Below are 288,358 nucleotides of genomic sequence, written 5' to 3'. Positions count from 1 at the left end.
TCCCAGGCTAGAGGTCCAATTGGAGCTATAGCTGCTGGCCCATGCCACAGCTACAGCAACTTGGGATCAGATCTGAGAACTACACCACAGCTCAAGGCAATGCCAGATCCCTCACCCACTGAACGAGGCCAGGGATTGAACCTCAAATCTCATGGTTCCTAGTCGGATTTGTTTCCACTGCGCCATGACGGGATTTGTTCTTTCTTTCTTTCTTTTGCAATCTGTGAGCTCTTTTCAAAACACTTCTATATGTCATTAATTCAGCTTTTATTTTATTTTGAATTTTCTATTTTGAATAAGATTTTCAAAAGTCACCTGGATTCACCAGTTGTTAACATTTCAATATATTTGCTTTATTAGGATATCTATCTATAAACACATTATTTTCCTTTCTCAATATAAATTATATGGGTTATAATTACCATTGCAGAATCATGTGAGAATAATTACATATGTTGTGACTCTTTACCCTTCAGCTTCTATCTCCTCAAAGCAAGGACTCTCTTTTACATAACCACAGTACAATGATTAAATTAGGGAGCTTAACATTGTTATAATAGTATTATCTTATAATACACTCTATATTCAAAGTTCATCATTTGTTCCAATAATGCTCAATTTTTTTTCTGAGCAGTAACCAGTATATAACTACACATTACATTTATTTGTCATGTTTCTTTAGTTTCCTTAAATCCAGAAGGTTTTCTCAGCCTTGCTTTGTATTTTATGACCTTGATATTTTTTGAGAAGTTACAGGTCAGTTATTATTAGATTCCGGTTATTCATTTCTGCAAGATCACCGCATAAGTGATGTTGGTTTTTTTTGATGTATCACATCAGGCAGAATATGATGTCAGTTTTTCTCATTACTGGTGATTTTAATTTTGTTACTTTAAGGTAGTGTCCACCCTATCTCTCCACTATAAAGTTACTCTTTTCCTTTGTAATGAATATGCAATATGTAGGGAAACACCTTGGGACTGTGTACATTTCCTGTTCCCCATCAAACTTTCATCAAATAATTTTAGCATCATTTTTTTGGGGTCTGAATCAATTTTTACCATGATGAGTGCCAAATGATGATTTTTCTAACTCTGCCATTTTTTTTTCTGCTTGGTACCTAATCCCATTTCCATTTCTACCTGCTCCCTTTTTAATAACAGTCTATTGGTTTATAATCTTATCTTTCATCCCTTGGCTAACCTATATTTTCTGAGTTTTCCAAGTACAAAGAGGATGTTTTCTAAAATTATGTCTTCCTGGAGTTCCCGTTGTGGTGCAGTGGAAGCGAATCCAACTAGGAACCATGAGGTTGTGGGTTTGATTCTTGGCCTCACTCAGTGGGTTAAGGATCTTGCATTGCGTGAGCTGTGGTGTAGGTGGCAGACGTGGCTTGGATCCTGTGTTGCTGTGCCTGAGGTGTAGGCCAGTGGCTACAGCTCAGATTCAACCCTTTCCCTGGGAAATTCCATATGCCGCAGGTGTGGCCCTAACAGGCAAGAAAAAAACCTATGTCTTCCTTCTATCAGCTTTTCTTTCAAAAGTATACATTTCCCTTGAATCTAAAATGTTACTCCTCTTTGAATCACAGGATCTTTCCTTGGGTTCCATATAGGAATACAGCTGTCTCTCAGAATCTGCAGGGGATTGGTTCTAGGACCACCATGGACGCCAAAAACTTGAGGATGCTCAATTCCCTCATATAAAATACTCATAGGTAGTATTTGACATAACCCCCATACATCCTGCCTAATACTTTGTCACCTCTAGATTACTTATAATGCCTCATACTATATAAATGCTATAAAAATGGTTGTAAATATAATGTAAATGCTGTGTAAATAGTTGCCCTTGAGTGACAAATTCAAGTTTTGCTTTTTGGAACGTTCAGGATTTTTCTTTTTTTTTAATACTTTCTATCTGCAGTTGGTTGAATCTGAGGATGCAGAACCCACGAATAGGGAGGGTGCACTGTATTCAGCTATTTCATTTGTAGAATTCTTCTCTCCCTCTACCCATCTATTGTTTCTATAATTCCCACATCCTTTCAAACACCATGCTCTACGCACAAAACCGAGTCTATTCCTGTTTTGCTTATGTCTGTTATCGCCAGACCCCGTACTATGTGCTCTGTACCTGACACACAGTAAATGCTCCATAAATATTTATCATAAAGGAATGGTTTCAGTGTATGCCATTGGTGTCTTTGAAGCTTGCTTTTATGCCCAGGAAAGATTGCTCTAGGGTTCTTTGCTTTTGTAAAATTAATGTGCTCTTTATTAAGGTTGCACTTTTTTTTAGCGTTTTGCATTTTAAAACTTGGTTCTTCCTTAAGCTTTTAAATCTGCCTAACAAATCTTATTATTTGATTTACAAATATAGTAAATTATTACATTACTTTAAAGAGCATTTGTTAAACATCTGGTCCCATTTATAAACTTATATAAGTGAACTTATTTTTTGTGTTGCACTTATAAATTTAAGGCTCTCAATATTTTCTTTCCATGTATTAGTTATCTGACATACTTTCCATTATTAAATAATTCTTTTAATGCTAAAAAACTTAAACATAAATATGGTGATTCATAAGATCTTTTAAGGGTTCTAACACTCCAAGAGGTAAGAGTTAAGATTGAAATCATAGTCTACCTAGACAATTTGGTTATAAAAATTTCAACTAGATTCCTAAGATTAATCATATTAAAATGCCAAAATTCTCTTTAATACTTTTATAATTACTTCTAAATCTCTTGGTTTTGAAAAATGTTTTACCTGCAGAGGAAACGATGATATCAACACAATTTTGGGTTTATTTCTCCATGTAACGTTTGGGGTCAGTTTTTCAGCTTTCCGCTCTTTAACAGAGAATCTGCTGGCCCAGACACCAAGTGGATTCTTCTCTATGACCCAGATTGTCAGGTGAGCCTTCAAAGCAACAAATATCCTGTTGAATTTTTTTCCTACCTGAATTTCACTGGATATAGGTGAGGATTTCATGTTTTCTTCCAGTCTGAATTGTCCTCCCTGGAGTCAACAGCTTTCTCACATCCTGAGTTGGTATGCTGATTGACATCTGCTCTGTCGGGGAACTCTTCAAACACATTCGACTCATTCTTTCTCTCTTGTTACCTGAATACAAATTTTCTTTATTCTACACCTTTCATCTTAAATGTGGAAATCTTATTCTATTCTAAAATTCTATTCTAATTTTAAATATGGTGCTTTAAAAATAACTTCCAGGAGTTCTCCTTTGCCACAGAGGGTTGAAGATCCTGCGTCATCAGGGGCTTGAGTTGCTGCTGTGGTGCAAGTTTGATCTCTGGCCTGGGTGATCTTTGTCATGGGCATGGCCAAAAATAAATTAATTAATTAATAAAAAAGAATTTCTGAAGTTAACTGATTCCTTTTTCTAGACATGACTAGATGTGACTAGCCACCAGGTGTCACCAATGTGAATGCTTTTATTTATTTTTTAATCAAAGGCTGCAGGGTTAGCAATAACAGTAGCAATAAATTTCACGAAAGTGATGGTGAACTTTAAGGGTAATCGATAACCCAGGCATTCAAAGTCCCATTTTTAAGAGTTAAGAAAGACTTTAGAGATTCTAGACGCTGAGGTCCACAGATGTTAAGTAAGTTGCCCAAAGTCACATAACTTTATTTAATATTTATAAGTAAATAATATTCTTGTCTATCAAGTAATCCCTGGAGTTCCCTGATGGCTCAATGGGTTAAGAATCTGGTGTTATCATTGCTGATGTGGCTCTGGTTACTGATGTGGTACAGGTTCAATCCCTGGCCCCAGAACTGCTGTATGCTTTGGGCGTGGCAAGAAAGAAAGAAAGGGGGAAGGAGGGAGGAAGGAAGGCAAGAAGGAAGGGAGGAAGGAAGGGAGAAAAGAAAGAAAGGGAGAAATCCTTTACTCCCCACACTCTGTACTCCATTTGAAATGAGATTGAAGAGGAATAGTTATTGAAAGAATCAGTGTCTTTCTAAATGGAAAGACAATGTCAAGTTTTGGACATATTTCATGGTTAGTGTGTTTGTCTAACTGGATTTTTTTTCTTTTTAATGATTTTTATTTTTTTCCATTATAGCTGGTTTACAGTGTTTTATCAATTTTCTTCTGTACAGCAAAGTGACTCAGTCACACATTCTTTTTTCTCACATTATCATGCTCCATCATAAGTGACTAGATATAGTTCCCAGTGCTATACAGCATTGCTTATCCATTCCAAAGGCAATAGTTTGCATCTGTTACCCCCAAATTCCCAATCTATCCCACTCCCTCTCCCTCCCCCTCCCCCTTGGCAACCACGAGTCTATTCTCCATGTCCATGATTTTCTTTTCTGTGGGAAGATTCATTTATGTCATATATTAGATTCCAGATATAAGTGATATCTTATGGTATTTGTCTTTCTCTTTCTGACTGACTTCACTTAGAATGAGAGTCTCCAGTTTCATCCATGTTGCTGCAAATGGCATGATTTTGTTATTTTTTTATAGCTGAGTAGTATCCCATTGTATATATATACCACATCTTCTTAATCCATTCATCTGCTGATGGACATTTAGGTTGTTTCCATGTCCTGGCTATTGTGAATAGTGCTGCAGTGAACATGCGGGTGCATGTGTCATTTTCAAGGAAAGTTTTGTCCGGATATATGCCCAAGAGTGGGATTGGGGGGTCATATGGTAGTTCTACATATAATTTTCTAAGGTCCTCTATACTGTTTTCCATAGTGGTTGTACCAATTTACATTCCTATCCACAGTGCAAGAGGGTTCCCTTTTCTCCACACCCTCTCCAGCATTTGTTATTTGTGGACTTATTAATGATGGCCGTTCTGACAGGTGTGAGTTGGTACCTCATGGTAGTTTTGATTTGCATTTCTCTAATGATCAGTGATGTTGAACATTTTTTCATGTGCTTATTGGCCATCTGTATATCTTTGGAGAAATGTCTCTTCAGGTCTTTTGCCCATTTTTCAATTGCATTGTTGGCTTTTTTTGCTGTTGAGTTGTATAAGCTGTTTGTATATTTTAGAGATTAAGCTCTTGTCAGTTGCATCCTTTGAAACTATTTTCTCCCATTCTATAAGTTGCCTTTTTGTTGTTGTTGTTGTTGTTTTTTATGGTTTTCTTTGCTGTGCATAAGCTTGTTGATTTGATTAGGTCCCAATGGTTTATTTTTGCTTTTATTTCTGTTGCCTTGGGAGACTGACCTGAGAAAACGCTTGTAAGGTTGATGTCAGAGAATGTTTTGCCTATGTTCTCTTCCAGGAGTTTGATGGTGTCTTGTCTTACATTTAAGTCTTTAAGCTATTTTGAGTTTCTTTTTGAGCATGGTGTGAGGGTGTGTTCCAGTTTCATTTTCATGCAGCTGTCCAGTTTTCCCAGCACTCCTTGCTGAAAAGACTGTCTTTTTCCCATTTTATATTCTTGCCTTCTTTGTCAAAGATTAATTGACCATAGGTGTCTGGGTTTATTTCTGGGTTCTCTATTCTGTTCCACTGGTCTGTATGTCTGTTTTGGTACCAGTACCACACTGTCTTAATTACTGTGGCTTTGTAATATTGCCTGAAGTCTGGGAGAGTTACGCCTACTGCTTGGTTTTTGTTCCTCAGGATCGCTTTGGCAATTCTGGGTCTTTTGTAGTTCCATATAAATGTTTGAATTGTTTGTTCTAGTTCTGTGAAGTCAAACTGGATTTTAACTCAAAACATCCCTGCATTAAGACATGCTGGTCTGTTCTCTTCTCTCTCTCTCTCCCCAACAGAGAGATAAGATTAATTTATTAAATTTTCAAAGTGGATCAAGCTGATTTTCTGTTGAATATTTTCTAGCCCTTAAGGGCTTCAGAAATGTTTTTGGAGAGACACCACCACTTTGCCCTTTGTATATACTCTCATGTAATCCTCACAATGCTCATGAAAAGTTGTATTACTTTTATTTTACATTTGGAGAATCTGAGACTCAGACAAAATAATTTCCTAAGCACATGTAGCTAATAAGCAATAGAGCAAGAATTCAAATCTAAGAGCTTTGGCTCTAAAATCCATTCCTTTCCTTTGTACTTCACTGGGTGGAAATTTGAAAAGAACAGGTAATCTTGGTTTTTTTTTTTTTTTTTTGTCTTTTTGTCTTTTTGCCATTTCTTAGGCCGTTCTCGCGGCATATGGAAGTTCCCAGGCTAGGGGTCCAATCAGAGCTGTAGCTGCCGGCCTACGCCAGAGCCACAGCAATGCGGGATCCGAGCCGCATCTGCGACCTACACCACAGCTCACGTCAACGCCGGATCGTTAACCCACTGAGCAAGGGCAGGGACCGAACCCGCAACCTCATGGTTCCTAGTCGGATTCGTTAACCACTGCGCCACGACGGGAACTCCAAGAACAGGTAATCTTGTTACCAAATTCCAGAAGTACAAGTAGTTTATTTATCAAAGGTTTAAGCTCCAACAATGTTATAACCTTCATAAATTCAAGTATTTGACATTTTGTAAGCTAATTACTGTAGTTTTAAGGCAGTGCTAGGCACTTGAAAGAGCTGCCCAAAAATGCTGTTGACTTAAATACAAATAAATGATATTTTCTCTTGAAAGATTCATTATTAATCTACTTGCAAGAAAGTTACCATGTAAAAGTTTCCAGCATCCTCTCCGTATAGTAAATGATCTAGGAAGAGTCACTTTAGTAGTTATGTAATTGCAAAGCAAATATGCATCCAATTTCCTAGGGAAAGAGTATAGTGGTAAATTTTTCATGACTTAAAAATGGCTGCATCTCCTAATACCCTTTTGGTGTGAATACCCTTTTGGTGTGAAAACCTTTTTTTTTTCTTTTATGCATCTGTGCCATGTGGAAATTCTCAGGCCAGGGATAGAAACCCAGCCACAGCAGCAACCCGAGCCACTGCAGTAACAATACCACATCCTTAACCCTGAGCCACAAGGGAACCCTTGGTGTGAAAATCTTGATATTGGGTAGAAAGTGTGCAAATTTAGTCTGGAACCAATGAGCTGTTTGAGAGCAAAGAGAGGGAGGTCTTGACAAACTTTAGGGTCATGCTGGCAGGAAGGATAGCTCCCTGAAGTATCCCTAAGGATGAGCACAGTACAAAGGAAGAGTAATGACAATGGCCAGCATCCATAATCAGCTTGGGCTGAGTCGGGAAACTCTTCCAGACAGTATGGGATTACCCCGGAGCTATACTGCTTGGAACACAAAACTAGAGAAAAGGTCTCTTTTCTTTTAAAGAATCTCTGCAGCCTCTGTAAGAAACTAGATGATCCATGGCTCTGCGACAAACATAAGCAAGGGTGCAGAGGTGACGCAGGAACTGCTGTTTCGTTGGTACAGTGAAGTGACATGAATGGCACTGGCAGTGATAGATGCATCGACTGCAGGAGAGAACAGTCCACTAATGGACTGATCACTCACTTCTTTCTGCACACAGCCTTCCCAAATCAAAAGTGGTCCCTCTGTACTTACTAAGTTCCTAGAGTTCTTGGGCAAATCATGGTCGGGGAGGTGGTCAGATTTAGCAATAAAATAAAAAAATAAAAACACAAGATGCCCAGTTAAATTTGAATTTCAGATAAACAACAAGCAGTTTTTCAGTATAAGTATGTTCTATGTAATATTTACCTAAAATTCAAATTTAAATGGGTACCCTGTATTTTTGTCTGTCAACACCATTTCCCAAGTAAAAATTATAGCATTTCTGGGTAATTTTGTCAGATAAAGCTTTAAATAAGGGTCATAACAGTCAATAAGCCAAAGTATATTACAAATAGTATTTTGTCTGTAATCTAAGAGTATCTGTGCCTATTGCTATTATAGCACTTAACACTGTACTACAAATCACTGATTTTCTTATGAGTCTCCCCCAATTTTCTCTGAGCTATGTAAGGGAAGGCACTGTGTTTTTCCCATGTCTGTATCCCTGAAGCTCAACACAAAACCTAAGATAGCCACATCTGTTAAATGCTAAATGAATACCTGAGAAATGAACTCCAGTTTCAGTGAACTTGGGCAAATTGTCATTCCATCCTGTAGAGGGCAGCTGTGCACACAGTCTGTACAGAGCAAAGCCCAAGAAAGGTTGAGCAAGCCAGCCTTCTGAACAAAAAAAATTCCATACTTGTTCTCTGATTACAGCCACTCTCCCACTCCCACTCAACCCCATTCTTGTGTCGCTGCATGCAGAATCCAGATGTGACTGTGGGAAAGGCTCACACATCCTGCACAATTCTTATTACTCTGTTGAAAATCTTAAAATCTCAACCCATCCTTCCTTTTCTATAGAAATGCAGGACTCTTCTACCTGGAAACATTTGGGGGGAACATCCACATAAGTGATCTCTTCTTTAAACAATAGCAGTTTTATACATTTACATAAAATTCTAAATATTCTGATCTTGTTATCACCCTTTAACATATTACATTAGCATAATTTAAAAAATTATTCCATATGCCTCATATAATATACCAAGCTATCAGAGAAAAATATAGAAGTAAATGTGTTATAATAATGGTGTTATATATCTCTTAAAGCTTTACATAGTATATAGAAAAACAAAGCATGATTACTCCTGTTTTTTCCGTTAGGAAAAAGACATACCCAATGGGATGTACTAATTCCCATGACAATAGAAAGGAAGTATTCCAGTGTGATTGGACTTTATAAAGCACTGTGTAAAACAAACCTGAATAGTTAGTATGTTATGTTGTTAATCCTCACAACTATTCTATGAAATAGGCTAAGGAAACTTAAGTTTCATAATCCTTACTTGTACAACCCCTCCCAAGATCCAGAAAGGGTTGCAGCAATATCTTTGCACGGCCATGTGCCCTTCACCTTCGGGTAGTGTTGCAAAGACTGTGGGCAATTTTAGGATATGACAGTGGGGATCTTGAATTGGGGATACCTTTAGTTTGAGTTTATGTGATATACATAAGACTCACAGTCTCTCCTGGGTATAGTATAGTATACAGTGAAAAGTTGTATCATGATTAATCATGTACTATTGTGCCCCTGACCAACATTTATCAGAATTCCTGTGTTTGTAGGTAACAAACCTGTAATAGAGCTTCAAACAGCAAGTATATGTGTATGAATTCACTTTTTTTTTCTTTTTATGCCTGCACCTGTGGCATATGGAAGTTCCTGTGCTAGGGGTCAAACTAGAGCTGCAGCTGAGGCCTATGCCACAGCCACGGCAACACCAGATCTGAGCCGCATCTACAACCTATGCCACAGCTTGTGGCAACATTGGATCCTTAACTCACTGAGTGAGGCCAGGGATTGAACTCGCAGAGACAGTGTTGGGTTTTTAACCTACTGAGCCACAATGGGAACTCCTGAGTTCACATTTTTAAATATTTCAACTATCAATGATAAAATAATTAGCCAACCAAGCTAGAAAACTAAATTATTTTCCCAATCTCACTATAGAAAATGGTAGTACAACATTTATATTACACAAAGAGGCATTCAGAGAGAATTAAGCCCACAACATGGAGGGGAAAATGTATTAGAGGTGTGTCAGGTAGTTAATAAAACGTCATGTTATTTTCCTGGATTTTGTGATTTTGTGATTGTACTTGTCAACTGTTTAAATTTATACTTTGTTATAGCTTTTTCATTCATACCTAATTTTGTATTCCTAATTTTAAATTATTTTCATTAGATCTGGGCCTCAAAACTGTAAGATTCAGGACCCCAAATTCTGGCTCCAATTCTGGAAAAGAGAATTATTATTATCATAATAAGGAAGTAAAACTGAGGTTCAGAGAGTTTAACAACTTAAGTCACAGAGCTTTGCTGGATTCAAACTCAAATCTGTAATTACAAAATCAGTTTGAACATCAGTTTGACTCTCTTCCAACGAGCTTGGGTTCATTATTTCCAAATCCTGTTTTTATAAGCAATATAGTATATACCTGTTTGCATGATCATAGTTTCAGATCTTGTCTTAAGTTTATATCTAACACATATAAAGTTAAATTTCTTAGCCAAAAAATAAATAAATAAATAAACCAGATGAAACAAATATTAGTGAAGATGTGAAGAAATTAGTAAATTTATACATTGCTGGTGGGAATGTAAAAGAGTGCAGCTGCTGTGGAAATGGACAGGCAATTCCTCAAGAAAGTACCATATAATCCAGCAGTTTTATGCTAGGTATATAACTGAGATAAGTGAAAATACATGTCTAGTCAAAACTTGTAATTAATGTTCATAGCGGCATTACGGATAATGGCCACAAAATAAATAACTTAAATATCTGTTAAATGATGAGTGCATGAACAGAATGTAGTCTATCTATACAGTTTTATCACTCAGGCATAAAGGGAAGCGAAGTTCTGATACCTGCTATGACATGCATGAACTGTAAAATATCATACTAAATGAAAGAAGTTATAACAAAAGGTCACAAGTTATGTGATTCCATGTAATCATATATGGCGACAGGTAGTAGAAAATTCCTGGCGACAGGAAGTAGATTAGCGGTTGCCAGCGGCTGAGAGGAGATGGGAGAAGGTGGACTGCTAATGGATATGGGTTTCTTTGGTGGAGCAATGAAAAATGTTCTGGAATTAGGTATTGGTACTGGTTGTACAACAGGTGAATATACTAAAAGCCACTTATGTATACAGTTTAAAGGGTGAATTTTATGATATATGTATGTGAATTTAAAAATTAGGCAAAAAACCCTTAAATTTCTTACTCTGAGGCATCATTTTACCCTCAAAATCATGACAAAGTAACACAAAAGGTTATAGTTTAAGCTACAGGTTTCTTTTTCCAGAGGGCTGTTCATTTTTTGGAAAGAGATGTATTTGTATTGGTGCTGTTAGTTGAATAATTTTTTTTTTTTTTTTTTAGGTCCACACTTGCAGGAACCCCTAGGTTCCCAGGCTAGGGGTCAAAGCTACAGCTGCTGGCCTATGCCACAGCAATGCCAGATTGGAGCCATCTCTGCAACCTACACCATAGCTTTAGCCAACACCAGATCCTTAACCCACTGAGTGAGGCCAGGGATCAAACCCAATTCTCATGGATACTAGTCAGGTTCATTTCCTCTGAGCCTCAAGGGACACTCCTAGTTGAATAATTTTTGATACCTAGAGTTCTGGGCATTTACTTGGCATCAATAACTATTTTGTTTTATTGACTGATTTTTCAAGCCTTAGTCTAAGTTACTAAGAAATGTATCAGACCTTATGACTAAGAAGAGAAGGAAGAAACAAGAAATAAATCTGAGACTAAGGAGAAGGTGACCCATACACCCACCAATAGATCCTTCTCTGATCATCTAGCTCTGCTCTGGTACAAATTTTCCAAGTTCAAGGTGGAATTTGGAGGCAGAATCTCTAAAATGAAACTCTCAAGTCTCTCACAAAACTTCTTAGGAGTTATTTCTGTACCTCTTCTGAAAAGCAATTCTATTTGCCTAGCTCCAGTTTCTCTTACTCAGAGTTTGGATTCTTACCCTTAAATTCAGAATAACATACTCAGATTTTATCTCTGCCCAGGTGTTATAAGACAGGTACAAATTGGTGTGTCTCATCCTTTTATCTCCTCAATATTTCTTTTGGTGACAATAATAAGACTATGAAATAATATATGAGATCAAAACCCGTATTCCCATACCCAAATCTGCAAATCCCCAACTCCCAGTCCATCCCACTTCTTCCCTCCTCCCCCTTGGCAACCACAAATCTGTTCTCTATGTCAGTGAGTCTGTTTCTGTTTTGTAAATAGGCTCGCTTGCGCCATATTTTAGATTCCATGTAGAACTGGTATCATATGTCTTTCTCATTCTAACTTACTTCACTTAGAATTATAATCTCTAGTTGCATCCATGTTTGCTGCAAATGGCATTATTTCGTTCTCTTTTATTGCTGAGTAGTATTCTATTATATGTATGTACTACAACTTTTTAATCCATTCAGAAAAGATCATCAAGACTGATATAAATAGGATCTTACGAATCCCTGGTGGTTCTCGATCCAGAGCAATTGTGACCTCTACAGGACATCTGGCAATGTCTGCAGACCTTTTTGATTGTCACTACTGGGTCGGGAGAGGACCACTGGGAGTACTGATGGCATCTGATGTGTTGGGGGCCACAGATGGTGCTAAGCATCCTATAATGCACAGGACAGCCCCCAACAAAGAATTATCCACCCCAAATGTCAACATGATTGAGGTTGGGAAACCCCAATCTACATGATCATACTTTATATTCAGCTTTGTAATCATCCTTAATAATGTATTGTGGACATGTTCTCATGGAAAAACATAGAGTTTTACCTTATCTATGTGTTCTTAATTCAATAATAAATTTTAAAATGAGAAATGCATTTTGAATTTTATCTAAATACATTCCTATCTATTGAGATAAACATGTTTCTTTCCTTTAATATATTAATAGTATACTATGAAGACATTTTCTAAGGTCAAGTCATTCTTATAATTCTAAGATAAGCCTTTGTGATAAACATTTATAATTTCTAAGAACTCTTACCCTTCTCAACTGCCTTTATACTTTTTTATGGCAGTTTGTATCTTTTGCATGGCTCAAATCTCTCTAAGGCCAATAATCAGAAGTTTTGAGATGGTCTCTCCTATTTATGAAATATCTGCTTCTTCTAGAGTGGGTTGTTCTGCTTGTTTATCTTAAAGCTTTTCTTCAGGCCCTTATTTTGCTTTGGATATCTAGGGACTGTAATTTGTTCATGCATGTTTTTCAGTGAAAGACTTGATTGTACAGCATCCAAGCTGGCTCGAGTACCCCAGGGTACCTCCACAGTCCTAAAGGTCTGTTCCACAATAGCTTTTTCCCGCCAATAGGAGGGCGGACAGGAACATGCTGACTAGATAGGATTCCCTTCCAAGTGAGTGCAGATTGGACAGGTGGGAAAAGCCCCACTGAGCTCAGGCCCCTTATCGGCTGCAGTGAGAAAGACCTAATGTAGCAGCAGAGCGCTACTGTGTATTTCACTGCACTGGTGTTGCTCCACTTCCTTTTTCCTTTGTGTCTGCTGTGGGGTTGCAAAGATGCTCTGGGTTTCTCTCTCCTTCTCTCTTGGATTCCAGTGCTCTCCCTGGCAGTATTCCCCTTTTATTTAGAAATTTGATCCCATCATACTGAACTTGGATGCCAATGCCTTCACTAGGTATTCTGTCTACAAACTGTACAATTAGTTATCCCATTCCATGACCCACTCCAACTCCAACTCACCTTGCACTTGGAGTTCCTCCTAGAAATCTCTGGGGAGAATGGTGCTCAGCTGTGTATCAGGCCTCCATTTTGGACAGCAGGTTTCTTAGTTATGGTTTCTTCATCAGGCAAAGAACTTCCTTTTATGTATTTTTCTTTCCCTTCGATGAGATTTTGAACAAATTAACACGCAAGTTTAAAAAAAAAATCTTATGTGATTTATTATGTAAGATTTTCTTTCTTTCCCTTTTTTTTTTTTTTTTGTCTTTGTCTTTTTAGATCTGCACCATGGCATATGAAGGTTCCTAGGTTAGGGGTCAAATTGGAGCTGTAGCTCCTGGCCTACACCACAGTCACAGCAACACCAGATCCAAGGCTCGTCTTCGACCTACACCACAGCTCATGGCAACGATGGATCCTTAACCCAATGAGCAAGGCCAGGGATCAAACCAGTGTCCTCATGGATGCTAGTCAGATTCGTTTCCACTGAGCAATGATGGGAACTCCCAAGAGTTTTTTATTTAAAACCATATTGTCAAAATCGACCCTCTAAAATAAAAATTTCACCAGTTTACACATCTATCAGCAGTAGACAAGAATGTCCAAACTTCCCATTCCCATTCCAGCTCCTGGCAAAATCTCCACTTTAAATTCTTTTTATCTTTGTAGATTCAAAATAGTTTCTTTTTGAGTTGTATTTTTTTGTCAGTGGATTTAATATCTTTTCATCTTGACATCTTAGTTGCTGTGCATTACCAGTTTGACCCCCATTTATTGTTCTATTGAAGTGTTTACTGATTTTAATTGATTTGAAAGATATTTGTATATACCAAGAATATTGTTTCTGCCCTATGTTGCACATATTTTTCCCAGTTTGTCACTTGTATTTTATTTTCATGTATGGTATATTTTCCTGATGTTTAAAAATAAGTCTTGTAGGATTTCCCTTGTGGTGCAGCAGCTTAAGAATCCTGTGTTGAAACTGCAATGGCTCTGGTTGCTCCTGTGGTACAGGTTTGATCCCTGGTCCAGGAACTTCTACATCCTGTGGATGTAGCCAAAAATAAGTTAATTTTTTTAAAAATAAGTTTGGCAGTCAAACCTGTCAATATTTATGGTTTCCAGAGTTCCTGCTGTGGTGCAGTGGGTTAAGGATCTAATTGCAGCAACTCAGGTTACTGTGGAGGTGCAGTTTCGATCCCTATAGCCCAGGTGCAATGGGTTAAGGATCCTGCAGGTGTGGCTCAGATTCAGTCCCTGGCCTGGGACCTTCCATATGGCGTGGGTATAGCCATAAAAAGAAAAAAAAATATGGTTTTTGATTTTAGTGTAAATGCTTAGAGCACTTTTAACCTTTCTTTTGATTTTTTTTAATTAAAAAAATTTTTGTTATTTATTTATTTACTCTTTTTCCATTTCTTGGGCCACTCCCGCGGCATATGGAGGTTCCCAGGCTGGGGGTCTAATTGGAGGTGTAGCTGCCAGCGTGCGCCAGAGCCACAGCAATGCAGGATCCGAGCCGTGTCTGCAACCTACACCACAGCTCACGGCAATGCCGGATCTTAACCCACTGAGCAAGGCCAGGGATCGAACCCACAACCTCATGGTTCCTAGTCGGATTTGTTAACCACTGTGCACGACGGGAACTCCCCTGATTACTTTTTTGTTTCTTCAGATAAATGCATAATTGATCAATATATTATTTATTAATATATATATTTTTTGTCTTTTGTCTTTTTAGGGCTGCACCCATGGCTTATGGCGGTTCCCAGGCTAGGGGTCGAATCAGAGCTAGAGCTGCTGGCCTACGCCTTAGCCACAGCAATGCCAGATCTGAGCCGAGTCAGCAACCTACACCACAGCTCACAGCAATACTGGATCCTTAACCCACTGAGCGAGGCCAGGGATCGAACCACAACCTCATGGTTCCTAGTCAGATTTGTTTCTGCTGCACCATGACAGGAACTTCTATTAATACAAATATTTATAGTATTGATTTTTCTCTCTGAATTTGGTTTTAGCTATATCCCAAAAGTTTTGATAAGTAATATGACAATTGTTACTATATTCTAAATAATCTGCACTTTCAGGGTCTTTTTTTTCAGTTTTATTGTGTAATTTCAGTTTTAATAGATTTTTTTTTGTCTGAGTTATTTAGAGGTGTCATTTAATATTTCCAGGTAATTCCTTTTTGAAAAGTTATCTTTTTAATGATACCTTCTATTTTTAATTTTGTTCAGAGATTTCTTTGTAGAATTTATTATTTATTGACAATATGATCCCTTAATCTCTATGCAATTTCATTTATTCTGAAAAACTCATCTCTAACCATCCTCATGAGATCACTCACACCAGTCATTACTCTATTAATGGAGCAGGTCTTTCCCAGTCTTACCCAAACCACTGTAATTTGATTCTCAGTGGCTTCTCTCTCTTCCAAATGACTCTTCCTTTATACTTTCTCTCCATTACTAGAAACAAGTCTGAAATTTTCTGAGGTATGTATAGAAAGGTTTTTGAGCATTTGAAAGTCTCATTATGAATGTAGATTACAGCCAGAGGGAGGTTTTGCAGACCCTGAACTAGACCTGAAAGGTAGTAAAGACCGTCCAGGAACAGATGCAACAGCATCTGCTGGGTGGTTGAGAAAAAGCAGACCAAGCAGGCAGAACAAAGTGTTTAAGAGATCTGGAAAATCCAACAAAATAGATCTCAGACTAGTCCAGGGTAGCAAGAGCTTTAAGAGGCTTGTGGAATAAACAAAGGTGAATTCTGGAGGCAATAGAAATCGGAGATCAAATAGCAGCCAGAAAGACCAATCACTGAAATCAACAAATGAGAAGAATTCAAGTCTCCAATCCTAAAAAGATTGATGACCTGGAAAGATTAACAAGAATTAGAACATGGAGCAAGGTGGAAGGATGTTATCACTGTAACTCAAGTAAAGTATCAGAGGTGTGAAATAATAAGTGCGATGGTAGCCAGTCCAGTATTTGGCGGTTAGAACCCCTTTAGTGCCTTCTTCTAAAGACTGCAATTGGCCCTAGTGCTAAGTATCTTTTGGCTTAGGGTAGGGAGTTGATGGGGCAGGAAGGAATGACTTTAGGCACAATTTGACATAGAATATGTACAATTCAATTATCCCACTATAAATATCCCTCTCTAAGTGGTGCTGTACAATGGAACATTATCTCTTTTTTTCCAGTTTTATCGAGATATAATTGACATACAGCACTATGTAAGTTTAAGGTGTACAGCATAATGACTGGTGTACATAAATTGTGAAATGATTACCACAGTAAGTTTAATAATAACATCCATCATGTCATATAGATGAAAAAAGAAAACATATTTTTCCTTGTGGTGAGAACTCTTAGGATTTACCCCCTTAACAACTCTCAAATATATAGCAATGTTAACTATAGTCTATTAGACTATTTATGGACTTTTTTTTTTTAGGACCGTACCCTTGGCATATGGAGGTTCCCAGGTTAGGGGTCGAATTGGAACTACAGCTGCTGGCCTTCACCACAGCCACAATAATTCGGGATCTGAGATCTACACCGCAGCCCATGGCAATGCTGGATCCTTAACCCCACTGAGTGAGGCCAGGGATCGAACCCAAATCCTCATGGATCCTAGTTGGTTTCATTAACCACTGAGCCACAAAGGAAACTCCTATTTATGGACTATTTTAGGTACCTTATGTAAAAGAAATCATACAAATATTTGTTCTTCTGCTGACCTATTTCACTTAGCATAATATCTTCCAGATCCATTCACATTCTTGCAAATGATAAGGTTGCCTTTTCTAAGGCTAAATAATATTTGATTGTATGTAATACCATGTTTTCTTTATCTCTTCATCTGTTGATGGACATCTGGGTTGTTTCCATATCTTGGCTATTGTAAATAATGCTACATGGGTGTGCAGATAACTCTTTGAGATCCTGATTTTCCTTCTTTTGGATATATGCACAGAAATGGGATTTCTGGATTATATGTTAGTTCTATTTATAACTTTGTCTTACTATTGCACCAAAATATAAAATAATATTAATATAGTTCCTGCTTGACTGAGTAAAGACTAAAATATTTCTATGGACATGTAAAAAATGTAAATGAAAACCCACACCCTAACATGCTGAAAGCCCTCAATAAATATTCTGAATTAATGAATGAGTAAATAAATAAAGTAGTATAATTTGTAAGAGGGGAAAAAAGGGGAGAGAAACTAAACAGCTATTAGTAAGGCAATAAAAAATATAATATATTCTTATTATGTAATATTAGATGATCATGAAAAAAAAAATAACCAGATAGATCCTTTTGTACTCACCTTGAAGGATATTTCTGATTTTTTTAAACCCAGAAATAGTGTAATGGATCTCTGTGTACGCATCATCAAATTTCAACAATTATCATTCTGAAATTCTCATTTCATCTATTCACATCTTTTATTCATTATATATTTGAGGAGTGAAAAGTACAAATACACATAGCACCATCTAATTTTTGTTTAAAAAATAACATGTGGAAGGAGTTCCCACTGGGATGCAGTGGATTTAGATCCTTGGCCTCCCGCAGTGGGTTAAAGGATCCAGCCTTGCTGCAGCTGGTAGGCCATAGCTTTGGCACATATTCAGTCCCCAACCTGGGAACTTGCATATGATGCAGGTGCAACTATTTTAAAAAATAGTGGAAAAGAATACATATTTTAAAAGTGTAACACATGGAGAGAGAGGGGTGTGTATAGTAAGAGATCTGGAAAAAAAATTTCAGACTGCTAAGTGATTATCCCTAGTATTTAGGAGTGAGGTAGGTAAGACTGAGGTAGGAAGGTAAGATTTTACTTTATTATTTTTTTAATTTAATTTTTTAAATTAAATTTAATTTTTTTGTCTTTTTGCCTTTTCTAGGGCCACTCCCGCAGCATATGGAGGGTCCCAAGCTAGGGTTTGAACCGGAGCTATAGCCACTGGCCTACACCACAGCCATAGCAACAGGGATCCGAGCCACGTCTACAACCTACAACAGGGCTCATGGCAACGCCGGATCCTTAACCCACTGAGTGAGGCCACGGATCGAACCTGAAATGTCATGGCTCCTAGTCGGATTTGTTAACCACTGAGCCTCGATGGGAACTCCAAGGTTTTACTTTATATACCTAGGTTTCTTGTTTTTTTTTTTTTTTTTTTTTTGTATTAACATCATGTATTATTTCTGCCACAAAAATTTTTAATGAGAAAAGGAAAGCATTTTACAAAATTAACCAACATTGTTATTGTTATTAACTTCAGGGCACAAGGAAGAAATTGAATTTAGCATCTAGGTATGACCTTTGTAATATTTTTGATCTACTGAATCATATGCCAACAATCTGTCTCACTAGTTTTAGTATGTATGCTGTCAGTGTAACCACATGTAGAAACTCACAGTATTGCCAGAAAAGAAAATAAAACTAAGCTATCCAGTGATAGCAAAGGCCTGAACAAAATTATGGGTACGCCTGGGAGTTAATAATTGATTGATCAGTGCACAGTGAGTTGTCCCAGAAGATGACGAGTGGCAAATCCTCTGTATTGGATTTAGTGGGGTTTTGTTTGTTTGTTTGTTTGGCTGTGCCCATGGATGTGGAAGTTCCTGGCCCAGGAACTGAACCTGTGCCTTGGCAGCAACCCAAGCCACTGCAGTGGCAAACCAGATCCTTAACATGCTGCACCACAAGAGAACTCTCTTTTTAGAATTTTATTTATTTTTTGTCCTGTATTGCATTTATATAGAATAGGAGGTAAATCAGGTATTGCACGCTCCCTGGAGGCTGATAAGCCCATTATTCACACAATACACATCATATCATGATGGCAGAGCTGTTCTCCTGACAAACACTAATTCTTTGTTGCTGCTCTTCTGTGAATACATGAGACAACTTTCAAGAAAGGGAGAGAGTTTAGTGTATAACCTTGAAAAAAAATTGAGGAAGTACCTGTTATGGACTGAATTGTGTGTCTCTCCCCCTGCCTTGCTCCTTCCAATTTGTATGGGGCCCTAAAACCTCCTACGTGACTTTATTTGGAGACCAGACCTTTAAGGCGCTGTAATAAAGGTTAAATGAAGTCCTAAGGGTTGGGCCCTAATTTGGTAGGACTGATGTCCATTTAAAAAGAGGAAGATTCTGGAGTTCCCTTCGTGGCTCAGCAGTTAACAAACCCAACTAAGATCTATGAGGATGCAGGTTCAATCCCTGGCCTCACCCAGTGGGTTGGAGATCCAGCGTTGCTGTGAGCTGTGGTGTGGGTCACAGACAAGGCTCGATCTGGCGTTGCTGTGGCTGTGATGTATACCAGCAGCTATATCTCTGATTCGACCCCTAGCCTGTGAACTTCCGTATGCCGAGGGTGCAGCCCTAAAAAGCAAAAATAAATAAATAAATAGGAAGATATTCTCTCTCTCTCTTCCCCGCCCCCTGCGCACACAGAGAGGAAAGACCATGGGGACAGTGAGAAGGAGGAAGATGTGGTCAGAAAGAGAGGCCTCAGCAGAAACTAATCTCTCCAGCACCTTCGTCTTGGACTTCTAGTCCTCCAAAATGTGAAAAATAAATAATCTGTGGTTTAAGCTACCCAGAGAGTGGTATCATTATAGCAACTCTGGCAGACTAATACAATGTTTTAGCAAATTTCTTTGATTCTTTTTTTTATTAAACTGAGATTGTCTGTTGTCTTTTTTTCAAGGAATTCTATTCAACCTTCCAATCTTATCTCTATCTTTTGTTTTCAGTCTGGTTCTCTCTCAATTACTTCTTATCATTTTCGTATTTCTAAGTTTTTATTAAAATATAGTCTTTTGCTCTTTAATAAGAAACTGAAAAAATGTAGTATAGTGTGATTTCTTTCTTTGAAAAGATTATTAAGAAAATACAGCTCAAAACTCTGGTTTAGAACCAAATTGCCAAAATACCTTAGTTTCCAAGTTTATTTTTATTATCTTCTTTATATTCTCTGTATTATTTTTATTCATCTGAATCTATTTGGAAAATGGTGATCTCCCTGTCATCCTGTCAAGGTTACAATTTCTATTCAAGAGTTGTTAAATACAGTTAATTTTTGGAAACCTCAGGAGTAAAGAATTGTTTTATCTCACCACTGCTGTCACTACCACCACATTATAATTGTAATTACATAGATCAAAGATATGTTACATTATGGTGATGGACATTTCACAATCTAAGCTTGTATCAAATCATTACATTGTACATCCTAAACTAACACCTTGTTATATCAATTATATCTCAATAAAGGTAGGGGTAGGGGAAGGAATTCTGTCTTAGCTATAATTATGCTTCAATTCCAAGCATGATCCCTATAGGGATCAGTAGATATTTTTAAAGCTGATTTTAATTGTGTACGTACTAACCTCAAAATTCTCATAGGTTGGTAATAAATAAGAGTTAATAGAAAAAAAGATCTAAAAAATCAACTCTTAAGGATATATAAAATATAATAATTGTTAGGCAATTAGTTCTTCTTTTTTTTTTCCTTTTTATAGATGAACCTGTGGCACGTGGCAGTTCCCAGGCTAGGTGTCAAATGGGAGCTTCAGCTGCCAGCCTATGCCACAGCCACAGTAACACCAGATCCAAGCCACATCTATCACCCACATTGCAATTTGCAGCAATGCTGGATCCTTAACCCACTGAGGGAGGCCAGGGATTGAACCCACATCCTCATGGATTCTATGTCGGGTTCTTAACCCACTGATCCACAATGGGAATGTTGGCAATTAGTTCTTAATTGTAACTTGCTGTAAGACCTTTGGTAAGGCACTTAGCCACTGGGTTTGTTTGGATTTCTTTGGCCATGCCTGGTGCATACAGAAGTTCCTGGGGCAGGGATCAAACCTGTGCCACAGCAACAACCCAAGTCACCACAGTGACAATGCCGAATCCTTAACCCACTGCACCACAGGGATCTCCTTGTTTTCTTATCTATAAAGAGCAAGTATCCACTGCACTTTGTGTTTTCCCCTCAGATGTGTGGTTCATAGTAAAGGCTGAGGAGCACTGGATGAGATGATCTTTAAGATTCCTTCCAGTCCTAACATTCTTTTAGCTCTATGTCATAATTCACAGTCAGAACTTCATGGCATGCTGGGACAGTCCAAGCAGAATCAGGGAATAAGGGCCAGAAAGTGGCAGTGCTGTGGAGAAATCCCAGGGACATGAGGCCCTCCTGGGGAAAAGATGTGCCATCAAATCGGCAAGTCCATGGAGATGTGGCCAACTCCACGTGACTCTAGGTCAACAGTCCTAAGAGGGAAAACTTGACTCTGAGAAAAAAATGCACACAGAGTTCCTGTTGTGGATCAGTGGTAACGAACACAAATAGTATCCATGAGGATGTGGGTTCAATTCCTGGCCTCACTCAATGGGTTGAGGATCCAGTGCTGCCGTGAGCTGCAGTGAAGTTTGAAGATGTGGCTCAGATCTGGTGTTGCTGTGGCTGTGGTGTAGCTGCAGCTCTGACTTGACCCTGAGCCTAATAACTCCAATATGCTGCACCGTATGGTGCTAAAAAAAAAAAAGAAAAAAAAGTGTGCACAGCACTGTGAATAGGATTTCTAGACAGCAGTGATTCTCAACATCAGGTGGGTCTCCAGATTGTAAGTCAGGGAGGACTCAGGGTAGAGTGATGGCAAGAAATAGCAAACGTCCTGAAGGTGGAATAAACGTGGTAATAAGAATCTGGGTTATGATCTACCAAGCCGAGACCAAGCTTTATTCCCAGTGGGGAAGCTGCATGGGGGCAGAGATCCCTAGTGGACAAATCAGACCGACTGGCTCTACCTGACAGTGGTGAGTGTATGAGTGTATCTGTTTGCTGGGGGTGAGGAGTAAAGGCAGGTTCCTGATCAGTGCTCACACAGACATTCAGGACTTTCTTCACCTTTGACATATCAGTTATGTCCATACCTCCCCTCACTATTGGGGAGAGCTTCTCATTTCTTGCCAGACTGGGTTTTCATGGGTTTGAAAACTCAGTAGGGCTGAACGTGCAAAGGGTAGGATGTGAGTAAGCACTGGCTGACATTTGGCAAGCTGAAGAGGGAGCTGACCTCTCCGGAGTTATCAGAGGCTGGATGTTTCATGTGGGTATCAGCCTATCTGTAGCGATGCTATGGGCTAGAGATGCCTGGGGGAACACGTGGGATCAAGGGGTGCCCCCACTGAAATTTCCCCTTTCAGAGTCAACGTTGTGGCTGAACTGGCTCTTGTGGTTCTTATTATGAGTGCAATCCACACAGAGGTTAACAGAGAAGAGTTAGGGGAGAGGGGAGTGGGGGTTAGTATGGAATGGGTATAGGGTTTCTGTTCAGGAAGATGAAAAAATTCTGGAAATGGATAGCAGTGATGGTTGTACAATACCGAATATTCTTTGTTTTTTTTTTTTTTTTTTTTTTTTAATCTTTTTTTAGGGCTGCACCGGCGGCAAATGGAGGTTCCCAGACCAGGGGTCTTATCAGAGCTACACCTGCTGGCCTATATCACAGCCACAGCAACGCTGGATCCTTAACCCACTGAACGAGGCCAGGGATTGAACCTGCAATCTCCTGAGCCACAACGGGAACTCCGATACTGAATATTCTTAATGCCATGGAATTGTACACTTAAATATGGCTAAAATGGTAGGTTCTAGGTTATGAATATTTAGTCTTTCCCTCTACCTTTTCCTCAGTCCAGTCACTGTCACATCCTGCCTTGACCACTGCAGACACCTCCTCACTGGGCTCCCTTTCTCAGGAAAAGTCTAAGCAGTCTTTGAAAGCCTCACCTGATTAGGTCAGGCCCACCTTGGATAATCTCCTTTTTAATTAATTAAAAGCCAACTGATTAGGGATCTTAATTACATCTGCAGAATTTCTTCACCTTTGCCATATAATGTCACATAGTCACAGGTCCTGCATACACTCAAAGGGCATGTGTGCACTAGGACTTGCCTCATGGTTCCTCTGAGACCCAGAAACATTCTTCCTGCCCCATTCTGTAGCACCATCTCTATCTCCTCAAGATGAACAGGGTCAATTTCCCCTGCCAATGTCGTAACTTATTTCTTTGCCTTTTATTCTATTGTCAGAAGAACCCTAAATGACCACATAGTGTCTATAGCTTTAAGTTTATTGGAACTTTTATGATGTCCCATGGTGGAAGCATTTCTCCTCTGGCAACCAGGATAGGTAGACTTATAGAATTTCTGCTTATGGATAAATTCTCCAAGTGTCACTAGGAATGACCATGAGCAGTGTCTCTTCTATTTCCACTCCTTGGTTTTGGGGCCCTTGTATTTTACAATGGAGATACTGCTGGTTGAAGGTATAACTTTCTGGAGGACAGTAGCCTGAACTTGAAGTGAATCATCTCTCAACTGATAACACAGCTACATCTTTAAGAGCAATTTTAAGAGCATTCCAACTTTTCACAAGCTAAGTGATACAGTCTGATATGATCAATGGATCTTGTGGTCATTGGTCCATGCTGTGACTCTTTGCACTTACATAGTTCATTTTCTTGAAAGGGAGGCTTTGTTATGCAGGATCCCAAGATATTGTGGGCAAGGAAGTTAGATTCAGAAAACTGTCAATCCCAGTCACGGTCAATTACTGTCCCTTCGGGATGGAAGAAATCTGCTCTGATCAACTTGGCACCATGGGGTTGATTGGGATCCTTGGGGGAAAGCACCATATTGAGGGATCAGTGTCAGTCCCTGATTAGCAATAGAGCAGACATTTAGCAGCAGCAATAGCTAAATCAGCTTTAGCACGAGAGAGTCAATGCTATTGGGCCCTACATAGCCTCCCATCTTGGCCATCTTTGTTCAGGTACCAGGTGACTGGCAATAGAAATCTGACATTTTGGGCAAGTCCTTAGTTACTGAATGCCTCTTTTGCAATGGATCTACTGTGGTGGGCATTCACGGGGGATAAAAACATCCTCTCACTTCAGCCCACATCTAGAGGCCCCCAGGCTATGTCCTCGGTCTTAATCCTTCCAGATTTCTGACCAACAAACTGAATTATTCATCACGGCCTAGGAGTAATGGTGAACTAGGAGGGCAGTGGTGGAAGGGGCCCACTTTCCTATGCAAACAAGAAGGGTGTGTGTTGTCCATAGAGAATTTTCATAGATATGCTTAAAAGACAGTTCTTTTTTTTTTTTTTTTTTTTTTAATCACTGGCAGTGGCAGTTCTAACAATGTTGATATTAAGCTATTTCTTCACACTGGGATGATCTGCTTCCACTACCCCTCCCCACAACTTGGTATCTCCCAACAGTATCTGCCCAACAGTCCATAATAACACTATTCCAGTCATTTCTCTCTCCACACAAGTAGATGACTCAGTGCACTGCCTAAAACTCAGTCTGTTAGGAGGATTTCCCCTAGCCTTGGAGTGTTCTTCAAGAACACTCCAGCACATTCCATTTGTAGCTCCCTCCAATGAGCTGACCCACCCAAGAACAATTTCAACCTTGCCAAACATTACAGTAATTAAGTTCACCATGTCCCTGATGCTCACGATCTGCCTCCTGGCCTCTCCTGTTCCGGAATTCTACCACCCCCATTGTCATTAATTAAAACAGTTCCATAACAGCATCTGGAATGGTCAACCCTGGGCAATGGAGGACCCCACAACTGAGTGTCTCAAGAGGGCTCTCTTCCCCTCATTAGTACATCTTTTTTGTGTGTAAGTGAAAGGAGCATCCTCTGGGCCATCACAAGGAACAGAGTGGGTCCTTGAGTCTTAAATAATTGATTCATTCATCTCCAAGCCTTTAAATACCATCTGCCAAAGCATTTCTAACATCTCCATTTCTTTTAATGTGGGCCATTTCCCCCCACAACTTCTAAAAGCCATCCCAATAACACATTAGGGCAGGCTCCACTGCCAGGAAATTAAATCCTGAGTCACAGACAGTGTTCTTATGTTAACAAACTCTCTCTTATCCAGATAAGGGTACCATCCCCACTCAGGTCCAGCACCCTCAAGACCCACTCCCAGACACATTAGCCAGGGCTTGAGCTCCTGAGTGAATACACTTTTTCTTTCTGTGTGTGGCAGGTCCAGCTCTTTCTCAATCAGGCCATAGTGAGCTCTGCCTCTCATTATCCATCTAGTTACCAGGAGGGGAGGAGGTTGCTAAACTTGAGGAGGACTCAAACATCGCCTTAAGGAGCACAAGCCATCTGCCACACCTGGGCCTGTGTGGTCTCCCGGTGAAGGGTGGGCTGTTACTCCCTAGTCAGGGGCACAGAGGCCATTTCCAAGAAAGCCAGAGGATTTGAGGTTCTTAAGTGCATCTACCCACTTGCCACCATTCCAATTCTCAGGTTCATACGCCTTCCCCAACAAGGCTCTGATTTTCATCTAGGAGACGTGACAAGGCTAAAAATTCCACCTTCTCTGAAGTTCTGCTACTCCTACAATTAGGCCCTGACCGGGTCTTTAGCATGCTAGGTTTTTTGGCTTGGGGAAGGGAAAGTCTCTTTTTTTCACATTGCTAAGGAGGCGTCTGGCTGCCACATCTGAGCCTACTTTAACTACAATGCATCCGTGATGCCCCCAAACAGTCAAGTTCACAGTCCTTACAGTTAACATTTCCTTCTTAACTTCTCAAACAACAGAGGAGCCACACAAACCATGGTTTCTCCTCCCACACTGTCCTATTGGTTTCACCACAGATGAGTCTTTGTGATGGAGTTCTACCATGTGCCAGGGACTGTCAACACTGCACTCACCCCCAAGTCCTGGTTGCCATCTGGCTAGCAAGTGACCCACCTTAGAACCCCACACTTAGAGTCAGCTTCCTAGGACTTTCTTCAGAACCATCTTAGGCTTAATTCCCCAAGTGGAGACATCGAGCTAAAGATTTGTGATTGAGTGATTTAATGATGAGATGCCTCCAGGAGAATTCCTTAAGGAAATGTGGAAGCAGGGTGGAAGGGGAAGAAGTGAAGCAGGTGTGAAATTTGGGGCAGCGTCTCTTTGGGTCTCCTGGAGTATAAACTACCTTTGAAGTTAGACCTACTCCAGACAAGGGAGTTGAATTTTCCTATCCCGCATGAGTCAGTCATTGGCTGAGGCCCCTCCAGGGAGAGGGAAACTCCCAGGCTCTTTTGCTTCCCTGCTGGGTGGGTCAGCTGGCTCTGGTAGCCCTTGGTCTGGGCTTAGAAGACTCACTTGTGTGGACTGTTAAGAGAAAAAACACAGAAACTTGGGGGTAGAAATGGTACAAGGAATATGAAGGGGTCTGGATGGAGCCCCACAATGTCAACTACACTGATCAAAGAGGGGTTGTGGCACATCTGTCAGTTATTCCAAGAGACTTTCTGATTACCAGGCATTTAGACCTCTGGGTGAGGGAGGAAAGCAAACCACAGGCATATGGACAACAGGTCTTTTGCATTGTGTCTATTGAATTGAGTCTATGGGAAATCTCTCCTCTGTGTGTGTGTGTGTGTGTGTGCACGCGCGCGTGTGTGCGTGCGCACACATGCATGTGTTTGTGAATCCTCAGTCCTGGCAGGCCTCTTCTGGACACAGGCTGTATTCCCCATTATTTAATTGCCATCAGGCTTTAATGTTGCCACATTCTGATAATAGTGGTATAAAGGGAGGTGTAGATATTTTTGCTCTTTGCTTCACTGTGGATGCATTTTTATACCTTGCCTACTTACAGAAACACAAAGCAAATAGAACAGTGGATATAGACCTGAGGTTTAATGAGCACCCATCAGTTTAAGGCCCGATTTACAGGCACTTTTGGTGGCTGCCCATATAACCATAGCTTTGAAAAAAACTGTTTAACTCTTAAAAATCATCCAGAATGAGAACTTTCAAGAACAGAGCAAGATTAACAAAGTGACATTTATTTATTTAAACATTTGCTGCAGACCTATCATTTGCCAGGCATTTTTTTAGGGGAGAGACATACAGTGCTGAATAAGCATGGTCCTTCTTGAGCTTACAAATTAGTGGAGGAAGCACACCAATATATACTTACATAATATGAACCCATATACGTACAGTCTATAGTTGTGCTGGAGGCAAAAATAGAGGTACATAACGTTAAAAAGAGGTGTAGAATAAAGTTGCTAGAGAATGCCTTGCTTTAGTCTCAAATGCTTGTTAAAACTGTGATGGAAAATTACACGGAAGCCCACAGAGTCACTGATTTCTCCACAACCAGAGATATGACGGGAGCACTACATTGCATGTGCTTCTGATGGCTTCCCAAGTCTTGAGTGCAGTGCAGAGAAGAAGACAACTTAATCATCATGCCTGAAAAATCATTGTTAACTCTTGAAGGAGCTACTGCCGTCACCCCCAAGAGATGCTGGGGTGGGGTGAGGGATGGGGATAGAGAGGTTAAAGGTCACCTTTACAAAGACTTTCCTGCCCCTTCCAGCTAATTCTTTTCCCCCTCTCCTTTGGCATTTATCACCTTATATATTCCAGTTGCTTCTATCTCTCTAAACAAAGGGCTGATTTTTGAATGTAGAGGCTATATCTCACTTATCCTTGGTTTTTAATAGTGCCCAGTACTATAGCTTACACCTAAATGGCTTTTACCAAAAATGTCTGTGGATAAATGGATGAATGAGTGAATGAAATGCCCTGACCTCACAGTGGAGTTGGGGAGATAAATATGTACACATGAAACAGTAATTATAGTATTATAGGTTATCAGTTCTGTAGATGGAATAACAAGAAAGTGCTTTGCAGCTATGCTATCGAAGATGGGCAGAATTGAAAAAAAAATGAAGACACTCCAGAAAAGTAAATGAATGAATTGTGCATCTATTAATGCAAGGCGTTTCATCATGGTCTGAAGACAGAAGAGTGCACAAGACAGACATAGCCCCGCCCCCATGAGAAGCTGATATAAAACAAAGAATTATGCAAGTAATTGTACAACGACAACTGTTGTAACTACGAAAGAATGCAATAAATTTGTGTATTAGGAGGACCTAATTTAGGGTGACATTTATTTAGAGATCTGAAGGTGTATTGAAATTATCCAGGTGTATTAGAGCTACCACATTAAATAACTATAAACTTGGAGGCTTTGTTAAAACAAGAGAAGTTTATCAAAACTCTTATAGGGCTGAAGGCCAGAAGTGCAAGATCAAGGTGTGGGCTGGGCTGGGCTCCTTCTGAAGGCTCAAAAGGAGAGTACATCTTTGCCTCTTCCAGCTCCTGGTGGCTTCTGGAGATCCTTGGCTTATGGATGCATCACTCAAGCCTTTGTCTCCATCTTCACATGGCCTTTTCCCCTCTGGGTCTTCTCCTCTATCTCTCTGTGTCTCAAATTCCCCTCTCCTTTCTCTTATAAGAACATCAGTCATTGGATTTAGGGCCCACCCTAAATGCAGAAGGACCTCATTTTGAGATCCTTAATTACACCTGCCAAGATGTTACTTTCCAGTGAGGTCACATTCACAGGTACTAGAGGGGTTACACCTTTGAGGGAACACAATTCAGTCTACTACTACCTCAGATGAGCAGATGTCGTAGAGGAAAGGAAGGAAGAATAGCCTTCTATAGAGAGAAAACAGCATGTTAAAAGACCCTGCTATAGAAAGTAACACAATACTTTTATTCAAGCAGTAGAAAGGAGTACTTATTTTTAAACATGCTGAACAGGTTTCTTTATAGCTTCCTCCAAAGGCCCTCCTCAAGTGACAGAAAATGAGTTTGAAATATACGAATTCACAAGAGTAAAGAAAAAGAGGCAATAATGGACTAGTGATGTCAAATTTTTGGAAGATAGTAAGCAGAAGGAGTAGTAATTAATGACTAGTAGAACAGAAAATGCTAAAACCTTAGCTTCCTCTGTAGGAGGATGACAAAAAGAGCAAAGCCATCTCCCATAAAACCACAGAAAGAGTCAGTTACTGAGACACCAGAAGCAGTGAAAGGGAGGGTAAATGATAGGGTGGAACCAAAGATTTGTTGAAAGTCTGCATGTAAAACAGATTCCAGTTCTTTTCCCCCCTACATTTCATAGTTAGGCAGTAACATTTCCTCCAGGCTGAGCAGGACACCAGAGGTTTATAATTTGAAGAAATTGTATTAGTGAAGTTCCACACTTGAGGGATGGAGAGTGGGTGTCAGGTGCAGGTTGGATAGAAGGCAGAATAAGTGAGAATTTGCTGATGGAAAGGCAGAGTCCCTCATCCCTGCCCCACCCTGCCAGCTTCCTTTCCTGTTCATCTCTGAGTGGTAGCAACCAAGGGTTATACCTTCTAGGCAAAAAAGCCTAGATACTTCTTGAGAAAAACAGAATGAGCCCAGAGAAGGAAAAATAGTTACACAAACTGATATTTGTAAGTCTCTTCATTCACCGGGGTCCTTGCCCAAATGGTCAAACCAGTCTGTGCATACAGAGCTTCAGTCAGCTCCTATATTCCAGTTAAATATGAGGTGACAACAAAGGGTCACCATACACTGAAAGAAAGTCAGTATGATGAAATGCAGAGACCGAAAAAGCAACTCAGGGGAACAGATACCGTAAAGAGCAGAAGAAAACTTTATAATATCCACAGCAAAATCAAAGAAGATACTCCATCATGAAACAGTATTTGATCCCTGTAAAAGACATCAGAAGAAAATGATCTTTTGGAAAGTAGTCCCCTTACATAGAGGGAAAGGAGAGACCAAAGAAAGACCACAACATGTTGATAGGTGGCAGGTTTAATAATCAAGGGAACTCACTTAAAAAATTTTTTTTATTAAAGTATATTTGTTTTAGGACTTCTCATTGTGGCACAGTGGAAACAAATCCAACTAGTACTTAGGAGGATGTGGGTTAGATCCCTGGCCTTGCTTGATGGGTTAAGGATCTGGCATTGCCCTGAGCTGTGGTATAGGTCACAGACATGGCTCAGATCTGGTGTTGCTGTGGCTGTGGCATAGGCCAGCAGCTGTTGCTCCAATTTGACCCCTATCCTGGGAACTTTCATGTCTCGGGTGCAGTCCTAAAAAAGAAAAAAAAAGTATTGTTGTTTTACAATGGTGTGCCAATTTCTGTTGAATAGCAAAGTGACCCAGTCATACGTACATATACATTCCCCCCCCTTTTTTTCGTCTTTTTAGAGCCACACCTATGGCACATGGAGGTTCCCAGGCTAGAGGTTGAATCGGAGCTGTAGCTGCTGGCCTACAACACAGCCATAGCCACACCAGATCCTTAACCCACTGAGTGAGGCCAGGGATTGAATCTATGTCCTCATGGATGCTAGTCAGATTCATTTCTGCTGAGCCATGACAGGAACTCCCACATTCCTTATATTATCTTCCGTCATGGTCTATCCCAAGAGATTGGGTATAAGGGAACTTGCCTTTGGTAGCCACAAGTCAAGTAGCTCTCTCTCCATACCAATCTGCCAGAATTAAAAAAAAATTTTTTTCAGGGCTGTACCCGTGGCATATGGAATTTCCCAGGCTAGGGGTTGAATGGGAGCTGTAGCTGCTGGCCTATACCATAGCCACAGCAATGCTAGATCCTTAACCCACTGAGCAAGGCCAGAGATCAAACCTGCATCCTCATGGATGCTAGTCAGATTCATTTCTACTGAGCCACAACTGGAACTCCAAACTGCCAGAATTGTAAAGCTGATATGGAGAACTAACTGGGCTCAGTTACATACACTGTCCAGATGGCCTCAACACTACCTTACTCTCTCAAGGCTGTGTACTTGAAAATGTCTCCCACGGTAGGAACAGTAGGCAGAGTATATATTCCCAAGACAGGGTAGGAGGTGTGGAGCCTCTGATTGCCTGCGTCCAGCCTGAGGATCAACATGCTTCAGGTCCTCTTGAAAATCTTTCAGCAGAAATTTGGAAATTTAAGGAGTTCCTGCTGTGGCTCAGTGGAAATGAAACTGACTAGTATCCATGAGGACGCAGGTTTGATCCCTGGCCTCGATCAGTGGGTTAAGGAGCTGGTGTTGCTGGGCTGTGGTCTAGGCCAGTGGCTACAGCTCCATTTCAACTCCTAGCCTGGGAACCTCTATATGCCCCCCCCCAAAAAAAAGACATTTGGGAATTTAAAATATGAGACATTAAAAACTTTCAGTATAGGGGATGGAACATAAGGTCAGGAAACTCTCAAATGTACAACTTTTTTGGCAAACAGAACATACGAGAGTAAATCTTTTCCAGAAAGAATAAGTCTAGGGGAGAAAAAAAAAAATCTAGGGGAGCAGGTTTTCAAAAGAACAGTACAGGAATTCCCGTCATGGCGCAGCGGAAACGAATCCGACTCAGAACCATGAGGTTGTGGGTTTGATCCCTGGCCTTGCTCAGTGGGTTGAGGATCCAGCGTTGCCGTAAGCTGTGGTATAGGCTGGTGGCAACAGCTCCGATTAGACCCTGAGCCTGAGAACCTCCATATGCCACAGGTGCGGCCCCAGGGGAAAAAAAAAAAAAAAGGAACAGTACAAGTTTAAATTTAAGTCTGAACTGTTTCAAAAATGAAACTGTCCTTTAAATTTCCAGGGTAATGAATGAAGAAACAACTACCAGTGGTACAGATAACATTGGGTATGTGAGTGCTTACAGACAGCTATCCTGTCTGTGTCTCTCTAGTCATATAGGCTGTTTGAAGCTCTTCTCTAGTAGAGTCTGCAGGAAAGGCCCATGGGAACAGCATGCAAGAAACTCTGCATGTTAATAATAGTTTGCCTATGCCCCTTATATTCAAAGTCGGTTTTGTCAGATATGAAATCCTTGATTCACATTTTCTTTCCTTGAGGATCTTGAATATACCACTCCATTTTCTTTTGCCATAAACTATTGCTGACAAAAGTTTGATGAAACTCAAATTTTCTCTCTTTTACATCATTTGCTATATTTGCCTACATGCCCAAAGAATTTTTTTATTCAAGTCCAGTAATTTTATTACAGTATATCTTGAGTTTAGTGATTCTCAGATTGACATGTAGTAATAAACTCTTTTTTAATTTAGGCAAAGTTTATTGAATTATAGATTTTACTATTTCCTTTTTTTCTTTTTTTGCCTTTTTAGGGCCGTGCACATGGCATATGGAAATTCCCAGGCTAGGGGTCAAATCAGAGCTACAGCTGCCAGCCTATGCCTCAGCCACAGCAACGCCAGATATCAGCCACGTCTGCAGCTTACACCATAGTTCACAGCAAGGCCAAATCCCTCACCCATTGATGGAGACCAGGGATCGAACCACCATCCTCATAGATACTAGTCGGATTCGTTTTCACTGAGCCACAATGGGAGCTATTGCTGCTTGTAACTTTGTCTTCCCCAAACCTCTTTATGGCAATACAAAGCCCTAAAATTGTCATGGAAGGTCAAAAATCAGAACCATGTCTTTCTTATCATCAATAACATTTGAAGAAATGTTATTTTGAGATATTTTCAAAATCTTAGGGAAAAAAATTTTAACTTAGAATTCTCTACCCAGATAAACTACCAAAAATTATGACCAGAGAATAAAGTTTTTTTTTGTTTTTTTTTGTTTTTTTGTTTTTTGGTCTTTTTGCCATTTCTTGGACCATTCCTGTGGCATATGGAGGTTCCCAGGCTAGGGATCAAATCAGAGCTGGAGCCACCGGCCTATGCCACAGCCACAGCAACTCGGGATCCAAGCCATGTCTGCAACCTACACCACAGCTCACGGCAACGCCGGATCCTTAACCCACGAGCAAGGTCAGGGAGCGAACCCTCAACCTCATGGTTCCTAGTCGGATTCGTTAATCACTGAGCCACGATGGGAACTCCAAGAATAAAGATATTTTTGAACATCAAAATTTACTTCCCAAGCACTCTTTCTCAGGAAGTTTCTGCAGGGTGTATTGCATCAAAATAAAGAGGTATTAAAGATTTAAATGTAAGACAAGACACCATCAAACTCCTAAAAGAGAACATAGCAAAACATTCTCTGACATCAACCTTACAAATGTCTTCTTAGATCAGACTCTCAAAGCAACAGAAATAAAAGCAAAAATAAACCATTGGGACCTAATCAAGCCAACAAGCTTTTGCACAGCAAAGGAAACCATAAAAAAACCAAAAAGACAACTTACAGTATGGGAGAAAAATAGTTTCAAATGATGCAACCGACAAAGGCTTAAACTCTAAAATATACAAACAACTTATACAACTCAACAGCAAAAAAACCAACAACCCAATTGAAAAATGGGCAAAAGACCTGAACAGACGTTTCCTCAAAGAGGCTATACAGATGGCCAACAAGCACATGAAAAAATGCTCAACATCACTGATTATTAGAGAAATGCAAATCAAAACCACTTTGAGGTACCACCTCAAACCTGTCAGAATGGCCGTCATTAGCAAGCCAACAAATAACAAATGCTGGAGAGGGTGTGGAGAAAAGGGAACCTCCTACACTGTTGGTGGGAATGTAAATTGGTACAACCAATATGGAAAACAGTATGGAGGTACCTCAGAAAACTATTTTCTTTTTGTCTTTTGTCTTTTTAGGGCCGCACCCATGGCATATGGAGGTTTCCAGGCTAGGGGTCTAATAGGAGCTGTTGCTGCTGGCCTACGCCAGAGCCACAACAATGCCAGATCTGAGCCACATCTGTGACCTACACCACAGCTCATGACAACACCAGATCCTTAACCCACTGAGCAAGGCCAGGGATTGAAATTGCAACCTCATGGTTCCTAGTCGGATTCATTTCTGCTGTGCCACGAAGGGAAATCCCCTCAGAAAACTAAATATAGAACTACCATATGACCCAGCAATCCCACTCTAGGGCATATAACTGGGAAGTTTTCCTTGAAAAAGACATGTGCACCTGCATGTTCATTGCATCACTATTCACAATAGCCAAGACATGGAAACAATCTAAATGTCCATCAGCAGATGAATGGATTAAGAAGATGTGGTATATATACACAATGGAATACTACTCAGCCATAAAAAGAACAAAATAATGCCATTTGCAGCAACATGGATGGAACTAGAGACCCTCATACTAAGTGAAGTAAGTCAGAAAGAGAAAGACAAATACCACATGATATCACTTATATCTGGAATCTATTACATGGCACAAATGAAACTTTCCACAGAAAAGAAATTCTTAGACTTGGAGAATAGACCTGTGGTTGCCAAGGGGATGGGGAGGGAGTGGGATGGACTGGGGTTTGGGGTTAATAGATGCAAACGATTGCTTTTGGAATGGATTAGCAATGAGATCCTGCTCTATAGCACAGGGAACTGTATCTAGTCACTTGTGATGGAACATGATGGAGGATAATGTGAGAAAAAGAATGTATATATGTATGTGTGACTGGGTCACTTTGCTGTGTAGTAGAAATTTACAGAACACTGTAAACCAATGATAATGGGAAAAAATCATTAATTTTTTTTTTAAATGAAGAGGTAAACCAAGAAGCAGATAAACATGGGATCGAGGGAAAAGGACATAACATAAAAGAGGGATAAGGGAACCTCCAAGAAGATGAAATCCCTTTGGATAACTGTTTTACCAAAAACCTAGAGAACAACTAGTTCAGGTTGGAATAGAAGAGTAGTGGGCTCTAAAAGACACACATACCAACCAGAAGTAGCACATTTGATGATGTGAAAATAAGTGGGTTTCATAATTCTGTTGGAAAGAAAAAAATTACAGGTACATTATTTACTCTTAGCAAAGGAATAGAAGAATCAACTACTAACTCCAGATAAAACCATAAAGAAAATGTAATCATATCATACTTTTGGTTTAGCAGCAAACAATAATAGAATAGTCACAGCAAAGAAATCACAGTACTGATTTTTTTTTAAGTTTTTATATATTTAAATTGGTATTATAAGGGGAGAAGTATTGAGAGGGATGGCATATAAATGCTAAATCCTTATCTTCCATTATAAGACATTTACAGATAATACCTAAAATTGTTAAGTCAAGCATAGAGCGTTATAATAATACCTGCAAATATCACAAGAAATACTTAAAAGAGCTGAAATGCTTGCCTAAGTGGGGTTGGAATACATGGTGAATTGAGAATTTTGTTTTATGTTTTAAGAACTTGTAATACTACCTGACTTTGTTTTTTAAAATTTTTATTGAGATATAATTGACATATAACATTGCATTAGTTTTAGGTGTACAACATCATGATTTGATATATGTATATGTTGCAAAATGATTACCACACTAAGTTTAGTTGACATCCACTACCACACATAGTTATACAATTTTTTCTTTGTGAAAAGAACTTTTAAGTTCTATTCCACTAGCAACCTTCAAATACATAATATAGTACTGTTAATTGTCATCATCATTATATTATATTGTACATTATATCCTTAGGAAAAATCTATAACTTAGAAAGTGAATAAGGATGAGGGACATTTGAGATAAAGCTAGAAAGTCAGGGGTGGTCAGGGAAGAACAGGTATGAACATGCAGAAATGAAACACACACTCACACAAGCAACAGCGAGATGACAATATTATTACCTTTCATTTGTATAATACATTGTGACAGTGAATTTTATGTGTCAACTTGACTGGGCTAAGAATGCTCAGATAGCTGGTAAAACATTATTTTGCGGCGTATGTGTGAGGATATTTCCAGAGGAGATTAGCATTTGAGTCGGTAGATAGAGTAGAGACAATCCCCTGTCATCGATGTGAGTGAACCTTATCCAAAACATTGAGGGTCCAAATAAAACAAAAAGGTGGTGGAAGGGTGAATTCTACCTTTTTTTTTTTTTTTTTTTTGGAGAGGAAAGTAGAATTTATTGGTGAGCATAAGGAGGGGACCGTGCCAAGGCTTTCATGATGCACGGCCCACCATTTGTCCAGAGAGCCACAATTGCAGAGGTATTTGATCCCACAGTCATCCGGGATGAGTTGCTTTTCTGCCACCATGTTTCCAAATTCATCCCCATTACACTTAGTAAATTCCCACTTCTTGGAGATGTGGATTTTCTGGCACCCAGGGAACTTGAATTTGGCCCTGACTAGGGCCTCAATCCCATGCTCCTTGTTCTGCAGCTTAGTGTGGATGCATATTATTACTTGGCCAGTGTGGACCCTGGCCATTGTGCTTTGCCTGGAGCCTAGGTTGTGGACAGCATGCCAATCATGCGTGCCTACTGGAAGGGATATCTCTAAGGGTTGTCCCTCAGGGCAGTGCTTATAGGCAACCGGCTGCTGTATGCTGCCTCGGAGGCTGCTATTTGCAGCCACTGCAACCAGGCTCCCATGTCTACTCTCTCTTTTTGAGATGAGTTGTCCATCATTTTCTGTCCTTGGACATTGGAGCTCCTGATTCTTGTGTCATTGGACTCCAGCGCGTACTTACATCAGTGACCCTCTTTGTTCTCAGGACTGTAGCGGTGGACTGAATTATACCACAGGCTTTTTTGGGCTACCCTATGGTATATGGAGCTCCTGGGCCAAGGATCAGAATCTGAACCTCAGCTGTGAATTAAGCTGCAGCAACGCTGGATCCACTCTGCCTGGTGGGGATTGAACCCATGTCCCAGGTTGCTGTTGAGCCCATTGCACCACAAGAGGAGATCCTATATACCACTTTGACTGCAGACAGCAGACTGTGGAACTCCACAGCCTCCATAGCCAGGTGAGCCAATGCCTGTAATAAAATCTCATATTCCTCTCTATATCCTGTTGATTGTGCTTCTCTGGAGAACTCTAGTGCATAAGAAAATATAGTCATGTAACAGAATTCAACAGATAGAGAACTTGGTTAAAAAATTAAGTCAGTGATAAGTAGCCTAACTTCACAGATTCATCTATCATATATTTATCAGGAAATAATGATGATTGAAACAGACATGAAAAACTATATGGGATCCAGGAATATATTTTAGTTAGGTTTGTTTCAGTCTAAAGGCTGAGTGGATGGGGCATTCACTCATGTTTTTCTGTTGCCTGCACTTGTAAACATGGCACCTCTCAACATTTGATATTGAAAAAAAAAGAAAAGACAGCCATGATCCCTGCCTCATGGAGTAGTGTGGAGGGGAAGAAGGACATTAAATAAAAGAGCATAAAAATATGTAACTACAACTATGATATATAGTATACCTCCAGAGTACATAGCAGGGAGTCTGTGATCTAGTCTAGGTGACACAGAAGGCAGGCCAGGGTGCTCAGAGAAGAGAACAAAGGGGAAAGAAGTACAAGATGAAAAGTTGGAGAGGCCAGATCACGCAGGTCCAGGTGGGATGTAACAGAAACGGGAAGTACTGAACGGTTTTGCACAAGGGTGTGATAAGGTTAGATTTTTGTCTTTAGAATATCACTTGATGGCATTTCTGTTATTTTAAACAGTATATATGTATATGCTCTTAACAGACTAGGAGTAGAGGGGGACTTCTGAAACTTTATAAAGAATATCTACAACAAACAAACAAACTACCCCCCAAACCATCTAATATCTACTTGATGGTGAGTGTTATGGGCTGAATTGTGTCTCTCTCCCAGCAACCCACCAATTCATATGCTGATGTCCTAACTGCTGCTACCTCAGAATGTGACTGTATTTGGGGGAAGGTCTTTAGAGAGGTCATTAATTTAAAATGAGTTTGTTAGGGTGAACTCTAATCTGATTGGTATCTTTTAAGAAACAGACAGGTTCCCACTGCAGCACAGCAGAAATGAATCTGACTAGTATCCATGAGGATACGGGTTCAATACTTGGCCTTGCTCAGTGGGTCAGGGATCCAGCACTGCCGTGAGCTGTGGTGTAGGTCGCAGACATGGCTCGGGTCTTGCATTGCTCTGAGCTGTGGTGTAGGCCAGCAGGCATAGCTCCAATTCAGCTCCTAGCCTGGGAACTTCTATGTGCCATGGTGTGGCCCTAAAATGCAAAGAAAAAAAAAAAAGGAGAAAGAAATGGAAATTAGGACATAAAGAGATACAGAAGGAAGGCCATGTGAAGACACTTGGAGAAAACATATCCACAAGCCAAGGAGCAAAACTCAGAAGAAAACAACCAAACCAATTTTTATTTCATACTTCTAGCCTCCAGACTTGTGAGACAATAAATTTCTGTTGTTTAAGCCACTCAATGGGGCTCTGTTACGACAACCCCAGCAAACTAATATAATGAGAAACCAGGTGCTTTCCTAATAAGTTTAGGTATCCTAATAAAGCAAGGTATCCTCTATGGTCACTGCTACTCAACATGGCACTTGAACTCCTAGCCAATGCAATAAATAAGAAAAGAAAAGGAAATAATACATATACAGACTGGGAAGGATGAAATAAAACTGTCTTTGTTCATAGGTGGCATACTTGTCTCTATAGAAAATCCCAAAGAATCAACCAGAAAACTGGAACTAATAAGCAATTATAGAAAGGTTACAGAAGACAAGATTAATATACAAAAGTCAACTGCTTTCTTATATGCCATTATTGAACAATTAAAATTTGATATTTAAAACACAGAACCATTTACATTATCACTCAAAAATGAAACACTTAGGTATAAATCTAACAAAATAAGTATAAAGATCTGTAGAAGACTAGAAAACTGATGAAAGAACTCAAAGGAGATTTAAATGAGTGGAGAAGGACTTCCCATTGTGGCTCAGCAGTAATGAACCCCACTAGTATCCATGAAAATGCAGGTTCCATCCCTGGCCTTGCCCAGTGGGTTAGGATCCGGCGTTGCCGTGAGCTGCAGTGTAGGTCATAGACATGGCTCTGGCTGTGGCATAGCCTGGCAGCTGGAGCTCTGATTTGATTCCTAGCCTGGGAATCTCCATATGCAGCCCTAAAAAGCAAAAACAAACAAACAAATAAATAAAATATTCCATGTACTGGATAAGAAGATTGTCTCAATCTTGTCAAGATATCTGTTCTTCCCAATTTGATCTATGGATCTGATGCAGCTCCAATCAAGATTCCAACAAGTTATCTTGTGAAAATACATGTTTACGCTTTTGTATATGCTTAAACTATATTCAGAAAGTTTCATGAGAAGCTACTAACAATGACTGCCTCTGAGGGTAAGGAGCAGGAAATATGGGGAGAGGGGAGATCTACTTTTACATTTTTGGGTACCGTTTAAATTTTGTACCTCGACCATGCTATATAGATGAAAAAATTTAGCTGGAAAAGAAATTGTACAAGGTCTTATGGTAGCAGTGGACAAGAAAGGAGACTAAATTCAGATCTTCAGAACTGTAAAATGCGTAAGAGAAGGGTTTCTCTTTGTGCAGGTGGATAGTGACAGAGAGGATGGAAAGAGCCTTATGGTAGGATTTAGAATGGGCCAGGCAGAGGTCCAAGTAAAGAGTGTGGATGTCATTCTGCAGATCATGGGGAGTTGCCCAAGTTTCAGGCAGGGATAATTTGATCAAAGGATGTTAGGGACTTTATTCCTCTCCTCTTTGACAACTGCCCAGAATCTACCTAATCAGGCTTCAGAGGGGTGAATTATGAGAAAGAGGAATTCTGTAAGAATAGGAAAATAAGATATAGAATGGAGTTCCCGTCGTGGCACAGCAGAAACGAATCTGACTAGGAACCATGGGGTGGCAGGTTCTATCCCTGGCCTCGCTCAGTGGGTAAAGGATCTGGCGTTGCTGCGAGCTGTGGTATAGGTCACAGATGTGGCTCGGACCCAGCGTTGCTATGGCTCTAGTGTAGGCCAGTGGCTACAGCTCCGACTAGACCCCTAACCTGGGAACCTCCATATGCCACGGGTGTGGCCCTGAGGAGACCCTCCTCCAAAAAAGATATAGCATGTTTGTCTTTTCATAGAAGTAGACAATTTTTTATTTTATTTTTTGCTTTTTAGGACCGCACATGCAGCACATGGAGGTTCCCAGGCTAGAGGTCGAATTGGAGCTACAGCTGCCAGCCTACACCACAGCCACAGCAACACAGGATCTGAGTTGAGTCTGCAACCTACACCATAGTTGACAGCAACTCTGGATCCCCGACCCACTGAGCAAGGCCAGGGATTGAACCTGCATCCTTCGGATACTGGTTGGATTCGTTTCCACTGTGCCAAGAAGAGAACTCCTTTTTTATTTTTCAAAAATTTTTTTAGACCGCTTGTTTAAATAAGCCCCAAAGGCTGCAGGAATGATGGGAACACCTGGCAGCACAGGAGGGGACACAGGCAAATCTTGCTAAGTAGCTCAGGAGACAGCAGACACATAACCAATGAGCAGTCAGGAGATGGAGCAGGTCTGGGAAAAAGTGTCAGGAGTGACTCTAACATTCCTGGCTACCCTTCACCATGACTGCTTTTTCTCTTGGACAAAAAAAAAAAAAAAAAAAAAATTGAGGAAGCTGTGTTCACATTAGAATTACTTCTCAGTGTAATAAGAGAATCTAGGATCTAAAAGTCATTGCATTTTTACATGGAAGCCTAGCTGTAATGCAATCATTTGCATTTATATAGAAACCTTCATCTGCGGCAGAAACGTGATTCCCAGCATTAACTCATTAATCCTTAAAATGTCCTTGTGAAGGAGCTGGTGAGCATGATTAGCTCCATTTCACAAACAAGAAAAATGGAGCTGCTGAGAAGGTGAGTGATTCGGGTGGAAAGGGTGGGATGTATATAGGGAATTAATACTGGTATTCATACACGTCTCTTGAAAATGAGTTATAAATGATTGATTGGAACAGCACAATTTAGTGTTCAGGCGTCTCAAAATTTTAAAATAAATGGATATTTTGCTTTGGCTCTATAACCAAGAGACTCTGAATATGATTCAGTCTTTATTCACTCTGATGAATAACAAAATTTGTCTCCTGGGAGTCAAAGCCACATTTCTCCCTGACTAATGATAGAGCCCAAGAGTCACACAATCTGTGAAAGGAAGTGCAAGCTCAGGGATATAATAAGAGAAAGTCACTTGGCTTAATATGTTATTAGCAAATAGTTTTAGTTTTTGAACGTCCCCAAAGCCAACTTGAGGATAAAGATTTGGGTGCAAGTAGTTTGTCCAGAGGCTATCCTGGGAAGCATGCTGAAGCAGCGGAGGAATAAGATGGGGAAGAGAGGAAAGTTAATAAAGGGTTCCTTAGTGAGCAGGTTACAGTTGTGGCAATGGCTCTATTTGCTAAGGATTTGCTGTGAGACTGTGTTGACCACACTTCAGAATTATCTCACCCAAGGAGCAAGGAAGTTGAGTTTTTTATCCACTAAATCTTGCCCCTCTTTAGTTTGACCATTTTTCCTGAAAAGCTCCTGGAGTGGGAGAGCCCTCAGGCAAGTAAGTGCTAGGAAGCTGTAGTTTAAATGCCTGACTTTAAGGGTTCCACGGCTAAGGCATCCATTTCAAAGACATGCACCCTGAATAAATAAATTGCCAGCGGTAGGACACAGCTACTAGCGAAACAACAAGGTAAGAAACCAAGCTGCCTCCACCCTTGAAATTCTCTTTCAGAAAGCCCAGGTGGGGGAGTTCCCGTCGTGGCGCAGTGGTTAATGAATCTGACTAGGAACCATGAAGTTGCAGGTTCGATCCCTGCCCTTGCTCAGTGGGTTAATGATCCGGCGTTGCCGTGAGCTGTGGTGTAGGTCGCAGATGCGGCTCGGATCCTGCGTTGCTGTGGCCCTGGCGTAGGCCGGCAGCTACAGCTCCGATTCGACCCCTAGCCTGGGAACCTCCATATGCCGCGGAAGCGGCCCAAGAAATAGCAAAAAGACCAAAAAAAACCCCCAAAAAACAAAAAACAAAGCCCAGGTGAGTGCCTCAGGCATTCCTAACTGACAGCATCACTCTGTGGTTTTTATTTTTTCCATCATAGCTGGTTTACAGTGTTCTGTCAATTTTCTACTGTACATCAAGGTGACCCAGTCACACATACATATATACATTTTTTTTCTCATATTATCATGCTCAGTCATAGTGACTAGATATAGTCACTATGTCACAGTGCTATACAGCAGGATCTCATTGTTTATCCATTTCATAGGCAATAGTTTGCATCTATTAACCCCAAATTCCCAGTCAATCCCTCTCCCTCCCCTCCCCATCCCCATTGGCAATCACAAGTCTGTTCTCCAAGTCTAAGAGTTTCTTTTCTGTGGAAAGATTCATTAGTGCTGTATTTAGATTCCAGATATAAGTGATATCATATGGCATTTGTCTTCCTCTTTTTGACTCCCTTCACTTAGTATGAGAGTTTCTAGTTCATCACTCTTGATAGCCAGACCAACACTGCAGAAGCCTTTAGCAAGAAGAGGATGTCACACCTGAAACTGCTGGTGACCTCGGGGTGGGCCAAGAGGAGATTAACACTCTGACTGCTCCTGCTGCAGTATTCAACTATTCAACAACTTACTGAATACCTACTAAGTGCTACTTTCCTGGTGTAGGAATACAACATAATGAAGACATAGTGATTTCTCTAAAACCTCAATTCTGACCATGACACTCTTTAGACACCCTTTAGTAGTTCATATCTGCTCAGACTTAAGAGAGATGCAAAGACATTTGTAAACTTGAGATGGAAAAACATTGAATGGCCTTAGTATGTTCAGTTTGAGCTGACTGAGGGAGTGATTCTCCAACCTTGAGCCAATATCTAAGCTGGAAGGCTTTGGTTTCATGCTAGAGCATGGTTGAATCCTCCTGCTTTATGAACCCACTTTCATATTTCCATTATTTCTTCCTTAACAGGCACAATATCTATTTGGCTTCAGTTTTTTTCCATCTCCCCTAGATTGAATCATAGCCATACCAGCTTGTCTCCTGTCAACTTCTTTGCCTGTTTTTTTTTTTTTTGTTGTTGTTGTTTTTGTTTTCCCTTTTTTCAATCTGATTCTCCCTTTTAGAAATCTTTCTGATGATTCTGAGTTCATTTTGGGCTTTCTTCCCTCTCCCAGTGCCCTCTTAATGACTGCCCCTCCCTGACCATTCCTGGTTTCCATTTAAATTTGAACCATATCATTACGTAATAATGAAATGCTATGCTCTTTTCTGATTGCCAGTCTAAAGCTAGGTGAAGTTTTTCCTGGGTTAGTAGGTTGTGAATAAGAAAAGACAAGCCCCATCTGTTTTACCTCACAAATGTATCCCAGATAGCATTTATGGATGTAAGCAGGGCTCTCAGGAGTCAGCCCTCCCCTTCCTGAGCATTGTTTGGCCCAATGATGACAAGACCCTCAGTTTAATGTAAAGGCAAAGGTGCTATGTTAGCTAGACATAGGGTTATTTCTACTTAGGTCTTAAATTGCATGAGTATATTTCCAGATAGTTGAGAAGGGAAAGTGAAGCAATTTGGTGTGGTGGGGAGGATTCGAGTTATATTTCAGTTAACTGTGTGGCTAGTATCTATGCTTACTGTCAGGCAACTCTTTCCTTGGCCATTTGTGTACATTTTGGTCATTTGCAAGGCATTAAGAACGTGTGTGGTGGCGTGTGGGTGAGCGCGCTCGTGTGCCAAGTGATAATCCAAGAACAAAATCAAATGAGCCTCGAGTGTTAGCCACTGTGAATGATCAGCACCACACTGAGGAACTCCAGAAGCTGAGAGCTGCTGCTCTATCTGCTTGATTTGGTAGGCTGCTTCTAAGGTAAACATGAGCATAAAGACAAGACACAGAGGTATAATAAATGAAATTCAAACCAGCAAAATGTCAACTTCCTCCTTCAATCATAGAAACAGTTTGAGGATGTAAGACCAAAGACACATTCAATGTAACCTACATGCTGAATGTTCTCATTCGGGCAGCCCATTATGTTAGTTTTGCAGGGTGGGGAAAGGAGAAAGGGGGAGGAGATGTCTTCTTTTTATTTTAGAAAACAATTCTAAACAGAAATTACAAGGGTACATTTGTCTTTCCAAGAATCTTGCCCAAAAAGGAAAGAGGGGGGAGATCTTGCACTCTCTCTCCTATCTTCCTGTCTTCCTATCTATCATCTATCTATCTATCTATCTATCTATCTATCTATCTATCTATCTATCTATCTATCTATCTATCATCTACCTATCATGCTATATAAACAGATACAGGTCAAAAACCAATAAGGAAGCAATCACAAACACCTCATTCTAATGGAATATTATCAAATAAAGTTAGGGGATTTTTGTTTCTGTCTTTAGTCTCTAAGTGTTTCCATTTTTTGGCAAATGTGTCCCAGTCTCTATGCTGTACCCACACAGGAAATCTATGTTTTTTTCCTTCCCAAAGTCCCTTCTCCCTCCATTTGGTAACAGGACAATTTCTCTAGGGAGTCACTGTTCTCCCACTCTCAGTGTAGGTGGCTTAGGTAGGACTAACTCTTATCTTCCTGCTCTAAAGGTGAGAACACATTCCAGTCTTGGGTTATTAGTACATTCCATCTTCCCAGATGTGGTAACAGGCTCAGGAACTGGCCTTGATCCAAGCCAGGCCATGCACTTAACTCCAGGGTTTTTATTGGAACTACTGGAAGAGTCACTCCCCTTCGGCTGTGGTTGCTAAGGTGACAGGAGGTAAGCCTAGAGCTGTGGGTAGCCATCATCTGGGGAGAAGCTGTGTGAGATTATAATGAATAGTTATAATCTCATGAATATACCTAACATCTATATTATAGAGACAGATATATATAATATAGATGTTAGATATATTCATGAGAATATATATTATATACAATATCACTAATGTAGAGGAAATCATGGCCAATAGATAGAAGTCATGATAACATTGAATATTTGAATATTCAATGCCTGAAATTAAAAAAAATATTTTTTGGCTTTCAGTTACATGAGCCAATACAGTCTCTCTTTTTTGCATAAGCAAATACGAGTTGCCTTTTTCATACTTGGGAACCAAGGAGCTCTGTCACCCACAAAACCCATTAACAATTCCTGAGAAATAAAAATAGAATCTGGGTAATTAAATAAAATCTAACCTTTTTCTTTTCTTTTGTGCTCAGTCAAGTCTTACTGGCTCAACGGCATCCACATCAGAGCCTTGAACCTGGCACTTCAGACCAGACTTCCTCGTGTGAAATAGCTGTGCTCACAACTCAGCTTCTGGGGGCATGCAGAGCGCAGCACATGACCCCTCCATTCAAGATGGTGGTGGCACGCTGAGTGGAGAGGCTGCCCTGGGCACAGTGATCTGGAGAATGAGTAACACACCTGCGCCAGACTCTTAAGTAAGACTCCACCCTCTCCCCCACCCCACTGAGGAGAACTCTATAAATCAGCCCAGCCCATGGCCTGGAAGGGGGCATGTTCTCTAGAGTAGCAAGCTCCCACCTCTCCATTCTTTGATGGAATAAAGCTTTCCTTTGCCTCTGAACCTACTTGGTCTCTTGCTATTGATGAAATGGCCCCTTGTTGGGGCCTGGTTCAGGAGGGTTGGTAACATGACTAACAGAACCTTTTGTTGATCAATGGCTTTTCCTTTCCATTGTTCTATTTGATTTGTCTGTGTATTTCTAATGCAAACTTAGCCTACCATCCAGCGGCATTAAATACACTCATAATATTGTGCAACAATTATCCTATTCATTGAGCTCAGCCGTCGTCTTTATAACCTATTTCCTAAGAGATCTACTCAGTTGCAGTTATACTGGATTAAAACCATGGCATGAAGTGAACTTACAAAAGCAATACTATGGGGGCAAACAAATAAGCTATCTATGAGGCAGGAAGGAGCTATTTCTCCCAGATTCGTATTGAGTGGACATGATCTTGTTGCAGCCTGAATACCTCCTCGTCTAATTGTTTTAGTCTAGGGTTGCTATAACAAAATACCATAATCTGGGGGTTAAACAACAAACATTTATTTCTCATGGTTCTGGAAGCTGAGAGGTCCAAGGTCAAGGTCCCAGCTGACTTGGTTCTGGTTTCTGGTGAGATCCTTCTTCCTGTTTTGCAGATGGCCACCTTCTTGCTGAATCCTCACATGACCTTGAGAGGTCACCTATCTCTCTCATGTCTCTTCTTACAAGGGTGCTAGTGCCATTCATGACCTAATTGCCTCTTGAAGGCCTCACCTCCAAAACCCATCACATTGGAGATTATGGCTTCAGCATGTGAATTGTGGGGTGGAGGGAGAGACACATTCAGTCCATAGCACTAGTGTTAGCATTGTAGAAACATACCTGTATTTCCAGTACAAGGAAAGCTTTATTAAGTAGTGAAACTAGACTAAAAGGTAAATTCAGAGACTCACAAATGTATAAACACTATTGGATTTCCACTGGCAAATCAAGCCACTCCAAGTCCTTGACTCTGTGATTTGGAGGGTCCTCACTCTCCTGAACCTTGAAAAAATAATTTTGAAATCATTTTAAAACTTGGAGGAAAAAAAAAAAAAAACTTGTAGCAGAGAGAGTACAAGGCACTGAAGTGAATTGTTGTTGGGAAATACATATCAGAATGTATTAAGATAAACTCTTCTGGGTGTGTGTGTGTCTGGCAGTAGGGTGGAGGGGCAGAATTTAGAGAAAGCTGAGAAAGACATTTCAGGTTCATCTGGGTAGACCAGTGATGGCCTTCATTTAGAATCCTATGGGGTTGCTGAAGGCAAATTTTCACTTCCCGTCCGTCAAATATGCCTATTTCCTTTTCTCTCCTCCTCGTTGCTGACCAATTTTCTCCCCACCATGTGCCCTTTCCTCTTTCCTCCCTTCCTTTGCCTCAGACCCATGCTCAATATCATAGACAATCATATATAACATTTAAACAGGTCTCCAAAGCCTCTTAGAAATCTTAAATGCATCAAATTCAGGTTAAGAATTTCCTTAATTTCCCACAGGAACTCAAGATTTGCCCTATTCTCATGGCTAGCCTCATGGGAGTTCAGAAGTCATATTTTCAGTTACATGTGCATGAAATTTCCTTGTTGATAGTGGATTACTGTGATTTCTGATATTTCAAGCTCTCAGCCTTTCTTCAATGAAAGATTCAGGAGAAATGATAATGATCTCAGCCAAGAATTCTTATTAAAAGTGAGTATGATGTAAGTATAATTTTTTTTAGTCTTAACTAAGGACAGTAGAAGAAACTAGTGATCAAAGGCAATTAGGAGTAATTCACAATGATTAAAACATCTGTCCTGCTTGTTACTATGCATGATTCTTTTGTGATGTTAGGGTTATGGAGTTAAATCAGAATTTGTTTAATAAGTTGCAGATGTTGGAGAATCAGACATCCTTGTGAACAGTGAGTGTTTTCTCTGAAGGGATCAATTATTTCCGGTGTCATTTATCCAATTGGACTTAATAAATCAGAACTTAGAATGTATAGCAGGGAATGCATGCTCACTTGAATCTATTCTTTTCAAGGATAGATGTTTTAAAATTTTTATTTTTATTGAAGTGTAATTGATTTATAATGTTGTGTTAATTTCTGCTGCAAAGTGATTCAGACGTATCTATATATATCTCTGTCTATTTATCTGTCTATCTCCATGGATGGCTTTTAAAGAGGGCTTTCAGGGAGGTAAGTGTCTGGGTGTGGGCTACCGGTAAGCAATGCAAAGATGGTATCTGTAGTAAATTTGACTATCATCACTTTCCAATCCACAGTGCTTTTTTTCAAGATATTGTTCTGTCCACATGCCTCGGAAAATACCACTGTGATCCACCTGCCCTTAGCTTAGCTCATGGGGCAAGTTGTGGATACCTAGTACTAGATATGTCCATTAGATTTTTGCTTTTGAGAAGTTTGGAGTTGTGACAATGAGAGTTTGAGTCAGTAACATGCTTATGGATCCTTGAACTGAACGGTCATAGACAGTCAGGGAAGTTGACTTGAGGGAAACCCCATCTCAAGCCAAAATTATAGGAAGCTGAGAGTTTGTCTTTAAAGAGAACTGGGAGGATGGCAGAGCAATGCAGCCCCAAAGAGACTAGAGGAGTTCCTGTCATGGCCCAGCAGAAACGAATCTGACTAGGAACCATGAGGCTGTAGATTCAATCCCTGGCCTTGCTCAGTGGGTTAAGGATCCATCGTTGCTATGAGCTGTGGTGTAGGTCACAGACGTGGCTTGGATATGGTATTGCTGTGGCTCTGACATAGGCCAGCAGCTACAGCTCCGATTAGCCGCCTAGCTTGAGACCCTCCATATACTGCGGATGTGGCCCTATTCAGACAAAGATAAAAAGAGAGAGAGAGAGAGAGAGAGAGAGAGAGAGAGAGAGAGAGAAAAGAGAGGCTAGAGATCTTGCAGCTTCCCTGATTAGTTAGGGGAAGCAAAACTAGCTGTAGTTGGGTCCTTTTCATTGTTAAATCATATTCCATTTACTGTAATATACAATTCCATAGTAAACCACAACTCATGTATCCATTAATGAATTCTCTAGTAAGAAAATTCATTATATACACACTAGATTTGCCAGACTGTTCAGGTAAAAAATTCATATAATGAAGGGATTCTTTAGTTTCATAAGGATTTTCCCCCAGAGATCCTTTAACTGGAAATGACTTTAGCAGCATGAAAATGTAGATCTAGTTACTGAAAATCAATTTTCATATTTTTATGTAAAGATTTTATTTACATAGTATGGTTCTATTCAAGAATCCCCTTAGTAAAATTCCTTTTTCTAGTCCTAAAGCTTATTGATACTCATTATATACTTAATGATTTTTTCTTTCTCTTTGGGGAAAAAAATAGAAATACAAAACTGTGACTGTTAGTTTTCTTAAGCAAGTCTCACCAAGATCCATTGAACTTTTCTTGGGGAAAAAAATCATATTTTCATCACAAACAGAACATGTAAAATTTGCAGAACTCCTACAGGAGTAATATTTGTACTGATATTAATATAAATTATATCATATTAATATTTGAACTAATATAAATACTAATATTGTTAACAAATAATAGAGACCTACCCACTGAACCCTTCTTAACTGAGATAATAGAACTATGAATAGATGTCCTCACTGTCCATCTTTCTTTTTAGTGATTTTTTAAAATTATAGTTAATTTACAATGTTGTGCCAATTTCTGCATTACAGCAAAGTGACCCAGTCATTCGTATATATATAATCCCTTTCTTATATTATTTTCCATCATGATCTATCCCAAGAGACTAGACATAGTTCCCTGTGCCATGCAATAAGACCTCACTGCTTATCCATTCTAAACGTAACAGTGATTTTTTTTTTTTAATGGCCACACAGGCAGCCATATGGAAGTTGTCTCTGGGCTAGGGATTTGAATCCAAGCTGCAGCTATGGCAACACCAGATCCTTTAACCCACTGTGCCAAGCTGGGGATCAAACCCATACCTCCGCAGAGACCTTAGCTGCTGCAGTCAGATTCATAACCCACTGTGCTACAGCAGGAACTCCTTTTTTTAAATTTCAAACTTTTTTTTTAATTTTTAATTTTTTTTATGTTCATTTTTTCTGTACTGGAAGTTTTAAAAAGGGCTGGTATGCTTTCCCCTTTCGAAGCAGAGGAAAATCACTGCATATCAGAACCACTGTTCTTACCTCTTAGCTGGAGTGTGGGGATAGCAACACCTGATTAAATATATGAACAAAAGAAAAGAAATTTCATCAGCAGAAGGCGAAAACTAGGGTGGTCATCCCTGAATGTTGCTTAATTTTGTTTTGGTTAGAGAATAAATAGGTATGAAAAATTTCTTTTCACTGGTCTCAGAGTCTTTTGGTGTTTTAAAGCTTCTTCTTATACTTTATTTAAAAGAACCAAAATTAGGCTTACTCTGAAAAAAGGGAGCCATCTCTGATTTAGTAGGTGGTTAGCATGAGTACCAATTGTTCCTCTTACATCTATCTTTAATAAACAATCACTTCTCCTGTGCAAGTAGATGACTAGTAATTTGAAAGATTGTATTGCCTGCTTACAAGGCCTCACCTGGAATGATGTCTCTCTCAGAATTCTCTTTGATTAGATGCCTACATCACACATACCTTTCTTTAAAAAACAAGAAATCATTCAGCATCATTCTTTTCATGTAACAAATACTTATGTGCTAGGTATCAAGGGTACAGTAGTGAAAAAGCAATAAGTTTCTCCTGAAAACAAGTTGAAAACACTGTGAACGAACAGTTTCCAAGTGAGAAATTTGTCAAGCTGAGATTTTGCTTTGAGGGAAAAGATACAGAAAGTGAGGAATAATGATATAAGGTGATACTTCTTAAGAAATGACATTCACTCTCATCTTCACAAGCTTGAAAAATTTGGATGTTTTCTGATCCAGAAGCTGCTGTTTGGAATTAAAATCATCCTCATTCAGAATGGTCCCTATTTCCTTTCCCCAGCATGGAACACTGTTTATAAGACAGAGCACACAGAGAATAGCATTCTTTCAGCTTAAAAGACAGAGATGGAAGGTGTAGCTTGGATTTTGGGTATGAAGTCCATAGATCAAGGAGCAAAATAAATTTGCTTTATCTTCCTAGAGAAAGTGAATTTTATTTGAAATTACCCTTTCAAGGTAGAAATGGGCAAAAGTTCAAGCTTGAAGACATATATTGAGGTGTTTTTTTGTTTGTTTGTTTTGAGTTTGGATTTTTTTTTCTTTTTTTTTTTTTGGTCTTTTTAGGGCTGTACCAGTGGCATATGGAGGTTCCCAGGCAGGGGTTGAATTGGAACTACAGCTGCTAGCCTATACCGCAGCCACAGAAATGCTGGATCTGAGCCACATCTGGGACCTACACCACAGCTTATGGCAACACCGGATCCTTAACCCATCGAGAGAGGCCAGGGATTGAACCTACATCCTCATGGATGCTAGTCAGATTCATTTCTACGGAGTCAGGACAGGAACTCTTGAGTATTTTTTTTTTTCAATGAAATGAATTTGGTTAGTTCAAAAAGCTTTCTACTATTTCATGATAAGAGGGGAAGAGAAAGCTGCTAATATAAATGCTGAGCTCTGGCACTGACCTTTTCTCACTGCTACCTAATCAGTAGGCTTTGTCCAAAACAAGCAAGTATTGCCCTAAAAGACAAGAGCTGTCCCTTGCTGTTTAAGTGACTACTGCTGTTGGCAGCAATTTTCACAAAGAGAGAAAACACTGGCTGGAAGGAAAGGAAAGTTCTTTTCCATTGTCTATTCCTTTATAAAGCCAAAAATAATCTGCTGAAAGGCAATTGGGGGGAAAAAACTAACAGACAACTGACGCTTTGTCTATACCAGGTCAAATGCCGTTTTTGTTATTGTTTTTGTTTTTTAATGTATTGACTGCAAAGAATGGTTTTTTTTTCATTGGCTGGACACAACTTAAGATTTTAAGATTTCCCAACTAACAGACTCTGCTAGCCTAATGATGATGACAGAATGGTGGTGACAGAAGATATCATTTATTGTTTATGACATACCAGCCATTACTATGTCCACCATCTAATCCCCAGTAACCTAATGTCTTTTTGGTACAATGAGGAAATGTCCAAGATCACACAGCTAATATGCAACAGAGCTGAAATATGAACTCAAGTTGGTGAGCTTTGGAGTTCCCTGGTGGCTCAGCAGGTTAAGGATATAGCATCGTCTCTGCTGATGGCGTGGGTTTGATCCCTGGCCCAGGAACCTTGCATGCCACAGGTGTGGCCAAAAAAAACAAAAAGTTGGTGAGCTTCAAAGTCATGTGTAAAATATGCTGCAGAACTCACCTTTGTGAAAATTTCCCTTGCAAATGCCTCCAAAAATCAAGTGACTTGATATTAAAAAACGAGGCCCCAAATGCCTTGGATTTAAATAACCCTTTCCCCCTGAATATTCATCCTTAGAAAATACTTTACCATCACTATTACACCATTTAGTCATCTCATTTTGAAGAGACTGAAGAAGATGATCTTTATGTCTGCAACTTCCTAAAAATTGAAAGTGGTATACTGTGTAACATGTTATACAGCATGTGTAACATACTTTTGGATGGTAATCCAAAAGTACAGTGGTGCAGTTGGACCTGGGGTCTGAGAAGAAAATAGATAGGTTTGTAAGGAGAATAAGAGATAATATGTCTCGGAGTTCCTGTCGTGGCTCAGCGGTTAGCAAATCCAACTAGGAACCATGAGGTTGTGGGTTCGACCCCTGGCCCTGCTCAGTGGGTTGAGGATCTGGTGTTGCCATGAGCTGTGGTGTAGGTTGCAGACGCGGCTCAGATCCTATGTTGCTGTGGCTGTGGTGTAGGCCAGCGGCTACAGCTCTGATCATACCCCTAGCCTGGGAACCTCCATATGCCATGGGAGTGGCCCTAAAAATGGCAAAAAGCCAAAAAAAAAAAAAAAAGAAAGGAAAGAAATAATATGTTTTGTATAAATCTGAATGAGCTAATGCATTGCTTGGGTGTTGAACATATATATACTTGGAATAACATCATATGTATTTTCCTGGGTTACCTGACAAAGATACATTAGAAAAAGAGATAATCTAGAAGGAGCATTTAGAATGCCAAATTCAAGGTGATATAAGGCTGTATTTTATATACATAACCTATAAAAGTTCAAGTTTTTAGATCTATATCCTCTGTGGGTGGGGTGTGTGTGTGTGTGTGAAGGGCTTCACCTTTCTGACAAATGGTCCTCTTTTTCTGCCGTATCTCACATATTACCGAGACCCTGTAGGCTCTACCTTCAGGACATATTTATTGTCCTTCCATTTCTCACTCTCTCCACTGCTTGCCTGGTTCCAGCCTCTGCCATCTTTTGCCTGGGTTACTGCAACAACTCCTAGCAGGTTTCTCTGCTTCACCCTTGCCCTGTTGTGGTCTACTGGATCCTATTAACATGCAAGTCAAGTATGACACTCACATGCTTCAAACTCCCCAGTAGCTTCTCATTCCTCTCAGAGTACAAGTCCCCACAATGGTCTACACACCACTGCAGGGTCCGTCCACTTCCCCTGTCAACACTCATGTGTCATCTCCTATTCTCTCGTTAGTGATGTTCCAGCCACACTGACTTCCCCTCTGTTCGTTGAATAGGTTAGGAACGATCCTGCCTCAAGGACTTTGCATTTTCTGTTTCCTCTGCCAGAAATACTCTTCCCTCCATATCTGTGTGGTTCATTTCCTCATCTCTTTCAAGTATTCATGCAAATTCAGTACATCAGAGAGCTCTTCCTTAAGGACTGGTCTTATTCCTATATCCTGACTTTCCTGACTCCTTTTATTTATTTTTATCAAACTTCTTCCTTTCTTCCTTCCTTTTCATACTGCCTTTTTTTTTTTTTGGCTTTTTAGGCCCGCACCTGTCTTACATGGAAGTTCCCAGGCTAGGGGTCAAATCAGAGCTGTAGCTGCTGGCCTATGCCATAGCCACAGCAACACAGATCCGAGCCACATCTCCAACCTACACCACAGCTCACCACAATGAGGAATCCTTAACCCATGGAGCGAGGCCAGTGGGATACCAGTCAGACTCGTTTCTGCGGAGTCATGACGGGAACTCCCCTGCACTCCTTATTCTTCACATTCTGCTTGAGTTTTGCCTGCATTCCTAGCACTTCCCATAACCTGACAAATTCTTATTTGCTTATTGCCTGTCTTTGCTCTAAATGTAAACTTCTGAGGCGAGAACTTTTGTTTAGTTCACTGCTGTATCTCCAGAACATAATAAACACTCAGTAAATAATTGCTTAAAAAAATATATGAGTTCTTTTGTAGCACAGTGGGTTAAGGATCTGGTATTGTCCCACTGCTGTGATGAGGTTCCATCCCTGGGCCGGGAACTTCCACATGCTGCAAGTGTGGCCAAACAAATAAACGAATGAAAAACCATACACATACAACAAAACAATACCAAAAAAAAAAAAAAAAGGAGTTTGTTTTCATGGTAGTTCAGGATTGAGAATAGAATGGAAAGGATCTCCCCCTTTAAAAAATTGGCATGAAAGCAAATTTCCATAACATAAATTATGTTTGCACATCACTTATAGACTTTTACATGATTTAGGAAAACTGGTTCTATGTTTCCAACAGTTTCCATTTTGAGTTGGTAATAGCCAAAGTGATAAAAAACCATGAGAGAGATGCATTAAAAATTTGATGCAAATCTATGTAATCTCCATAAAAGCAGAGACTTTTTCCCGTTGTGTTCATTACAGTTTTCCTAGAACCTTGAACAGTGCCTAACATAGAGCACATAGCAAGTGCTCCGTAAGTATTTATTCAACAACTGGACACAATTTGTACATGTTCATATTAAAAGTAGTCTTATGGAAGCAAATAGTGACCAAAAGCTTTTATTTTACTAATATCCCTAGACAACTTTCCAAACAATGAATTCTTGTAGGTACAGTTACACTGGTATTTGAATTATTATGTAACAAGTTTGATACCTCAATTAAAATTTGCAGTGCTGCTCCTTAACTATATTGAAGAGCATAGTTCATACTCCAGTTTGGTATATATTTTCTTTCTAAAAATTAAAAAAAAATTATTGAGTTCCCATTGTGGCTCAGCAGAAATGAATGTGACTAGTATCCATGGGGACACAGGTCCAATCCCTGGCCTCACTCAGTGGGTTAAGGATCCGGCGTTGCCATGAGCTGTGGTTCAGGTTGCAGACCTGGCTGAGATCTGGTGTTGCTGTGGCTGTAGCATAGGCCGGTGGCTACAGCTCCAATTTGACCCCTAGCCTGGGGAACACCATGTGCCCCAGGTGTGACCCTAAAAACACACAAAAATTTTTTTTAAATTAAAGAATAATTGACTTATACTCTTGTGCCAATTTCTGCTGTACAGCAAAGTGACTCAGGCATGTGTGTGTGTGTGTGTGTGTGTGTGTATTAACTTTTTTATGTTATCTTCCGTCATGGTCTATCCCAAGAGACTGGATATAGTTCCCTGTGTTGTACAGTAGGACCTCATTGCTTATCCATTCTAACTATTTTTTTTTTTTTTTTGTCTTTTGTCTTTTGTTGTTGTTGTTGTTGCTATTTCTTGGGCTGCTCCCGCAGCATATGGAGGTTCCCAGGCTAGGGGTCGAATCGGAGCTGGAGCCACCAGCCTACGCCAGAGCCACAGCAACGCGGGATCCGAGCCACGTCTGCAACCTACACCACAGCTCACGGCAAAGCCGGATCGTTAACCCACTGAGCAAGGGCAGGGATCGAACCCGCAACCTCATGGTTCCTAGTTGGATTCGTTAACCACTGCGCCACGACGGGAACTCCTCATTCTAAATGTAATAGTTTGCATCTACTAACCCCAAACTCCCAGTCTATCCCACTCCCGCTTGCCTCCCCCTTGGCAACCACAAGACTGTTCTCTATGTCTCTGTGTTATATATTTTCTGATTTTGATTTCGGGTTGTAATTCAGTTTATTTATTCCCTGAAGTATTTATTGTGCATAGTATGGTCCAGGGCAGTTATTGGGTTTTTGCAAAACCCTATGAGGGGCAATGGCCTAAACTGGGCTGCTGACCATGAGGGAAGGTGGAAGGGCAGAAATTAATTATGGCAGGAGTATAGTCTGGATATGATAACTGATTGGATGAGAGGGACAAAAGAGAGACGGATTGACTTTTTTTGATTTTGTTGCTGTTCATCCTGCCCTTCAAATAGCTATATGGAAAATCTCCCTGAATGCCTTCAATTTGAGGCCCAGAAGAAAAACCTGCATGCTCTGCACGGTGTGAGAAAGCTTACAAACAAGACTCAGATGGGGACTTGAGACTCTAGGGAAGGAAAAGTTTGTGATGCATTTCTTATATTAGGATGTCTGCTTAAAGATAATTCAACATAGATTGAGTGTTATTATGTGTTTGTTACTTAGATTAAGCTACAACTTAGTTGTAGGCAGCATTCTGATCAGAGATTACTAGGGATGGCTCTCCTACACAGATGGTGTTTCTGTGATTACATGGGTCTTGATCCACTCATGGTTACTACTTAGCAGAGTGAATGTCAGAAAGGTCATTTTACTGGCCACATTAGTGAGTTGTTAAATAGCATGAAGAAAGGCAGAAATGGGTCATTTCAAGATATATTGATTGGTGAAATATTTTGGAGACATTCCTCACACTTGCATGTACAGGATGCAAGAATCAACAGAATCCTGTAGCATGGGTCTTTAGGGATGTACTGTAAGCTAAGAGGATTCTTATTGTCTCTTGTTCCAGCATGTTTGTCTAGAGTGGTAAGTGAATCTGGAAAAAAAGAAAGGAAGAAAAGGTTCCTTGGTGGCCTAGCAGTTAAGGATCTGGCATTGTCACTGCTGTGGCATAGGTTTGATCCCTGACCCAGGAAATTTTGCATGCTGAAGGCATGACAGAAAGAAAGGAAGGAAGGAAGAAGGAAGGGAGAGAGAGAGAGAAAGAAAGAGAGAAAGGAAAAAGAAAGAAAGAAAAGAGAGAGGGAGGGAGGAAGGAAGCAAGCAAGCAAGAATTTCTTTTGAGCTCAGAATGGCTTGTATAAAGGTCTCTGTGCTTGCCTACTTAGCCAAGAGTTAGATAGTGTGTGTGTGTGTGGTGTGTGTGTGTGTGTGTGTGTGTGTGTGTTGACAGAATGGGGTCTGAGGACTCCTTTCCTCATACTCAGACCCCAAGGTTGTAGGGGGGTGTTAATTTCCATTCAAGAAGCTTTCTTAGGCAACTATTGTCATCTTTCCAAAAGAACCCAAGTGTTGCGCATACCAAAGTGGCCTCACCATCGTGTTGCACAAATTAAAACCATACTAACATAGAGTTAAGTGTAAGGAAGTTCAATTATTTTAACATTTATACCAAGATAACTATTAGATGTTTTCTGAAAATATTAAGCATATGATTATTTCTATTTTTTCTTATTGTCTGGCATCCTTGATTGGCTGAAGCCTTAATCAAGGCTGAATTTGCCAAATGTACAGCCCAGCAAAACCCACAATGATAAGGTTGCCACTTTGAGCTTCTGAAGAAGAAAAAGTCACTTGAGGAATTTGTGCCTGGTTGCTTGGGTTATCTTTCTCTGTGCAAGTTGTATCTGATGATAGGAGAGCAGATTAAGGTGAGAGAGAAAAGGCAACTGAAAGTCAAAGAAAGGTTAGAGCAAATAACCATGAGGGGACCTTGAAAAATTGAGGAGAATTAGGGTGAGCTGCTGAAAGATATCATTGCTACCTGGTGCCCTAAGGACAGGTCACAATTTACATGATATTTTTCATGTTCCTTCTACACAATGGAAAACTCGTGACCTTGCTTTATTTAGGAGGCAACTGAATATTTGTACTCTAAAATAAGCTTTCACGAATCTGACTAGGAATCATGAGGTTGTGAGTTTGATCCCTGGCCTTGCTCAGTGGGTTAAGGATCCAGAGTTGCCCTGAGCTGTGGTGTAGGTTGCAGATGCCGCTTGGATCCCCCGTTGCTGTGGCTCCGGCATAGGCTGGCAGAAACAGCTCTGATTAGACCCCTAGCTTGGGAACCTCCATATGCCGCAGGTTGGCTCTCAAAAGACAAAAAGACAAAATAAAAAAAAAATAAATAAAATGAATTTCAGACCTCCTGCATTTGATTAAAGGAAATAAAATCTCTTCACCAGTTTTTAAGCACCTATATTCTTCAGCCCTTCAGATTTTTTCTTTTCCTTTTTTCTTTCTTTTTTTTTTTAATTTTTTGTCTTTTCTAGGGCCACGCCCGTGGACAGATGGAGGTTCCCAGGCTAGGGGTCCAATTGGAGCTGTAGCTGCTGGCCTACGTCAGTCACAGCGACACCAGATCTGACCTGCGTCTGCGACCTACACCACAGCTCACAGCAACACCGGATCCTTAACACACTGAGTGAGGTCAGGGATTGAACCTGCAACCTCATGGTTCCTAGTTGGATTCGTTTCCGCTGAGCCATGAACTTGCTTTTGGGAACTTAGGGCCACACCGTGTCATGTGGAGGTTCCCAGGCTAGGGGTCTAATCAGAACTACAGCTGCCAGCCTATGCCACAGCCACAGCCATGCCAGTTCCTTAACCCACTGAGCAAGGCCAGGGATCAAACCCGGAACCTCATGGTTCCTAGTCGGATTCATTTCCACTGTGCCACGACGGGAACGCCCCAGATATTTTTTCTTTGTGAATGGATTAATATTATTAACTTTCCATAATATCCAAGCATTCGGAGAAATGGAGAAATAGATAGCCAAATTTAAGGTATAAAACATGCCTTGCTTACTTTTTTTTTTTTTTTTTTGGTCTTTTTGCCTTTTCTAGGGCTCCACCTCCACCATATGGAGGTTCCCAGGCTAGGGGTATAATCGGAGCTGTAGCCACTGGCCTACACCAGAGCCACAGCAACGTGGGATCCAAGCCGAGTCTGCAACCTATACCACAGCTCATGGCAACGCCAGATCCCCAACCCACTGAGCAGGGCCAGTGGGTTCCTAGTTGGATTCGCTAACCACAGAGCCACGACGGGAACTCCAATGTCTTGCTTACTTTAGTCTTTCTCTTTAATTATCAATTTCTGATCTTGAATCATACAGTTGTCTGTAAAAATGTGCAAATAAAATTCCTGCCTTGATACAATCAAAACAAGATATTTTGGTACATAACTAAATTACATGTTTATCTTCAGTATACCTTATTCGTCACCTTGCAAAGAATTTGATTTTGGGGTATTAAAAGTCTTTTTTATAAATAAAGTACTGATTCATGCTCTAACACAGATGAGACTTGATTCCATTTATATGAAATGTTCAGAATAGGCCAATCTATAGGGACAGAAAGTTTATTAGTGGTTTCCTAGCACTGGGAAGTGGGATGGGGACAGGAGGGTGGGGATGGGGTTTGACAGCTAATGGGCATAAGGTTTCTTTTATGAGGGATGAAAATGTTCTAAAATTACATTATAGCGACTTTTGTGAGCCATCTTCCTTTATTTCCCTTTAAACCTCAGCAAATCTGCACATAGGAGCATATATCACTTTAAGTATTGACATAGCAAAATCACATACTTGCATTTAGAGTTATTCAGGGGTGAGACAGGCTGCTGTTTATACATCATCTTTCACAAAATTGGAATATGGCCAGTGATTTCAAACCCATACATGAGGCTCAATGTTTTCTGGTATAATTAACAAGTAAGTGTTTAAATGACAGATGATACGCAGTAACTAGTTTTAGCTCAACCACGAAACTGTCTTTTAAAACCAGGAACTACAACATAAAGAAAGAAATTATATTTAAATAACAATGCTCCATCTGTAGGAAATCAAAGCCGATTACACTAACCCTTCATTTTCTCTGTCGTCACTGTTGAGGACCCAGGCAAGTCAAAAGGGATAAACCTCTGTTAGAATTTTTTTTTTCTCCTGCTACCAGTTGTGTAATGAATGCATATATGCACATATAAAAAAGAGATACATTAAGGGAAATCACTAATGTTAAAGAAAATAACATCGTGTCTAGCATATGGTGTGCATGTGATAAATAAATGATATGGTGGTTTCTTAATAAGTAGGAGGGGTGTTTTCTGCTAAATAAAAAGCAGGCTTCAGCTTAAAGCCCTTCACTAATACATAATTGCTCTTTCACTATATGAAGGATTCAGAATATAATTAGTGATTTTCAGTATTTAGAGCTTTCCTTTTTGGGCAGGAGTGAGAGTACAGAATGTAGAAACAAGATGATTTTGTTAGTATCTCTACTTTGCTAGCGTGGAGGAAAGGCTATTTAACCTGTTTGGTAGGTGTGGTGTATTTAGTCTCCTTGGAGAACTATCAGGAGGTTTAAAATTTTTTTCACTCTTCTGCTTTGGGACCTATCAATCAGGAAGTTGTAGAAGCAGTGTTCTGAGACAGGAGGACATTTTCCAGTGTGGCAGCCCTAGCCTTCAAGCTGACCTGAGAGAGGCATTGAATGCAAGTCACCAGGCCAAATTGCTTTTGAACTGCATCGGTAACAGGCAACGGAGAGATTAGAGAATTTGGAGAAACATGAAGCACAGCAAGCCATCTCTGCAACATCATTAAATCTCTCCTTGAGGTTGGTCTTCCTCTGTCCCATTTCTGGCACAGAGGTCCTAAAACCCTTGAAATTTCCTAAGTGCTAAACATGTAGTGAGGGATAAAGGGTCTTTTGTTATTCACAACAAGCCTGTTATAACAACACCTGCGTTTATGTTAATGACCTAACTGTTGGAAAGCCCATGAGGAATGGGACTGATTGCCAGAAGAACCGATCAGGTGGAAAGGGGCTGGAGATTGAGTTCAATCACCAATGGCCAATGATTTCACCAGTAAAGCCTATATAATAAAGGTTCATAAAACCCCCAAATGACAACAGGGTGTGGAGCACTTCCAGATTGGTGGACAGGTGGAAGTCTAAGAGAGTGGTGTGCCCAGAGAGGGCATGGAGTCTCTACACCCCTTGTCTGCTTGAATTTGGTTGGGTTTGGTCCAATTCAGTAGGTGTCAGATTGGAGAATTATTTAATATTTAAAGAGGTATGATATGGATCCCTAATCCCTGCATCCTTTAGGTGGGGTAGAATCCATCTCTGCCATTATTCCCTAGGATACACTATTGTTTTTGACTTAATATCTTTGCTGGGAGAAGGAGTTGTTTCAGAGACTTCCACTTGCCTTTTTCCATTAAAAAATTTTTTTTTACCCCACAAATCAAGGAACGAATGTAGGGTGTTCTGCTAACTTGGAAGTACATCTAGTCCAATAATACACAAGCACATAAAGAGATAGATATAGACATTGGCAGGATACAAATTATAAAAATTCAATTGTATACAATACATACAAATATTAGCTGTATTATAAACTGGGAATGGACAATAAGAAATGAATTACTAAAACATCATGATTTATAGTAACATAAAATTATGAAATTTGAAAAAAGATGCATAAGACCTGTACCTGTAAAACTACAGTTCATAAGAGAAATTAAAGAAGAAATAGATAAGTGGAGAGATACGTAATGTTCACGGTTGGGAGATTCAATACTGTTAAAATGTCATTTCTCCTCAAATTAATGTATAAATTGAATGCAATCCTGTCAAAATCCCAGTAGGCTTTATTGCAAAAACTGAGAAACTGATTCTCAAATTCACTTAGAAATTCATAGAAACTTGAATAGTGAAAAACTTTTATAAGGAATAAGAGAGCTGGGATACTAACAATTCCTGATTTTAAGACTTATTAATCAGGACATGATGGGGGCACGTAGATGGACAAATATATGAATGGAACAGAATAGAGTCCAGAAACACTCAAGTGTACACAGACAACAGATTTATCAACAGAGGTGCAAGGATAAGTCAGTGGAAAAGAATGGTTTTTGCAACAAATGATACTGGAACAATTGAATATTCTATTGCAACAAAATGAAATTTGATCCATTTCTTACACCATGTATAAAAATTAACTCAAAATGGATCATAGGCCAAAGAGTAATATGATATAAAATTTATGATATAAAATTTAATATGATATAAAATTATGTCACACATATAAAATTTGTGACATAAAACACTGCAGAAAATCTCTGAGACCTTAACTACAGCACCAAAATGTGAATCACAAGAAAAATGACATATTAGACTTCATCAAAATTAAAATCTGTTTTCTAAGACACTGCTAAGAAAATGAAAAGACTAGTCACAGAATAAGAAAAGATTTCCACTCATACAGCTGATATAGAACTTGTATAAAGAATTCTTAAAACTCAAACAAGGCAATCTAAAAATTTGCAAATCAAAAATGGGAAAAGGTTCGACATTTAACTGAAGATCAATAGATAGTAAATAAATATATGAAAAGATACACAATATTCTAGTCATTAGGAAGATGCAGATTTTTAAAAACATCTGAGATACCCTACAAACCTATTCGAATGACAAAAATTAGAAAAACTGATCATACCAAGTATCATACCAAGCCAGAGGGTGAGGATGTGAGGGAGTTGCTAATAGGAATGTAAAATGGAATAACCACTTTGGAGAACAGTTTGACAGTTTCTTTAAAAAGTTAAACATACAGGAGTTCTCTGGTGGCTCAGGGGTTAAGGGTTGGGCATTATCACTGCTTTGGCTTGGGTTGCTGCTGTATGCAGCTTCCATCTCTGGCGGGGAACTTTTGCATGCCGTGGGGTCCGCCAAAAAAAAAAAATTAAACATACACTTTACCATATTGTTAGGGGCCCATTGACCGAAACACTGAAACCACTCACCTTGGCCAGGTGCAATAACAGCTGCTTGCAGGAGCTGTCTCACAACACAAGGCCTTGATAAAGAACACAGTGCTGCCCTGAAGACTAACTGGGAGAATTTGGGAGGGGCCAGTGGAAGGGAGGAGAGGCCCAACCTTCCAGAATTCTTAGCACTGGAATCCGTCTTGGCTAAGAGATGCACACACCACCAGGAAGGGCCCTGAGCCAGACCAAGTACCAGAGAGCAAGGTGATTGGCCAAAGACAACCTGGAAACTAACCCCATTCCCATAAAACCTGAAACTTGGAGCTACATGGCAGAGCAGGTCTTCTGGGTTCCCTCACCCTGCTGCTTGCACCCTAGTGTCCCTTCCCAATAGTTTCTTGCTTTGTCAGCACGTGTGTCTCCTTGTACCATTGATTTCCGACTGGTAGACAAGAGCCCATGCATGGGGCCCTGGAGGGGATCTGCCTTCCTGCAACAATATGAGCCAGTCATTCCATTCCTAGATACTTAGCAAAAAGAAATGGAAGCGAGTGTACATAGCAATACCTGCACACAACTTTTCATAGTAGCTCTTTTTTTTTTCATGAAAACCACTCTCATTTTTATACAAATTTAGGATTTTGTGTATTGAAAGAAGTGATTTTCTTTCGATAAGATACACATTATATATATATGTATGCTAAAATATTTTTAGAAGTCTTAAAGTAGTCGTTTTTTTTTTTGAAATAGAAATTTGACTATTGAGCTTAAGAGTACTCATTAATTTTTTTTCTTTTTAGGGCCGCACCTGTGGCATATGGAGGTTCCCAGTCCAGGGGTCAAATCGCAGCTGCAGCCTATGCCTCAGTCACAGCAATGCCAGATCCAAGCAGCATCTGCAAGCTACACCACAGCTCACAGCAATGCCTGATCCTCAAGCGAGACCAGGGATTGAACCCACATCTTCACGGATACTAGTCAGGTTCTTAACCCACTGAGCCACAACAGGAACTCCCTGAATATTTTAATACTGCTTTTATTACTCAGGGTCAGTTCAGACTCCAATTAGCCTAATCCTCTCCCCCAAAGTTGAGCATAAGAAAGAAAATTACCCCTCTCTCAAAACAGCCAAAAAAGCATCAACATTTCCTCCATGGCTGAGATGAGCTCTTTGTGATCACAAATGCCTCTATGAGGTGGTGCGGCAGCTGTGAGAATATGCCTCCCAGATCCCCTGATGCAGGCAGGATTATGAACTGAAGGCACCAGCTGCTGTGCTCTGACTTCCATCACTGTGTTCATGCCAGGACCCCATCCCCCTGGACCGCGCCCAATGCCTGCTCAGGGCACGGACACCAAGCTGGCCCATTTCTGAAAGACACAGGACTCTGAAGGGCACCTTTGGCTCAAGGACACCCTGTTGGTCTTGCCAATCCTTGGAACAGTGCTGTGGTCTAAGATATTCCCTCTCCCATTCACTGGAATTCAGCATTGGTCTGATGGCTCTCCTCGCCTCCTGTAGCTCATTTTCCCTTTCCAGCATTTGCCCCAGTAAATCTCTTATACAGCTCATTCTGTCTCAGCTTTTGCTTCTCAGATGACCTGGATTAACACCAGCAGCACCAAGAATGATCCAATACAAGACTGATATTTGGGACTGGCCCACTAATCTTGCAGTGTACAGAGAATGCTAACCTGATTGATAAGTGGGGCATGGACAGTCCCTGACGTAAGGTGGTGACTCAGATGCTAAAGATTTCATCGATGGTGACCTGGGGAATTGTCCTGGAGGAAGGGAATGCTGTGGCAGATGAGATGATTCTAATTTGAAAGCTATGGAGAGAACGACCTACTCAAAGACAGCAGAGCTGGCAGATTAATGCTAAGCTGTATTGATGCCAGCAGAGGGATAGTGAGGGGCTCAGAGCCACTGACTGCTTGTTAAGGGTTAAGTTGAGAGCCAGAGAGTAGCTTACAAAGAGGCCCTTACCTATTGCAGAGTGGGAGAGAAGACACAGTTAACAGGCCAAAGGTGAAATAGATTGCAGAGATCCCTAGATGTTTGGATGCTCAGCCAAGACATATTTGTAACATGAAGGTCAGGGTGCTGACTGGGGAAAACCTGGGTCCCTGAGACCTGGGATGAGGACATGGAGGTGGATGCCCCTGAGTATAATGTCTCTTCAGGATGACCCCTCACTCCCATCCTTTAGGATTGTGGACGGATCCCATCCTTTCCTGGGAAGAGCTAGCCCCTCTTTCTATCATGCCTGAAGATGCTCCAGAAACCTCTCCCTCACAAGGAACCCATGCTTCCCTCAGTAGCTGCCCTCACCTCTTCCCTGTCTGATAATAAAAGTTCAGTCCCAGAGTAACCTGGGTGGGTACATGTTGGGGATGATTAAGAAGGAAGGAGAGAAGTTCCCGCTGTGGTGCAATGGGATCAGGGGCATCTTGGGAGCTCTGGAATGTAGGTTCGATCCCTGGCCCAGCACAGTGGGTTAAGGATCTGACATTGCAGCAGCTGTAGCTTGGGTTGCAGCTGTGACTGGGATCTATCTGATACCTGGCTTGGGAGCTCCATATGCTGGAGGGGGGCCAAAAAAGAAAAAAGGGAAGGAAGGAGACTACTATACACCAGAAGAGCTGCAAAAACTAGCTAGTATGTACCAACAGGTGGGAAATAGGAGAGGAGGCAGGGCACAACCCTTAAAGAATGATGTAGCCATTGAGGGTACAGCAAAAACTGTTTATAACCCACTAGGTCCAAGATGGTGGAAGGTTCGCTTCCAGTGGAGTTTGAGACTTGTTATGTGCTCACTGTAATACATTAACATCTCAATGACACCCGCAGGCACCATGACAGTTCCCAGGCTAACCATAATGGGCCAAAGAGTGGGTGATGGCCCAATTCCTGGAAATCTCTGCCTTTTCCCTGAAATAGTTGGAATAATCCTCTTACTCATTAGCCCATGAAATTACCCAGCCCATTAAAAACTAACCGCTCCATGTTTCTGGGCCCTTCTTGTCTTTTGAGGTAAACTGCATTTTGTCTATGAAATGTGTATCTCTCTAAATAAATCTACTTCTTACCTATTATTTTGCCTGTCACCGAATTCCTTCTGCACTAAGACCTAAAGAACTTGAGCTTCTAAGTCCTGACACCGTATGAATAACTTTAATTAAAAGGCAGTGGGCGGGAGTTCCCGCTGTGGTGCAGCGGAAACGAATCCAACTAGGAACCATGAGGTTGCGGGTTCGATCCCTGGTCTTGCTCAGTGGGTTAAGGATCTGACATTGCCATGATCTGTGGTGTAGGTCACAGATGTGGCTTGGATCTGGCATTGCTGTGGTTGTAGCATAGGCCAGTGGCTATAGCTTTGATTCAATCCCTAGCCTGGGACCCTCCATATGCCACTGGTACAGCCCTAAAGAGCAAAAAAAAAAAAAAAAAAAAAAAAAAAAAAAATGACAGTGGGTAGGGAGTTCCCATTGCAGCTCTGAAGGTTAAGAATCCAACATTGTCTCCCTGAGGATGCGGGTTTGATCCCTGGCCTTCCTCAGTGGGTTAAGAACCTGGCGAGCCTCAAGCTGCAGCAGACGTCACAAACTCGGCTTGGAGCTGGCGTTTTGGTCGCTGTGGTATAGGCCGCCCCCTGCAGCTCTGATTGGACCCCTAGCCTGGGAACTTCCATATGATGAGGGTGCGGCTATTAAAAAAAAAAAAAAAAAAAAAAAAAAAGCTAGGGTATTTAACTATTTCCTCTAAAAATTCCTTCTTTTTCCCATGTGCAGAACAATTGTACTTCCAATGTCCTAAATTTTTACAATATCTGCAAATATCTTAAGGCAAAAAAGAAAGGGTCTGACTGGACTCTGAGTTGCTGTCAAAGTTAGGCTTTTGTTTCTCTAAAGGTGAAACTTGCAAATCAAGGATGTTTTTAAATTTTAACTTCTTGTTTCTCTTATTCCTGCAGGCTATCTTCAAAGAATTGGGTAGCTGCTTTTGTGGTAAAGGTAACAGTTTGACTAGCTCACCCAACCACACTATTTTGAATTTACCTTTTTATATCAGGGAGAAATTTCCTCCTAAGGCAGAAAAGAAAAGATTTCTATGTTCTGGAGCTTCATGGTTTAGTGCAGAATGCCTTTGAAAAGTCTGTAGAAAGCATTCAACAAAAGCCGTTGGATGTTCTTTCTGAGTGCACAATTCAACCTTAGACCAACTCACCTTGGGAGGGGAAGCCTCTATTATGGCTTCTATTAGCCCCTGAACCTCGGCCTTCGGCTGATCCTGATAATTTGTAGGATGGCATGGGAAAAATTCTAGTCATCTCTTTCCTCTGTGCAAGCAAGGGCTTTTGAATGGCCACTAATCTTTCTAATTCTTCTCTCTAAATTTGGTAGGATCTTCTGAAAGTGGAGGTAAATGGCTTTATGATTTAAAAGGTCTGTCACGGTCCAGGGTACATTAATTCTTTGTGGTGGTGGGGGGGTCAAGGTTACATCTGTGAAGGATATTGAGTGGGAAGGCCTGATGCTTGCAGAGCCTGATTTAGCGCCTAGGAAAGTAGGAGGAGTTGTAAAAGACAGCAAAGCGACTGTCTTTCCCAGGTGCTTTTGCTAAATTCACTTCCTGGCTTTTAGCATTTACAAGAGTCATCTGTATACTGTGAGCTTGCAGACCAGGCTGGAGGGCTATCTGTAAGTCTTGTAGAGAAGCAAAGCTTAAAACAAGCAGCTGGGTGTTTAAGGGATTTTTCTGGGGAAGGTGGGGGAGTTTGGGGAATTTGCAAAGGAGACGGTGCTGGATTTTAAGAAGGGGAGTTTATTCTGAATGTCAACTTTAATTTTTGTTCTAAGTCTAATTTCTGTCCTTTCAGTTCGTTAAGGGAGTCCTAAGGATAGGAGTTATAGTCTTTTGTGAACTCTTTATTTTTTGGCAGTGCCTGTAGCACGTGGAAGTTCCCAGGCCAGAGATTGAAGCCATACCGTAGCAGTGACCTGAGCTGCTGCAGTGATAACACTGAATACTCAATCTGCTGTACCACAAGTGAACTCCTGTGAACTCTTTTAAATGCGATCTTTCCATAAATTCAATAAGATAATTGTTTAGGATGAGAGTTCCCCCCCCTTCAAATATAGCCAATTGCAAGGCCTGTGATGAAATTACCCAGCCCATTAAAAACTAACCACTCCATGTTTCTGGGCCCTTCTTCCCTTTTGAGGTGAACTGCATTCTGTCTATGAAATGCGTATCTCTCCAAATAAATCTACTTCTTACCTATTATTTTGCCTGTCACTGAATTCCTTCTGCACTGAGACCTAAAGAACTTGAGCTTCTAAGTCCTCAAGGCAGAAAGACACATGGGTAGTGCCGAGAGTGTGTTGGGTCTCCCATGAGAATGTGAGATGTCTCCAAGTCAGAGGGCTGCTAATCTGTGACACCAGGCAGGTCCAATGCAATGGGACTGTTCCAGCAATAACGAGACAACAAAGGTTGAAACGACAAAGGTCTCTTATGGACTAGGACCTCTTATGACAAATTCCCCTGAGAGCCGGCACAGTCAAAACAAAGAGAATGCTGCTTGTGACTTTGTGTCTCAGAATCCCAGGCTATTTAGCCACCAAATACAAGCCACTACTCACATCTTCCAGCTAGCAGAGACCAGAGAGAATATTCTGACTGACTGCTCACAAAGCTGAGCTCTCAGGACAAAGAACAAGAAGAAAGGAAGATCTCTGGTTTTCACATAGGGGACCCACAGCAAAATTTGTCTAAATAAATGCTGTTCTGGTGAGAACTGCGAACTCACCGGTTGGTGAGCCTGCCTTGAACCACAGACCTAGAGGACCTACACCTGTGTTCTACCCTGTGGTTTTCTTCCTTATGACAAACGACACAAAAGACAGAGACAAAGGAAAACAGTGACCATCTCTGGGAGGAAAGGGATCAATAGAGATCAAGAATACTCATAACAAATCTTGGCCAGAATTGCTATACTCAAGTAGCCAGTTCATGCAAATATTTTCTTCTGCTAATCTAAATTTAGGAAAAGAAAAGAACTCTCCCACGCTCACTTCCAACAGACTCTGTAGGCAGAGATCTGGGAGACCAATCTGGTTAAGAATTCTTACCTTCTGCAGGTGCTTGTCAGGGGTCCCAGGCTCTCAGCTGCAGCAGCACCAGAGCAAGCAGCCACCAGCTTGTGAGGAGTCCCACGCTGGGTGCCAGAACTGCAGGGGAGGAAAATGTTTCCCTTCCTCCCTTCAGGTTCTTTGACTTGTCTAATGATTAAATTGATGTAAGACAGATTAACAAGAGAAAAACAAATAATTTCATACGTTCGAGAGTCCATAAAAACAGGAGACTCTGATGGGAGTTCCCTTGTGGCAGGCACAGTGGGTTAAGGCTCCAGCATTATCACTGCAGTGGTCTAGGTTGCTGCTATGGCACAGGTTCAATCCCTGGAGCAGGAACATCCACATCCTTTGGGCATGGGAAAAATGGGGGAAGCCCTCAGAAGTGACCCAAATGGGCAGCTTTTATACCTTTAAGACAAGGAAACAATCAATTTGTGATGAATTGACAAAACAAAGGAGTTTGGACTTGGGGTGGCATAATATTGAAGACATGACAAGATTTGTTCTTACAGCCTCTGAGCTTTGAATTCCCTACTCTGGTGATAAAGGTGCCTTCTACCCTCCTGGTACAGAGAAGGGTAACTTCACATGGGAAACTTATTTCCTGCCTCCAGGGGACCAAGGAGGATCAGAATGTCTTTCTTGCCTTGGCTATTTCTTAAGTAACTTTAATTTAAAATAATCAATATGGAGTTCCTGTCGCGGCTCCGTGGCTAACGAATCCGACTAGGAACCGTAAGGTTGCAGGTTTGATCCCTGGCCTTGCTCAGTGGGTTAAGGATCCGGTGTTGCTGTGAGCTGTGGTGTAGGCTGCAGATGAGGCTTGGATCCTGCATTGCTGTGGCTCTGACATGGGCCGGTGGCTATAGCTCCAATTCGACCCCTAGTCTGGGAACTTCCATATGTTATGGGTGCGGCCCTAGACAAGGCAAAAAGACCAAAAAAAAAAAAAATCAATATGCCCAAGTGGTTCATTTTGGAGTGACACATCCTGCTCTCCTTCATCAGTACCAGTGGCCCATGGAGGAAGTCTGTGCTTCCTGTCCCCACGGCTCTGGTCTTGCCAAGAGACAGCCAGGAATCACTGAATCACAATGTAACTACATGTTACAGCTGCTGCCAGGGCACTGAGAATTCTTTATGAAAAGGAGCCAGCAAGTTAGAAAATGATAGTGCTGCTTTAACCACAGGGGCAGGGAGGGAGGCGTGTATATAGAACCCAGGTGATCCACTCATGCTGCCTCTAGGTACTTCCTTGCCCCATTGTGACTGCTCATGAACCTGGACAGCCACCACAGCCTGAGAAAGGTATGATTCCTAAGAGAGCTGATCCCTTGGAAATGAAGGTGTGAGTCACCCCACCAGGTGAGCCACTGATTCCTACTAAGGTGAGGGCTAAGGGTGAGGGGAATGTAGAATGGATGATGGAGGGGGAAGGACATGAGTTCCAGTTGTGGCCCTGAGATTAAGTGCCGTACCAGGGGCTATGCTTTATCTCATGCATCTCCCTTTGCTGAGTTTTTCTCTCAGAAAGAAAGGTCTGTGGTGACCTTGGGGTGGCTGCCCCACCAACGTAGTGGAGATGCAGATTTGTGCAAACATGAGCCTGTGGTAACCACGCAAAGGTATCTCTCAGGTTTCCCACTGCAGGGAGTGTAACTGACCCACAGACCAGCTGCTGTGCTCTGAAATCTAGCCCCACACTGGCACCGAGGTTGTGCTTTCCCGGGGCTGCTCCCACTGCCTGACTGTGGCAGGGATATTTAGCAGGTCTGCATCTGGAATATCCTGGCCTCCTGGGAAGGGCGACTTTGGCTCAAGGACTGCCCACAGGCTTAGCTGAAACTTTCTCAGAACTGCGCTGAGGTCTGAGAAATGAGTTCCGCACTCCCTCCATCCTTAGTTTCCTCTTTCTTCTCCTTCACAGGGGGCTGACCTGAATCATAGACTGGTGGCTCCTCCACCAGCTCCTCCATTTTCCCTTACTGGCATTTCCTCTAATCAGTCTCCTGCACATCCAGTCCTATCTTGGCACCTGCTTCTTTGAAGACCTAGAGAGATGGCTTGTATATGTGCCTAAGGCAGAGTGGCAAATATGCCAATCTTGGATGCTAAGTCTAGTCAACTGGTACTGGCTGCCAAGAGTGGTGAGTTGAGAAAGATTCTAGAGCTGTATTTGGTCTTGGAAAAAACACCACGATCTATTTGCAAGGTATGCTGTAAGAGTAAGGGAGGAAGGTCTTGACCTTTCATTGGTAGCAAATTTGTTTTTTGTTTTTGCTTTTTAGGGCCACACCTGTGGCATATGGAAGTTCCCAGGCTAGGGGTCGAATAGATGCTGCAGCTGCTGGGCTACACTACAGGCACAGCAACTTGAGATCCAAGCCGCACATGTGAACTACACAGCTCAGGGCAATGACAGATCCCCGAACCTCTGAGAGACACCAGGGCTGAAACCTGCATCCGCACCCTCATGGATACTAGTTGGATTTGTTTCCGCTGCGCCACAATGGGAACTCCTGGATTTTTTTGTGTGTGTGTGTGTGGCCTTGCCTGCGGTGTGTGGGAATTCCCAGGCCAGGGATGGACTCCACGCCACAGCAGTGACCCAAGCCGCTGCAGTGACAAGGCCAGTTCCTTAACCTGCTGCACCAAAAGGGAACTCTGAGCCCAGGCTTTTTATTAAGTCTTTTATGATGGCAAACATTACACTATGCAAAAAGTATAAGCTTTACTGACCATTCACAGAATATGGGAGAACATTTTCAGAGAATGCTTGTAGTGCTATGCTTACTGCACTTTAAAGTTTATTCAGGAGTTCTCTTATGGCTTAGAGGGTTAAGGATCTGATGCTATCACTGCAGCAGCTCAGTTTGCTCCTGTGGCTCAGGTTCAACCCCTGGCCTGGAAATGTCTGCATGCTGTGGGTACAGGGGAAAAAAGTTTATTCGGTCTTAGTAACTGTGACTAATTTTTTTAGTGTTAAATTACATTCTTTTTTTCTTTTTAGGGCCGCACCTGTGGCATATGGAGGTTCCCAGGCTAAGGGTCGAATCAGAGCTGCAGCTGCCAGCCTATACCACAGCCACAGCAATGTGGGATCAGAGCCATGTCTGCGACCTACACCACAGGCCAGATTCTAAACCCTCCGAGTGAGGACAGGAATAAGACCCATATCCTCACAGAAACAACAATGGGTTCTTAATCCCTGAGCCATGGCGGAAACTCCTTTCTCTTTTTGATTAAATAAAACCTGGACTTATTTTGAAGCACATTTATTAATTGTCAGTTTTCATGAGATGGAATTCTGTAAAGGTAGTTAGCAAAATATACAATAGAAATATCATTGGGGAGAGGTTGTGATTGAATAAATACTTGAAAAAATTTGTTCAAGATAGTCATGGAGATACAAATCCAGTGTTCAGATAAGCTCTGTTCTCTAAATTTCATTTTCTGATGTTAGAAATTAGTCAGTATTTAATAACTATTTGAGGCAAGATAACTGTAGCTTATACTTTTTATATAATACAGAACCACAGTAGTATGCAGATATCATTTCAGTCAGGGACCCACTCAATGAGATTAATAGCTATAATCATCTATTTGAGATCGATGATTGTTGCTTGAGGAGCTTTATAGATTTATCTTGATCTTTTCTTTTTAAATTTAAGGTTACCCATGGGTTAGGAAAAATACCAAGGTCAGTACACAAATTCATACACTACCTTAATATTGAGTTTATCTCTGGCTTAGAACAAACAGCTCTCTGCCCTCATGCAGACAGAGAAGCAATGGCATCTGTCCTAATGCTGTGATTCTTAGTGCAAATGCTACAATTAAAATGCAGTGAACCTCCTGCATGGGGTTATCTATTATGCCATTTTGGCATGTGATATCAGCTTGTCCAGGAAAATCCCAATTTGATTTTTTTGTCCTTATTTTTCGAACACTTGGAGAGGAACTTTAAATATCAGTATTTAGGAATGGCTCTTCCTCCCTCCCTTCCCTTTCCTTCCTTCCTTCCTTCCTTCCTTCCTTCCTTCCTTCCATCTTTTTAGGACTGCACCTGAGGCATAGGAAGTTCTGAGGTTAGGAGTCAAATCAGAGCTGTAGCTGCCAGCTTATACTATAGCCACAGCACTGTGGGATCCGAGCTGCGCCTGCGACCTACACCACAGCTCATATCAGTGCTGGATCCTTAACCCACGGAGCAAGGCCAGGGATTGAATGCGCATCCTCAAGGATACTAGTTGGGTTCATTACCATGGAGCCAGAACGGGAACTCCTAGGAATGGCCTTTTCAATGTCTTTGCATTGCAGTAAAGATTTTAAAGACCTACTTGCCTCCATTATCTCATGCATCAGATACCCATCAGATGATAAAGCTTTATTGATAAAGTATAAATATGGACACTAAGGACCTTTTTGCTTTCTCCACTCATTTTCTGGTCTGACAGGTCTAGTTTTCATAGCTCTGATCTAAACTTGATTTAAATTCCTAAATATAGAATATATTTGGGGGCACCAATATAAATACATTTGGTAAGAGCTACTTTGGGTTGATATGAGGGCTCAGTAGAACTAATCTGCTTTCTGGAAAATAATTGAGAAGCCAAACTAATCACACATATAAATCAATTTATTAGATTGTCAGTGATACTTTGAGACAAATTCAAGTTATTTTATTGTACTTGATATAAACAGAGGAAGGAAGGAAAGTTTTAAACTTCAAGCTTTGTTCAGCATGTGTGCAGTTAGCATCCACAAAGCACCATTGGATATGGAAGAATTAGCACCACAGAATTTTAGGACCTAACTGTTAACATGCATCACTGAAAAATCTGGAACATGAAAACTGAAGTAGTACATGGTATGGTCTATTAGAAACAATACAAGGCAATTTATGACTTGTTTTCATACAGTACAGTACAATCACCAATCAATGAGAACCTTTAAAGTACAATACAGGACAAAAAACACTTTGTACCCTGTTAACACTAAAGCAGTTACAGATTTAAAAAACATGTTTCTTGTAAGAGGCAGTGGGTTGAAAAGATCCCTCCTCCTCAATTTTTAAATTCAGAGTTATATAGTTACATGATCTCTTAAGAAAGTATTTTCAAATCTGTCTCTCTACCTTAATGCTGACAATTTTTTTTTTTTTTGAAAATGGAATGGCTAGATGAATTAACAAAACAAAACAAAACAAAACAGCCTGGTAGAGTCAAGAAGTCTTCCACTGTGGTGGAAGATATCCCACATAAGAGCAGTTTGAAAATGATGCCAATGGTGTCGACACTTGTCTTCCCTTCTGTGGAGGAATGTCTAGTACAGAAGCCTTGCATTCACGATGAACTTCGGTTCATTTCTTTCACTGAATGCCTTTATTCTGAGGTGTAACATAAGAGACTTATTCCTCAACTGTTTTTGTAGTGTCATAGGGCTGTTCCTTATGCTGGTTTTGACAACAGTGAAAAGGGTTGATATTCTCTCTGGATTTAGGGTAATTTGTGAGCTAAAGAAAAAATATTAATTTAAATTTAGCATATATGAAATTTTAAAGGGAGTTTAACTATTTCCACAGTACAAACCCATAAAGAATAGCATTGAAAACCTTTCTGTTAGAAAACATGTAACAAACCCTCAATTTTAAGTTGTGCCTAGGCCAATTTTGGCATATTTGAAGATACTGTATAAGAAATGTGCAGTAAGAGTAGATACAGGTATATTCCGATCTCAATGCATTGATGTCAAGGAAAATATATTTTTACTCACCAAGAGAAGAATATACCTTGAAGCATCTATGCAGACACATGAATCAATCATATGTCTGCCCAACTTCTAATTCTGGAATAGTGATAACAGGGTCATTTAGGAAAAAAGTACTCAATTACAGTACGGCAGCAATTTTATGTTGTATATATTTAACAGCAAAAACATTTTTGAAAATAGAATCAGTACTATACGGTAAGTTTACAATTCACCATTTCTATACTCATAATACATGCGTTTATTTGTTCTCTTGGTTTTTAAAAAATCCCACTAGGACCAACATCTTTCAGAACAACAATCTAACATTAAACAAAAACCTTCTAAGGAAAATATTTAGCATCACAGAGATCTGAGAAAAGTCTTGTTACTTAACAGCACAAAATACTCAATAAAGATCTACATTTAAGATTGTTCATGCCATGACGTTAACATACCTTTGGGTTAATATATCTTATTTAAAAAAGAAACAAAGAAACAAACCAAAAAAACTGACATGGAATTTATCTTATTCTCTCCTTGGTAAGAACAGACTTCTAATAAATTTGACTCCTCTGTGTACTGTGTGGTGATGACCGTGTCTGTGAAGTGGCGTTCACATTTAGTAAAACATTTAAGACTAATGATAGGAAAATGGCCACTAGAGAGAAAGAATTATAGATAAGTAAAATTATAGAAAAATGTTTTTTTCTTAAGTGAACTGCCCCAGAACAAACAAAAATAGCAAAGTTTGTTTGCTTTGAAATATTCTTCTGTTGAAAAGCATTTTTGGATACAAGTTAGCCTATCCTTTCATATGTCAGACAGAGAAGATTTAACTTGAGAAAAAAATTTAACTTTTGAAAAAAAAATCCTATTTTTTTCTGCAGAACCAAATGCATTGTTTAGTCAAGTACTAACTAGTCAAGTACTCATTTTCTAAAGAGGAAACAGCTACACACTTGCAGCACATCCACATTACTGATTTAAATTTGATAATTCATGAGGCATGGCTGACTTGAGCATAGAAGCCGCACTAATTTCTTAATGTTTTAGAATTACGTTAGAAAAAGAAACAAAACTCAACTGAAACAAGATTGAGTAATGACAGGCTGGCTTAATGGTTCTGATTGCCCTTATCTTTGATCAACATTTCAAAACAAGTAGTACCAAATAAAAATAAGATTTAAAAAAGAAAATGTCTAAAAACCATTCAATGAAAAAGTCTTCAAATTTTACAACATTTTAACCTCAAATTAGACTAACAGTTTTTTTCATTATCACAAACACTTTTGTTAACACTTGAGTTTTTTTTCTGTACTGTTCATTGGCTGTATAATGTAATGCAATTTTCTGTTAAGTTAAAATATTTTGAATTATTACATTTTACTATAAGAAGCTTTAGAAAAACACATAAATAGGATAAATTTATAAAAGGATAAAGAAAATTTTATGGGACTTTAGACAAGTTCTATACAGACAAATAGTTCAAGGTAATAAAGTGCCTTCATTTCCAGGTAATCAATTTTTCACTAAAATATTTTAAGGCTTTATAAGAAACTTAATGCTATCAGCAATTTGATAGTATATGGGGTTATGTTATTAATTAGCATTCTTTCATAGTATTTATTTCATTTAATCTTTTGATCCATATTAGGTTATTTGTAATTATTAGCAGCTTTAAATGATAAAATTTAAATTGCAAATTGTGAATTCATTTTGTGAGGAAAGACAAAAATGTATAATTTCTAAATGTTGTGATCTGTACATAAGACTCACATGTTGCTTGTGAATAATCTGGTTTATGTCATAATATACAACAGCCAGTGATCCCCCCCCCATTCAACAGAATATTTAATCCCATGGCAAACAGGGCCATCATTTCCTTCATTCACATATTCTGTTGTCTTCACATTTAAAATGATTATGCAGCCTTAAATGAAAAAGGACACAGAAAATTTAAGATAGATTCTTCAAACACAGGCACAGTTAATATTTTTTTATTGCAATAGCTTGTACATAATCTGTACTGATGCCAATATCTACTGTTAAAGCATTTATATTTATTTTCATTTTGCTTCTAATACCCATGGATATAGCACAGTAAAATACTGGTAACCTAGTATAAGTATATATAATAGCCATAATCATACAGAATTCTATTTCTTATTTTTTCTTTGGAGGATATAGGGGTATTTCAAACACAGCTGTGTCCCTAGTTGGCTTGGCAGCTCCAGATTTTAAGATAAATTAAGACTGTATGGACATCAACTACTCAACTGGTTATAACCAATGAAACTAATTAAAATGTTTCAATATTCTGTTTCAGGAATTTAGCTATTTTTATCAGAAAATTGCTAAAGTCAGGCACCAGATTAAATGGTCATGATATCTAAAATGCTTTTCTAATTACCACTGAATTAAATTAAAATGTTCCTTAAATTAAAGATTTCTCAGATTAGGATGGAAGAGGAAATGTAAAACTCAGTGCAAAGAATGGTTTAAGTTAAATGTTTCACATAATTAGAAAAACAGGAAATACCAGTAGGAGAAAAGTGCTAGTCTTAAAACTGGATTTGGTTTCAAATCTAAAGCCTAGTAGTAAGAGTAATTCCTGGGAATTAAAGAGAAATTAAATTGGCATAAACTTTTATAATTGCACATTCCTTTACCAAAGTGCTCCAAGTTACCCCAAATTTTTTTAAAATGTACATGATGCTACTTTTCAAAATCTAAGTATATATAAATTTACTTTTCTTTTTAATAATATATTACAGTTTCACAAACTTAGCACAAATATAAGCAAGAAGATGAATTACAACTTTCTAAAAACAGTATAATGTGTTTTAAAAAAATAACTATTAAGAACCTTTGTCATTATGAAGATTCAAATCCAAGTATAGCCAAAGCATTCCCATAAAATCTGAAAACATCATGAGAGTTTATGTAGGCAAATTTTAGTTAACACACTGCCATGCAATGCGCAGACATCATATGCTTTTTCAAAAACATAGTTATCCTGTTTTTATCTTACTACAATATTATACTTTTTTCACTCTTTGAAGTGACAGTATACTTAATAACTGAATTTTGAAAACAGTATTAAACACTAAGGTTTCTAGCCTTAATTGTTTGTTCCTATTAAGCACAGCAAAAACATTTGATGCCTGGGTTATTAATTTTCATGCTTCTTTCTCTTTATTCTAAATAGAAATGCTAAATGGAAATGTATAGAGGTAATATAATAAGGACAAAAGAACATTAGAGACCAAAGCACCAATACATGGAACAGATAAAATAATAAACAACTGTGGTGGAAGTTCTCTATATTATTAAATTTGGTAAATCAGTGGAAGACAATAAAAAATAAAGTTCCCTTCATATAATATTTATATGAATATATATTTTAAAGTGAATGGCATGCATGTACATTTGGATTTTTAATAGTTTTGCTGTTTGAGTGTGATGAAGTTAAACTAGGGTGTTGTCTCAGTATAAACTGAGACCAGGATTTTTTTCTATTGCTCAGAGAGAGATAAAGTAGGATCCTGATCCTCAATGGCAGCTCACCTGTCTTGTTCTGCCATGGGCTAAACAATGTGGTATAGTGCCTTGTTTAATTAGGGTGAAAAATGCTGGTAAAACATAAAGTAACCAATGTTAAAGTTAGGATCAGTTCATAGTCATGGAACATTAAATGACTATCAAAAAAGGACTGCTTCCTTTTTTTTTTTTTTTTTTTTAAACAGTTTGAGAATCTCCCTTGGGTGTAAAAATGACCACATAAAAGCTTATGAAAGAAATGACCAATTTTTACACATTATTTATCTTCTGAGGATGTAGAGTGGGATATAAATTGGTATCCTAGTCCTCTGAGAAAAGTAACAAACTTTAAAAACATAAGTAAAATCAGAAAGGGTCAGGCATGATAAATCACTAATGATAACTCTCCCAAACCCAGCATGCAATTGGTTAGCCACAGAAAGGATAGATGTCCATCCCATATAATTTAAAGAATATTTTCATAGCTTCTGAGTAGGAGAATATAATCTCTTGTTGGTAAGTAAGAGTCTTGGAAAGTGGTAGCATTCAAAATTGCTAGAGAAATACTACAAATAAACACTGATGCAAAATGTTCTTAATAGAAGCTGTAGATGTGTGGAAATTCCATACTATATGTGTGGAGTTTCCAACTATATTTAGTTCATGTAATACATAAAATAATGTAAGATTCTGCAATCCGTCTTGCTAATACACAGATTTTTTTCTCGATCTCGCAGAAGCTAGGCAGTCGTATTTACCTAATTTAGCTTTTCCTAGTAGCAGTCCTAGAGCAATGACATAAGTACCATTTCCACCATATAATTTAATCTTTCTTTCTATTATTCAGCAGTTTTATAGCACTTCTCATTTCCAAATGCCCCACAACTGGTTATAACGGTCACTTCCCATTGTATCCCTATGAGGAAGGCAAAGTTAATAAATTTCTTGAGCAGTGGTAGAACTACACAGATCTCATATATCTTCTCCAATCCAAAAGCAGTTGCCCCATACTGTATCAATACCATATGCTCTCTAGGGCCAAGGACTGGATCTTGTCTGCTGTATATCAAGACCTAAAAGACTGTCTAGCTCACACTGTATGCGCAATAAATATTTGTTGATTTAATGAAGGAGAAACGAAATTGAGAAAACAGAACAAAAACTCAGAGCCATCACCCAACTAAAAAGCTGTGCTTGCTCATTCTTGCTTCTCCACAATAGGTAGGTAGTATCACTCACTCTTAAATCACAAAGGCAAAGCCCATATTGTATATACCCTCCAGAGTATCAATAACACGATTAACTGTTATTACAACTACTCCTCAAACTCAGAATTAATCACCTTGCCTTTTGCCAAATATTTCAATAAGTTGCCCTTTCATGTGCAATATACCATTCGTTTCTTAAGCTAATTCATGCATACAGAATCAAGGAAATAATCCTTATAGCTGCAATCATTAGCAGGAATGTAAAAACATCTGAAGGGAGCGGAAAGAGTTACATGGATAGGGCAAAAGGAATGGGGGATCAGTGATTCTTCAGTGTTTTGGAAATAAGTGTAGGAAAGTTAAGATCCTTGAAAGACAGAAATTTTAGGTGTTTTTTTTTTGTTTTGTTTTTTTGGTTTTTTTTTTTTTTTGCCTTTTTAGGACCAAACCCACAGTATATGGAGGTTCCCAGGCTAGGGTCGAATCGGAGCTATAGCTGCCGGCCTATGCCACAGCCACAGCAATGCCAGATCTGAGCCGCACCTGTGACCTACACCACAGCAACACAATGCCGGATCCTTAACCCACTGAGCAAGTTCAGGGATCAAACCTGCATCCTCGTGGATGCTAGTCAGATTCATTTCCGCTGAGCCACGACAGGAACTCTGAGAGGACAGCGATTTTAGTGAACTAGGTGAATGGTGAGCTTAAACTAGATGAAATCAAATTCTTTCCCATGTCTAAAATTCTATGCTGTGCTAATTAGTTCCTCTTCTGATATGATGGGAACTTGTATGGTAATCATACTATATTTTATTTTACTTTATTTATTTTATTAGGCTGTGCCTGAGGCATGTGACAGTTCCTGGGCCAGGGATTGACACGTGACAATCCAGTGACAATGCTGGATCCTTAGCCCACTGAGCCACCAGGAAACTGCAATATATTTTATTTTTAAGAAAAAAGAATAATCTTGTTTAGTATTCTGGATTTTTTTTTTTTTTTTTTGGCTGCCGCATGCAGTGGCTTGATGTGGGGTCTCAGTTCCCAGACCAGGAATTGAACCCAGGCTGCAGCAGTGAAAATGCTGAGTCCTAACCATCAGACCACCAGGGAACTCCCTGGATCTCTTGAGCAACTGTGACTATTAAAAGTTTTCTCTAAACCATCATTAGGCCTCCTTATGTAAAGCCTTTTAAATCCTAAATCAATCTACTTAAATTATGTCAATATAGTGTGGATGTTATAATACTTTGTATTGTAGCAAAATCAGTAGCTAGAGCTTGCTCCTACTCATACTGCTTTACATGACTGTGTCTTCTAAAGAATAAGTCTTACCAATTAAATACAATTCATGACCTCATTTCCAATTTCAAAGACATAAAAGTGGAATTATTTCTTGTAAAAATTAGAGTTATGGTTCTAAATCATATGAGCAGAAAAAAATGGTAATGATATTAAGTTTGAATCTCTAAACTGCTGTACATGTTAATAAAAACAGCACTATGAATTAGAACATCTTGCCCGAGAAGCAAAAACATCATTCATTCCAAAAGTTGTAAGCAAAAATCTAATTTTTATTAGCCAGAACCATAAATACATGGGTGGAGGAAAGATGATTTACTATCAGCTTTAATTTCTTTTGAGCTAGGACTTTTCAAAACCCCTCGAGCTGTGTGTACTCACTGGGAAATCAGGCTTATAATTCTTTATTTCATAACCTAAGACCTTTTTACCTTTTGAACATTAAACTGATGTCATTACACATCCTCAAATGGTAACAAGGGCCATGTCCTCACTTTTCCACATGGCAACAAACATTATTGGCAGTTAATTAAAATTAATGACTACAGTTCAAAGGACGATGAACTGCTTAAAGAGTTCATGCATACTGCTCAAAAGCAGTTAATCATCTTCATAGTTTAGAACATATATCCTTGAAGCTGAGTCGATAGCAATGTAAGGCCTCCTTATGGGTTGAATTACACTAATGAGATTCTCTTGGTAATTTAAATGTAAGTGCCTTTTTATGAGAAATAATACTTAGGCCAAATTCTATGCCGAAGTAGGTCACATTAAAGGGAAATTTCATTTCAGTATTTCTGGAATAATCAGAATGAAATATGAATGTGGTAAAATAATTTAGGAACCATAGGGAGAAAAATAACTGTAAGAGGGGAGAAGGAAAGTATATGTATTTAGTGGTAGGCAGAAAGGCAAAAGAAATGAGAAAATCAGTAGATGAGAGGGATTCAGAGAATTGGAATCATTGGAAATTTTATTCATATTCTCTCAGTAATTTGGTAAAATATGTCATTTGAGTGTCTTTTCCTGTAGAACTGACATAGGCATTGCAGTACCGTATGGTTACACTTTCCCCTGTTGAACAGTTGTTATAAACATTGAAAATGACTTAGTACCTTTCCATAAAGTTAGGAAAGTGTTGAGTATCCTCTTGGTATGTGATTTAGGGTTCTGGGATCTCTTTATGGTTCTGTAGCTCCTCATTGTATTTTATTTTTTTTATTTTTTTCACTTTTCAGGGCCATACCTGCGGCATATGGAGGTTCCCAGGCTAGGGGTCCAATCGAAGCGGCTGCCGGCCTATACACAGCCACAGCAACATGGGGTCTGAACCACATCTATGACCTACACCACAGCTCATGGCAACACCAGATCCTTAACCCACTGAGCAAGGCCAGGGATCGAACCTGTGTCCTCATGGATACTGGTCTGGTTCTTTAACCACTGAGCCACAATGGTAACTCCTGTAGCTCCTTTAAGATTTTAGCATCTTAAAGGTGGATGTGGCATGGATCGGGATGGACTTATTTTATTTAGTTATGCCAAAATTCAGACTCCTCTTTGGTAAGAATAGGATTCTCTTGAAAAAGAGAACAGCAGAGAGTAAAAATCCCTCCTTTATATCTATTGGTACACGATTTACTATGTCTCACTAGAATCACAATATTATCTTAGCTGAAGTGTATTGCCACTACCTAAAATCTCAATCACTCTTTGCTTAAAATGGCAAAATTTGGGGAGTTCCCGTCGTGGCGCAGTGGTTAATGAATCCGACTAGGAACCATGAGGTTGCGGGTTCGATCCCTGCCTTGCTCAGGGGGTTAACAATCCAGCGTTGCCGTGAGCTGTGGTGTAGGTTGCAGACGCGGCTCGGATCCCGAGTTGCTGTGGCTCTGGCGTAGGCTGGTGGCTACAGCTCCGATTCAACCCCTAGCCTGGGAACCTCCATATGCTGCGGGAGCGGCCCAAGAAATAGCAACAACAACAACAACAACAAAAGACAAAAAGGCAAAAAGACAAAAAAAAAAAAAAAAAAAAAAAAAGGCAAAATTTGGGCAAGTTCAATTAGAACTGCCAGAAAGACAGAGATACAGTTCAGGTGTGGTTGTTATTGTATCCACTCTCCTTTCACTTATATATGAGTTTAACCTATGGACAAGTATGAGTTTCCAATAATAAAACTGAGTTCATAAGGTCTACGTTATATAATTTTAAGAGTGTGTAAAAGCTATTGAAGCCTCACCATATTGATAAACAGTGAAAGGATTCCTTCCAGCATGTTTTGATAATAAAGCTATCATAAGAAGTATTTCCTCACCTGGAGTTATTTTTCACATTACTTTTTGAGGTCAAAGCAGAACTATAAAATAAAAACAACCAATAACAGTTCTTTGGCCATTGCGATTGCTGAAGTGCCCATTATCTGTTTTCAAAAGGATAATTTAGAGTCTCCCAAAAGAGTATTTCTTGCTGCAGTGACTAAGGTGGGAATAGTTGTTTGAATATTAGGAGCACTGTCATTGAATACAAATATTAGAGGGTATTTTGTCCCCTCCATTCTTACTACAGATTTGCTGTCAGGATTCAATTAAGGTACTCAGTGAAGATCTGCTGATTTTTGGCCTCTTAAAAAAAAATTATCATTAGCAATAAAAAGGAACCATCCATTGATAAGCTCAACAGCAGGGAGGATCTCAAAACGTGAAATAAGTGAAATATATGTTAATTTACATGAAATTCCAGAATACACAAAACTAACCTATAGTAATAGAAATCAGATCAGTGACTGAGTTTGGAAACTGTAATGGGGGGAAAGTGTGGGTGCTGACTGGGAAGGGGTACATGGGAACTTTCTAGGGTGAATGAAATATTCTGTCTTAATATTTGTCAAAACTAAGATCTGAGATTTCACCGTAAGTAAATTATACTTAAATACAAACATTCAACAGCATTACAACTAAACACAATATTCTGCGGCATCATAAAAGCTGGCGGTATTTTTCTTTCTTTCTTTTTTTTTTTTGGCATATGGAGGTTCCCAGGCTAGTGGTGGAATCAGAACTGTAGCTGCTGGCCTGCGCCACAGCCACAGCAACTTGGGATTTGAGCCGAGTTTGTGACCTACATCGCAGCTGGTGGCAACGCTGGATCCTTAAGCCATTGAACGAGTCCAGAGATCAAACTCGCACTCTCATGGATACTAGTCGGGTTTGCAACCCACTAAGTCACAATGGGAAGTCCCCCCCGCCTCTTTTTTTTTCAATTTCAAAACTTCTACCTTCACCCTGTTCCATAGAGAGCAACATATCCTAGAATGCGGCCAAGGGTTTTGTTTCAGAGCACCAAACCAAAACAGGCTCTTTATAATTGGAGAAAAAATAAAAGTTTATGGACCATAGTAAATTTGTCAGCTCTAAGAAAGGATTGAGAACATCTTATGTTTAAAAAATACCCTTCCCTCCTGCACTGTTGGTGGGAATGTAAATCGGTACAACCACTATGGAGAATAGTATGGAGGATCCTCAGAAAACTATACATAGAAGCACCATATCACCCAGCAATCCCACTCTTGCGTGTATATCTGGACAAAACTTTCCTTGAAAAAGACACATGCACCCGCATGTTCATTGCAGCACTATTCACAATAGCCAAGACGTGCAAACAACCTAAATGTCCATTGACAGATGATCAGATTAAGAAGATGCGGTATGTGTATATACATACATATATATATATATTCCATATGTATAATGGAATACTAGTCAGCCATAAAAAAGTACAAAATAATGCCATTTGCAGCAACATGGATGGAACTAGAGACTCTCATACTAAGTGAAGTAAGAAAGAGAAAGACAAATAACACATGATATTACTTACATCTGGAATCTAATAGCACAAATGAACCTTTCCACAGAAAAGAAAATCATGGACATGGAGAATAGACTTGAGGTTGCCAAGGGGGAGGGGGAGGGAGTGGGATAGATTGGGAATTTGGGGTTAATAGATGCAAACTATTGCCTTTGGAGTGGATAAGCAATGAGATCCTGCTGTATAGCACTGGGAACTGCATCTAGTCACTTATGATGGAGCATGATAATGTGCGAAAAAAGAATGTATACATATATGTGTAACTGAGTCACCTTGCTGTACAGTAGAAAACTGACGAACACTGTAAACCAGCTATAATGGAAAAAATAAAAATGATTATAAAATAAAAAAAATAAAAAATAAAAAATACCCTAGAATGTAAAAAGTTTTCCAAGCTGGATTTATTATTGTAAAAATATTAATTTATAAATGCAGAAAAAAATCAATAAAATTTTGATTCAAATGCTGCTTAAAAGTAATCATGGCAGTATGGTCGTCACTCTTGTTTTGTTTCCCCAAGGATGTGTGAATATTGGTGGAAGAGTAGTGTACCACCAGCATCGAAAGCAGATTGATGAACTTAAAACATTCATGTGGGAGAGCAACGGGATTTTACCTTATGCTACCTGGTGTATAATTGAATATATATATAATAAAACACATTTTAAAACCATTTTGAATGCCAGTGGTTGGGGTCTAATTTTTAATGATTATCTCACCACTTCAAATCTAAGAGCCTGTGTTCATTGACTTTAGAGAGGTTATAGTCAGAGTTAAAATAGTCAATGACTTTGCTGTAAGGCAGAAATTGGCACAACGCTGTAAATCAACCATACTTTATTTTTAAATTTATTATTTTTTCTTCTTTTTTTGCTTTTTAGGGCCGCACCCGCAGCATATGGAGGTGCCAAGGCCAGAGGTTGAATTGGAGCTGTAGTTGCTGGCCAATGTCACAGACACAGCAACTCGGGATCCAAGCCGTGCCTGCGAGATACACCACAGCTCATGGCAATGCCAGATCCTCAACCCACTGAGCAAGACCAGGGAATGAACCTACAACTTCATGGTCACTAGTCGGATTTGTTTCTGCTGTGCCACGGTGGGAACTCACGAAATCAACCATATTTTAATTTAAAAAGAAAAGAAAATCCATTGTAATCTACAAAAAAATTTTCAATGAATTCCCAATTTCCTATGGAAATAAGCTTATTATACTATTGGACAATCCTAAAAATAAAGTGAAAAAGTTCTGGTTCTAAGAAGAAAACAGAAATACCTTGAAGAGAATTTATGTGCAAGTGAGGCCAATTATTCATGGGCAAACTCAAAACTATAGTTAAAAGTCAGATAATTATTTCTCTAAATTGTTTCTTTTTGTAATTCCAATTCAAACCCACCAAAGGCTTATGCTGTCCTAAACCTACATGTCATGCAAAGATATCTGAAATATATAATTTGACTACTTCATCATTTTCCACCAGAGAGTAGAGGAAAAAATATGGAAAAAGTAAGCAATTTCTCCAGCACAGTGCCTGGCCTACTGGAGGAACTCAAGTATTTGCTGAATAAATGAATCTTCGCTTTCATTTTCCTTGAACTGTCATTTCTTACCTCTCATAGTGGCTTCTACATACATTCTATATACATTGAAAATTCAGTACGACTGAAAAGGAAAATTACAGGCACATACTTTAATTAAAAAAAAAAAAAAAAGCAGTTCTCTGAAATCCCTGTGTCATTATTGCTGCTCTTGCTCTTGTTGACAAATTGCATAAATATAAATTGACACAATTGAAGGACAAAAATAAATTGATACATGATAACCTAGATTTTTTGTTATAAAATTTTCCTCTTAAAACTCAGTTGACACTAAAGGACACTGTTTGCTTCTCTAGAGGCAACAATTTAAACTGATATAATTAATAGAATGGGTAGTTGTGTGATGTTTTATCTAATTATTTTCTGAGATAGTGAGAGGCTTAAGGATTCCTAAGTACCAAAGGAAAACAGAATGCCAAGTGCTAGAAGACAGAAAAAATATAGTCCAAGATTATATAAAATGGGGAAAAGCTCACTATCAAGATGATGGTCTGTAGGAGCCTCTTTATAATGGTAACTGGGGCCTCAATTACAATAGTTTCTTTACTATCTTGAAACCAACGGTTAAGAGTTCCCATTGTGGCTCAGTGGAAATGAACCCAACTAGTAACCATGAGGATTCAGATTCAATCCCTGGCCTCGCTCAGTGGGTTAAGGATCCAGCATTGCCATGAGCTGCTGTGTAGGTCACAGATGCGGCTCAGATCCCATGTTGCTGTGGCTGTGGTGTAGGCCGGCAGCTGCAGCTCTGATTCCACCCCTAGCCAGGGAACTTCTATGCGCTACAGGTTTGGCCCTAAAAAGCTATAAATAAATAAATAAATAAATAAATAAATAAATAAAATATACACAAAAAATTTAAAAAAGAAACCAATGTTTAAAGTGTTTATCAACTATCGGAAAGCTGTTTTTCAGAATTAAAAATGACTCACAAACATAATCTTATAATAGGTTTTCAACTTTAAAATAAATAGATGAGAAAACTCTTGTAGCTCAGAGAAGGAGAACACATTCTGAATGAATCACAGACACCATCTCTTACTGATTTTGAAGTAAAGTAATAGAGACGTAGATACTGTGTAGTGGAAGGACCATTTACTAAGGTCTAGCTCAAGTTCTTTTTTTTTTTAGCCACACCCGTGGTAGGTGGAATTTCCCAGACCAGGGGTTGAATCTGCACCACAGCAGTGAAAACACTGGATTCTTAACCTGTTGAGCTACCAGAGAACTCCCCAATTTCTGAAATGACTAGTTAAATGATTTTGAACAAGTCACATGACATCTTTAATATTTTTCCTGTCTTTTAAAAAAAAGTTGACAGCAGATTAAGACCAGAAAATCATAAGGTTGTCAAGTCACTATGGATACTTACACTGAAACTGAAAAATGGGTGATTATAATCCTTTTGGTGTCTCGGGGTTGGGGGGCAGTTGTTCCCCCAATTATGCAAACTGCCTAAAGATCTTTTTTCTAAAAAATGAAACAAAGTGGTTCTGTTTTCCTCTAGCAATAAAACCATGCTTTGATATTTTCTTGTCAGTGGATGGCTTTTTCTTTTTCTTTCTTTTTTTTTAAATGGTGTTATTTGATGAGCAGAAAATTTTAATTTTGGTGAGGTCTAGTTTTTAATTTTTTTTCTCTTACAAAGTTAGTACTTTCTGTTTCCTGTCCAAGAAATTTCTGCCTACACAGTTGTGTGCTTTTATATTTTACTGAATAAAGAGATTATAACCAGCTTCAAGAGATTATAACCAGCCTAATTTCCTTGCCATCGCCATAACTGAGATTTCCTCTGATAAAAGGGGGCTCCTTTCCAATTTTGCACACTTTTGTAATACTTTCTGTGGAACCATCTATTTTATGGGTTGGGAAAAATTAATAATGATGTTACTAATATTAAATGCCTATTATGTGACAGAGACTTTGCTAACAACTTCATGTATCTTAAGACACTTAATTTTAAGAGAATTTTGGTTGCCTATAGGTTCTGAGGGTCAAGGAACTTCATCTGTTTTGTTACTGATACATCCCCTGGCCCAGCACATAGTGAGTCAATAGTAAGTATAACCTGAAAGCTGATTAAATAAATTCTCACATTAACTCTATAAAGTTATAAAATTTGCCCCTAATTACACAATATGTGACTGAATTTGAACTTGAACCCAGGACTGGCTGACATGAGAGTCTGTTCTGTGTTCTTCACCATTCTTTACTAGACCACTGACACCACTCGATAACTCTGTGGGAAACCGAGTACCTAGAAAGAGAGCTAAAATTATTGCTACTTCTTAAGGGGGTGGAGGAAATTAATTAGAATTAAATTGTTTTAAATTAAAATTGTTATTTTATTTCTCTCAAAGCAAAAAGCAAATGTGGAATTTTTTAAGCTCTTTCCTGGTAATCCTAGGTATATTGATTTTTTTGTTGTTGTTGTTGCACCTGTGGCATGCAAATGTTCCTGGGCCGGGGACTGAACTCATGCCACAAGAGTGACTTGAGTCACAGCAGTGACAGATCTTTAACTGCTAGGCCACCAGGGAACTCCTGATCTTTTTATATTTATAGCTATGTGATTATTAGTGCAGATTGAGCTAACATGAAAATTTTATGGCCACAGAAGTAAATTCAATATCCATGCAAGAATTTAGAATTCAGTCTACTAATTCCTCAGTGAGACTACAAAACCATAGTTAACTCAGAATGCTCGGAGCAAGGTCATTTATTTAATGGAATTTCTTAGTCAACAGTGCCTTAACCACAATGCTTTTGATCCTACTGAAATTCAAATATTCCTAGTATGTATTATTTTGCCTTTCTGCTTCAATAAATAAAACATAGTGAACATGATTAAATTCTGTGTGTGTAAATGAGATTGCAGTGCTCTAGACTCTTCACTGTTAACTATTACCACTGTATAATGATGTAAATGAAGATGTGGATTCTTGAGTTAATTTGATAAAAACTAGGAACATCCCTTTCAAACAGACTTTTGAAAAAGCCTGAACTTCCAACTTAGGTGGTCATTTATCTCTTGTTCATATGAGTGTAGGGGAAAAAATCACTAGTTGATTTTTAATTATTAACTGAATTTACTGTGCAAGTGAAGTAGTTTTATCTCTAAATAACATTTCTTGAAGGCTACACGGCAATGCAAGCCATCACAAAACTTGTGTCAATAGGATCAAGATCTGTAAGGTTCATTCACTAAGGTGGGAAGCTCAGGAAAGAGAGTGTCAAAGTCTCAACAACTAGACGCAAAAAAGACTGACTCTGGGCAAGTGATTTCTATATAGACATGAATACCAATATAATAACTTGATATGCCTTCTGCCAGGGCCAAAACAGATCACAGATTCAGTGTAGCATTGAGCCTACAAATGTGACAAGAACAGGAAAATACCTAGAATGTGTTTTTAAAAAAAATAATTTAGCTAAAAAACATGTGCTTACAAATGAACCTAACTACAAAACAGAAACAGACTCACAGACATAGAGAACAGACTTGTGGCTGTTAAGTGGGAGGGGAGAGGAAGTGGAATGGACAGGGAGTTTGGGGTTAGTAAATGCAAACTATTACATTTAGAATGAATAAGCAATGAGGTCCTACTCTACAGCACAGGGAAATATATCCAGTCTTCTGGGATAGACCATGATAGAAAATAATATAAAAAAAGAATGTATATATATGTGTGACTGAGTTACTTTGCTGTAGAGCAGAGATTGGCACAACATTGTAAATCAATTATACTTTAATAAAAAAATAAAAACAAAGAAAAAACCCATATGCTCAAATCTAACAAATTTTAATTTCAAGTTTACCATTTAAAATTTCTATACTCTTGTTATGAAGGCTTCAATGAGCAGTGGGCTCCTTATAAACCCTGTTATTTTATTAGATCACTGAGTGATCCATAGCAAATCATCTAACCTGCCTGTCTGTTAAGTGAGGTTAGTAATACTGAACTAATCTAAATCAGTATTTTCATGAGGATGAAATGGGATCCAATATATAAAGATTTTGAAAATTATATCAAATTACACAAAGATTATTATAATTTAAAATTCTATAATTCTTTCTTTTTGTCTTTTTGTCTTTTTAGGGCTGCACCTGTGGCATATAGAGGTTCCCAGGCTAGGGGTCGAATCGGAGCTGTAGCTGCCAGCTTATGCCAGAGCCACAGCAACGCCAGATCTGAGGCACGTCTGCTACCTACACCACAGCTCACAGCAACACTACATCTGTAACCCAGTGAGCGAGGCCAGGGATCGAACCCGCAACCTCATGGTTCCTAGTCAGATTCATTTCTGCTTTGCCACAATGGAACTCCAAAATTCTGTAGTTCTTTTAACATTTAATTTAATTAGAAAATATTTCAGAACTCGTGACCAATTATAGAACTTCTAGGATAAATGAATCTTTTGTACTAATAACTAATTGAATTTATCCATGAGTGGCTCTTCATTGTAATAAATCTCTGGTGCAAATTATTACAACTTTTGATTTACACAGACACAGTAGGATCATGCTTATTTCATTTGGCTAAGACATTGGTGGGTAATTCACAGTTGGGTTGGGAATACTGATGGATTTTGTAAATTCAGACACATGGAGAGAAAAGCAGTTTGTGAAGTTATCGTATAGGCAATGAGAATGAAATAAAATTAAAGTGGGGGTGAATACAAAGGCCTGAGTCAGGGAAGGCAAATATGCAGCATGAATGTTACTTCTCCTTGCCTTCCTCGTCCTCTCCCCAACTCAATCCCCACCAACACACAGAAATCAGAGCAGTCTTATGATGAGCCTGAATGGGGCTTCACAATCTCCAACCTAGAGCTCGGGAAGTCATTACCATTTGACACAGTTGGCACGAGAGATGAAACAGAATTATTATTTTCATCCTAGGACATCAAAAGAGATGGATGGAATGGGAGAAGACAGAAATATTCTTGAAAAGAGTGTCACTGTAGATATCTAAATTTGTATCAATGAAATGCATTTTGAGCACTGTAACAGAATGAAGATAATTCATCATATTTAAAGAAAAACTTATTCAAGGGAAAATAATATACAGTCTTTACTAATAGCTCCAAACATACCTCTCATATATACCAACACAATGCCTGGCCTGTGGCAGATGATCAGATGAATATATGTTGAATGGAAAAATGAGTTTGATTAGACTCCAAGAGCTGCTTTAAATCAAATAAGTTCATACATGGCACACTTAGACCTAGTGGCAGTGGAATATTTTTCTTTTGTAAATCATTGTATTTCTAGTCCCTAGCAAAAGGGCTGGCACAGAGGAACCACTTAATAGTCACTGAGTGAATACAAGAACAGGATCATTTGTCTATTAAGCAAGGGAAAATATATTTCTTTTTTTTTTTTTTTTTTTGTCTTTTGTCTTTTTGTTGTTGTTGTTGCTATTTCTTGGGCCGCTCCTGCGGCATATGGAGGTTCCCAGGCTAGGGGTTGAATCGGAGCTGTAGCCACCGGCCTACGCCAGAGCCACCTACACCACAGCTCACGGCAACGCCGGATCGTTAACCCACTGAGCAAGGGCAGGGACCGAACCCGCAACCTCATGGTTCCTAGTTGGATTCGTTAACCACTGCGCCACGACGGGAACTCCGGAAAATATATTTCTGAAGTAAAATTTAGATGAGGAGCAAACAAAAAGATCCCATATTCTATTGCGCCTCAATTTGTGAGTCAATCTTTGGGAAAAAAAATGAAATTGTATTTCTTTCCAGGTTTTTAAACCATCACTTTCATTTCCATTTGTCGCCATTTTGATTTGCCTGTTAAATACCATGATCTTAAAACAACAAGATTTCAAAGGCAAAACAGGAACAGGAACACTTGTGATTAAGTGGATGATCTGAGTCGTCAGCTAGGTGTAGAGGAGAATAGATGAAGAGGAAGAAAAACAGTCTCTGGTTTGAAACAAATTCAAGTAGATAGGGTTTTTACATGGAAAAGTAAGTTTAAGTTATCAAATATATTTAAGAGCACGTTTTAGGCTGTGTCTTAAAAAAACTTTTTGGAACAGGAAGAATTGCCTATTTAAAGCTTCTGATGTATAGGCCCAAAATACAAGTTTTACTAATTGATACACACACACAGACGCACGCACACACACAATTAAGTGACAGGATAAAAAAGGGGACCAGGCAAATGGGACAGAGAAACAGGACACTGAAACACATTACTAAAGCAACTGTAACTAAAAATGAAGGATGCCAAGAAGGAAAGGATGGTCACTTAATGTCAAATGAAACAGAGAATCTGGAGAAAAATGAGAAAAGGCCACAGAAGGAAGTTGAAAGTAACTTTAGAAGTTTCACAGACTCCAGGGATAGAGAAATGGAAAGGTTCTTCTGATCCAAAGCCCACACTGATGGATAAATAAGCTGGCGTCCACTGCGGTGAAATGACCTGCCCAAGCCTACCTAAAAGGCACAGAGCCAGAATGTCTGAACGATAACACACAACATGGCAACCCTAACCTCTACAATACCCTGCAGCACACCAGGAGGGCAAAGGCAAGACCTTACAGGTCTTTAAATTCCATGAATGCTTAAAACAATAGTCCAAATAATACACAATTCAAACTTTTTGGCTTTATAAATTATAGCACAAACCATCACTTTCATTTCCATGAAATGAAATGTGTAATTTGGCATTCACACTCATTTTATAGTTTTTTGTAACAAAATTATTAAAAGCAATTAGAATGCAATTATTAAAATTGTCTCAGAATAGAATTATCAAATGTGTGTGTGTGTTTGTGTGTGTGTGTTTGCTATGCATACAGCATGTAGAAGTTCCTGGGCCAGGGACTGAACCGAACCACAGCAGGAACCTGAGCTGCTGCAGTGGCTACTCGGATTCTTAACCCTCTGCACCACAGGGAACTCTTAAAAATCTAATTTAAGAATCAAATTTTGTGTTTACCTGTTAATTTTTTACCACATAAAACAAAAAATGTTCATGAAAGAGTAGATCTTACGTAATGTGTCTCAGGTCAGAAGCAAATCACCTAATGGAAGATACTGCTTGAATCCAAGTTTGGTATGTCATTAAATGTAATATTTGGGTCCTTTTCAAAAAATGAATCAAACAGTAAATGGTGATTAACAAACCAAGTTGCTCATAGTTGCCTAATGACTCAAAAGTTCCCTTAAGTAGGAGTACAGTTTAATGACTGAAGAAAAATAATGCAAACTAGCTTCAGTTATAAATCAAACAGGCATTCCTTACTCTAAATAAATTTAATACTATAACTGATAAAGTGGTAAATAATTGTAAAAAAAAAAAGGGATAAGAACTTGGGGAATTTTCAGACTGAAGTTTACTACATTAAAAATTCCCACTGGCAAAATATGAATGCCTAGCTTATGTTAGAGACTACAAAGAGAGGACAGGTCTAGTTCAAGGCTGTTGGCAGCATTTGCCCTGAGGACTGCATAACACTAAATGAAGTTCTGTGATTTAGGGGTGATAATGGAGGGCAATGGAGAAAGGTCATAAGTAGGGATGGGAGCACTGCAAAGAAAAAAAATGCTTAGTATGTTACTGAACCAGATGCACCTCAACTCTTTCACCAAATCTTTTCAACTCAAAAAAAATTTTTCCCCTTGCTGAGAAAACATTTTTGATTTTATAATGGAAATCAAAGAAGTAATGAACTTCAATTTTAAAGAATTTTCTTTGAGGTAAATATTTTTAATATGTTGCTACGAAAACTATCAAGTTACTTAAAATGCGCTAAGTAAACTGTATTTGCCTGAAAAATTCATAAGAATACATGGATACTATGAATTGTTAAATTCATAAAATGAAGGTTCAGTTATCGTTATCCAAGAATCATGATCAACTAACTTTTGTGTTAGTTTCAAGACAACTTAACCCAAGAAAAGGCAGGTTTTTTTTTTTTTTAATGTCAAGATCATAAGCCTAACAATCATAGTTGTAGCCTTTCTGGTTATTTAGATGGACACTGCTTATAGGATTGCAAACTTTATTGATTTATTGCAAAAATTAATAACAGAGCGAGATAAATGTTTTGAGGGAAGACTGGAAAAAGAAGAGTTTTAAAAATGTTCCTTGGGTTGATTTTTTTTCCTCAATTGTCAATGATTTTGAAAATAACATCCAGGGAATTCCTGTTGTGGCACAGCAGAAAAGAATCCAACTAGGAACCATGAGATTTTGGGTTCAATCCCTGGCCTTGCTCAGTGGGTTAAGCATCCAGTGTTGCAGTGAGCTGTTGTGTAGGTCACAGATGTGGCTTGGATCTGGCATTGCTGTGGCTGTGGTGTAGGCCGGCCGCTGTAGCTCCGATTGGACCTCTAGCCTGGGAGCCTCCATATGCTGCAGGTAAGGCCCTAATGAAAAGTCAAAAGAAAAAAAAAAAAAGAAAAAGAAAATGCATTTTTATTTTATTTATTTTTTACTTTTATTTATTCATTTATTTTTGTTTTTTAGGGCTGCACCCGTGGCATATGGAGGTTCCCAGGCTAGGGGTCAAATCAGAGTTGCAGTTGCCAGCTACCCACAGCCACAGCAACGCAGCATCTGAGCCACATTTGCGACCTACACCACAGCTCACCACAATGCCAGATCCTTAACCCACTGAGCAAGGCCAGGGATCGAACCAGCAACCTCATGGTTCCTAGTTGGATTCGTTTCCACTGTGCCATGACAGGAACTCCCAGAAAATGCTTTTTATTTATGGCTATTTCTTCCCAAATTATGTTTCTAATAAAGCTACTTAAAGCTAAATAGAGTCATATGGTGTTAAGCAAAAATCCTGAAATCATTTAGTGAACATCAACACTGTCAAACACCAGGAAAATTTCCAATCTACTATATTACTACACAAGTAAGAGAGAACAATCCTAGAATGTAGACAGAAAAAGTCTACGAAATTCCAGGATTTAAGCCTAATTATTGCCCTGGTAACTCTAACCTCAAACTTTCAACAAACAAGCATAAAATTTCCATCTGGACTCAGGAGGAATAAAGGGTTCTCTCTCTGTAAATCAGTGGAAAGCTTCCAGGATAAAATAGCCTTCGTTCACAGTCACCCAAAGATTTTGTGTCTCTTAATATAAGCACGATTGCTCTGTAATTGTAAATCTTTTTGCATGAGATTTATAATCCAGGAAACAAGGATTATACTTGGAGACTAAGTAGCAATAATTATAAACCCACTATTGACGGAAGAAGGTTAAGAAAATACTTTCTTACTGGAAAAAAAGGTTGAGAAGAAAGCAGAATGGTGAAAATAGAATGTCAAGGGATGGGGATGCGGGAACGAGAAGTGTTTAATGGGTATAGAGTTCCAGTTTTGCAAGATGGAAACAGTTCCGGATTGGTTGTATAACAAGGTGAATATACTTAACACTAATGAACTTAGAAGTGATTAAAATAGTACACTTTAAAAAAAAAAATTTTTTTTTTTCTTTTTGCTATTTCTTTGGGCCGCTCCCGGGGCATATGGAGATTCCCAGGCTAGGGGTTGAATGGGCGCTGTAGCCGCCGGCCTACACCAGAGCCACAGCAACGCGGGATCTGAGCTGCGTCTGCAACTTACACCACAGCTCAGGGCAACGCAGGATCGTTAACCCACCGAGCAAGGGCAGGGACCGAACCGGCAACCTCATGGTTCCTAGTTGGATTCGTTAACCACTGCGCCACGACGGGAACTCCAAAATAGTATATTTTTATGTGCTTTTTTAAACATAAGAAAAAAGAGCTAAACAAGATCAGAAGTGGGGCATTCAGACTGGTTAAGGACCTATTTCTCTCCTACTAATAAACTGTAAGTTATATCTGAGAAAAAAAACATGTCGAGAAAAGTCATTCAAGACTTCGCGGGTAACTTTTGAGAAGGCAAAGACAACCTATGGACTTGATTCGGGTTGGAAAAGCTCAGAATGTTTTGGTTGTGAAATGTGGGGAGAATGCAACTGGCGGTTTTATGTCAAGTAGCTTGAATTTGAACTTGGGAAGTGGGGGCAAACTGGCATTCCTAGAGACCACTGCCCAGAAAGCTAACAATTATGATTGCACAACATCTTAAATACTTGGATTTGTGTATTCAGCCTCTTTGCATTTACTACTTGTTGCAGATACTAGTTGATAGCATAATCAAAAAATTATCTTCCCGAGGTGTTATGGCTGACAGTATTAAAATTTAAGCAATTACAGCTGGAAAAAAATGATATGGAAGGAAGGATGCAAGTCTAAATCTACGACAAAGAATGGCCTCCAGACCATATGTATCAGACTAGGAAAGATTAAAAAGCCAATTTCAAACTTTACTCTGGACCAACAAAATCAGAATCTCTGGGGATAGGGACAAGAGGCTGCATTTTTAATTGCTATGTAAACTGATGTCTGAGAATGACAGGGCTAGATTTTAAAAGGAGAAACTGTTGTCATTTTAATGGAGGTTGGAATTTTTTAAAGGCAAGTATAGAGTTTAATGCTGAAGGATATCTCTGATGACATCAGCATGGTAATGGTTCTTGGAGTTCTTCAGAAGCACAGTAGAGATTCTCTGCTGTTTTAAAGGAGGGACCATTGGATTAAAACAATCTCTTGGAAGTATTAGAAGAGCAATATTCCTAGCTGAGTCACATGATCATTTGTGCTCCAAGAGCCGGCTGTCTGGCTAAGCTTGGAATTTTCAGAACTACAATGAGAGTTTTGTAGCTCTAGAGCAAAGATGACAAATAGCAAATACTCGGCTTAAATGTTGTTCTCTTTTTCCCTCTAGATGCAGATTTCAAATTTTCAGCATAGCACTTTAGGGCAGCCAATCAATTACTGTAACAAACAAGATGAAACCAATTTGACATTACTGTTCCAGGGCATGGAAGGGGATGCAAAAAGACCTGGGCTTTATAGTTTTACACACACACACACACACACACACACAATTTCTGAAGGAGAAAAGTTTACTTAGCTAAATATTTAGAAATGTGTAATATAGTTTACAGACTTTGTTGTAATATATTTCAACATACTCAGATCTCTTAAAGGTATTGTTATTTGTCCATTTGACATTTGGAAATGTTGCAATATCACAGAAAGCACAAATGACAGAAGTGACAAGAAAAAAGTAGACTTTGAGTGAGAACTGAGTTTCATATTGGTTCACACTAGATCCCTGAATTTAGATGTTATTGCCACAGCTACCCTTCTGCCTTCGGCAAAGACTTAAAACTCTCTAAGAGAGAATTATGCATTTCTCTGCAACAGTAGTCAACTTACCTGGAAACCTGATCTCTAACACAGATTATTTGGGATGACATTATCAAACTATGTGGTTTCTTTCTATCTTAAATTAGAGTGCAAGAAAAAAAATGAAAAGTGAAAATATTACTTTATTGCCTCAACCTTTAAACAGAATTTAGTCTGGATTTTTATAAAGAAAAATTTATTTGATAATATCTGATAATTTGGTTTCGCAATTTACCATGCTATCACTTATGTCTTTCCAAATAAACATGTAGAAGGTACTTTTGAAACAGCAATATTAACACTAAACTTCATAAGCCTTTCTGAAAAGTGATTAAAAGTGAAAAATTTCTTATGAAAATGATAAAAGTTAGAATTAAATTTTCAGGGCAAATTTCATGAAAACTATCTTAACTAATTCATTTGAATAGTAAAGCTCATGAAAATTTGAAAACTGGATCTTACGTTGTTTTGCAATAGCAAGGGGTGAGAGGAAGTGATAAATTTTTTTCTTTTTTCAAAATAATACTAGAAAAATTGAAATCACACTTCTTTATCCAACCTGGTAAATTAACAGAAGACTTAAATACAAAAGTGCTAAGTATTATTCCTAAGAAATTATGAGTTGAAAAGAATTTTCAAAGTAATAACAATTCAATGTTTTTTCTGATTTATTAATTCCCTACCTTAAGTGCATGTTTAGTCTCTGCCTTAAATAATTCTAGTAACAGGGGGTAACATTTGCCTTCATGTTGAGCTGAAATCTTCTATAAATCTCTATTCTGTCTGAAGCCTACTCAGATTGGAATTCCAAAACAATTTTTTAAGCCTAATTTTTTTTTTTTTTTTTTTGGCTTTTTAGGGCCACAACCACTGCATATGGAGGTTCCCAGGCTAGGGAATGAATCGGAGTTCCAGCTGCTGGCCTGTGCTGCCGCGGCCACAGCAACACCAGATCTGAGCCCCGTCTGCAACCTACATCACAGCCCACCGCAACGCCGGATCCTTAACCCACTGAGCGAGGCCAGGGATCAAACCTGCAACCTCATGGTTCCTAGTTGGATTCCTTTCCACTGAGCCATGACAGGAACTCTATTAAGTCTAAATTTATTATTATTATTTTTATTATTATTATTATTTGGTCTTTTTGTCTTTCCTAGGGCCGCACCCCCAGCAGATGGAGGGTCCCAGGCCAGAGCTGTAGCCGCTAGCCTACGCCAGAGCCACAGCAACATGCAGGATCTGAGCCACATCTGTGACCTACACCACAGCTCATGGCAATGCTGGATCCTTAACCCACTGAGCGAGGCCAGGGATCAAATCCGCAACCTCATGGTTCCTAGTCGGATTCATTAACCACTGAGCCACGACGGGAACTCCTTAAGTCCAAAATTTTAATTTTTAGTATAATACAAACAGAATAGAGAATATGAAAACAAAGTTACACTGCCTGTAATGATTCTTTTGAGTTGGTGACTATCTCTGCTATGGTGGCAGTTAATCTTTTTCACAGGAATTCGTTCGTTGTTTTTGATGCACTAATCACTGAAGTTGATAAAGTTGTATAACTGCCAAGTGTCTAAATATGAATTAATTTAGGATTGTGATCCACTAAAATGACAGCTGTTAAGAGGTTACATATAGTCATATATATTAATTATTCAGATTTATGTATAAAACATAGTTTTTAAAATTTTGACCACACATTAATTATAGAATGTACTTAGGTTGGCAAATGTAAGATAAATTATTTTTTCTTTACTTTCAGATAAATTATTGTTAAACATATTGGCTATGTTCTCAAATAATATTCTCAGTGAATATTCAGGTGAAGTACCTCTAAATTTAAATCAACAGGTCTAATTGTTAATTTGAAAAAAATACCATAAACACACTACAGTATACATACAGTTCCTCTATCCTATGCACACAGATAGGACACAGGAAGATGGTGAAAATATTATATGCTTTTAAAAGAAATTAGTGTATTTCTAACCACATATATTTTAAGAGCTAAGCACCATTTTAAGCTTTAATCTTTATTTTCTGTTTACTTAGCCTATTTTAGTAATCATGAACCACCTGAGCTACATGGAGTATGTCACAAAATGTAAATTTAAGGGGACTACACTAATTCCAAGGTTCCTCCAAGTCTTAATACTTAATATTCACTACAACCTGTATGAATAATTATTCATTTTCCTTTAGTAAGACTTGTATACCAGTCATTTAATAAATTAAAAATATGCTTCAGTCTCCATATATTTGAAAGCTAAGCTCATGTAAGGATTCCTAATTGTTAATTCCTATCAGAATTATCTCAAGATAGCTGTCAAAAAATCAAAAGGAACTAAGAAGAGTTATTAAATGTAGTCAAAAGATAATTTTTTACCTAACCTGTAGTCAATTTATAAAAAAAAAGTTGCTTGTTTTACGATCTGTAAACTTCTCAAAGCTGAATGAGAATCCCTTAGTCTTTTTTCCTACCAAGATGCTACAATTGTTTTGACCCAAGTTTCTCCTTCACTATCTTTCGCAGCTATGCTGAAATCATGTCAACCCAGAGTATTGGTTCTTAAAATGTGGTCCCCAGATCAGCAGCATGGGGTCACCTGGGAATGTGTCAGAAACAACAATTCTTGGTCCCTCTTCACTCCCTATGCCTACGGAACAGAAATACTGGGGCAGGGGCCAGCAAGATATAGTGTAATGTACTCTCTAGGCCATTCTTACTTCTAAAGTTTGAAGACCACTGGCCTACAGTAATGGACAAAAATGTGTATCTTCAAACAGAGCAGTCATCAGTTTAACAAAAAAAAGAGGAAACTTGGTAATTACAATATGAAAAGAAGTGGAAAAATGCAGAAGATAGCAGAAAAACAGGCAAAACTCCCAATAAAACACTTCCTAATGTTGATAAGACTTACTTTAACACAACCAGTTGACTTCAGCTCATGAAAATTAAATTGTAGACCCACAGTGAATATTAATTTGTCTCCTCTCTCCTTAGAGTATAATTGGGATGATCATCTATATTATCATCTGATCCCTTTAAAAAATTATTTGAAATAGTTGGTTGAGACTAGAGGTTCAATCTGTAAGCCGTACGATAAATCAAATAAATTGGATTTATTAGTACCATACTTTAACCAACTAGATGAACCCTCATATAAGCAAGTGTCTTTTGGCAGTACCAGACCCGTATGTAGGGAATAGTTTTGGAGAAAATAATTCCCAACAATTTTGAGGCAGACTTATTCATAGTGGTAGTTGGGGTTGATTGTACTTTATTAGTTGGGGATTAAATTTCAGAGTAAGCCTTAAAGCAGAACAGCCTCAATGATTGAGCACAATCTTTGGCTTGGTGTCAATAAGAGTTCAAAGATATTAATTCTGAAACATGTATACAGTTTCTAAACCTTTGAAAAATTATATTAAAATGGGGATAACAACATCTTTAGAAAGATTAGAAATAGTAGATTTAAAGGGCCCAGCAAAGCCTTGAATATGGTAGGTATCCAATAAGTAACAGTTATTAATATTGATAAATTGTATTGACTCTTCCTTGTTACCGCCTTCTGTTTAAAAATGGTCATGGTGCAATTTTCCTAGAGCTAAATTCATTTCTGAAATTACCTGTCAATCATGCCAATCAAAATATTTTCTGAAGATCCACTGTGTACTGAAAAGTTAGAGTAACTGATCTTGAAAGGCTGTATCATTCCAAGTGAAATGTTTCCTTTTCATCCTCAACTCTTATACAGAAGTATGGTAAGAGTGTTGAAATCAGTTAAGTGAAGCAGTGGCCCTTCTTTCTTAGAGTCCAAAGTCTAGTTTACAGGGCAATTGATATATTTTCAAAGATCACTTTAGTCTTAATGGTATTTCAACAGTCATTTGAACAAATAAATAGGATAGAGTGGATACATGGTGGAAGAATTTAGTGGCTTTTTTTTTTTTTTTTTTTTTCTTTTTTGGCCACCCCGTGATATACTCAGTTTCTGTGCCAGGGCTCTGATCCAAGCCACAGCTGCGACCTAAGCCAGCTTCGGCAATACTGGATGCTTAACCCACTGTGCTGGGCCGGGGATTGAATCGGTGTCCCAGTGCTCCCATGACATTGCCAATCCCATTGCACCACAGGGGGAACTTTGAGAAATTAGTGTTCTTAACTACTTTAAACAGGGGACAGTGTAGAGAAGGGAGAGGGGAAAAAAAGTGAAGGTTATTTATGAATGATACAGTTTTAGAGTTATATTTTTATGCGTGATGATAGCATGGCTTTTACCCTTTGGGGGGAATTTATTAAACAGCAGTAGATAAAATTCATAATGAACTCAACTGAACCTTCAGAATAGTTTACCCTACTGATATTCTCAACTGACAATCATTGGTATAAATCATACTGCTAGTCTGAAGGACCTAAAATAAAATGTAATATAAAATTACAGCAGTTTCTGAAGTAACTTAGCAAATAACAAGGACAGTTTTGTACCTAGGGGTCTTGTACATATCCTTATCCTTATTTCTAAGTCATTATCTCTTAATTCTTTAGTTTTATTTGTGGGGTTTTAATTTTGGCACTTGGGTGTGTCCTTTTGGTAAAATTGCTTAGAGTGTTTGAAATGGGAAACTGAGGAATATTTCTACAAAATGAGCAGGGTAAAGAATTGCTAAGTTAAATTATTCTCTCCCATCTCACTTCGACTGTAAACTCCAAGACAAAGCAATCAAGAATCTAAAATGAAGCTATTTTGAGGAAGAAGTGAGGAAAAAACTTCCATAACAGCCAATTCACTCTATAGAATTTGTTGATCAGATTGCTTGTGTGAACCATCACCAGGCTAAAGACTGTTTTATTAAACTGAATGTTTTAGTAATGGAATTTTATGTGCAGAGATATATTTGCCATTAACAAAACACACTTTGCTTGCCCTTAAACATGGTCTTTGATAAAGGAGAAGGCATCCACAAGAGAGGCTGAGGGAGAAAAGTGTCACTCCTTTTTAATCCCCTCTACTGACAGTGGTGGTGTCACACATAGTGGAGGATTGGGTACCTAAATAAATGCCTCTAAGACAAAAACCTGTATGATGTTCCTCTTCCCCTCTAATCACCAACCTCTGCAGTTTCTCAAGGCTAAAAACAAACAAACAAACAAACAAACAAACAAACAAACAAACAAACAACTAGCGATGTTATCTTTGCACACCCTAGGAATTAATTACAGGTCCTCTGCTGTAGAACCATACCGTTTGCTGTTCAGTTTTCTTGATTTTCCTTGTTAAATGTCACAATTTATAACATAGGATGTTCAAAAGGACCAAGGAAATAGGAGTCAAAGGAAGTACTTGATTCTCAGGGGCCACTGCAATTGCAGTGGATTACTTAGCAATGTAATTTATGGTTATTTCAGGAACAATGGCATTTCAGAAAGTGAAGTTAACTTTAAACATTCTTTTGCCATGTGGAATATAAAAATGATTACAGTATGTTTAGAACAAGTGATACTACTTTAAAAAAATGAGACCTCCCTCATATAGATAATAAAATTCTTTTTTTTTTTTTTTTTTTGCCACACCCACCACAGGTAGAAGTTCCAGGGCCAGGGATGGAACCCAAACCACAATAGGGATCTGAGCCATGGCAGTGACAATGCCAGATCCTTAACCTGCTGCTATTTTTAGGGAACTCCTAAAAATTTTTTTAAAAATTAAAGCATAGGATAGTTATGTAGTTAGTTTACCACAATTTAAAGAGGACTAGGAACAACATTTTATTTTGTGAGACTGAAGAGATACACACAAGTTATAAAACTTCTGCATGTTCATTTGGGCATCATCACAGGTTGCTGTGTTATTATTAACTGTTTTTAATATAAAGAGAGCATCTCTTACTTGCAGTTTCCAATTCTAGTATTATCTGTTTATGTCACACTTCACTGATACAGAATTTAAAAAGTTTAGAGTAGGAGGGAACCCTAGCTTCTCGTACAATCTTATTCATGTTTCACATAAGGAAGTCATCCAACAGAAGTTAAATGATTTGCTTAGGGTCAGGCCATACACTGGCAGAATTAGGTCTTATTATTCTTCCTCAAATGCTCTTTGAAATGTTAAATAAAGAGGGATTTAGTTCTGAGAATGATTTACTTATCTCATTTCCGTTAGATTTATTTCTTTTGTCAGAGGCAAGCAAAATAATTAGCCACCACCTTTCTCTTCTCTATTTCTTTTATATTTGCTATCTCTCTCTCTGCAACAGCTTCATCAAATCCACAACAAATCAAAAATAAAAAAATAAAATCCAGAGGAAGAATATTACCCTACAGAATCATTTTCTCTAAGAAAAATACAATAAGGAATATTTCTAAATATAGGTGTCTCAGATAAAGATATTCTGACTCTAATCAGATCTAATACAGTAGTCAAATTTATTATCGTTATTCTGATAAAGACAAAAACTGACAAAAGCACTTCCTCCCAATTTTACACTTTGAGCGACTCTAGCTTTCAAATACTATGAACACTTTTCTTAGGGATTAATTTCCCTTAACTCCTCATAGTTCCTAGGAAAAATGAATACTTTGAATAGAATATCACAGAAACTAAGTACAAAAGGGTAAAAGTGAAAGGACAGACTTAGAAAAAAGTCAACAACAGTAAAGATGAAAATGTAAATTTCATTTAAATGAGTATTTTTTTTCCATATTCATATTACAAACTAACTTCACTGTAGCAGCACCAATTCATTACTTGTAAGCTTTTATTTACTGGTAGATGCCACTGGCCTCAAAAAGAAAAAGCAATTTCTCACAAGAGATATTCCAAAGAAGAACAAGTTTGGAAATAAAGTTTTGGAGAGCACTAACATGAGAAACTCCTCAATAAAGGATGGGAAATTATTAATGTTTTTTAGACTAAATTTTAAGTAAAACTCAGTCTCAAAGGTGAATCTGCCTTCCTTTTGACTCCTTTAAACAAGGAGCAATACATATAAAACCATATTTAGCTTAAACAAGTAAATATCTGGAGATCTTTACCAATGTTACAGATTCTGCAAAAGATAATGAGTTATTTATTACTAAAATAAAAGAAGCAAACTCTTCTTTTATGCTTAAAAATATATGTTTAGGAGGATCTTGTTTTCTAACGCCACCTCTCTCATACTACCAACAGAAAATCATGCTGTCAATTACAGAAATGTTATTCTAAAGTTGAAACCAATGATTTTTAACATCTTAAGCCTTTTAATATTTTCATAAAGTTTACACATACCAATCCATTAAAAAATGATTTCTCAACCAAACATATTCTTTAAGATATTCTAATAGAATTGGATCTTTTACTTTGGTTGATTTAATTTATAACTAGATAGGGTCCTTCATGGCTCAAGTGTAAGACCTTTAATTTTTCAGATAATTTTTCTTGATGGTTATTAGAAAAAAGTGACCTTAAATGCCCCCTTGTTGTGAATAGAAAGAGAATTATCACTTTTGGGGGGGAAGGGATTGAGGAACTATTAACTTTTGTTTACATGTTTAGGAATAGCAATTATGCAAACTTCATTTTTAAACAATTACATTAGCTATTTTATATTCTTTCAGCAGAAAATGGAGATAGTTGAGTTGTACTTATAACCTCATAGCCCCTAAGTTTTTACTCTTCGCAAATTAAAGTACTTTTGGGTCCCAAGGAAATCCGACGACACTGGTTCCCTCAATGAGGAGTTGATGCTTTAAATATTCAGAACTAGTGTTATCCCTTTGTTTAGTCTTGGATTTGACTAAGTGCTAAATGAATTATTCATTAATAATTATATCTTTCTCAATATAACTACAAAAGCTCATGTTAATAAATCAAGAGATTTTCCATAGGATCATGACCTTTTTTCCTATGGTTCTAGTAATGATTTGGTTTTATAATGGCAAGGTCTTTGGATAAAAATAATAGTAATGAAATTAGTAAATACCTACTGAAAGTGATAGTTTGTTAAAGCTTTTAAATATGAGTGTTCTTCATTAGAAGACAGAGTTAATCTAAAATAACACTTGGTTAAATAATTTAACATCCTGAACTGTATTACTTCAAGAAAAAGACCAATAATTTTTGGAGGGAAGGGAGAGGGGAAGATAGGAGGGCAAAGCTGTCAGGAACAGGGAAGAGAAACTGATTATACATTTAAAATTGATATATACACATATTTGCATTTTCAGTAAATTACAAAGGGATTCATTCAAACTTTCCTTGAGGTTCTTTTGGTGTTATAAATAGTTTAAATTAATATCTATGTTAACTAGATCAAGTATGGTATCTAAGAGGAAAAAATCACTTCTAATGACAGATCTAAAATTGACACTCCTGGGTACAACAGAGTGTATATACGTTTTCAATTGCATGTTTAAAAATGTATTTATATACACAAATGTTTGTATATGCAGAGTAACTGTAGGATACACAGGAAACTGGTAACACTAGCAGCTACTTTTCACTGTCTTCCCATCTGGTGCATTTAAATTTTGTACTACATGAATGTTTTTCCTATTCAAAAATAGTGATTAAAAACCCACTACTAAAATAAATTTAAATTACTTAAAATCGTGCAAATTAAGAAAAGAATTAACTTTTTAACATTATACAGGAACATATACTAACATATAAATTTTTTGTACATAAATTTGGGTGTGACAGAGTAATTAGGATCTAAAAACTTGATTTTCACAAGACATGAAAATGGGAAAAACACGTTGTCCTTGTACCTCATTGCTACAGCACTGTGGACTACGGGTTGTCTCAGTGGCATGCTAATAGCCTTACTCTCTTCCTCTGATGGGCTAGCCATGAGCCACCATTTCTCTACAATTCGAGAAATCTTTAAGGAAACTTCAGAAAGATTTAAGATTATTATTTGGCAGTGATAACTATTACACCTGTATTATTCTCTTGGCATAGAATCAATTTTTACTTCTTTTTGTGGTTTACTTTAGATTTACCCTGCCAAAGATGTTTGGTGTTTTGGTAAAAGACAGACTTCAAACTACGTGGTGACTAAGCAAAGCTCTTACATAAAGCTTGGGCTAAGATTTTATAAATAGCTCCAATGAAAGACATTTCGAAATAAGTAGGAGAAAAACTCAAGAAAAAATTATTTTCAAAATAGTACTTCAATTTTCCAACTAAGTCCTATTAACTTAAATGTTAAACCATAAAACAAAATCTAAAGGAATGATAGTACACATGTCCGCTTTCAAAGGTAGCTGCTTATTCAAACTGAGTGCTGAAGGTGTATTTCAATTTCATCCTCTTCAAATTGTGCAGCTTAAATAAATGTTTATTTTACTGAAAATATTTGCAAAATTACAATATAAATACATGATCATATTAAGATAGGCTCACTATATAATGTATTCTTATCCACAGATATAAAATGAATGCAGTAAATATAGTATACTCTTGATGAATTGTTAGTACACAGTGTTTCTTAGTAAAGTACATACAGCCTATTATTAAGCAACAATTATTTAGTTTTCAAATGTACATATTAGGAAGTTTTTAGGATGGGAAGGATACAGTAAGTCCCCTAATACCCTTCTTGGTTGATCAAAGTTAGTTCTACAAAATTTGAAATAATACCATATTTGTTTTAGCAATTGTTCTAAGGCTCTTAGCATTTCCTCAATTTGAATTTTCTTTCTTTAGTTTGGGTATTTTCTTAATGATGCCAAATCAGCCAACCATATTTTTAATTCTAACATAGTATCATGGGCTTTCTTTTCATTTGTAATTTAAACACACAATTTAAACAATGACACAGAACCATTAAAATTTTTTTGTCTGCACAAATTCCCAAAATTCATTTTCAGGGTATTATGGGGAGTGTCAATTAGATATAATCTCAACTGTAATACTAATCTGGGCTAGAAATAGTTTTTTAAATTGACTCTAATCCTTAAGAATACAAATATGAACACTACTTTAAAATTATTTCTTAAATGTATTGGGATTTTTTTTCAGAAGCATCTTCTACCCATCTCCATTACACTGATTTAATGGAAACTTGTTACTACAGCAGTTCCAACACAAATATATGCATGCAAGAGATCACCCTACAGATTCTAACTACATAGTTATTGAAACACATCCCACCAGTCAAGTGGCATAAATGTACATCTTTTATATACAAAAGGTAAAGTGCATTATTAAATTAGTGAACTGACAGATTGTCTGCCTGGACCATATAGCTTTCAAATAGACAAATGTGAAATTCTCCCATTAGAACCAATTATTTCAAGAGGTTCCAACTAGCTTTTCCACCCTGTCATTTATTTTTTTGGCCATGCTCTTTAGTGCAAATAAGCTTGTGTTTGACTCAAGTTTAAGGGACATGGCAGTTTGGGGCTTTAACAAGGAAAATTATAAAATGTGGCAGAAGTTTAATACTTTATAATACATTGCATCTTTTGCATATAAGCAACAGATTATTGTTGCTCTCACTTGGTAGGAGCACACTGCCAACTACTATGAGGAACCCGTTTCCAAATTTCATACTATCAGCTTATATTATTACAGTTTTGAGTCTGTACCACATTATGCTTAGAGTATTATGTGCAAATATCATCAGTGTTTTAGGATTATACAGTGAACTAGTAATTTTGGTTACTAACTTTAATGCTCACTTTTTGACTTCTAACATCCAGTTGCCTTAAGAGATTTAGGTCTTCAAGGCAGAGATTCTATTATTCTGAATACCATGTACACTTGCAGCTCCATTTATGGTACAAATGACAATAAATAAAATGTATATTGCACAGATAAGAATAGTAGCTTATTTTATAAGATACATGGCAATACATGTCCTAATACCAAAGTTTTGGACTGGATCTTATTTGATTATGGCTAATGAATGATTGGAAATTTTAAGTATCCAAAAGTCATAGCATCATTTCATTTTTCAATTAACATTACCTTTGAAAAAAAATGAAACAGACTGGCAGAAGGCTTAATGATTCTAAACTATATTCAATTGGCGGTATATATGCCTCTATCCAATCTGTAGCTTTGCGATTGTAAAAACTTTGAAGTATACCCACAATGTAGAAACTGGATGCCTAAGTTTTTATGTAAATTATTAATGCAAAATTAAACTAATATTTATATACAATGGTTAAAGACATTTATCTTTAAGTCTGACATAGGACTGTGTGTATGTATATATATAACACACATATATACACGTATATGTGTATGTGTATATACATATATAGACACACACACTCAAAGCTTACCAGACCGAAAACCAAAAAGGAAATCATTTAGACTTAACGGATATAAATATTTTAGAAGGGAAGGTTTTAAGAGAGAGCATACAGTCACAGTAATAGTGATAGGAACACTCAAATACTGGAATATTCACAGCTCGTTTGCCCAAATCTGACAGGTTGATTATTAATAGGCACTATGATGGGCAGCAAAAACAATCAGTAGTACAGTAATTCAAGTGCACACCACGCCTTCATATACCCCAAAGCTACTTTTTATCAAGCCCAGAATAGTCATTTTACAGTTAGGACTGTTTAAAGATCTTTGCTACTTTTAGAGTCTCAACACCCACCATGTGCTATTAACTCTAGTACTAACATCATCTTCTAACCTTCAGTTATTCCACAGTGATCCAGATGGTCCGCAATTATAATGAACTAGTGAGATTCCTTCATACTACTTGAGGAAACCAGAAATATAATCTGCAGGCCAACACTAGCATGTAAGTCTGGGTTACTGATTGCTTCTTTTTAAGTAAAATCTGTGAAATTAATTTTCTTAATTCCTATCATAGAGTTTTCTTAGTGACTTTACTTGAAGGTATTTGGGGACAAACCTACAGAGGAAAAAACCTGTTAAAATAATTGGGAATTACTTGTAGCATGTGAAAGAAGAGCTACATTCTGATCTCAATCCATGCAGCCAGCTCTCATCAATGAGAGCTATATTTGGGGGTTGAAATCAGTGTCTGGCTCTTAAACATGATTATATGGACTTACTGTGTGAGAGGTGAATAAAGCCAAGATAAAAGACAGTAATTTCATCCAGAATAAAATGCAGCTCAACAGATAAAATTTCAGTCAGTTGATACAGGGTGGGTTGGTACACATATACATTATATCCACCTGTTTAAAAAATTGCTTAGGTGTTGAAAAATTGCTGTGGCACTTCCTGGAAAGTAATTTTTAATACAAGTAAGTGGGTGAGTCTTGTGTAAAGTAAACCTTTCAGGTATTTTAAAGAGCACCTTGGAAACTGCCTGATTTTTCCTTTCAAAGATGTTTACAACCAATCTTTAAATACTACTTTTTCCAGGCTGAAAATTTATATTTATTCTAAATGCTTTAAAAAATTTTTTTTTTCCTGGAATTGAAAGACCCGTAAAAGTCACATTTATATTGGAAGCGTTGCTGTGATTTTAAGGGTAGCAACTGCAAAAATGCTACTAAAATATATTATTACTGATCTTTTTTATCAGGTAACTGGTGCACCAACCCCTCTGAAATAGTGTTACAGCAGCAGCATAAAATATAACACCTTGGGTCCATGATATATTTTGGGAAAGAACCTCTCACAACCTTCAAATTAGCATGAAAAGCTAAAACATCACATTTCCATAGCAGAGCCATAGGATGAAGCCTCCCACACAACAGTGACATAAAAGTAATTCCTGAAACTTTGGAAAGTCAATAATAGTATATGGTACAATCATCAGACGTGAAGATGGGATTGTAACTAGCTTAGAATAGCCAATGAAAATTCTCTCATGGTGTTGATATGGCAATTATAAACTGTAGTGTTACCACAAAATTTGAAATTATGGATTACTATAGTAATTCTAAGATTTGATTTCTTAATGGTATTGTTTAATATTTGGTTGTCCAATGGACAATTAAGACATTTCTACTTGTACTTTTATAAATAAATATATTTATGATAGAAGTCAATTTCTGTTTCTGTGGTAACTGTCCTACAGGTAAGCCTAGCAGCTTTTAATGAAGTAGGAATGTAATACTTTTTTGGGGGCGGGGAGAACCTGTTAAACAGAAATTCACACTTTTGTATTACCTATATGTATCTTTTTTCAGGTTTATGTCATAGTGCAATGTAAATTTTAGTCATGTATTTAAAAGGTCAGAATGTCACACTTTGTGCTGATTTGCATACTTCAATAGTCTGGAGCAGCTGAAGCAGCTAAACTATTTAGCTCTGGGAAGGATGGAATTCTCATAAGAATAATAGCGTTCTATGGATAACATAACGTGAGAATCAGACTCCTTGAAGTATAAACTACTAGAGGTATTACTAATAACAAAGGGCCAAAAAAGAGGAAAAACTTCTTCGAATGAGTATGGATCAGTACTTTTAGCCAATTTAGGATTATAATTTTTGCCTGATGGAGTTCAATTTCATTCTAGTCGAGGCATTCTTGTTCTTCACCACTGGCCCTTCTGCCATCCATCCTCTTTTCTTTATGGCTGTTGCAAATTTTCCTCATCTCTTCTTCATACTTGATAAAATTCTCCCCAAACCTTGTCCAAGCTTTGAATGGAACAGTAATAGTATTACGGTAAGGTGGCCTCACCTCACTTACCTTCAGGAAAATTCCATATTTATTAGAGCCCACATCAAAGTAGAACCTTTTATTGTCCACTCTGAAAGAAGTCCCCTCTGGGAGTTCCACTGGGTCATCGTCTCCACCTCTGCGGTCTTCTATGTCCCCTTCGCCATAGTCTTCAATGAGCTGAACCAAGGCATCTCGAAACTCAATCATCCCTTGTGCTGGGAGGACAATAGTCTGTTCTTGGCCCAAAGTGTGGCCAAAATAACCTATCATGCCAGTGCCCCGCATCATGGTTTGTCTAATCCTTAGGAAGCGACCCCTCTGATTTTCCTTTAGGTCTAGATAATATTTCCTATTGTCCCTCTCTATGTAGTCTGTCTTGAGGACACTGTGAGGATGCTCTTCGGACCCTACAGAGACTGGTGGGGAGGGTGCTGAGTGCTTCTGTCTCCTCCTGGAGCTTTGCTCTTTGCCGTGACCATGCTCTTGTCGGTGGCCTTTCAGGCCCAGGTGGGCATAGTGCTCGATGAAGTCCCCTAGGCAGTCCTTCAGCTCCGCTGCCACAGACAGGGAGAGGGTCAGTTTACTCTTTCTGATATTGTCTTGCCGGCCTCTCCCTATCCAGACTTCGGCTATCTTTAGGAACCGGCCCCGGGAGCTTTGCTTCACGTCTAGGTAAAACCTTTTTTTCTGGATGTCCACTCGTTTAGAGGCCAGCTCCTGGATTTCGGCGGCGCCCCCAGCCTGACTAGGGGTGGCTGAAGCCGCGTAGTGGGGGTAGTGGGGGTGCTGGGCCTGGGGATAGAGTCTACTCTTGCTTAGGCCAGAGCCCCCTACATTCTTGCCGCCGCGGCCACGGCCGCCGCCGCCGCCGCCTCCCCTTCGCCTGGCTCTTTCCATCTTCAGCTGCAAGTGACAAACAGACACACGGGGTGGGGTGGGGGAGGGGTGTTGAGAACAATCGCAGACGCCCCTCGGCCTGGGCTGCCCCAGCCTCCGCCCGGGACCCCCACACCGGGCCGCGCTTTGCACTGTGCCGGCCGCCGCAGCGCCGGGCTCCCGCCTCTACCGGACGAACGGTGGCGGCGGGCGGAGTCTCCCGGCTCCGCACCGGGCACACAACATCCCTCCGCGGCCCCTGGCCTCCCGCTCCCGCTCGCCTCGGGCTCAGCAGCCCCGGGTCCCCAGCCAGCAGACACTCACATCAGCACTGCCATCACCGCCGCCGCCGCCGATGCCCTTCACGACCGCCGCCGCCAGCTCTCGGCCCCTCTGTAGCAGCCGCCGCCCCCTGCCTGCTCCCCCGCCGCCGCTCGCACCGCCCCCCGCCGGAGCAGCCAGGCAGGGGCATCGCCTGCGGCGCCCGCCGCCGCCGCCCCTCCTGCGGCCGCTGCGGGGGCCGCCGCGGGGGCCGCCGCCTCTCTTCGGGCTCCGGCCCGACGCCCGCCGGGGAGGGTAAGGAGGGCGGGGAGGGGGGCGGTGGGAGGCGGGCAGTGGACCCCGCCTCTCCAGCACAGCCGGCTGAAGGGAAGACTGGGTCTCACGCTTTCCCTTGGGGCGCGCCCTGACTGAAGCCCAGCGCGAGGTGACTGGACAGGTATGAAGATGGGAATAAGGACCGGGGCGGCGAGAGAGTTCTGACTTCTTCAGGTTCCGCTGGGAACTGGTACTCTGGCGGCCCACCGGCACCTGCGCGGAGACTACACTCCCCGAAGTGCACAGCAGCGTCGAGTCCTCTGCGCATGTGCGCCGCGTAGCCATCTGGGCTGTGGTGGGCGGGGTTGTAGCACAGCGCCTCCGGAGAGGAGGACTGGGGGCGGGGCGGACCCTGGAGAAAGGTTTGGGGAAGATCTATGTCCCAGAAGTGACGTGTACTCTGTGCGCCTTGACGCTCAGGCGTGTGCTCCTCAGCGCGGGAACAAAGTCTGTTCAATTGATGACTATCCTGGATTCCTGGGTTCCAGGCCCCAGTGTTGGGGCGCTGCTCAAGTCATCCAGCTGAAGGGAAATCCTGTTGAACTGGCTCTTCTCAGGGTAACGTGTCCTCCCTCTTCCTACTTCCAGCTCCAGACCCTGGGGTATCGTTCTAGCCTTCTCCTACACTGGAGGTGCTCAGTCCGGCAGAGCAGGCCTCTGGGCTGTGTGTAGGAGATCCCTCCTTCCCCTTTCCACCTTTCGAGCTTAGCGGTAAAGAACCTCGTCCTCCCGCAGGCCTTCTTTGAGCTGCTGTGAGCAAAAGTGTGCTTCCACGCTCCTCTCGCTTTAGCTTGTGCAGCTGATTGGTTACCTGTTGCGTGCGTTTAGGAGCCTGTTCTAACTATATGGTCTTCACTGCTGCAGAAATTCAGCCACTCCATGTTTACACAACATAGTCCAGGGAAATAACCCATTTTGTCTAATGTAACAAACTATTTTGGAGTTTTCGAGTTCAAAGTATTCAATCTTTAATGGTTTGGGTTTTTTTTTTTTTCTTTCTCCTGGTTGAATTTGAGTTGATTTCTGGGTATGTTTGAATATGTAAAAATTCTCCCCATGGAAGGGAATATTAAAATCCTTAGGATGCTAATTTAGTAGTCTTTAAGTTAGCGTGTAGGAGAAACTGTCCCAATAAAAATGTAGAAAGGAGAGACTCTGGCCATGATGACTAAGCAAAGTCCATCCAACTGCCCCAACCACCCCTCCCCACACATCTGCTTCTGTCAATTTGTTTCCACATCCACTACCTGCCTGACGTCACTCCGGTCCAACTAGCCAAGGATGGACCTGGAAGAAGTAGCCCATAAAAGCCTTGTGAAACCCTTCTTCCGGGCTCAGACACTGGAGATCGATCTCCTCCGAGCCGGCCGGCGTAATAAACCTGAGTTCTCCAACTCTCCGAGTGCTCGCTTGGTTTCTTGCCGGGTAAAAGAGCTGATCCACTGCAGCCAGAGCTGCTGGAGCTAGTAGGCTACAGCCACAGGGCTGTCTCCAGAGCTGATACGCTGCAGCGCAGGGCTGCTGGGTAGCTGCCGTAACATTTCTGGAGGCCCCAGCAAGATTCCAACCGTTCTGGCCCCTTGAGCCACCAGAACAGAGGTAAGGCCGCCCGGGAGCCAGGGAGCCTCGAACCGAACGAGGCGTTGTGCCACCCTATGGTATTCCGGGTCCTCCTTCGTGAGCGGCATTCCTGACTCCCGGGTGACCGAACCCCGACTGGACTTAGTGGAGAGACAGACCAACTCACCAGAAAGGCATCTGGACAAGGTAAGGCCCCGGGGCCAACCCCAGTCAGGTCCTGCCCCAGTGGGCAGAAGAGGAGACTGATCACCCCCTGAGGGAGACTCTCCTGGTCGGAAGCTGTGCCTGACAGAGCAGCAGTCCTAGTGCTCCAGATTGGAAGCAGAGGAACCTCTTGCTTGGGTGGAGCAACTGTCGGGTGTAGCTGATTGAAAGTTGTGCTTGATCGAGCTACTAGTTAGGGACTCCCAGGGAGTGGGAGGCCTGTGGTAACCTCCGTGTGTGAGAGTGAATGAGTGGCCTGATTCGTTTGCATTTCAGGTTCGAGTTTGTGGCTCCACGGTCTTAGTGGCTACAGAGTCCGAGTGGATCCATTTTGGGCCATAAATTCCTCCGAGGAGATAATCTAACTTGACCTTGCCCCTGGGCCTCCAGGAACTCCTGGCCCAGATTCTAAACCAGCCATGGCACTGCCCATTTTGTCAGTTCACCGAGGCCCAGGATCTGAGTCAGGGAGACAAGACCGTCATCCCTGGTTCAGTTCAGGGTATAGGGAGGATTGGGTACAAAGTCCCCTGTCCTTTGCCCAAAACATTAGAATTTGTCTGAGAGTGCCTCCCTGAGACCGGGGGCCCAGATGGATCAGAAATAATTGCAACAAAGCAGGTGCTCTGCCCGGTCATAGAGCAAGCTGAGTGGGATCTGTCTTGCTTTCAAGAGTGGTGGAGGCAAAGCTATTGGGGATACCACCCACGAGGTCAGAGAAGGCCTCATAATATCAGGCCATAGAAAAGATCAACATAAAGACACCATGGGTTCACCCAAGTCTAAACTTATGGTTGTAGACTGATCAAAGATTTCAAAACGGGATTTTTTTCTGAAATTATGGTATAAAACTAACCTGATCTTTCATCATTTCCTTTGCCATTACCTCAAATAGAGCTGTGGGGGCAAAGGAAACAGACCTCTAGATGTTAAGACCATCCTGAGTTGTTACCAGGCCTGTGGGGGAAAAGGAGTGCATAGCTAGTATTCATCCAACTTAGGCCAAGTGTTTAGCCTCAGAGCCTCGGCATAGTCAGTTTTGCTTTTTGCTGTTTACTTTCACCCTGGTTGGAGTAATTGATGGCTGGTTCATCCAATTTACCTGTTAACTGTGGTTTAGAAATTTTCCTAATGTTAATACAGGGCATGTCAGAGTGAGCATCTTAGGATTCGAAAACTCAGGGCAGGGCCTGTATGCCTGGGTTTTCTTCACCTCTGTCCAGAGACAGGTAATGGGCAGGGATGACGGGAAGGGAGGCTACGCTGATAAAGAGTGGTTAATTCCAGTCAGCCTGAGGTCGGATGGGACATTTGACCACTAGTATCTAGCTGCTCCATATAAGAGAGGGGATGCCCTCACATAGCCAAGAAAGGACAATAGACACTGGATGCTGGTTTTTTTCTCTTTTTTGGATGGGAGCCACACCTTCAAGTCTGGTGCATGGCTCAATAGCAACTCCTCTGACATGTGCCTTGAACTGGAAAAAGTTTGACCCTGAGATTCTGAAAAAGAAACATTTAATTTTCTTTTGAACAAAAGCCTGGCCACTGTATAATCTGTCAGATGGAGAGCGATGGCCATCTGAAGGCTCACTAGCTTATAATACCATTCTCCAACTAGCCAGAAGTTAATCAGCCTTCTTCAATACTGCTCAAGGCTCCTCCTCCCCCCAAGCCAGTGACAAAGTTATATCTCTCTCTACTCCCTTTACAAGAAGTAGCAAACAGAGAATGGGGACCAAATACAGGTCCATACACCTATTTCACTTCAGGACTTAAGGCAAATAAAAACAGATTTGGGAAGATTTGCTGATTACCCAGATATATTGAGGTCTTTCAGGGTCTCATGCAGTCCTTTGAGTTAGCCTGGAAGGACGTCATGTTATTACGAAAACAGACATTGACTGTAAGTGGAAAAAATATTACATAAAGTCTCCAAAACTGCTCAAAGCTGGGGAAGATGAATGGAATGATGCTATAAGTGCCAGAGGCAGATTAGAAGAGAAATGAACAAGATTCCCCACAGGGTGTCAGGCAGTTCCTATGAGTGATCCCAATTGGTCTGCTGATGAGGGAGATAACAACAATTGGCATAGAAATCATTTTATTACTTGTATAGTTGAGGGATTAAAAGCCTCATGAGTAAAGCCTGTTAAAAACTATCAGAGGTTTACTAGGGGAAAAAGTCCATTAGCTTTCTTAAAAAGACTCAAAAAGGCATTGAGAAAACATATATCAGGGAACCCAGAAACAGTGGAGGGTCGAATAATTCTTAAGGATAAATTCATAGCTCAATCGGTGCCAGATATATGGAGAAAGCTCCAAAATTGGCTTTTGGCCCTGATCAGGACCTGGAGCACCTCCTCAGAGTAGCAACTCAAGTATGTTATAATCCGGACCAGGAAGAATAAAAGGAGAACAAGAGGAGAGACAGAGAAAAGGCTGAGGCTCTAGTTATGGCACTACAGGGAGTCAACCTAGCAGTTTCCAAGGTGAGAGGACTAGGGCAGAAACCTATGCCCAGAGCCTCTTTCCTCTGTGGAAAAGAGGGACGCTTTAAATGGGAATGCCCCAAGACTCAGACCACAGCACCTAGGTTGTGCCCCATATGTTGGGGAGATCACCTGAAGAGGGACTGCCCCTGAAGATGAAGGTCTCTGGGGTTGACCCTCAGGCCCAGGATCAAGGCTGACGGGGCATTTCCATAATGGCTCCTGTCCTTATCACCACTCAGGAGCCCTGGGTGACTCTAAATGTAGGAAGACAGCCTATTGACTTCCTCCTGAATACGGGAGCCACTTTTCAGTCCTCCTCTCCAATCCTGGGCCCCTCCCTCATGAATCTGCCACATTTATATTTCTGGCAAGCCGGTTACAAAATTTCTTACACAACCTTTGAGTTGTGACTGGAAATCCATTTTCTTCTCTCATGCCTTTCTGATTGTTCCAGAGAGTCCAACTCCTCTTTTAGAAAGAGATATTTTGTAAGAGGTTAAAGCCTCAATTCACATGGCAATGGAGCCTAATCAAGGTTTATGCCTGCCTTGGATGGAAGTATATATTGACCCAGAAGTCTGGGCCATAGGAGGAAACATAGGAAGAGCAAAGAATACGCAACTGGTGGAAATAAGTCTTAAAGACCAGAATTTATTTCTTTGCCAAAAGCAGTATCCTCTGAGACCCAAGGCCTGACAGGGACTTATCCCAATTATAGGAAGCATAAGAGAACAGATTATTAATTGAATTGTATCAGCCCTTGTAACACTCCTATATTGGGAGTGCAAAAACTTAACAGGGATTGGTTCCTAGTACAAGACCTTCATCTAATAAATGAGACACTGGTCTCATTACATCCAGTGGTGCCCAATCTCTACACTCTTCTTTCACAAATTCCAGAAACAGCAGCATGGGTTACTGTACTAGATTTAAAAGATGCCTTTATTCTGCATTTCCTTGACTAAGGCTTTGCATATATAAATTCTCAAAATATGGAAGGTAGCTAACTGACCAGAATTAATTTTAGGTTCAAGTAAACTGGGAAATATTCAGTATTAATATCTTAAATTAGAATTGAAGTTTGCTGATCTAATTAATACACACGTCATTACAGCTGTCAACATTAGGTATAATATCGTACCTAGGTTTAACAGAAGTCAAATGAGACACTGAGACATCAGTTACTAAGCAGAAACTAAAGGTATTTAGAACAATTAATCAATATGATCAGTGCCACACTGAATGGTCTCCATGAGAAAAACATGTGTTTTCAGAAATTATAAAGGACAGTCCGTGTTTGCTTTAGAAAAGTAGAATGTGTGTGCTTTCAATATAGAAGGAATGAGGGATTGAACTGCATTTTATTAAGGCAAAAAAAGATGGTCTGTTTTCAGCTGATTGCTCTGGTTGGAAAATAAGGGACAGACTAATATGGATACAGAAAGTGATACAAGGTGTGTGGGAAGTGGACATTGAGAAGAGAATTTTGTGCGTGGTGGGGACTGTCTAGAATATATTTGAGTAAGTTAACTTTAAAAGTAATGTGGTGCCATAATTATACTGCTCACAAGGACATAAGGTAGCTTTCAATTACAAGTTGCCAAGGCATACAAATATGTCATAACCAGCCAGAGAAATCAGAAAAATCATACAAGTTATCTGTGCTGTTATAAAATCTAAATGTATTCCTGATTGTTCACAGAATGTGTCTAATTCCCTGCTAGATCTTCAACAGTAGATTCATGAGCTGTCCTATCCAGCTCCAGCTTTTGGAGCTGCCCTGTGGAACCAGATGACCTCCTCCTCCTGGTGAAAATATTTCTTCACCATATCCTTTTATTCAGACCCTGTATAATTAACTGTATTTCTTGCTTCATTACAGCCTGATTAAAAGCTATTAACCTTCAAATGTTGATAGAAGGGGTACCCAAAGCAATGTATCAAAGCCCACTTGACCGTCCCATGAGTGGAGACCTAACTGCTTTCCCTAACGACACCCCTTTTCAGCAGGAAGAAGTCAGAGCGGTCATCGCTCCTTTTCCCCACAGTTAGAGTCTCCAACTCGTGGGGGGGGGGATTGAGGCAGAATATTAACTCAGGTAGTCAGTGTAGGAACATGGGCTTCGATACATTCTTTTTTTTTTTTTTTTTTTTTTTTTTTTGGTTGTTGTTGTTGTTGTTGTTGCTATTTCTTGGGCCGCTCCCGCGGCATATGGAGGTTCCTAGGCTAGGGGTTGAATCGGAGCTGTAGCCACCAGCCTACGCCAGAGCCACAGCAACTCGGGATCCGAGCCGCGTCTGCAACCTACACCACAGCTCACGGCAACGCCGGATGGTTAACCCACTGAGCAAGGGCAGGGACCTAACCCGCAACCTCCTGGTTCCTAGTCGGATCGTTAACCACTGAGCCACAACGGGAACTCCCGATACATTCTTTGATGTGGCTATTGATTAACATTTGTAAATTAAGGGTCGCATAGCAACCCCAACTGCTATAAAGGTTACAGGTATTACCCCATGGATCCGTCACACCAGAATAAAGAAGGCTGCTCCCGCCACTGACACAGACACCTGGGAAGCTGTCCGGCACCCTGAAAATCCCGCTCAGGATCAAGTTCCAGAGACATTCGACACTGGAGGATGGCAGGCCCTGCTCTGGTCACACCCAGAAGCTGGCCAGTCTATGCACGGCAGAAGCTTGAGGAATCTACAGCCCTGCCCCAGCCACATACTGGAAGTTGGTTTGTACAAGTGGAGGCCAGAGGATCTCCATGCAAACTTGAACTGAACTCATGCTCTGGTGGGGAATATTGGTAATTGAAATTGCCATAGCCCTCATATTTGGAGTGGGGCTATATGCGGTATCCCCTTCAGAATGGGGACAGGGAGCCTGGCTGCTCATCTGTGTGATGTATCTCTTGACTGTCAGTATACTAGAATCCCTATTCATAATGGGTCAGTGAAAAGGATTAAGGGAATCATGGTTCTGTTAACATTCATCCTGCTGCTCACTCCAGGGATGACAGACTGGGACTATGATCTATGGGATGGGACAGGATTAACAGATGCTTACCAGTGCCTCCCTGCTAATTGGACAGGGACCTGCACTCTAGCCTTTCTCACTCCTCAAATAGATATTGTCCCTGGAAATCAGTCTCTTATGGTGCCCATAGAGGCATATGGCAGAATAAGAGAGCAATACAAATTATCCCCTTAATTAGTTGGTTTGGGAATTTCAGCAGGGATAGGAGCAGGAGTGGGAGGAATAGCATCCTCCACTGCTTATTATCATCAATTATCTAAAGAATTCACAGATGACGTGGAACAAGTAGCCCCTTCCCTAGTAGCCTTACAGGATTAGGTAGACTCTCTGGCAGAAGTGACCCTTCAAAACAGGAGAGCACTGGACTTACTCACTGCTGAAAAAGGGGGACTTTGCCTGACGAAGAATGTTGTCTTTATGCCAGCAGATCTGGAATAGTCAGAAACATGGCCCAACAACTAAAACAACATATAGCAAAGAGAAGGGAAGAATTAGATAACTCCTGATTAAATTGGGATAACTACTGGAGTTGGGTGGCATGGCTCATGCCTTTGGCTGGGCCCCTCCTCATGCTCTTCATGGCCCTCACATTTCGCCCCTGTATCCTGAACTGTCTTGTCAAGTTTGTCTCCTCATGCCTAGCATCTATAAAGCTACAAACGGTGGTGATGTCCGGGCCACACTTATATCAGCCTCTGGGCCAAGAAGACCAGGAAGGTTGATGCTTGCTCCAAAAATGTGAAAAAGCATCAAGAGGGGGGAATGTAGGAGAAACTGTCCCAATAAAAATGTAGAAAGAGAGACTCTGGCCATGATGACTAAGCAAAGTCCATCCAACTGCCCCAACCACCCCCCCCACACATCTGCTTCTGTCAATTTGTTTCCACATCCACTACCTTGCCTGACGTCACTCCGGTCCAACTAGCCAAGGATGGACCTGGAAGAAGTAGCCCATAAAAGCCTTGTGAAACCCTTCTTCCGGGCTCAGACTCTGGAGATCGATCTCCTCCGAGCCGGCCGGCGTAATAAACCTGAGTTCTCCAACTCTCCGAGTGCTCGCTTGGTTTCTTGCCGGTGAAAGAGCTGATCCACTGCAGCCACAGAGCTGCTGGAGCTAGTAGGCTACAGCCACAGGGCTGTCTCCAGAGCTGATACGCTGCAGCGCAGGGCTGCTGGGTAGCTGCCGTAACAAGCGTACTTCGAATTTCGTATGATTCAGTTTGTTTTTAGGGAGTTGAAGGTCTGTATGGGCAGGGCAGTTAGATTTTCATCCATGGAAGAGTGGTTTCCCTTTGTTAATTCGACAGACCTATATTCAGCACTGCTGTAGGTACTGGGGAGACCATCAGTGAACAAAACAAATCGCTCTGCTTTTGGTGTCAAAGGCAGTAAGTCAAATGCCTGGTGTATCAGAAGATGAAAATCCTATGGAAAATAATACAGGAAAAAGAGATGAAGAGTTGTAAGGGAGCTGCAGTTTTAAAGTAGGTGGTCAGGGAAGGCCTGACTGAGAAGGTAATTTTTGAGTAAAGAGCTGAAGGAAGTGAGAGAGCTAGTCCTGTGACTTTCTAGGAAAAAAGAAAATGCAAAGGCCCTGAGGAAGCCTGCTTGTTGTGTCCGATGAGCAGCCAAGGAGGCCAGTAAGGTAGAGTGAGATAGGGAAGAATTGTAGGAGATAAAGTCAGACAGGAAAGAGTGGGCGACAGATTGTGTAGGACCTTGTAGGCAATTTTGAAAGTTAGGGTTTTCATTCTGAGGGAGATGGGAAGCTACTGGAGAGTTTTGTCAGCAAATTACTATGATCTATCTTTAAAAACTATATACTAAAATATGTATAACAAAGTTTGCCAGTTTAACCATTTTTAAAAGTGTACGATTCAGTGATATTAATTACACTCACTATTATTTAACTATCACAATTATTTCTAAAATTTCTTCATCACCCCAAACAGCTCTTGTAACTGGTTAATAACTCCCTATTGCCCCCTCTGCCCAGCCCCTGGTAACCTCTGGTATACTGTCTACAGATTTGCTTACTCTAGATAATACACACAAATGGAATTATCTAATATGTCCTTTTGTATATGACTTACTTCACTTGGCATAATGCTTTCAGTGTTCATTCATGTCATACCATGTATTAAGACTTAATTTCTTTTATGGCTAAATACTATTTTGTTGTGTGTATATACTACGTTTTTTTAATCCATTCATCTGTTGACAGACTCTTGGGTTTTTTTCCACTTTTGGTTATTGTGAATAATGGTGCACTGAACATTGGCTTACAAGGATCTGCTTGAGTCCCTGTTTCCAATTTTTTTGAGTCTATACTTAGGAGTGGGCTTGCTGGGTCATATGATAATTCTGTGTTTAGCAGTTTTTTTCTCTCTTTTGGCCGTGCCGCGGCATATGGAGTTCCTGGCCCAGGGATCACATCTGAGCTACAGTTTCAATCCAGTTTCGCCATAGTGGGAACTCCTATGTTTAAGTTTTTGAGGAACCGTAACTGTTTTTCAGAGTGGCAGCACCATTTTGCATTCAACCAGCCCTGTAACAAGGGTTCCAATTTCTCCAGATCCTCTCCAAAATTTATCTTCTTTTTCCTTTTTCTTTTCTTTTTTGTTTTCTTTTCCTGTTTTCTCCTCTCATCTTTCCAATTTCCTCTTTCTCCTTGTAATAGCCCTCTTAAGTAGTGATGTGAAGTGGTATTGTATTGTGATTTTGATTTTCATTTCCTTAATGATAAATGATGCCGAACATCTTTTCATGTGCTTGTTGGCCATTGGTATATCTTCTTTGGAGAAATGTCTGTTCAAGTCCTTTATCTATTTTTTTGGTGGTATCTGTATGGAAGTTCCTGGGCCAGGGATCGAATTCAGGCCACAGCTGTGACCTGCGCCAAAGCTGTGGCAATGCAGGATCCTTAACCCACTGTGCTGGGCTGGAGATTGAACTCTCACAGTTGTAGAGACAAGGCCTGGTCCTTAACCTGCTGTGTCACAGCAGGAACTCTGAGTTGTAGGAGATCTTTATGTATTCTCCTTAGCAAACATTTATCAGATATATGATTTGCAAATATTTTCTCCCATTTTGTGGGTTGTCTTTTACATTTGGATACTGTCGCTTTATTGATAAAAGTTTTAAATTTTGATAAGGTCCAATTTATATATTTTTCCATTATTGCTTGTTCTTTTGGTGTTCTATTTCAGAATTTGTTCCCAAATCCAAAGTCATGTCTTCTTTTAAGCGGTTTACAGTTTTAGCTGTTAACGTTTGAATCAGTATATTTTGAATTAATTTTTGCATATGGTCCAACTTCACTCTTTTCTGTGTGGAAATCCAGTTGGCCCAACATCATCTATTGAAAGACTCATTTTGTCACAGAATAGACTTGGCACTCTTTCAAAAATCAGTTATTTGGCAATACATACATATAAGGATTAATTTCTGGAGGCTCAATTCTATTTCATCAATCTGTGTGTTTATGCCACGCCACTGTTTTGATTACGGTAGTTTTGTAGGATGTTTTGAAATTGGGAAGTCTGAGTCTCTAACTTTGTTCATTTTGAAGATTGTTCTGGTTATTCAGGGCCCTTTCCAATTCCATATGAATTTGAGGATCACCTTCTGCAAAAAAGGCTGTCGGAATTTTGATAGAGATTGTGTTGGATCTGTAGGTAGCTTTAGGTAGCTACATAAACATCTTGACAGTATTTAATCTTTCTATCTATGAACACAAGTGTCGTTCCATTTGTTGGTACCTTCTTTCAGTGGCAGCAGTATTTTGTAGGTGTTAGGATACAAGTTTTTCACCTCCTAGATATTCTTTTAGATGCTATTGTAAATGAGTTTGCTTTCTTGATCTCCTTTCAGATTGTTCATTTCTGGTATATGGAAACAGCTGATTTTTGTGTGCTGATTGTGTACCCTGCAACTTTGCTGAGTTTGCTCATTAGATCTAGTAGGTATTTTGTGGATTTTTTGGGATTTTTTTCTTAAATATATAGAATCACATTATCTGTGAATAGAGATAGTTTTACTTCTTCCTTTCCTACTGAAGGACTTTTATTTCTTATTTATATATAATTTCTCTGGGTAGAATTTTCTTTTTCTTTTAAAAAGTTTTTTTTTGGCAGTGGTGTACAATGGTTGATGTGGAATCTCCATTCCCAGACCAGAGATTGAACCTGGCCTTCAGGGGTGAAAGCACCACATCCTAACCACTAGACTATGAGGGAGCTCCCTGGCTACAGTTTTCAATACTATGTTGAAAAGCATTGGTGAAAGTGAGTATCTTTGTCTTGCTCTTGATCTTAAGGGGAAAGCTTTCAGTCTTTCATCTTTGAGTATGATGTTAACTGTGCATTTTTCATAAGTGCCCTTTTTCGTGTTAAGGAAATTCCCTCCTATCCTTAGTTTTTTTGTTTTTATATCATGAAAGAGTATTCAATTTTGTCAAATGCCTGTGTCAATTGAGATGACCATATTGTGTTTTTCCTTCATTCTATTAAAGTGACTTATTACATTAATTGATTTTCTTATGTTGAGCCATCCTTGCATTCCTGGGATAAATCTCACTTGGTTATGGTATATAATCCTTTAAATTGAATTTTCTTTTAACAGAATCACTCTAATTACTGATTTGAGAATAGACTATGGAGGCAAGCAGATAAGAGGTAATTTGACTTGAACCAGGGTTTTAGCTGTGGAGGTGTGTTAGGAGGTAGGATTTCAGCTTAATTTATTTATTAATTTTTTTGTCTCTCTCTCTTTTTTTTTTTTTTTTTTTTTAAGGACTGCACGCACAGCATTTGGAGGTTCCCAGGCTAGGGGTCCAATCAGCTGTAGCCACCAGCCTACACCACAGCAATGCTAGATCTGTACTGGGTCTGCGACCTATACCACAGCTCAGGGCAATGCTGGGCCCTTCATCCACTGAGCAGGGCCAGGGATTGATTTTTCTCTTTTTTTCTTTATCTTTTTTTCTTTTTTTTTTTTAAGGGCCACATCTGGCATGTGGAGGTTCCCAGGCTAGGGGTCAAATTGGAACTGTAGCTGCTGGCCTGTGCCATAGCCATAGCAACACCAGGTCTGAGCTGCATCTGTGACCTACACCACAGCCCACAGCAGTGCCGGATCCTTAACCCACTGAGTGAGGCCAGGGATGGAACCCACATCCTCATGGATACCAGTCAGATTCATTTCCACTGAGCCAGGGAACTCCAGGGCCAGGGATGGAACCCACATCCTCATGGATACTGGTCAGGTTCATAATCTACTGAGCCACAACAGGAACTCTCACATACTTTTATTTTCAATTATATTTGTGTATTGGTTAGAGCACAAGCACAGAAAACTTTATTCAGACAGGCTTAACAAATAGGGAAATTTATTATTAAAAGGAAACTTGAAGGCTGAGGTAGGACTACTTGAAGACTGGTTTAGTCCATTAACAATTGTGGCTTCATTTCCCATCTTTGCTATCTTCTTTGTGTTGGCTTCATCGTGAGGCTGACTTCCATCATGGTAGCAAACTGGCAGTAGAGGCCCAAGCTTCCCATTCTCAAATAGAGGGCATCTCTTCTGATAGCTTTCTCACAAGGGCAAGGCATGGTATTCTCAGAGATCCCTTAAACAATCATATTTTATCTCATTGGTCTGAAGTCATAGTTTTGTTCTTAACCCAAATTCAGAGGAATGTCTTGAGTTTAGGCCTGAGTTTTTGAATCATCTTTGTGGCAAAGAGAATGGGATTACTTTTAAATCATTTGGGTTTACAGTGGGAGCTGGGAGTAGGGGTAGCTTCCTTCAAGCACATTGGCTTTGTGGGTAACTGGTCATTACTTGAATTAAATTTATGATACTGTACAAAGGGTGCAGGGTGAAATGGGTTCTGTGTAGGTAACTGCCAATGTCCACTTCCTAATGAGTCCCATAAAATTTCATCTCAGGCCATATGAAGTAATAGTAATTAAAAAATAAAAAAGGAAAAATAGGCAACCTAAGCAGGTTTTAAATTGACTTACTTGAAAACTTCCTCTGCAGTTTCCCAGTTTATAGTGGTTGATTTTCACTGACTGGCTGTAGCTACTTTCAGAACAAGAGGAAATTTATTAAAACTAATGAATTATTCAGTGGGACAGTGAAATTCAGTTATAAAGCACTTCACTGTGCCATGGATTCAGTTCAGGTCAAGTCATGTTCCTAGTTTATGGGCAATGTGGCTTCTCAACAATGACACAGCATAGAGAGAAGCTTTTATCCTTTTCCACAGTTGATAGCATTTTATTGTATTTATTTGGTTCTATTTGTACTTTATTTCAATTGATATTATTAATACAAATTTTAATTTATACTATTGTATAAATTATATATCACATAGTATTTGACAGTTATGAAAACGTGGTAGATACCTATAAAGAAATAGGTCTCAAAAAATCATCCTATTATTTTTAAAAATTGCAGTGATTTGCTTAAGCTGAACTAAATGCTAATAGGTTTTATTTAGCTTTTCTAGTTTGCTTGTTCAGGTAATTTTGGAGGGTATTAAGATAGCAGAAATCTAGCAATAGGTTAATAAAAGTCTTGAAAGCCTCCCTCTCTCTTTTTTTTTTTTTTTTTAATTGACTATGCCCTTGGTATATTTAAGTTCCTGGGTCAGGGATCGAACCCATGCTACAGCAGTGACCCAAGCCACTGCAGTTACAATGCTGGAGCCTTAACCCCCTGTGCCACAAGAGAACTCCTAATTTGGGAATTTAATGAGGGTTTTGACATGGATTCTTTGGTTCTAATTTTTTTCACTCTGCCTTCTCCTATTCCTACTAGTGCATTGAAAAGTACTAATGCACTAATGCTTTGTGGTACTAATGCTTTGTAGTACTCAGAAACAATAAAGGAGAATAACTTACTAATTATGTCTTCTAAAATAAATTGTAGATTATGTGTATGTGTATGTGTCTATACATATATGTATATATAAACTAGTTGCTAGTATATTGGTTAAGTACAGATAAATTCAAAGGGCAAGGTTTACATTTTCAGAAAATATGTAATATAATAAATTAAAAAAAACAAACCAAGATTTTTGAAAGTTCATTCTGTTTTTTTTTTTTTTTCTTTTTATAGCTGCACCTGTGGAATATAGAAGTTCCTGGGCTAGGGGTCAAGTTGGGGTTTCACTTGCAAGCCTATACCGCAGCCACAGCAAGACCAGATCTGAGCCATAGCTTGTGGCAACACTGTGTCCTTAACCCACCGAGTGAGGCTAGGGATTGAACCTGCATCCTCATGGACACTGTTGGGTTCTTAACCTGCTGAGCCACAGTGGGAACTCCCACTGCATTGTTTTGTTTCGTTTTTTAAATTTTTTAAAGTATAGTAGATTTACAATGTTCTGCTAATTCTGCTGTACAGCAAAGTGACCTAGTTATATAGATATATAAAATGTATATTATATATAGTACATATATATACATTCTTTTTCTTGTGTTATCTTCTATCATGTTCTGTCACAAGTGATTGGCTATAGTTTCCTGTGCTATACAGGAGAACTGCATTGGTTATCCATTCTAAATGTAATACTTTGCAAAATTCTCAGTCCATCCCACTCCCTCTTGCTGCCCCTTGGCAACCACAAGTCTGTTTTCCATGTCTGTGAATCTGCTTCTGTTCTGTAGATAGGTTCATTTGTCCCATATTTTAGATTCCACAGATAAATGGTATCATATGGTATTTGTCTTTTTGTTTCTGACCTACTTTACTTAGTATGAGAAATCTCTAGTTGCATCCATATTGCTACAGATGGCATTATTTCATTCTTTTTTATGGTTGAGTAGTATTCTATTGTGTATATGTACCACATCTTTTTTTTTTTTTTTTTTGTCTTTTAGGACCACACCCACGGTATGTGGAGGTTCCCAGGCTGGGAGTCCAGTTGGAGCTATAGTCACTGGCCTACACCACAGCCACAGCCACGCTAGATCCGCGCTGTATCTGTGATCTACACCACAGCTCAGGGCAACACTGGGTCCTTAATCCATGGAGCAAGGCCAGGGATCAAACCTGCGTCCTCATGGATACTAGTCAGATTCGTTTCCCCTGAGCCACAATGGGAACTCCTGTACCACGTCGTCTTAATCCATTCATCTGTTGATGGACATGTAGGTTGTTTCCATGTCTTGGCCACTGTGAATAGTGCTGCAATAAACGTATGGGTGCATGTATCTTTTTGAATTGTAGTTTTGTTTGGGTATACGTGCAAGAGTGGGATTGCGGGATCTTACGACAGTTATATATTTAGTTTTCTAAGGAACTGTTTTCCATAGTGGTTGTACCAATTTACATTCCTACCAGCAGTGTAGGAGAGTTCCCTTTTCTCCACACTGAAAAGGGAGTGTGGAGAAAGGCTTTTTGACTGAAAGCTGCCTCTTTTAGTAAAAATAACAAAATTGTATAGGTGAAACCCAAAAACCAAAATTAGAGCATTGGTAACCAGATCGAATTGCTGAATCATTTAAGCTGCTTCGGTTTTATAAGCTTTCTGTATCAGATTATTTGAAATCCTTATTAATCCAATCTTGTAAGTTACCAGTCTTTGAAATTCTTTCATTTTTCTATATTCATATCTATATACATGAATAGTTAGATGAGTATATGAATATTACTGTGGTAATTTAGATTGTAGTTGGAAGCCTTCTAAATATGGTTTGTATGGTATAGTTGCAGAGAAAGAAAATAGGTGATGTTGAAATTCAGTGCTCTTTGGACCAAGTCCCATGGGTAAGAATGAAGTCTTTTTGGATAAATGAATCCATTTTCTCTTCTCTATTTGGATTTATCATTTAAAAGAACACTCTACCTATGAAGAGCTTCAGTATTAACTTTTGATAATACTTTGTCTTGGTTTTATGGATTTGATATCTCTCTCTGTACTCACAGATTCTTGGTCCCTCTAAGTATATTAAAGGGACTGAGTTATAATAGCAATTAAAATTCTGTCACTACTCCTATCAGTATACCAACTCATGTGTAGCTGTTGTTTAAAAGATGTCATGTCATATTTGTGGCTGTTTATTTTCACATCAACCCTGTGGTCAGTGAGGCAAGTAATATAATAATGTAATATAATAAAGCAAGTAATAATATAATGGCAGTTTAATCCCATTTTTAGATGAAGAAATAATGATTTAGAAAAGTAAAGTGAATCATCCATGGACTCACGGATACTAAATGGCCAAGTGTCACAGCATAATTTTCTAAAAAAATTAGACTCCTTCTCATACAAATATATAATGAACCCATGTCACATTTATTTAATTCATTAATGAGGGTACCAACAGGAGGTAAAATTGGTTCAAAGAGGAACAAAGATTATATAGGTATAATATAATCCATTTTTCTAGAACCAATGGGGTATATATAGATATGGGGAAAGATTTTTACTGTGAGGGATTGGCTCATGCAGTTTTAGAGGCTGAGAAGCTCCACAGACTGCCGCCAGCAAGCCGGAAGCCTTGGGAAAGCCAGTGGTGTCATTCTAGTCTGTATCTGAGAACCAGAGGAGCCAATGGTGTGAGACATCAGAGTCCAGGAGTTCTGATATGCAAGGGCAGGAGAAGATGGATGTCTCAGCTCAAGCAAATAGCAAATTCCCTCTTCCTCCACCTTTTTGTTCTGTTCAGGATCTCAGCAGACTGGGCAATGCCCACCTTTGGTTGAGGGCAGTTGTCTTTACTCTTTCTACCTGCTCAAATGGTGGTCTTCTCTGGAAACAGGCTCCCAAGACCCACCCAGAAATAATGTTTTATTTTTTTTTATTTTTTTAATTTAATTTTTTTTATTATTCAAATGAATTTATCACATCTGTAAGAAATAATGTTTTACCATTCATTAGCCTAGTCAAGCTGACACATTAAATTGACCATCATACGAACACATTGGGACAGGAACTTTGAAATAATTGCTAGTTTAGATACAGAGCTGTATTATGGGGTAGTAAAAACCATAACCTTTGAGATCATCTTTTCTGCTGGACACAATTCAGTTGGATTTTTACTAGACAAAAATTTACAAGTTAACATGTAACTTCATTGAGTGTGAGTTTTTAACCAAGTAAATAATGAGTCAAATGTATATTCCATATGCAATAATTCTTGGGTGGGCTTGTGCTCCTATATGACATTGAAAGGACATATTGCCTTCTTTTCGTCTTACTTCTAACTTTTGGATCATTTTTTTTTTGACACAAAGCAGCACTGGAGCCTAGAATTTTTGACTCCAAGTCTGGATTTCTTTCCATTCTACTTCCCTGCTTGTTCACAGCATAATTTTTAACGTTAGAGCAATCTGCTAACTTTTGCAGAATCACCTAGCCTTTGTTATTAGTTTTTCTTTGTGCGCAGTGATGATGATACACCCTTGTTGTTCAGGGAAAAAATGAGAAACTCAGTGATTGTAAAATTTGCCTAAACGCTCAAAGTAAGAAATTGAAATTTTAGCTTGTGAACAGTGACTTCTCTTTTGTGACATTCTGTTAGCAAATTTTAGAATAATTGTAAACATTTTTGATTAAATAGTTTTTATAAAAGTGTATTTCATTAGGTTAGCCTTTATATATTTTGAACAAAAACAGAATTGAACCATTTTAGGTACTAATTGAAAATTTGTCCACATTGGCCTATATAATTGTCTCTCAGAGTTAGACATTGAACTACTTACTGATAATTTTTTTCCTGGACTTGAAATGCTTATCTGTATGTGCCATTTAACTCAACAGTGCAGTGGGGTTTTTTTGTCTGTTTGTTTTTTGGATTTTGGGGGATGCATTTCAAAGGGATTCTTTATTCAGCTTAGCCCTCAAGCAATTAGGCAAGTTCCTGTGGTAATGGTAGGTATTAATTTCCTTACCTTAGTTAGAGGTTTTAGGAACAAAGAAATCTCTGAGCTAATCCACTTAAACCCAACTTTCTCTTGAGACTGGTGTGAAGTCTGTTCTCTACAAGGTGATACCATTCTAAGTGGGAAAATGTGCTCTTGAAATGAATTTCTTCTTTGCCAGAATGTGGTTTAAAAGCTAAGTGATGAAAGACTTATCCCTTCTTTGCTAATTTAGAATTGCATTTGGTCTTAAAATTTCTAAATGTGAGGAGTTCCTGTTGTGGCTCAGCAGAAATGAATTGAGAATGCGGGTTCCATCCCTGGCCTTGCTCAAGAGGTTAAGGATCACTGTGTTGCTGTGATCTATGGTGCAGGTCACAGATGCAGCTTGGATCCTGTGTTGCTGTGGCTGTGGTGTAGGCTGCCAGCTACAGGTCTGATTTGACCCCTAGCCTGGGAATTTCCATATGATGCAGGTGCGGCCCTAAAAAGCAAAAATAATTTTTTTCCCTAAATTTGTTACTAATTTAAACCTTAAGTCTTTTTTTTTTTTTTTTTGGCTATTTCTTTGGGCCGCTTCCTGTGGCATATGGAGGTTCCCAGGCTAGGGGTCTAATCGGAGCTGTAGCTGCCGGCCTACGCCAGAGCCACAGCAACTCGGGATCCGAGCCGCGTCTGAGACCTACACCACAGCTCACGGCAACGCCGGATCGTTAACCCACAGAGCAAGGGCAGGGACCGAACCCGCAACCTCCTGGTTCCTAGTCGGATTCGTTAACCACTGCGCCACGACAGGAACTCCTAAACCTTAAGTCTTACTGGTGTGATTTCTATTGACATAAGCTAGAAGTGGTTTAAGTGAATAGCTTGTCCTACTATCTAATTGCTGTCAAATAAAATTACTTCAGATGGCTTTCTTTCAAAACATAATTCCTAATTTTGGCAGATAATCTCTTAATATTTAATTGGCTAATATTACTAACCCTACAGTAAGCTTACTCATTTAGTTAAAATGAGATTCATTTTTCAACTAATTTATTAAAAATCCTTCCTTTACGAGGAGTTACATTCTTATTAGATATTTTATGAATGTATTATGGTGATTAAAAATTGCTATAGTGAGTTGTTAATAACAGCAGCATTGGACATTTTCCAGTCTTAGAACATTTTGTCTATGTTTTATAGCGGCATTTGGCAAACTGGCCATTGGGTCACATTTGACTTGTTTTTGTACTGACTATAGTAAGCTAAATGGTTTCTGTGTTTTTAAGTGGCTAAAACAAATCAAAAGAAGTGTAATATTTGTAAAATTTGTGTAAATCCAGATTTTCCTGTCTATAAATAATGTTTTATTAGAACGCAGTCATGCCTGTTTAAGTATTGTTTATAGCTTTTGTGCTACAATGGCAGACTTGAGTTGTTGGTGACAGAAACAATCTGTTATATAGTACAAAAATGTAGCCTTGATTTTTCATTAAATCAAAAACACTTTCCCACTTTTACTGGCATACTTTCCCAAACCCCAATTGCTACAAGTAATTCATGTTCTTATAGAAAATTTGGAATGTAAGAAAAATAGAAAGAAAGGGATTAAAAACCATCTGCGGATGTGGGTTAACCACTTATGTTTTGGTATACACTACCTCAGACCTTTAGAAATGCATGTGTGTGTGTGTGTGTGTGTGTGTAGGTGTATGTGTATATATGTGTATGTATATAAAATATCTGTAATATACACATAGAGAAATATACATCTCTTTATTTTCTAAGATTAGAGCTTAAGTTGCTTTTTTTTTTGGCTGCGCCTGTGGCATGCAAAAGTTCCTGGTCCAGAGATTCATCCTGCGCCACAACAGCAACCTGAGTCGCTGTAGTAACAGTGCCCAATCCTTAACCCACTGTGCCACAAGGGAACTCCATAACTTGCTCTTTTCATTTGATAAATTATAAGAACATGTTTTAATCATTGCACAGTATTCTGTTTTGTGGATGTGTTTTGAGGAATGCTGATTACTTTTGAGATTAGTTCTTAAAAATGTAACCAGGGATAAAATGATATGAAAATTAGAGAAGTATTTTGAAGGGAAATCTTGGTATAGTGTGAATATATTTCTTTTTGGTCTGCCTTCATGAAGAACACAGCTGATCTTCCATTTAGCCTAGGCTCTGTTTAGACATAGTAATTTTCATGTTAGACCATCAAGCTAGATCTTTTAATAATTTGACTCCTAAAGCATATAGTTGGTACTGCTAGTTGATGGACTGGAAGATTTGGACTCTGGATTCATAGTTTTTACTTACCGTTTCACAGCTGGGAAGGTAAACGGTATGCTGTGTGAGTGCTCCTAGCACGATGGTGGAAGCTGTAGCATAGAGTGATGCTCCAGGGCAGTATCAGTTGACACAGTAAACTCAGAGTGGTGAGAAAAGGGATGTGTGCTCCAGTCTTAGGATAATTCATTCCCTACTCCCTAATTAAGTAAGTGCCCCAGACTGCTGCCTTGTTTCCTATGTGCATCTTGAAGGAAACTCCATTTGTTAGTGTGTTACTGTTCTTTGTCAACCACTCATTCTGTAGTGCATCTACAAACATATACCCAAGTATTTCACTCAAAGAATGATTTGTGAAGGGGTATTGACTTTTAAAATTTCTAGGGATATCCACACCAGCTGCTAGTATTGATTTGTCCACAGCAGAGGTTCGAAATGAAGAGGCCTGCAGGAAACTTGATGTTGGCAATTGGTATCAAATGGAAGATTGCATAGTAACATCAAGTTCTTTGTCTTCTTTTGAAAAATTGGAAGGTCTGGCAACGCTGGGTCCATACTGAACTATTGGCAAGAGTTAACTGGAGCAAAATTAGTCCCTTTCAATTTGTGCTGAAGCATAATGATGTGGGTTATATATAGGTAATGCAAAATTTTGATGGCTGAGTGTTTTTGTAGTTTTCAAACAAAAGTGTTTCATAAGACAGACATTTAAAGATGTATAACAGGTGAAATTATATTTGAACATTCTTTATGTAGATCTTTTTGTAAACTACTTGAGTTAATAGCATGTACGGTTATCATAGTAAACATGATCAAAAAGAGTTGTGTTGTGGCTCATTACTAATTATTAGAGAAATTCAAATCAAAACCACTATGAGGCACCACCTTATAACCAGCCAGAATGGCCATCATCAAAAAGTCTACAAACAGGAGTTCCCATTGTGGCGCAGTGGTTAACGAATCCGACTAGGAACCATGAGGTTGTGGGTTGGATCCCTGGCCTTGCTCAGTGGGTTGAGGATCCGGTGTTGCCGTGAGCTGTGGTGTAGATTGCAGACATGGCTCAGATCCCGAATTGCTGTGGCTCTGGTGTAGGCCGGTGGCTACAGCTCCGATTCGACCCCTGGCCTGGGAATCTCCATGTGCCATGGGAGTGGCCCTAGAAAAGGCAAAAAGACAAAAAAAAAAAAAAAAAAAAGTCTACAAGCAATAAATACTGCAGAGGGTGTGGAGAAAAGGGAACCCTATTACGCTGTTAGTGGGAACGTAAATTGATGCAACCACTGTGGAAAACAGTATGGAGATTCCTCAGAAAACTAAAAATAGAACTACCATTTGATCCAGCAGTCCCACTCCTGGGCATCTATCCAGAGAAAACCATGACTTGAAAAGATGCATGTACTCCAGTGTTCATTGCAGCAGTATATACAATAGCCAAGACATGGAAACAACCTAAATGTCCATTGACAGAAGAGTGGATAAAGAAGATGTGGTACGTATACACAATGGAATATTACTCAGCCATTTAAAGGAAAGAAATAATGGCATTTTTAGCAACACGGATGGACCTAGAAATTATCATGCTAACCGAAGTCAGTCAGGCAATGAGACACCAACATCAAATGCTATCACTGACATTTGGAATCTGAAAAAAGGATGCAACGAACTTCTTTGCAGAACAGATACTGACTCACAGACTTTGAAAAACTTACGGTTTCCAAATGAGACAGGTTGAGGGGTGGGGGGATGTGCTGGCGTTTGGGATGGAAAGGCTATAAAATTGGCTTGTGAAGATCCTTGTACAACTATAAATGTAATAAAATTCATTGAGTAATTGAAAAAAAAAGCTGTGTTGTGGCTATATCATGTAGTATTTCCTTCTGAGTTTTCTGTTAAATAATTACCTATTAATTACTTTAACTGGGTATGCGTATGTTATTGAATCATTGGGAAAGTTATGTGTTTTCTTTCAATTTCAATTGTCTTAACTTTCATAATTTTACTGCTAGCGTAGAATAGGCTAACTGAATGTTATTGTGTGATATTTAGTGTTCTCTAATCGGTTATAGTTGTATGATATTTAGTGTTTTCTAATAGATTAAAATTAATTTTGTTAGTTTTCTTGCTTGTTATTTAATTTATAATTATTATAGGCTCTTGATGCGACAGTTTATCAAACCCTGAATTTGATAGAATTTCATAATATTTGTTTTAAGAATATAAAGAACTAGTGCTTATATCTAAAAATAGTTAATGGAACATATGCAGCTCAGTTGATTCAATAAGGAAAAATAGGCCTTTGTAAACTTCAGAAACTCCTTTAAAAATATATTTGATTACCCTGAAATATATTTTGCTTACTTTAAAATTTTTAATTATTAAACTAAATGAAAGTAAATATTTCAGTACACTTAGTTTTTGTTTGGCTTCCTTAAAAAAATTGGAGGTAGGATTTGTTTAGAAATGTTCATAAAAATACAGACAGAGTAGGAGTTCCCCTCGTGGCTCAGTGGTTAAGGAATCCGACTAGGAACCATGAGGTTGTTGGTTTTATCCCTGGCCTTGCTCAGTGGGTAAAGGATCCGGTGTTGCTGTGGCTCTGGTGTAGGCTGGCGGCTACAGCTCTGATTAGACCCCTAGCCTGGGAATCTCCCCATGACGTGGCAGCAGCCCATGAAATGGCAAAAAGACAAAAAAAAGAATACAGACAGGTTAAAAAATTGATAAAAACTATTTCCCAAGGAATTAAGACCTACAGTATTTTAAGTACTTTGTATTAGAATAGATTTAATTTCTATAATTATTTACTTACTCTCTATGGTGTCTAAGATATTGATTAAAGCTGGAAAATCATCTGATTTATGAGTGGAACATAATAGTAAATATTCAATAATTAGGCATTAAAGTAGAAGACTATCTTAGAAATGGATTTCGTATACCCATAATCCTTCACTTTTCAGCCTAAATGAAATGAAGTAGGGATGTCCCACAAAGTACTCTGGTTCCTTTTCATAAAACATCTATTTTACTGAACAAAAATTTTGAACTTTTGAAAACATGTTTGAGCAAAAAATAATAAATTTATGAGATTGATAAAAGTAACGGATTGAGCTCAAGAAGCAAATTACAGGACTGTATGATTAAATCCCAGATCACTTTACTAGTTTGCCAAATCTTTTTTTCCCACTGCCTGTGTGAAAGACTGTGTTTGGGACCAGTGAGGGAAAGGAGGTGAAAAGTTGCCATTTTTCAGCTGTTCTATTAGAAGATATGTTGAAGATTTTGTCAGGAACATAAAGACAATACTAATCCAGAAGATTAATGAAAGAAGTGTTTATTGAAGTTAATGAATTAATAAGTATTGGCAATGGTCCTCAGAAGGTTGTATAAAATCCTTGAAAAACACCTGGAAAGACATTATTTGCTTGGCTAAGAAGTTCCAAAACCAACCGGGGATGAATTTTAAAGTGAAATATGAATATTTTGAAACAGATGAGATATTATGTAAACATTGTGAATTTGGGGCTGGTAATAACAAGAAAGTATAAAAGCTTTATAAATTCAGTATGAAAATACTGATATTCTAAGTAATACATTCACGGAGAAGCTCTTGTATATTAAAATTTGCCTGTAGTTCTGAATTTTACATTAAATGATGTCATAAAAACAGTGAATCTAATGAAATCCAAGTTGCTACAATACTTTTTTTTTCAGCTTTAAATGAAAAAAACCTCATTAGTTTCATTACTGAAGTGTGTTGACAGTCCAAAGGAAGATTTATAAGCTAAAGAGAAAATTTCAAATTATCCTATGTGAATGACTCTTACTTGCAGACTGGTTGAAGTATAATTACTGGCTTCAGAAAATGGTATCCATAACTGATATTTTGAGCACTTGAATTAACTTAATCATAAGTGCAGTGACCTTGTGTAAAATATTTTAACATGTACTGAAAAAATTTATAGATACAGAGTAAAAATTCAGTTTTACTATCATGAAGTTAAAATAATTTTAGAAGTTATTGTTTAACTGGTGTTATTTGAATCCTAAAGAAAGATTAATAATATTATTAGAGCAGTCAGTATGTGCCTGAGACAGTAGTATGTTTGAAATACTTGATATAAAAACATTCATTTGTGTTTGAAGCTTATTTACATCATCAGAAAGAATTAACATATTTCTCAGTAGAAGAAAAGGAGAAGCATTAGATTTAAAGAATTATAGCACCCTTGATGTACAATTTAAAGAGACTGAATTGTTGGAATGCTGGTTAGCAGTGAAGAAGAAATTTTCAGTGTATTGGAGCAAAAGCCTCTTCTTTTGCCATTTGCTACCACTTGTGCTAATGAAGTTTCTTTGTGATGGTTATTATATAGAATATTAAGAATATGTTAATAAAAGGTCTCAACTAGGAATTGTGTGGCAATTTTAAGCATAAAACCTCATATGCAAAATTTATATTCGTCTAAACAATTGCAAGTTTGTTATTTAAAAAGTTTGAAAATTTTGATTTTATAGATAACAAAAGTTTTGCAGAATTTTATATTCACATTCCCAGATCCCCTTCCCAAAATGGCAAAAAAAATTTTCATTTTCTAAGTGTGCCATGAACTTGAAAATGTTGTCAATTTCCTGTGTAGAATTTCATTTATAAATGAGGCAGGCAGTTGAGAGTCATTATGTATTTGAGTAAAATCAACAGATCTCAAGCTTGCTAATTGAATAGTTGATCCTTGAGAAAAAAAGAATTTCTACACAAAAAAGAACTTAAAGTACCTATAAGTATTATCAGTGGATTCCACTGAAAATGGTGGAAAAGGAAAAAGGGTGGATAAGAAAGGAATTAAACATTATTTCCTAAATAAAATTCTCAATAGAATTACTGTGGTAGTACAAATATGGCTGAAAATAAAACAGGTATTTGTTGAGTGCACTGAACAACTGTTTGGTCCTTGGAAGCCTGCTTGATCATTCCTGTCTTAGAAGACTTCCCTGAGGAGTTGTACGTATGGCTCAGTGTGCTGATGGGCCAGACCTTGAGATTATAACTTTGGAGACCTGTGGGTAGAGAAATTGCCTCCTGATGCTTCAGTGGAAAACTTTAGTCTCTTGATCCTCAGTTTGCAGCTTCCTGAGGGACCCAAAGAGCTGATGACTGCTGATAGTAAAGAGTTATACAAGTGAAGTAAAATAACAGTCCACCCAAGGAATCTAGCATCAGTGGAAAGGAGACCAACAGAACATCCAGAATAGGAAGCTCCTATTGAGTCAGATCTTTGATCTTTGAAATAGTTAGACTCTTACAAAAGAAAGAAATAATAAGCATCTTTAGGGAGATTGAACTAGTGTACCAGGCAATTTTTTGAAACTAGCAATGAAGATCTTAACATCGTAAAAATTCAATAGGCAAAATGAAAAATGACAATACCTGTTGGGAATGATATTAGCATCTTGGAAATTACGTGGAAGAGGTCTCTTGAAATACAGAACAAAATTAAGGAGATGGTTGTTAGGTAGGAAAAAATACACTAAGAAAAAATTCAAGCAAGAAGAAATTCACTTGGGGTTCCCGTCGTGGCGCAGTGGTTAACGAATCCGACTAGGAACCATGAGTTGTGGGTTTGGTCCCTGCCCTTGCTCAGTAGGTTAAGGATCCGGCGTTGCTGTGAGCTGTGGTGTAGGTTGCAGATGCGGCTCGAATCCCGCGTTGCTGTGGCTCTGGCGTAGGCCGGCAGCTGCAGCTCCGATTCGACCTGGGAATCTCCATATGCCGCAGGAGCAGCCCAAGAAATAGCAAAAAGACAAAAGACAAAAAAAAAAAAAAAAAAGAAGAAATTCACTAGAATGTGAATAAATGCTGCAGAAGGAAAAAAAGGAATAGCTTATGGCAGTTAATAACTAAACTAGTAGTAGGGATATATTAGTTTGCTACAGCTGTAATTATTAAGTACCTCAAACTGGAAGACTCAATAGAACTGTATTGTCTCATAGTTTTGGAAGCTAGAAATCCAAAACTGATTTGTCGGCAGAGTTTTTTTCTGAGGGCTTTGAGGAAAGGGTCTGTTACAGGCTTTCCTTTGTGGCTTGCAGATGACTTTTCTTCATGTGTTTCTTCACATCACCATCCATCTATACTTGTCTCTGTGTCCAAATTTCCCCTTTCTATAATGATAACACTCATTTTGAATTAGGGACCACCCTAATGACTTCATTTAAATTTCGTTACCTCTGTAATGACTATGTTCAAACAAAGTCACATCCTGAGTTTCTTAGGGATTAGGATTCCAGCATATTTTACTTAGGGGAGGGATACAGTTCAACCCATAACAAGGGGAAGTTTTTCTGAGCTGAAGTAAAGATTTGGAAAGCAGTCCTTTCCAAGGACTCACTGATCCTAAGGAGACTCTATTCTCCTATACACTTAGGCTCTTTAAAATATAAAAATCCTTAAAAGTTTTTCAAGCTCCCAAATGGGAAAAATAGTACTCATCATTGAAGAAAGCATCAGAAAAACAATGACCTTCTTATTTGCAACATTAAAAGGTAGAAGATAGTGAGAGAACATCTATGTCTGTCTGTCTGTCTGTCTGTCTGTCTATCTATCTATCTATCTATCTATCTATCTATCTGTCTATCTTTTTTGTCTTTTCAGGGCTGCACCTGCGGCATATGGAGGTTCCTAGGCTAGGGGTCTAATTGGAGCTGTAGCTGCCGGCCTACGCCAGAGCCACAGCAACGCGGGATTCGAGCCACGTCTGCAGCCTACACCACAGCTCACAGCAACGCTGGATCCTTAACCTACTGAGCAAGGCCAGGGACCGAACCCGCAAACTCATGGTTCCTAGTCAGATTTGTCTTTGCTGCACCACAATGGAAACTCCTGTAAGACAACACCTATGAACTGACGAGAGACTGTTATGCTTAGCCAACAAATCATTTTCATATCTATTTGAAAAAATACATTTTCACTTTTACAGAGGATCGGCATTTATCACCAACATGTTCTTTTTTTTTTTTTTTTTTTTTTCCTTTTTAGGGCCGCACCCACGATATGGAGGTCCCCAGGCTAGGGGTCGAATCAGAGCTGTAGCTGCAGGCCTACACCACAGCAATGCCAAATCTGAGCCACATCTGTGACCTACATCATGGCTTCTGGCAATGCTGGATCATTAAGCCACTGAGCAAGGCCAGGGATTGAACCTGCATCCTCTTGGCTATTAGTCGGGTTACCTATAAACACTGGCTGTGAGCCACAGCAGGAACTCCTCACCAACATATTCTATCTGAGGAAAATAATTGAAAAAAGGTTTCTAGGAGTTCCCGTCGTGGCGCAGTGGTTAACGAATCCGACTAGGAACCATGAGTTTGTGGGTTTGGTCCCTGCCCTTGCTCAGTAGGTTAAGGATCCGGCGTTGCTGTGAGCTGTGGTGTAGGTTGCAGATGCGGCTCGGATCCCGCGTTGCTGTGGCTCTGCTGTAGGCCGATGGCTACAGCTCCGACTGGATCCCTAGCCTGGGAATCTCCATATGCTGCGGGAGCGGCCCAAGAAATAGCAAAAAGACAAAAAAAAAAAACAAAAAGAAACAAAAAAAAAACAAAAAGAAAAAGGTTTCTAAATAAACCATTGAATCAGAGCAGAGATTCAAAATAGGACAAGAGGAAGTGAAGAGGAAATTACAGTAAGCAATATATACATTTGCTTATTTACTTATGTATGTATTTATTGGCCATGACTGTGGCATGCAGAAATTCCTGGGCCAAGGATCAGACCTGTGACACAGCAGTGACCTGTGCCACAGCAGTGACCTGAGCCACAGCAGTGACAATGCTGGATCCTTAATCTGCTGAGACACCAAGGAACTCCAATTTATATACATATTTAAATTTATGTAAACATTTATATTAAAATGGATGATGAAATTTGTAACATAAATGATTAGAAAATAGTAAGGATTCTTGAAGTAGAAGGACTATACTAAGAAAGGCTGTAACCAAAACTATATCAACAAAAAACAGTAGTTGTAAGAGAGGGGAAGTCAAAATATTCTAAGAGTTTTGCCTTGCCGGGTGGAGGGACAGTGAAAATACAGGGTTTTGGTGGGGAAGGAATATAGTTTTATTATTTTTCTGAGATAATAGAGTAATAGGATGGAAAAAAGTGAAGTTTTAACATTGGCAATAGGAAAAAAAGAGTATGAATGGTAATATTACCCAGTCAAAAAAATGGATAAAGAATAAAAGGAAACTGAAGAAAGGAAGATAAATACTCATCAAAGTACGATGAAAGGGAGAACTCAAATCCTTACATGAACTATGAATGAGATGAATCTCTTTATTGAAAGATACACATGTTCAAATTGGGCTATTCATATAAGCAAACCAGAAAAATAAAGCACAACTAAGATCCCAGGTGTATGTTGTTAAAATCAGCCTTTAAAACAAGTGAAAAAGGTTAAAAAGTGGCCGATAATGGTAGATAGATAGGCAGGATTATTCCAGGAAAGTCTAAACCAAAGCAAATCAAAATATATTATTTATTTCAGAGAGGGACTTAAGATCTTTTACTGGCTCAAAGTGAAGCATTATGAAAGGATATGACTTGGTTTTAGAAAAAGATGTGTCAAAGTTGTTTATACTCAACAGCTAAATATATAATTAAAAAATTCTATTATTCAATGACTTGGATCCCTTCCAAGAACAAACTTTATTTGATCCATGATTATAATCATGTATATTGAAGAATTTCCCTATTGAAAATTATTCTACAACTTTAATTTTCTGTATGCTTTTTATTTGTCTCAAGATCTTAGTAAATTCGACAAAAATGTTAGATTTGTAAGCAAGTTTACTTTCAAATGCTTTGCGTGGAGATGTCTAGACAGAATTTTGTGTGCAAAAATAGAGTATTTGCATCTAAAAATTAGACATTTTAAATTAAAATGATTTTAGTGTTATAGGTAGCTGCAAGGAAGAGTTATTGAAATTTATTTTTGTTTTGGCAGTGTGAATGAATGAATTACAAAATTCCAAGATTTTATAGTTGTTTTTATATAGTTTTATTTGCAGAAAACTCAGTTATGGCAGTTTTGCAAATTATCTGTTCTGTATATACCAAAAATTTGTTTTCCAGTTTAATATATTTTAAGATTAAGAATAGATTCTTTTCTTGTATGTATGTATGTGTGTGTATGTACTGTGGGATCAACTTTTGACTCTCCTGTGAGGGGTTTTTGGATTTATGGCAAATATTAATAACCACTAACATTTGTAAAATCCTTTACAATGATTAAAGTATACGTATTTTATCTATTTTATCTTACTACATGTAATGCAGGTGGTGGCACTAAGATTTCTCAATTCTGATTCAGTGAATCATAAATCTTAGTGCTAAACTTTGCTAATGATTCAGAGAATATAGGCAAGCACAAAGTACGATGGAATACTCTTTTTTTTTTTTTTTTTTTTTTTTTGGAGGAACCCCAAACTCACACACAGGTTCCAGAAATGTCCTTTTCTTCTGCATTAGTACATGTGATGGTTTTGGATTAGCAGCATAGTTTTGAGCAATGTGTACAAGAAGAAAATTGCACAAAGGAAGTTATTTTCGTTGGAACTCCTCTGTTTTATATTATCTTAATTACACAGCTTGCTAACTACCCCCCTGTTTCCCAGACATAAAATTAGTAAATTATAAACTTATCAATAAATTATTAATAAATTGTCAAAATTATAAAGTAATAAATCCATAATTCTAGGCTTATTTATGATAAGCAATAGATAGTTTAGCTATATCTGGTTAACAGCTTCTTCTAGATAGGTACTCTTTGGTGTTTTTCTGCTAGGAGATAGCACTAATAGGTTTACAAGGCTACCATCCAGTTTGAAGTTACTAGCTAGGATTCCTGATTGTCTTTCATTCTCGCTTCCCCAGTAGGGAGAGTGAGTTACTAGCCTGCTGTTAATCCTTTCCTTCCCAGTGCATAATAGTGATGGAAGTTTATTCTGTATGGAAAATTTAAAGTAATCTTAAAATTTTCTTGCATGTATTATTAATAGTCTCAGTTTGGGGGGTTTGGGCTTGGGAAATGTGCACTTAAAATGGATACTTGCTGGATATTTTTAAATTTCTTTTGAGTTTATATTGCTAAATATCAATAGGGATAACAGGCTATCCCATAATCACATATAGTTGCTTTGATTATTTCATATTAACATCATGTTTCATCATAAGAGTCTTCAGGTGTATATTCAAAACCGCTGTGCCTTTACTAGAAATTTGAGATAATAGGAACTAAAAGTTGGGTTTGAAAAATTTTATTGAGAACTTAAGGTCTCTTCAATTTAGTGTGTTAAGTCATCTGACGGTATGGCTCATTTTATCTTTAACAGAAAGAGTATGACACAGTTCTCCTATTCATTGTATTTTCTGTAACCATTCTTGAAGTTTGGTTTACATTGAAGAGAGACTTCAAAGCTCATAACAAATTTTTTAAAAACATTCTCAGCAAAACCGTAACTCTATGGAAACAGGTTCACTTGCTAGGCCAAGAGTGTAATAAAAATCCTTAATATGGGAAAGCTTATCTGTCTCAAAATTCTCTTCAAGTAGACTTGTGAACAAATTTAACAGTTTGCTGTGTTTACTTAGGTCTTAAGAAAATTAAATATGTCAAAAATTTATAGCAATTTACACACCCAGGGATTCTTATTGTAAATTAGATAAAGGTTATTCTTAAAAGGATCTCAGTCATAGAATAATAGAATTTTGAAACTGCTAGAACCTTAGAACTCAATTAAACTGACTTGTTTTAAAAAGAAAAAATACTGAATATATGACTCTTAGGGCTAGCATGTTGTGTTTCTTTTGCAGTTCTAGCTCTTATAACCTATATGTGGGCCTAGGTGCCATAACTTACTTTAAATATGTATGTTTGTTCTTCAGTCGTATTGGCAGGTCTATCTCTGAGTTTTCTTATAGAGACTATATTTATTCATAGATTAATTGTTTTTTGGATTTTATCGCTAGAACCTTTCAAAGATGAATGAAGACACATTGGAAACAACTCAACAGCAGCGGAAACTTCCTAAATGGATGGCCATGCAGAATAAGGGATATGCCATAGAGAAAAGAAAGGTTTGCATTTCATTGATTATTCTTTCAGATGGAAAGTTTAATGTCAATTTGACTGTGAAGTCCTCACTCCTAAACTTCAGGCCATTATTTACATTTAGGGTTGCTGTTGTGTGAAAGAAACAGAATCTAGTTGTTGAATGGATGAATAGGAGTAAATTTTAAATGGCTTTATAAAAGGGAAATTCCTACTCTGTACTTTCCCTTTTTATCTAGTTTGCATGGTTGGCCTTACCAGTTTATTCCAATTTAGATAATAATTTAGACACTATTTACTTTGGTGAATTTTCATGGTTAAGAGAGTTTTAAGTCCTCAGCGATTTAAGATCCATCAACCAGTCTTCAGCATTTTAAGGCAACATTATTACATCTAGAATACTAATGTAGTTGAAGAAATAAGTTAGTAAAATAAATGCTTTTATGAAAATAGGATTAAAAGTTTGCAAATAAATTTGTTAGAAAAATAATTTTACAATGGATGGCTTAAATTATCCATGGCTTCATTAGTCTATAAAGCATTAGTTGATAAAACGTAGAACTATAATTTGAATGCTTCAGTGAACTTTATTCTTTCAATGAACACTTATTATTTAATGTGCATTTTATTTGTGCCTTTTCAAATTTTAACTCCAGGCATCTATTCAGAAGAGTGTTTTGGAAGATGACCTCCCCTTCTTAGAATTTACTGGATCCATTGTGTACAGTTATGAAGCTAGTGATTGTTCCTTCTTATCAGAAGATATTAGGTAAAGATTTGGACCCTTAGAAGATAACTATTATGGTAATATTTGTAATGTATTGAGTTTTACCATTGACATGTCTTCAGTAAATAATTACTTTATACATGTAAAATATCACTGATAAGTTCTCATTTTACTTTTATTTTTTATTTTTATTGCTATACTTGTGGCATATATAATTTCTGGTCTAGGGGTCCAATCAGAGCTGCAGCTGCAGGCCCACGCCATAGCCACAGCAATGCCAGATCCAAGCCATGTCTGCAACCTACACTGTAACTTGCTGCAACACCAGATCCTTAACCCTCTGAGCAAGGCCAGGGATAGAACCTACATCCTCATGGATACTAGTTGGGTTCTTAACCCTAAGCCGAAGGGAACTCCCTAATTCTACTTTTAAATAAAAACTTTAAATCACTGAGTTAAATTGATAATGTACCTATTCATTCATTCATAAGCCTTTCTATCACTTGAGCTATTTTTTTTTTTTTTTTTTTGCTTTTTTAATACTTAGGATGTTATATATAGAACTACTGAACTCACCAGTTTAGGAAAAACATGCAGGAATTATTCAAACTCTAAAATGCCCCTTTCTATTTCATTAAAAATACCAACATCCAACATAGTAATATTGAATTGTTGGCTCTGTTGCATTTAGTTAACAACAGTTATAGCAAATGATCCTTAAAAAGAACATTAAAAGTGACTATTAGTATTTTTAAAATTGCCTAGGTAAATTAGAACTCTGCAGTAATGCAGTCTAAGGCTCTTGAAGCATTTTACAAGAAGTGGTAGGGAATTCATTCAGATATTCTTTGAAGTTATTATACCTGTCCTTTTGTTTTTTTTAAACTGTTACACATTGGTTTTTATTTTTATTTTTTTTCTTTTTGCCTTTTCTAGAGCCACTCCCCTGGCATATGGAAGTTCCCAGGCTAGGGGCTGAATTGGAGCTGTAGCTGACGGCCTAAGCCAGAGCCACAGCAACTCAGAATCCGAGCCACGTCTGCCACAACTCATGGCAACGCCAGATCCTTAACCCACTGAGCAAGGTCAGGGATTGAACCCTTGACCTCATGGTTCCTAGTCAGATTCGTTAACAAATAGCACTCAGGTGTCCTCACTTCCAGTATAGTTATCTGGCTACTTTTAGGTCTCATTAAATAGAACTGAATTTGTCTCATAGAATAGATAAAATCTATTATTTACGATTGTGTGTTAACTCCACCATCTTAGCTGTGACAATGCTATAGTATGTCCTCTCTGAAGGCAGTAAGCTTAAGCGATTTGAAGATTGTAATTATGATGAATTGTATGTTTTCTGGAAGACAGGCAATTATTTTCCATCTCCTATGGTTACTTGAAAGATTTTTGCAAGTTCTCCTGTGGCGCAGCAGGTTAAGAATCTGTAGCTGTGGTGCAGGTTGCAACTGTGACACAATTTTGATCCTTGGCCCAGGAACTTCCACATGCTGCAGATGCAAAAAAAAAAAAAAAAAAAAAAGATTTTGCTATTACAGGTTTTCAACAATTTGATTGAATGTGCCTTTGTATAATGTGATATGTGCTTATCTTGCTTGGGGGGTTCAGTGAACTTTTTGGATCTGTGGGTTTATAGTTTCATCAAATTTGAACAATTTTTTTGAACAGCCTTTAAAGTTTTTTCTTTTTGTGCTTCATTTTGAATAGTTTCTTTGGCTATATCTGCAAGTTCACTTATATAAATTTTTTCTTCTTTAGTGTCTGATCTACTCTTACCTCATCCTGTGAATTTTAAATTTTATTGTATTTTTTATCTCTGGAAGTTCCATTTGTTTCTCCTTAAAAATATCTTCTACTTTGGCTCTTATATTCATGTTTTCTTTTAAACCTTTGAACATATTCAGTGTATTTATAATATCTGTTTTAGTGTCCTTGTCTGTTAATTCTATTATACTAGTTATTTTTCTATTAGATTATTTTTATCCTGCTTATCGGTCATGTTTTCCTGTTTGTTTTTTTCTCATGGCTGGCATTTTTTGATTGGATATTGTGATTTTACTTTAGAGAATATCAGATTTTGTCATCTTCCTTCAAAGAAAGGAGCTTTACTCTGTTAGGCAGTTAAGTTACCTGAAGGTCAGTTTTACATTTTGAGGCTCATTTTTAAGGTCTATTAGGGAAGATCTACAGTAGCCTTTATTCTGAACATTAGTTAGCCCTATAATAAGATGTAACCCTTCTTAAGCCTTCACTGAACTGGCCCCTGGTGATCAACAAGAATCTTTACTCTGACTTTTCAGAACTTTAATGCTTCTTAACCTTTATGTGAGTCCTAGGAGTTGCTCCGCTTGCAGTACGCTGGTTGTTCTTTGTCCATCCACAGGGTTTCACTGTATGCTTGTGTGTCTTTTCCTGCCTACCTCCTTCCTCCCCAGGACTCTGCCCACAACTTTGAGCTGCTTCACTTTCTCTGGTGCTCTGCTTTGGGTTCTCCTCCCTGATCTGCTATCTGGAATGTTCCAGGCAGAAAGCTGGAGCAGCAGTAGGGCTTACCCTTTGTTTCCCTTCACTTAGAGGGCATGAGTCCTGTATTGCCTATTGTCCAGTGTCAGAAAACTGTTGTTCATATGCTTTGTCTGATTTTCTTTTCTTTTCTTTTCTTTTCTTTTCTTTCTTTCTTTCTTTCTTTCTTTCTTTCTTTCTTTCTTTCTTTCTTTCTTTCTTTCTTTCCTTCCTTCCTTCCTTCCTTCTTTCTTTCTTTTTCTTTTCTTTTCTTTCTTTCCTTTCTTTCTTTCTTTCTTTCTTTCTTTCTTCCTTCCTTCCTTCCTTCCTTCCTTCCTTCCTTCCTTCTTTCTTTCTTTCGTCATACCAGAGCATGTGGAAGTTCATGGGCCAAGGACTGAACCCAAGCCACTGCAGTGATAATGCCAGATCTTTAACCCGCTGTGCCATAGGATAACTCCTGTTTTGTCCAATTTTGTATTTTTTCACAGAAAAAGTTTTATCTGATCACAGTTATTTAATTTTGACACAAAGCAGAGGTTAAATTTTTAAGATACATTTTTAATTTTTAAAAATTGTGAAATAGAATAGAAAAAATACAATCACCCATATTCCTCCCTCCAGCTTTGTCAAATCTTTTTTTTTTTTTTTTTTTGTCTTTTTGCTATTTCTTGGGCCGCTCCCGCGGCATATGGAGGTTCCCAGGCTAGGGGTCCAATCGGAGCTGTAGCCACCGGCCTACGCCAGAGCCACAGCAACACGGGATCCGAGCCACGTCTGCAACCTACACCACAGCTCATGGCAACGCCGGATCCTTAACCCACTGAGCAAGGCCAGGGATCGAACCCGCAACCTCATGGTTCCTAGTCGGATTCATTAACCACTGCGCCACGACGGGAACTCCTGTCAAGTCTTAATATTCATTTTCTTTTTTTATTAAGATATGAACCGGTGAAGTACAGCTGAAGCCCCATGTATGCCTTTTCTGATTCTCCCCTCTGTAGTGCTTTGAGATAACTTCTGTCATGAGTTCAGTGTTTAGCATCCCCTCATATATTTTTAAAGTATTCATAATTTTTATCCCCAAATATCATATATATTGTCTTATCCATTTAGAAACTTTAAAAAATGCTACAAACTCTATGTATAATTCTGTGGCTTGTCTTTTTCACTCAACATTTCATATGTCTAAGGAGTTTTTGGTTTGATTTGGGAAGTTCTAATATTACATTGCCTCATTATGTCACAATTTGTTCATTCTTTTGTTGATAGAAATGTAATTTGTTTCCATTTTTTCCAATCAGAACAGTATTGAAATAAACATTCTTGAACATATCTGTCTGGTGGTACACATATGAGCTTCATGTTTTTGAGAAAAGCTTGTCAGTTCATACTGTTTATATATCTTTAGCTGGATAGTGTTAGAGCTTTTTCCAAGAGGATTTTACAAATTTAAACATTCACTGGTGTATGAGTGGTCCCACTGGTAGATATCTGTCTCAGCATTTGATATTGTGAAGCTTTAGTATTGCCAGTCAGGTGTGAAATTGTATAGGTTCAATTTACATTTCTCTGATTTCTATGGAGATTTTATGTCTTCGTATATACATTTGAATTTATTAGCCATTTGGATTTCCCTTTGGGAGTTGCCTATTCATATTTTTCTCTTTTTATTTTAAAATGGATTATTTCTCATTTTTCTTTCTGACTTAAAGAATTTTTAATATTTTCTGGCTGTTCTTATCAGTTGTGTATATCACAGATATCTTCTACTGTTTGTGGCTTGCCTTTTAACTTTTTTGAATGATGTTTGTTTGCAGAAGTTAAAACTTTAACTAATTTACCCTATTTTTTCCCCTTTAGCTTGAGTCTATCTAGTGGAGATGTGGTAGGATTTGATATGGAATGGCCACCAGTATACAATAAAGGAAAACTGGGCAGAATTGCGCTAATTCAGTTGTGTGTGTCAGAGAGCAAATGTTATCTGTTTCATATTTCTTCTATGTCAGGTTAGTATCTCTTTTCTTTGTTTTCATTTTTGTGTTAGGTCAGCATTATCCATATAAAATAAAGTTCATGAACTTAGCTGGGGCTTTTCTCATCACCTTGTGATTAAGTATTTATGTTCTACCTACTTCACTCATATCCCTGTTTTATTTAATTTTCACATCATCTTATCAGGCATTGATATTGTTCCTCTTTCTGAGAGTAGAGAACTGGAGCTTATAGGGGCTAAATGACAGGCGTATCCTGTTAGTGTTAGCAGAGGTGGCATTCAAATGAGGTTTTCCTTGTCATTTATCAATCAGGACTTTTTGCTTTAGGTGAGAAAGAGATGCTCAAGGTAAATGTGCTTCATAATTTAAACTTAAGCACAGATTTAAATATAAACATAAAATGTGTGAGAAGTAGAAAATAAATCCATCATATTTGATAGAACCTATGTAAATAAAGAGAAAATGTTATAGTTTTCCCGCAGGGCTTAAAAATGTTGCTTGAAAATGAAGCAATTAAAAAGGCAGGTGTAGGAATCAAAGGAGATCAGTCGAAACTTCTACGTGACTTTGACATCAAATTGAAGAGTTTTGTGGAGCTGACAGATGTTGCCAATGAAAAGGTAGATGTAATACATATTTTATTTTCATAAACAATATTAATTTGTTTCATAGCATGTCCCTTCTTTCTGAATGATAGATTTTTGAAAAAAATAATTTAAGCTCTGTCATGTTTTTGTAAAAAAGAAGTTGGAAATGAGTGTTCCATAATGAAAACCTCTAGTCTAATCCATTGCCTTAGCAAATAATTTCTTTAAGCAAGTACCACCTCCCATATTTAGTACTATTTCATTTTGTTTTATGTTTGTAAATTTAAATAATGCATTTTATCTCTTTAATCCGTCTATATCAATATCTTTTTTTTTTCTTTAAATAAGAATATGATGCAGCTTTTGTGGTATGCTCTTAGTGGAAGATTGACCATCACTTTCATCACTGTGTTTCACATATTTTATTAATGTAGTCATTAAGTTAAATTCTCATATTAGGAGTTCTCGTGGTGGCGCAGTGGTTAATGAATCCGACTAGGAACCATGAGGTTGTGGGTTTGATCCCTGGCCTTGCTCGGTGGGTTAAGGATCCGGTGTTGCCGTGAGCTGTGGTGTAGGTTGCAGACGTGGCTCAGATCTTGTGTTGCTATGGCTGTGATGTAGGCTGGTGGCTACAGCTCCAAATAGAACCCTAGCCTGGGAACCTCCATATGCCGCAAGAACGGCCCAAGAAATGGCAAAAAGACAAAAAAAAAAAAAAAAAAAAAATTCTCATATTAGTCAAGTATTCATTTGGCTGAGAAGTAGCAAACCTACCAACCTATTCAACTTTTGTCCATGAGCAGTACTTTTGCAGTCCAATAATTTTAATACCTACACTGGGGAAGTTCCAGAACGAAATTTTTTTTTTTAGGACTACACCCATGGCATGTGGAAGTTCCCAGGCTAGGAGTTGAGTTGGATCTGTAGCTGCTGGCCTACACTACAGCCAGAGCAATGCCAGATCCAAGCCGCGTCTGCGACCTGTACCACAGCTCACGGCAGGGCCGGATCCTTAATCCAGTGAGTAGAGCCAGGGATCAAACCCATTTCCTCATGGATACTAGTTGGGTTTGTTACTGCTGACCCACACTGGGAACTCCCAGAACTAAATTCTTAAAATGTGGACAAATGAGGTTTTTAATGATAGAGAATCTCTGCCTTACGTTTTGGTATAACGTTTTCAGCTTTTATGTGTTACATGGTCATTTGGTATCAGATATTTAGGGATATGTGAAAATAGAAGGATTTTTGCTGAGTTGAATTTTCATTACTTCTAGCTGAAATGTGCAGAGACCTGGAGCCTCAATGGTTTGGTTAAACACCTCTTCAGTAAACAGCTTCTAAAAGACAAGTCTATCCGCTGTAGCAATTGGAGTAATTTTCCCCTCACTGAGGACCAGAAATTATACGCAGCTACTGATGCTTATGTATGTACCAACATTGCAAAAGTTTACTGTGGTAGTGGCACAAACTCAAGTAAAATATTTTAAATCAGTTTGGCATTAAAAATGCTTAGGAAGAAATTTAGTGAAACTGTTAATTCTAAATATTAATTAGCAAGTACCAATCAACAGATTGTTCAGTGCTGGTTATTTTTATTGTCATGAAGCCAAAATAATGTCCAATTTGTGTGTAAAAAATAAGAATTCTCTGAAAACATGAAAGGCTAATAAGCTCAAACTGAGCAAGCACAAATGGTATTGATGATGCATTTGATTATAAGCAGCTTTAGAATAAAAATAACTATAATACAGTTTCTGTATTGAAACTGGCCTTCCTATGTTTATATTTAAAATGTAAGAATTTAGAAGAATTGCATCCAATTTTAGCTTTCCACTGCTGTTAGTCAGATATATTTTTATATTTACATATTCATACATAGTGAAACAGGGCATATATGTATGTATATATTTATTTTATTTGTAGATGAATGTCTTGTAGTTTCATCTTTTGCATCTATTTTTAGGAATGGAGGCTCCTTTTATTTATAAACAGAAGAAAATTCAATTTTGTGACAAAATAGGGTGATTATTTTCCTTTATGTTCTGTTTTTAAAAAAATCATAAACCTTAAGAACTAATTTAAGTGCTGTAGCATTTTTTCGCATGAATAATCAGTGTGACTTGATTGTTCCTATTAATAGTAGCTAGAAGGAAGACTGTTTATATGAGGACTAACAGCTGATTTAATGACATAATGGGAAATGGATATCTATAGTCAAACAGATTTGTCTTTATTGTATTTTACCAAATTTCATTTATAAGTTATTTGGTTTGGTTACCTGCTCATAATATTGGATGTTAAATGTAAAAACATTTAAGGTGTAGAGAGCTACTTTCTCCATTCTCACAATTGGTGTCATGAATAAATGAACACACTCAGATCTATGCATAACTTAATAGGTTGAATTCAGCTTTTCGGGTGCCTTGGGAATCATTGTTTTGGATTTTTATAAAGACAGGACATAGCGTTTTATTTTGGTGATATTTAGTATACTGTTTTCATTTTTCTGTTTTTCTTTTAGGCTGGTTTCATCATTTATCAAAAATTAGAAAATTTGGGTGATGCCATACAGATACTAGCCATAAATAAAGGTATGTTATGATCAGAAAATAAAACGTAAAATTTGAATATGCTTATTTGTGAGGTTTATCTCCAAGAGGACAATTTTCACACATGGGCAAAGTATTTAGCATTATTACAACTTCTTGAGTGTCTGAGTAGTATTGACATTAAGTCTCTTTGGCCAAAGTTTAGGGATTCAGTCATGCTACTTGTGCCAAAGTAGAACTTATTACCTGTTCTTTGTAGCATTGTGTTCATTAGGCTTCTAGAGCTGAAGTTTTGTGGTTTTGATAACACCAGTGATGGATTGTCATCTCCCAGTCTGGAAATTATACATCTTTGCTATAAATATTAATTAATTAATTATTAGTTAATTCATTTTTGGGCCACAGCCACAGCATGTGCAAGTTCCTGTGCCACAGATTGAACCCATGCCACAGTTGCAGCAACACCAGAACCTTAACCTGCTGTACCATAAGAGACTTTCCTACTCTAAATACTTAAAATGTATAAGATGCTTTATAGCACCCCGATTTAAATTTCTAAATTTTCTTCAAGGTATGATGACTGTTTTTCCCCATAAAGAATGGCCACTTGATTCACCCTCAGTTCTCAGATATCTTTATGGCTTGGTGGATCTGTAGAGTAGAATGGATCTGTAGAGTAGAATGGAAGAACATGGGCTTTTGTGTCACTTAGGCTAATGGTGGAATCCCAGCCACATGTTCTAGAAGTTACTGGCTTCTCCATGTTTGGAATGTGAGTGATGGAGCAATATCTATTTCATAGAATAGTTACTGAGCACTGAAAGGGATACAGTATTCAAAACATCCATACTGGTCTGCATAGAGTTATTATTACTGATTGTTATTATTGTTCTTGTAGCTGCTTTTTGGAAATTTTAAATAATCATGTTTGTTAAGATGTTAATTAAATAATGTGATTTTGCTAAATAAATCTTTTTTTTAATCTTAATGAATTTTATTACATTTATAGGTGTATAGCAGTCATCACAACCAAATTTTATAGCATGTCCATCCCAAACCCTCAGTGCATCTCCCCATCCCCCCAACCTGTCTCATTTGGAAACCATATGACTCAAAGTCTGTGAGTCAGTATCTGTTCTGCAAAGAAGTTCGTTGCATCCTTTTTTTAGATTCCAAATGTCAGTGATAGCATTTAATGTTGGTGTCTCATTGCCTGACTGACTTCACTTAGCATGATAATTTCTAGGTCCATCCATGTTGCTACAAATGCCGTTATGTCTTTCCTTTTAATGGCTGAGTAATGTTCCATTGTGTATATGTACAACATCTTCTTGATCTACTTCTCTGTCGATGGACATTTAGGTTGTTTCCATGTTTTGGCTATTGCAAGTAGTGCTGCAGTGAACATTGGAGTACATGCATCTTTTCAAGTCATGGTTTTCTCTGGATAGATGCCCAGGAGTGGGATTGCTGGATCAAATGGTAGTTCTATTTTGAGTTTTCTAAGAATCTCCATACTGTTTTCCACAGTGGTTGCACCAATTTACATTCCCACCAACAGTGTAATAGGGTTCCCTTTGCTCCATACCCTCTCCAGCACTTATTGTTTGTTGACTTTTTGATGATGGCCATTCTGACTGGTGTAAGGTGGTACTTCAACATGATTTTGATTTGCGTTTCTCTAATAATGAGTGATGTTGAACATCTTTTCATGTGTTTTTTGGCCATCTGTATATCTTCTTTGGAGAACTGTCTGTTTAGATCTTCTGCCCATTTTTTGATGGGGTTTTTCAATTTTTGGAATTGAGCTATAGGAAGTGTTTATAAATTTTGGAGATGAATCCCTTGTCCGTCGATTCGCTTGCAAAGGTTTTCTCCCATTCTGTGGGCTGTCTTTTCGTTTTGTTTAGGGTTTCCTTTGCTGTGCAGAAACTTTGAAGTTTGATTAGGTCCCATTTGTTTTTACTGTCATTACTCTAAGAGGTGGATCTGAGAAGATGTTGCTGTCATTTAGGTCAGAGAGTGTTTGGCCTATGTTTTCCTCTAAGAGTTTTTATAGTGTCTGGTCTTATATCTAGGTCTCGAATCCATTTGGAGTTTCTTTTTGTGGATGGTGTTAGGGAGTGTTCTAATTTCATTCTTTTCCATGTGGCTGTTCAGTTTTCCCAGCACCATTTATTGAACAGGCTGTCTTTTCTCCATTATATATTCTTGCCTCCTTTGTCATAGATGAGTTGGGTGTAGGGTATGGGTTGAATTCTAGGCTTTCTATCCTGTTCCACTGATCTATATGTCTTTGTGCCAGTACCATACAGTTTTGATGACTGTAGCTTTGGCATAACCTCCTTATATAAAATTATATAATATCCTTTTTCATTGTTATTGAGAAAGGATCCATACCCTCTGTGGGAGACCCTCCTCCTTTCCATCTTAAGGAAGATTTCTTATACTTTCTCTCCCTGGAAAACCACATCTGATGAGTGTCTGCTGACTCTCTGTAGCCAACCATACTGTAGCCAGAAATTATCTTGATTAACTGAGGCAGATGATACGTTTTTGAAGCATATATTTTCAGAGTCATTGGTGGAAGTCCTGACAACTGTGGTTGCAACACTGCGTTCTTTAAGGGAGGGAGGGAGGGATGAACCACGGTATCTATAGGCAATTAAAAGCTCTGCACAGTGAGCCATTGAATATTACAGGGTGAGGAGTGAGGGAGAAGCAGGAAAAGGAGAGCAGGTAGGCCATGTTAGGGGTTTATATTTCCTCCTAAGAGCTATGGATGCTTTTAAACACAGGAGTGATGTGAATTACATTAAAAAAGTAAGAACTTGGCTGTAGAGCAGAAAATGTTTTCTCGAGGGCAAAGGTCACAGTAGGAAGCCCTGTTAGGCAACTCTGCCTATAATCCAAGTGAGAAGTGATAGTGACCTGGTTTGGTTGGTTGTATTGAGGATGGAGAGAAATGGATAGATGTAGAATACATTTAATAGAGCAGTAGAAATGTATAGAATTTGATGTGATGATGGGAGCCACATGTCCAGGTTCAGTCGGTGTTGCTGCCATGAAGAACAGGGATGAGAAACACTAAAGAGGGGGAGCAAGACTTGGGGACAAGGAGTCCTACAGTTGATTTTAGATGTAAAATGAAGGAAGCCTTTGAGATGACAAAGTGGAGGTGGCCATAGGCACTTAGATATACAGCCTATAACTCAGAGGACAGGTTGAGTTACAGATGAAGAATTAGGAGTTTGAGATAAAGAATTGGGGCTCAGGAGTTCCCATCGTGGCTTAGCAGTTAATGAACCTGACTAGTATCCATGAGGATGTAGGATTGATCCCTGGCCTCGCTCAGTGTGTTAAGGATCCGGCATTGCCCTGAGCTATGGTGTAGGTCGCAGATGCAGCTTGGACCTGGCGTTGCTGCGGCTGTGGTGTAGGCCAGCAGCTGTAGTTCCAATTCGACTGCTAGCCTGGGAACCTCCATATGCCACGGGTACAGACCTAAAAAGACAAAACAAAAAAAGAATTGGGGTTCAGAGTCTTGAGGCGCTCTTAGTATTTAATGTTTGCATGGAAGAGGGAACACCAGAGGAGTTGCTATAGGCACAGAAGGAAATTAGGAGGTGGGGTGTGCAGAAAGACAAGAACATGTTTTATGTAGGAGGATGTTATCAACTATTTTAAATTTTACTGAGAGTTCGAGAAAACTGAGAACTTAGAATTAATCCTTAGATTTGGCGATCTTGTGTAACCTTTTACTATAGCAGCATTGGTGTACTTAGTAATAAAAGAGTATATTGGAGGTAGAGTGGTTATTGAGGCACAAAAAAGGGTCACAGGCTTGGGTAACATGAAGGTGCTTTAACCGTAGCAAGAGTGGAGGAGTAGAGTGATGTGGGTGGAAATCATATTAGCATGAGTAGAGGACTAAGTTAGATCTAAGGAAAATGAGAAAGCATGTGTAAACAACATTTTTTTTTTCTTTTACAGAAGCTTGGTTTGGAAAGAGGATATTCATTTATTCATATAACGTGTTTGTTGGGTCAGGTACTGTATGTACCACTTGATGGGGAAAATGTATTGAGCACAACAGACCACGCCCCATCACTTCATTTGACTGAATGAGGGAATGAGCCACAAGAGTGCCTGAGGGGAGAACATAGAAGGCGGGAGGGGACTAAAGCAAAGCATCTGGGGAATAGTGATTGTTAACTCCGGAAGGAGAAAGGGTGAGAAGAATAGGAAGTGAGGCCAGAAAAGCAGCCCAGCCCAAATCATTTGGGGTCTCATAGGCTGTACATCTGACTTCATATTTTATTGATTAAAATAAATACACTGGTGAGTGATGGGAAATCCTTATAGGATTTGAAGCAGCAGAAGGATATGATTAAAATTTTATTTTAAAAGGATTTTTCTGGCTGCTGTAGGAGGGAAAGAGTATCCGCAGGGAAGTTGGTTTGGAAGGTAACGCAGTAGTCCAGGCAAGAGCTGATAACTGTCTGGATGAGACTGGTAGCAGCAGAGAGGATGAGGAATGGTAGATGGTATGTGTGTTAGCTGATGAGTTCCCTGTGAAGGGTGAGATGTAGAAACTGAGAGAACAATCAGGATATCTTGGTTGGATCCGCTATACGAATGGAAGGATCAGTCACAGCGGAATGCTTATGGGAAGAACAGGCTTGGATGAGAAAAGTCTAGATTTCAGTTTTGGACATTCTCTTTTATTTTCATTTTTTATTTTATTTTTTGTCTTTTTAGGGCTGCACTGGCAGCATATGGAAGTTCCCAGGCTAGGCGTCAAATCAGAGCTGTAGCTGTTGGCCTACGCCACAGCCACAGCAACACAGGATCTGAGCTGTGTCTGCGACCTACACCACAGCTCTCGGCGACCTACTGAGTGAGGCCAGGGATCAAACCCACATCCCCATGGGTGCTAGTTGGGTTTGTCGCTGCTGAACTATGAAGGGAAATCCAGTGTGCTAAGTTTTAGGTGCTTATTCAGAAGTTCCCGTCGTGGCAGTGGAAACAAATCCAACTAGAAACCCTGAGGTTGCGGGTTCAATCCCTGGCCTCGCTCAGTGGGTTAAGGATCCGGTGTTGCCATGAGCTGTGGTGTAGGTCACAGACGCGGCTTGGATCTGACATTGCTGTGACTCTGGTGCAGGCCAGCAACTACAGTTCCGATTAGACCCCTAGCCTGGGAACCTCCATGTGCCGTGGATACAGCCCTAAAAAGAAAAAAAAGGCTGCTTATTCAGATCAAAGGAGATAACTTAGTTGGAAAGGTGGTTTTGGAGTTCAAAGGGAAAAGCTGAGGTTGGAGCCGTAACTTTGGGGATGGTCAGCATACAGATGGTAGTTAACACAGAGACACTGGAGAAGATAAACTAGGGAGCCAATGGAATAAAGAACAAGAGAGGCCCAAGTATTGACATCAAGGGCGCACCAATGTCTAGAAGTCAGAAGGATGAGGAGAGAGCAGTGAAGAGGTCTGTGAATGGGCAGTGATGAAAGAGGAACCACAGTGGTGGCGGGGGGGGATGGTGTTGAGAAGCCAGTGAAGCAAATGTTTGAAGTAGGAGTAAGTATCAAATGTTTTAAACTATGAGAATCTGAGTGAGATGAGCAACGAGGGCTAACAGATTTGACTGTGTGGAGGCCATCAGTAAACTTTCCAGAAGCAGGTTTTGGAAGAAGGTTATTAGGAGTCAGTTTAGGAGAACACGGAGGTAGAAAATTTGAGACAGTGAATATGGACAACTCTTTCAAGGAGTTTTGCTGTAAATGGGAGTAGTGACATAAATAAAGGCTAATTAGTAGATTGGTGTTGGGAAGATTAGATGGCCCTCCTTTTCTTGTTTCTATTAGTGAAATAAGAGGTGAAGTTGTTATCGTAGTAAAAGGAGGGACAAGCAGGCGTTGGAGGCTTGAAGAGAAAGAAGGAGGTATGAAATTGTCATCTTGAGAGTGGGAAAGTGGGACATGTGGGATAATTAATGGTCATTACTGAAGGTTTGTTTGAGATCTATGTCATGAATTCTAAGCAAAGGTCATAGTCATAATTGTGGTCTATTTTCTACTGTATTCACCTGTTTGAGTATAGGCATTGAGTAGGTAAAAAAGCTGGGTTTAATTAAAGTAGTGTTTGGCCAGGTAAGTATCATGGAGGGAGGGAGGAACAAGAGTCGAAGAGAACACCCAAGGGAATGATTAATATGGGTAAGGAAGGAAAGTAAAACATGGTGGGAGTAGGAAGGATAATGGGTAAGGAGGTGGTAGGTCAATGCACTTGTTTCTGAAAGTGTGAAAATTGCTGTAGTGGGGAAAGCATGCTGGAGAGAAAGCATGCCAGTGTTCACGGGATAGAATGAAGACTTTATTGGCAATTGTAAAATCAAAGACATGGCTATGGGAAGGGGTGGCTGAGGTCAGTTGAGGAAAAGATGATTGGAAATGGAGGGATTGAAGAACTCAAAAGGCCACACTCTAAGGTGGAGAGTCTCTGAATGTGGAAATCACCAGGGATTATCCCAGGATTAGTAGGAAAGGTAGAGATAGTAAAGCAGGCAGTAGAATGTTCAGTGAATGAATTAGCGAATGAAGGAATATGCTTTTGAGATTACAGGATAACTGCAGCAATCGGGAACAGCTGATGGTATAATCCTGTGTCCTGTGCTTCAGAAGAGCTGGACTGTTGAAGGACATGAGAAGTGGTGATGAAGAGTAAGAAAGTGTAAGCAGGGAAAGGTGGGCAGTTTTATGGTGTTGATGGAGACACCATCAGGCAGAATGAAGCTGAGAGTTTGGAATATGATCACTGGGTAGAGAGACTTGTGTTTTATTTTGTGATGGCTGGTAATGAGGGCTGTGAGGAATGGCTGTTGGGTAAGGTTATGTTTACCAAACTGTATTTAGTAAGTAGCTTCTCATATGGCATTACATTGATTGCAGATGGGTTCAGATTCTCATATCTACCTTTTCCTTCTGCCTTGGTTGATAACCATTGGTGGTAATATGTATGCATGCAGATCACTTAGAATTTATTCTAAAATTTAAAGAGCAAAATTTTGGAAGGCAAGTAAAGTGACTGAGGTGATTTGGAGATAGGATTAGAAAGTTTCTTTGTTGGAATTCATTTAAAGAAACACAATGAAAATTTAAGCCCTAATACGTTTAAATAAATATCTCTGCTTTGTGGTTTGAAAAAATGAGTATTGATTCATTTTTTTCCAGATGAGGAAGTACTGCCTAGTGATGTAAAGAAACAATTGACTTCAATCTCTGAAGAGATGATGGATCTGGCTAAGCATCTTCCTGACACTTTTGGAAAGTTGGAAAGTCCACAGAGGTTAAATATTTTTGTTTTTTAAATCAATGCTGTTTGTTCTTACTGCATTTTCCTATATATAGTGAAGAATTACTGTTTATTAGGGTAGACTCATATAAATTTGCTTGAATCCATTCACACAGATTGATGTATAAATTTGAGAAATATCTTTCCAATTGTTAAATTGTGCACAAAAGTTTAAAGCTTTTTGTCTGCTTTGTAGGAGGTTTTTTATAGCAAAGGAAAATAAAGCTGAGTTCACATGAAAGAAAATATTGAAGATTCAAAGTTGTCTTTTTCTGTTTATGGGCATTTTTCATTTAATTGTATTTATAGCTTGGTTACTTAAAATTTATAAATGATAGCAACTTTTAAACATAGTAGCCTTCTTTTTCTGGTTATTAAGTGATTATTACATAAGAATTCTACCTAATCAGTAGCCTATTGAAACAAGAGGCGTTTAGATTTAAAAGATTATTTTATAGCTGAAGTATTAGGTAACTTGAGATAGTTGGACCACTGGTACCCAGTAGCTAACTCTTCTTGGAACCAAACTTTGTCCTGTCCTTCATTACTGAATGACTCGCTTGTTAAACCTCTAAAAGCAGGAGTGCTCTTGAACAGTGATGATTTTAATGTGGTAATATAATTTTGAAGCCAAAATCCTTTGTAAAAATGTGAAGCAATTAGTTGCAATAGAATTCTGACTCTGACAAAATACAATGTTAATGTATTCTTTTTTGGATGAGATTTATGATAGATTTTGATTGAGATATTCCAGAGTGTGAGATAGAAATTTAGCTCTTTTTCAAAGTAATTTTCCCCTGGCAATTTGCTTTAGTAGCTTTTACATAACTTTGAGAATTTCAGGAAAGAAATAACGTCAAAGGGGGAAAGGTACTAATAAAGCTATTTCATATTCATTTTTACATTTTTCCTTCCATGAAAAGAAAAATCATCATTTACCTGAAAAATTACTGTTCACAGGAATTTGAGTTTTTTTCCTAGAAATTAAAATATCTACTGAATGTAAGTTACATGTGCTTGAGGCTTTGCTTTGTAATAATCAAAGCTAAGTAGGTTCTCTTAAAATTTAAGAATGGGGAATAGTGGATTCATTTTTCATAAAGGTAGTTTTAGTGTGAAAACAAAGTTTTAGTGTGTAAATCTTTAATTTCAGGTTCTTTGTAACAAGTCTACAGCATTACTTCACTTACTTAGGTTACACCTTTAAACCAGGGGCGAACATAAAATAATACAGCCACAATACATGCCATAAGTATGAATTGAGGCTCATTGAACTGCATTTCCAGTGGAGTGCATGAAGCCACATCCAGAGCATATTTGCTTTTCATTTATAAATATAGTTTGACAAGCTTGGAGATCTCTTTAACATGAAGGCCAAGTATGGATAAGGAATGACACCATAAACAGTTAATTTAGGATTAAACAGCATGGGCAGTTGGTAAGCACCCAAGTCAGCTGCTGAATGTGGAAGTACCTTGCTGTACTAGAGAGTACCCTAGAGGCTATAGACTTGTAGTGGGTATAAAGGGGATATGAAAAACAACTGTGTGTCCTTTTTAAGTAAAAGTCTCTTCTCTGTAAAAAGCATTACAACTTGTCTATATAGTTAACACAATTAAAGTTGAATTCACCTTTCTTAATTTTTTTTTAGGGTTTCTATGCTATTGAAGGATATTTCAGAAAATCTGTGTTCATTGAGGAAGATGATATTTGGTTCTACTGGAAATGAACTGAGTCCCATCAGTAGTTTTCACTTATTACCATTGCAAGAGCCAACTGCTAGTAAAGTACAACAGAAACAAATTACAATATATGATTTTTTTACTAAAGTTAGAGATGAGGCATGGCACAGAACACTTGATAATTTAATTAAACATGGTGGAGAAAATGTCCTTGGAAATGAAGCTAATCAAGAAGATGGATTTGAAACTGGACTAGAAGAAGACAATGAGCTGAAAGAGAACACAGAAAGAGTTTGTTTGATGTCATTAGATATTACGGAATATGAACTGCAACTTTTGGAACAAGAGGCTAAGGAAAAAAATCTTAGTAATATTACTTCCAGCTCTCCTGAGGTACTAAATAAAGAGAAAACATTTTTTATGCACTGATTGTGGTTGGCTGATTTTTTTCTGTAGCAGGGCAGATAGTAAATATTTCAGGCTCTTCAGGCAACACAGTTCCGTTTTAACTACCCAGTTCTGCCAATTCAGTGTAAAAGCAGTTGTAGGCAAATGGCCTGTCCATGTTTCAATAAAGCTTTATTCACAGAAGTGAAAGTGGGCTGGGTTTGGCTTGTGAGCCATAGTTTGCTACTCCTGATTTAGTATAGTATAATAAGCAGCATTTTATAGTGCAAAGATTTTTAGTGTCAATACACATTTGTTATAATTTCCTTAGTGTTTCTCCTGTTTTTTACTTAATATATACCTGTTCTTAGGGATTCCCTACATATCTACTAGAGTTTACTATTCCAAACTTGAGTTTCGAAATTACTTTTTTTCTTCATATTGATGTTCTTTACTTGATATTCTGGGAGGATTTCTCATAAACTAATGTTTTTGCTTGACACTAACTTTTATTGTCATCTAGAATCAGTAACCTATGTCTTTTTCTTGATAGATTATTGTTAAACATTCTATATTTTCTCTCAAGTTCATGTTTAGATTTCTAATTATTGTGTTCTGATTGATGAGTTTAATTTGTGAGATTATGTTTTTATACTGGCTACTTTAAGCATATTTTTTGAAATAGTGAAATTTTAATAGAGAAATCACTGTGTTTCTCTTATTGTGAAGACAAAAAGACATATTAGCTGTATACTATTTATCCCATTAAAAAATTACCTGTTTTTGGTAGAATTTTATCAACTTCCTTTTATAAAAACTAAGTTTTAAATTTTTAAAATTAGTTTTGAAAGACATTTAGCGGGATTTTTTTCCTCAGTGTTCTAATGACAGAGTCTCAGTATTTCTCTATATTTGGTAACTATATTAGCAATCACTTCTGTAAGTATATAGATGTGTTTTATTTTAACATTTTCAAACCGTTATCATACCAACCTTTTGTAAAACAGATTTCCCTTTTGGGAAATATCTTTTGTTAATACCTGCATTAACTTTTGTCTTTATAGAGATTTCGTATCACTTCAAAGTGATATATTTCATAAATTATACAGAATTATGATCAGGATTTCATGATTTGACTGACGTCTTTTACCTCAATTATTGCCATTTTTTATTGTGTGATAATTATTAGCATTTAAAAATTCATTAAAGACCCCATTTAAAAAATAAGAATTTTTCTTCATATAAAACATTTAAAATCTTTTTTAAAGCTTAATTTTTGCAGGTTAATCAAGGCTGTACATCCTTTTCTTGAATTCCAGTTTAAAGATTAGATTTTCTTTTGGATTCTTCTATTTTTCTTTTGTACAGGTTCCTATCCTTGGACACTTGCATTGTGGGGTTTACCAGATTTTTGTAATTTCCTCTGATCCAAACATTGGCAATAGCTGAATAAATAACTTATCTGACTGTTTTTCAAATCATGTAGATGCTATTGTAAAGGTATTATTACAGTCATAGTAGCTTTTTGTGATCTTTTACAAAATCAATGGATATGAGAACAGCTATAGCTGTTACTGGCTTTGTACAGATTTTTTTCAATATTGCAAAGAGGTTCTTGTACTCAAAAAATTTGGGAAAAACAGTTTGAGATTTTTTTTAACCATAGTTAACTTGTCACTCCGTACTCTCATTTAGAGAGTGTGGGCTTCATTTCAAGTCTGTTTATCTTTTTATCATTCCAATTATATTTCTTTTTTTCTCTTTTTTATTTGGTTGTTTCTTTCTTTGTTTTTAGTTTATTTCTTTCTTCTATTCTCTCCCTCCCTTTCAACCTGTCATATAAATATATAAATATGTATTATAAATTTATCAGAGAAGAATAGGAAGGGTCTATAAATGTTTAGTGGATAGGAGCTTTATTTTGTTGAAAAGAGGGTATAGAGTCAATTATACTGGATATTAATGTTTGACGTGCTTTTTTTTTTTTTAAGCATTTGTCTTCCAAGGACAACGAAGAGGATATATCTTATGTAATTGAGAGTGATGAAGATTTAGAAATGGAGATGCTTAAGGTATGTTTAAAATTATGGAAAATTAGTTCCAGTTCTATCCATGGGACATTAATTAAGTAAACTATTACGTATTTCTAAACAAGTCCCACCACAATGAGATTGCTATCTCTTATGTAACATTAGATTTTGTTTTCCATTTCATATTTCTTTTTTCTTTCATTCTTTTTTTTAAAGCTGCACCTGTGACATATGGAAGTTCCCTGACAGGGGTTGAACTGGAGCTGTAGCTGGGGCTTACACCACAGCCATGGCAATACCAGATCTGAGCTGCATCTTTGACCTATACTGTGGCTTACAGCACTCCAGATCCTTAACCCTGAGCGAGGCTAGAGATCAAACCTGCATCTTCACAGAGACAACTTCAGGTCCTTAACCCTCTGAGTCACAACGGGAACTCCCATTTTATATTTCTTTCTCTCTTCATATGGTCTGTGAATAATGTTGCAGAGGTAGTGTAACTAATTTTATGTACTAGAAGATATAAAATATGTTTTCTGTTCCCTCTTAGTTTACTTTCTTTTAATCTTTTCCTCGAACATGGGTAGTGATTCAGTTCTCCAGTATTGAAATAGGTTTCTCTTCCCATCCATGTATATCCACCTTTATTTGGCAGTTCTGTTTTTTTATATTCCATATTCTTCTTTACTTTCTTTGGTTTTATTTGCTGTGGATGTTTTCTATTTATTATATATATATATAATTTTCTGATGTTTTAAATGGTTCAGTTTTCTCCTATTATCAAAGTTGAAAGTATTATTTTATAATATACATATTTTCTACATTTTTACTCATCCTCCAATTTCTTTGTCTGGTCTTATGAACCAAGGATGTACAATAAGAAAAAAACTAAAAAAAAAAAAAAAAAAAAAAGCTAAATTTAGTGAAAAATGAAGAAAAACACAGAAGTTCACCATTATGCATACTTTGTAGTCCTCATCTTTCAGTTGATGTGATTTTTCTTTTTATGAAATAAGAATACGTTCCTGATTCTTTAGTTTTGAGAGTGTAGTGGGTAGTGATTATGAATGTAGATTCTGAATGCAAATGTGGGTTCAAATTCTAGCTTCTTCCTTTATTAGACTTTGGATAAGTTTCTTAGCTTTTTGTAATTGTTGTTTTGTTTGTTTGTTTTTTGGTTTTTTGCTTTTTAGGGCCACACCCACGGCATATGGAGGTTTCTAGGCTAGGGGTCTAATTGGAGCTACAAGCTGCTGGCCTACACCACAGCCACAGCAATGCCAGATCTGAGCCGTGTCTGCGAACTACACCATAGCTCATGTACCATGATGGGAACTCCCAGTTGTAATTGTTTTTAAGGTGTTACTTATGAAGAGTTTACTAAGGAGCCTAGCATTTCCTAAGTGTTTAGTAAATATTAGGTAACAGGAATAAAAAGAATGTAAATAAGAACTCATACTCCTTTAATGATCAACCATTTCTCTGAGGAGTACTATTGAAATAGTGCATTTATAGGAAACTTGCAGATATCTACAAGTTTATATTATATATTGAACTTCTTAGAAGGCAACCTGATCCTCATCTGAGAGAACTTTTTTCCAAAATATTTTCTAAGTATGGTTGTTGATTAGAAGAAAAAATCAGGAAGAGAATTGCTTTTTTTTCCTTTTCTAGTCCTGAAATGAGTACACTTTTACAAAAAACTTTTAAACTTATTAGATGGAAGGTTTACTGTAAAGAGAAAATCAGAACTGTGGTTTAATAATGCTTCCTGTTATTTCTCAGTGAGAAATTTTACAAATGAAGCAATACTGAAACATCCTCAGGTTTGTTGAAGACTAGATTATCTAATCTTCATTTGGGGAGGAAATCAGATATCAAGCCAAAATGACAACAAATAAACTTTATTCCACATTGGTAATATTACTTTCCTAAAATTATTTGAATCTTTTTGTTTTGTTTTGACAATTCCAAAAACACATTTATTGTTTGCTTATAGTTTAAACCTTATGCTTACTCAAAAAGAATGTGACTGACACGTGATATAGAGAGGTTTATTACAAAAATAAAAACCCAGATCTACCACTTGTGAATTGAAAACATTCAATTATGATAAAGAAAAAATAATCTAGATTCAAAATTTATGATAATTTTCCCCAGGGGCAGTTCATTATATGCTATTAATGAATCCTCTTTATGCTGGCAGCATTCCATCTTTGGCTTTGTGCCTTAGAAACCATTCTTGTGCACATATTTAAACTGGAGCACACATGTTCTTTTGTGGTATTGCTTGCACATCTGCCAGCTTTGAACAAAATTGTAGGCTCTGTTAATAATACTTCTTTTGTGTTTGCTGAAAAAGATACAAAACTGTCAATGATTTTGCTGTTAAAAATTCTTTTAAACGTTCAGTCTTTAGAAAATCTAAATAGTGGCACAGTAAATCCAAATCATACAAAATGCAGAGAAATGGAAGGAAATCTGGGTCTTCCTTTGGAAGAAGATGAAGATGAGAATGAAGCTGTTGTAGAGGAAGAAGAAGAAGAAGGTAAGCACTATGATGTTTGAAATGACTCATCTCTGATAACCTACCATTGATTTTAAATTAGGGTCCAGGTTTTAAACATTTTGGAGGTCAAGGATTTTGTGACATGTAGTTAGTTAGGCCCTAAAACCTTGTCATTAAATCCCTCGGTGCTTTGGTCTTCATAGAGCACAGTCTTACTATTTAGAAAGTAAAGTAATAGAAGTGTTGTGTCATATGGTGAACAAGGTGACATGAAACTTTTCATCTGGAATTTTATATTTTGTTTGTCAAAATCATAAAAAAATCATTAATAAGAACTCATAAGTTAATTACTTATATTAAACATTATTATTACAAATAGCATAGATGCATAATATCTATCCTTCAGGGGCTTATTACTTAAAACAAATGGCACAATATCAAATACCAACATGGACTGATTTTCATCCTGTCTATGCCAACTCTAGTAAAGAATCCACTAAATAAATCTTCTATAATTTAAGTGTGAGTGATGTTATTCATTATGACAAGCCGTGGCGTCTTCTCATAGAGTGGAACTCTCTGGAGCTAGATTTCATCAATGTTATAATGGGGAAAATTTAAAATACATTTTGTAGGTGGGAAGTAGATGAAAATTTTTAGGAAGTTTTTTTCTTTTGTTTTCTTATATTCAATTGGGACAAATATTCATTTGTTTAGTGATGAATTATTTTGATTCTTTTGCTTTGCTCTTTCCTGGCTATTTATGAACCCCTATACCTGATAAAAAAATGAAAATTAGTGGGGTAAAATTAACATAGTTCCATTCTGCTATGCAGTTGGAATTTTGGTCAGAGATTTTGTGGAGTGGTAATTAAAGTGGAGATTTGTTTTTATCTATAGATTTTATTTGTGACAGTAATGTGATTACTGCTTACTATTAATAGAAAGTAGGTTATATTTTGAAATTGGATTAGTGTTTTGCTTGCCATAGGTGGCTCTAAATGTAAGTTTTTAGAAGTATAGCAAGTTTCAAAGCATTTTTTGGGAGGGAGCTGGCAAAATGAATCACAACAAAGTTCTAATCCTTAGTATTAGGTAATTAATTTAAGGTTTACCTGAAGTCATGACTGGTAGCCAGAGGACAAAATTGGCTGAATGTAAAAGACTGAACAGTGACCTTTGATGCCTACTACTATTTTCTTTAAAAGAAGTCTGTCAAATAAACTTATTGCCTCTCACTTTGTGCACTTCTATTTTCACATAAATGCCCATTTTACCTTATTTTAAGACTACTTGTTACCAGAACCTACCGCAAAGCAAATTAATTGCCTCAAGACATACTTTGGCCATTCCAGTTTTAAACCGTGAGTATAATCTCAGTTAATTAAATTGCATATTTACTATTTCCTTCACAAGAAAGGCAAATAATCCATCCATTTAACAGGAAAAGTACAACTTCATTTTAGTTTATACATGCCACATTGTAATTTTTCTGAGTGACTATAAAATTATTTTGAAGTAATTTTTATGTAAAATTCATGTCTGCAGATTGTTTTTATAAGTGAGGAAAATGGTTTTCCATACTATAGAGAGCTCTGGGTAGAAACTAGTTTAAGTACATTAATAAATTAATCTTAATGTTGACTTATATTTTATTAAATAAGTATCTGTGTGCCTGTTTTGTGCATCTTACTGTGCAAAGCATGTTGATGTAGTACAAATTCATAAGACAGTAGTTTTGAAAATGGTGATAATCATATCATTTTTAACATAGTCAAATATATTTACATCCAAGGGGGTACATTTATAAGTATTAAAATGAGATGAATACAAACTAAATGAAGAACAAGTAAATTTGAATAAAACTCTACATTTATTTATTTATATTTTTAAATTTTGTGGGGTTTTTTTGAATTTAAAATTTAATTCGTGGAAGCATTTCTTTCCTTTTTCCTTTTGACCTTAAAAAATTTTTTTAATTGAACTATGTCCTACACATAGAAAAATGCACATAAGTGTTTATATAAATGAATTTTTACCAAGTAGGCACTCAGTGTAACCAGCATTTAGATAAGAAAGAATAGATCATTATCAGCATACTAGAAAATCACTTTTCCAATTGATTTTCCCCTCAACATTTTATTAAAAGAAATTTCAAAGATATAGTAAAGTTGAAAGGTTTTTTTTTACTATGAATAACTGTATATTCATCATTAACTCATTGTTAACATTTTATTGTACTTGCTTTATCACATATTATCTCTCTATCTACTTTTCAATCTATTCTGTTTTTAAAATGTATCACAAGTATAGACTCCTTGCTCTTCCCTCTAAGTATTTCAGCATGTAAGTCATTAACTATAGTTATTTTTAATTTTTTAATTTTAATTTTTTGCTTTTTAGAGCTGCACCTGTGGCATAAGGAAGTTCCCAGGCTAGGGGTTGAATCCAAGCTGCAACTGCCGGCCTAAACCACAGCCACAGCAACAGCAACATGTGATCCAAACCACATCTGCGACCTACACCACAGCTCATGGCAATACCAGATCTTTAACCCACTGAGTAAGGCAAGGAATTGAACCTGCATCTTCATGGATACCAGTTGGGTTTGTTACCACTGAGCCACAACTGGAACTCTTATGTTTTATTTATTTTTTTACTTTAAAGCTAACATTTACACACAGGGAAATGGTCTATCCTTAAGTGTTTAACATTTGCAGATCTTAAGTGTACATGCACACACCCATGTAACTTAAATCCTTTTTAAAATATGGACTATTATAGTCACTCCAGAAATTTCCTTCATTTCCGTCTTCAATCATTCCTTGCACCTAGAGCATTTCTCTTATTTATTTTATATTATTTTTATTTATTTATTTATTTTTGTCTTTTTGCCTTTTCTAGGGCCGCTCCCGTTGCATATGGAGGTTCCCAGGCTAGGGGTTGAAGCCAGAGCCACAGCAATGCAGTGTCCGAGCCGCATCTGCAAACTACACCACAGCAACGCCGGATCCTTAACCCACTGAGCAAGGCCAGGGATTGAACCTGCAACCTCATGGTTCCTAGTCGGATTTGTTAACCACTGAGCAACCACAGGAACTCCTCTTATTTATTTTAAGTCAGTGATATTTGTTGAATACCTCAGATGAAGCTTGGAATTTATTTTATACTTTGGATATATAAAATAAAACTTAATACATATACAGTAGAAATCCTACTTGTTCAGTCAGCTTGAATGGGAGGTTGGTCAAATGGGGCTTTTGTTTTAAAGTTCTAGGGTCCATATATTTTTATTGAAGCTCAAAAATGTAAAAAAAATTCTAGGGGAAATGAAAAAATTAAATGGGTTTCCCTTGGGTTTCTTTTTGATAAAACAGACAGCTTTTTGCTTTTCATTCTCCAGGGTTCAGTGGAAAGTGATTCATTCCATATTGGAAGAAAGAAGAGATAATGTTGTTGTCATGGCAACTGGTAAGTTGTACTCAAGCAAATAACCTAATCTTTTAAAAAAATAAAACTTAAAGGTTTTGAAATGCTTCATCTTTCCTTAAACTCTCAAAATACAAATACGTATACAGATGGTATAAAATATAGAAGAGAGGGAGCTGAGGATAGATGCTCACATTTATTGTATGAATTAGCTCTTTGGAAGGTAGCACAGTAGTGGTCACCATCTATCTCATATACGTACATTGTAAGAGGAAATCAAAGCACCAAGTTTTATTTCTCTGAGTGTATTATTTTTATTTTAAGGGTATGGAAAGAGTTTGTGCTTCCAGTACCCACCTGTCTCTGTAGGTGGGATTGGCCTTGTCATCTCTCCCCTTATTTCTTTGATGGAAGACCAAGTGCTCCAGCTTGAGTGAGTAATGGTTTCATTGCCACATTACCACCCCTCCCTTTTTTTCTTCCTGTGAAGAAATTATTTGATTTATCATGTATGTTAAAATCTAGTTCCCAGTGACACAGAAGTGTTGCTTTATCTGTTAGTAATAAATGGTACTTTATAATAAATGATACTCTTGCACTAGAGCTTACTTTTTTCCTAGAGTTCTAGAAAACTCTATTCGAGGCTACCAGATAGCCCTAATAAAAAATTTTTTAAGAGCAAACTTTAATGCCAGTTTACACTGCATATGGCCAATTTCTCTTCTCCTTTGGTTACCCTTCTTTAGTTTGCTTTGTAGTATGTAAGTGGAAGTGTATTTTTTAGTTGTGAAAAAAAATTTAGATCTCTTTAACTTGAGCTTGCAATCTTTTGCAGTCTTTTTGAAAAACATACCTCAGCAATCTATCTTCTAATACAGCCCTTGAAGGAATTTATCAAATTAGTGAGTTACAAAAAGAGATTGCAAAGAAGAGAATGTATGACATTATATTTCTTTGCTCCTTCTCACTTAAAAACGAACTTGACATGTGTAGTGTGTACATGGTTCCAAAATATTTGTTTTTTTTCTTACAGAATGTCCAACATTCCAGCTTGTTTTCTTGGATCAGCACAGTCAAAAAATGTTCTAGAGGATATTAAATTGTAAGTAATTTGTATGATTTCTTATCATGTGATCAGGTGTCTGTGGTATGTAGGAGGGTTTTTTACACAAAAAATTTTTGTTTAATGCATGGGCAGGGAGTTCCTGTTGTGGCTCAGGGGATTAAGAACCTGACTAGTATCCATGAGCATGTGGGTTCGATCCCTGGCCTTGCTCAGTGGGTTAAAGATCTGGCATTGCTGTGGCTGTGGTGTAGGCTGGCAGCTGTAGCTCTGATTGGACCCTTAGCCTGGGAACTTCCATATGCCGCGTGTGCAGCCTTAAAAAGCAATAAATAAATAAATAAATAGACAAAATGTATATAATTTTAAAATGTACTTTCTTTTTATAGTATATTATAGAACTCTTAATTTAAAAATTTTCAAACTCATATAAGCCTATATTCAGTTCTTAGAGTAGAAGGCTAGCATTATGATCATAGAATTTTAAAATTTTGGTTTTGGAAAAGATCTTGGAGAGTATCAGTTTTGTTTCATTTTACAGATGAGAAAACCAAGGCCCAGAGAAAGAATAGGCCCAAAGTCACCCAATGAATTAAGGGCTGAGCAGGGACTGGATTCTTAGATCTTTTGCCCCACCAATCCTGTCATAACATAATTCCTAACAAGAATAATGTCTCAAGTGTTTGTGCATATATATATATTAACCTATATTAACATATATATATATATATATATATTTATAAAAACTTACACACATCAACGTGCATTTACTGAGTTTTGATAAATGCATACAAATAGGTAACCCAAACCCCTAGCCAGATGTAGAATATTATTGTCACTCCAGGGAGTCTCTTCATGTTCTTTCTCAGTCTGTCCTTCTATTCACTATCCGAAAGCAAACCACAGTTCTGTGTTTTCTACCATGCTTTTGTTTTGTCTGTCCTAGAACTTCATATAGAGGAAGTCATGCCATGGAAACTCTTTTGTTTAACATTTCCTTTGTTCAGCACCATATTTGGAGAATTCCCCATGTTCTTACAAGTATCAGTGGTATTATTTTGTTATATGAAATTAACACAATTTGTTTTTTCATTTACTTATTAGTAGTTATTTCTAGTTTTAGACAATTATTCATAAAGTTGCTATGAATATTCCTATAAAATCTTTTTTTGAACGAGTGTTTGCTTTTCTCCTTAAACATTTTAATCACCTTTATTGAGATATAATTGACATACAAAAAACTTTACATACTTAAAATGTGTAATTTGATAAGTTTTGACATAAAAACACCCATGAAACCATCTCTACAATCCAGATAATAAACACAAAGTAAACTTCTCTCCAAAGTTTACTCAGACCTTTTTGCAATCCTTTCCTCCCACCTTTCTCTGCCTTCTCCACCGCACTCACTAGGTGACTACTGATCTGCTTTGTGTATATGTTAGCTGCTGTAGATTAGCTTATGTTTTCTAAAATTGTATATAAGCTGAATCAGTCATACAGTATGTACTCTCTTTTTTTTTGTCTGGTTTAAATCACACAGCCTAATTATTTTGAGATTCATCCATGTTGTTACATGCATCAATAATTCATTTCTTTTTATTGCTAACTAATTACATCTATGGATATGCCATAATTTATCTGTTCACCTGTTGATAGGCATTTGGATTATATCCAGTTTGGGGCTATTCCAATAAAGCTTCTATGAATATTTGTATACAAGTCTTTGCATGCATATATATTCTCACATCATTGGTATAAACCAAGTAATGAAATGACTAGGTCATGTGGTGGACAGTTGTCTAACTTTTTTTTCTAATTGAGGTAAATTTACATAATACAAAATTGACCATTTTGGAGTTCCCATTGTGGTGCAGTGGAAACAAATCTGACTGGTATCCGTGAGGATGTGGGTTTGATCCCTGGCCTGGCTCAGTGGGTTGGGGATCCAGTGTTGCTGTGAGCTGTGGTGTAGGTCATAGTCATGGCTCAGATCCCAAGTTCCTGTGGCTGTGGTGTAGCCTGGTAGCTTAGCTCTAATTGGACCCCTAGCCTGGGAACTTCCATATGCCACAAGTAGAAAACCTCCAAAAAAGCAAAAAAAAAAAAAAAAAAGCAAAGTTCACCATTTCAGTCATCTTAAAAATGTGAAGTTCAGTGATTTTTAGGATGTTCACAATGTTGTGCAACTATCACCACTATCAAAACATTTTTATCATCACCTCCCATCCCCCGCAAAACCTCCATATCACAAGGCAGTCACTCCCCATTGTCTCTCCCCCACCCGCTTCCAACCACTAACCTAATTTCTGTTTCAATGCTTTGTTTAGTTAGGATATTTCATATAAATGGGTTCATATAGTATGTGCCCTTACGTGTCTGGCTTCTTTCACTTAGCATAATGTTATCAGTACTTCTTTCTGTGGATGAATAATATTCCATTGTGTGACATACCATATTTTATTCATTCATCATTGATTCAACACTTAGGTTATTTTCACATTTTGGCTGTTATGATTAATGGTACTATGAATATTTGCGTACACATTTTTATGTGAACATATGTTTTCAGTTCTTTTGTGTGCACGCCTAGGAGTAGTATCTCTGAGTCATATGTTGAATATGTGTTAACTTTGAGAAACTGCCAGGCATTTTGAAAGTGGTTGTACTGTTTTACATTCTCATCAGCAGTGTCTTAGAGTTCCATTTCCTCTGCCATCACATGCTATGGCCAGTCTTTAATTTTAGCCATTCTAATAGTATGTTAATGTGCTTTAAATTTGCATTTCCCTAATGACTAATGATGTTGAGCATTTTTTCATATACTTATTAGCCATCTGTATATCTTCAAGGAAGTGTTTATTCACATCTTTTGCTCATTCTTGTTTTTTCCTTATGAGTTTTGATAGTAATTTATATATTCTGAATATAAATCTTTAATATATGATTGGCAAACATTTTCTTAGTTTATGACTTTTTTTTTTTCTTTTTAGGACACACCCACAGCATATGGAGGTTCCCAGGCTAGGGGTCAAATCAGAGCTGTAGCTGCTGGCCTACGCTACAGCCACAGCAACGCAGGATCCGAGCCAGTGTCTGCTATCTACACCTCAGCTCTAGCAATGCCAGATCCTTAACCCACGGAGCAAGGCCAGGGATCGAACTAGCGCCCTCATGGATGCTAGTCAGATTCGTTTCCACTGAGCCATGACGGGAACTCCAAGTTTATGACTTTTCATTCTCTTTAACAGCTTTTTTGAAGAGCAGCCATTTTTCATTTTGATAATGTCCAATTTGTCAATTTGTTCTTTCTTGGATTTTGCTTTTGCTGTTACTTTTTGGTGCCTCACTCAAGATTACAAAAATTTTCTTTTATGTTTTGTTATAGTTTTGTTTAGATTTATGGCCTATTTTGGGTAAATTTTGTATATTGTACCAGGTATTGAGTACAATTCTTCCTCCCTTCCTTCCTTCCTTTTTTCATAGGGATATGCATTTGTCCTAGCTCCATTCATTGAAAAGACTATCCTTTCTTCACTGTATTGCCTTTGCACCTTTGTCAAAAATAAATTGAATAAATATATGTGGGTTTATTGCTACACTCTCTATTTTCTGTTATATCAATCTCTTTGTCTGCTTGGATTGTAAGCTTTGGAATCAGGGAGTACAAGTCTTCCAATTTTGTTCTTTCAGAGTTTTTTTTTCCTCTTCTGGGTCCTTTGTGTTTCCGTAAGTATTTCAGAATCACCTTTTCAGCTAAAATGCCAGCAGGGATTTGATTGGGTTTACATTGAATCTAGATATCTAAAGAATTCCACTCATGGCTCAGTGGAAACGAATCTGACTAGCATCCATGAGGGTGCCAGTTTGATCCCTGGCCTTACTCAGAATTTACAGTTCTTACTGTTTTACACTGAAGAAGCTGAGGCACCCTGGAGTTACGTAATTGCCTAAGATCTCTTGGGTTGAAAGAGGTAGAACTGAGATTCAAACCTGGACAGTCTAGCATCAGAGCTAATTATTTATACTATTTCCTGTGTTAATTAGAATACTGAGTTAATTTCATGAGATTAAAAGCATATCTATTTTATTCTTAAGTGTTTTGTTCCTAATTCCTGGTGGAAGGACCACATCTGGCACACAATAGAGTAAATATTTCAAAGTCTTTTCATATTTCATTGCTTCATTTTATTTAACTTGATCTATGTCCTCACTTGGTAGAATGGAAAAGAGACTCTATATACATATTTTGCCCTAGCCCTAACCTTTGTTGCAAACATTGTCTTAATTAGGATTCTGTCTGCCCAGAATAGAGATCAGTCAGGCTAGTTTAAGCAAATGTTGAATTTTATATTAAGAATACAAGGCTGTCTTGTGAATTCCTCTGAAAAGAAATTAGCCAGCTCTCAGGAGGAGACTAGAATGGGTATTAAAAATATACTACGGCTTTCGTTTTATCTGTAGCTGCTGCGTGTCTTCCTCATTCTTCTCTCTGAGGAAGTAAGCATTCTCTGCTTTTCTAGTCATAAAGTAGATTGCTCTGCAGCTTCTTCGTCTTCTTCTTTTTTTTTTTTTTTTAAACATGTTACAGGTCTTCCTACTTGGAGACTGGTTATTTCTTGGTCAGATCCCTGATTCTAGGATAGAGACTAAGTGACTTGACTTTCATACGCTTTGAATCTCATATCCAAGAAGATGTAGGCAAGAGAGCAGAATACACAGGAGAAGCATGGGTACTGTGGGTTTAATCATGGAGAAAGAATCAAGGGTAGGCTAATGGGTTGTAGTTCTCCAAGAGGGTGGTAAGTGGGTGGATTTCTAACACATAAAAGGTTTTCTGTAGGCTTGATCATTTAACTAAAGCACTATAGTTTTGAGGCCAAACTGCTGGTAAGTAGAAGTTGGCTTCCAGTGGCACCTTAATGCCGAGTACTCCCTGACTGGTATTGCAGTGTTTTATTTTGATGCATTGAATTGAAATCAAAGAGCCAATATATGTGGATATATACACATATATAACGTTCATTTTGCTTTTAGTAGGTAGCATAATGTATTATTTAAAAATTTATCAGGTGTTATGGTTTTCAGTTGTATTCTTTAGGTGATTGTTTTTGTATTTTCTTTCCTGTTTCTTTCTTTCTTTGTTTTTACAGAGGAAAATACCGCATTGTATACTTAACTCCAGAATTCTGTTCAGGTAACTTGGACCTACTCCAGCATCTTGAAGCTAATATTGGTAAGTGGTACGACAGAATCTGTAAGTATTTATTAAATTGAGATATTCTTTAAACTTATGGATCAATATCAGATTTCACTGCTCTTAGGGTTTATTTTAAATCTGCTCTCTCCTCCAGGAAATCTCTGCCTCTCCAATTTGGTGTCTCTCTTGTCCTATCCCATAGTACCCCATAATTCCTTCTTCCATAGAAATTAGGCTCCTGCATTATAATTACCTGTTTATATATCTTTTCTTCTGCTAGACTGTAAACTTTTCAGGGAAAAATGCTGTTATTATTTACTTATATTTCCTTAGTTCAGTGACTGGCACATTGTAGGCATTTAAATATATTATTGGTAGAGTTTCCTGGTGGCTCAATGGGTTAAGGATCCAATGTTTTTACTGCTGTGGGTCACTGCTGTGGCGTGGGTTCAGTCCCTGGCCCTGGAACTTCTGCATGCCACAAGTGCTGCTGAAAAAATATTGTTGAATCTTAAATTCTGTGAAATTATAATTCCCCCCTTTTCATAGTCTGAATCCAAATTGAATCAATGTAGTGGTTCTCTATCCTGTTGTTCATGAGAATCGCTGTTCAGACTTTAGAAAAATACAGGATCCTCCAGCCTTGAAAATTGTGATTTAGTGCTGTCAGCATCCAGTTTGTTTCAGAGGTGATTCTGATGTGTAATCAGTTTGAAACCATGATACCTTTGCTTATTTGCCTTGAGTGAGTATGATTAATTTAAAAATTAGTAAGTCAGAGTCTGTTTCCTATAAAATGTAAATATAGGCTTAGTCGCTGGCACCATTTTTTTTGTCCTTAAAACATTTTTGTCTGTTTTTTTGTTTTTCCTTTCTTGATGGTTAGGCTCTGTTGTCAGAGTTGTAATTATGGCTTCTGTTGCAATTGCACATATTTCAAACATTCAGTTGAACCAACCAATTTTAGTTTCTAAATAATATGATCTCATTTTATTATTATGTATTAAAGTAATTGTTGTAGGTAAAGTTTCTAACACTGCAATATCTCATTTGATGGTTACTTGCGTATAACTCTAGGGAAGCATTTAATAGTTGTTCTAAGAATGTAATGGAAACAAATATATGTCTTTGTAGTATATATTAGAATATCAGCAAAAGGAGTTCTCTTGTGACACAAGCAGGTTAAGGATCTGGCATTGTCGTTACTAAGGCTTGCTGTGGTACAGGTTTGATTCCTGGCCTGGGAACTTCTACATGCTCAGGTGAGGCCAAAAAAAGAATCAACAAGAGAATGATGGTGGAATTTGACATTGGATTAAATATATTATCAAAAAAGTGCATCAGTTAGCTGTTAAACTCCCTTATTGGCATTTATATTTTTGCTTTTAATGGAAAACACAATTTGCAAAGATACAAATTTGGTGTTTCTTCTGTTAGGTTGTATGAAGTTTTTATGACTATCTTACTTCAGATTAAACCCAACAACCCTAGATATATAAATTCTTTTATTGTAAAAGTTAGGGTCTATGTCCATAGTGGTCTGGATATGGATAAGCTAATCAATAATTAGCTTCAGTATTTACTTAGATCTTTTGACAGGTAGTTCTGATTCTCTAATTTATTTTTTGCATTGATTAAAATATGAACACTGCAATTATTAGAGCTGATACTCTGCATAGATAGATGAAAATGCTGTTTTTGGTTGACTGTCAGTATTGAACAAAATAGGATAAATTCTTTCTGAAATATTTTTATTTGTGGGAAATTATAGAATGTTTGCAATAGTAAATATATATATTTTTATATGTGTAGTAGTTTGACATTTAGCTAATCAGATTTATGATTTTTATGATGTGTTCTTATTTAAGTAGTATGGGTTTATAGCAGAAGCAGCAAACAGAATTTTATATAGAGACACTTTAAAAGCCTTCACACCTGGGAGTTCCCGCTGTGGCTCAGTGATAATGAACCTGACTAGTATCACTGAAGAGTCAAAAAAAAAACAAACAAAAACCCCCAAAACAGCAGACACACCTATACTTGTCTTGTTACTTTGGAAGTAAGACTTGAATGACAGGTGTGCCAAAATGAAATATGTCTTGGACCTGGTCAGACACTTGGATTTGCATATTTGAAGTTACGAATTGGCAGAAGCTTGCCTCCACTGGTTTTGAGGGATACAGTTCAGCTCCAATAAAAGCTAGTTAGTCAAACCTGTAATTTTAAGGAAGGTTTTTAAATAAGGGAGGAGCTATCATCTTAGTATTAACCTCTTCAATTTAAAATCTGGGTCATTTAGTTTCTAAAGACAAATAATTGTAATGGTAACATTGAATTTTCCCCAGCCACTCAGCAGTAAAAAGAGAATTTTAATGCTAATCAATCTGTATTTGCTCTTATTTAGTAGATTTCTTTTTTCTTTCTTTTTTTTCTTGTCCAACCTTATTGTAGTTGGTAGTCTCAATGAATTGTAATTATTTGCACGTCTGTCTTCCTCTTTTAGAGTTGTGGGCTCCCCAAGATCATGGATTGCACTTTATTAATCATTTTATTCCTAGAAAAGTGTGGGAACATAGTGAGCATTTGATAACTATAATAATAATAGTTTTTTTTTAAACTAATCTATTTTTTATTCCAGGCCCTATCTTAGCATTTTATGTGAATAACTTAATCTTCAGAGTAAAAATTTATTAGGTACTTTTATTATCTACTTTGGGAAACGACACTTGGACATTTAAGTAGCATGCTTAAGTTAGTATAAATGGTAAGCCAGGTTATGCATCTAGGTAGTCTGACTTCAGAGCACTTGGCCTTAATCACCCACTAGTGGCAAAACATTATAGATAAGTATCAAGTAGTGCTCATCCCCATTGAAGGAAAAAGTTATTATCTGTCTTAAGAATTAATTTGGTAATCAAGGGCCAAAGCCCAACTGTCATTATTTTGAAATATCTGAAGACATTTTAGTGAATGGTTATATAATAAGGCCCTCTTCTGAAATGCATTACTACACACTCTTGATTGTGGGTGTGTGGCATAGGAGTGGAGCAGACAGGTTGCAAGGCGAAGAAAGAACAAATTACATTCCTTCTTACCTACTTTGTACATAGTGTACTATTTTGTACTTAGTATTTTGTCATCCTGTCTTCCAAAACTGGCATTTCAGAAGAACTCTGCAATATAATATGCGATCAGTCATAAACAGTGATGCATTTAATCTCAGTAGAAATGTGCTGATTCTTTCTATCTCTTTTGATAGCTAATCCATGAGATAAAATTGAAAGTATTACCAAAGAGAAATAGAACAGCTCTTATTTTTAGGGCCTTATCATTGCAGATGAGTGATAGCTTTGAGGATGAATAGTAAGTAATTAATTTCTCTGAGGAATAATGATGAAATCTGAAATTCAATAAATACGTTGTTTGAAAAATACATCTTTCCCTCTTCTATCCATATGCCTTTTATCCATATATCTCCCCTCATTTAATTTATTCTCAGTAATGATTTTTTTGTCTTATCTGATGTATTTATGCTTATATTTTATATGAACCAAATACTTTGATTTGAATTATTTATTCTATTTCCTGTAATATTTATATATTCTAAGTAAGGATGGTGATGATGATTTACAGCAGTTTATAACCTTTTTTGAACTTTAATTTTCCCCATTTATATATATTTTCTTTTTTTTTATAGGTATCACAGTTATTGCTGTGGATGAGGCTCACTGTATTTCTGAGTGGGGACATGATTTTAGAAATTCATTCAGAACTTTGGGCTCCCTAAAGTCAGCACTCCCGTTGGTAAGCTTTACCAAGTGCAATGTCTTGAAGTGACTTTCTTACCGAGGGAGGGTCCGGGATTGGGGAATGGCCAAAAAGCTGACAGCTTCTCTATGGAAGGGCAAATGAATGATGTAGCAGGGGAAAGAATTTTTTAAAATCTAACCTTGGCTTCCTTCTAAGGTTGGTGTGTAATTTATAGGAATATTATAGAGCAGGAGTTGGCAAACTTTTTCTAAAAGAACCAGATAAATATTTTAGGCTTTATGGGCCACATATTTTTTTTTTTCTCTCTCTCTTTTTTTTTTTTTTTTTTTTTAACCCTTTAAAAATGTAAAAACTCTTCCTTGCTCATCAGCCATGAAGAAACAGGCTGTGGGCCAGGTTTGCCTGTGGGACATAGTTTGTGGAGTGCTGTCCTAGAACGATTAGACTCTGTGCCTTCTCAGTGATACATCATGCATGTGTCCTTTTGACTCTAATGCTGGGAAAGCATCATCACCCCTTGCGTCATATTAAAAACCGAACTATTCTAAGGGGATTTTAATGAAGCTTTTAGTATTAGAGAATTCTATGTTCTTTTCTTATTATAAAGAGCAGCAAAATTTTACATGAGTGTTCTGTACAAATGGCATGTTTTACACAAATAGGTTAAAAACTTAAAATATTGGCAACTATTTTTTATTTAATTTTGAAAATTATGGCTTCACAGGTGGTCGTAAAAAATAATGTACAGAAAAAAAAGAGTTCCTGTCATGGCTCAGTGGTTAACGAATCCGACTAGCATCCATGAGGATGCAGGTTCAGTCCCTGGTCTTGCTCAGTGGTTTAAGGATCTGCCATTGCTCTGAGCTGTGGTGTAGATTGCAGAGGCGGCTTGGATCCCGTGTTGCTCTGGCTGTGGTGTAGGCTGGTAGCTACAGCTCCGATTCAGCCCCTAGCCTGGGAACCTCCATATGCTGCAGTGCAGCCCTAAAAAGACAATAAAATAAAATAAAATACAGGGGGTTTCTACATACTGTTTCCCCAATGGTGGCATCTTGCAAAACTGCATCAAGTAGAATATTATTCTTAGTTCACTAGTTTTATAAGTGTCTCTCTCTCTGTGTGCATTGTTTTATACAGTTGTATCTCATATGTAGATTTAACTACCACTGCAATCAAGTTACAGAACTATTCCAGTACCATAAAGTTCCCTGGAGCTGTCCTTTTACAGGCACACTCACTATCCTCACTACCCCTAACCCCAACCCGTGGTGACCACTAATCTGGTCTCCATTTCTATAATTTTATTATTTTAAGAATGTTATATAAATTGAATCAGATGGTTTATTTTGGAATTGGCTTGTATAAGTAAACCTAGAAAAGGTATTAGAAATTGTTATTCTTTTGATCGTTTGTCTCCTTCACCTTCTTTACTTATTAATCATGCTTATTGAGAGCTATCTTCAATAAGGCTTCTTTTTTGTTAGCTCTTCTCATAAAAATTTGATTGGAGCAGACATTACAGTAAAACAAAACAAACCAACAAAACACTTGAACCTACTTCAACAAAACATTTGAATCAGCAAGTATATCCTGAAAGAGAATCGAAGTAATATGAATTGAGCTCCAACTATGGGACTGGCCTTGGATCAATGCTTTTATCTTGGTTTACTCTCATAACAACATGGCAGCATAAATATGTTCATTACCTTTTTTTAAAAATTAAGGAAAATTCAATATACTTTTAAATTTTATTTCTATTTTTATTTTTTGTCTTTTTAGGGCCATATCTACAGCATATGGAGGACCCTAGGCAGGGGTTGAATCAGAGCTGTAGCTGCCAGCCTACAGCACAGCCATATAAATGTGGGATCCCAGCCACGTCTGTGACCTACACCACAGCTCACGGCAATGCCGGATCCTTAACCCAGTGAGTGAGGCCAAGAATTGAGCCTGTGTTCTCATGGATGCTACTCAGATTCATTTCTGGTGAGCCACAACAGGAACTCCAATATATTTTTTAAATGTTACACCCCATGTAGTTATTTCAAAATATTGGTTATATTCCCTGTATTGTACAGTATATCCTCGTAGCCTTATACCCCGTAGTTTGTACCTCTCACTCTCTCACCTCTCTATTGCCCCTTCCCCCCTACCCACTAGTAGGTAACCACTAGTTTCATTACCTTATTGAAACAATTCTTCTCTTAGCAGTAGGATAACACACTCCCCTCCTTCCTTATTATCTCTTATTTCTCAGTTTCCTCTGCTTATTTTTTTTCATCTTCTGCCCTTTTAACATGGCATGCCTAAAACTTTAGTCTTTGGATGCATTCTCTTTCCTTCCTGTATACCTACTTCTTGGTCATTTTATCCAACATAGGGTTTTAACTACCATCTATATACTGACAACTCCCAAATGTATGCCCTCACCCTGAATTGATACCAGCAATAGGAATATGACACTGGTACAGTTTATTCTTGTTTTACAAGTGTCTGTATATGTATGCATTGTTTTATAGAGTTTTATCTCATATGTTGGTTTGTATAATTACAATATATGAGTGATCCAGTTTCTCTCCCTCCTTGCTAGTATTTGGTGTTATTACTTTTTTTTTTTTTTTTTTTTTTTGCTTTTTAGGGCTGTAGGTGTGGCATTTGGAAGTTCCCAGGCTAGGGATCCAATCAGAGCTACAGCTGCTGGCCTATACCACAGCCACAGCAACTCAGGATCTGAGCCACGTCTGCAACCTACACCACAGCTCATGGCAACGCCGGATCCTTGACTCACTGAGCAAGGCCAGGGATCGAACCTGCATCCTGGTACTAGTCAGATTAGTTTCCGCTGCACCACAATGGGAACTCCCTACTATTTTTTATTTTAAGCATTTTACAGACTAATATATGTGCACACACACACACTTATGTAAGTGTTAGCTGCGTATTCACCATCTCTCTACGTAGATGCCTGAGAGGCATCTCAAACAACCTGTTCCCAACTTCCAGATATTTTCTCTCCATCCCAGACCAGCTCTTCCCTCAGTCTCCCCCATCTCACTCAGTAGCAACTCCATTCTTGGCCTGGTGCTCAGGCCAAGATTTTTGGAATTTTCTTCAACCCTTCTTATTTTCAACAGTCTACCCCACATAAAGAGTAAATAAATCTCAAACATCTTCAGAATATATATGGAATACAATCACTTGTCTCTTGATCCTTGCTACCTACCACCTGGTACAAACCACCATCTCCTTTCCCATGGGCTATTCCAGCCTCCTCCTGGTTGGTTTGTTTTCCTCTTCCTCTCCTCAGTCTATTTTGTACAGCATCCAGAGTGATACTTCTTAAATAGAAGTCAGACAGACCATGTCTCCTGCTGAAACCCTCTGGTAGCAGACCATTTCACTCTGCATCAAGACAAACACAACATATCTTAAGTGTTTTCTCTTTGATCTCATCCTCTGCTGCTTGTCTCTTCATTCATTGGCTTCCAGCCACACTGTTTGTTCTCCTTGATGTTCTTCAAAGGTGCCATGTATCCTCCTATCTTAGGGCTCTGTTCCCACTCTTCCCTCTTTCTGAATAATTTTCACCCAGGTAGTTCACATGCTGTATCCTTTACTTCCCTCAGTTCTTTGCTAAAGTATTACTTTTTCACATAGGCCTCCTGGGCCAACATATTAAACATTTCAAATTAACTCTTTTCCCCCAGCCATTTGCATTCATTGTATTCCTTTGCTGTTTTTAAAATAGCACTTATCACTGTTTAATTTAACATGTTATATTTTATCTATGGCCTGTGGGTCCACACTACAATATTCTTTGTGGGTCTGGTTTATAAAATCTACCACAGTAGATTTGGCACACAGTGGGTGTTTCATAAATAATTGCGTAATTGAATAAATGGATTCTGATGAGAAAGCCGAGAATCTGAGAAGTAACTTTCCCACATAGGCAATGAGTGTTAGAGCCAGCAAAGCTACCCTGTGGGACACTGTGCTAGTTTCTCAAGCAAATGGCAAGAAGTTTCTGCCTGAAAGTAGCATGTAGTCCAGTAAAGGAGTTTAGTCATACCTATGAAAGTAGAAGCAGTAGGTACCAAACAAATACGTGGTGTATGGAATAGTATGAATAATATAGAAAGACTGGTAGTGTTAACAGTACCTGTAATAGAGGAAGAAGATGTTTGTATGGCAAAAGTCACTAGGCTCAGCCTTCCTTGAGGGCTGCTTTTGATTAATTTAGAATGGTTTAAAGTAAGCTTTTGGAAACTAGGAAGATTGCTTTCTGTAATCCTTTCCTAGGCCGTTAATTCTAGAAGGATTGTGTTGAAGGACTTTTAAATATTTAATGCAGTTCTGAAATACTTTTCAGCATTGAATTAAGTCTTTTATTAGGTCAGGCTGTTGGTTCCACTGGATCATTTTCATTTCTTGGGATGATTCACTATAGCACAGGATGTTTGTCAGGCAGTGGCCAAGAAAGCCTTTTTCCCTAGTGTTTTCATGAATCCTTTTTATTAGCTAAGTGGTGAAAAATGCCACCTGGTGGCTGTTGGACTCTCATTTTCCTCACTGTTCTCAGTGCTTTTTTTCTCTGAGTCTCAGTGACACTGGGACAACTAGTATAAACCTGCAGTGCTTTACACCGTATTATTTCAGTAAGTTCATAAATAGCAAAAAATCACTAAGTCATTTTCCGTAAAGATTCTTGTTTGCAGAGAATCTGACAAAATGACTCAAGAAAGAGCACCCTGGAATTCTCATTGTGACGCAGCGGAAATGAATCTGACTAGGAACCATGAGGTTGTGGGTTCAATCCCTGACCCTGCTCAGTGGGTTAAGGATCCGGCGTTGCTGTGGCTGTGCTGTATGTCATAGATGTGGCTCGGATCCTGCTTGGCTGTGGCTGTGGCATAGGCTGGCAGCTGTAGCTCCTGTTGGATCCCTAGCCTTGGAACTTCCATATGCCACAGGTGCAGCCCTAAAAAAAAAAAAGGGCAGCCAGGTAGATGGGTTTACATCAGCCTTAAAATTCTATTTAATTTAAGTAACAGGAACTATGAAGAACATGAAAGACATGTTGGATCTTTCCATTAGTTTTGCCCCAGTCCTTTCACAAAGATCAACACGTGGTAGACTCTCAGTAACTATTTGGAATGAGTGGATAAATGAATGAAGAATACTGTCATGGAGTACAGAGTTAGAATTAGCTGCATGACCCAAATTTAGAAGCAGAATAGTTCTTAAAATTTGTAGATGCGGTACTGTTGAAGTATACATCTAAGTTATTCTTTATAGTCACAAGATTAATTTACATTTTGTTGCTTGTTTTCACAAAGCTTGGTACTCACTACCAAAGAAACCAAGGCTTGTCGGCGTAAAGAACAAGAGTTCCATGACTTAGAACTTGATATAACTGAATGACAGGGTAATTTATCACCCACACTGGTTTGCTTTTGAAAATTAAAGGGTGCAGGCTATTAATAACTATGCTGTGATGACAGGATAAACTGGGAGCATCCGAGCAAACCAGGATATATGGACACCTTTCTCATAACCAGCTTGTGTGTTATCTTTAAGCTTTACCCTAGTTTATAACTTTTGTTTATTTTCTTTACCTCTCTCTCTCTTTTTTTTTTTTTTTTTTGCTTTTTTAGGGCCACACCTGCAGCATATGGAAGTTCCCAGACTAGGGATGGAATCGGCACTATAGCTGCAGGCCTATGCCACAGCCACAGCAATGCGGGATCTGAGCCTCATCTGTGACCAACACCGCAGCTCACAGCAGTGCTGGATCTTTAACCCACTGAGCCAGGCCCACTGAGTGAGGCCAGGAATTGAACTCGCATCCTGTTTGAGTTCTTAACCCGCTGAGCCACAGTGGCAGCTCCAAACTTTTAAATGTCATAAAGCACCAAATCTTCTAAGAGAAAATATTCTATTTATTTCTGAAGTGAGAGTAAATATGGTTCCATTAAGTTTAATATATTCCATTACTTTGTTCTGTTTTCTACGTTGTGGGAGCAAAATTCTTAACTGTGACTTTCTAAAATATTGGTGGGAAAAGAATGAATTTATAGGTGATTTTTCCTGTTAACAGGTCACTAGAATAAGGGGTTTCCTGTGGCAAAGTGATTTAAATTAGAAGAGAGGCTAACATTTTGTTGCCCTCTCCATTTCATATTTTGAATAAAAAACTGAGGCCCAGAGAAGTTAGCCCTTGTCAGAGTCAGTGGCAAATCTGAGTAGTGACCATGTCTCTGGAGGTCTCAAGTAGGATTCTTTTCAGTCATAGCACTAATTATATCAATAGTAGCTGACGCTTCTTGAGTACTTACTGTGTACAGTGAGTTATGTTCAGCACATTACACCTTTCATCTTTTTTAATATTTTTTTTCCGCTGTACAGCATGGGGACTGAGTTACTCTTACATGTATACATTTTTTTCCCCACCCTTTGTTCTGTTGCAATATAAGTATCTAGCCATAGTTCTCGATGCTACTCAGCAGGATCGCCTTATAAATCCATTCCAAGTTGTATCTGATAATCCCAAGCTCCCAATCCCTCCCACTCCCTTCCTCTCCCCTCGGCAGCCACAAGTCTGTTCTCCAAGTCCATGATTTTCTTTTTTGTGGAAAGATTCATTTGTGCTGTATATTAGATTCCAGTTATGTGATATCATATGGTATTTGTCTTTGTCTTTCTAACTCATTTCACTCAGTATGAGAGTCTCTAGTTCCATCCATGTTGCTGTACATGGCATTATGTCCTTCTTTTTTATGGCTGAGTAGTATTCCATTGTGTATATATACCACATCTTCTTTTTTTTTTTTTTTTTTTTTTTTTTTTGTCTTTTTGGTATTTTTTTGGGCCACTTCCATGGCATATGGAGGTTCCCAGGCTAGGGGTCTAATCGGAGCTGTAGCCGCTGGCCTACGCCAGAGCCACAGCAATGTGGGATCCGAGCTGCATCTGCAACCTACACCACAGCTCATGGCAACGCCGGATCGTTAACCCACTGAGCAGGGGCAGGGATCGAACCCGCAACCTCATGGTTCCTAGTCGGATTCGTTAACCGCTGCGCCACGACGGGAACTCCAACATCTTGATCCACTCCTCTGTCGATGGACATTTGGGTTGTTCCCATGTCTTGGCTATTGTGAATAGTGCTGCAATGAACATGCGGGTGCATGTGTCTCTTTTAAGTAGAGTTTTTTCTGGATATATGCTCAAGAGTGGGATTACAGGATCATATGGAAGTTTCTAGGTATAGATTTCTAAGTATACCTTTTATCTTATTTGGTCCTCACAGTGACTTTATGAGGTAGTTCTTATTGGAGCCATCTTAGAGATGGGGAAACCAAAGTTTAGAAAGTGAAGTAAACAGCTCAAAATCTCACGTCTAGTTAGTAGCAAAGACAGGATTTGAATTCAGGCGACTGATCCTAAACCAGATTTTTGTACTACTGTGCTGCTATTGCCTGATTTTTCTACTGACTTTTTCAAAAGGTGTCATGGATCATTCTTGTATCCTTTTTTTCACAAATGCGTTTCTTGTCTGCTCATACATTGTATTGCTTAGAAGTAAACCAAGCCCTCTTTTCCTTGTAGTCTCTATCCTGAAAACTTCTGTCCTTATCTATATGTGCAGTTGAACAATGAGCATTTTTAAAGTGCATTTATAAATTGAGTAAAGCACTTAAATTGATGAAAATGCTTTGTTGTTCTGAGTATGAGAATGTGTATTGTCCTAAGAACTTCAGCGTTTAAACTTCCCTTATCCTCAATGTCGATATTTTTATTTGTTATAAAGATATATAACAGGTATATACATATATATTAAGCCTTGATTGGAGGAACTAACTTCTTTATAAATTAGCCTATTCATTTATAAGTTGTTAGGCACTCTCTAAATTCAGAAAACAGTCTGGTTGTAAGCCAGAAATCAATAAAGTTAACTTGGGGGTTTGTGTTTTTTAAATAATTTCACAGAATTTAAGGACAGATAATATAAAAATGCCAGTTATGCAGTCACATTGATTTTATATAATTTTTTCCACTTAAATGCTGTTCCTGAACTTAATTGATTTTTAACATGAGCTTTGAGATAATTTTTAATTCTGTAAAGCTATATCGATTGTAAAAATAGTTCATAGTTTTAATAAATTGTATCTTGTTTTTCAGATTCTATAATTGCTTTTTTACAGATTGCACTTAAATTTTCACTTACGTATGGTAATTATTTCAACTAATCTGTGAGGTAGATGCAGTGTATCTGAAAGCTATATTATGAGGATACTGTATTTGTGATGAGCCAAAAAGAGTATTAAGAAAATTGTAAACTTGGGTACAGAACAACTAATGACATAGGAACAATTTTTCTGACTATGAAATAATAGTGTAGTTGATTCAAACTCCCTATGATAATGGTGACAATAATATTAAATTTAGTTTCATGGGAGATGTGTTGTTATCCTACTTTAGAATTTCTAAAAGATTACATATTTGTACTTTTCCTGGTACCTGCCATGCCTCCTGTTTTGGCTCTAATCCAGTCAAGAAGTCTCTGCTAGACTGAAAATAGAACATGTCTTGGTTGCTCAAGGAATTGATTAATATTAGATGTTTCAGGAGTTACCGTTGTGGTTCAGCAGTGCTGAACCTGACTAGTATCCATGAGGATGCAGGTTTGATCCCTGGCCTTACTTAGTGAGTTAAGGATCTGTCATCGCTGTGAGCTGTGGGTGTAGGGGTCACAGCTGCAGCCCTGATTCTACCCCTAGCTTGGGAACCTGCATGTTCCCTGGGTGCGACCCTAAAAAGACAAAAAAACAAAACCCCCCAAAAACGATGTTTCATTTTCTGCATTTTTTTCATGTAGTATGAAGTTATCCAGGTCATTGAGAGCTTTGCTTTTAGATCTGAAAAGCCATAAGCCAATGTATTTAATATAGGAGATAAAAAAAGACTTGGGCTTTGTATAGTTGGATTTTCAATGAATGAAGGTTTATAATTCATGAATTATAGGTTAATAAAAAATGAGACATAACATTCCCCTCATAAAACAAGACATAACTAACGTTCCTTTCATTTGTATCAGCACTATTATAAATGTAAAAAATAATAAAAGGAGAGATAGCTAATAAGTAGACTTAATTTAATAAGGTAGGTTGCATTTAGAAATCTTATGAATTTACAAATAAATACATCTTTAAACAGGAAAAAAAATCTTAGGAATTAGTTTTTTTTTTTTTTTTCCCACCTGTGGCATATGGAAGTTCCTAGGCTAGGGGGTTAAATCGGAGTTGTAGCTGTAGGCCTGTGCTACAGCCACAGCAATGCCGGCTCTGAGCCACGTCTGCAAAATATGCTGCAGCTTGTGGCAACACTAGATCCTTAATGCAATGAGTGAGGCCATGGGTCAAGCCTGCATCCTCACCAAGGCTATGCTGGGTTCTTAACCCCTTGAGCCACAATGGGAACTTCCTATAATTTAGTGATTTATTTGAATGATTTCTGGTTTAAGAAAAGTAAATGAGAAGTTCTCATTGTGGCTCAAGGTTAAGAATCTAATGCTGTCTCTTTGAGGATGCAGGTTTGATCCTTGGCCTCGCTCAGTGGTTTAAGGATCCAGCATTGCCGCAGACTTAGTGTAGGTTGCAGATGTGGCTCAGATCCTGCGTGGCTGTGGCTATGGCAGTGGTGTAGGTCTGCAGCTATATAGCTCTAATTTGAGACATAATCGGGGAACTTCCATATGCCCCCGGTGTGGCCATAAAAAGAAAAAAGAAGGTAAATAATGTATTCAAGAGGCTGAGGAGCAAGTAAGAAGGAAATATTGTTCTTTTTCTTTGAATGAGAGTAACTTTAAAGTTGCATTTTTTGTCCTGTTCCTCTGTTCTTCCTATAATTGTCCTCTAGTGTTTTTCTGAGAAGGCAGGAGAAATGGTGGGAATTAATGAGCTCTCTCCTCTGTTAAAAATAACTTTTACTTATTTCAGGTTCCAATTGTGGCACTGACTGCTACTGGAACTTCTTCAATCCGAGAAGACATTGTACGTTGCTTAAAACTGAAGGATCCTCAGATTACCTGTACTGGTTTTGATCGACCAAACTTGTATTTAGAAGTTGGACGAAAAACAGGAGACATCCTTCAGGATCTGAAGCAGTTTCTTGTCCAGAAGACAAGGTGAGAATTGGTTGCTAAATTTTGGTAATTATTTTCTTCTTTTTAAAAGAAATGTGTTTTATTTTTAAAAAATTATTTCCTTCTAATGTATATTTAACATATTTCAAATTCTAGCTTTGGTTCAATTGTGATGTTCTATAAACAGGATAGTGACTGAAGAAATAGTCTAGTTTTAAAGGTAGAAACTAACTCTTCTAATATTTTTATACTCTGTACTGTTACTTGAAGAGGACATACACTCTAAATAATTGACAAATAAACAACAGAAACAAATGTCTAATATCTGAATTCAGTCTAGTTTACTAATTATATGACTAAGTTGAGTATTAGGAAATTTAAAAAATCATCTTAATAATACTCTTTAAGTCCTGATGCCAAGAAGTATCCAAGGTGCTTTATATAATGGATCTACTTTAATCCTTATGACTGCTCTTTAATCCTTATGACTGCTTCATATTATTTTCATTTTACTCATGAAGGAACTGTCAGTAGCACTTCTTCCTATTTGCTGTGCTTTGAGGCATTTTATATGTATGCTAAGAAAGGTTCCCTGAGCCTTATTTCCTGATCTGTCTTCTCAGTGAAAAGCTTACAATTTTCATTTTATAAAATATGTTTTTAAGTTAGAGTAGATGGAAATAATATTTCTCCTACCAGTACAAACACAAAGCAGATCTAGGAAAATAGACTTTAAAGAACATCATTAGTGTTCCCTTTTCAGAGAGGGATTAAAAAGATCGATCCTGAGTTAAGAAAACTCTCTAGTGATTGTTGGGGTCCTTTAGGGTGAATTTTTTTTTTTTTTTTGAGGGCCACGCCTGTAGCATATGGAAGTTCCCAGGGTAGGGGTCAAATTGGAGCTGTAGCTACCAACCTATGCCACAGCCACAGCAAGTCGGCATCCAAGCTGCATCTGTGACCTACACTGTAGCTTGTGGCAATGCCGGATCCTTAACCTGCTGAGCCACTCAACAAGGCCAGGGATCGAACCCTCATCCTCATGGGTACTAGTCGGCTTCTTAACCCACTGAGCCACAACGGGAACTCCTAGGATGAATTTAAATGTAGGATTTGCTGCTGATTTATTATCCTATATTCAGATTAAAGCAAAAATGTAATGAATATATTCTGAATGTTCTGGCTGCTCTAGTGATCTCTCTGAAGTGAATATGCATCCTTCTTCACTTCCTTTCTGTTCTAAGAGAAGACATTCTCTTGAAGACAGCTACCTATATATGTTAGTTTAGAGTCTTCACAATCAGATTCTTACTTACTTTCCTAATCTTTGATCCTTTTCAGTCTATAGTATTCTCAGTCTCTATGACACTTTCCCCTAGTAACACTCTACTTTTTGAAACTGTTTTTTCCCCTGACATTGTGACATTGTGATTGTATTGTCCTTTCATGATACTTTATGTAAATGATTTCTTCTCACTTTCTCTCATGTTAATTCTACTGATTGAGGTCTTTATAGTATCTCCTAACAGACCTCCTTGTTCCTCCTGGCTCCTTGTTGTATCTATATACAATCTTTAGATTTATCATCTGAAAGCAGCTCCCTGAATCTTGGTGTTCCTTTCTAGTGGCTTTAGTCCAGGCTCCTTAGGTTAACATCCAAGACCATTCAAAGATTTTGACATTGAATGTAACAGTGGCTTTCTAAAAGCAAATCTGCAAAGATTTTTGCACTCATTTTCAATGTTGTAAGAAGAGTTGTGGTAGCAAGAAACCCCTGAGAGTCAGAAAGCTCCCTGTAGGTCTTGGGCAAATAGAAATTTACCTCTTAATGAGCACTGAGATGGAAGGTACCTTAAAACTTCAGAGTATTGCCTTTAATTTTTACTTTATCTTTTCATTTAATTTTGCCATTTATCAGTATTCATTATTTTTCTCTTTATTGAGCTAACATGTTTCTTAAACTCTGATCTTTTTTGTTTTCTATATACATGATGCATTTAAATTAGATAAGTCCCTCTTACCTACCTAATTTAATGGTTAAATGATGATAGTTTTTTCCCCCCTCAGGAAATTGAAATAAACAATCTTTAGTAAACCTCCTGGCAAAGTAATGAATCCTTTTGTAATAGTGAGATAGATGGGTCTCAGTCTGGAACAGCTGCAGACGCTCTCCTACTGATTTTTTGAGATAAGATGGCAGTAGCAGCTTTGGACCCTGAGACAAAGCGACCACAATTTCCTCATTCTTGTGGTCAAGGGGATTTCTCAGCCCAACACATGCACAGAGAAGGTCCTCAGTTGACTTCCAAGGGATTCTGGATGACATAACTCGAGGGGAGGAGCCAAAGGAGGGAGGAGACACTAGCCCATAATGTGTCCTGCCAACCTCCCAGAAACCTTCATGCTGAATCCATGTTGGCTGAGAAATGCACTCATCCACCAGGAAGGTCCCTGAGTCTGGCTAAATATGGGCTCAGGCAACATGATTGGGTGATCAGAATATATAAGCAGTCTGAGCCAGCTCTATTGGGCTCAGTTCACTCTGCAGGTTTACCCACGTGCCGTATGTACTTTGCTTCTAATAAACCCTGTATCTGCTTCACAATCTTAGTCTCTTTGCTGAATTCTTTCCTTAAAGAAGATGAGGACTGAGGTCCTTCTTCCAGCTCTTTCATTGCTGTAGTCAATAGGAATTTTTGCTATTTTGAATTTTCTATTCTATGCTTAAATTTTTGTATTTTCTATCTTTTTTAATATAAAAAGTGATCCATAGTGTTAGTATCAATTTGAACAATAGAGATGCATATAAATTGAAGAGTAATTATATTTTTCTAATTCTATTCCTCTGGAATCACTGTTGGTATTTTTGTAGTTAGTTTTGTAGGTTTCTGTTCTTTGACTCCATTCTGTGCAAATATGCACTCTCAGTTTTTGCTGTTGTTTTTAGGTTGCTACAGAAATGGTTTTGTAGTATGTCCATTTTTTTCTACAATTTTCTCCTGTCATTTAAAGCATCTCTGCTGTTTTTCTGTTCCTTTCTTTCTTTCTTTCTTCCTTCCTTCCTTCCTTTCTTTCTTTCTTCCTTTCTTCCTTTCTTTCTTTCCCTGCACCTACAGCATATGGAGTTCCCAGGGTAGGGGTCGAATCTGAGCTATAGCTGCCAGCCTACACTACAGCCACAGCAATGCAGGATCCAAGCTGGGTCTGTGACCTACGCCACAGCTCACGGCAACACCAGATCCTTAACCCACTGAGGAAGGCCAGGGATCGAACCCACATCCTCATGGATACTAGCTGGATTTGTTTCCACTGAACCACAAGAGGAACTCACATGTTTTCTTAAATTAGGCCTTAGTGTGTAAGGATATTAGACTATGCACATTTTGGTGCACAATTTTTCCTTCTTTGAAAACTGTTTTTTTAAAATGAGATTCTTGTTTATTAAGAAGATAATTTGCATTTTTTTTTACTCTGTGAAGTTATCTACCCTGAATTTTTGACATGGAATCCGTTTGGTCACAGTCAAAAGTTGCTTTGAGTAGATTATTCAGTAAGACTCAGAGAGTAAAATTACTGCCACATTTTTTCCAGCTTAAGTTTTCAGTGATTTTTACCATAGTCAGAGGTTTTACATATAATTTTTAATATTTGCATCATATTTCATGGTATGAATGCCTATGATCATGAACATTTAGATTATTTTTCGCTATATAGTTTTGATATGAATATTTGTGTATATGAATTTTTGGCAGATGTGTAAGTATATTTGTAAACTGGGTTCCTAAAATTGAAATTGTATCAGAGGGGATTTCCTGTCATGTGGTAATGAACCCAACTAGTATCCATGAGGAATGCAGGTTTGCTCCCTGGCCTCGCTCAATGGATTGAGTAAGGATCGGGTGTTGCCATAAGCTGTGGTTGCAGATTTGGCCCAGATCTGGTGTTGCTGTGGCTGTGGTATAGGCCAGCACCTATAGCTCTGATTAGACCCCTAGCCTGGGAACTTACATATGTTATGGGTACGGCCTTAAAAAGACAAAAATAAATTAAAAAATAAATGATGAGAAGAAAGGATGTATACATGTATGTGTAGCTGGGTCACCATGCTGTACAGACAGAACACTGTAAACAAGCTATAACGGAAAAAAATAAAAATCATGATATTAAAATAAATAAATAAATAAATAAAAGAAATTGTATTAGTGCTCTAAAAATTAAATAAAATAACTTTTCCTAAATCTAAATTATATGTTCTTTTTATATTGGTTAGGTCAGCATAAATGAATATATTTATATAAATGAATATATTAAGGGATTAAATAATAGTTCTGTAGAAATCATAATTTACACTTTTAATAAGTTAAGCACAGGTTTCTAAAACACACTTTCTAACAGATATTATTTTACTTAACAGTCATAGTTTCAAGTTTACTAGTAAAAACTTCTTTGAACTATAAAAATGATATTTTACCATTATATGAAAGCCCTTGCTTTTTGGTAAACAGATAAAGAAACTCAATTTTACAATCATAAGAGGTAATAAGAATAATGTAATATAAATTTTATTCCTTTTCCTATGTAAATATTCACTTACATTTCTTATGTAAATGAAAACATTGTTAATCTGGTGCTTTGCATTTTCAAAAGGATGAGAATTGCATTTCCATTAGTTTATAGATTTTTAACAAGTCTTATGCTTCAATAAATAAACTTGTCTCTGGTTTTAACTTTGATATGAACAAAAAACTGAAGTCAGAGGTGTTTGGATTTAACATAATTTATTTCTACATTTGAGTTTCCAAAATGTTTTAGATTTTTGTTAACTGTGTCATTGTTAACATAGTTTTAGTGAAAAACTAAAAGGAAAATTAAATTAAAATTTAAAAATTATATAAGAGAAATGAAAGTAAAAACCTAAAAAGAAAGGGAAGATTAAATTTTAAGCTGATCTGAAGGTTGCATAGATATTTATATTTGTCCTTTTGTTCTTTTTCTTTAGTTCTGCCTGGGAATTTGAAGGTCCAACTATCATCTATTGTCCTTCCAGAAAAATGACAGAACAAGTTACAGCTGAACTTAAGAAACTGAAGTTAGCCTGTGAAACATACCATGCAGGACTGAGTATTCACTTAAGGAAGCAAGTTCATCATAAGTTTATGAGAGATGAAATTCAGGTGTGAAGATCGATCATTATTATTGTCTCTTCCCCAAGGTGGAAACAGATAGTTCTCTAATATTTATTTGTGAAATTTTATTGAATACCTTCTTTGTGTCGAGCACAAAACAGTCACTCAGAAAGAGAGAATCAGTATATAATGCAGGAGATAGATATTTAAGAAAACTATTGCAGGCTAGAATACAAGGCAGCCTGAACACAGACTAGCACTTAGGTACAGGGAAGAGGGTACAGTAGCTGTTAAGATAGGTTGTGTCATGGGGTTGGTCCACCTGGGAAGAAGCAATTTGAATAGAGTCTGAACAAGTGAACAGAAGTTTGTGAGGTATGCAAGGCCAGGGCGTGATAAGGGAAAAGGAACTGGTTATAGAGTTCCAAGAAGGACTGGCATGTGCAAAGGTACTGTGATGTGAGAGGGCATACTGGGTTCAGGAAATTGTCGCTAGTTTACAGTGGTTGGAGGAAAAGGGAGTGAGGATTAGGAAGGGCACAAAGTATAGATGAAAAGGCAAGAAGGTCCTGGTAGAGACTCATGGGAAAAAAGTTGAATGTGTTGTTTGGCCAGGTTATAGAGGGTATTAAAACTTGGCAGAGAATCAGGCTGGGATTGGTGTGAAGTTCCTGTAGTTTTTCCAGACTACTTTGGCCTTAGAAGTTTTTGGCCTTGTTTTTTACTGTATATCCACAGCATGTGGAAGTTCCCAGTCAAGGGATTGAAGCAGAGCTACAGCAGTGCCAACGCCAGATCCCTAACTGCCAGGCCACCAGGGAATTCCTAGCCTTAGAGTTTTTATTGAAATGAAATTTTATCTAATAGGTAAAACAGGTTCAGTAAAATAATTCTTGTTGAAGTTGATGCAAAGAGGAAGAGGTCTAGGAGCTTCTCTATTTCTGAGTCAGTCTCTGGTGGCATCTCATAGTCCTTAGAATTCCGCAGAACAATCTGATAACCACTGTGACAGACTGCTCTGTTTTTGAGCAAGATAATAAATAGTATTAGAGAAACATTAGACAGGGAGCTCTAAGTAGGATTGATTTGAAAGAAAAACTGAAGAAAGGAAGGGTACTGATGAAGTTATTATCAAGTGCTGCAGCTGAGATGCCTATATTGGTTAGAATCCTGGTTCTTTGAGTGTCATGTGGATTATTTGGGAGGATTTAAATTCAAGCCATGTGAATAGGTTTAAATCAGCACCCTGTCACTGTAAGTCTGAAATAGTCCTCATCTCAAGTTGAGATGAAGTTAACTTCTGCTTTGCATTTTCTTTCCAATAGATCCATTCTCTCTGTATCTTGATCTCTGTCTATAAAGTTCACTGTGCATTGTCATGCTACAATGCATACCTGCCTGCAGGCATCTATTCTCTTTCTTCCTCTTCTTTCCAAAGACAGAAACAGCTATTATAACTCTCGGGAATAGAGATTTTATCCAATTTCTTTAATGCTTATATTTTTATTTTGTTAATCTCTGGAGCTTGGAAATTATTAGCTAAAATTTATTAGCTGCTGCATTCTGAATTTTAACAGTAGATCTTTGAGACAATAATTGACCAGTGGTTTTTTTCTATCTTGGTTTGTTACTAATTATTCATTTAGATAGAAACATATCTTAAAGACACAAAGGTGTGCAAATTTTACATTATGTTGTGAGAGGAGACCTTGTTGAATGTTTATGATTTTCCTGCCAACACACAGCTTTATTGAAACATCAGTGCTTGAAATATGACTTTAAAAGACTTATAGTGATCAGCAATTATACATAATTTCTAGGAGGATATATGTGTGTACATACTGCTGTATTTCCTCTTTGTGTGGCGAGATGTCACAAATTTTTATCCACATTATGAAAATTTATAGATTGATTGGGTCAGCCTAGGCTTCAGGCCTTCTTTTGTATCTGACAACTGGCCCAGTGTACTCCTTTGTCATGAAATAATTCAAAAGCTTCACATTTGCATTGAGTTCTCAGATATCTTCTCAGGGTGATGAAAATACATTTCCTCATTTATATAGAATAGTCTGATTCTCCTGGAGTTGATTACTTGCCTTTGAGTATTTATTTAGTGCCTACTGAATGCATTCACGTACAGAATTGTAGACATTCACTCTCCTTTTTCCAGTTGACTTATACTTTAGTCTGGGCCTAAATGTAGAGCTGATCTCCCAGCTCTTAATGTCTTGGATTGATTGATGTTTAGAATCTTAGTGTTTTCTATTTTATAATTTTAGAAAAAAAGATTTTTTTCTTTCCTGTTTTTGTTTTTTGTTTTTTTTTGTCTTTTTGCTATTTCTTGAGCCGCTCCTGCGGCACATGGAGGTTCCCAGGCTAGGGGTCGAATCGGAGCTGTTGACGCCAGCCTACGCCAGAGCCACAGCAACGCGGGATCCGAGCCGCTTCTGCGACCTACACCACAGCTCACGGCAATGCCAGATCCTTAACCCACTGAGCAAGGGCAGGGACCGAACCCGCAACCTCATGGTTCCTAGTCAGATTCGTTAACCACTGCGCCATGACAGGAACTCCTCCTTCCTATTATTGATAACCAAATCTAAACACATTTACATGGTAGATTTACATTTGAGTCTGTGACCATTCATTCTTACTTTTAATCCGACCTTTTTTTAAATGTGCTTTTATATTTTATTTGCCTTTTCAAGGAGGTTTGAATTCCTTTCCTTTTTGGAATGATGTTATAAATAATTTGATAAGGTATTTTCATTTATACTTGGGAGTCTAAGGATATTGTGATAATCATGTCTGTAGAACAGGTTGTCTCATCTAAAAACAGTATCATATGATGATTCATACAGACACACACATACATATATACACACACAGTAACCAGGTAGGATGATGGAAGTGTTAACTAACCTTATGAGGTAATCAGTCATTGTCCTTTTTTTAAATGTGGTAATCATCATATTATATGTCTTAAAGTTACACAGTGTTACAAGTCAATTATATCTCAGTAAAGCTGGGAGAAATTGAATAAGAAATAACATTAAAAAAAAAAGAAAATTGGGGAGTTCCTGTTGTGGCGCAATGGAAACGATTCTGACTAGGAACCATGAGGTTGCAGGTTTGATGCCTGGCCTCACTTAGTGGGTTTAGGATCTGGTGTTGCCATGAGCTGTGGTGTAGGTCGCAGACCCAGCTCTAATCTGGTGTGCTGTGGCTGTGGCGTAGGCCGGCAGCTGTAGCCGATTCGACCCCTAGTCTGGAAACCTCCTTATGGCGCAGATGAGGCCCTAAAAAGCAAAAAGTAAAAAAAGAAAATTGGAATTATTATTAGATTGCTTATTTTCTCTTAAATATAGCAAAACTGCCTGGTTTTTTTCACTCCAGGCTTTTTCTTAATATTATTTTCATCCCTATATGAATTTTTGTGTCATCTTTCTCATACTTAAAATTTTTTTTTTCCCCTCTCTCTTTCTCTCTCTGGCCCTCCCTCCCTTTCTTCCTTCCTTCTTTCCTTCCTGTCTCCCTTCCTTCCTCTTTTCTTTTTCTTTTTGCTTTTTAGGGCTGCACCCAAGGTACATGGAAATTCCCAGACTAGGAGTCAAATCAGAGCTGTAGCTGCCAGCCTACAGCATAGCCACAGGAAGGCCAGATCCCTCAAGCCTCGTCTGCTACCTACACCACAGCTCACAGCAACGTGGAATCCTTAACCCACTGAGTGAGGCCAGGGATTGAATCAGCATCTTCATGGATACTAGTTGGGTTCGTTACCGCTGAGCCACAACAGAAACTCCCCCTTTCTCTTTTCTACTCTTGGTGCATCTTAATACATTTTAAAATATTTTTCAGTTACACACACACACAGTTTATAGTTCTCCGGTGCTTACAATGAAAAGTGCCAGCCCCTCATTCCTTCTTTGCTTCTGTTTCCTACTCGCAACTCTTTCAGCTTATTCTTTTGGTGTTTGCCACTGTATCTTGCCATAATTTGCTTATGCTGCTGCTATTTAGTTGTTTATTAGGTTTAGGCATCATCTCTTGATTCCCCACTTTGAAAGATGAAAGTGCAACACTGTGCATCCCTTTCTGTGCTTTTCCTCAGCTCATCCAGGAGTTTCTACCCTCTTCACTCCCAATAGATTAAAATCATAATTTTGGTTAGGTCAGTATATTTATTTTCAAATATTATATATTTATGTAATTACTCCTCTATAAATGCTTTTTATCTTAATATAAAACTTCATCATAATCCAAAGTTTCACATAATATAATGATTATTTTAAGAGCCTTTTTGTGTCTTTCATTCATAGACATTCAGCAAAACAACTCTATTCTTATAGATAAGGAACAGAGATCTGGTTTTATGGTTGCTATTCCTTAATGTATAAATTGGGCAGATAATCTTTTAATCTTTAAGTGATTGGTTGAAATTACATTCACTTCAATTTCAAGTTAGAGCCTTTAGTTAACGAATTGATTATTCTTACCAAAAAGTAAATATATAAGGCCTTTAGTTTTGCTAAATGTTTGTCAAACCATGTTATTTATTCCTAGTGTGTCATAGCTACCATAGCTTTTGGAATGGGCATTAATAAAGCTGACATTCGTAAAGTCATTCATTATGGTGCTCCTAAGGAGATAGAATCATATTACCAGGAGATTGGTAGAGCTGGCCGTGATGGACTTCAAAGTTCTTGTCACATTCTCTGGGCTCCAGCAGACATTAACCTAAATAGGTAAAAACATTTATTTATTTTTAATCTGCTTTTACCCTTGCAAATTTCTTTCTTTCTTTCCATATGTTTTGAAAGTATTTGAGGCAATGTCCAAAATTTAGAGTAATATGTATGAGTGCATTTAAAACCAAGAGAAAACTTTGGAAGATGTCTGAGAAGAACGTTTGTGGTGTGTTGCCACCCAGAGGAGATGACCTCATTTCATCTACACCTCATCTAGTGTAAAGAATTAACTAGATCAGTATTATATCGGAAATGTCACACAGATCTTCTGGAACACTCTTAAAAAATTGTTCATGGATGGACTGGTTTTCTCTTCAGGTTCTCTCAAGTTTTGATATGTCTTCAACCATAGTTACTTTATTTATTTATTTTTTCTTTCTTTCAAATTCTCTCAAGTTTTGATATGTCTTCAACCATAGTTACTTTATTTATTTATTTTTTCTTTCTTTTTTTATTACTCAATGAATTTTATTACATTTATAGTTGTACAACAATCGTCACAACCAAATTTTATAGCATTTCCATCCCAAACCCTCAGTGCATCCCCCCAGCCATAGTTACTTTAGATACCATTTATTTTGTTATTGTCTTTTTCTTCCCATGCTACCATGATGCTTATTTCATATGACTTCTACCAACCCCAATTTGGCTCTGGTTACCACTGCTGTTTTCTTTGTGAGTACTGTGAAAAGATGCCAGCTCTTCTTGGCCATGTGTGAATGATCATGTTGTACTGTACTTGAGTGACTTCTACGAAAAAAATATTATGCTTAGTGTTTAGATGTAGGAAAACCGTTCTATTTAAATACTCAACAGGTATTTTGTCGATACTTATGTTGCTTGGGACTGACATTGAAAAGAAAACTTCATCTTACAAAAATTTAAGGGCAGTGTTTACCAACTGATTCCTTCATTCCTAGGGGAAAAAAAATTAAGGAAAAAACTTGTATGTGGTAACTGATGGGGCTGCTGAGATTATGTATTTTCAAAAGGCATCTCTATGTAGTTATATAAATTGAGCTCTTGGATGGATTTATTAGCCCATTTTGTTAAAAGGATGAGAATGCTGGAGTTCTCTTGTGGTGCACGGGTTCAGGATCCAGTGTTATTACTGCAGCAGCTTGGGTTGGTGTGGTTTCAGTTTCTGGTCTGGGCACTTCCACATACCATGGGCGAAGCCAAAAAAACAAATGATGAGAGAGCCTATCTAATATATGTTTTGCTTTTATTTATCATTGAAACAATTTTTTTTGAGTACCCATTATATTCCAAACATTATGCTCTGTGCTGGGGATACAGTAGTAAATAAAAGCAGATATGATGCATGTTTTTACAGAGTTTATTGTATAATGGGAATGACAGATCATAATCACAGAATAAATATGTGAAATAAAATTGCTAATACGATTTTACATATTCCTGTGATATTTTCAATTAACAGGCACCTCCTTAGTGAGATATGCAATGAAAACTTTCGATTATACAAATTAAAGATGATGGCGAAGATGGAAAAATATCTTCATTCCAGCAGGTGTAGACGACAGTAGGTATTGTTTATTAATTAATAACAAGGATGTGTTGATGTACTCTTAAAGAAAAAAGTTTTATAAAAAATAGTTAGAAGTATTTAGGAAATATTTTGTTGGTGTCACATATGTATTGAATTTTTTTTTTTTTTTTTTGTCTTTTTGTCTTTTTAGGGCCACACCCGTGGCATATGGAGGTTCGCAGGCTAGGGGTTTAGTCGGAGCTGTTGCTGCCAGCCTACTGCAGAGCCATAGCAACATGGATCTGAGCTGCGTCTGTGACCTAACCCATTGAGTGAGGCCAGAGATCGAACCCTCAACCTTATGGTTCCTAGTTGGATTCATTTCCACCACGCCACAATGGGAACGCCATATGTACTAATTTTTAAGGGAAGTTTCTTTGTGCCTCAGTAAACTGAAGCCAAATAATGAGGTCCCAGGTGAATCAATTAATGGTGATTTCACCTCATCATTTTCAACAATGAATTTAACATTTATGTTTTTGTTCTTTTATTTAATTTAAAATTTTCTCTTGGGTAGAATCATCTTGTCTCATTTTGAAGACAAACAGCTACGAAAGGCCTCCTTGGGAATTATGGGAACTGAAAAATGCTGTGATAATTGCAGGTCCAGGTAAAGTTTTTCTTCTTCTAGACGGATATTCTAAAAGTCATTGTTTCTTTCCCTTCCTTTTCAAATAATTTTTAACTGAATTTTTGTTGATTGATACTACTGCATGGTTTTTTTTGTCGCTTTTTAGGACAGCACCTGCAGCATATGGAAGTTCCCAGGCTAGGGGTTGAATGGGAGCTACAGCTGCCGGCCTACACCAGAGCCACAGTGATATGGGATCCGAGCCACATATTCGACCTACACCACAGCTCACAGCATCACCAGATCCTTAACCCACTGAGTGAGGCCAGGGATCAAACCCTCATCCTCATGGATACTAGTTGGATGTGTTTCCACTGTGCCACAATGGCAACTCCACTACTGCAGTTTTTAAAACACAAAATAATGGATTTACTTATTAAAACAGAAGACAAAGCAAACAATATTGCAGTATTTTCCTTGTGTAAATAGATATACCAGTAAAACAATAGAACTAAACCTAAACGTATCAATAATTACATTAAATGTAAATGGTCTAAAACACCATTTAAAGGTAAGAACTGTTAAAATAGGTTTAAAAATATGACCCAACTATATGCTATCCATAAGAAATCCACTGCAGGTATATTATATAGGTAGATTAAAAATAAAAGGATATGGAGTTCCTGTCATAGCGAAGCAGAAACAAATCCGGCTAGGAACCATGAGATTGTAGGTTCAATCCCTGGCCTCGCTCAGTGGGTTAAGGATCTGGTGTTGCTGTAAGCTGTGGTGTAGGTCTCAGACGTGGCTTGGATCCGAGTTGCTGTGGCTGTGGCGTGGGTTGCAGCTGCGGCTCTTATTTGACCCCTAGCCTGGGAACCTCCATATGCTGGGAGTGTGGCCCCCCCAAAAGAAGAAATAAAAATTAAAGGATAAAAACTGTATACCATAAAGACATTAATCAAAAGAAAGCTGGAGTTGTTATTTTAATGTCGGATAATGGAGACTGGAGAATGAATATTACTAGGGATAAAGAAGGACATTATATAATGATAAAACGATCAGTTTACCAAAGTATCAAAGTTCTTCAGAGAAACATATGTGCATATGTGTATGCATGCGTGCACACACACACAGATTGAGAAGTGATGAAAGAGAGGTTGATTTCAAGGAAGTGGCTCATGCAGTTGGGGGGTTGGCAAGTCTGAAATCTGTAGGCAGCCTGTCAGGCTGGATAGCTGCGCAGAATTTCTATGTTACAGACTTGAGTCACAATTCCTTGTTCTCCTCAGTCTTTGCTCTTTAAGCCTTCATCTGATTGGATGAGACCTGCTCACATTATCAAGGGTCATCTCCTTTGCTTAAAACTAAATGTTAATTTCATCTACAAAATGCCATCATAGAAACATCTAGATGAGTGTTTAACCAAACTACTGGGCACCACAGCCTAGCCAAAGTGACACATAAAGATAACCATTATATCCAAGAACACATTAACCTAAATATATGTATACTTAACAAAAGAATTCACAATATTGAATGGAGAAATAGAGAAATCCACAATTAGAGGTGGTGATTTCAACATCTCTCACTAATTAATAGAATTAGTAGACAGAAAATCAGTAAGAAAATAGAAGAATGAATAGGACTGTCAACAAGCTGGATCTAAATTGACTTTTTTTTCTTTTTTCTTTTTTTTCTTTCTATGGCCACACTTGTGGCATATAGAAGTTCCCAAGCTAGAGGTCGAATCAGAGCTGCAGCTGCTGGCCATCGTCACAGCAGCACTAGATCTCAGCCGCATCTACAACCTGTGCTGCAGCTTGTGGCAATGCCAGATCCTTAACCCACTGAGTGAGGCCAGGGATCAAACCCTCATCCTCATGGACACTATGTTGGGTTCTTAACCTGCTGAACCATAATAGGAGCTCCCTAATTGACTTTTATAAAACATTCCACCCAACAACTGCAAATGCACATTCTTTTTAGGTGCACATGGAATGTTCACAAAAATAGACCTCTATTCTGGGTCAAAAAACAAACCTTAACAAATTTAACAGATTGGTATTTATACAGAATATGTTTTCTAATTAAAATGGAGTCAAAATAGAAATTACAGGAAAGTCTCCAAACAATTGGAAATTAAGTAACACACTACTAAAGAATCCATTAGTTAAAGAGGAAGTCTCAGGAAAGTAGTTTGAACTGAGTGAAATGAAGATACAGAATGTATGAGGTGCAGCTAAAGCAATACTGAAAGGGAAATTAAAGCATTACACTTAGAAGAAAAGTTTCAAATTAATATTTAAACTTCCACCTTACAAATAAGCAAATAAGTGTAAAGAAATCTACAAGGAAGCAGAAGGAAGGAAATAAGAAAGGTAAGAGCATAAATCTGTGAAATAGAAAACAGAAAAACAATAGAGAAAAACAACTCAAAAAATCAAAAGCTCATTCTTTGAAAAAGTTAATCAAGTCTATAGAAACTTCTAAAAAGAAAAAAAAAGAGATACAGATGGCCAATATCAGAAGGGAAAGAGGGAATTTCACTCACCACAGGCCCAACAGACATTAAAAGGATTTAAGGAAACACTATGAATAATTTGGTACACATACATTCAATACTTTAAATGAAATAGACCAATTCCTTGAAAACCTCAAACTAATAAAGCTCACCCACAATGAGGTACAGAACCTAAATAATCCTACAACAATTGAAGTAATTGGATCCTTCTTATAAAACCTCTGAAAATAAAATTCCCTAGCCTGAATGGTTTCAGTAGCAGATTCTACCCAAAAAAGAAGAGATAGCGCGAATTATACAGTGTGATTCCATTTATATGATATTCTCTCAAATGTAAAACTATACTGTAAGGATGAAGGAAAGATTAATTGTTGGCAGAGATTAGATGGATATAGCACAAAGGAATAGCACAGGGGAGTATTTTGCAGTGATGGTTTTGTTGTTTGTTCTGATTGTGGTGGTGGAAAAGAATCTACGGATGTCTTTAAATTTGTAGACCTTTGCACACATACACAGATATACAATCATTTTAACTATATATGTATTATATATATAAGCTATATAATATATAGAAACTATATGTATTATATAGAGAAAATATATATATAATTTTTTTCAGGAGCCACACCTGCATCATATGGAAGTTTCCAGGCTAGGGGTCCAACTGGAGCTGCAGCCGCCGGCCTACACCACAGCCACAGCAACGCTAAATCCAAGCTGCATCTGCGACCTATACAGCAGCTCATGGCAATGCCGGATCCTTAACCCACTGAAGGAAGCCAGGGATCAAACCTGCATCCTCATGGATACTAGTTGGGTTCGTTACCACTAAGCCACAATGGAACTCCTAATTATGTATTAATTTAAAGAACACAATACAAATGCTATATCTAGTTGAGCTAAACATATACTAGGTGTGGTAGCTGTATTATTAGACAAAAGAAGTTTTCTTCGGGATGGAAATGTTCTCTATGCAGTGCTAAATGATTCCTTCACCAAGAGGAAAGAATTGTTCTGTGCTCCTTAAAGACAAAAAACAAAAAACACTACAAATATATAAAGCATAAATTGGCAGAATAGCTGTAAGAAACCAACAAATCCACCACCAGAGTAGGAGAGTTTGATGTAATTTTTAGTTACTGGTAGGTTAAGCAATGAAAAAATTAGGAAGCAACAGAAAATCTGGTCAGTATAGTAATACGGTTTGATTTGTCACATATGCAGTTTATAGAAGCCTGTATCAAGCAATTAGAGTAGTGTGTCTCAAACATTTTTATTTCATGACCCACATAGTTAATGATAATCCTTTAGAGCACACAAGCCTAATTGAGGCCAGGTTCTGTCCAGAGCCTCAAGGTCTGAAGTGATTAACCCTTCAGCACATCTACAGTCTTCTGGGAAACACTGAATTAGAGGCTACACTTCTCAAACACAGATGGCATATTTATAAAAATTAACTCTGTATTAAAACAAGGGTTGGCAAACTATGGCCTATGCAGTAAATCCACTTGCTGCCTGTTTTCGTAAATAAAGTTTTCTTAAAACACAGCCACGCCCTTTTGCTTATGTATTATCTGTGACTGTTTTTGCAGCGTTGAGCTGAGCAGTTGTGACATAGAGATTACAAAGCCTAAGCTATTTACTCTCTGGCTTTTATAGAAAAAATTTCCTGGCCAGTGTACTGTAGCCTGTCTCAAGTTTTCAATGTCTTGTTATCAAACACACCACATTTTGGCCAGGATGTAACTGAATTAGGAGTAAAGAAGAGGATAAACGAATATTCCCATTCATTAGGAAATTTGAAATAATGCTTTAAAGTAACTCATCAATCAAACAAAGATCTCAAACTAGAAATTAAAACATTTTAGAACTTAGTGATAATTACAATAATGTTAATTTTGTAATATTAGTATTACAAACATAAGCTACATCATAGGTGGTATCTTGTGGTATTTGTTAGCTTTAAACACTTATATTAGAAAAGAAAATTAATGAGCTAAATTTCCTACTAAAGAAATTAAAATAGAAGAATAAACCTAAATATAGTCTTTTTCCCAAAAATATTATGTTTGGAATACTGACTAGATTCTTACTGCTATTTCAAAGCTATTTATTATAAAGAAAGCAACTGAATTAGGTAGTTGCACTATATGAGTTGATTTTCTGAGTCCTTTTGTTCTCAATGTGCTATAAAGGATTCTCATTTGTTTTAGTGATCATTTCAAATCTACTTGAAGGATGGCCTAGGAATTTAACTTCTGCATGGAATTAAATGAAAAGTTTATCATCTTTGTCTTATTTTATAGCCATCAGAGTTTAAACTAACAATTAATTGCACAAGAGATTTATTTTTTTCAGTTTAAGACTTTTTTTAGGGGGTCGGGGTAGGCAATAAACTTTTTCTTCCACCAAATCCTCATATCAAAGTCAGTATTTATATAATTGATCAAGTGGAGCTGTTTGAGCTGCAGACCTTAAGTGAACTTCCTTCTCTTCTGTCTGTGATCCAGGGTACCTTCTGTGAAACTTGGGTTGAGAACCATCAACATAACATACCTTTGATGCTGTATTATATTTTATATTTCATGTTTTACATATTTCACATGCTCTTGGCTGTATTGAACTTTATTTGTAACTTCTGAAACAGTTGGCATATTTAAGATTTTTTTTTTTAAGCGGCAAATTGTTACACTCTATTTTTTATCTCTAAAGCCTTTCTTAACATGTTGTTTTTATTTAGATTGGATCACTGCTTTTCCACTGAAGATTCAGAGGATATGTCACAGGACTTTGGTCCACAAGCATTCCAGCTCTTATCTGCTGTGACCATCTTAGGAGAAAAGTTTGGAATTGGGCTTCCGATTTTATTTCTCCGGGGATCTGTAAGTATGTCTGTGAATCACCTTCTGAGTTCTTCTTTTACTCCTATTACACTTTTCTTTTGAGGTTTGTTATATTGCACTTATAGCTTTGGCTTTAGTTGAGTTACTAGAAACTAGTCATATCAAGCTCCAGTTAAGCACTGCATTCATTACTTTTGACAAAATCTGTGTATTATCATTAAGACAATGCTTCCAGACTGTTTCAATTTATTACATTGCAGTTGGATGAATCCCTAGACTGGTCTTTTTTTAGGATGATTAAGAAAAGTTAACCTTCATGTGTCAAGGGACAGTTAGAACAAATTTGTATTTTTTCATGCCCTAAAATGTAGTAAGTTTTTTGTGCAAAATTTTAATTTCAGTGATTATTTGTAAATGTCTAAGTTCCTAACAACATTTGGTAGTATATATATATATTTTTTTCCTTCTATTTTGTTTCTTATCTGAAGCATTTAAAATTTCCAAGAAAGTTTTTTTTTTCTTTCACCAGTGAATAAATAGTTAATTCAGCCACCTTATTTTTGGAGTGATTAGTATGTCAGCATTATGCTAACAATTGCAGGTACAAATATGAGGTTTTGTAGTCCTTTTGTTTATATAATTGTATTCCTGATTTAGAAGTCTGTAAAGTTAAGTATTGTATGTTGATATTAGTTGAATAAACCAAAAACAGGAGATAGAATCCTTTGCACCTGTGTATATTTATTAAAACTATACTAAAAGTAGATATTAAAATTCTCACTTTGTATGTAGAATTTTAAAAATAAATTAGGTCAGCATTTATCTGTTAAATTGACAGATACTTCACATAAATATTTACTTTCTGAGTTTTTGTTTTGTTTTGAAAGGGACTTATTAAGTTAGTCAGTTGTGAAAAAATTTTAATGAAACATTGAAAACATGTTAACTTCAGGTCCTGATGTTTTTAGATTTTGAATGGAGTTTAAAATCTTGTTTTTAAATCTCAAGATTGATTAGAAATTTAATGGTAGATGTGTTGTCTAAGGAACACATGGCTTAGTTGCTATGAGTACTGCTATATGTATTTTTTTTTTATAAAAAGAATTTAAGTTGCAAGGGATAAATTAAATATAATTGAGAGCCACGAAAATTTCTTCTGTTTCTGTCATCCTCAAAACCTGTATATCCCAGTTGAATGTATAGTTTATAAAAATTATCCTTGTTTTAATTTGGTGTAATCCAGCAGTATCCAGTATCAACAGATAAGTGGAAGTGGGCTCCTAGACAAACTTGAACTGGTCACAAGAGGGATCAGATTTCACCTATTATTTGAAAACCAAGTCAGACCGATTATACTGACAGTCTCTTCGGGGAGTCTGCAAATTAAGAAGTTTATTCTGTGTGAAATTTTATATTACCCTTGCTAGATAAGGTGTAAAACTTTTTAAAAAGTACCACTTAATGAAAATTTGTAGACATCAACTACAGTGAAAATAAGGCAAGTTTTTTTACCTCTATTTCACTGACCTTGGTACCTACTGGGACATTATTTTTAAAATAATAAATGTAATTCCTTTGAGAATTTAGTGAATCGTCCACCTTAACTAATTTAAGAAGAATTAATATCTTTGCAGATAATGTTGTCTGTAAGATGATACTTTAAACTTGAAACTCTTGGAGTTTATTTAGAGAGATATTTTATCCGTATATAACAAATATTTCAGCAGCACATGATTCTTCTCACTTATATAGGATTTAAAAAAAAATAGTATAAATGATTATTCAGGCCATCCAGGAGTTTGTGAATGGAGTTTAAAATTTTGTTTTTAAAGAACAAGTTTTGTTAGGAATTAAATAGTAAAAATGTTGCCTAAGGAATTTTGTTTTAGGGGTCTAAATAGGTCCCCACATAAGAATCTTTAAAAGCCCTTTGTGAAAAATTAAGATATATAGTTAATCTTAATTTTCTAGATTAGAAAACAGAGTAATTAATTTGCATAACCAAGAGATTAAGTGAAATGCTCTTTCCTGATCACATTTTCAAAGTTCTGACCCTTATCATGGCTCCAGAATTAGATAACACTTTTGATAAAAGATGCTTTGACTATAGGCAGCCATTGGGAAATTATAGGTAGTTTTAATCATGTTTTTGAAACGAGAGTATGTCCTAAAGTATAGTATTTTTTGGGAAGCTCATGATCACACCAGTTAATTTAAACAGAAAGGTATTAATTATTGGGTATTAAATGGCTTATAGAAGTTCCCGTCAAGGCTTAACAGGTTAAGAACCCGACTAATCTCTGTGAGGATGTGGGTTCAATCCCTGGCCTCGCTCAGTGGCTTAAGGATCCGGCATTGCTGCAAGCTGTGGTGTAGGTTGTGGATGCGGCTTGGATCTGTCATGCCTGTGGCTGTGGTCTAGGCTGGCAGCTGCAGCTCCAATTTGACCGCTAGCCCAAAAACTTCCATAGGTGTGGCCATAAAAAGAAAAAAAAATTATATGGCTTGTAATGTTGTTGATAAGTTTATATTGCAAAATAGTCTGCCATGGAAGCAGCTTCCTCTTCTGTGGTCACCAAACTGTCAGTTTGGGAAGCTCCCACTGCAGCTCTTGACTCCAGACTGCACTGAATAGAGAAGTATAACAATCAGGAAGGTTTTCCTTCTGTTTGCTCTGGGAGCCACCTTTTATCATCTGTATCAGCAAAATGAATTCCTCTTGTTTTTTGGAAAGCTAGTAGCTGTATGCAAGATTCTTTGCTAACACTTGTAAAAAGCAAACATCTTTACAGTCATACATACATGCAAAAACAGCAAAGTAGCCTCTCATTACTTCCTGTGTATAGACGTCATGCAGAAATACCTCTGTTCAGTGGAACTTAAGTCACATCCAGAAACCTAGTTGAAAGGGAGTTTGAGAAATAGTGTTTGTAACTTCCCAGATTCTGTGGTAGAAGTCACAATAGAAGAAGGGTAGAATGACCCTTGAATTACAATCTGCCATATTCACCACAAATGCATTGGACAGGAGCAGTTTTTCAGAGCACCCTCTCTTCATATAGTACTGTACACATTTAAAAGTAGTACTTTGCTGTGTACTTTGGATGAAAGAGGTAGTCAGAGGGCAAAGGGAATGGAAAAAGTTCTCTGTGGAGAGTGAAGGGCGGGAGACTCATTTCATCAGAGGACAGGAGAGTTGCATGTGAAGGCCTGGCTTCCCCAGTGTTTCTAGACCTTGGTGGCTGTGAAGAGTCTCCCATTGGAATCCTCTTCACTTACAGGAAAATATCTCAAAACATCAACTGTTTAGCATGCCCCTACTCTTTCTGGTATATCTTAGTGAAGTCAAAAATGATTAAGTAAACTTTGCCAGAACACTGGGGACATAAAGCCTAGTAACAACAGCCATGCACTGGAAACTGTGAGCTGTGGCTCTGCCCTTACTGATTCCTAGCTGGGGCACACTGTCTTAACACTCATGCTTCTAATATGAGCATAAAAGCTCTAAGTAGCCAAGGTTAAATATTCCAAACATATCCAAACTTATGCACTTGGAAATGCATGTGATTTATATGTGAAATTCCTGCTATTATTTAAAACAGAAAAGGAAGACTATTTTGATTTCATATGCTTTTTTTTTTTGGCCATGCACATGGCATACGGAATTTCCTGGGCCAGGAATTGAACCCACGCCACAGCAGCAGCCCAGCCACTGCATTGACAACACTGAATCCTTAACCTGATGTGCCACAAGAGACCTCCAAGGATCATGATTTTGAGTATGTATTTATCTGTGACTTAAGTGTTCAGAGCAAGTAGGATGGATATAAAAATTTCATGGGTTTTTAAAGCTGAAATATAGTGTTAAATCCAAAGGATCAGTAAATAGTTTTGTGTTTTCTTTCTCCTGCTTAATTAAGTATTTTAAGAAACCGATTTTATTCCCAATTTCAGAGTTCCCAGCGTCTTGAAGATAAATACCGCAGTCACAGTTTCTTTGGCACTGGCAAGGATCACACAGAGAGCTGGTGGAAGGCTTTTTCCCGCCAGCTCGTAACTGAGGGGTTCTTGGTAGATGTTCCTGGGCAAAGCAAATTTGTAAAGATTTGCACCCTTACAAAAAAGGTAAACAACATAGAAGTCTGTTTGTTTGATTTAATTTTTCCTTCCTGTGCCTTAAAAGATTCTTCTTGTGTTCAATAGGGTAGAAATTGGCTTGCTAAAGCCAAAACAGAATCTCCTCAGAGACTCATCCTTCAAGCTAATGAAGAATTGTGTCCGAGGAAGTTTTCTCTACCAAGGTTCATTTTTCATTTTTTAAAAATAACATCTGAATTTTTTGTTGTTTAAATGGTTCATTGCATACCAATTTACAGGCACCACACATGATAACATCATTAAAGATAACTGTTTTCACCTACCTCTTTTAGTCATTTTGGGGGTGGGAGAAGATAGGAGAAAGATAAACCATAAAATGCTTTCTTGGCAGATAGGAAGTAGTGGAGTATAGTATAGTAGATAGAAAGCTGCTTTCCTGTTGATTAAAGCAGCAGCATTGGGCTCAGTGTTGAGGAATTGATATACCATATTTCCTTCTTACGTTATGGAAAGAGGGGAGGGAATATAGTTGTTGCCTACTTTTTAGTGTCTGTACATGTACTCAGTCATTTGTCAGGTTTTTTTTTTTTTAATTGGGATATAATTGATATACAACACTGTGTAAGTATGACATGTACCGCATGTTGGTTTGTTACATATATATATATATATATATATATTGTTCTGTGATCACAGCATTTATCATATCACTTGAGTATCGCTTCTTTTTGTGTTGAGAACAATTAAGATCTAATCTCTTAGTAACTCTGAAGTTTACAATACAGTATATTATTGACTATAATCACTTTGTTGTGCAATAGCTTAACAGTTTTTCTTCAAACTTAAAACACTTTTGAAGAGCCTTAAATCTAAACTTTAGGGGAAGATTATTTTAAAAATCATCAGTTCTAAAATATAAAAAAGATTAATATAAACTCATCTGCCTTTCTAAGAGTGCAAGTGTGATGATTCATGTTTTAGGTAATTACTTTTTAACATTTGAGATCATTTGATTTTATTGTTTTTCAGTTCTAATGCTGTATCTTCGGGCACTGAACAATATTCCTCTAATCAAGTACCAGTTGAATCAACTTCAGAGAAGAAGGTTTGCTTTTATTAAAGAAGTGATTCTTATTTATTTCATTCCGTATTGATGCAACTCCTATTTTATTTATTTTTTTCTTTGTGTTTTTAGGGCCACACCTGCGGCATATGGAGGTTCCTGGGCTAGGGGTCGAATAGGAGCTATAGCCGCTGGCTTACGCCACAGCCACAGCAACATCAGATGCAAGCCACGTCTGTGATCTACACCACAGCTCACAGCAAAGCTGGATCCTTAACCCACTGAGTGAGGCCAGGAATTGAACCTGCTTCATCATGGAGTCTAGTGAGATTCATTTCCACTGAGCCATGATGGGAACTCTGCAACTCCTATTTTAAATTTTTGTTTTAATTCCACTCAAAGAGGAAAGTGCCATATATAACAGAAAATAAAATTTGGAAAGAAAAATTATATGAACAGAACACAATATGTAATATATGATATCTGGGGTTAATAGAACAGTTAAAAGTATTTGAGAAAATACCTTATTTTTATCCTTTTAAACCTATTTTTGTAATGCATTTAGTTTGGAGTCTTTTTGTAGATAAAATAACACTTATAGTTAATGAAAAAATAAGCCTGATTTTTAAATGTTCTCACTAAAGTTTTACACACACACTTTCTTGCTTTGTTTTGGATCTTAGGTAACTATTACAGATTAAATACCCATAAGGAGATTTCCACTAATTAGAATACTGGGCTAATAGACAAATATTCTAGATTTTCTGATGAATGTTTTCTGCTTTATTAAAGTATACAGAATGTAACTGAATCATTTTTGAGACTTTGGCTCTTGCTGTCTCTCAAAGAATTATTTTGATCATATATTCAAAAATTTTTTCCTTTTGGGGCGGCAGGTGCAGCATATGGGAGTCCCCATGCTAGGGGTCGAATTGCAGCTATACCTACCGGCCTATTCCACAGCCACAGCAATGCCAGATCTGAGCCTTGTCTGCCACCTATACTCCCTGCAGCTCATGGCAATTGATGGATCCTTAGCCCACTGAGAGAGGCCAAGGATTGGACCTGCATCCTCATGGATACTAGTCGGGTTCATTTCTGTTGAGCCACAATGGGAACTCTTTGATCATATGTTCCTTAAGATTTGGAAGAACTGAGATATTTACATTTCATTTCTAACTACCTTTAGACCCTGAAAGTTGATAATTTATGAGCTTATTTTCAGATGATTTATTTGATGACTTGATTAGTCAGAGGAAAATTATCATTATGATATTTTGTATCTTATTTTTTTCATATTTTAAAGTTTTCTAAAACTCCTCTCTTTTTAAAATGTGTTTAAAAGCAGTCTAACTTGAAGAAGACATATTCTTACAAAGCATCTGATAAAATCTCTTCTGGGAGTAATACTCCTAAAAAAAGGTACAGAATTTATGTTTTTATTTTCTCTATTCACTTTATTAGACTTTTTCTCTTTCCTAAAGGGAAAGGCCTATCAAATGTTGGGTTACTTCATTAGCCAAAGAAAGTTAAAGCATAAACCTCCAGTATTAATATTATTAAAGCAGACTTATAAAGTTATAGTATTAATGTTAACTTAATAGCTAACACTTCTAGGTATTATAGTTTGCCAGGCTCTGTGTTAACTGCTAAGCATTTTATATATAACATACCTCATTTAATTCTTAGCCTGTGAATTACTTTTCTATTATTTTCCCCATTTTACAGTTGAAGAGCCTGAGGGTTAAGAAGTTAATTAATTTGTTCAGAAGCATATGTCTCATAACAGAGCTGACTTCCAAATCTATATTTGTCAGCCTCTAGAATCTAAACACTACTTAATTATACATGTATAAAATATGTATATTTCCACTTCATTTTCAAAAAAGAAAAAGATCTTATTTGTTAGAGGATTGGTAGAGAATAAAGGTAATACACCTATTGTGCTGGCAAGCTTACTATTGACTTGCTGACTTAATAAAAGTGTGGAGAATGTTCAGCATTGCAAAAGGATCTGAAGATGGAGAATTTTAAAAACCTGTCAGGACATATACACAAATTAAATGGGCCTCATTCACATACATATCAGGTGAAAGAAAAGGGTTTGCTCTCTAACAGCTTGCTCACTTAGGTAGATAACACTATCTTGAATCTGATAGAAACACTTACCGTAATACCAGTCTTCCACTTGCAAATAAATTCTTTTTGTTTGGATATGGCATATGGGATTACTATGTTTCATGTAAACAAAAGGTGTAAGGAGTGTACAAAACAATATACCCATTCAATATTCATTTAAACATTCCCTGTGTTTTTACTGGGTGTCTTCTTTCTGCCACACATTGTTCCAGACACTGGGATTCAGTGGGGAATAATAGAGACATAGTTAGTGACCCTCCTAGAGTTTGTTTGTTTTATTTATTTATTGCTTTTTGGGCCCTCACCCGAGGCATATGGAGGTTCCCAGGCTAGGGGTCGAATTGGAGCTGTAGCCACTGGCCTATGCCACAGACCCCAGCAATGCCAGATCCAAGCCGTGTCTGTGGCCTACACAACGCACGGCAATGCCAGATCCTTAACCCACTAAATGAGGCTAGGGATTGAACCTGCATCCTCATGGATGCTAGTCAGATTCATTTCTGCTGAGCCACGACAGGAACTCCCCTCCCAGAGTTTACATTCCAGTAGTATATACAGGTCAGGAAACAGGAAGTTACAGCTCCAGGTGGTAACACTTTGTTTGGAAACACACTTTGGAAGTAACATGAGGTTAAGTAGAAGTTAGGTGAAGTGAGGGGATGGGATGTTTTCTGAGCAGAGGAATGGCCCACATACTAAAACCTGAGAGCAAGAGAGGGTGTGACGTGATGGAGGAGCTCATCAGTACACTTGTAATTCCCTGGGAGAGAGAAGCAAGGGAGTGGTAAAGTTTAAGACTGGACAGTTGAATGGGGTCCAGAATATCCAGTTCCTTTCAAGCATTTCACTTGATCATAAAGGCATTTAGGAGCTAAGGAAAGGTTTGACGCAGAACAGGGACATGATCAAATTTATGATTGAGAACAGGGATTGGCAGACATTTTCCATGAAGGATCACATACTAAGTATTTTGGGCTTTGAGGGCCATGTGGTCTCAACTACAGAACTTGGACACTGTGGACCCAAAGCTGCCATAGATGATATATAAATGAACAAGTGTGGCTGTATTCCAATAAAACTTTATTTAGGGACACTGAAAATTTGAATTGCATAGAATTTTCACATGTCAAAAACTGTTCTTTTTTTGATTTTTTTTTTAACTGTTAAAAAATGGGGGGAAAAAGCCGTTCTTAGCTATAGACCTTACCAGAATAGACAGATTTGGCCCATGTACCCCAGCATGCCAACCCGTGATTGGTGCCTCTAGCTGTGGAGGAACTGGCTTGCAGGAGGATCAGAGTTGTAGAGACACAAATAGGGAGGCAGTTGCTGTGGCATTTGCAAGAGGTAATGGTAGTTTAGACGAGAGAAGTGGGCCGTGGGTGTGGAAAAAAGAGATTTGTAAGATATTTAGGAGATATAATGGTTAGGACTTAGTGATTGAAAAGATAGGTGGGGATTTCCTGTCGTGGCTCAGCGGTAACCAACCCAACTAGTATCCATGAGGATGTGGGTTCGATCCCTGGCCTCGCTCATGGATTAAGGATCCAGTGTTGCAGTGAGCTTCGTGTAGTTCACAGAAATGGCTCAGATCTGGCGTTGCTGTGACTATGGCGTGGACTGGTGGCTGCAGCGCTCATTCGATCCCTAGCCCAGGAACTTCCATATGCTGCAGGTACGGCCCTAAAAAGACAAGAGAGAGAGAGAGACAGAGAGAGATGGGTTAAGGAAAATGGAAGACTTGACTGTGACGCTTGGGTTTCTGTCTTGATTGTGGATAAGTGCTGCCATTTCCTTCACTGGGCTATGTAAGAGGAAGACAGGTCAGAAGTGTTGGATGTTTAGGGCATTAAGTTAAATTAGGAGTTCAGTGACAGACATACTGAGTTTGAGATACCCGTGGAATGGTCTAGAAGTTAATTTGCTATATATGGGCTTAGTATACAAAAGTAAGAAAGATGCTTTCACATCAATAGCTGTTGCTTTAAAGTTCATTTGAATTTTCATTAAAATAGTACAGCAGTTCCCATCATGGTGCAGTGGAAATGAATCTGACTAGGAACCATGAGGTTGCAGGTTCGATCCCTGGCCTCGCTCAGTGGATTAAGGATCCTGCGTTGCCGTCAGCTGTGGTGTAGGTCTCAAATGCAGCTCGGATCTGGGTGTTGCTGTGGCTCTGGCATAGTCCAGCAGCCTCAGCTCTGATTAGACCCTTAGCCTGGGAACCTCCGTATGCCGTGGTTGCAGCCCTAAAAGGACAAAAAACAAAAACAAAAAATAATGATAATAATAAAAAATAAATAAAATAGTACAGGTCCATGGTTTGCAAAGTCAGTTGATATTTAAAAGCATATAACAAAGATAGCAGTTCATAGCCTTTCTCAAACCCACTTTATTCTGCAGAAGCATTCACCCTCATGTCATCCAGCTGGTTCCCTGGTATTTGCCTCCATATTTCTTTTTTTCAAAAACAACTTTTAAACATATATTTTGTTAATATTTCTTGTACATTTGTCTTTGGAAGGCTGAAAAAAAGTGGGGAAAAGGCTAATAAGAAAGAGGACTATTTTTGACATACCTCATCTTGTTTTTTTTTTAATTGAAGTATATTTGGCTTACAGTAGTGTATTAGTTTCAGATATACAGCATAGTGATTCAGTATTTTTACAGATTGTACTCTGTTAAAAGATAATGGCTGTAATTCCTTGTGCTATACAACATATGTTGCTTATGTATTTTATTTTTTAAGTAAGAATATAGTTGACTTAGTGTGCTTATTTATATATTTTATACATAATAGTTTATATCTCTCAATCCCATACCCTTAACTTAACTAAGCACTCCCCTTTTCCCTCTTCCTTTTAGTACAAAACCTGTCGGTTTTGCCTATACATTCATTTGTTTTTTTGTTTTGTTTTGTTTTTTTGTTTTGCTTTTTAGGGCCACACCTGTGGCATATGGAAGTTCCCAGGCTAGGGGTTGAATTGGAGCTGCAGCTGCTGGCCTGTGCCACAGCCACAGCAACACAGGATCCAAGCCATGTCTGCGACCCACACCACAGCTCAAGGCAATGCTGTATCCTTATCCCACTGATTAAGGCCAGAGATTGAATCATCCTCATGGATCTTAGTCAGGTTCGTTAACTGCTGAGCCAGGAAGGGAACTCCCTGTATTATTTTAAAAATTCCACATAGAAGTGATGTCATACAGTATTTGTCTTTCTCTTCCTGACTTATTTCACTCCACATAGTATTCTCTAGGTCCACCTGTGTTGCAAATGGTAGAATTTATTTTTTATGGCTGAGTAATATTCCATCATATGTATATACACTACATCTTTTTTATCCATTTGTCTTTTGGTGGGTACTTGGCTTGTTTACATATGTTGGCTATTGTAAATAGTGTTGCTGTGAACACTGGGGTGCGTATATCTCTTCTAATTAGTGTCGTTTTTTTCTGGGTATATACACAAGAGTGGAATTGATGGATCATATGGCTGTTCTATTTTTAGTTTTTTGAGGACCCTCCATACTCTTTTCCACAGTCGCTGCACCAATTTTCTTTCCCACGAACAGTATGACAGGGTTCCCTTTTCTCCACATCCTCTCTAGCATTTGTTATTTGTAGACTTTTTTTTCTTCTTCTTAAAGCTGCACTTAACGGCATATGGAAGTTCCCTGGCTAGGAATCAAATTAGAGCTGCAGCTTCAGGCCTGTGCCACAGCCACGGTAACATTGGATATGAGCTAGCTGCATCTCTGACCTATGCTGCAGTTTGTGGCAATGCTGGATCTTTAATCCACTGAACGAGGCCAACTATCGAACCTGAATCCTCAAGGACACTATATTGGGTTCTTAACTTGCTGAGCCACAGTGGGAACTCCATGTTATTTGTAGACTTTGATGATGGCAATTCTGACAGATGTGTGAAGTTTCCTCCATATTTCTAAAGTGACATGCTTAGATTACTGTTTTTTGACTTAGCCAGTTTTAGAAATTTTCTGGGACATCCTATAGTGGTAGATTAGGGCTTGTCTTCCATATCCCATTCCCTAATTTCCTTTCCTTCAGTCTTTCCCCTTCCCTGGAACAGAATTATGTTTCAGTGTTTGATCATATTAATAATTTGTTTTTACATTATTATATCTACTCAAATATTGTATATTACTAAGGCTAACTGTGTTGTTACGGCTACCACTACCTTAATTTTCCTTAATGGTAATAATTATATTTTTTGTTTCTTTGCTTGTTTTTTAGTGTTCCTATTACTAGTTTTTATGTTCTCCTATTTTCAATCTCTTTGTTTACTCTCTCAGAGAGTTTCTTGACTTTATGTTGCCTCCCATCTAGTGAGATTTTAATTTTAGTTTCAAGTGTTTAATTCCTAAGAAATATTTCTTATTCTCTCTTTCTATAGCAATTTTTTTCTTGATTCATGTGTACAGGATTTCCACTTATCTCTTTGATGATATTCATTGTATATTTTGAACTTTTCTTCTGTGCACTTGTAATCTCATTCATATGCAAAACATTTTTTATTAAATAATTACTACATATATTTTTGCTTCAGAGATACCCAGAATTTTGCCAGTATATACAATAAAATTTTTTTATGAAATAATTTAAAATGTCAGTTTGCAAATAGTCCATTAGTATAAAGATTTCCATAAATACAAAGATAAAGGTAAATATAAGTATATTATTTAAAACAAATTTATAATTGTTTTGAATCACCTGATATGACTAATTCTTTGATCTGGAGTTGTCTTTCCTCATATTCAGATCTGTTTATTTTAGTGATAGGATCTGACAATTATAAAAATGAAGTCTTTACATTGTAGATTTTGAATTCTTACAACAGGGAAATTTAAAACATTTCTTAAATATCAAACATGTTCTTCTTTTTCCCCCCCAAGAGCACAAATTAAATTTGACATCTGTTATATAGGTTATTCTATATAAATTCATTTTTATAACTTTTCCTCTTTATAATTAATTCATCAGTGAGAAATGCCTCTTATAGAAACTAGTTTTCTATAGCATTTGCTGCCTAGCACCTTTCATACTATGTTATTTGCTAATTGGATGTTTTAAGTTCTTCTCTTGAGGAGTCAAAGACAAAATTACTCCTTTTGGCTTATTTTTAGTTAGTTTGATTTTGAGGAAAATTGTGAATAATTCGATTAATTCTATGCTAACGTTCCTCAACAGGCAAAAATTAGTGCTATCACAAGAAGAATTATAGATTGTATCCCTCTTGGTTAAAAAAAAAAAACATGTTATTTTGCTTCGGTGTAGATAAGGAGTCTTCTTTCAAAGCATTTGCTTCAGGAGGAGGATGGGCCAAAGCTGCTCTTAATTACACCAGTTTTGTGAAGAACTCAAATATAGTTTTAACTTTACCATTCTACGGAATATATTTGATCCAGAATGTTTAAAATCTAGGTTTTCATTTAAGTAGCAATTGCCTTCCTGGTATTGTGACAAGTAAATGTTGATCTTGATTTGGAAAGATATTCTCATTTGGCAGAAAGTGAACTTGGAGAAAGAAAAGCTTTTATTTTTTGTTTTCTTTTAAATGTTTTAGTATCATGGTGCCATCACCAAGAAAATACTATATGTCATCAGAACCTGTTATTTCAGCTCAAGAGCAGGAGACTCAGGTATGGCTTTTATAAAAAGACAGTTTTGGGGGGATAGTTATGATTCTGCATGTGCTTAAAATTCTCTTACCAGTATTTTAAAAATTGTTCTTTAGCTGTGAGTCTAAGATTTCAGTTTATTTTTCATCGTAAGGAGAAAATGTAATATCTGAATATCTAAAATAAAGGACCAGATCTTTCTAAGTACACTTTAAAAAATGTTGAGTTGTTTCTGTGTTCTTTGTTCAGACTGAGTTATATGGCAAATTGGTGGAAGCCAGACAGAAACATGCCAATAAAATGGATGTTCCTCCGGCTATTCTGGCAACAAATAAGATACTGGTGGATATGGCCAAAATGAGGTATACTATTTGCATATTTCTAGCTTATTTTATTTTGTATTTATTATTATTGTTATTATTATTTGTCTTTTTAGGGCCATACCTGCTGCATATGGAGTTCCCAGGCTAGGGGTTGAATTGGATCTGTAGCTACTGGCCTACAGATCTGAGCCGAGTCTGCAGCCTATACCACTGAGCTTATGGCAATGCCAGATTCTTAACCCACTGAGCAAGGACAGGGATCAAACCTGCATCCTCATGGGTAATAGTCAGATTCATTTCTGCTGGGCCACGATGGGAACTCCATTTCTAACTTAATTTAACAAAATAAATTTGTAAAATACATTTTTACATTACAGTGTGACTTTGTCTCCAACTGTCACATCTGAGAGGTGATCCTCAAATCTCCCACGTTGCTACAGGTGATCTCTTCACTGAGCATTAATCCCACATTTCTATATGAAACCAGCTGTTTTTAACAATCAAATCCAGTATATATAAAAGCTAACTCATTACCCACCAATCCGCTATACATGCACTTCTTGGAAATTCCCAAACTCTTCTTTCTCAGTTCCTTATTTTTGTTAGTCATACTGTCATGTTCTTAATCATATGTTTACTATTGTTATTTTTACTCTTCTTTACCTTGTCTTTCTCTTATTATACAGTCGTTAGACTTTATTGTTTAAGTGTTCCGTGTGTGTCTATGCTTTTCTCGCTCCTTTTAGTGACACCATGATAGTTCAGATCATTACCCTTGAACTATCGCAAGTCTCTAGCCAGTAAACTCTTTCTCTCTATGTTACCTGATACATGAATGCCAAATTAATCTTTATCATGTTGTATCTCTGCTTAACTAGTTTCCCACTGTCTTAACTTCTTTAGCTCATAATTCAAGGACTTCTACTTGTGGACTTAAACCTACTTTTCCATCTGAGTCACAGAATTTTAATGGTTTATCTTACCTATATTGTTTAAGCCCCTTTTCACCTTCCATATACTTATTTACAATGTTGCTTCTGCCTTGTAGTTTTCTTTTTTGGGCTGGGGAGGGGTGGCGCACCAGTGGCATGTGGAAGTTCCCAGGCCAGGGATCAAACCCACACCACAGCAGCAACCTGAGCAGCTGCAGTGACAACCCCAGATTTTTTTTTTTTTTTTTTTTTTTTTTTGTCTTTTTGCCTTTTCTAGGGCCGCACCTGCAGCATATGGAGGTTCCCAGGCTAGGGGTCTAATCGGAGTTGTAGCCGCCACCTACACCAGAGCCACAACAACTCGGGATCTGAGCTGTGTCTGCAACCTACACCACAGCTCACGGTAATGCCAGATCCTTAACCCACTGATCAAGGCCAGGGATCGAACCCGAAACCTCATGGTTCCTAGTCGGATTCATTATCCACTGAGCCACGACTGGAACTCCCCAGATTCTTTTTTTTTTTTTTTGTCTTTTTAGGGCCATACCCATGGCATATGGAGGTTCCTAGGCTAGGGGTCAAATTGGAGCTACAGCTGCTGGACTATGCCATGCCACAGCAGCAACGGATCTGAGCCGAGTCTGTGACCTACACCAGAGCTCATGGCAGCACCGGCTCCTTAACCCACTGAGCGAGGCCAGGGATCGGACCTGTGTCCTCATGGTTGCTAGTCAGATTCATTTCCACTAAGCCATGACAGGAACTCCACGACCCCAGATCCTTAACCTGTTGGGCCACAGGATAACTCCTGCCTTGTAGTTTCCTTGATTCCCCAAAACTCCTGTTAGGAAATCCTTTAAGATCTGACTTTAGCGTTATTTGTTCCATGAAGCCTTCCATGTTCTTATAGGCAAAGTGATTCCTCTCTCTGGAATTCATAAAGGACTTTTAAATGTAAATTTAAAAGATGATTCTAAGGCACTTACTACACAATGCTTTACTTCTTTTTGTGTTATTATTGGTATACTTATGTCTTCTAGATTTTAAACTATGTGATAAAGGTGTTATGTTCCTCATCTTTTTGTGTTTTCCAAAGCACCTAGCAAAATGCCTAATAAGCTCTAGGTTATCAATTAATATTTAGAAGAAATTATTTCCAAAGAATAGTTGATTGGCAGTTGTATTCATCTTTTATACTTCCATTAGAAAAATTATTCCTATTACTAAATTTCATCCAAGAGATGTTAATTTAGAGAAGAATTTTCTAGTAATATTACATCATGCTTTTATCTTATAATAATTATTTCATTAACAATAAATATTCAAAGTCCTCAGTTTAATATTCAGTGAAGATACTTAAAGGAGAAGGAGTATTCGATAGATTGGCATATTTTTAGAAGGAAGACATCATACATTCTCTTCATGTTGGACACAGTAAGAAATATTGACTTAAAAGCCTGAAGTAGACTAAGTTAGCAAGTTTATTGTTACAAGTAAAAACTCTATAAATAACCAAAGAGATTTTCTTCTGAGTTTTTTAGCTTTTAGTTGTCCTCTAAGATGTCATAAAACAGGATTACTTGCTTTATACATTGTTTGTGGTTGCTGGAAATGTTGAGTGTTAGTAGGAAGCTAAATATGAAGTCAGCTGTGTTGCTAGAATGATAATGTTTCTGCAGTTTCTTGACTTTTTATTTTAAAATTTTTTCTTAAATGGCAGACCTACTACAGTTGAAAATGTGAAGAGGATTGATGGTGTTTCTGAAGGCAAAGCTATGATGTTGGCCCCTCTTTTGGAAGTCATCAAACATTTCTGTCAAATAAATAGTGTTCAGGTAAAATATTGTGGTTTGCAGGAGCTCTAAAGCAAACTTTTTTTGGACAATTTCAAAACACACTTCAAAAGCCGCATTTTCTCCTTTAATTTTCATTTTCATGCTGGACACTTAAAAAATGAATTCAGATAGTTTCTGTAGTAAATCAGTTTTAAAAACATTTTAGTTACCTTTTTGTTTGTTTGTTTTTGGGTTTTTTTGGTCTTTTTAGATCCGTACACACAGCATATGGAGGTTCCCAGGCTAGGGGTCGAATCAGAGCTACAGCTGCCAGCCTATACCACAGCCACAGCAATGTGGGATCCAAGCCGTATCTGGGACTTATACTACAGCTCACAGCAAGGCCAGATTTTTAACCCACTGAGCAAGGCCAGGGATTGAACCTGTGTCCTCATAGATACTAGTCAGATTCATTTCCGTTGAGCCATGACGGGAACTTCAGTTACCTAAATTTTTTAATCGAAGTATAGTTAGTTGACTTACTATATTAGTTTCAGATGTACAATATAGTTATTCAATATTTTTATGTATTATACTCTCTTTTAAAGTTATTATAAAATATTGGCTATATTTCCTGTGCTGTACATTACATTCTTAAAACTTATTTATTTTATACCCAGCAGTTTGTACCTCGTAATCCCCTTTCCCTATCTTGCCCCTTCCCCCACCCCTCTCCCCACTATAACCACTAGTAATCTGATTTTTAGAGTGATACTAAAGTAGTTGTCAGTGCTACTTATATCTTTATTTTGTGGAGAGACTTTGGTTTTTTTAAATTAATTAATTTATCTTTTTAGGACCACACTCTTGGCATATGGAGGTTCCCAGGCTAGGGGTTGAATTGGAGCTGTAGCCACTGGCCTACACCACAGCCACAGCCACACCAGATCTGAAACTCGTCTGTGACCTCTACCACAGCTCATGGCAACATTGGATCCTTAACCCACTGAATGAGGCCAGGGATTGAACCTGAGTCCTCATGAATGCTAGTCAGATTCATTTCTGCTGAGCCACAACGGGAACTCCCAATATTATATTTTAGATTGATAAACTGTCTTACTTTCAAATGTAGTTTGTAGATAGAAATTAAAGCATTCATTTGTTCAGTATTCACTCCCAGGGGACAGGGGGATCAATTCAGAGGCAGTGTGGTCCACACTATAGTTTATTTTTATTCCTGTGTATTGGCTTAAAAGAAAGCCTAGGAATTTCTTGTTCTACAGCCATGTTTGTTATTAAAAATATTTTATTCAAAACTAATTCACTCTAGCCTTATTACCTTTTAAAAGCAATATGTAAAAAAACTAAAAAAAAAAAAACAAACTTCTTTTTGAGATTCTCATAAAAATGGAATTTGGGGCTGTTCCTTAGAGGTTTTATTTGCATTGTTTTTTTCCCCAGTAGCTAATGATAATGTTTCCCGAATAGCTAATGATTCTGTCATTATATTGATACTATTTTTGATCATTTGTGCTACATTTAAAATTTTCTAGACAAATGTCTTTTCAAGTGCAAAACCTCAAGAAGAACAGAAGAAAAGTCTGGTGATGAAAGATAAAGCAAGTTTACTTTCACAGTCTGAGGCCATCACATATTCTTTATTCCAAGAAAAGAAAATGTGTTTGGTAAGTGTTAGTTTCAAGTTAGAGGGGAAATTTTTAAATTTATATAAATGTGTATTTCATCAGCTTTTCCATATTAAAATTGTGACTTGGGGTAAATTTATTTTTCAAGCCTACAATATTTTATGTTGTTTCTTGTTATAATTAGTTTTAGTACAGAATGTCATTTTCTTTTTCTGCAGCTTCCTTTTGTCAATTAAGTAAAAACAGCAAGTGTAGTTTGACCATTATTATCTTACAGAGGTTGTATCAGAGGTACTGATAAGTATATTTATAGCTTAGGGATATTGGAATAGCCATATTTTTTAGACTCCTAATTTTTAAGTGGTATTAATAGTCAAAAAAATTATAAGTATATATATTCTGATAAGAAATAATCTAGGGAGTTCCCATCATGGTGCAGCGGAAACAAATCCAACTAGGAACCATGAGGTTGTGGGTTCGATCCCTGCCCATGCTCATGGGTTAAGGATCTGGTGGTGTTGTGAGCTGTGGTGTAGGTCTCAGATGTGGCTGGGATCCTGTGTTGCTGTGGCTGTGGCTGTGGCGTAGGCTGGCAGCCTTAGCTCTGATTCGACCCCTGGCTTGGGAACCTCCATATGCCACCAGTGTGGCCCTAAAAAGTGAAAAAAAAGAAAAGAAAAGAAATAATCTCAGGATACATTAAGTAAAAGTAGGAAGATACAGAGCAGCATAAAAAAATACACATAATAATGTATATGTATATATGTGCATGCTTATATAGTCACATGTCCTTGTGTATGTATAATCAATGCATAGAATATCTCTGGAAGGATGTCCAAGAAGCTAGAAATAAGTTTAAAAAAAGCAATAAACTTGCTTTTCATTTTCTCTTCTCCAGTGTAATGTTCTATTTTTTAACCAAGGTGCCCTTTAAAAAAATATGATTAATGTGAAAAATGGCTGTATTTAGTGTTTCTTGATTGTTTTGGCATGAATCCTTAGGCTGTTGTGATTTTTAAAAAATGCAAAATGGAGAGTATATCTTAGTGGAATAGGGCAGAATGTGGCTTGCCTCTAAGTTTCACTAATTGGCATTCCTTTCCTCTCTAATGTTAAGCTGGTTTGAATCAGGCAGTATGGTCCAGAGCCTGCTTTTCCTGTTTCTGTGTCTCCATCCACCAGGCTACCTTACACACTTTCAGAATAACCTTGGTTAAGGTCCAGTATAAATAAGAGTAAACAGTCCATAGCTTGTCTCAGTCGCTTAATAGATGCTGTACATAGATAGTCAAAACTCCTTAATTAAAAGTGCAAAAGCCATTACACAAGAAACCAAATAATTCCATCATATTGTATTTTTGAAACATTACATGATAAATAGGGATTTTAAGTTCAGTTTCTTATTTAAACAGTAACATCCATGTAAATGTTAAATGTCCTTGTATATACTCAATTTGACTATATATGTATATATTTATATAGTGGAACTGTATATAATTACTAAGGAAATATGCAATAGCCTCCATGTCTTCTGAATACATTATATTTTGATACTTAGCCAGGATCTGAAGTTTCATGGATTGTATTACATACTCATGGTTAAAAATATGAAGAGTGGTGTATCTTCATTTGAGTCTTTTGCTATTACCTGGTTGAGTATTACTGTGTAATATTATGGTGTAATTATCTGTACCTCCCAGGAGTCTGACAGAGTCTTGTCAGTTAACTGCAAAATTAAACATGCCTAAGGATAATTAATCAGGAGCAATAATACAATTAGTTTTAGGTAATATGATGCTGGGTATCAAATAACTCCGATATTATGCACACACATGGTGCACATTGTCTAGTAGAAAAGGGTAGACATTTAATGAAAGTAACGTAAAACCTACCTTTGAAGGATGAAAATATTGCTTTAAATGTTCTCTTCTCTGAAAGTATCAACATTCACACAAATACAGTTCAAATTCAGACTTTGAAGGTGTATTAAAAGAGAGTATCATGAAATAATTTAGACCTGAGTGACTAATTTTCTGAATGTTTAAAAGACTGTTTTAGCTAACACACATCTTAGATGGATTTGGAACTCTGTTTGTTTAAAAGCTCCATAAATATGTAACAGTGTCCTTAATTTAGCACAATTCATGTTAAATTCATTACTAGGCAAATGATGACAGCCCTTGTTCAATTGTGGTCATTATTATTTTATGAATAGAGCCAGTTTAAAGCACCTTTTAAAGTCTTCTCTAGAACCTTTTATAGAATACATTTGGAGCCTTACTTTACCACTAAGCATTTTAGGGTTTGTCTTCTTGGAAATTCACATGAAGTACCATGTATTATTTCAAGTGTATAGATTATTGAATTACAGTTTACAATATTTTTAAAATGTTGTGGCAGCTATTAGACTTACATAGAATGACTCCGCTCTGTCACTAATAGATTTTTAAAGTGAATAATTACAGAGGGGCAAGGAATGATATCTTAGATTAAAAAATAGATGATTTTTTATTCAGTACACTAAGTATAAAAAGTAGTATGATGTGAGTCACTTTCAAGAACTAGTTAAAATGAAAAATTTAAAGGAAGGTTTAGTCCAGTGTTTATTTCTCAATGAACATTTACTACCTGAAGGTTTTGGACATTGTGTTTACGTATAGGAAAGTGGAAACTTTCCAAAAACTCATTGGTTGTTTCGCTGCTACTTCTCTAGAAGAGTATAGCTGAGGAAAGGATTCTGCCTCTCACAGCCGTTGGCATGCACTTGTCCCAAGCGGTGAAAGCTGGCTACCCACTCGACATGGATCGAGCAGGCCTGACTCCAGAGGTTCAGAAGATCATTGCTGATGTTATCCGAAACCCTCATATCAACTCAGGTGATAACCACGACCCTAGTCTGCCGCTTTAATGATTAGAGTCATTGAACCCAGATGAAGTAAACAATCCACTAATTTTTTTTCCTCTCCGATAGCATTAACCCTTTATGCTACTGGGAAAACTTTAGTTTTGTAATGCTTTTTATTGTTCAATCTTTCTTCCTGTTGTCACTCAGAGGAAAGTCTGAGCCTGAGAAACTCTTGTTTTCCTTTTCGGCTTCAGATTACAACTTCCACACCCATCCCACAGTGTATTTTCATCCTCCTCTAATTTCTGCTTCATCACTTGAAAAAAACAGTCCCTGGCCCCCGACATTCATTCCCCATAGCTTACCGACTCAGTTTTTTTTCTAAATCTTTCTGATTCCCTGTCATTGGTTTCAGTGAAGTAGCCTTTCCTGTCATACAGTCAACAGTGCTGGTCACAGTGGCGTCGGGGGAATGGACAGAGTCTCCAGGTCCCTAGTAAGAGGGTCACTTCCTGTCACATTCTTCAGAACCCTAACTGTGCTCATGAAGATCAAGCTTCTTTGTTTGCCTTGCAGAAAAGTTTAAAAAATGTCTACTTTAGGGTGTTCCTGATATGGCTCAGCGGAAACAAACCTGACTAGTATTCATGAGGACAAAGGTTCAGTCCCTGGCCTTGCTCAGTGGGTTAAGGATCCGGTGTTGCCATGAGTTGTGTTATAGGTCTCAGATGTAGCTCAGATCTGGCATTGCTATGGCTGTGGTATAGGCTGGCAGCTGCAGCTCTGATTTGACCCCTAGCCTGGGAACTTTCCATGTGCCACAGGTGCGGCCCTAAAAAGCTAAATAGATAAATAAATAAATAATGCCTATTTTAAAATTATGATTCCCCCTCCCCCTTTTTTCTTTTTTTGGCCACCCCATGGCATATGGAGTTCCTGGGCCAGGGATCAGATCCAAGCTATGGTTGCAGCCTAGGCAGTGCTGGATCCTTAACCCACTGTTTCAGGCCAGGGATCATACCTGCATCCTAGAGCTCCCAAGCCACCGTCAATCCCATTGCACCACAGTGGGAACTCCAATGATCTGGTTTGGTTTTTTTTTTTTTACAGAAATAAAAATGAGGTACATTAGAAGGATTTCCCTCCCTAAATGTATAAATGTAAACTGGATGTGTTATATAAATCTGATCATTTTTTCCAGACTGTTAGGACAAAGCAGTGGACATACAAAAAGCTTTATCTCCAAAGCTGCAGTGCCGGTCATTGAACCTTTGACTACTTTATTTCTTTCCTACTCAGGAACAAGTGTACACTTCTCCCCCCCAATCTGGAAATAAGGAAAAAAGATCATGCTTTGAAAGCACAATTAATACAACATTTAATTCATCAGAACAAAGATATTTAAGTCACCTTCAAAGACAGCAACAATTCTAAAGCTTGAGCAAGACTTAACTGAAGGATTAAACAAAGAGCCTACATCTCTTTTTTATTGCTCAACCTTGCAGGTTTGAGCAGTGGTCATCTAAGTTAGAGGGAACTAAAGTTTTTCTATTTACCCTACCATTTGAAAATTATACTGCCAACTATTTAAAAGTAAGAAATATGCAGTTTCTAATCATGGTCAATGAGACTTCCATGTGTTTTCAGGGCCTATTGATGATGTACGTCAAGACCTTATTTGAGGGAGATGCCTTATTAACTAACTCTGCTTCTCTGTCACTTCTTAGCTTTCTGATTATGATTCAGTTTCCCATGTAGATCTGTCTATAGGGAAAGTATGCTCTAGTCTTGCTAATCTGGGCACTTATCTCTGTGATCGTTGTGAATTCATAATTGGAAATTAATGAATTGGCATTTTGTGAACTTGGTTAATGTGTTTGTATTAAGGTTAAATTAGGTTTCTAAATCTGAAAAACTGAGGGCCAGATCCTGTGCTGTGCTAAAAGTCCAAGGTAACTTAGCTGTGAGACATCTTTTGAGGATGGTAGCCAGCTCTCTTGGGTAGGCATATTCCAGTGTTCCTAACTTAAGCAGCCAACTTCCTAAATTTTGTTTCTTAGGATTGTACAATTATAGTCTGTAAAATACCATTTGTTGATGTGAAATTTTATTTTTTAATTCTTATTTTTCCTTGATAAAATATTGCTTGTTCTCTTACTGGAGAAAACATTGTTGAGTTATAAATTATAATCAGAAATGAAGATATACATGCCACACTAATGATTCAGAGACATTATTTTTATCTTTTACTTAACTGTAGCCGTATCACATAATTTTGTGTTTCAGTGAACAAGTTTGTTTGCATTTAAATATTTCACAACCTTGAATTGAGAGTTTATTTTATTATGACATAATCTTATACCTAAAAATAGAGTATTTGTGGATTGAGAAATTATATCTATTATTTTCAGGCTATCTTATTTTGTCCTTGTAACTTTTAAGGGATTTTAAGGGATTCGGTACCTTTCGTTTCTTTGAGTTTTTTCCATTTTTATATGATTTTAAGCTTAATTTACAGAGTTGTGATTCTAACTATGCTTAATAATAAATGAAGCAGAGTTTTTAATGAGGCACCTGGATATTATTTTGAATAATTTCATTCTTTCATTCTTTATGTGCATGTAACTGGAAAATTAAGGGTAGCTTCCAAGGGACCTGTCACAAAGGTAGGAGTAATATGATCTCTGGTAAAGCACTGAAGGAGTGCAGAAGTGCTCATTATTTCACTCACCAATAGATATTTTCAGTACTTACTTGCATGGAAAGTTAGGCAAATAAGGTCTGAAAATGAGATCCATCTTTCCCAGAAAACTTATTTAATTAACAGGCATTTTAAATAATTGATGTTTTGTTATGCTACAGTATCCATTGAAAGAATCCCCTTATTTAGCATCTTATTTATAAGTATGATTAGCTTCTATATTAAGGATGGATTATTTTTAAAAAATTAGCTTATAATTGATATTTGGAATTTGAAGCATCATTCCTTTAGAAACAATTCTGTGGATGGTTTTGATTCTCAGGGCAGCCCGCCCAAGGCAGTGTGAAACAAGTTATACAGAGCCATGGTCTGACTGGACTTGAGTCTTAGAGGCAGGGGTGCAGGTGGTCCAGGAGTGAGGGGGCCGTGTTTTACTCCAGTTCTGTTCTACAAAGGGATAGCATTTGAAAGAGGAACATTTTCTTTGCTTCCTTCATCCTTCCTTTCTACAAAATATTTCGCTCTTTACAGCTTATAGGTTTTCAGCAATGGTCAGTGTAATTAATTTTTGAATAATTTTTTGTCCTTTACAGATATAAATAAAATCAAACTAATCAGAAAGTATGTTCCTGAAAGCATTGACACATACCTTATCCACATGGCAATTGAGATCCTGGAAAAAGATTGTGACAATAGAATACAATGCCAGTCTGCATGTGATTCCAGCAAAAAGAGATATTTCTCCAACTCTGAAGAGAGCTGTTCAGATGCTAAGAGAAGCAAGGAAGAAGTAAGCATAAATACCAAGGTGTTAATTCAATGTAGAACTTTAATATAGTGTCAAACTATTCACTTTGCATTTTCTAATACCAGACTGCTTTTTTTTTAAAAAACTGCTATAAATGCTGATATAAGGTTATTAAAAAAAAAAACATGCTGTATCTCCTTTGCTCTTCAAAAATTTGATCTGAAAAAAGACTTTTTTTTTTAAACAACAGTAAAAGAAGAATATAGTCCATCTATTTAGCTTATTGTATGGAATGTCAGCTTAACTTTTGCCTCTACCTTATGTTGATTCTATAGCCTGGAAATTCTCTTTCTTTCATAGGTGTATTTAACATTAGCTTTAAGCATATGGTAGTTTATAAAATAAAACAAATAAATAAATGAAAATAAAACCAAATTCTCTTAAAAATACCTCCCCAAGCTAGTTTGTCTGTCATACTGTCATTCCTCGTGCTCTGTTTCTGTTACAGTGAATCTCTCAGTTACAAGTATACTTATTGCTCAAGATTCTGGACATATCCCACTGAACTTATACATGATCAGAGGAAGACCATGAGTTTAGTATTATTTTATGTTGTATATTTTATTAAAATCAGATGCTTTGAAAATCATTGCTCTGTTATATGAGATAAATAAGTAGTAGTCAGAGAATAACTATTCTTTGACATTGTGATTGTACTAAATGATTATAAATACTTGAAAATTTGACTTTTAACATCTTCCAAGTCTGAAGTTACATGATTCCATGACAAAAGTTTATGAAAACTAACAATTAATTCAAAAACTACTTTAGTTCCTAGATGATAAAGTGAGCATGATGGTAGGTGGTTCCTAATATTTATGTTAGAGAATTAGGGACATTATTTCAGTTCTAAAGTTATTTTTGATAGGGTTTCCAGCAGTTAAACTCCTTTTTTTAAATTGTGTAAAAATAAAAGGAAATGGGAGTTCTCTTGTGGCACAGTAGGTTAAGGATCCAGCATTGTCACTGCAGTGGCTTGGGTTGCTGCTGTGGTGAGGGATTGCTCCTTGGCCCAGGAACTTCCATATGCTGTGGGCATACCTCCTTGCAAAAAAGGGAAGAAATGGTTGTTTTAAATTCTGTACTTTGGTTAGATTTGTATACAGTCATGTCCTAGACAAGCTAATGAAATTTGATTAACTGGAATTCTTTACATTATTTTGCAATTGAATTAGCTATGAGAAGGGCATTAAAGAAGATATGTTGGAGTTCCTGTTGTGGCGCAGTGGAAACGAATCTGACTAGGATCCAGAGGATGCGGGTTCGATCCCTGGCCTCGCTCAGTGGATCAGGGATCTGGCGATGCTGTGATCTGTGGTGTAGGTTGCAGACGTGGCTCAGATCCCATGTTGCTGTGGCTGTAGCGTAGGCCAGCAGCTGCAGCTCTGATTCGACCCCTAGCTTGGGAACTTCCATATGCCATGGGTATGGCCCTAATGAAGGAAAAAAAAAAAAAAAGAAAAAGACATGTTGGGTGGTGGTAGTGAGTAGTTAAGTATTATATTTACTGTGATTGTTATTAAGATAGAAGCTCAGTTATGTCTGTGTTTACTGGAGGGAGATTATGTCTTGATAGTGGTAGTTCTGATTCAATATACAAAGGTACACAGTGGATTCTTTAAATATGTAGTTTTTTTATTTCTGGAAATTTTCTTAAAGTGTAGTTTTAAAATTTTTGTTTTATTTCACAAAGTTGTTAAAAATTTTTAGTTTTTAGTATTTTTGTCCCATTGCTTTGGATTTCTTCAAGAGACTTCTGCTCTCTGTATGTTAGATCTTTTTTACCTAGCTACAATATTTGTCACTTCTCATGAATTCTTTTTGGTTCTTCATTTCTCTTTGGGCATACTCCGTTCTATTTATTGCTATATTACTCATAGTTTAATATTCATTTCTATAATTTTTTTTCTTTTCTTTTTTTTCTTCTTTTTGTCTTTTCTAGGGCTGTACCTGCAGCATATGGAGATTCCCAGGCTAGGGGTTGAATGGGAGCTGTAGCCTCCAGCCTATGCCACAGCCACAGCAATGTGGGATCCGAGCCGCATCTGCAACCTACACCACAGCCCATGGCAATGCCAGTTTAACCCACTGAACAGGGCCAGGGATTGACCCGCAACCTCATGGTCCCTAGTCAGATTTGTTAACCACTGAGCCGTGACAGGAACTCCTAATTGTTTTTCTTTTATTTCTAATTCTTTCCAGAGCTTCCCCCCTCACTTGAATTTTTCTCAGGTTCTTTTGTATTTTGAATCCTTTTAAGTTTTTTAGCTAATTTGGGGAGATTACAGTTATTTTCTATAGCTCAGCAAATCTTTCTGGTGTCATATTTGACCTTCATACCTTCTTGTTGCTCATTTTTATATGAAATTAGTTTTCCCACACTTTCAAAAGATGACATGGTTCAAGATAGTTTTCCCAAGTTCGCAGAGCTCTCTCTCTCTCTTTTTTTTTGTGTAACGTTCAAAATAATGGAAACTTGGTTTATGAGATACCCTTTTCTGCCATTTTTACTTGGGCTTCCTCTTCCCTTTTCCTCTATTGTACCCATCCTGCTTGATTTTGATTTAACCCCAGGAGTTCTCCTGAGTGTGGGACCTTTGCCTGGAAGTTCATAGGAGCCAACTGCACTAGCCACTTAAGAGCTGCTAGCCACTGTTGGTGGATCCCTTTCAGTCACCTGCTATTGGGTTGGGCAAAAGGCCTCCCCCTTCCATGCTACCTAGTTCTATGTTTTAATGCTAGAATTTAGAGAGATTAAAAAGTTATGCTGCTGTGCCAGCATCTTCCCAGAACCCTTTCTTCACATGTCACTTTTTTCCCTCTTTTTTTTCTTGACTTCCTATGAGGGAGGGAGAGCGAGCGAGAGAGCGAGAGTGAGAGCAAGAGATAGAGAGAAATTGATTTCATGCCCTGCCACTGTTTCATTATAAATTAAAACATACAGTGTTATATATAAACTATAAACTATTTTAGGACACTCAGAAAAAATGCCTGAGGGATAATGTTATTATGATCATTATTTTTAAAATTCAGTACCTCAAAATAATATGAATTTTCTTTAGTTTTGTTTTTTTAGGCATAGTTTGGGTTTTTTTCCTAAGAAAAGAATGCATGCAGTAAATATTTTGTTTTCCATAAAATTTTTAAAGGTTGATAGAAAATATCCTTCTGATTTTTCACTGGAAGATGAGAGCCACAGGAATTCACTGAAACTAACTTCTTGGAATCAGCCATTTAGCGATCCAGAAATAGAAGACTTATTTACAGATTCTCATTCACAGGTAAATTGATTTCATAAAATAGTTTCATGACAAATACATTGTGCTTGATAACTAATATGCCTAGATTTATCTTAGTTTTTAGATGCAATTAAATGCAGATATAATGCGAGAGTTCCCATTGTGGCTTAGTGGTTTAAAAACCCAACATAGTCCCTGTGAGGATGTGGGTTCAATCCTGGCCTTGCTCAGTAGGTTAAGGATCTGGTGTTGCCATGAGCTGTGGTGTAGGTTGCCAACGTGGCTTGAATCCCATGTGGCTGTGGCTGTGGTGTGTAAGCTGGCAGCTGTAGCTCTGATTCAACCCATAGCCTGGGAACTTCCATATGCTGTGGGTGTGGCCCTAAAAGACAAAAAATAATAATAAAAATAATTTTAAAAATAAATTCAAATATAATGTACATATTTCTCTGTCTGCTTACATATATATGTGCACATATAATCAGCAAATAAGTTAATGTTATGTATCCTCAATTTAATGATGGTAGTTTTCTAATAGAATTTGGAATATCAAAAGGATGTAAATAGCCACTTAAATTTTTATAATGATGGCTGGGAATTTTAGTTTTCTACTAATTGAGGCAATAGTCACTGAAAAGCATTGTTTCTGTTATTAGACTTCATAAAATCTCTCTTGGTAGTTGTTGAGACTTAAGAGGTAACACTCAATGTAAGTAAGCATTTTCCCCCTTTCTCAGTGAAATAAGCTCAGTATTAAAATGACAGAATAATCATTTGATATCATATTCTGTAAAAGTGTTTGGAGATAAAAGACTTGAAATGATATTAGCTACCAATTAATGAGTGCCAGGGATAAAGCAGAATGTGTTTGGATATTTTGTATATATTCTCATTTAACTCTCCAAGTAATGCAGTGATGTTATTTATTCTTATTCTCATTTATCTGTGAAGAAATTGAGGTTTTAATAACATTCCTAAGGTCGTACATTATCAAATAGCTCAATAAGGACAAATCTAGTTCTTTCTGGTTTCAAAGTACTTGCTTATTCCATAGTATTCAGCCAGGGCTACAACAAGACTGAGTTTTTTTTTCCTCTGCTCTGTTACTATTTGGATGTCATTCTCTGTTTTACTTTTTGGCTTTGTGATAATTTTAAATTGTTTCCTTCCTCCAGTTGCCCTGAGGGGTTCAAATTCTAATTGTAAGCAATTATAATTGTCTAGGGCTACAAGGGATTTTGATATTAAGATTTTGGAGGGAAGAATAATGATGTCTGGGCCAACTTTATCTCTACGCAGATGACTTTTCTCTGTGACATTTTATATCACTAAAATTTATTTCCAAGTCAAACATTGTAATATCATGCAGTGTGTATAAATCCAATTTTTTCTGGTCTTCTTTTCCTTGTGGGGAAACTGGTATTAAGTTGGAATAGCTAACAGTTTTTAACTTTTTTTTTTTTTTTTCTTTTTTAGGGCCCCTTTTGAGGCATGTGGAAGTTTCCAGGCTAGAGGTCAAATTGGAGCTGCAGCTGCCGGCCTATGCCACAGACACAGCAACTCCAGATCCACTACATCTGCAACCTACACCACTGCTCATGGCCACGCCAGAGCCTTAACTCACTGAGTGAGGTCAGGGATCGAACCTATGTCCTCATGGATACCACTGAGCCACAATGGGAACTCCCTAACAGTTTTTAACCTTTTAAAAATATAAGTTTACACAGTCTTTTTTTGGCAAGGATTATTTATTTATTTATTGGCTGCCCTCGTGGCATATGGAAGTTCCTAGGCCAGGGATCAAATCTGAGCTGGATTTGTGACCAGCTGCAGCAACACCAGATCCTTAACCCAATGCGCAAGGCTGGGAATCGAACCAGCGCCTCCACAGAGACAAGCCAGACCACTTGCTTGTAGACCACTACACCATAGCAGGAACTCCTTGCCAAGGATCTTTTACTTCATTTCCCCACCCTTAAATATTTTGAAGCTATTTTTAAACATTGAAAACCTAAGTAAAACATGGTAATCAGTTGATGAACAATGCATAGATACAGTCTTCATTCTAGAAATGGAATAAATTCTACGTAATGGCTAACAGATACAACTTAGATGAAAAAGCCCTCAGATAGTTTCAATAACTAAATTAACTCTGCCAGATACAAGGCATAGTCATGTTAGAGTGATTTCTGTGTTGTGTTGGTGTGAGGAGCTAGCACTTAAGGTGAGATGACACAAATTAATATTCTTTTAAACTTACAGACCACTTACCTATTTAAAAATTTATTTTTTCATTTGTGCTTAATACAGTATTCAATCATTGCCTTTGTGTTTAATTTTTTTTCAGGGACTTATAACTTAGGGTTCTGAGACTTCATTTGGTGCTATGACAAACTCACTAAATATTTTTTCTTTTTTGTCTTTTTAGGGCTGCACCCAAGGCATGCAGAAGTTCCCAGGCTAGGGTCTAATTGGAGCTGTAGCTGCCGACCACAGCCACAGCCACAGCCATGCCAGATCCAAGCTGTGCCTGTGACCTATACCACAGCTCACTGCAACACCAGGTCCTTAACCCACTAAGCAAGGCCAGGGATCAAACCCATGTCCTCATGGATACTAGTCGGGGTTGTCACTGCTGAGCGACAATGGGAACTCCACAAGCCCACTAAAATTATGCAGAGTATAATGCATGTGTACCATTTGTCTTTGTTTCTTGCAAGTGGATCTCTTAATTTTTAGCAGATTCTTAAAAGAATCTATGAAACCAAAAAAAAATTTTTTTTTCATTTATTCAGCAAGTGTTTTTTGAGTAGCTATCATATCTCGGCAATTCTATAAGGTCCTGTTGGTGCTTGAACCATCCTTCTACTCTGTCTACCACTGTAGGTGTAGAAGTTGTATGCTTTTTCAAATGCCTAATATAAACTGTTTGAGTATGTGTGTGTATATACGCCCAGACAGATGCCTTTCTTAGAACAATAAATTCACCATTGTGGCTAGCCCAAAGCAAATACACCATGAGACATAGATCTGAAATAATATCTAGGTCTTTCCTTCCCAAATGAGAGTCTACGCTTGTGTCTAAAAACCAGGAACAAACAGGGAGTTCCCATTGTGGCTCAGCAGTAATGAATCCAGCTAGTATCCATGAGGATGTGGGTTTGATCCCTGGCCTTGCTCAGTGAGTTAAAGATTTCGTGTTGCCATGAGCTGTGGCTTAGGTTGCAAATGCAGCTTGCATCTGGCCTTGCTGTGGCTGTGGTGTAGGCTGGCAGCTGCAGCTCCAATTTGACCCCTAACCTAGAAACCTCCATATGCTGCAAGTGCAGCCCTAAAAAAAAAAAAACAAAAAAAACAAAAAAAACACATAAACACACACACAAAATGCCCAGGAACAAACAAACAAATAAATGAATAGGTAACAGGATGGCAGGTAATTGCTTGAACAAATTTTACAGTGATTTTTATCTCTCTCTCACATTGATTTATTTCTGAATCCAGAAATAAATTGTGCAGATTTCATTACTTGTTTGATTTGGCAAGTGGCTGTTGTTTACTCAGTAACCTACGTTACTTTGCAAGTGAGACACATTTTCAGCAGTACAAATATATATATATTTTTTTTCTTTTTTTTTCTGTTTCTTTCCTATAGACTTCATCCAAAACCTCAGAGAGAAAATTACCTGGGTGGTTTGCCAAAGAAAATGAGATCTTACCTGATACCAGCAAGAAATCAGCGGCCAAAACAAAGAAGAAGGGTCTTTTTTGTTAAACTGGCAACTGTTAAAGGAATTCTGTGTGTCTTGCTCTATCTTAAGAGGGAAGTAGTATTTCATTTCTGAAAAGAGTGGGGAGTAATATTTTTGTTTACAAATTATTCTAATCTCAAAGTAAAACTCACCTATTTATTGAATAGCTGGTGTCTTAAAACAGCCTTGTGCAATTTGTGTAAATGTGGGTCTTCTGAGAGCCTGAGTACATCTTAGAGCAGAATCTTTAGTTTCCTCCTAGATTGCTTTAAGAAACTGCATTCCTGCCCTGTTCTCGAATCTCTTTTCTTACTTTAACAGTATGTTTGGAATATATAAAGTGCGGTGATTTAGTTTAGATAACAGATCAGTTGTACAGTGATTATGTGTGTGATATAAAATATTCCTATATTACCAAAATTCTGCCTTATAATTGAAGAGCATATAGTTAATTTTTTTTTTTTTTTTTGTCTTTTTGCCTTTTCTAGGGCCGCACCCGTGGTATATGGAGGTTCACAGGCTAGGGGTCTAATCGGAGCTGTAGCCGCTGGCCTACGCCAGAGCCACAGCAACGCAGAATCCAAGCTGCATCTGTGACCTACACCACAGGTCACGGCAACGCCAAGATCCTTAACCCACTGAGCAAGGCTGGGGACCAAACCCGCAACCTCATGGTTCCTAGTTGGATTCCTTAACCACTGAGCCATGATGGGAACTCCAAACATGGTTGTTTTATAACTCGTTTTTACTATTGTTAGAAATAACTTATCCTCATTTGTCAGTGGTATTAGCGGACCAGGCCAGTGAAAATAAACCTTTTGGGGTTCTGTGTAAATAGGGAAAAGGATATAACAAAGGAGATTGATTGCACTTTACAACTATACATTTTGTATTTTATATCCTATTTCTTTTATCTTTTCAAATAATTTTAAGAAGTCCTTCATACTGAATATTATAAAGATGTATATTTTTTAACTTGATTTCAATTGCTTAATTACCTTGAACACCTTTAATTTTTGATGATGTCAGAATTTGATTCTAGTATCTCTTCATGTAGCACATATCACTGAAATATATACCTACTGACCCTGATTTGGGTAAATCATGGTTGGTAGAACTTGAAGCAGTTCACCATATGACATTTAATTGATTTTTTTGTAAATAAAAATAACTGTTGTTAAAAAAAAGAATATATGTTTGTTGTAGAAGAATTAGAAAAGCCAGAAAAGTGAAAACAAGAAAATAAAAATCACAGTAGTTTCACTGGTAGGTAATCAGTTAACCTCTTTCATATATCCTGCTAAGCCTTTTTATTTATAGTCATTTCTTAGTTTGTTACATAAATAATATGTGAATGAATATTCTTTATAAAGCATTCAAGCTATACTTAAAACATGAAAGTATCTCATATTCCCATTTCCCCATATCCTGTTACCACCAGCCCATTTCCACAAGGTAATGGCTATTGAATATGTGATATATAGTTTTTTAGTCATTTCTTCTACATTGACATGCCTCTGTATCTGTAGGTACACATACCTTCTTGGTTTTTAATTATTATTTTTACATTTAAGTATTTATTTGAAATGTTAGTTTCAAGTGAACAGCATAGTGATTCAATATTTTTATAGATTATACTTCATTTAAAGTTATTATATATAATATTGGCTATATTCCCTGTGCTGTATAGTATGTTCTTATAATTTACTTATTTCATATGTAATAGTTTGTACCTCTAACTTCCCTACCCCTGTCTTTCCTGCTCCTTTCTCCTCTCTCTTCTCTGGCAACCACTAGTTTGTTCTCTATATGTGTGAGCCTCTTTCTATTTTTTATTCATTCATTTGTTTTTAAATTCTACATGTAAGTAATAACATACAGTGTTCATCTTCCTCTGTCTGTCTTATTTTACTAATCATAATACCCCAGATCCATCCATGTTGTTACAAATGGCAAATTTTCATTCTTCTTTATGGATGAGTAATAATTCTACTGTCACTATTTGCAGATGACATGATACTGTGTATAGAAAACCCTACAATCTCCACCAGAAAACTTCTGGAAATGATAAATGAATAAAGTTTTAGGATACAAGATTAATATATAGAAATCAGTTGTTTTCCTATACACCTATAATGAACTATAAGAAGGAGAAAGTGAGAAAACTATCTTGTTTAAAATCACCTCAAAAAGAATAAACCACCTAGGAATAAACTTAACCAAGGAGGTGAAAGACTTAATACTATGAATACTATAAAACATTGAAGGAAATTGAAGGTGATACAAAAAAATGGAAAGATAGCTTGTGTTCATGGATCAGAAGAATCAGTATTATTAAAATGTTCATACCACCCAAAGCAATCTACAGATTTAATGTAATCCCTATCAAAATACTTATGACATTTTTCTCAGAACTAGAACAAATAATCCTAAAATTTATATGGACCCACAAAAGATCCTGAATAGCCAAATCAATCTTGGAAAAAAAAGAGCAAAGCTGGAGATATCACTCTCCTAGATGTCAGACTGTACTACAAAGCTATAGTCATCAAAACAGTGTGGTACTGTCATGAAAACTGACACATAGATCTATGAAACAGAACAGAGAGCCCAGATATAAACCCATACACTTATGGTCAATTAATCTATGACAAGGAAAGCAAGAATATTCAGAGAGAAAAGACATTCTCTTCAATAAGTGGTGCTGAGAAGAGTGAACAGCTGCATGGAAAAGAATTCAAATTAGAATATTTTCTCACCCCATATACAAAAATAAGCTCAAGATGGATTAAAGACCTGAATGTAAGATTGGAACCATAAAACTCGTAGAAGAAAACAGAGGTAGAACACTGTTTACAAGCTTATCCTGGTGTGTGGCCAGATATCTGATGACCTCCTTCCTGCTGGACCCCTTAGCAGCTGAGCCTTAATGAGAAGATTCCCCCACCCCCTATTCTGTGAGAAAAATTAAGCTTTGAGCTCAAAGGTACTTGCTCACTTGAGCCCATACCTGCCCTCCTTTTCTAGACTATGCTTCCAGTAACCTGGACTCCAGAATGCATGGCCCAAATGTTCCCAAGTTCACTGGGTCTCTGCCTTGGTTCACCTGCTGGTGTGCTCATTTCTTGTCTTGAAGGGTAGCCAAAGCATGGCTGCTTGGAGGAGTTGTGGACAAGACTTGGACATCCAGGCCCTAGTTCATATCCAGGAGGCCATCTGTGGAGAAGAGAGTCAGAGGCAGGAGGAGTGGGCCGTGTCCATGAGCTCATTTTCCTGCACCTGCAGCACCGCCTCCCTCTGAAACCACCTCTAGACCTCAGTAGGTCAGCCATACATTCAGTAAAGTCCAGAGCGCGGCTCTTTACTAGCTGTGTGACTTTGGATGGATTACTTAGGCACTCTGAGCCTCATTTAAACACTTTGTAACATGAGATGTTGCTGCAATTAAACACAATGCATTCAGACCATGTAGTCACGGTTGGCACATATAGTTGGTATTCACCTAGTTGTAACATAGAACTTTCTAACAAAAGACAGAGTTGATGGCTGGGTATCCAGAGGGAGACAGTCTGCCTTCCTAGATATTAACTTGGTGGGCACTACTGGCTGAAATCACTGTGGTTGAGCAGAGGCCCCTTATTGTGTTTGCTCAGAAATCTGGGGTGTCAGCACCCCAAAGAGGATCCATCTTTCAATAGCAGATTCAGCCTCTCATTCAAGTTGACAGAGATGGAAGTAAATGGTCAACAAATATTTATTGAGGACCTCCTATGTGCCTGGCACAGTGCTAGGTGCTAGGAATATGTCAGTGACAAAAAAACAAGTAAGTTGTCCTATCTTGGTGAGTGGTAGGAGGACAGTGCAGAGAGGGGTTAGAGGGTGTTTCCAGTGGGGTCAGGGAAGGCCTTGCTAAGCTTTGGAATTAGCCTGGATTTGACAACTTGTAACTGCGACTTTGAGCAGATCAATCCTCTGTAAGCCTCGTTTATCAGCATCCTTTTTAGAAGAGGAAACAGGCTTAACAGTGGTTGGAGAGTTAAATGAAGTACAGCCTTTTAGCATAGCCCTTAGTACTCTATAGGAATGATAAACGTTAGCTGTTCTCGTTCTTTTGCCTGTAGGAAAGCTACTGGGGAAGCTGCCTGACATACAGTCAGAAGCTGCCTGGTGCTTTGGTCAAAAAAAGGGGAGTTATGTAATTTTATTATTTAAGGACACCTGATAGATTGTACCAAAGTATTTTTCCTTTAACAAAGGATACAAAGAGATGGGCAGTCCAGAAACTCTTAATAATTGGAATAATAAAATATTTTGAAGTTGGTGAGATATTCTGATTCATGAGTTGGTTATCTAAGACGCCGTGTTAACATTTCTGAACATAAACTAAATTTCCTGAAAGGTTTGTTGCAGCTGATTAAGGGTGGGTATATTTAATCTGGGGAATACAGAATTCGCAAGGTAGGAACCAGGAGGAAGAAAAGGAGGCTGTTGGAACTCTAAGCCTTAGAAAAAATATTGGAGTTGACAGGGCTCCCCAGACCTTCTTTGTCTTAGGTCCTAATAGGGGCAGTTTATTATTTCTATTGAATCACTTAAATTACACAGTTTTAAGCATTTATCTGAGAACTCCCGAGTTTATTTCTTTTGTACGTTTGATCATTTTCACATAGGGAGTAGATAAAGGAACTTAACTCATTGGTTCAAGAGCACCACCTACTGGTAATGTTTGGTAATGTCAGGTGATGTACACAGGAAAATCAGATCCTTTGCTTTGGTTTTTTTTGGCTTCAGTTAGTGCATGTCTAATGTGTCAAAATTTGGAGGAGAAAGGGAAGATGTTTACTCTGAGCAGTGTTTATGAGTCACAGAATAACTGGCATCTGTTTATTCATTTACAGACAGACAATTTGAATCTAAGTCTGTTTATTTGTTCCTATGTGCAGGGCATAATGAGTTTTACTTCTCTACTCTAAACTGTAAATCTTCCTTTTGCTTATCTTGAGAAACTTCTCTGGATCCCCACAGTCTGGAAAGAGGCTTCTTAAGTTTTCTTCCCTTCTCATCTATCCACCCCTCCAACATAGAGAACTCAATCCACGGCCTCCTATACAGAATGAAAGCAATGCTTAGTCATCATTTAGTGAATCTTATCATTATGTCTAGTCTCCAGGCCTAGATTCTGAGTTTTGAAGGTAGAATTGCACTCCTGTAGAGTGCAAGTGAAGCCTGGGTGTACCATCCCAGATGGGACCTACCTTCAGGCTACCCATCTCCAGCTAAAAGGACCACAGTCTCAGGATAACCCAGGGTTATGGGCTAAATTGTACCCCTCAATTCATATGCTGAAATCCTAACCCCTTAGTACCTCAATAATTGTGCCAGTGCCATTCTATTTTAAATATTACAATTTTATATATTAAGATCTGCTACACCAAATCTTTCCTCATCATACTTAAACATTTCCTGGCTATTCTAAATTTGTCCATCTCAATGTAGAATTGTTAAGTTCCAGAAATTTATTTGGATTTTTTTATTGCATAAAGTCATATAGATTAATTTGGGAAGGAACTCACGCAGTATTATCCAGAATCTCATAAAGAATTCAACTTACTTCTTGATTTTCTCAAAATTCTTTTAGGCCTCCCAGTAACTTTGTAGTTTTCTTCATCTAAGTCTTATGTATATCAATATCTTAAGTTTATTGCTTGGCAATTTTTGTTGTTTTTGCTTGTGCTGTTTCTTTTCCCATTGCATTTTCAACTGGTGGCTCTGGAAGGACTGATAATTTTTTTAAATAAGAACTGTTTTATAAATTTTTCATTGGTTCTGTGTGATTTTTCAGGTAGCATTTCATGGGCCAAAAATGATAATAATTTATCTTACCGTGCACTATAGCTATCTCTTCTTTCTTCTTTTCTTTCTTCTTTTTTTCTTTCTTATTAGGGCCATATCTGTGACATATGGAATGTCCCACGCCAAGGGTCAAATTCGAGCTGCAGATGCTGGCCACAGCAATGAGGTATCCAAGCTTTATCTGCGATCTATGCTGCACCTTGTGGCAGTGCTAGATCCTTAACCCATTGATTGAGGCCAGGGATCAAACCTGCATCCTCATGGATGCTAGTTGAATTCTTAACCCACTGAGCCCTAACAGGAACCCTGTCTTTTCTAATTGCACTGGAAGAAACTTGAGAACAATGTTGAGTAACTGGTAAATTCAAGTATGCTTATCTTGTTTCTGTCAATAACTTTGTTTTATCATTAATTATTTTAGTGATTTCTGAACAATCATTTACTATATCTAGGGAATTTCCTTCTACTTATAAGCTTTTATTTATTTATTTATTTATTTATTTATTTTTTTATTTCTAGAATGGAAGTTGTATTTTTCAAGTGCCTTTATTGACAACTGTTCAAATGGTTTATATACTTTCTTTTTATACGTGGGTCTTGGTTTTTACAGAGGACCATAAATTCCCAGAAATGCTCTGAGTTTCCACTGTAATTTTCTTATTTATCAGATGAACTCTGCCCTTCAGGAATGGTATGACCAGATTGTTAGATCCTTACTAATTAATCCTGCTATGTACCTTGGCAAGTTTCCTCCATAATTCATATTCCAGGATCGCAGCCTGCTGATCATTCAGTGAGTCTGCCCAGAATTCTGTGGAGTGAGCCAAGGTATTGATTTATAAATAAAATAATGTGCTGCCTGGCCTTAATGACATTAAAAAGGTAACTAATTTTTCAAGTGTGCTAATTCAATATAACATAATAAAGAAAACTGCCTTTCATTTAGAGATATGTGATTTCAGAACCTACCAGTTAGCCTGCTTCTAAAAGTTCAATTTCCCTAATGGGGAAGAACTTATTTAATTCGTATAGCTCTAACCCCGACATTTGGTGATAAAATGCCATAGAGATATTCAGAAGCCACTAGTTTTATGAGCATTTTTAAAGTTAGATAAATGACCTGTGATGAGAAATAGAAGCTGAGTCATCATAATCATTTTTGCTGGGATCTAGTGCTTACTGGATGTGTGTGTGTGTGTGTGTGTGTGTGTGTGTGTGTATTCATGTACACTACTAAACGAATTCCTAAAAAACAAAATCTTGAGACAAAGTAAACCAACTATGAATGCCAAACTTGAATCAGCCAGGTTAACTTCCTGAATAAAGAATTGAATTATACCTTTATAGCACTTTCTTAAACCTCAAGCCAAGTCAACTTTAAACCAAAAAAGGCCCTAGTTTGGTTTTAAATGTATTTCTAATTCATTTTTCATTTTCATTTTCCTTCTCTTCTCCTTTTATCTCCCCCATTTTCCCATAATTTAATGTCAGAAGACAATGGAATACTACCCACAAAATTCTGAAGGAAGGAAATTTTGACCCAAGAATATTATAGCTAATAAAGGTGTCCTTCAAATAAAGAAATCTGGCAAGCATTGGCTAATGTAAAGCATGCAAGACATACAACACTCAGGAAAATTTCTGGAGTTCCCACTGTGGCTCAGCAAGTTGAGAACCTGACATAGTGTCAGTGAGGTTGCAGGTTCCATCCCTGACCTTGCTCAGTGGGTTAAGGATCCGGTGTTGTGAGCTGCAGCATAGGTCGCAGATACTGTTTGGATCTGGCATTGCCATGGCTGTGATGTAGACCTCAGCTGCAGCTTTGATTTGACCCCTAGCCTGGGAACTTCCATATGCCATAGGTTTGGCCTTAAAAGAGAAAAAAAATTATTTGCCAATCAATCTAGAAAAAAGAATTGGATCAAAATAAAGGACATAAGAATAGAGTCCCTGAAATGAAATGAAATGAAATGACTGGGAGGTGTATTGAATCCATTTAAATATAGACCTCACACTAAAATCCATAAGAATCATGGTTATAGAATACAGAGTAAATGATGTGAATCTAAGCAATATAAAACAATAATATATCTAAGAAAGATCAAGAAGTTGAAAAAAGGGATATGGGAGAATTGTTCTTTTGTAGCAGAGAGCCAGTTATATCTAAAATTTAAGCATGCAAGAAAAAAAAAAAGAATGACTGAAAGCTTAAGTTTTCTTTAATCTTTTTTCTTATCCTCAGCAGGATATTTTAAGAAACATATCCCTTGAGCAGAAGGAACAATGATTTAATGTTCACAATTTACCATCTGTTAAATTCAAGTGAAATTAAATTCAAAACACTTTATTAAAAGTGGTGTGGTCCCATTTAAATAACTGTCCCTTATTCTATCTTTCCATTCTTGCCTTGTCAATTCATCCGTCCATCAATGGACACATATGCACAGACAATTGCCTCCTTTGGGAAATCAGTGACAGTGTCTTCTAACTCCAACTTGCAAGGGCCTCTGTGGGGCCAGCTTTGAAATGTGTGCCCCACGGCTGGACACAGAGGACTGGGGTCTGACAGCTGCATGGGACTTCCAGCTGGTGGGAGAATGACTCAGCTGCTCTGGTGGCAGAGCCGGGAGAGGTCCTTGATGTGCTGGGAGCAGCCTGCTCTCCTAGAGTTTGTTTGGGTGAAGGAGGGGTGATTGTTTTCCTCTTGATACCCAGGGACCAAGTGGGAGAGTTGCCTGGGGTGGAGTCTTCTTGGGGCCTGTGGTATAGGGTTGACTGACAGAGGAAAACTCAGCACGACGTGGCTGGAAGTGCAACTCAGGCTGTCCAGTGGTTGCAGGAGTGGCAGGGGGCTTTCTGGGTCACAGGAACTTTAGGGACTTTCTGAAAGCACCACTGTAAGCCATGTGTAATTAACAGCCAGAGTCATCTGGAGATACCAATGAAGCAAACATGTCCTACAGAAGTGATCACAAAGAACAACTTCATGCGAATAACTAGTATTTCATTGGCTCCCAAATACCTATGACGTGTCTTAGTAACATTTAGTCGTTATGAGGATCCTTCACATATTCTAGGCTTTTATAGGTTGAACTCCAAACAGTAAAACTAAAAGGAAGAAATAATCCTTGTCGACTTAAAAAAAATGCATAAGGTGAGAGTTGTAAGTTAAATTTTATTCGGGGCAAAATGAGGACTATAGCCTGGGAGGCGGCATTTCAGATAGCTCTGAGAAACTGCTCCAAATGGTGTGTGTGTGGTGGGGGGGGGTGAAGTCAGTATATTATGTGATTTTGGTGAAAGGGGAGGCACATGCAATTAGGTACACATTTTGCATAGGGCTGCTGCTCCTCTCGAGGAGCAGATGTAACCATGAAGGATTTTAGTGCTTTTCTAGATGTGAGGAGATGCATGAATTGAGCTCATAAAATCTCATATCTATCTGAAGATCTGTGCTGTCAGTTTGCCCAGAGTATGGAGTGCCTCTTTCCTGATCTCCACCTTGATTTTTTCAGGGGGTGTTGAGGGTTGGCAGCTACTGTGGCTCATGATCTAGTCCTTGTAGAGGCGGATGGTAAGTGCCCATCTCCAGCTCACACCACAGAGGCCACTGTCCCTGCTGCTCCAGGCATGTCAGGTCCCTGAGGAGCTGGTCAGTCAGTACTGGATCTGCACTCTGCCCTCTTTGCCTTGAGTTCCTTGCCTGTTTATCCTCAGTTTGGTACTGGGTGTCTTTATCGCCGCTAGTTGGACACCTTGGTGGGGTCAGGGCGTTCCTTTTCATCACTTGTCTCTGCTCTTTCGCCTTGTACTGTCTCTGAGGGCTGTTTGTCCTACAGGCGCGGCCTTAAGCCTGCTTTCTGGCACCTGCCTTGCAGACTTTGCGATTCTCTCCGCACTGGCTTCTGTTCGGACAATTTGCTGTGAATCACCGCTAGCACCGATGGAAGGCTTTCCTTCCACTTCGGTTTTGTGTCCAGAGAGCCCGCCTGGCTTTCATGCAGAGAGCACAGGGTGGCGGGGTGCAGATTGCCAGGTCTACGTTTCCATTTTCTCCTGGCTTCAGTTACCTGGGGCCAAACTAAGGAAGATTAAAAGGAATGGGAACATTCCATTGGTTTTCAATCAAATGAAGTTCTGAGGAGCGGGAGGAAATCTCGCGAGGTCGTGCCTGGTCCGCCCACATGGGAATTCCCCTTGTCCCTCAAATCCAGACCCTTCCTCACTTTAGTAGCCGCCTCTGTAGCAGGTTGACTGCGTGGTACCACAGGGCCTCTGACCAGTCACCTTAGTCTTGGCCCTAAAAGTGCCAGAGTAGTGATGCTGGCAGTTCGGATGCTGTAAGGTGTTTCCTTGAAGTGAAAAGTGAAAATTATCCACTAAATGAGGACAGAAAGAACGTCCTATGCTGAGGTTGCGGAGACCTATGGTAAGAACGAATCTTCTATCTGTGAAAGTGGGAAGGAAAAAGATATTCCTATTAGTTTTGCCGCCGCCCCTCAAACTGCAAAAGTTATGCTGTGCGTGATAGCTACTTAATTGTGTGGGAAAAGATATTAAATTTGTATAATGAGATGTTTGGAGAGAGACCACATTTACATAACTTTTTATTACACTATTTTGTTCTAATTGTTCTGTTTTATTATTAGTTATTGTTGTTAGTTTTACTGTGTCAAATCTATCAATTAAACTTTATCAAAAGTGTATACGCATGGGAAGAGAGTTCCCCGTTGTGCCTCAGCGAAAACGAATCTGACTAGTATGCAAGTGAATGCGGGTTCAGTCCCTGGCCTTGTTTGGTGGGTTAACGATCCAGCGCTGCTGTGAGCTCTGGGGTAGGTCACAGACGTGACTTGGATCTGGCTGTTGCTGTGGCGTAGGCCGGCAGCGGTAGCTCCGATTCAACCCCTAACCTGGGAACTTCCATATGCCACGGGTGCGGCCCCTAAAAACACAAACAAACAAATAAATAAATAAAAATAAAATTAAAAAGTATGTACATACAGGAAAAAACTGTGTATAGGATTCAGTACTATCCATGGTTTTAGGCATCCCTGGGGGGTCTTGGAATGTAAACACTGCAGATAAAGGGGGAGCTGCTGTATGTTAAGCTGTTCATGCCACACTTCATGGGGTTGTCTGAATCTAAATCCTCCCCTCTGCCAGGAAAATCTACATCTTCACTGTGCTCTTATCAAAATACTGATTCTTCCCTGCATCCAGACCCTACCTTTTTCCAACAATGTTCTTAAACCCCCAAATGTCAGTTGCTTCTGAAGATCCAAGCTTTCCCATGAGCCAGGTATGCAAGCAACTGTAGAGTTTAAGCTTTGAATCTGAGCTGAATTGAGAGCTGGAGTGAAAGATTTTCCTAAACCCAAACCAGATTGGAAAATATTCATAGGAGCATTTTGGCTTTTTTTAAGTGCCTAGGACCTAGGGTTATCTGACTTACATCAACTTGTACACAGGTCGGTCAAAGCTCACGTCCTAAATTCTGAATGGCCAAAGCTGATTGGACAGCTCAGAACCCCAAACCCCAAGTCGTTTCACAATAAAGCTCAAGATCAGAAAAGGTCCAGAAAAGTAGGTCAAAGTCTCTTAAAAGCCATACCTGAAAACTTTTTGGTGAAAATTGGTTGACAATTCAGTCATGCAAACAAAGGAAAAAGGTGAAACTATAAGAAGAGTTTGGGCAGTTCCTGTCGTGGCGCAGCAGTTAACGAATCCGACTAGGAACCGCAAGGTTGCAGGTTTGATCCCTGGCCTTGCTCAGTGGGTTAAGGATCCAGCGTTGCCGTGAGCTGTGGTGTAGGTCGCAGACGAGGCTCGGATCCCACGTTACTGTGGCTTTGGTGTAGGCTGGCAAGCTACAGCTCTGATTAGACCCCTAGCCTAAGAACCTCCATATGCTGCAGTGCGGCCCTAAAAATGATTAAAAAAAAAAAAAGAATCAAAAAGAAGAGTTTGGGACTATACCAGAAAATACCCATCAGCAGCATTTGGAAGTTGGAGAAGGTGCTAATGTAACACCAGCCTCTCTTATTTTGTCAGTGGAGTTAAACCTGAAATTGGACACCTGATTTGAAAACAAATTAGAATGTGTGATGGTTAATTGTATATGTCAGCTTGACTGGGTCGTGGGTGCTCAGATATTAGTCATTTGTTCTGGGTGTGTCTGTTGGGGGGGTGTGGTTCCTGGAGAAGATAAACATTTGAATCCATAGACTAAGAAAAGGAGATTGTTCTAGGGCCTCATCTAATTAGGAGCCTGAGTGGAACACAAATCTCCCTGCAGAAGGAGGGCATGTCTTCTGCCTGACTGCCTTCAAGGTGGGACCTCCGTTTCTTTCCTGCCTTTGAACTTGAACTGAAACATTGGCTCTTGCGGGATTTTGAGCTTGCTGGCATTTGAATTGGAACCACATTATCAGGGCTCCTGGGTCTCTAGTGGCCGACTACAGATCTTGTCAGCCTCATAACCATGTGCCAGTTCCTTACAATAAATCTTTCTCTCTCCCCTCTCATATCTATGGTATAGATATATAGATAAAGATATTGGTATTTCTTATTGGTTCTGTTTCTCTGGAGAACCCTGACTAATAGAGAATGCTTTAGCTGAACTATAACCCCTAACAGAACATTCTGAAAGGGCTTTCAAACAAAAATGAGGCACAGACTCGTGGCATTGCAAATCGAACAGCTAGGCGATCCACTCCCCACCAAGCAATCACTTCTCAGAAGCATTTGGACATATCGCAAACAGAGGGGACACTGGAAAAACACTGTTCATCTTAAGAAAGAAAACCCAAGACAAAGAAAAATCTCTCAATTCAGATCAGTGAGGGTGTCCCACAGATGGAAAAAGTACCCTTATTGATTCCTGGTAGGTATAGATTGATTTCTCATCTATTCCTGATAGATATGATGGGTGCTACTATTTCTGCATTAAACTCTGTCACCTTTGCTATATCTTTTCTTCAGAGTGAACACAGCATACAGTGGTGGATATTTCAAATAACCCACAGATTTTTCCCTCGTTTCCATCCCTCAATTCTACCCCTTGGGTCTTTGAAGACATCTTTTCCTGCTCTACGATACCACCCCTGCAAGTTGAATAGGGGGAGATTTACCCAGAAAATAAAATAATATTCAATGCACAGTCAAGGGGCTATTTCTTGAAGTTCTGGAGCGTTCTTCTATTCATAATTAAGTTGTGTCTGCTCTGGATATACTTTTATCTTCTCCATTATATTTAATGTACACCCCAGATAAGGGTCCTGACACTGTGCCTGACACTCTGTGGACTAAAAATTCCACAGATGTCGACAAAATAATAGGAGCAGGAGTTCCCATTGTGGCTCGACAGAGGACCTGGCATTGTCTCTGTGAGGATGTGGGTTGGATCCCTGGTCTTGCTCAGTGGGGTTAAGTATATGGCGTTACTGCAAGTGGCTCTGATCTGGTGGTGTAGTAGTTTGCAGGAGTGGCTCTGATCTGGTGTTGCTATGGCTGTGGTGTAGACCCCAAATGCAGCTCCACTTCCACTCCTAGCCTGGGAACTTCCATATGCCGCAGGCACAGCCCTAAAAAGCAAAAATAATAATAATAGGAGCAGGGCCTCTAAGGACTCAGATAGATCCTAATTTCTTCAATATCCCTTGAAACCAGAGGCAAAGGAGGGAGCAAACCTATAGTAGAAAGCTATATATGTAAAGGTCTCTGGCCCTGCACTCGCCTTTGTCACATAGCCCATAATGCTCAATAAAGACATCAAAAGGATAAGGATATCGATTTATTGCCGGTCTCAATTTGGTCAACAAAATTGTTTTCCATAATCCCTACCCCAGATACCACTTGGTCCTCAGTCCTCCTGAAACCACTTGCCTCCTAGTGTGGATCTTTGCTCTGCTTCTACCCAGGGGAGACCATTTCTCTGCTTTCTCCGGAGAGGACAGTCACGCCCCGTCAAGATGTAAAAGATTTCATGAGTCAGAAAGACAAAGACAAATACTGTGTGATATCACTTATAACTGGAATCTAATATATAGCACAAATGAACCTTTCCACAGAAAAGAAAATCATGGACTTGGAGAATAGACTTGTGGCTGCCCCGGGGGAGAGAGGGAAGTGGGAGGGAGCGGGAGCTTGGGGTTATTGGATACAACTTGGAATGGATTTACAAGGAGATCCTGCTGAGTAGCATTGAGAACTATGTCTTGATACTTATATTACAACAGAACAAAGGGTGGGGGAAAAATGTATACATGTAAGAGTAACTCGGTCTCCGTGCTGTACAGTGGAAAAAAATTGAATAATAAAACAAGAAAAAAAAAGATGTAAAAGATTTCAATTTCCCTTGTGATTCTCTTTTGATATAATATGTAGGTGATTTCCTCCTTTATTCAGAGAACAAGGAAGCCTATAAAAAGGATTCCATTTATTTGTGGTCAGCCTCAGCAGAAAGTGACATAAAGTTTCAAAAGATAAATTATAATTTTGCCAGAATACATTTCATTATTTAGGGCATTAACCTCTCTAAAGAGGGGAAAACACTCTCTCCTCATAGACCAAAGGCTATCCAAGCTTATTGTAGATGGCTCCAAAATGACAATTGAGAGGATTTTTAGGTTTAACTGAATATTGCTGATATCAATAGATCTCTATTTAAATTAGTTCCAAGCTAAATTAAATATATAATCTTTATTAAATATATAAATTATATATACATAAAGTCGTATATAAATTTCATCACAACACATTCAAATACATAAGATCTTTTTTTTTCTTTTCCTTCCTCTTTTTTCCTCTTCTCCTCCATCCCTCTCTTTTTCCCTCTTTCCTCTCTCCTCTCTCCCTCTCACCTCCCCCTCCCTCCCTCTCTCTCTCTCTTTCCCCTTGGTGATTTATTTTCTGTAGCCCTGAGCTCTCTTGCCCCAGTCTGTATAGATTCTCTCCGAAAATGGTTTCTGAATACTGCTTTTCTTTTTATTATCATCCTGGAAGTTCTTTTTGCCTCTTTCCTGTGTTGGATCCCATGCTTTCCTCTTTCTCAGTTTACTCCCATACTTGGTCAAGCTCATCCTCCAGAAACTTCTGGAAAAAGAGTGCCTGTCGGGTTAATCTTTAGAGATTTTGTGTGTTTAAATGTTTTCATTCTACTCTTATACTTGGATGGTTTCAACTACATATTAATCTGCTCGGGAGGCTGTATCAGAACACCACAGACTGGGTGGCTTAAACAGCAGACAGCTCTGAAGGCTAGAAGTCCAAGATCAAGGTGTCGGCTGATTCAGATTCTGGTGAGGGGTCTTCCCAGCTTGCAGACAGCTGCCTACTCTTGTCCTTGTATGGATGTTCCTTGGTGCAAAAAGAGAGCCAGTGAGCGTTCTGGTGTCTCTTCTTACAAGGACACTAATCCTGTTGGATCGTGACCCACTGTTATGGCCACATTTAACCCTCATTACTTCCTTAGAAGCTTTATCTCTAAATACAGTCATGTTGGGCATTCGAGCTTCAGCTTCTAAATTTTGGGGGGATACAAAGGTTCAGTTCATAATATATATACACACACACACACACACACACAAACATTTTTTCCTACATTGTAAATATTTTTTTTCCTTGAAATTCGGAGGGCAGTTCTCCATTATCTTGTAGCTGTCAGTGCTGTTGAGAAGTCTGATCCGTCTCCATTTACTAAACCATTGTTGAGGTGTTTCGTCTTTGTGGATGCTTTTAAGGTCTTCTTATCCCTGGGCTTCTGAAATTTCATGATGCTGTGCTTTAGTGTGTTTTCTCATTCACTTGTGTTGGGTACTTGGTGGATGTTTTCCTTTGAGAAATTCATATTCCTCAGTTTGGTATTTTCAGAGATATTAAAAAATGTTTTCTTTGAAAATTTCTTTTCTGTTTTTTCTTTTTAAAAGTGATCCTGTTTTTCTGATTTAAGTATCCTGATCTGATATATTAACTATCTTACTCAGCTTTATTTCCCATATCACTTGTCTTTTTATTTCCAATCTGTCTATGATATTTTGGCTTCTCTGTGTATAGCTCTAAGGCAAGGCAGTATAGGTTTACTGTTCTTCCCACCTCTGACTATACTTTCTAATAAGAATGAAAAATAATTGCCAAGTGCAAACTAATTGCTGGGGGCTATGTTAATTTACCTCAGTGATGATTCCACATACAAATTGCAGTAGGAATTGGCATCACTCTCTGTTACTATTTGTGATTATCTAGACTCACCTTTGTGTCCTCCCTGGCTTGTGCATTTGGGCACACACAAGTGTTAAATTGTATTATGTTAAGAATACCATCCCTGGTTTCTAAAGTAGCCAGATTCATAGAAACAGAATAGAATAGTGGTTGCAAGGATTGGAGGGAGGGGGAAATTGGAGACTTAAATATACTTAATACTACTGAACTATACACTTAAAAATAGGTAAGATGTTAATTATATGTGGGTTTTTTTTTTTTTTTTGTTTGTTTGTTTGACCACAGTTAAAAAAAGAACTACATCTCTTGCATTTCAGCAATGTGTGATGGTGGCACTAATTGCTGCAATGATACCAGGGATGTAATACTGTGTTTGGTTTACTATCTTGGAAATGATTCTATCCATAGGCAGGGAACCCAAGTGGAGATTCTGCCAGTTACTCCATATATCTGTTCCTGCTCTGCATCCTGGGATTAGGGAAATAATGCTGATAGGATGGGTCTCTGGTTACATGGGGAAGTCCATGTGGACCAGGACTCCCTTTACCCCCAGACCTCTGTAAGCCTCTTCTCTGATTGGTGGATCATGATGGTATCATGGATATTCTTAAGGAGCGTAGGGTCTTCAGAGCCAGTGTCCAGCAACTCCAAGAGGTCTGGTATTCCATCTTTCCCAATGCCCAGTTGTTCTCTTAAAGGCTGTTGGCACCTCTGGGGGAATTCTAGAGGAATGACTGAGGGTCGGTGTCTGTGACCACATTATAGGATCCTTCCCCAGAGTTCTTGCTCAGCCAGTGGAGTTCTGGGTCTTTGAACTTATTTAAGTGTGGGAACCAGTTAAGAGGCAGTTAACTCTCATGACAGCAACTTGGGTTCCCAGCAGACCCAGAACTTTTCTACCTATAAATGCTAAGTGGCATCCTATGTAGGCTACCCATCCACTTCATTTCTAGGGATTTCATAATCAGATGAACCTACAGTGTCCTGGGAATCTAAAGCCTCTGAAAACAACTTGGCCCTGGTGACTTATTGTGGTAATTGTGCTCACTTTGTCTGTGCTGGTGAAGGCTACCTTCCATCTTCTACTATTCAGGGATCCCATTATTTCCACTGAGAACGGGACTTCCACTGTGGCGTCTTCCCCTGCTGTCCATGGCTTATAGAGAATAGCTACCACAGAGCTTTCACATGTGCTGGTTACCCCCTCCCCCACCAATAAATATCTTCCCATCTCATCAGTAAATCTCTTCATCTCCCAATACCTTGGTGAAGGAGTGTTCTCGGGTCTGTAAGACTAGGTTAGGGATGGCTGAGCAGGTCAGTCATAATCTGGCCCAACATTTCAATCTCATTGAGCTTTTGGATTCCTTCTTCTAAGTAAATGAGAGAATTTTTGGCCTTTAACCTCGACTGCTTGTCCCTGTTGAGTCCAGGCTTCAATTAACCAATCCAGTAGATTGTTAACACTATTCCCAGGTGCTGAAGCCAATCTATGACACTCTAATTCCTGGAGAAATTTTGCTTTGTCAATAAATGCAGTTCAATCAAGCTTTATATTTCAGTTTTCTTGGTGGCACACTCTTCAGCTCACATGCATTTGTGCCATTCAGCATCCTGTAGTGGATGTGGCATTTTGTCTGGGCTCTGTTAGCATTGAGCTGCTATTATGAACGTGCAGGCAAGAAAAGGCTGAAGGGCTGGGTCCTGAGAATAAGCATCCATTTGTAAAGCAACTACTCCAGATGTAATCATTGAAATTTTTTTTCCTCCCAGAAGGCTGTATCCCTTAGATGGAGAGTTGGGGAGGGTTTGGCTTCACTCTTAAGGAAGGTTCAGAAAGATTTGGGGGTTCCAAGTTCTCAATTTCATTTCTGACTGCTAACACGACCCCTCCCACATCTCAGATTCCCTCTCCTTCACCACCAGCTGATACCCGCCCCCCATCTTGGTGAAGAGATTTCTTCTTTTTTAAAAAATTTTTATTGGAGTATAGTTGACTCACAAGGTTGTATTAGTTTCAGGTGTACAACAAATTGAATCAGTAATACATATACTGTAGGTAGTATCCGTACTTTTTTTCCCATATAGGTTATTACAAACTATTAAGTCAGTTTCCTTGTGCTATACAGTAGGTCTCTGTTAGTTTTCTAATTTATATACAGTAGTGTGTATATGTTATTCCCATCCTTCTAATTTATAACCCCCCACTCTCACAGTTTCCCCTATGGTAACCATAAGTTTGATTTAGAAATCTGTGAGTTTGTTTCTGTTTTATAAGTAAGTTCTTTTGTATCATTTAAAAATGAGATTCCACATATAAGTGGTCTCATATGATATTTGTCTTTCTCTGTCTTACTTCACTTAGTATCCTAGGACTGAGACTTCTTAGGTTTTATAACTGATGTCTCCTAAGATCAGCCTTGCTCATGGTCCTCAGCTGAATCCTCTCTGTCATAAGATAAAACACTCTATAATTCCTGCCCTAGCATATCTCTGATTTTTCACTTGTGTTTTGAGCTGGATCATCACAGACTCCAGTTTCTTATTTTCCCTGTGTATGCTCTTTCAGGCCATGCAAAGCCAGCTGGCCCCACCATCTTTATAATCAACCCCGCACATTTGTTGAGCACAGTTGTTGCCCCAGCAGTGATAGGTCCCAGACACTTTCTTTCTCAACAACTTAACTTCCACCTGTAGTGTACTCCACACCCTGTGATAATTTGAGTAATTGTGATGCCAACACTTGCCATGGATGACGTGAATCCCGTGTTCTCTTAACAAAGAAGTCATTTGTGAACTTTTCAAATCCCAGATTTCCATTTCACAGTCTTTTTCCCAGGACCAACACTCCAGGCAACTGTAACGGTTGGGGTCCTATGAGACCTCAAATGGTACCTCAAACTAGTTATTTTGAGGAGGGTTGAATAAGGGACTATTTATACAGAGGATAATGTCATGCTGCTGGTTAGTAACTGTGGGGATCTGATGCCATCCTGGCCTGAAAAGGCAAGAGGCTGAAGGGGCCCCTGGAAGCTGGGGAAGCTCTGTGAAGAAGACTGTCAGGAAGGGCTGTGGCCTGTGGGAGGAGGAGGAGACGGCCAACTGACAGCAACCTGGAAGGGAGGGAACTGAGAGGGAAGGGAGAGACCTCACTCCTTCTCTTTTCTCAGCTCAGCCCTGTGCTTCCTACTGGCTAAATCCTGCCAGAAGCAAGTCTGTTTCACATTGGGGTGGAGAAAGGTTGAGAGGAAATAGAAGAGAGTGTTGTGGTCTATGCATGCGGGTCAGAAAAAAGAATTTTCCAGCATAGTGAGGTGAAGATAAAGAAGAGTTTATGGTGATAAAAATGCTGCTAGCACAATGGGACCACTTCCTCATGATCAGTGAAAGACGACACCTGAGATGTTTCAGGATACACCTGCTGACCTGCTGATTGGTTGGGGAAAAGGGGTCTTATGATACACTTGCTAGTTGATTGGGGGCATATAAGGCCCCTATAGGGGCAGGGAGAGCAGTGGGCCATATACCTTTGCTATAGGGGGCAGGAAGGAATAGGCCTTATTGCTCAAGGTGGGTGTAGGGTGATGATAAGGGTCTGGTCATTCTTATCTTGGCCAGAGGCTTTGAGTTCTTATCTCTTTGAAGGGGCCTTGAAGTCCAAGAGAGAGCATGTAGAAGATATCAAACATCACAGAGTCTAAAACACTGGCCAGCTCAGCAGAAAGCAGTGTCAACTTTCCCCTTGGTTTATGATGCACACATGCCATCGGGCTTAGCGAATGTGTGTAGATATCCCAGTGATAAGACAAACTAGAAGAATCACACATCTCAGGGGAGGGAAAGTTGTGTTCCAGCCTCTGCTGGGCAGCCAAAGGGGTTGGAAAAGTGTACACTGGGAAGATACCAGGGGTGCAATCAGTGCTGGCCCAGATGGTAATTCCCAAATAAATGCAATGTCAGGGGCCTCCATGCTGGGTTCGGTGTGACTCATTCTCTGTGACAGCAGGGGATGTGGTGACCAGGAAGTGCTGGCCACCTGCCTCCCTCCTCCCTGGGGGTGGGGTGGGGGCTGTAATTAGCTGAGGGTTTTCTGCCTTTTGTCATGCTAAATGGTGCCTGCCTGTGCCTTGCATCCGGGAGGCTTGTACTTAATCTGTGAGAGAAAGGAGTAACTCACTCCCCTTTCCCAGGCTGCTCTTAAAGAACTCCAGCCTTCTTAAACAGACCCCAGGGGAACCCCTTCAGGCTCCATCTGAAATTCATCTTTATTTCTGAATTACTCACTCCTTTCAGACTAGTTCCCATTTCCTGGAGAGAAGCAGCCCTTTGCCTATTTCATGCTTGTGTTTCTTGGGGGTCCTGTATGGATTTCTTCTATTTGTTAGGGCTCTTACTGCAGCATAAGCTAAAGTTCTCCTGGTCCTTGGTAAGTAGCCAACCTCCACATCTTTCAAAACCATCCATTGTTTAATAGCCTGTTTATATCAGTCCAACCTCCAAATACTCCCAAGGAATTGAATGAGAAGTGACTCCGTTTACAGAACAAGAATCCATTTCAGTGTCCACTCAAGGTCACTAGAAGGTTCACTTCCCAAGGGATTTGGAACTCCCCTTCCTTTGGACATACACTGTGGTCTCTGAGTTGATTTACTGGAGCTTCAGCAGATGCAGTGCTGTTCCATCTGCTTCATGGTTCAGCATGTTGTGTATGCCTTATGGAACTGGAATCTGTGATCTCTCACAATGCATGGCCTTAGGTCACCTTGTTGTTTCAGAGCAGTGAGCAGAGAAGGCAATGGCTTGTTCCTTAGGACCTGTATCTAAAATAGCTTCAAATAACATTAACAGTGAAAAAGGTTTACCTTGGACAGACTACCTAAGGAGCTTCTTTCTCAGAAGCCACAGAAAGAAATGAGAGAATGGGGCACCAGAACCTTCAAGAAATGAGGGAATGGGGCATCCAGAACCTTCCTTTTTTTAGCCTCTTGTGGCAGGAAGATGGTGATCAATCCTTCAGGCCTTTCCCAGTGGCTCAGAAAGGCTGGCTTTTCTGCTAGTGGAGTGTTACTGTGATGAAGGTTTCCAGAGGGAGCTCCTGTTATACCTTTAGTTGTAAGAAGTAGAGTTTCCTATATTTTCTTACAGCCAAAATCCATCACCATTTTCTGAGATGACTACCAACACTGGAGGATGATAGAGGTGGATTTTCCTTTGTTATTAGAAGCCCTGGTTTATGATTAGTCACTACTTTTTAAGGTAATATGAGCAGGCCTGACTTTCATAAAATATCTTAACAAATAAACATGGAAATTTATCAAGGTGTAAATTAGGAAAGCATGGCTATATCACAATTTATAGGTCTTTGTTTTACCAAAAGAAAGTTACTCTAGTGAGATCCCCCCAAATGGTTTACTTATTTGAATACAAAGACATTTCAATTTTGATACTCCTCTTGTTAAAAGGTAATGTATATACTTTTAAGCCCCAAACCAAAAAAAAAAAAAAAGTGGTTTAGCTGTGCCTTGGTTGTAAGGGCATCAATATTGAGACAGTAACTTCATTATTTTATGCTCAGTCCTCCAATGTCTATAACAAAAGTTTTATGTTAACTAGCCAACAGTTGTAAATGAAATGACTTTCTTAGTTCAACAATCATAGTTCCAAGTAGGGTGTTTTTCCATCAGCAGGCTTACAGATCCTATTTCCAGTGTGTAATTGAAGGAGCTGAGTCCAAGTCCTGAGTATGCGTACAGTAGAGGAGGGAGTTGTCTACAAGTGGCTGGCAGTCCCATGGATGTCTGTATGTCCAGTCATGGGACACATGGAAAAAACCCAGCTACATGAAGACACCTGGCAGAACAAAGATCATGGCTGTCTTCCCCATATTGTGGTAGTTACCCCTTTACAACTAAATGGGAAATAAGGAAAGTGTTGAGTTTTGGGATGGAGCTGCTCTTTGGAAGGAGTTGGTCGAGCTTTATCTCTGTGTTCATTTGTCTAGTTTCACATGGTCACGTGACTTGATGTCAGAGGGTTTGTTGCTTTGAGGGACTGTCAGAATATCTTTTTTTCCTGTCTCACAGGACAAGCTTCCATGGGAAGACCCTCTTCTAATGTATATCCCTTAGAAATGACCTAATCTCCTACATGAAGGGAGGCATTTTATATGTCTTGAAGTTTCCATTGGAGTCCTAGACAAACTCTGAAAGGAGTCTAAAGCTAATGGAAATTCCTATTCTTGAGACGTTATCTAGGACAATGAGTTGAAGAGATAGAGTTTACATGGGAAAAATATATTCTGACTTGCTGCTGAAGATGAGGGAACTCTAAGGAGTATTGAGTGAGATTTTTAAAAAAGCACTTGGGGAGTTCTCTGGTGGCTCAGCTGGTTATGCTGTTACTGCTGTCACTGCTATCTCAGGTTGTTGCTGTGGCATGGGTTTGATCCCTGGCCCAGAAACTTCTGCATGCCATGGGCATGGCCAAAAAAAAAAAGAAAAAGAAAAAAGCACTCGGGAGTTCCTGTCATGGCTCATTGGAAACAAATTTGATTAGTATCCACGAGGACACAAGTTGATCTCTGGCCTCACTCAGTGGGTTACCAATCCGGTGTTACCATGAGCTGTGGTGTAGATTGCAGACTTGGCTTGGATCCCACATTGCTGTGACTTTGGAATAGGCCAGCAGCTACAGCTCTGATTCAGCCCCTAGCCTGGGAACCTCCATATACCTTGGGCAGGTATGGCCCTAAAATGATCACCAAAAAAAAAAAAAAAAAAAAAAAAGGCACTTGTTGCACTCGGTTTTGGAAGAGGAAATAGAATAAATAAACTTTTAAAACATTGTGCATTTATCAGAAGCTGAAATGTTGATAGGCATAGTGCAACGATATAGATGAAATTGTCAGTGGGGTTTAAACATGTTGCAGCTGTGGGTATATGCGAATGTGTGCATGTGTGTGTGTGTGACTATGTGTGTGTGATTGTGCCTAATGAGTTGGGTGGTAGAATTTGAGGCTACATGTTAAAAAAAAGCACCACTGGATTTTCTCCCTGGGAAACTTTGCCAATGTGATTGAAGAATTGATTTATTTTTGGCTTCTCAGTGGTGGTACACACTTTTCTTTAAACATGATCCAGTTTCTACCTGCTATTCTTAGAATTAAAGTTTAATTCCTGATCTTAGCTGTAGGATAAATGTGCTGTTAACCCTGCTGTTTTATAGAGTCAGGCGCCCCAGCAGCCCCTAATAGCTTTTCTCCCTGACCGCCCCTTTGATGTCCTGAACTCACAGTATGCTGTGTGTGTTCAGGACTCACACTTTGAAATGTAGTGATAGCTGGTCATTAACTGAAGGAGAGAGTTGTTACCTATCCCCAGTGGATCTGTGACCCCTCCACGGGTCCAGAAATTTTAGTCATTGATCAAGGAGTGGAGAAGGGAGAGCTCATGCCCTAAAACATCCTTTCTCTTTGAAGTGCGAGGAGTAAGGGAGTTTCAAGGTGTAAGAGGCAGATATGTCATCAAGACTCTAGGAAAGGGGTGGAGATTTCCAGGGGCAGGAGGTGGGGGGCAGCTGGGACATGCGCAGCCTTCTGAGCTTCTTGGTACATGGCACTAATTGTGCCTATCAGAGTACAAATCCTCACCTTGGGCAGAGATCCTAGCATGATAATGAAGCACAGGTAACTGTCAGGCACCTCCAGGTCTCATCTGTGCAGGTACGGTTGGCCATTGCATATCTCTTACTTATTTTTAATTTTTATTATTTATTTATTTTTCCTGACTTTATTTTTTATTTAAAAATTATTTTCATTTTTAAGGTTTTATTAAAATATAGTTGACTTACAATGTTGTCATAATTTCTGCTGTACAACAAAGTGATTCCAGTATACACATACATATATCCATTCTTTTTCAGATTCTTTTCCCATACAGGTTATCACAGAATATTGGGTAGAGTTCCCTGTGCTATACAGCAGGTTCCTGTTGCATATTTCTTAAAGCACTGATGCAGAACACCTCTGTCAAATACCAAGTGCTTTGGAAACAAACAGGGACAGATCAAGGCAAGGGTCCTTGCATTCTCAGGGGCTGGTGGGGTGACAGTATTCTCACCCAGGCGGCAGTGTTTGAATGTCTAAGGAAGCAGAGTACAGCCTGAGGAACTCCATGGAATTAGTGCACCTATTTATGGTGTCATTGCAGAGGGACAACCAGATACCATGGAAAGCAATAGTCTTTTGCTGAGAGAAGAGGCGTTATTGCAGGGTGACCAAGCAAGGAGACAGGAGGCAAAGCTCAGGTGTCTGCCCAGACTGGGGTTCAGTCAGACTTTTATGAGTTGGGGAGGAGGGTTTTATGCTGAAGTGCTGGTGGGGCAGGTTTCATTGGGAGGGCTTTGGAGCTTGGTGTTTATGGTGAGGCATGGAAAGGCGCATTAGCAGCACATCTTCCTGGACAACGGACCCTTCACTTCCCAAAGGGTGCCGTCTTTCAGGTTCTGGTTATGTCTCTGTCCTTTGGTTCTGTGGGAGTTGAGAGGGTGGCAGGGAAGGAGCTTGTTGGAGGTCAAAATTTTCTCCTCTACTTATACTTCAGCTGCATGACTTTCGGCTTTGTTCTGTTGTCTCTGAAAGACAACTCAGTATCTTGCTAGAAACAGATTTGAGCTTGGTTAATTTAACTTAGAGATGAGGAAGGAAGCCATTCTGTATAAATCAGACTGTAGCTGCTGAGGCAGGGGCTGGATGCCACTCAGGCTTGGAGGTGGGATTCTCCAAGGATGAGCAGAACATGAATTTGGGAGGGGAAAAAATTGGGGGACCAGGTTTTCTTTCAGCTGTAATATACAGGAGAATTTTATTTCTAGAGTCCAGTTTCCTTCTTAACAGTTATTACTTGAGGGTATTCATATTGTCTAAATTTGGTGCATATTTGTATTGCTGCTAAAGGATTTGGGGATTTAAAAATGTCCTTTTTTGTTCCTTGCATTCTTCTTGGGGAGCTATATTACAGTGCAGCTGGGCATAATTTGAGACAGGAAATAGGTAGGAAGTGAATTTAGGGTCAGGGTGCAGTTTGACATTGAAGTTAATTCAGTAAATGGTTTATTTTGGCCATTTCAGAGAAAAATCCTCTCCATGTGAGCCCAAGGAAGATAAAGAGCAGTAATAGGTGTAGATGGAGATGTCTCATGAAAGCAAAACTGCCCTGATATGTTGCAGGTTTTCTTGAGAGAGACATAGTCATGTTCCGAGTTCATGATAGACTTAGTTGTTCCAGCACTGAGGTAAAAGACTAAAGGCTGGTGTGTGTTTGTGTGTGTGTGTGTGTGTGAATGCTAGAGATGTTACTGGGGTGGTGATGGAGGGACAGTTTATCCATTATTATTTTGCCTGTTGTGAAAGGACCTTCTCCCTCATGATTCTTGCTTTCAGGGAGGGCCTAATCTGTTGGTTGGATCCAGCTTTTCTGTCAGGAAGGGGTTAAATCTGCCAGCGGTCACTGCTTCTGCACCACCTGGTTCCTTGTCTCGCTTCCTGTAAGATCTTCCCATCAGGCATTGCACTCCTTGTCTTCATCTAGTAGGTTTCCCTGCTCTGGGGTGCCCCCATTTTCTAACTTTTCTGTGTTAAGCTATTGGATAGTTGAGTCAGGTCAGACTGTGCTGGGGGGCCCAAGGGTTGTGGGAGGATGACTGCTAAAGCTAATGATTTGGTACCTGTGTCAGGAGACTTTTCTGGAGAAATTCTGCCTGTCAAGGTTAGGACTCTTTTTTTGCCTTTATGTGTGGTATTCCTTCTTTCACCTGGAGAGACAGAGGCTTGATAGGCTATAACTTTTGTTCTCTGAGCAAGACCTGAGCAGTTTCATTCCCAAATGTTAATTTATACAAATTGTAAGAAGAGAAAGGAACAGAAGAATAAAATACACTCCAAATTTCCTGTTCTTTTGCTCTTTGAGAAAGTGACCCAAATAAGAAAAGTTATACTTTCCTCTCACTACTCTCATCAACTTGGATGTAAAAGGGAGTTAGGTAATTTCACTCCTGGATAAGAGGGAGCAGTTTTCATACTGGGGGCTGAGTGGTGGACGGACCTCTCAGTCCTAAGATGGGTGGAAGGAGCAGTTTTCATACTTGGGGCTGAGTGGTGGACGGACCTCTCAGTCCTAAGATGGGTGGAAGGAGGTCTCCACCGTTTAGACATTTGAATGAAAAGAAAGATGCCCTACCAACAATCGTCTGAGAGAGCAGCTCTTGTGATACTTGATTATTACATCATGATTTGGGTAAATATTAATCATTTGAATAGTAGATTTTGATTGATAGCTGTCTTTTAGAATTCCGAATTTTTTCGTTACAAGTTATGTATGTATTTATTTCAGAGATGCCAAAGGAAAGGGCATGTTTGCTGATTTTTTGGTCAAGAAAGCCCCCAAACATTTTATGACATTTTTTTTCTTTATCAGAATTTAAAATTTGCCTGTAGTCGATTTAATGTTTTCCTTATGGCTTCTGGAGTTTGTATTATTTTTAGAAAGGCCTTTTCCTCTTTGTCATATTTCTATATGTCTGTGTATATTTATGCCTCGTACATGTACATACATTTATTCATATTATTCATACTCACATTTAATATTGACATTTATTTTGTTCTTTGGTTTCGACCCCTAGCATATATTTATTGTAAGGAATATTCTTCTCACATTGCCTCACTACATTTGTCTTCTATAGCTTACCAAAAAAGTATGCAAGCAGCACAGATTTTGTAGAGCTTATTGGGCATCAGTGTGGAGAGTGGGTTGGCAGCATGCATATAGGACATGAATGGGGACAGACAAATCAATTTGGGCTGTAGTGATAGTCGCAATAAGGAGCAAAGGAGAGGCTGGAAGCACAGTCAAGTGGTGGACCCGGTCCGACTCAGAGACGTTAGATGTGAGCACGGGGGATGGGGGAGGGTTCAGTGCCTGGACCATGGGGATGACCAGAAGGTGGTGCCGTTCACTGAGAAAGCAAATACCAGTCAAAGAGCAGGTTTTGGAAGAAAGATAATGAGATTGAGAGATTTAAGTTATGTCTGCTTAAAAGAAAACGGGTGGAGGAAGTAAAAGACCCAGCAGGCCTAGTAATGGTGGGTGGAGTTGGTAAAGTTGGGAGGCTTTGGATGGGCAGGTGTCTGCCAGAAACCCTTGGTGGGTGGGACATTAGGAGAGGGGGCTGGACTACGACAGGGAGGGAAGTTAAGTCTGAGTGTTGACCCTTTTCCCACCCAGGATTCTATTGACAAACCCCACTATCCACCTGTTTTCTATCCTCATCTCGACTAAGAAAGCCCAAAGCAAACCCACTTTAGGATGAAAGTAACTGTTTCCAAAAGGGGTTTCTTGTCTTGGAGGTGGAAGTGGTAATTAGCAGTGACTATTTGACATTGCGATGAAAATCTGCCCTGTCTCTAATTGCCCTGAGTACTGTATGCTGTGTGTATCTCTGCAGTTTCCATACCACCACTGGATGGCGGGGTCAGTTCACAGAAACACACCAATCAGCAGCTTGTAGAAAGGAGAGGCTAGAAACTTAAAAAAATTACACTTTTATTGAATCATCAATCTGAGCATTTATTGCTTGATATGTGTCTTACAAAAGCTTATTGCTTTTTTTATTCCCTGTTCCTCCAGGACACTGAATTTGAGAAAGCAATCGATAAAGATTAGTTCAGACAACCAGGTGCCGCAATTATATAGTGATCAAATTCCGTTCCTTAACTAGACAAGCTGCTTTTCATTCTGAGACCCCCACCTCTCTAAGGTACCCCTCTGATTTTCCTGTGGACTGAGTTGTGTTGCCCCCTAAATGTGACTGTATTTGGAGATATGACTTTTAGGAGGTAATTAAGGTTAAATGAGATCATAAGTGTAGGAATGGTCATAAGGATGGTTGGCGGCCCTGAAAGAAGAAGGTTTAACATTCCAGGATTTTTTTTTTTAATTTTTAAATTTTTTTCAGGTGGGAAGTTAAAAATCTTTAAGAAGAAGTGTAGAATATTTTTCTCATTATTCCAGACTACCTTAAAGAAAACAAAATCCCTAAAATTTGTCATATATATATATATAAATTTTAAAAATTTTATTGGGATATAGTTGATTTACAATGTTGTATTAACAGCATGTTTACAACAAAGTGGATCAGTTATACATATACATATATCCATTTTCTCCCCATAGGTTTTTACAGAACATTGAATAAACCTCCCTGCAGTATAAGTAGGTCCTTGTAAGTTATCTATTTTATATATTATATATATATTTTTAATATAGTATATATAACATTTTTATTTAGGAAATTATCAGATATGCAATTGCACAGAACCTGAGAAAAGCTGGCAATCTGTGGCAAAACTGCTAGAATCTCTTGCCAGCCTTCCCCCACGTTTGCTCAAATTCCTTAACTGGGGGCAAGGCCATTGATTCTGTAACTTGGAATGAGACTTAAAAGTGCATGTCCCCAGAAAGTTAAAGTGTTGTATTAAATCCATCTGAAGGTGTTAAAAAAAAGGGGGGTTCTTATACATGTAGCTGCTTCAAGGAAGGAGAGTAAGGTGGTGGTAATAAAGAAAAGGGGGAAGATGAGGAAAGACAGAGAGAACCGAGGGGGATAAGAAATCAAAGGATCCTGTTTGGGATTAGCAAGGCCCAGATCTGCTCGGTAGCCTCCAGATTTTTGTTGTTGTGTTGTTTTCCCATTTACAAAAGGGAATTACTGAAGTAATCCAGACTTTAGCTTCACATCAGAATCTGAGGTCCAGTATTGACATGAATGCCTTTGGACAAGGTACTTTCAGATTGGCCTTTCCCGATCTATAAACTCATGAAGGTGTCCTGAGGAGAAAATGGGCAGATGCCTGCAAAGCCTCTAGCCTTGTATAGCACAGAATTGGTGCTTGGAATTATTTGGTGAAGGGTTAGCATCATAGGTTTTTTTTCTTTTCTTTTTTTTTTTTTTTTTAAAGTCTTATTGAACTATAGTTGATTTACAATGTTGTGATCATTTCTGTTGTACAGTAAGGTAATTCAGTTATACATATACACATTTCCATTCTTTTTCAGATTCTTTTCCCACATAGATTACCATAGAATATTGAGTAGCTCCCTGGGCTATGCAGTAGGTCCCCATTGACCATCCATTCCACATACAGTAGTGTGCATGTAGCATTGTAGTTAAGAATAGGAGTTCCCATCATGGCGCAGGGAAACAAATTTGACTAGGAACTGTGAGGGTTTGGGTTCGATCCCTGGCCTTTCTCAGTGGATTAAGGATCTGGTGTTGCTGTAAGCTCTGGTGTAGGTCACAGACGAGGCTCGGATCCTGCGTTGCTGTGGCTGTGGCGTGGCCGGTGGCTGTAGCTCCAATTAGACCCTTAGCCTGGGAACCTCCATATGCCGTGGGTGTGGCCCTAAAAGGCAAAAAAAAAAAAAAAGAGTATAGCCTTTGGGGTCAGAAATTTTGACCTAAATCCAGTTGGCCTCTTACTGGCTAGTACTAGCTAGGCTGTTCTGAATTTGCTTTACAAGTTTCCTCATCTGCAAGTGGAAGGTCACATTTATCCCCTTTTGTGAGGATAAGGCAACTCAAGCTCTGTGTCTAGTGAGGGCTGCTTAGTAGGAGCTCAATAACCAGTAGTTGATCCTGTCCACCCATTAGGCTCAGTTGCTGCACTTGGCTGCATATGTCAGTACTGGACCTCAGATTCTGATCTGAAGCTAAAGTCTGGATTACTTCAATGTTAAAATGTATCCCTTTTGTAAATAGGAAAACAACACAACAACAATAACCAGTAGTTGATCCTGTCCACCCATTAGGCTCTGTTGCAGGCACTTGGCCCTGGGGGAGGAGACGGTGTGTGGGGGCTGCATAGCTTTCTTCTGCCTGGGCTTTGGCACTTGCTGTCACACTGTCCTCCTCTAACCTAGATCTGAGCGTGCATGCATATGTTTATGCATCAGTATATAGTGCAATATTTCTTAATTTCCCAAAACCTATGACTCCTTTTGATAAATCTGAACAAAAAAGACCTTCATATTTCCTTCCAGGTTTTGATTCTCTGCCCTCCAGCGGATGCTCGCCATTGCCCAAGGCTGGGAAAGGTGCTTTCGGGCCTCCAGAGGCTTGTAGGGGTGGCAAGAAGGTGACCCCACCACCTGGCTGGGTGGGGATTAATCAATCCTCCTTCTTATTTCCTGGTAAACTCTTATATTAATCTACAAGTTCCCCTTCAAACATCCATTCTTTAGGAAGCCATTCCTAACCATGGCCCTTGTGGAAGGCAGAATTCCAGGATGATCCCCAGTGACCCATGTCCTTGTGTAACCCATTCCCTTTAGTGCAGGCAGAATTGTGAATGTGATGAGATGTTACATCTCAGGACAATGGTAAATGAGTTTCACAGATGTAGTTAAGATCTTGAATTAGTCAACTTTAGGTTAAATCAAAAGGGAGATTACCCTGGGTGGGTCTGGTCTGATTAGGTGGTCTTTAAAAATGATGAGCAACAGCAGATATTCTCCTGCTGGCCTTGAAGAAGCAAACAATGATACTGTGAATTGCAGGGAAGTGAAACAGAATATGGAGAGAAGAACGTGCAGTGTGTTAAGGAAGCCAATGACTTCAGAGAAGTAAACCAAGACAATGGCTGAAGAACACCCATTTTATTACCTAGCAAACAGGTGGTCAGGGTATATTTGGTGGAATGGCATGGACAAAATCAGGTTGTAGTGATAGGAACAGTAAATGTCAGAGTTCCGTGGTGGCTTGGTGGGTTAAGGATCTGGCATTGTCATTGCTGTGGCTTGGGTCGCTGCTATGGTGTGGGTTTGATCCCTGGCCCCAGAACTTCTGCATGTTGCTGGCCTGGCCAACAAACAAACAAACAAAAAAAAACAAATAAAACCCCCCAGTAAATGTAAGGTGATGAGAAGATGAAGCAAGCACAGAAAAGTCTTTCAAGCAGCTGTACTAGGAAAGGGGAGCAAGGGGAGGACCTCGGACCATAGCATGGCTTTTCATAAAGAGAAATAGTTGGGAAATGGAGATGCCATGGGAGGGACAAAGCAGAGAGAGAAAGATGAGGGGTTTCTTTCCGGCATGAGGTTCCCAAGGAGGAAATCCTGAGCAGAGAGTCTTCCCTGGAGCAGGCTAGCTCTTCCTCCGTCCTTCAAAGGAGAGCTGGGCTAGGTTCAGGCACAGATGGTTTGAAAGGGAAAGTGATGATCAGGTAGAGTAAGAAGTAGAAGCATTCTTACCAATGACCTCTGTTTTCACTGTCAAGTTGGAAACAAAGTCATCCACATGAGATGGAGAGTGGGCAGGGTTTCTGGGAATGTTTTTTAGCAAAAAAAAATTATAGCATATATAAAATATGTATATAAAACAGGCATAAATCATAACTTTACTGACCAATAAGTTATTACAATGTGAATCTATCCATGTAACCACCACCCATTTAAAGACATGGAATATTACTGACACCCCAGAAGACCTTCTCTCCCCTCCACCAAGCAGCTAATGCTCCCTAAAGTGACCACTACTATGACTTCTAACAGCACAGATTAATTTTGCCTTTCTTATCCTTACTTGACTGCAATTATGTCACATGTACCCTCTGGTGTTTCTTTTTTTACCTGTTTATTTATTTATTATTTTTTAAATTTCCTTTTCTTATTACTCAAATGAATTTATCACATCTATAGTTGTATAGTGATCATTACAGTCCAATTTCACAGGATTTCCATCCCACAAACCAAGCACATCCCCCCAATCCCCCAAAGTGTCTCCTCTGGAGACCATAAGTTTTTCAACTCATGGTGAGTCAGCATCTGTTCTGCAAAGAAGTTCAGTCTGTTCTTTATCAGATTCCACATGTCAGTGAAAGCATTTGATGTTGGTGTCTCATTGTATGGCTGACTTCACTTAGCATGATAATTTCTGGGTCCATCCATGTTGCTAAAAATGCCGGTATTTCGTACTTTTTAGTGGCTGAGTAATATTCCATTGTGTATATTTACCACTTCTTCTTGATCCACTCCTCTGTCAATGGGCATTTAGGTTGTTTCCATGTCTTGGCTATTGAAAAGAGTGCTGCAGTGAACATCAGAGTACATGTGTCTTTGCGAGTCGTGGTTTTCTCTGGGTAGATGCCCAGGAGTGGGACTGCTGGATCAAATGGTAGTTCTATGTTTAGTTTTCTGAGGATCTCCATCCTGCTTTCCACAGTGGTTGTACCAATGTACAATCCCACCAACAGTGTACTAGGGTTCCTTTTTCTCCACACCCTCTCCAGCACTTCTTGTTTGCAGACTTTTGGATGATGGCCATTCTGGCTGGTGTAAGGTGGTGCCTCAACGTGGTTTTGATTTGCATTTCTCTAATAATGAGTGATGCTGAACGTCTTTTCATGTGTTTTTTGGCCATCTGTATGTCATCTTTGGAGAACTGTCTGTTTAGATCTTCTGCCCATTTTTGGATGGGGTTGTTTGTTTTTTTGGTATGGAGCTGCAGAAGGAAGCTTGGAGATGAATCCCTTGTCAATTGATTGACTTGCAAAGATTTTCTCCCATTCTGTGGGTTGTCTTTTTGTTTTGTTTAGGGTTTCCTTTGCTGAGCAGAAACTTTGAAGTGTGATTAGGTCCCATTTGTTTATTTTTGTTTTTACTGTCATGACTCTAAGAGGTGGATCTGAGAAGATGTTGCTGTCATTTAGGTCAGAGAGTGTTTGGCCTATGTTTTCCTCTGAGAGTTTGATAGTGTCTGGTCTTATATCTAGGTCTTGAATCCATTTGGAGTTTCTTTTTGTGGATGGTGTTAGGGAGTGTTCTAATTTCATTTTTTTCCATGTGGCTGTCCAGTTTTCCCAGCACCACTTGTTGAACAAGCTGTCCTTTCTGCATTGTATATTCTTGCCTCCTTTGTCATAGATGAGTTGGCTGTAGGTGTGTGGGTTGAACTCTGGGCTTTCTGTCCTGTTCCACTGATCTGTATTTCTGTCTTTGTGCCAGTACCATATGGTTTTGATGATTGTTGCTTTGTAGTCTAGTCTGAAGTCCGGGAGCCTGATTCCTCCAGCTCCATTTTTCTTTTTCAGATGTCTTTGGCCTTCTGGGTCTTTTGTGCTTCCAAACAAACTTTAAAACATTTTGTTTGAGTTCTGTGAAGAATGTCCTTGGTGATTTGATAGGATTGCATTGAATCTGTAGATTGCTTTAGGTAGTATAGTCATTTTGATAATATTAGCTCTTCCAATCCACGAGCATGGTATATCTTTCCATGTATTTGTGTCATCTTTGATTTCTTTCATCAGCATCTTAGAGTTTTCAGAGTACAGGTCTTTTGTCTCTTTAGGTAGGTTTACTCCTAGGTATATTTATTCTTTTGGATGTGATAGTAAATGGGATTTCTTCCCTGATTTCTTTTTCTGCCCTTTCATTGTAAGTGTATAGGAATGCTGTCAATTTCTGTGTATTAATTTTGTATCCTGCGACTTTGCCAAATTCATGGATGAGCTCTAACAGTTTTCTGGTAGAGTCTTTAGGATTCTCTAGGTATAGTATCATGTCCTCTGCAAATAGTGATGGTTTTACTTCTTCCTTTCCAATTTGGATTCCTTTTATTTGTTTTACTTCTCTGAATGCTGTGGCTAGGACTTCCAAAACTATGTTGAAGAGTAGTGGCGAGAGTGGACATCCTTGTCTTGTTCCTGATCTCAGCGGGAATTCTTTCAGCTTTTCACCATTGAGAATGATGTTCGCTGTGGGTTTGTCATATATGGCCTGTATCATGTTGAGGTAGGTTCCCGTTGTGCCCACTTTCTGAAGGGTTTTTATCAGAAATGGGTGTTGGATTTTGTCAAAGGCTTTTTCCGCGTCTATGGAGAGGATCATATGGTTTTTATTCTTCAGTTTGTTAATGTGGTGTATCACAGTGATGGATTTGCGGATATTGAAGAACCCTTGCATCCCTGGGATAAATCCCACTTGATCATGATGTACAATCCTTTTCGTGTATTGTTGGATGTGGTTTGCTAGTATTTTGATGGGGATGTTTGCATTGATGTTCATCAGTGAAATGGGCCTGTCGTTTTCTTTTATTGTGGTATCTTTGTCTGGTTTTGGTATCAGGGTGATGGTGGCCTCCTAGAATGAGTTTGGGAGTGTCCCTTCCTCTGCAATTTTTTGAAATCGTTTCAGAGGGTAGGTGTTAGCTCTTCTCTAAGTGTTTGATAGAAGTTGCCTGTGCAGCCATCTGGAGCTGGACTTTTGTTTGTTGGAAGTTTTTGAATCCCAGTTTCAATTTCAGTTCTTGTGATGGGTCCATTCATGTTTTCTATTTCTCTTGGTTTAGTCTTGGAAGATTGTACTTTTCTAAGAATTTGTCCATTTCTTCTAGGTTTTCCGTTTTATTGGCATATGGTTGCACGTAGTAGTCTCTTATGATCCTTTGTATTTCTGTGATGTCTGCTGTTACTTTTCCTTTTTCATTTCTAATTTTATTGATTTGAGTCCTCTCTCTTTTTTGCTTGACAAGTCTGGCTAGGGGTTTATCAGTTTTGTTGATCTTTTCAAAGAACCAGCTTTTTGTTTCATTGATCTTTTCTATGGTTTTCTTTGTTTCTAGTTCATTGGCTTCTGCTCTGATCTTTATGATTCCTTCCTTCTACTAGCTTTAGGTCTTGTCTGTTCTTGTCTCTCGAGCTGCTTTAGATGTAGGTTAGGTTGTTTATTTGAGCTTTTTCTTGTTTCCTGAGGTGGGCTTGTATTGCTAAGAACTTTCCTCTTAGCACAGCTTTTGCTGCATGCCATAGGTTTTGGAGTGTCGTATCATTGTTGTCATTTGTTTCTAGGTATTTTTTAATTCCTCTTTGATTTCTTCAGTGATCCATTGGTTGTTTAGTAGCATGTTGTTTAGTCTCCACGTGTTTGTGTTTTTTGCAGTTGTTTTCTTGTTGTTGATTTCCAGTCCTATGGCATTGTGGTCGGAAAAGATGCTTGGTATGATTTCAATTTTCTTAAAGTTACCAAGGTTGGATTTGTAGCCAGGATGTGATCAGTCATAGAGAATGTTCCATGTGACTTGAGAAGAATGTGTATTCTGTTGCTTCTGGATGGAATGTCCTATAAATACGTATTAAATCCATCTGGTCTAATGATTCATTCAGGACCTGTGTTTCCTTATTGATTTTCTGTCTGGATGATCTGTCCATTGCTGTAGTGGGGTGTTAAAGTCCCCGACTCTGATTGTGTTATTGTTGATTTGTCCTTTTAAGGTTAGCAGTTGCCTTATAGATTGTGCTGAACCTATGTTGGGTGTATAGATATTTAAAATTGTTATATATTCTTCTTGGATTGATCCTTTGATCATTATGTAATGTCCTTCTTTGTCCCTGAAAATATTCTTCATTTTAAAGTCTATTTTGGCTGTTAAGAGTATTGCTACTCCAGCTTTCTTTTGATCCCTGTTTGCATGGAATGTTTTCTTCCATCCTCTCACTTTGAATTTGCATGTGTCCCTAGAACTGAATTGGGTCTCTTGAAGACAGCATATATATGGATCTTGTTTTTGTATCCATTCAACCAGTCTTTGTCTTTTGGTTGGGACATTTATTCCATTAACATTTAAGGTAGCTATTGGTATGTTTGTTCTTATTGCCATTTTATTAATTGCTTTGGATTTGTTTTTGTTGCTATTTTTCTTCCCTTCTTCTCTTGTTCCCTCCTCTTCTGGTTTGATGACTATCTTTAGTGTTGTATTTGAGTTGACTTTTCTTATTTGTTTGTGTATCAATTGTAGATTTTTGGTTTGCAGTTATTCTGAAGTTTTGATATGAGTCTATATGTATATGAGATTGTTTTATGTTGTTGGTCTCTTAACTGTACGTTCATCTCCAGTGTCCTGCATTTGTACCCACCTTTTCTTATGATTTCAGATTTTGGTGGTATAATTGTGCATGGATGATTTTGTATCTTTACTGTATATATACCTTTACTGGTGAGCCTTGTCGTTTGTGGAATTTTTGTACCCTGTTGCAGGCTTTTCTTTTCTGCCTATAGAAGTTCTTTTAGTATTTGTTGTAAGGCTGGTTTAGTGTTGCTGAATTCTCTCAACTTTTGCTTATCTGTGAAGGTTTTGATTTCTCCTTCAAATCTGAATGAGAGCCTTGCTGGGTAGAGTAATCTTGGTTGGAGGTTTTTTCCTTTCATCACCTTAAGTATGTCATGCCACTCCCTTCTGGCCTACAGAGTTTCTACTGAAAAATCTGCTGATAACCTTATTGGGTTCCCTTGTATGTTACTTGTTTCTTTTCCCTAGCTGCTTTCAAGATTTTCTCTTTGTCTTTAATTTTGGTCAGTTTGATTAATATGTGTCTAGAGTATTCCTCCTTGGGTTTATTTTATATGGTACTCGTTGTGCTTCCTGGATTTGAGTGAGTGGTTCCTTTCCCATGTGAGGGAAGTTTTCGGCTATTATCTCTTGGAATATTTTTTCTGTCCCTTTCTCTCTCTCTTCTCCTTCTGGCACCCCTGTAATATGGATGTTGGTGTGTTTAACATTGTCCCAGAGTTCTCTGAGACTCTCTTCATTTGTTTTCAATCTTTTTCCTCTTTTCTGTTCTGCATTCGTAATTTCTTCTAACCTGTCCTCCACCTCGCTTATTTGTATTTCTGCCTCCTGTATTCTGCTGTTAGCTGCTTCGAGTGAATTTTTTATTTCAGTTATTGTATTTTGCATCTCTTCTTTTAAGTTTTATATCTTGTATCTCTTTGGTCAGTGTTTCGTGTAAGTCTCCATCGTTGCCTCCAGTTTATTCCCAATGTCTTGCACCATCCTTAGCATCAACAGTCTAAAGCCTTTTTCCTGGAGGCTGAGAATCTCCTTGCTTAGCTGTTTTTCTGGGGTTTTTCCTTCCTCCCTCATCTGAGTTACAGTTCTCTGTCTTTTCATTTTTATAGGTTTTTGGTGTGGTGACCATTTTACAGATAATAGAGTTGTAGTCTCTCTTACTTCTGATGTCTGCCCCCCTGTGGCTGAAATCAGTGTGGGGGCTTGCTGTAGACTTCCTCATGGGGGAGGCCGATGCCTGCCCACTGGTAGGTGGAGCTGATTCGTATCCCTCTGGTGGGTGGGGCTTAGTCTCTGGATGGGATTAGAGGCAGCTGTGTGCCTGAGGGGTCTTTAGGCAGCCTGTTTACTGAGGGGTGGGGCTGTGATCCCACCTGGATTGTTGTTTGCCCTGGGGCTTCTCAGCACTGACTGAAGGGTGGGGCCAGATTTTCCAAAATGGCCACCTCCAGAAAAGGTAGTGGTGCTGAATATTCCTGAGAGCTTTGCTTCCTGTGTCCTTCCCTCACAACAAGCCACATTCACCCCTATTTTCCCAGGAAGTCCTCCAAGAACTGCAGTCAGGTTTGACCCAGATTCCTATGGAGACTTTGCTTTGCCCTGGGATCCAGTGCACGTGAACGTCTGTATGTGCCTTTTAAGAATGGGGTCTCCGTTTCCCCCAGTCCCGTGGAGCTCCTGCGTACAAGTCCCAGTGGCCTTCAATGGCAGATGCTCCAGGGGCTCTTTCTCCCAGTGCCAGATCCCCACCCTTGAGAGTTTGATGTGTGGCTCAAAACTCTCACTCCTGTAGGTGAATCTCTGGGAACCAGTTAGTTTCCAGTCTGTGGCTCCCCACCTGGGAGGTATGGTGTTGTTTATATCGCAAAATTGCCCCTCCTACTTCTTGATGTGTCCTCCTCTTTGTCTTCTGGAGTAGAGTATCTTTTTTAAGGTTTCCAGTCCATTTGGGTTGAAGAATGCTCAGCCTTTAGTTGTGAATTTTGTTGTTTTTAGGAGAGAAGTTGAGCTCCAATCCTTCTATTCTGCCATCTTAATCCCATCCCTATTTATTTATTTTTAAATGATTTTTATTTTTTCCATTATAGCTGGTTTACAGTGTTCTGACAATTTTCTACAGTACAGCAAAGATACCCAGTTAGACATACATATATGCATTCTTTTCTCAAATTATCCTCCATCATGCTCCATCATAAGTGACTAGATATAGTTCCCAGTGCTATAGAGCAGGATCTCATTGTTTATCCATTCCAAAGCCAGTAGTTTGCATCTATTAATGATTTTTTTAAATTCAACATTGTATTTGCAAGATTATTCCATGTTGGGTGTAAAATTAATTCATTAATTCACATACTATATAGTATTCCATCTATGAATATATTACAATTTATTTGTCTTTCATAATGTTGGTAGACATTTGAATTGTTTCCAGTCTTCGTTACCATGGTAAAGGTGTTGTATAAAGACACACTGTATGTCTTTTGGTGTCCATATGATACTTTTCTTTGGGGTAGAAATATAGGAGTGACATTGCTGTGCATTAGGTTGTCTGAAGATGTTTCACTTTCAAAAGTATGGTCTGAGAAGAAAATATTTGGTAGCAGTCCTGAAATTAGTTTTCTTCCTTTATTGGGGATGCTTGAGAAAGAAAAATGACTCAGGTAAATCCTTCTTAAACATGTCCATGAGAGACCTGCTGGCAAATACACTAAAGGTATTTCCTAATGGAAAGTCCTTTTCTATGGAATGTTTTTTAGCAGGCTGTACTTGAACCGTGTATGTTGCATTTTGCAAATAAACCTAGAATGAATGTCCTTATGGGACATGGCTTCCAAGAAAATGTCACCGAAGCTATTATCAGAATGATCTGCTTACAGACCTAACATGACAAGAAAGAGTCTGGAGAGTGGTGATCACTGACCTCTCCTTGCTTGGCCTGTGTCTCATAATGACCTGTAGCCTTGTAATTATTTGTTGATAAGAGGGAAGAGCTCTAAATCTTCTGAGTCTGATTTGGCAGTCTGATTCTTCATGTTATCTTGGTCTTCCACAGTGGTTGTTCCAACAGCAGTTGGAGAGTTCCAATTGCCTCCCTTCTTGTCAGCACTTAGCAATGTCAGTCTTATGTTAGACCTTCTGGATTTTCTCTCTATGATTCATTCCAGATATTTTCTCTGAATTCTAACACAACCATGTAAGCTCGAATGATGCATTAGTTTGCCACTGCTGCCATGGTAAGCCACTGGGTGGCATAAGCCCCAGACATTTATTTTCTAACAGTTCTGGAAATCAAGATATTGGCTGGGTTAGTTTCTGGTGAGAACGCTCTTCCTGACTTTCTTGCTGAGTTCTCATATGGCTTTTTTCTCTCTCTCTATCTTTTTTTTAATAATGATTTTTTTCCCATTATAGCTGGTTTACAATGTTCTGACAATTTTCTTTTCTTTTATTTGTTTCCTTTTTTTTTTTTTTTTTTTTTTTTTGCCTTTTTAGGGCCGTTCCTGTGGCATATGGAGGTTCCCAGGTTAGGGGTCTAGTCAGAGCTATAGCCACTGGCCTACACCAGAGCCACAGCAACATGGGATCTGAGCTGCGTCCTCGACCTACACCACAGCTCATGGCAATGCCAGATCCTTAACCCACTGAGCAAGGCCAGGGATCAAACCTACAACCTCATGGTTCCTAGTCGGATTCGTTAAGCACTGAGCCAAGACAGGAACCCCTCAATTTTCTACTGTACAGCAAGATGACCCAGTCACACATACATGCATACATTCTTTTTTCTCACATTATCATGCCCCATTGCAAGTGACTAGATATACTTTCCAGTGCTATAGGCAGGATCTCATTGCTAATCCATTCCAAAGGCAATAGTTTGCATCTGTTAACCCCAAATTCCCAGTCCATCCCACTCCCTCCCCTTCCCCCTTGGCAACCACAAGTCTATTCTCCAAGTCCATGAATTTATTTTCTGTGGTAAGGTTCATTTGTGTCATATGCCATTTCTCTGTGTGCACTCAAGGCTAGGGGTTGGGGAGAGGAGAGAGAGAGAAGAGTGAGAGGAGGAAAGAGAAGGAGAGAGGGAGGGAGAGACAGAGGGAAACAGGGGCAGAGACAGATAGAGAGAGACAAGGAGAGATGGGAGAAAGACATTTCTGTTGTTTCTTCCTCTTATAAAGGACTAGTCCTCTCAGATCAGGGCCCCATCCTTAGGACCTTATGGTCCCACCCCCAAATACAGTTACACTGATGAGTTAGGACCTCAACATATGAATTTTGTGGGGACACAATTGAGTCCATAATAGAGCATGACAAACTCCAGATTAGAATTGCTGCCCCAGCCAACACTTTGATTTCACCAGGGAGGCTCTGGGCAGAGAATCCAGCCTTGCCAAGCCTGGTCTTCTGGCATCCAGAAATTGTGAGGTAAAACATTCGTGTTGTTTCAAGCCACTAAGTTTGTGGTTATTTGTTACGAAGCAATAGAAGACTAAGGGCACCTAGAAATTCTAGGCTAACCTCATTTTATTCATGAGGAAAATTATGTCCAAAGAAGTACAAAGAGTAAAGTGATGCATTGACCTTGACTCTGTCAGTTAGGGCTGAAGAGAGACAAGCACTCAACAGTGCCATGCTCAGTCTAGACCTCTTTCCACTCTGGTTTTTTCTTCTTGACCTCCTACTGATGTAGCCAGTGTGGTTTCATTCTTAAAAAAAAAATTTTTTTTTGCCTCGAAATCCCTTCCCTTCTGCTTTCTAAAACAATGCACAGGTCGCTAGGAAAGCAGGATCCCTGTTCTATGTCTTTAGTAATTCCCACCGTCTCACTTCAAGATTTAACTCAACATCTAGAAAGTTCTCCCTTCTGCTTCGCTTACGTGCATGGTGTATATAAATGTGGCTAGTAGACCTCCTTTATTTGAATCACCTAAGGCACTTGCTAAAAATGCAAATTATTGGCTCCCCTCCCCCTGAGAGATTTCTGATCCAGGAGGTGATGCTGATACACATTAAAGTTGCAGAAACACTATTACATACTTTATGCTGCAGTGTGTGCCCTTTCCTACTTGTTGGCTCCTCAGAGGAGATGGAAACATCTGTTCATCATTCTATGCATAATAAGCCATAGCATAATTTTGATTACCTCATTCCCACAAGACTCCAGTGAGATGGGTTTATCTTATCACGTTGGAAAGTATCCAATGTTAGGAACCTCATATTCTTACCTCAGCACTTTGCCTGTTTTTCCCAGGCTGCCGCCATCTCACCTTCCCCTTTGTTCTGCTTACTTCAGCCAAACCCATTATGACCGAAGGAGAATGACCATCAGGAAACAGCTACATGACCTCCGTGCTTAAGACTTTTCTCTTGAACATTTGGGGTTTATGTAGAGACTCTGATGTTTTGTTTTTTGAATGTTGTTAAAATCAAGAGATTAGTATTTCAGACCAAAAAAAAAATTTTTTTTAACATCACTTAAAAGAATAAACAGGTGCCCATGACACACTGAAAATGCTGAGATCAGGTTATTTCAGCATAATGAAAAACAAATAGCAAATACATGAGTAGACTCATGAGTTCCAGAGACAAAGGTAATCCTGTTCTCCATTGGAGAATGAAGCATTAAAAACAGCACTGAAAAATGCTGAAAAAGAAACAGAATGAGGCCAAAATAATCTTACTGGATTCTATTTAAAATATTTATTATCATTTGTTATAAAGGTATAACATTTATAACTGCACAATACTGGTAGGTAGGAATAAATAGTTTGGGACGATGACTTGATATAATTAAGATTTAATACCTAATAAAGAAGGCACTGTAGGGAGTTCCTGTTGTGGCTCAGTGGAAACAAATCTGACTCGTATCCATGAGGATGCAGGTTCGATCCTGCATCCTCATGGGTACTGAAACTCTGGTGTAGGTCCTAGACGCAGCTCAGATTTGGCATTGCTGTGGCTGTGGTGTAGGGCAACAGCTACAGCTCTGATTCAACCCCTAGTCTGGGAACTTCTGTATGCTGCAGGTGTGGCCATAAAAAGATAAAAAAAAAAAAGTACCATAATTAAAGAAGACGTACATCTGAGGGTGAAGTGGCTGGGCTGCAAGGAATAGCAGCATGCTTTCCTGGCCCGTAATCACCTTGGAGATGAAGGATCCCAGGAGAAGGAGGCTGACATAAAAGGGAAGCTGACACATATAGGAAGCATACAGTAAGGAGGTACTGTAACTTGTAGACTGACTATTATGATTGGTGAACAGAAGTGGACTCAGAAATGTGTTAAGGCTAGGGCTATCTGCTCATTGATGGCAGTGATTCTTGGTAATAAGGACACTCTTCTAATTTTATGTTCTTCTAATTATTGCAAATCCTTTAAAATGGGCCATGGTACAATAGAGTGGATGCCTGGGGGAGAAGACTGGTGAGTAGTGGAGTGGTGGGGATGCATATTTAACTTCATTGATCTGTAGAAAATATGATCCACTTCAGTAGGGGGGAAATCTCATTGCAAATACGTACTTTAGTATTATTTTTCTTTTTTTTTTAAATTAAGTGTAGTTGATTTACAATGTTGTACCAATTTCTGCTGTATAGCAAGTGACCCAGTCACACATATATATGCATACTTTTTCTCATCTCATCTTCCATTATATTCTATCCAAAGAGATTGGACACAATTCCCTGTGCTGTACAGTAGTACCTCATTGCCCATCTATTCTAAATGTAATAGTTTGCATCTCTTAAGCCCCAACTCCCAGTCCATCCCACTCCCTCTCTCCTCCCCACTAGGCAACCACATGTCTGTTCTCTATGTCTGTGATTCCATTTCTGTTCTGTAGATAGGTTCATTTGTGTCACATTTTAGATTCCACATCTAAGTGGTATGATATGGTTTTTGTCTTTCTCTTTCTGACTTACTTCACTTAGTATGAGATTCTCTAGTTGTGTCCATGTTGCTGCAAATGGCATTATTTTGTTTTTCTAAATGGCTGAGTAGTATTCCATTGCGTATATGTACCACATCTTCTTAATCCATTCATCTGTTGATGGACATTTATGTTGTTTCCATGTCTTGGCTATTGTGACTAGTGCTGCAGTGAACATATGGGTGCATTTTGAATTATTATATTATCTTTTCGAATTATAGTTTTGTCTGGTTATGTGCCCAGGAGTGGAATTGCTGGATCATAAGGTAGTTCTATATTTAGGTTTCTGAGGAACCTCTATACTGTTTTCCATTGTGGTTGTACCAATTTACATTCCCACCAACAGTATACCTACTTTATTATTAAAAATCAGTTATTATTTTTAGTGTATAGAGTTGCAAAACCAAAATCAAACATCAGGTAATTCCTGATAACTTAAAAGCAATATATTTAATATGTGAATATAATGTGGATAATTCAAACAATATTTTAAAGCATGAAAGGAACAAAACATCCTTTCCCACTTTATCCTGAGTCTGTCTGTCTGTCTCTCTCCCTTGGTTGCCACTTAGGGTTTTCTTCTGTATATCATCAGAAGAAAAATCTATACATATATTGGAATGCATTCATTCAGTAAATGTTCATTTAATGACATCTCTGTGCCTAGCATTGTTCTAGAATGGATTCTAGGAATAGACAGCGAACAAATTAATCACATGGATTTTCTATTCTAATGGGGGCATGGAGATGGACATTAAGAATGTAGCATATTAGATGGTGGTAAGTGCTACAGAGAAAAATTAGGTAAGTTAGTGTGTGTGTGTGTGTGTGTGTGGGTGTGTGTGGGTGTGTGTGTGCATGTGCACACCCTGGCAGGAAGATGGGGAATATTTACTACATTGTATAAATTGGCTTAATAATAATGCTTACTAATTAGAAGACACTAAAACAGAAATGTAAAGGAAGTGACACAGTTATTCCTGAGACTATCTGGAGGAAGAGCCATCCAGACAGAGGGTGTAACAGGTGCAAAAACCCTGAGGCAGCATTGTACTTGCTGTGCTTAACAAACAGCAAGGAGGCCAGGCTGGAGGGGTATAAGCAAGGGGGAGAGTGGTAGGATGTGGTGACCAGGGTTACTGGTTTGTAGACTACTCTAAGATGAGGATGCAGTGGAAAGTTTTGAGCAGGGTAGTGACATGATCTGTCTTATATCCTGGAAAGACTGTTCTGACTACTCTGTTGAGAATAGACTACATGGAGGCGAGGACAGAAAGCAAGGGTAGCAGTTAGGAGGCTTTCAGCATATTTCAGGGGAGAGATGATGGTGGAGTAGAATGGTAGGATGGAAGAGGGCAGAAGTGGATATATTTGAGGTAGAACTAACAGAATTTGCTAGTATGTGTATTATGGTGTGTAAGAGAAAGGGAGGAGTCCAGATGGACTCCAAGATATTTTTAAAAATTTGTTAAATCCCCTCCCCCCCAGTTTTAATGAGATAGAAGTGACATAGATAAGTTTAAGGTGTAAAACATAATGATTTGATGTCTTTTTGTATTGTGAACTGATTACCACAGTAAATTCAGTTAACATCTATCACTGCATATAATTACACATTTTTTCCCCTTGTTCTTCCCTGGGAAATTTTTTTTCACTTTAAAGATTTTTATTTTTTCCATTAGCATTGGTTTACAGTGTTCTATCAATTCCTACCATACAGCAAAGTGACCTAGTTACACATACATATATATTCTTTTCTCACATTATCCTCCATCATGTTCCATCACAAGTGACTAGATATAGTTCCCTGTACTATGCAGCAAGATCTCATTGCTTATCCACTGCAAATGCAATATTTTGCATCTATTAACCCCAGATTCCCCCTTTCCAACCACAAGTCTGTTCTCCAAGTCCTAGGAAATTTTAAGATCAACTCTCTAGCAAATTTCAAATGTACAACATAGTGTTAACTACAGTCATCATATTGTGCATTATATCCCCAGAATTTATTTATCTTGTACCTGGAAGTTTGTACCTTTTGACCACTTTCAATCTCCCCACTCCTTACTTCCCACCTCTGGCACCTACCAATCTGATCTCTCTTTCTGTGAGTTTGATTTTTTTAAAATTCTGCTTATGAGTGAGATCATACAATATTTGTCATTCCCTGTCTGGCTTATTTCACTTAGCATAATGCCCTTAAAGTTCCATCTATGTTGTCACAAGTGGCAAGATTTCCTTCTTTTTTATGCCTGAATAGTATTCCATTATGTACATCTATCTCTGTGTGTGTAAACAAACATTTTCTTTATCCATTTAACTCCAAAATATTTGGTTGGCTTGGACAACTGGAAAGATGGAGTTGCAATGGACTCAGATGGGGAGATTATGGGAGGAGCAGGCTGGAGCAAGTGTGCTGGAATTGGAGGCTGGGATTGATTGCATTAAGGGAGACCTATTAGACAACCAAATAGAGATGTGGAATAGACAGTTGTACACACATCTCAAGCCTGGAACTTTAAATGTATGAGCCAGCAGCACAGAGATGGTGTTGAAAACCATAAACTAGATGAGAGTGCTGGGGGTAAGTGTTGCTAGCAATGTAGATGTGTATATGGAGGCTACTAGGTAGTGTTCTTTGGATGTCCAAAGAACGTTTTAGGAAATCAGGTTTGATATGGGATGGGATCAGTATAATGTCCTAAAGCAGAAGGAAATTTTAGAGAGAATTATAGAAAAGCTTGCAGGCTTCCATACTCTATTAAATGGCTAAAATGGAAAAAGTGAGAACCCATGGAAATAGTTACCATGGAGACATTGACATTCCAAGAATGATAAGCAGACTGGACTCAACTGTGACCTGAGAGACCAGGATAAGGGATGGGCTGGCAGCCAGAGCAGACTTATTCCCTAGGACTTTGAAAGTAGCCTTTCCTCAAGGGAAGGAGTCAGATGGCTTCTAAGAAAACTGCCACCAAATTCAAAATATACCTAACTTTATCTAGCCTGTTTAGTTTGTTTGTTTGTTTTTGTTTTTAGGGCCGCACCTGTGGTACGTGGAGATCCCCAGGCTAGGGGTCCAATCAGAGTTACAGCTGCCAGCCTATGCCACAGCCACAGTAATGCCAGGTCTGAGCCGTGTTCGTGACCTACACCACAGCTCATGGAAATGCCTGATTGTTAACCCTGAGTGAGACCAGGGATCGAACCCACAACCCCATGGTTCCTAGTCAGATTTGTTTCTGCTGGGCCATGATGGAAACCCCTATCTAGCCTATTCTTAATCTGAATCTGATATCCAGGACTTTCTCCATAGGAAAAGGTTAATAGGAGATAGAGATTGGTAGGAAGAGGGGAGAATGGAGTTTGGAGCTGACTACGTTGGGTTAGAGCCAAACACACATGGAACAGGCAGGAGGATGGGTGGCTGGGAAAAGGACGGGAAAGAGTAAGGGCCTTTGGTAGAAGGAGATGATTAAGGAGATATGGATGCTGTTAAATGACAGTGGAAGACATTTATCCTTCTGCTCCTCCCCATTCCCGCTAAATTGATTGTAAAATAAGTAAAACTCTTAAGATTTTAGAGAATGAGAGAAGAGCCAGCAATGGATAGGAGATGTCAACATGTTTTGGAAGACTGAAAGAAAAACAGAAGAAAATGGAAACCAAACCATCAGATGCTGCTGCTGAGAATTTAGACCTGTTCAGGATTTGCCAGCAACATGTACCACAGAGGATGCAATTGAGTCATGGGGCTAAAAATAGGGAGGGAGGGTGACCTGAAAATTTCTATGTTTTATAGTCTGACTGCCCACCCCCTGTTCTACCCACCCCCTGCCCCAACCTGAAAAATCAGACCCAGTAAACTCCAGAGAATTCAAAATGGAGAGGGTCTGCTTTAAGGGACATAGATTGTGTGTATGTGTGTGTCTGTGTGTATAATCTGTATATATATATTGTATATACCTATATAGTCATACAATAAATACTATATATGTATATATATTTTATATGTATGGTTGACCCTTGAATAGCACAGGTTTGAACTGTCCAGATCCACTTATATGCAGATTTTTTTCAATAGTAAATACTATACACTACATGACCATGGTTGGTTGAATCTGTGGATGTGGATACCTGAATATGGATATAGAGGGCTAACTAAAAATTCTGTGTAGATTGTTGACTGCCCCAAGGGTCAGTGTCTCTAACCTCTCGGTTGTTCAAGGGGGTCAACCGAATATATATTTGATTTCTTTTATCTGTCTTCCACATTTATCATATACTCCCCAGACTGTTTTTATAATCTGGGAGGAGATAGTCTGGGATAAATTTTTTTTTTTTTTTGTCTTTTGTGTTTTTGGGCCGTACCCACGGGATACGGAGTTTCCCAGGCTAGGGGTCTAATCAGAGCTGTTGCTGCTGGCCTACACCACAGCTCATGGCAATGCCAGATCCAAGCTGCGTCTGTGACCTACACCACAGCTCATGGCATTGCCGGATCCTTAACTCACTGAGCAAAGCCAGGGATCGAACTGGCAACCTCATGGTTCCTAGTCGGATTTGTTTCCGCTGCACCATGACACGAACTCCGTAGGATAAATTTCCTAATGGTACACAAAACAGTACACAAAAGGGCCAATCATAAATGAAAAAATTATAAATGGGACTGTATCAAAATTAAGAATGTGCATAAAAATGAGATAGTGAAAGGGCAAGCCTCAGTTTGGACTTATTTCCATAAAACATAATAATGGCTACAAATTAATAAGAAAAAGGCAGAATGGCCAGTAGAAAATAGGTAAAATATGCAAACCTAAAAGAGCATATCCAAATGAAACGCAAGAAATACTGCTCGTGCTCAAATTCCTTAGCCACCTGGGAAATGCAAATTAAAATCATAATGTAATACATACATATACACGCATATGGAAGAGCTAATTAGAGAGTGGCTGGAAAGGTCATGTTGTCAAAGACCGGGACACAATTGGGATTCTCATACACTGCTGACGGGAGTGTAAACCGTATGACCACTTTGGAAATTGACAGTATTTACTAACACCGAATATGCACAAATCCTATAACTTAGTAGTTGGCAACTACCCCCCAAATGCATACATGTTTTCATCAGAAGACATGAAAATAAGAGTAATAAAAATTAGGAAAACTGGTGAGCAGATAACACATGCCAGTGAATCCTCTGAGTGGAATCCTAAACCCTCAGAGATCCATCTCCTCCATCTCATCCCATTTCATTTTCATCACATTTTAAATTTCTTCTAACCTGTTCTCGCCTCATAGCAGTATTCTCTTTGTTTTATAGCGGGGATTAAAAAAATATTTTATTGAGAATGCCAAATAGTTATCTAAGTTTCCTGCTGGATCAGTAGTGAATAACTTCCAGATCTTTGTTCTTCATTTGATCCTTTTTGTATGTGTGTCTTTTTGCCTTTTCTAGGGCCTCACCCATGGCATATGGAGGTTCCCAGGCTAGAGGTCTAATTGGAGATGTAGCCGCCAGCCTATGCCAGAGCCACAGCAACGCGGGATCCGAGCGGCGTCTTCGACATATACCACAGCTCACGGCAATGCTGGATCCTTAACCCATTGAGCAAGACCAGGGATTGAACCTGCAACCTCATGTTCCTAATTGGATTTGTTAGCCACTGAGCCACGACAGGAACTTCCATTTGATCCTTCAAATGGGAGATTTCTTTCACTGCCTTGCATATTTCCCTCTCCAGCCTCCATACTTTTTCTTTTTTGTTGACTGTCAGGTGTGCTGAATCCTTTCAATTTCACTGTAATGTCAACGTACAGTTTGTAGAAAATGCATTTATCTCTACTCTCTGCCCTAGATGTGTGGTTAATTTTTCTCTAAGATCTAACATGCTCAACTCTCTGTTCTTCTCTGCCATGGAGGCATTCAGCAGCCACTGCCCAGTTCTTTGATATGTTGAACCAATGTATACATGATACACCTCAAGTCCTAGAATATACAGGACCACACCTAGATTTCTTCCAGTCTTTATACCCATCCTGCCCTGCTCCCTCCCCTGACATGGGCATGAGTAGACCCAGCAGAACTTTAGAAATCTCCCATTCATACCCATCTCTATATAACATGTATCCATAGAAGTTTTCTGTTTGTGTGGCTTTAGAACTATCATTTTCTTAGTCTGCTTTTTTGTTTGCTCTTCTATCATGATCTCTAGCAGGTAGTTTTCCTTGAGCACATATTTATAATCACTTTAGGAATGTTGCTTCATCTAGAAGGTGAACGGAGAACTGTAAAGCTATTTTGAGGTGTGGGAGCTGGGCTGTCAGCTGTGCTCACTCATTACTTCAATGATTCATTTCAGTTCAGCAGCTTGACAAAGTGTGCAATACCAGTTTGTGCTTCAGGAAACTTAAATTTTAGAGTTTCAAGAATTGACTATCTTGAAATGAAAATATCAATTAGATTTTTCCTTAGTGATCTATCATCTTTAATTTATGTTGGTACTTCCTCAGTGGAATCTCAGGACTATTCAGGAATTAAAAAAACAGGTATTTTGAAACATAGGAGTCCAAAGAAAAATGAGAGCCTCAGTAGAACATTCTAATCATCATTTCTCACAGAATCTGGCTCATTTAATGCTAAGGGTTGTTTCTTTGACTCATTTTTGTTAAGTGCTATTTTTTGACACTCTCTTCCATCTCTACTTAAGACCAAAGGATCAGAAGTCATGTTTTCTGTTCTTCACTTGTAGGGCCTGATCTCAGTGCCCCAGATTAGACTTGGTTTACATAGTTTCATTTTGACACACTTTGTGAGAGGGTAATAAGGCCAGACCTAGGAATAGCTGTGAAATAAATGATGTCTTCAATGTCCTCAAATGTGTTGTCTGTTGTGTCTGGTATTCTTCTTTTCTTTCCTTTCCCGTTTTATTTTACTAAGTCTGACTTATTATCATGAGATATTTCTACCAGGAGAATCGAGCCATTTTGGTGGTAGGGTATGAAGTTATGGAAACAGCACAGTAACCATCTGGTAATGGAACTGGTGTCAGAGGAGCTGATTCTAAATTGCTAGGTTGGTTTTTCTTAAGTGAGATAAAATGGATAACCTGAACTGAGCATTTACAGATATATTGTTATAAGAAGCTCCAAAGAATTAAGTACACTAACATTTCGATTCATCATGGAAGCCAGTGGTCAGCAAACTTTTTCTATAAAAAGTCAGATAATAAGTATTTTAGGCTTCGCGTGTCATATCGTCTCTACTGCAACTACTCAGCTCTGTTGTGGTTGCATAAAGCAGCCATGGACATATGTCAACACATGAATGTGACTGAGTTCCAATAAAATTTATTTACAAAAAACAGATAGCAGGCAAATTGGCCGATAGGTGATAGTTTGCCAGCCCCTGCTTTAAGTCTGAGATTACTTGTTCACTTGGGTTGTTCCAGTCTCATGTCTCCCATGTCCTCCAATTCCCTTAAAGAGAAACAATATTTATGAATTAAAATTAAATATAATAATATGGAATCTAAAAGAGCATAACTCATAGACACAGAATAGATTGGCAGTTGCCAGAGGCA

At 38.4% G+C, this 288,358-nt stretch overlaps 2 protein-coding genes across 13 annotated transcripts; one reads left to right on the top strand and one right to left on the bottom strand.

Annotated features, from left to right (window-relative positions):
• On the bottom strand, window positions 73,044-111,927 carry PURG (purine rich element binding protein G). Of its 2 annotated transcripts, XM_003359494.4 has the most exons (3): window positions 111,752-111,907; window positions 110,579-111,454; window positions 73,044-73,937 (listed from the first exon to the last, which is right to left on the bottom strand). In XM_003359494.4, exons 2-3 carry the CDS (start codon window positions 111,446-111,448, stop codon window positions 73,833-73,835), a joined length of 975 nt encoding a protein of 324 aa, XP_003359542.1. In that variant the 5' UTR covers window positions 111,449-111,454; window positions 111,752-111,907; the 3' UTR covers window positions 73,044-73,832. The 2 variants fall into 2 exon arrangements, with proteins under 2 accessions (XP_003359542.1, XP_005671863.1); XM_005671806.3 differs by lacking the exon at window positions 73,044-73,937 and having other exon boundaries at window positions 100,895-111,454; window positions 111,752-111,927.
• WRN (Werner syndrome RecQ like helicase) lies at window positions 112,093-239,980 on the top strand. Of its 11 annotated transcripts, none has more exons than XM_021075783.1 (37): window positions 112,342-112,582; window positions 123,221-123,308; window positions 123,521-123,633; window positions 143,523-143,630; window positions 144,261-144,373; window positions 148,712-148,857; window positions 149,317-149,465; window positions 150,713-150,862; window positions 151,960-152,029; window positions 159,224-159,338; window positions 160,996-161,419; window positions 163,405-163,485; window positions 165,856-165,991; window positions 167,241-167,316; window positions 169,356-169,423; window positions 169,706-169,814; window positions 170,415-170,483; window positions 175,598-175,680; window positions 179,342-179,448; window positions 189,414-189,601; window positions 194,559-194,733; window positions 199,249-199,430; window positions 200,875-200,976; window positions 201,500-201,592; window positions 206,818-206,959; window positions 210,875-211,045; window positions 211,124-211,221; window positions 212,048-212,123; window positions 213,427-213,503; window positions 219,808-219,883; window positions 220,112-220,224; window positions 222,838-222,952; window positions 224,446-224,577; window positions 227,252-227,414; window positions 230,678-230,892; window positions 234,042-234,173; window positions 237,784-239,980. In XM_021075783.1, exons 4-37 carry the CDS (start codon window positions 143,535-143,537, stop codon window positions 237,901-237,903), a joined length of 4,362 nt encoding a protein of 1,453 aa, XP_020931442.1. In that variant the 5' UTR covers window positions 112,342-112,582; window positions 123,221-123,308; window positions 123,521-123,633; window positions 143,523-143,534; the 3' UTR covers window positions 237,904-239,980. The 11 variants fall into 11 exon arrangements, with proteins under 11 accessions (XP_020931444.1, XP_020931446.1, XP_020931442.1 ...); XM_021075782.1 differs by having other exon boundaries at window positions 123,484-123,633; XM_021075785.1 differs by lacking the exons at window positions 123,221-123,308; window positions 123,521-123,633 and having other exon boundaries at window positions 112,093-112,582; window positions 230,678-230,874; window positions 237,784-239,266.

This window comes from Sus scrofa, chromosome 15 (genome assembly GCF_000003025.6).
Source record: "Sus scrofa isolate TJ Tabasco breed Duroc chromosome 15, Sscrofa11.1, whole genome shotgun sequence".
Classification (NCBI taxonomy): Eukaryota; Metazoa; Chordata; class Mammalia; order Artiodactyla; family Suidae; genus Sus; species Sus scrofa.
This window is presented reverse-complemented; position numbering and strand designations above follow the sequence as displayed.

Excerpts from the sequence above, each read along its gene's own strand:
- PURG (XM_005671806.3), bottom strand. The coding sequence starts at position 111,448 with ATGGAAAGAGCCAGGCGAAGGGGAGGCGGCGGCGGCGGCGGCCGTGGC.
- WRN (XM_021075787.1), top strand. The coding sequence starts at position 143,535 with ATGAATGAAGACACATTGGAAACAACTCAACAGCAGCGGAAACTTCCT. Across the intron at positions 169,424-169,705 it reads TGTTGTTGTCATGGCAACTG|GGTATGGAAAGAGTTTGTGC; the intron begins GTAAGTTGTACT and ends TTTTATTTTAAG. Across the intron at positions 194,734-199,248 it reads TTATGAGAGATGAAATTCAG|TGTGTCATAGCTACCATAGC; the intron begins GTGTGAAGATCG and ends ATTTATTCCTAG.